At 44.0% G+C, this 224,247-nt stretch overlaps 5 protein-coding genes across 8 annotated transcripts; 3 read left to right on the top strand and 2 right to left on the bottom strand.

Moving 5' to 3' along the window:
* Window positions 1-13,959: 13,959 nt before the first annotated feature.
* LOC128876218 (uncharacterized) lies at window positions 13,960-15,886 on the bottom strand. Its single transcript, XM_054122394.1, has 4 exons — window positions 14,904-15,886; window positions 14,622-14,829; window positions 14,383-14,515; window positions 13,960-14,265 (listed from the first exon to the last, which is right to left on the bottom strand). Exons 1-4 carry the CDS (start codon window positions 15,736-15,738, stop codon window positions 14,119-14,121), a joined length of 1,323 nt encoding a protein of 440 aa, XP_053978369.1. The 5' UTR covers window positions 15,739-15,886; the 3' UTR covers window positions 13,960-14,118.
* Window positions 15,887-16,260: 374 nt separating this feature from the next.
* LOC128876114 (DNA-directed RNA polymerase II subunit Rpb4) lies at window positions 16,261-19,293 on the top strand. Of its 2 annotated transcripts, none has more exons than XR_008456952.1 (3): window positions 16,261-16,435; window positions 17,009-18,533; window positions 18,764-18,904. XR_008456952.1 is itself a non-coding variant. In XM_054122215.1 (3 exons), the coding sequence occupies exons 1-3, from the start codon at window positions 16,372-16,374 to the stop codon at window positions 19,212-19,214; spliced, it is 420 nt and encodes a 139-aa protein (XP_053978190.1). In that variant the 5' UTR covers window positions 16,264-16,371; the 3' UTR covers window positions 19,215-19,293. The 2 variants fall into 2 exon arrangements, 1 of the variants encoding a protein (XP_053978190.1); XM_054122215.1 differs by lacking the exon at window positions 17,009-18,533 and adding an exon at window positions 19,040-19,293 and having other exon boundaries at window positions 16,264-16,435; window positions 18,764-18,944.
* A 5,096-nt stretch (window positions 19,294-24,389) lies between these two features.
* On the top strand, window positions 24,390-136,110 carry LOC128877363 (cAMP-specific 3',5'-cyclic phosphodiesterase 4D). 3 transcript variants are annotated; one of them, XM_054124606.1, is made up of 12 exons: window positions 24,390-24,941; window positions 27,078-27,169; window positions 54,490-54,728; window positions 94,570-94,812; window positions 97,114-97,344; window positions 116,064-116,188; window positions 116,585-116,792; window positions 117,768-117,882; window positions 129,816-130,053; window positions 130,388-130,774; window positions 130,874-131,125; window positions 131,507-136,110. In XM_054124606.1, the coding sequence occupies exons 5-12, from the start codon at window positions 97,212-97,214 to the stop codon at window positions 133,298-133,300; spliced, it is 3,252 nt and encodes a 1,083-aa protein (XP_053980581.1). In that variant the 5' UTR covers window positions 24,390-24,941; window positions 27,078-27,169; window positions 54,490-54,728; window positions 94,570-94,812; window positions 97,114-97,211; the 3' UTR covers window positions 133,301-136,110. The 3 variants fall into 3 exon arrangements, with proteins under 3 accessions (XP_053980581.1, XP_053980582.1, XP_053980583.1); XM_054124607.1 differs by lacking the exon at window positions 27,078-27,169; XM_054124608.1 differs by lacking the exons at window positions 24,390-24,941; window positions 27,078-27,169; window positions 54,490-54,728 and adding an exon at window positions 91,178-91,221.
* Window positions 136,111-139,785: 3,675 nt separating this feature from the next.
* LOC128877154 (uncharacterized) lies at window positions 139,786-147,740 on the bottom strand. Its single transcript, XM_054124208.1, has 11 exons — window positions 147,600-147,740; window positions 146,791-147,318; window positions 146,152-146,523; window positions 145,894-146,078; window positions 145,481-145,769; window positions 145,194-145,367; window positions 142,262-142,789; window positions 141,396-141,767; window positions 141,120-141,304; window positions 140,699-140,987; window positions 139,786-140,082 (listed from the first exon to the last, which is right to left on the bottom strand). The coding sequence occupies exons 2-11, from the start codon at window positions 147,305-147,307 to the stop codon at window positions 139,904-139,906; spliced, it is 3,090 nt and encodes a 1,029-aa protein (XP_053980183.1). The 5' UTR covers window positions 147,308-147,318; window positions 147,600-147,740; the 3' UTR covers window positions 139,786-139,903.
* Window positions 147,741-201,804: 54,064 nt separating this feature from the next.
* LOC128876410 (alpha-protein kinase 1) lies at window positions 201,805-212,688 on the top strand. The gene has a single exon (XM_054122751.1). It carries the CDS (start codon window positions 203,576-203,578, stop codon window positions 206,798-206,800), a length of 3,225 nt encoding a protein of 1,074 aa, XP_053978726.1. The 5' UTR covers window positions 201,805-203,575; the 3' UTR covers window positions 206,801-212,688.
* The last annotated feature ends 11,559 nt before the right edge of the window (window positions 212,689-224,247 follow it).

Here is a 224,247-nt window from a genome sequence, read left to right as displayed (position 1 = left end):
ACTCGGTCGGTAATGCAGATTCATATACTCGGTCGGTAATGCAGATTGCTCGGTCGGTAATGCAGATTACTCGGTCGGTAATGCAGATTCATATACTCGGTCGGTAATGCAGATTCATATACTCGGTCGGTAATGCAGATTACTCGGTCGGTAATGCAGATTCATATACTCGGTCGGTAATGCAGATTCATATACTCGGTCGGTAATGCAGAATACTCGGTCGGTAATGCAGATTGCTCGGTCGGTAATGCAGATTACTCGGTCGGTAATGTAGAATACTCGGTCGGTAATGCAGATTACTCGGTCGGTAATGTGGATTACTCGGTCGGTAATGCAGATTACTCTGTCGGTAATGCAGATTACTCGGTCGGTAATGCAGATTACTCTGTCGGTAATGCAGATTACTCGGTCGGTAATGTAGAGCGCTCGGTCGGTAATGCAGATCACTCTGTCGATAATATGGAGTGCTCGGTCGATAATGCAGATTCATATACATTAACTAGAAATTTTTTCATGTTTTAGGATATATTCCAGAAACAGAAAAAAAAATACATGTCGAATTGAGTAACCTCCTCCTTTTCGAAGTCGGTTGAAAAAGGTAATTGTCAGGCTGAATTGATAAGCACGACGACGCGTCTCGGCCGGAGCCCGATAATTTCTCGGAGTTTGAGAAATGCAGCGGGGATTAGACGTCGAAGAGGATCGGTGGAGATAGGGTGTATCCGTGAAACGAATCAGACTCGAATTAGGGTACCACCACGTGAATTGATTTCGAATGAGGCCAGATATCCCGTCGTAATCCGACGACAGCTTACTTACCACGGTAGACAGATATGTAGGCGCAACAATCTAATTACCGCTGGAGATACTTCATGCCAGACACGTTTCTCATAAGGGGGACCGACGGCAGTCCGTTGATTACGGGCACCAGTCACGGGTACACGCCGACCTCCTCGGGGTCACGCGAGTTTAGACACTTTGGTGTTCTCTCCTTTGTCATGCAACAATTACGACATTCCCCCTTGGAAAATTCTGAGCTTATATTTGTAGCTGTGGACGATGTTCTCGAAAGGCAATCTCCGAAAGCTAAGACTTTCCCTCGAACTGACGTCTGAAATTACCATCCTGTGTTAATTACGATCCTACAGACCACGTAGGCACAGTGGCTTTCGTGACAGGTATCGTAGAAGAACTTTGAAAATTTCATCTTTCCCTGAGATATTCTAACAAATGCCGTTACTAGTTCGATTGAAATTAGTACTAGCGAAATATCGCAATTTTTCAGACATTTCTCCTAAATAGTAGCCCGTGAAAAGACGCGTACCGCTGTTCGTCGTTCTGGTGAAAAGGATCAATACCCAGTGTTGCCCGGCCAAAGCCGCCTTTATCCCATATCGGGATACGTTTTCGTCCCGTTCTATCAGGTGGCTGTTGTGATCGTAACAACTGACCCGATGTGCGCACCAAAGGAATCCAGCGGTATTTTCCAGCGCACTTTTCCCAGTCACCTGTCGCGGTCGGGAACTCATTCCTGCAGTTTCCCGCGAGAAATTCGATCAAACTTTCGCGATCTCTGCGCTGAGTCCTCAGGAGGGATAACGTTATTTCAAACTTCGCGATGCGCCATCGCTTGCCCGCGCGAACGATCCTTTTATTTCGCGATAATACGAACACGTTGGACGAGAAAACATCTCTTTATTGCTAAACGCCCAATGACGTGGTTCGAACGCGAAAAATGGAAGTATCAATTTTAAGATTTTTCAAAAAGTGGAGTTAATCGATTTGCAAAGTGTACGGCTCATATCTCCATGGAGAGCTAGAATAATGACAACTAAAAATATGAAAGGTCAGAGCGATGATCACAGTCAAGAAAGAAGAATACGAGCGCCATCCCCTACGAGAGGTTTCGAGCTGTATATCAAACACAATAGGAGTTTACTGGAGAAAACGGAACACTCTGTGCCAATATGGTATCGTATTTATAGAAAGCTGATATCCTTAAGCTATCGACATCCGAATCAGGGGTCATTAGAGCTTCCAGACGCGAAGGAAAAACGAGTCTCGCTCCCCGTTTGCTTGTACGAATCCCCCCGGTTTGCCGTGATTCCGCGTATCGTATTTAAACAAAAATGGAGGAAAAAGACAGATCAGGCGCACTGACAAGAAAATTGAATCTCCAATAAGCGAATACGTGCAAGTGCCGGGCTTAAAGCCTAATCCTCGAGCGAAGGCAAGGGCCCCCAGGCAAAATTCAATCGTCCTATCCTGCTCGTTGCGCTCTTACCGGGAAACGTCCGTACGTGAGGCTGCCGCGTGTTCTCGTGCGAGCCGGTTCCAAGCTCTCAAGGGAGGAGGGAGGGTTGATTCGGCCCCTGACTCGGTCCTCCCGCTGAAAAAGGCCACCCCCGTCTCATACACAAGATCAGGGAAAATCCGTACGTGCGGCGCCTTCCGCAATCTGCATTACGCATTCGTCGAGAATCGATAAGCTCGAAGTACCACCTCGACCGGTTGCGATGGCACCGATCCAACGATTTATTCGTCGATAGGACATAAAGCTACGAGCTCGGCACTGGAAATTTAGATCCTTAAAGTCAGAGGTCGTTTTCAGTTATTGAGACAATGGGAATTAAATCCGTGAACGTTTCGTGAGTTTTTGCTCGTTTTCAAAATGGCGTGGCACGCGTAAATCCATCGATGGCACAGTCGTCTCGGCAATCCCGTCATTAACGGGATCGCGATAAAAATACGAGAGATAACGGGACACCAGGGATTGTTCGAGCTCATTAACAAACCGGAATGAACGGTAGCGAAGCCAACGGCGAGTTTCTCTGACGAAAGCGTTGAAACTGAGCCGTGTTTTGATACCATTGATATATTTACGTTTGAAATTGATACTCTTGCATCGATCCGTACCAAGGCGTGTTTACGAATAATTTGAGAGTTACCGAGACATGTGACTGTCGTAGGCGTATCGATTACGTTAGACTTAGTAGCTATTTAATTGCATTCTATCAATTTATCGAAATGTCGAGGCTTTTATGAGCCTACTTATTTGAATATTATGTTAGATATCCTCCCCTATCGCTCTCCTTAAATGCATCGCATTCACGCTATCAGAATATCCTTGACAAATAGTAAAATATTCCACCTGGCTGGTATTAATGGGTACACGATTGAACGAGCGGAACGAGCCACCAGTTAATTCGCGAAACGACAGGCGTTGAATTAATAACGCGTACCAACTTGAATATTTTGGGTGGCGTCGATGAAATGAGCAGAGTACGCAAACTCCGAAAGTTACGTTTCCCGCGGATTAACGGTGGCTGGGATTCGCGGCGTTTATTAGCTCGCTCGCCGGGACGAGCACTCGGTGCAAGTGCACGCAACGGCACGTAAAATGTCACCGTTATCGAGTTAGGCTACCAGCCACCCTGGGCAGACGCCTCCTCGTTGCTTTCTCTCTCTCATTACTTGCTCGCGCAAGTAGGAGCCTCCTTGTAAGTAGCTTCGCAGCACGCGACGAGTGTAGATCAAAGATCCCAGCTGCGAGCAGCCTTACAAGCACCTTAATGATTAAAACAGCCCCGACGCTTGTCTTCGCTCGCAGAGGCTGAGACACCCGGCGTGCCTCGTAAGCCTTCGCCTATCCAGGGAGAGCAGAACTGCTCCTACGATCTCTCATCGGAAAAGGGAAGATCGGAGGAAGCTAGCACGTTCTTCTACTGCGTGCTATCGGCGTAGAAAATGTCCAAAGAGAATGTATAGAGAATTACCACTATACGTAAAAGATAGCATGGGTGTGCTAAATAAAGACGAACAAGTGTTTCAAGTATCCGGATAACAAGTGATTCCTAATTCACTCGACTACAAGGCTGGCATCGATCTCCAGCAAACTAGCCGAGAAACGCGATAACAGCGTTGCTTCCTCTATTGCAGGAATGCACAAGGTTCGGTCCGTCGAATGATTTAACGTGAACCGCCACAAGGTGGAGTACTCGATTGCTGTTGGTAATGCCGTGCATTCCGTCGATAAGACTCGGCAATCCAGAAGCCTATTACGTCGATCGATTTATCAACAGAACGTTCTGCATTAGCAGCCTCCTTTATCAACCAAACGTTCTGCGTTACCGAGTTTTGCCGACAGAATAGTTTACCTAAACCTCTGTCCTTTTCTTGATCCTCCGGTATCAACGTACTACTGTAATTCTCATGTCCACCTCGAATTTGCAACTTAATAAGCATCTATGCCAAGTCTCGTTTCCCAGTTCTGTCGTATCAAATGCACTTGTGCTACCACTTTCGAATCAGTGCGTCCATTTCAAACAATTCCTCGGTAACATCTCGGATATCGATCAAAATTTGTCGCCGGAATTAGTCATCGTCTTCGCCGATGTGTCTCCACCTCGAGGACCACCAGCTGGGACAACAAAAACCCCCAGGCTGCCTGACGTTCATCCCAGTGTCCCATTCGTTCTCGTAGCCTCGCGGCGCGACACCATCGTAGATCATCGCTGATCTGATCATCGCCCCAGCTGTCTCGCGAGCACCTTAACGATTAAAGCAGCCCAGGCGGTCGTCTTGGTTCGCGGTGGCTGAAGCGCGACGCTGGCCTGGTGAGCCTTCCAGGGAGAGGACTGCTCAGCTCCTACGACCTCTCATCGGGCAAGAGGGACCCTCCCGATACGGTGAGATCAGAGGAAGCCCGACCATGCGGCATCGTCCGTAATCTGTATCGCGTCTTTCTCCTACCAGCGACTACGTGCCACCCCTCGCTCTTCGTCTTTCCAAAATCGATTTCGGTCGGTGCGGGGCCGCGCCCAGCTCGACATACCGAGTTCGACTCGACGGGGAGAGAGACAGAGGAAACTCGTGCCACGGAGGGAGACACGGCCACGGGAACGGGGAGTACGAGAAAAGGAGGGAAACAGGAGCCGGGAGGGTGAGTTAGCCTCATTTAACCGAGAAGGCTCCGGCTCCTGCCACGTCGTGCGTGCGATACTTCCACCCCCAGGACTCCCTTCTTGGCCTTTTCGTGGCTCCGCCACCCTGACGTCGAGTTCCTCTTCCGCGGCCCTTCCGAGGAATCTACGGACTTTGCCTTGGAGAATGTGGACACCGAGAGACCCGCTTACGGCGCTCGGAAGATCGGTCCAGGTTTTCTTTAGATCTTTTTGTTATCTTAGACTGAAGACTTTCGCACCTATTCGAACTCTTCTTCCTTAAAAATCTTGGTCTGAGTTGGTTTTTCAGAACACCAGAACAGTCGAATGTCTCGATGAACCCGAAATAGTTCAAATATTTCCCAGAATGATTCCATGCAAGGGTATCGATTTCAAACAGTAGGTGTATCGATCCATGCGCGCGAGACTTGAACGTTTGGAAGTTTCGGCGCCACTTTTTATCGAAGAAGTTGGACGCGCAGCGACAAATGTTTGTTTTTGGCTAGATGCTAAGATGACGAAAGTAGCTTGTCTTGCCGCGGGGCAGGGAAGTGGTGGAACTGCTTCTTGTGGCGCATTTCAGTTATTGTTGAGAGAATATTCAGGTAATTACCGTGGACGCGAGAAACGCTAACGAAAAAGGACTTTAACGCGATGCGAAGTCTGCGTCAAATTTTTAATTAAACTGTAGCAGTAAACGTTGTATATTGTGCTGGAAACTTTGTCTCGGCGTTGAACGGCGTTTGATTAAAAAATCCTTAGCTAATTCCGGCGACGATATTAATGTTTATACGGGAACGCAAGGTACTAAACGATTCATTATTTTTTAAATCCAGATTCGCTGGAACGTTATATCGCTTGCTGTTCTTCTGGAAATAAATGAGAAAGTTGGTTCTCCGTGAGAAATTGTTTATAGGAAAACTTATGTGTCTGTGCAGAAAGCTAAATTCCAGGAAAGTAGGTTTGGAAATTTCCTGTAATCTTAGCGACAAGTTGCAGAAACTCGAGCAGGATGAAGTATTTGTTTCGTTTTGAAATAGAAACTTGCGGTGCTCCGGGAAAACGGGTCAACAAAACTAATTAATCTTCTCCCTACGTAGGAACTACCATTTCAAGTTTTCAGAGACAACTATCCGAAATTTCAACGCATTCTGATAAGAACACCGCGATACCTTAGAGACTGAAACATAATAGGACTTTGGTGTAGTGTTCGAGAAGTGACACTTGCAAATACAATAGGACTCAAATCCAAGAATGAAACTTGTGAGATTTATAAACGATGTCCATTAATTTTGTACACTCACTTTTTAGAATAGAATTGTAGCCGTCTCCAATTTTATTGCAAATAAAAAACAAAAATTCCAGGTACATTCGTAGGAGTAAAAACAAATGAATTCTTCAGCCACTGTTCTCTCGACTTGCTCCAAGGCGAGTTGATGCAAAATTCAACCGTTTTTATTCCGGTTACGAATGAATATGGAATACTTAGTCTTTATTCAAAGTAAAATTTGCAAAATTCTCCGAGGTTTGGAAGAAACGCGTCGATCGCCGTCCCGCGGCCGAGTGCGCACCGTTGCAGTGCGGCGCGTCGCGTGCATTGAAAACCGCGCGAGTCTCAAGCGCATCCGCATTCGACGAGCTTGCACACGAAAACGGGGCAGTTGCGCGATGCTCCCGTCACGTGTGCACGTTCCAACGCACATGACTACCCCGCAGTCGCATTTTCGCGAGCCAATGACTGTGAAATCGAGCGTTTTCCCCAGCTTCTTCCTTTTTTTCCACCGGTTTCGCCACCGGGAGCCCCTTTCGCGGAGATTCCTCGCGAACCGTTCCACATCAATCGATAATGAGCTCTCGCCAAAATCGAACGCTTACAACGACCCTCCCCAGAGCCATTTCCAATGAAACTAGTCATTTTATCACTTTCTTTGTAAAAAAATTCAGTATACACTATCGGAAAATAAATTTAGAAATTTATTAAGATTTAAATCGTTGGCTTTCAGATCTTTCGGACCTGGAGTCCCCAATTGAGGACATTAGGACTTTTTAAAAATTTTTTCCATACTAAGTTTACCCCAAGTTAAATCTAAAAATTAAATTACATTAGTACGAGTTAAGTCCTGTCTTCTGATGAAATCAATTTTCATCGAGATCTCGTACAAAAATAATTCTTCAACTCTAAGAGTTCAACTTTATTTATGCTCTCAATTATCTGATGAGATTTTCTACATTGAGAATGGTATTCTTCAATGAAATTACGAATTCTATGTTCAATTTCGAATCACAAAAGTGTTATTTTCAGCGAGTGCTATCCGTCAGTGGACGGATAGACCCTGTTGACCCTTCCAGCAGGGGAATGGCGTCGCCAGCAACGACGGAAATTCATCGACGAAACTCTTCCCGTGAATTAATCTTCGCCGGGGTAACGACCTGTAATTTGTCCATCTCGCATTGGCCGCCGCTGCGGTAGGCTTGGAAATCGAAGCGCGAGGGTTGTTGCGAATATTTGAACCCTTTGGGCGCCGCTGCTGATCATAGGCGTTTTGTCTATCGCACGGTCCACGAAAATCCCCTAAATCTGAGAGGAGTTACCTGGCCTGGGCTATAAAACTTTCCAGGTTTATGGAACAGTCAAAAATGAAGGGACGCATAATTTTTTAGTGGTAGTAACTCGAGCTTAAGGGATGAAACTACCGTCCACAGTTGCAGGTTCCTTGTGATACTTTCCAGAGTATTGGATACAGAAAGAAGCTTTTGTAGTGTACGTGTCAATAAAAAATTGTAACATACAAATGTAAAACCGAATATTATTATAGCGAAGAATTTTCTTAATTCATTTGGACGACATCGAAATATCGAATTTTTAGACATATACTGAATAAAAAAACGAATTTAAATTATTTGACGAAGGAGAAGATCCTAAGGTTTTCCCAATTAGAATTGTCTAATTATACTACCCCCATTATTTTATTCCATCTATTTTCGTTGCCTGCCTACTAGAGCCACGCGAATTAAAAAATGAATGCAGCAACGAAATCGATAAAAATCCCTTTCATAAATTCGTCAGGCCGTGTTGTATCAATTCAATTGGTTCGAACTAATTGGAAGATAACAAGATTGACGGAAAACAGATAATACCATGCCACAATCAATGCTTACATACTCCAACACGAGTAGAAATAATGAGCGATGGCCTGACACAATGGCAATGTCGCGCCCAATCGCATTCACATCCCTTGAATTTTTAAAACCAATTTTCTTCCAAACAAAGCCCATCCATGGAAAAATTCAATTTTGAGGGTTTGATTTATTTTTCGATGCCTCCCTTTTTGCTCGCTATACGTTAACCATATTAATATTTTTTAATTATTGCAGAACTCGTTTTACTTATTCATGGAAACCAGTAATTTTTCAAAATATTCCCAAGCCCGAAGCAGAAATCCATGTATGTATAATTGTTGGATTTCTTTAAAAAAAAAAAAAAAAAAAAAAAAAACCGTTCGATTATACTTTGAAAGTTTGATTTTGTCTGGTTCCACTGTTAAAATAAGCGGAATCACTGCTTCCAAGAGCGTTTCCTGTTGACGCGATTGTGCATTGGCCTGGAAAAATGGATCTAATGGCCCCGCGAGCGAGGGACCTCTGGTTTCTTCGATTCGCGAAACTTTCCAAACGAGTTGCGGGCTACTCTCTCGTATTAAACATCGTCTGGGTAACGACCAGGCATTTTTCCATCTCTCGTTGACCGCGGCAGCTCGTTGGTCGGTCAAAAAATCGAGATACGTTCGTCGGGGTCCCCGGGTTAATAATTCAACGTGCACGGTGGCACTGGGTATCGATAAATAATGAAACGGGAACAGGCAAGATTCCCTCCACCCTTTCGAGGTGACGTTTCTCGTTTTGGTTTCGTTTCGGCGGAGGGGCAAATATTTACGGAAACGTCGCCAGCCGTTTATTAATAGAGAAACGGAGGGCGGGATAAGGGGGAGGAGGGACAAGCATCGTGATATATAAAAGCGGCCAGGATACGAAGCGCGGAACGGTGGAAAGAAAGGAAATGCGATTTCTCAGGGTGTGCTACGTCGACATCGGAATCCTGCACACGAGCTCGAAGGCGAAGGAGCATCGGAGAATTTAAAGTACCGTCGCCCCTGTTCAGGGTTATATTTTCAAACCCGTCCTGGATCTCGCCGATTTCGCGATGTACACGGGAGTTGGGAGCTTTCTTTGTAAAATATAGCTCGCCATCAAATTGCTCGAAAAGCTCCGAGCTGTGGCGCATACACGGTGAGCCGCAAACGAAACAGTATTATATAGAATATTTTCCTTGGATTCGAGGGGGGAGACTAATATTTTTCTCTGGAGACGAAATTTTTTTGAAAAATATGTTCACGATTGTGTCGAGCAAAAGATAGTGTAGGCCTTTGTTCAGCTTCTCTGAAGAATATGCATTATGTTTAATATAAGGAATTATATACGGTAATTTAAATTGTGGTCCTATGTGAAAAAACGAATTTTATAATGCGAATGAAGCATCGGTATTCGCTACACGATTTTCATTTCACGCGAATCCTCTACTAGTAAACCAACAACTGCATTTAATTTTAATTGTTTCCTCGTTATTCGAGGCATGTGTGCCTCGTGTGCCGAAAATTATTGATTGACACTGCGCGCGTAAAGATACAATTTTTATCGTACAGCGCAAGAAGCACTTTAAAGCGGAGTTCAACGACCTGGCAGAAGACCACTCAAGACCACAGGCACGTAATGAAGAGACGTCGGAAGTTCATCTTATCGACACGTGGGAGGTCGAAAGTTTGAGCATCTTTCACGAAGAAAAAAACCTAGCACGCTGTGTATAGTTACTTAATTGATAAGCTTGGTAGCTTATATCAATTAGTACTTAATTGATAAGATGGAAGTAACTTATCCATCAAGTCTGACGAAAAGTTAATAATTCTTGACGAATGAATATTTAATCTCAACGAAATGGAAGCAGTTATATCAATATTCCACTGCATCGAGATTTTTATTCGTGGATTCCCACTGCTCGCTTCATAAAAGTCACCCAGTGTACAGTCGAGAAAAGAAGAAGGGAAAAGAAACCAGCGCCGACTATAATAAAAGGAAATAAATATTTCAATTTGGCATTAAAGGTAAGTAATCGTCCTCTGATCTCTTCTTGCCCTTGTCCACGCGATATAAATCCTCCTCGACTCGACAGAATTATGTTGCGCAAGAATAATTACTGCGTAATGTTCACGGAATTTATCGTGCGCGCTTTAATTGCTCGGTTAAACGACCCGTGAAGCCAAATCGTTTTTTAGCCAACGGACTTCTTTTCCTTTCACACAGAGGTGAATATAACGTTGCTTCGAATGGTAAACAGTTTGCCATTTTAAATCGTGCCTGACCATGAAGATAAAATAATTCACTTCCTAAAATTGTCAGTAATTGCTATTTAAAGCACGCTGTAACCAGTTTCTTAAATCTCTAAATTTATAAAACGCCTCGAAAAATATCATGGACCTTTACGAGCCTCCGCGAGACGTCTACATTCTCCAGAACAAAAGAGGGACCCTCGTTAGCGTCGTGTTCGTTTAATCCACCAATATTCATCGCGTGTTTAAAAATCCCTTCCGAGTAACACCCACGCTAAATAATCCAATCGATGATCAGCTAATAATAAATTTGAACGAGCTGCAGTCCCTAATGAGACGCTGCAGTGCTTCCTCTAACTAAATTATGCACCGTACAAGAGGAGCAGCGGGCTGAAGTGAAACCGGCGAAAACGATGTCCGATAATTTTCGATACTCGTGCAGCAGCACGGAAGAAGCGATATAGTGGGATGTGTTAATAAATTATGCACACCGATTTCACAGATAAATCGAGCTCGCTTAGGGGAACGACAGAATGGGAATGTTATTCAACATTTTCATTTTCCAGCCCTCTTGGGATTCCCCAAAAAATTACCCATGGAGAAGTAACACTTTTCTTCCGATTTGATATACGAATTTTGGGATTTCAAATTGAAAACGTGTTTTTACCAAAAGAAGAAATTTCTAGCATCGGTTCAGTAGTATTACTCCCTACATGCAGACAAACGAACTACGACTGCTAAGAACTGTCTCAAGGGGATTCAAGTCTTAGCGAATCGACTAATTGTTTCTTAACACCCTGTGTGTGCAAACATCGCGTTAGCTCGTAGACCAGGCATCTACGTTCGGAGGTTTTCCATCTCGCCAGTAATTCGGTCCTTTGTAGGATGCCCGTCGGATTATTAACTATCATCGGACGGGAAATGTAGCGTGGTCACGGTGTAGACGATCAATAATTCATGCGCGACGAAGTTGCTCGCGCTCGAAAAGGATTAATTCGGGCATACTAACCTCGGAGTGGCTATCGTGGTCCTCTGCTCGATGGCCCCAGACGTAGGCGTAGTGGCTCTTCGGGTCCATTGTCCGCTACCTCGTCCCCCTATCGTCTCCTCCTCGATCGACGAACTCCGCTCGTATTTATAAAGTTTCCAACGTTGGGAGAAGCTGGCTCCGGCGGCTTCCCCGAATCGTTGTTTATTTGTCACTGTATTCGAACACATTGGATTAATAATTTACCTCATAATTTGCCTCGTGTACGAGATAGGGGGCGGTAGTAATAATCCAGGGAGGAAGTTGCACTTAATTCGGTAATTTATTATCCTAAACGAGAACATGATGCGTTTTAGTTAGTAATCAATGGCCCTATCAGAGATAGTCAGTTTTCATTCGAAAGGAGGAACTCTCTGTCAAAGGAGTAGTTATTTTAATAAAAAGAATATACCTAATATTGAAAAAACAAAGTTTTGTCTATCCTATCAAGTGTAGATAACGTTGTAATAAAAAACGAATTCTTTTATTTATTATCAACGAATTCGTGAATATGGAAGCAGGCAGGGAATAATTTCCAAGCAACAGAGGGTTAAGAATGCCCTCCAAGACGAGCTCCGTCAGTATTTATAAAGTTTTCAACGTCGAGACTGGCCCGAGTGGCCGCGTCAAGGCGTCGTTTCCCTCTAAATGCTCGGACGGAAGATTCGAGGAAGAGCATTGAAAGGCCACGATGAAAACTTCTTAATTCCAGAGGCGCTCCAGTTTCCAGCACGACGGAGGCTTCTTCCCAGCGGCCAGGGAGACCGTCGTCGTTGGGGAAAACTGGCCCTTTCACGGAGCCGCTTATACCGCGGACCGCGGCGTTATTACTAGCCAGGAAAGAGAAAAGTTCCGCTTCACACTCAACTGGGTATTAATGGGGCCGACCCCGTCGGCTTCTCCGTTAAGAACGCGAGTCGTGCCCGGCGACGATAAATGTGGCGCCCTACTCTTCGCCCCGTCCGTCGACGTAATCGGGAAAACAGGTTCGCCAGGGTGTAGCGGTCGTCGTTCGAATCCAGATCTTGCGATAGATTCGAGACATTCCAGACTGGGGAGATTCGAATCGCTTCGGAGACTATTGGAGTAAAGATAATATTGAGTGTCCTTGATCGATCGCGAAGGTTCTTGATCAGTCTTAAAGATCCCGAAGCTCGTTCTACTTATTTATCTACTTAAGAGACTCAAGGAATTCCAGATTGGGAAGATTCAAACCACTTCGACTTGAAATCCAGACGGTCTTCCTGATAAGTCTTGTCAATCTTATTGTCACGTTGTATACATTTATTTTAAATAACACTGTCTTTTATAACGTTAATTTACTGTTGATTGTATTGTACATCACATGTACATCACAGATTCGATACAGTCTTGAGTCCTCCACTACTTGGGAGACGTTCGACGGGGATTTATTACGATCGCCCCGGAAAACAGGGAATGAATAGAAACGTATCGCGTGACTATGATTTGATTATCCCAGCTGACCGCTTCCGGGTAATTTAGCCGTGAAACTGCTCTTGCTCGTGGAACGCTCCGATTCGAGTGAGAAAATTCCATAATTTCTCAAGAGACTTTCACTTCTTACGAGTGACGTAATTAACCCCCAGCTGACGGGACGGAATCGATATTCGCCACGTTGATCCTCCTGAGCCTCGCATAGTGGAACAGAATTAGTTCGTAGCGTTACGAAATTAGTTAACTGTTAAGAACCTTGCGTAGAGAAATATTCAATAAATAGGGGTAGGTTAATTTAAAGGGTACTAAATTTACTTAAAAATGAAAGCAACACGACAACCACCAGCACAATATTTTCTTCTATACTTTACTACCATCGGCAAATAACAAAAATGTTCATTTCGTCGAAGATTTCGTATAAATTCGTTAATCTCTAGGCCATGGTTCACTGGTTTCTCGACAGACACATCCGCGAGGGTTGCTCTTTGTAAAAGTTATCGTTTTCATAACTCATCCCGCTCAAAGAGGGTGGCTCGTGCTAGGGGTTGGTCGAGCAATGGAAATATGTCCCTGTTACGAGAGGATTAGCGGGGATTAGCTGAAAGATTTAGAATCGTCTCTCTCGCGCTCCCATGCTCGCTAAACGTCTAATCCGGAAATATGATCATCTTTCTTCGGGATACCAAAGACACTCTTCCAGGTATAAAATATAAACAATGGAAAGACCGCAGACATTTTTTAACGCATCACGTCGTTGTATGATGTTTTATTGCACTTTGCCACATCTTTCTTAAAACTTGTTACGATAAATGTGGAATTTTTATTGAAAGCGTTAGTTTTAAACTCATTCGTAACTCTTGGTGTTAACGTTCGCCATGTATTGCGCACTGCCGCTAATGTGAATACTGAAGAATTATTCAGAAATTCAAATACAGGGAACCACAACGAAATATATGTTTCCGCTACATAGCTTCACCATTAGTTTGCTGTTCCCAGGGGTGTGCGAAGGGTTGAGTACGACGTTTATAAGGCCCTGTAACGGAGAGGTGGGTAACGCTGCGTCCCACGAAGGGCTGCCAGCTCAAAGTTATAATTGCTATATGTTAACCAAGAGGATAGGAGGGCAGACAACCGTGTTTTTCCGCATGAAATGCCAACTTTTTCTCTGACTCGTAACTTGGATATCACAGTTAGGTAAAAAAAGTGTATTTAAACGATTCTTTTTCAGTACATGTACAAGAATATGCTTACGATATACATTATATAATATTTAACTTTTACAGCTAACTTAAACGAAAACTGAGCTTCCAGATCAGTCCTTTTTGATCAGATGAGTATAATACTGTTGCAATCTTTTCAACCAATCCTTCCACGACTTTTCTAACACGTCATTTTCCAATACGTGTACAGTTGCAGGATCGCCATTTGTGTATGCAATCACAACCACCCCCATATCGATCTGTAAACCCATTTACAATGTCGTTCATTGCTGCATTATTTACTTCTGATTAACGGATTACCGAATTCCTGAATTATTGAAATCAACGAGGGGGGTAAATTTTGACGTGATAATTACCATAAATGGATAGTTATCGGAAGCGTTCAGAGCGCCGACGTAGGCAGCTAATTGCACAGGTGCGTCGTAAGTCGACGCAAGAGTAGACTTCCGTTTCTCTGATTGTTTCCAATCGATTACGCATACTTTGTCCCTAGTTATTTCGAACAATAAAAAACTAAATGTTGACGAAAACTAAAACCTAAGATGTATGGTACAACGGATTTTCCTTACGATGAGAAAATCAATTTCTGTTTTACCTATAACAAGCAATGCAGTCCACGACACCTTTGTATCGCAAATTAGGATGCATCACGTAAGCTTCGAGATTTTTAACAGTCTGTACATCGTTCAAAACAGATTTCACGCTATTATAGGTTGGCTCGACTTTTAAAGGAATTTCAATCTCCTTTTGTAACAAAGTGTTTTCCACACAGGTATGAAATAACTTACCATTCACTAATAGTTCTAAAGAGGGACAAACAGAGGTGAATAAATAAGCTGACTGAAATAACTGATTGTATCTTGAAAACATACAACACCTTTACAAAATATGTCAAATTGTTCCTGGCCTAATTTTTTAATCATGTTTTCTTTCCATATCTCTAAAGCCCTTTTTGATTGTGCAGACATGGTTTCGCGAAGAATATGTGTTACACTTGGAATATGTGTACCTCCTTCGCTTTCTTTATATTCTATAAAGCAATCAATGGATGTGTCTACATCACGGATGGGATACGAAGTTATCCTTTCTATTGCTTTCTGTAAGATTGCTGTACAACCATCAGATGTAAAGTCAGACACAGTCTCTAATGTGCACTTTTTAGTATTTTGTATTTCTATATTCTCAGTATTAATAATTGTATTTATTTTGGTATCTGGACGACTTTTATTACCGTTAGATATTTCATTCTTCACATTTTTTGTAGTCTTATAACTTATATATTTTATATGATTTGGATTTGATATCTTCATTATCCACAAATCTTCTGAATCAAGGACTTTACGTGCACCTGCAGATTTTGGTTTACCTTCAGCCTGTTCTGGTATCAATTGCGTGTATTTTCCTTTCTTTTTTTGTAGTACTCTTCCAAATAGCCGATAATCTGCGATAATTCTATCTGGTATCTTGCTTTTTTTCTTAGTAACTTTGTCACTTACTTCGCAACTAACATTTTTCCTACGTTTTGATGTTTTTTGTTTCGATTGTATTTCCACTTTCAATTCATCCGAAATAATTACTTTTTTCTTTTCTAATTTTAGTTTATCAGGTATGTCACTCACAAGTGACAAGTTTCGAACACACAATAGAGGCATACTTTTAACGTTCAATTTACAAGGAAATATCAAATGGGAGAGGTATTTGTTACAAGACATAACTATTAAATTTACCAAAGTTTATATAAATGATTCTTCAAACCAATCAATTACATGAATCCAAAAATAAATATTTTCTTTTCGTGTACATCAACAGGATTACGAATTTCACATGAAAAATATTTAAGGTTATGTTCAATGTACATGTATCAAAAATGTTTTCGGACATACAACGCTATCTGTAGAAGGTTCCTGAACTACGCAGTTCATTTATATTGATAGAATACTACGACATTTACTGATGGTAGGGAAACTATATTGTTAACGAAAAAATTAATCTCTTTTTCTACTGTAACAATCCGTTGAATTATAAAGCATATGCTCCTGACTTGAGACAGCCGTGAGCACAGAATACCTCATACATGCTGGGAGACAATGCTGTCTAACACGAGCTTAGAAGCTCATTGTTAGGTATTAATATCATACAGGAATGCTAGCTAACATTTACTGGACAAACTCCAGAAAGGCTATATTTAGTGGCGCCATCGGTGGTAAAACGTTCAATGCATGTGCCATCTTGTGTAGCTTTCCTGAGGTACACCGGTTACAGGAAGCTGCAGCCAGCATGTTCGTTTGTTAATAGTAAATGTTTACGAGTTTTTCGTGAAATACTTTAAGAATATATAAAGCACCATGGCCAATCCAAATTTGACGGATATGACAGAGGAAGATGCGGCTGATCTACAGTTTCCAAAAGGTAAGTTTTATCGATAAGGCCAAGAGATAGGTAGCAATTATTTGACTGTTTCTAACCTCAAATTTGTGACGCTTGTCAGTTCCCTCGGTAACGTTTCACGTTTGACGATGAATAGAATACGTCAAGTATGATTTATATTGTAGGAAAATTTGGCTATTATGTCCGGCATCGAAAAATGATTTGCTTTCTAATATTTCGTACGTAATTTCATAAACTTGTTTCATTAAGGATACTCCAAAATGATGTACAGAACATGTCATATCGTGAAGTGCTTTTGGTAGAGAGAAGAATGAAGAACAATTTAAATTCGGTGCGAAGAAAGCATAAAAAAAAGCTAGAATTTGTAAAGGATAAAGAAAACGAAGATCCAGACTGGAAAATAGTGGTTTATTTGTGATTTGACTTGTTACAGTTCCATTTTGGTTTTGTTATTAATTTCGAACGTTCTACGTGAAACTTGAAAAATGAATAAGAATTTATTTGGAAATCAAATAACTCGATACTGGTCATACTCCAAATTTACCAATATCTGATTGTGCGGCATGGCCTAAGGTACTGATGTTCCTCTTTCAGACTGCTCATCGAGTAGAACAGAAACAATCGAGAACGATGTAGATCTCGACGTGACAGTCGTGAAGGATGAAATCATTACTTCAGACCCATCATGCCGTGTATGCAAATCTATTTTGACGGAGCCATACATTCGTTGCGCCGTGTGTAATAACACAGAATTGTGTCCCTCTTGTTTCTCCACTGGATCCGAAATCGATGATCACAGAAACGATCACGACTATATTATAATAAAGAACGAATTCCCTTTGATTCACGGAAGTGGTTGGACGGCAAAGCAAGAATTAGAATTTCTAGATGTCTTACAGGAATGTGGTTTTGGTAATTGGGTAGATATGTCGAAAAGAATGCAAGGGAAGTCGGCGGAGGAATGTAAAAATCATTATCTTCAGAATTATATCGATAACCAAGCTTTCCCCGGATTGCCGATAATCAAAGAAACGAAAGCGAGTTTGTTCGGTTGCGAGTCTGCGCCTTATTTATATAAATTACAAGATTTGGAAGAACCACCGCGGTTCGCGCCCAATACACTTAATTGTAAGCTTTTGGCCGGATATAATCCGGCGAGATCAGACTTCGAAATAAATTTCGATAACCACGCGGAATTGTTAATTTCTGATTTGAATTACGACGAGTTTGATACAAGCGATGATAATGACCGGCTAGGGAGACCATTGCAAATAGCTATAGTGCAAGCGTATAACAATCGATTAAAAGAACGCATGAGAAGAAGGAAAATCATACGCGACCATGGTCTAATAGCTTTTAGAAGAACTATATCGTGGATCCAAAGATACGAATTTACGATAACCAGGACACTTGCCGAGAGATTATTAATTTTCATGCAATTGTTGGGAGGTATAGAGTTTGACTATTTTATGGAAGGATTACATCGTACCGGGGAACTTAAAAATTATTTGAATAAATTGTTCGAGTTTCGCAGTAATGGTTTAAAGCACTTTCACAGTGTTGTAATGTTTCAAAAGTTGAGTAAACTTAGACAAGAGAATGAGAGGGAAAGGAAGCAATACTTGAATAATCCCGAATACAGTTGGAAGTCTATATTGCCTGGTTGCAATATTAATGCTAATACTTCCGTGTCGACTACAATCTCGCAACGAAAAACGGCTCCGCCCCTTATTATTAAAGGTCTCCCGGGGTACGAGAAACTTACCTCGGCTGAAAAAGAACTTTGTTCGGTTACGCGCATAGTACCTGCTAATTACCTCGATTTTAAGCAACTTCTGATAGGGGAGAATAAAAAGAATGGTTATCTAAGGTTGGCGCAAGCTAGGGTTTTGCTAAAAATTGACGTTAATAAAACGCGTAAAATATATGATTTCCTCACAGAAAAAGGATATATAAATAAACCAAATCAATGACGTATACATCGATAATATAACAGTTGACATTTGTATAAACACTTTGTATTTTATAAGTACTGCCGGAATTGTGATATTACGTATTAAGACTTATTTCTAAAATTCTTAAGCAGGTTTGAGAATTGAGAAAATCGACTGAAAATAAAGTGAGTATATATAATAGCTTGCAAACGATAGATTAATATAATAACGCGCATTTTAATACAGGAAGTACGTGTAAGATGTTATTTACGCTTTGTATAATTTTTAATGACATTATAACATGTATTTTGTAATAAACCATACAAATAAAATAAGTTTTAAACATTTTTAAACATAGATGCTGAACCAAAAACGACCTTAGAATCGATGTTAGTTTCGTCTTTTTTTTCTTTAGAATTTGAAAATGCAGAGACCTTGTTAATCTCTGAGGTATCTATGTTATTGGAGCATAGAAAAGCGCAAAATGAGTCCGCGGAAGAGGAACAAGAATTCTCTGAAGTTTTCATGAAGAGTTTGACGTACACAAATCGATTCCGTCAATTTAAAAACAAAGAGACCATTGCGGCAGTTAGAAAGTAAGCTTCGTATTTAAGTGTGAGAACTTCATTACATAAGGTATTATTGATATAAGGTACTTTTAATAGTTAACTATATCATTTGTTCGTTATAGTTTGCTCATGCAGAAAAAGCTTCACAAATTTGAACTAGCGTCACTCGCGAACCTTTGTCCTGAGACACCGGAAGAAGCGAAGGCGTTGATTCCCAGTCTCGAAGGACGTTTAGAGGACGAAGAACTGCGAACGATATTGGACGACATACAAACAAAACGATCTCTACAATACTAAAAGAAACAATCCATGTTCCCTCTGTGTCTTTGCACTGTGATTATTTTATATATCATTCAATAAAGTTTTGCAATTCGTATGGCTGTGTGAATACTCCCAGAACCCATTTTTTGCTTACCCTCTCAATTTGTTTCTTTACATTGAATTAGTCTTTTAAAACTTTTGAATTGTAATAGTTTTTTTCGTAGTTTCCCGGTATTTTCGATCAAATGAATAGACATCTAGTGGTGAAAGTAGTGAACTATTTTTTGGATTTAGATCAGCGCCTCTATCGAGAAAACGCCCAAGTTTGTCCTCAATAGTTCTCTTTTTCACTACTAGATGGCACCATTCATACTGGTGTTTACCGACAACTATCGGTACATTACCATCATGTCGGTAATTTACCACCGAAAAGCGCCACCTAGCAGTGAAAAAAGTAACTATTGAGGACAAACTTGAGCGTTCTCCCGATAGAGGCGCTGACCACACTCTTAAAATTAGTTCGGCTCGTTCACCGCGAGATGGCGACACTTTGGATCATTTTTGAATGCCTTTCTATTTATAATAATTAAATTACAGTTCATTAGAAGCATTTGCAGACGCTATTGAGTAGCTTACGAGTCTTTTTCGTATAAATGAATACATTAATCATTATTTTTCACTAGAGTTTAGAGATATCTTTAACGATTTAGGCAGCGCGAGCGAAGGAAACGCTCGCATCTCCTCTTTTTCGTCACTTACTTCGTTAAAATTGGTACTGGTTGGCTTCCTTTTACGATAGATTAATATTTCACACATCTAAACCTTCGTGAAACACTCTATAAAAGAGTGAAAATCTTCTTCACTTATGCCACAGTGATTCGAATCGTGCAAGCTCGAGAAGCAGTTGCACATTTTTTAATTTTGTTCTGTTTTCGAAGGTGAACTGGTTTACACGCATAGTACGCGTCGGTTACATAATTTCGCCGTTCGACGACGGAGTTGAAGGAATCTCTCGGAAGAAAACGGCTAATCTTACTAACGACAACCACGCATTACCACCAGATAATTGCATATAGTCGGTTGCACGCAAGAATGTACGCTCATTATCACCGTGCCGTGCATTTGAGCAACAGTTAAACCGTCTTCGACCGTTTTCTCGTTTGTTTTACCACGGTGAAATAAAACGCGCGATAAAAATCAACCGGCGATCCTGTGTAATTTCGAACGCGGCGCTTACCCGATAATGAACGCTTGCATTTCTTTAGATTTATTTCTACACTTATCTTTATCTTTATATTTCCTTTGCTGGCGAATTTCAGCGTCTCGAGGGGGTACAATTATTTTGAGCGATTGTGAGACGATTGAAGAATAAAAAAAAAATAAAAATAAAGAAACGCTTCGCGGTAATGCGGTGTCCGAGTTATCGATAACCGCGTATGGGCTGTTGGTGATATACCAGTTACTATTAAAGGAAAGATGGAAGGCCGCTAGAACGCGGAATTATGGTTACAGGCATGTGCAATGACGCCTGTTGCATTGCTATGCGATGCGGTCACGATTCACAGTTCGGAGAATATAGGCGCCATTTTGACGCCTTTAAATCTGCGTTTAAAATTAGCAAATAATACAGACAAAATTACAACTATATTCAAGTATTTTTACGGATAACTGTTTTCTCGATGAAATCTCTTTCTTTTCTTAAGAATTTGTTGCAAATGGATAACATGGTGTCAAATGTGCGCCAATGAAGATTGCTATATTACATATTCCATTATTATGTTTGATATTTCCTTGATTTTTTTTTAATACCTAATGATTTAAATTTTCCAGAGGAGATCGTACGGAGGAGGCAAGAAAGAGAACTGTGCCATCGACGTTTCTTTTCGTATGGCGTGGAACGAGACGCCATCTTGACGAACGTTGAATCTCTCTCGGTAATACTAACTTTCTATACCTAGTAACTCGAAATAAGGGGAGGTATCGTAATTCCTCGCGTAGACATTAGGGTGAAAATACGTGTCGAAAGTTTCGCTACCAACGAGGGGTGTATTCTTTACCTTTTGTCATATAATGTTGAAAAGGAAATATATTTTCCTTTTTTTTTAATATTTCTAATATATCAATATACTTGATCTGCGCGTGAAATTTCTATGGGAAGTATACTTGTATAAAATTATCTATAGATTCCATACAGCTGGGAGTCGTTAATAATTTCGTCTTATGAAAAGAGGTTGCGAATGAAAAAAGTTTAAGACGCGCTGCTATACAGTGCACCCTGACAAATTAAAAACTTCTCCCCGGGGTCCTGATATTAATTCTATAGAACGTTTATGCGCTAATGTTGGGAGGGTCTTTAAAAATTACAAGATGAAAAGATGAAATTAATACTCTTGTAGACAGCGCGAAACGGCACAAGTAATCGATATTAAAGCTGGTGCAACTAAATACCGACATAGAAGGAACATAAATTTGAATGAAAGATATGAAAGATAAAGATTAGATACGTAATTAAGACTTAGCTATCATCTAGAGAAATAAAAATAATACGAATGCTTTGAAATTGGATTGAACTTTTCTCCTTAGATGTGGACCATAAATTCCACTTTGTCTTTGATCTCAAAAAGGACCGCAAAGGAGAGTACTTAAGGAGCAAGAATTTTCGTTATTAAGGAACGCTGCTTACACTTCCAATTACTGTAAAACGTTTCTTACCCTTATTCTTGTGCGCGGTTTCGTGGCACTAACTATCGTTAACGCCCATAAAATAGGATACAGAGATAATCTTTCCATCGAGGTATCCAGTACGGTCGGTTCGCAGTCGTTCAGATAACGCTCCTTTCAGAATCAGCCCGATTCTGCTATCTCGTTATTGGGTGCACGTATTTGCGAACCGTTCGATAAGGTCAACGGTATTTTCTTCGGGTTCGCAGACAATTAACGATCGTTGCAATTATCTTAAAAGGTTATTTCGTGGGAGTAATCGAAGGACCGATTATCCTGTACCGTCTACGGCAGCCGTAGCTCTTCTCAACGTTACTTTCACGAATATTTTTGTTGTTGAACTTTCTTCTTTAAATCAGATGTTTCTGTTTTGTTCCCCTCGCGAAAAAATATAGTCTCTTTGAACCATTCACCTTTCTCCACCGACACGGTTTTCTAATTACACTGAGAGAAGATATATTAGTTGCTACAGATTCGTGGATTAGCCCCTAGGGAAATGTTCGTTTCAAAGGTAAGAAAATGACACCGAAAGAAATAGAAAAAGTGAAGAAGATAATCAAGACAAACGGGAAAGCAGTAGAGGACCATCCCACTAGAGGCATCACGGGTGGATAGAGGAAGCATGCTCAACGTTTTTGATGATACTCAGGAAAAGAAACCAGGGAAAAATGGTTGAAAGGTGAAATTAGGAATAATGGACGGTGTGGAATAAAAGGTACTAACCCCAGAGTGCCATACTGGGGTCCGCTGGATCCTAGTCTACTTTCTCGCGTTTATATCTTTCGCAAAGGGTGACATTTGGGTTTCTACGGCCACTAGATAAAATGTTTGTGGTGTCAACATTCGGGTCGATGTTGTGCCAGCCTCGATATTCTCGAGAAATTGAAATAGTGATCTCATAAAATCTGTGTGATGTTTGCTAGATACCAAGGTGTTGTTCGTATACACGTCGTTCTCTTTCTTTTTGATATTTTAACAATTTTCCAATCGACGTCGTTGCGCTCAACTGTAACAGGATGCATCGTGGATATAATTGTATACCCTTCGCGTTGGTACTTGTCGCTTCTAGAACAACCCATTCGATGCTTCTCGCTTGTACTCCAGGACGATGTTATTTTCTGGAAATTGGCTGGTAAATGGAAGTCAGTAGATAGCTGTGTCACGGAGAGCAGAAGCTAGAGCAGTGTTACAGAAACGCGCGAGTAGTCTCTGTACGCGGCTAGGGTCTACCCGTCCAATCGATAGAATCAATTTGCATAATGTATACACGCGAAAGTGTACGTTCCACAATGCTCTCCGATGTTGTTGCCTTTGCCAGGCGATATCGGAGGCGGGCGGGGTTGGAGCTTCGGTGATGCGATTAAAATTCTTGATAAGATTTTTACGATGTCGAGGAAGCGTAGCTGTTTAATAACAGCCGTGTACGAGCTTACGAGATCGCCGCTGAATTTCCTTTTATAGATACGCGAAATTAATATTCGTTGCACGGTTCGATCGAGCGCGTAATATGTATGCATACTTATCTAACATCAACGAGAGCTTTAATTCGAACAAACAACATTTCGTATATTGTCTTTTACGTTTTAAGTTCTTTACAATCTCTTACCCAGGTGAATCGTCGATTGATTTCTTTGATAATTTAACTGTAGATAACCTAAGATGAGTATTGCTCCAAAAACGAACAAACTCAACTTCTTCTTCGCATACTTTTTAATTAAATTGTTTAATCGCGTAGCCGTCAACGTTCGATGCAGGTGCATGCAAAGGTGTATTGTAAAAGTGGCGCGGAAGTTAGAGGTTCCGACAGGCTTATGGCACACGTTCATGCAAAGGACACCGGGCATTCTTTACTGCCGTTTCCGATTCGGTTCCATTCCGCGTTTCTGTGCTAGGCACCTGTTATGATGCATTGTTTCAAATGGGGCGAGAGAGCTTTTCAATCTTGGCCGTGTAATGAAATCGCTTCGAACCGTTCTCGATGGAACAAAGAAACCGATAAAGACCTGTCTTCACGCGGTTCTTATCGGTCGTATGGTGTAATTAAGTATACCCGCCTTTCGCGGACATTTTATTTCAGGGAAACATGTCTCCGATCGATAATTAACTTTGAGCTAGACCCGTCGCAGAAAATTTCAATCGATTTTTTCCTCGTTTAAACGTTGACGTATGTTTATCCATCGGTCGCGACGAACAATTGCACGATAACCGTATCGTTATCTTTCTTTAAAATTCTCATATAGCGTAGGATTGTTTAGAAATACTACTCTTAAATGCCACTCAAGCATTTTCCATGTCTTCTCTTCGACAACATCTTAACACTAAACCTATTGACATTCCATTTATGCCTATTTCCACCGCTAAATGACAACTTTTTTTCAATTCGATAATACACGAAAAAATCTGTACGTAAAAGTTTGAAAATGTTTCGACTGGCCGCGGTAAGTTATGCGTTAAATTACTTGCCAATTGTTCGGTGTAGGGATTAATTGTATAGGTTTTTGTTTTTTAAACGAATGGCAAGTTTACGATAGAGCGGCACGTAATTAATTTCAACAGTTAATAAAACGGGAAAGTGCTATCATTTCAGTAAACACGGTGCATCGTCCCTGCAAGGTAATTCGCAATCGAGCGAGGGCGCGAGTTTCGTTCGCGGTCGGCCGGGAGTCGTGGTTGGTCGGGCAGCGAGCCCGAGGACGGCCGATCGTCGACGGCCACGGCCGAATGCGCGAAGCGCCAGCGCTGGCCGAGCCTGAACGGAGCGCTCGGGTCAAAATATATTCAGTATATTCTAAACAAGCGCGCGACGTGCTGTCACGTTTTGTTTGTGCGTGCGAACCAGTGTCCCGTCGAACGATTCGCTCGAATATCAACTGGTGACATTGCGTTCGAGTGCTCCGAATCACGCGTAACCCAGTGGCCACGGTGTAAATTCAAAAACTCCCGTCAGTGATACCACAAACGAATCGAACGGCTAGCGCGCGGTGAAATTCGGAAGAGTAACAACGCGTCAGAAGATACGAGAGGAGAGACTCTCTGCCAACTGTGAGTCCGTGTATTATACGCGAAACACCGCGATCCGTTCTTCTTTCTTCTATTTCTCGTTCTCTCCGATCTCGTCTCCTTCACTTTCTATCCCAGTGGTTCTTAACTTCTTCGAGCTTCGAAAATTCTTTTTATCATGTTTAGATTAGTACGATTCTTCATTCCGAGGGATTGCAAGGCGAGGGCCTTGGTAGAATTAGTAGAAAGTTATTGGTATTCATTTTTGAACGAATTATACTTACTTTTCAGGTAGAAATAACACTAGTACTTGCTTTTATGGATCACTTTTCGAGACAGTCGATCGTCAAGATCGATCTATCAAATATCTAAATCCGAACCGTTCGCTACCATCGCGCACAGTTTTCGCTCGTGATTTTATTGCCTTGTCATGTCCCTAATAATGACTACGGTACTACCAATATCGATACACCTTGACTCCATAATTTACTCCAAAAAAAATAGAAATTACATTCCCCATCAAACATAGTACGTACATCGAAAATGACCGTAATCGACTCGACGTTTAGATTATCCCAGAAATCGCTCGCAAAAATTCAAAAAAAAAAAAAGCAAAACTCGGCAAGATCGGTTGGCAAAAGATTCGCGGCACAGTGCGAGCAGTGTTCACGGTGGTGTGCCGCGGCAGAGTGGTTAAGAATCACTGCTCTATCCATTTCTCCGCTATCTTTTTCTCCAGATTTCTTCTCCCTGTCTCTTCTTCCCCTTCTCTTCTTCTCTCGGTTCGTCTTTCGTACACGCTCCCTACGGTCGTTTTCTCTTTCCCTTGCGACGCCTGGCTCTGTCTCCGTCTGGCTCGCTCCGTCGTCGTCTCGTGGGGTCAGTGGCTGCTCGATCGGATCCTGAGCAGGAAGACACACCGGAGGTGGAGGACGATCTCCCTCCGTCGCGAGGCTTGGAGCCACACGCGCGCGCCGCGCACGCAGTCACGCATCTCTAAAAAAAAAAGGAGACCCCCGTTTTATCGGTCCCTTTCGGAAGGGTCTCCATTGACCCGATGGAAACTGCGCCAGAGACTCGTGGCTCGTGGATTCGAAAAGCCGCGAGGAAACTCGTTCGACGACGCGACATCGACGACGCGACATCGACGTCTCGGTTGAAAATCGATATATCGGCGAAAACTCCTTTCGCCTAGGGGCGGTATTTCCCCGCGTGTGTGTTGTGATCGACGCGTGAAACTCCCGTACCGCGTACGCTCTTCCAGTGCAGAAAACTCGTGCTTGTTAACCGGCCACTTTTCTCAGGTCTCGAGTCGAGTAAATAAGTATCATTTAAAGGTATCAACTTCCGTATTCTCCTGGCGGAAATCGACTGTTTCACTTTCGCGTCCGTTGTCGAGTATCGCATAGGGGAGGAAAGATTGTTATTCGGGATATGGTCCTCGTATGGTTGCTAGGTTTGATATGTATTAGGCGTATATATATATATATTATATACAAAGTTTAATGTCGTCGATGTCTCGTATACAGAAGTAGCCATACCAAATTAGGAAACAGCAGATAAACGTCTGAGATACGAAGCAAAACAGAGGTCAATACACATATACACGCGACCGTGTATTCGGAATATTGCAATCGTTTTTCTTCATTTTTGGACTTGCGACACTCCAATCCGATTTAAGACCTCTCGTAAACGTTGAAAAACGCTGAAAATCGAGGGAGGAGAGAAATTTTGACCAATGGCGATACCAACCCCCGTGTCATATTGGAGAACAGTTGGGAAATTAAAATTGACGGTCGGGCATCGGTTAATTTATGTTATCGTTGCACAAAATTGTGCGTGTGCGATGATCGACGTGTGAGACTCCCGTATCGCGTATGTACATTCTTTCCAGTGCAGGAAACTCGTGCTCGTTATCTGGCCACTTTTCTCGTGTCTCGTTTTTTTCTGTTCCTTTCCACTCCGTCTTTCTTCCTCTCGTTCACGCCAACCGCGTATCGCCCGCCCCGTCCGAATCCCTGCCACCTCTTTTTATCGCGTCGAGCTTTTCGCGACGACCATTTCTTTTCGCCCGAAATAAGGAAAGGACCACGCGAGTGATCACGGGAAAAACGGAAAGGGGAAACTTTCGTGGAAACGGGGATCGACGATTTGAAGTCTGTGTTTTTGTTTACTTAGAGGCGGACTGCCAACGCGAGTCGGTTCGAAGAGGAGGTGAAAAACATCCCGTTCGAGGAATACGACCGTTTGTTGACGTTTTCACACGAGAGGTGAGGAACTGTCTTATTCATTCACGATTAAATCGGGGGTTCATTCGAATCTGGGATTGCCGAATCGATAATAGTTCGGCGCTGCGTAATTTAGATAAATTTAGGTGCGACTCGAAGGATTTTTCATAAGCCTAACTTAGAAAAATTCCAAGTATTTTAGACTCCGAGTATTTATAACTACGTTATTTAAATCATAAATAATTATTATCCATGTAGCCATTAATCTCGCAATTTATTATTTATATCGCAAGGGAGCAAATTGATGGTTTTATGACAGTAATTCATTAATTAATGATCACCCAGCGTATACGTTGGCATGTTAAAGAATTAAAGGAAACGTACCGTGTTTGCTCGATAAAATCAAGCTATAAACTAAGTGTTCTCAGCTGTTTGGGACCATTGAACAATATCCATTCTTTGGTTATTTTAGCAGAATGTTTACGGTCATCATTTCTCGAAGCACGAAATTCCTTCTTAAGCCTTTTAACTTTTCCGCGCCTGCGTTTCAAATATATGTACATATGTATATATATAGCCTGGCTGGTGCATTTTGCCTTCGATAGAAGGTAATTTCCTGACCCCAGCGGACGATATGAATCTCCACATCGTAAGGGGAACGTATCTCACGGTTGGTATTAACTTCTGATTAAATTCTTGACCTTCACTTTTCGGCATTCGATAATCGAAATTTGCATTCGTCGGCAAAGATTACTCTATTCCCACAGCCTCGTCGCCATACTCTTTCATCAATTCGAGTCATTCCAATCGATTTGGCTCATCGGTCCGCGACTTTATTCTCGTCGATCGACCATCAACCTTTCACTGGCAGTTTTTATTTCTTCGATTAAACGCTGAACAAATAGGGGGCTCCCGGGGTTCTGGGACGCACACAGGGGGCATACAGGGGGCACACAGGGGCCCGCAACCTAAGCTTCGTTAGCTCCACGGTAGCACCTGGAACCACTTTCGCCTGATTGTGGCCATTATTCCTTGAAATATTTGCATCTTCACAGGGGTTCGACAATTTCTGCTCGCACCGTTTATCCGCAGCTACCGAACCTACCGAGCGTCGTTGTTCGGCCGCGTAAACACCGCTAATCTGAATGAGAAATCCTCGATGTATCACGTTTCTTTTTTCTCCTTTTGAATGGACGGGTAATTTGAATACGCTTCGATTCCACGAAACGTATGCCCTTTTATCACGCGAGCGCGAAACTACCGCTGTGCCGATTCCTTATTATTCGCTCGACACCGGCGGCATCGTCGCAGACCGTTTGTCACGCAAATTCCCAGAATACGGAATTACCGTGGCCGCCATTGTGCTATTAGGTTTGCGTAGTCCCATTCGCGTCGCGGGCACATTCACGAATGCGAGCCTCGAGTGTGGAAAACATCGAGTTGCTGCATACGAAACGCAGCTCTTTCTCAATGGACTTCCAAACGTGGCTTTTTCCCTCGAAAACTTTGTTCATTTAACCCCGAGCCACGGCGAGAGAGCGAGGGGATGATCTTGAAAATATCGCGCTTCTTCCGTTTAAAATATTTTTATTCCATTCACTGCCAAATACTTCGCAGAAGTGGACTTGAAAGTCACGATGGGTTTCAAAGCGTTTAAATTAATACGGTATCACGAGAGAGCTCACGGGACTTGGAAGTCTCGCCAGTAAATAAAGGGTTAAATTTGCCTGCCAGTGAATAGGTTAAGTATTTCTCGCGGCGTATCAAGAATAGAGTTTGTTCATCGACCCGCAGGAACCCAAGCCAAGTAATAGCAAGTTGCTCAGCAACAGTGTGTCCCCGCTATATATGACCTAACAGCGGTTCAGTGTTCAAATGGTATTCCATGACCAACCAGCGAGTGAGATTGCAACTTGTTAACCTTCTGCGATGCAACTGTACCTCCCAAGCATAGCCGGTGTCTGATACCGTGGTCCAGCAGTGCCTAGGGGCCACATCGAGGTTTAGACTACCGTTATCTGTAGATTAATTTATCATCCCCAACCGAAACGATCATTGGTCGTACAAGAGAGTAAATGTTACGACCCTGTGAAAGTAATGTTTGAAATTCTTTGACTTCTCGAATCGCTGAATGCTTGCCAACGTTTCTTCAGAGAATTCCTACATTTTTCACGAAATGAAAAGTAAATAGATTAGAAACAGCAGGATTAGTATTTTCATCAGTTTTTTTTTGGGGGGGGGGGGGGGATGTACGAGCATTGCGCGTCTGAACACAGCCTGAACGTGTTAATTCCCGCGAGAACGAGCAAATGGTGCAGCGTGAACTGCTGCAGATAACAGCTCCTCCGTGCGTTTGTTTTTTCACCGATAAAAACCGCGGTAATGAATCGACGATTCGCGGAAACACCGACTAGCTTTCCATCCAACCTATCGTCGCTGCAAAATGGGGCTGTCGCGCACCAATATTTGTCGTTCGGAGTTTTAATAGTCCACCGTGTTAGTTTTTGGGAATATACACGAATGTTCCAACCCAGCAAATAAATTTAGAGCGATACAGTCAATTAAACGTTGATTGGTCTGTCAGATAACAATTTATAACAACGAGATACAGTGGAGTGATATAAAGGAGAATAATTGAAACTAAACATAATTTGGATTCTTTGATTAGATGGATTGAAAAAGGCTCGTTTAAAAGGTTATCGAGTCCTACCGTGACTGTTTAAAAAAATATTGGATTTTCTCGTATAAAATACGGTATGCCTCTATTATGAACAACGTTTGAAGAGCCCCAACAGGCGCCACGACGGACTTGGCAAGCGATATCGTGGTCGTGTGGACGGAACACTTGTTGCAATCTGTGCGAGTGGCCCATTATCCAGTAGACAAAAAAGACATCTGTCTAGGGCCTCCATCGTAAGTGGATCCTCAAAATCAATATTTTAAAAATTAATACTTCACTCGAAACACTTGGTTGCAACAGTACAGTAAAATAAAATTCACGCATCCGAGTAGTTTCTGCGTGGAGCACAATTTTCGAACTGTAAATCAAGATGATATTTTTCTTAACGGAATTGCACATATCTCTCAAGAAGCAGCGGAATCGAGACAAATACGACCCATGGACACATTATTAAACTTTTATCGTGGCCATCCATCTCACCGTACGAAACTTCTGGAGAACTTCCACAACTCCGCGCAGAACTTCGCGCCGCTAAATTTTTTTTCGCGAGGAAAAGTTGAACGAAGGTGTTTACCGTAAACTATCCGCGACAGCGCGAACCACGCGGGGACGGATAATTAAAATATGTATCGCGGTTGCTCCAAATGTCATCCGAAGAGCAGCCTCTTTGGTCTTCGCGATTACGAAATCAGCTTTATCGCTTTCGAACGCTTGGTCGTTGGAAGAAATCATTCAACTCTTATCTCAGACATTTTTTCCTATCCTCGAAGCAAAGGAGATAATTAGGTGTGCTGCTTCTGGTAGACCACCTTGTAAGATTACGCTTGAGAAAAATAATAATGGCCACGATAATCTTGAATCAAACTCTTTGTGCGTCATGTTTGTCCCTCGAAACCATTTATCTACTGTAACAGCCACCGATCCATTTGTAATTGCCTTCAAATTCAATTCACACAATTATCTCACGTGTAAGAACCAAATGAACCAACGAAGATGTTACTCGAATTAAACGATCCTTGGCAGAAACGTGTACAATTACAGCAAATTATTTTGATTAATCATACGTACGATATTATGAATAGAGTTCCATACGCATGAATCTAAAACCTATTTTGTCCATTTGTGGTTTCCAAATGAGAGTTCTCCCGTGAAATCTCGAACAGATTCGTCGATTGGTCGAATTTCGCGGTTGATACGGTTTCGCGCGTCCACGTGATGTGCGTAGGAATTCGATCTGCAGCCGCAAGAGGAGGACGCGCTGTTTGCGGGGATTGCGTCACACGGTGCGCCAATGGGAGGAAGGTGTTAAAGTGCTCCTGGTAATCTTCTATTTACTCCGCGAGCCGGGTATCGGCGACGGACACGAGATCTACAACCGCGGAACGCTTGGGAAAAATCTCATTACAGGAAATTATGTAATTATACGGGTATACTTCTCGCAATATCTCGCGGCGAAGAAATGAGAACCGGGGACACCGGTTACACGTGTCCACGCGTGCCTTCCTCGACGGCCCGCGGTTTCGTTTGGCTTCTTCGTCGAGACACTCGAGAGAAGGACTTTTAGTCGTTGCAGGATCCAAAGAGATTGTGCTAACCCATTGCATCGCACGGAAAAGTGGACAATTCGTTTTTATCTTCAAAATTGTTCGATTACTGATGCAAATGGGTCGAGAAGAAATGAAGAAATGAAGAAATAAAGGAAGAATTCCAAATTCTTTCGCAAGTTCTTTGCTTCTGGATTGTATAACTCGCGATCCTGGTTAAAAACATCTTGGATGTTTCCTTTTTACACTAAATACCTAAAAACCAATCCACTTCAAAGTTTTTGCTGGATCCCTCAGGGGCTGTAGCTATGATTGTAACTACAGTACGGGTTTAGCGATCCCGAGGTATCCGAGCTAGAGCTCAACGAACTATCCTTAATAGGGATGCCAGAGAATTACGAAGAGAGTTATATAAGCAAATGCAAAGTAATACAAAGCGAGAATTAAATGGACGCGAGGAACGAATGTGAGACTGGTACATTAAGTGTTACAGTCGAGTTATACAACTTTGCATTCTCATAAATAAAACTCGCTCCGTTTTGGTCCGAAATAACCGTTTGTAAGGTGGCGATAAGGTTAAGAGCCGCTGGTGTAAAAAGTATCGAGCACGTTGCATACTCGTTGCAACTCGGTGGACAGGGTCGCCGATAGGGTCAGAGCCGGGGAGTCCCGAAAGCGCTCGGAATGCATTGGATCGTTAAAGTTGCATCAACTGGCGCGTCGCGACGGCGTCGATATTCCCTCTAGAGCCCCCCCGTTCGATCAACGTGGACGCGTAAGCTGAAAGATTCGTCCATCGCTAGACGAACGTCGTCGTCGCGGCGCGGCGGCCGCATTAGTCAGTCGCATCTGTCAATAATTATTATCGTTGAGCACGTAGCCGTCGCCGCCGACGCCACGGCAGCGTTGCACGCCCGCGATCGCGGCAGACGACGACTATATAACGTTATCCGAGAAAACACGAGGCGAAGCGATATCAACGACCCGTAGATACGCTCGCCAGAAGATGGGAAGAGAGCGCACACGCGTCGCGTTCGTTTCGGCCGAGAGAGAGAGAGAGAGCAAGGAAGAGCGAACGCCGAGGAGTGGGATGAACGACGCGAAAGAACCAACGAACGAGGAGGAACGATGGAGCGAAGCGGGAACGTAGAAGAGAGATCTTCGAGTCGCTTATTTGTCCCGCGGTGACATGTAGATGATCCGCGTGACGCTAGTTTCGCGCGCGACCTCAAATTTATCGTCCGATCAGGCTTTTCGTGGAAACCGTTCCGTATCGACGACGTAATCGTCGAGTTATCGGTGCCTCCGAAGTCAAGGAACGAAAAGGTTTTCACGCGACGCGAAACCGCGACTTTTGATTTCGCGACGTAAGCTGGGTCGCGTTGACAAGCACGCTTGATCATCGTCGTCCTGATCTCGTCATTCCGTACCTGTTCGAACCGCGAGTCTTTTGTGTGCACGTTTTCCAACGATTACAGATCCTTACGTAACAGGGAACTGCGTTCTCGCGGCTTGGTATCTGTTTTTCTGTCGATGCGATGGAACGTTGATTGTTCGACGCGTATATGGGGAGACAGGGATTTCCAGTGAAAAGTCGACGGGTTCGACGGTGACAACGCGTTTTCACTGGATAGTTTTGAAGGAATTTTTGATGAGTCCGGGGGAAAAGGAGGGAGGGACGAAGAAATAGTTGTAAGAAACCGCGTCGAAGATATTGTCCGAAAATGGCCATCTTTGGTACTCGTCGAAAAAGATCAATTTTTGCTAAGTATTTTTTACGAAACTCGAAGAGTGCTCCGAAATTTTGGAGCAGTAGAGTGGCTGCTGTCCTCGACTCTTAGGACGATTATCTTTGGCGGGGTGGTGAACAAAGCCTTATCTTCAAAGCCTTATCAATTATATAACATTCGTGGAAGAAAATTCGTGCCTCGTTTGAATTTATAGTAGATTGAACAATACCCTCAGTATAAGGATAGATTAAGGATAGGTTAAGCAATATTATTGTACATGAGATTGAAAGTGGAAGTAGAGGCTATGCAACCCTTAGGGGAGCATTAGAATAAATACATACATAGTAGATTGAACAGAAAATTAAAAATTGCATTACTTTCTGAAACATCAAGTTAACGATTGTTTTTCTCCAAGGATGTCCGGTTTTCGATTCGGCAAGGAAGATGTAATCTCGATAAGTGTCGTTAACCTCGTTCGTGCAGGTGGGCTTGGGTAATAGTAACGCCGGATCTGTAATTGCCGTTGGTGGTTAAACAGACCTATGGTAGCGCGAAATGCGACGAGGTTCTCGTTTTCCTCGCGACGTATCGTTCGTCGTTCGCATTCTCTCGTCGACCCTAACCCCTGTCAGGTTAGATCGTAACGAACGCGATTGAGCAAACTTCCGACAGGAATTATGCTAACGGTTAATTTAATTTCAATTACGAAACGGCTTTCGACGTGTGGCAAAAACTACGTAATTTAACTTCAACTTCTCTAGAAAACGCGTAAAATCCTCACTCCGTTAACAACGAAACCTTGTGAATATTCCGAAGCGTCGGAAGAGGAGGCTCCGATTAAACGTGTTTGCTCAAAGCTGAAACAATTGATAGTCATTAGTCGGAGGTTTCTAATGGCCTCACGTTTAAATAAGACCGCTCGATATGATTAATGGAGTACCATTAGCATCGAACATCGTTCCCACAAGTACCTCGATAATGGATATCAACGCCATAAATATTAAATCAGCCCGAAACCATACATCCGTGGAATTGAAATCGCCTCGATAATTCTTCTCTGTGCATCGTGTATTCCTCGACGGGCCCAGAAGCCTCGGTTTTGAACGCGAATTAGAAAGCAACGGGGCGCGCTTTGGCATCGTGCAACGCCGCGATCGTCTGTAACGAGAAAACGACTGTCGTCCATTTATGCGCGACGCATTTCCTTTAATAACGTCGATATCAGAAATGGTAGCACGTGCTCGGATTTATAGATGCCTGTAAATTCGCAGATTTATCGTTGGGCAGTCTGATAAAAAAAAAGAAAAAAAAAGAAGTTACACGAGGAGGGAACATCATTGCTCGAATGCCTTCGATCGGGACAAGTATTAAAACCTTCTGGCGCTTGTCTGCCGGTCGCAGAACTCGTTCGATGAATCATTGCCGCGTTTTCTCGTCGCTCGGGTAGGTAGCTACATAAAAATGCTAATCGCTGGGAATGGCAGCGGCGCGCGAACGATAATGAGCGCCTCGTCGTTGCGTTTCGGATTCGCCGGGACGTGTATCGCAGGTACCGATCTACGGTGCCAACGATTGTCCGCCGGATATCGACGGCTCATCGGCGAGTTTCGACGTATCGATGACGTCGTTAACGATATCGATATCGGTATGGACGGGATAAGGGTAACGAAACGCGGTGTTTCTTAATTCGTCGTTGGATGGAGAATGATCTGGTTAGCAGGACTCGTAAAAGGAAATGGAGGGGTTGTAAGCGTAGGTTTGAAATAGATAGGGATTTTTCATGTATTTCCAATATTAATTCGAATAGCAGAAAAGTAAGCGACATGAATTGATAGGTTTATTCTCCGCGGTGCATAAAATAGTCGGCGCTAATCGAGAATGGCATCCGCTAGGCGCAGGACTGATCAAACTATCTATCGCAAGGATATCTGGCCGGATTCCAGGAGCGCCTGGAGGAGGCGCCGGTTTTATTGTCTCCCGATAGCTTTGCCCACGCGATCCACGGCGCTTAATCGTCGCGCCTTAGAGTAGATGGTTCCGCTAAACACGCATTGCTCACGTCTAGACTCTCAAATGAGCCGTTTCGTGACGATAGGTAACATTTTGGACCGCCTGATTCGAACATTTCACTCGGAGATACCAAAGGTATCTTCGCTGGACCCGTTTTATTTTTTTTTTGCATTATTTGGTATAGAGTGCTCCTAAATTCAATATTTTGTCACCATCCGCAATTTAAACTCGCTCGAAATCACTCTGCCCATGCAATTTGCCTCGACAAAAGTGGAGACAACGTTCCCATTGTACCCGGACGGATCGACGATCTGGAGCTCATTGTGTACGTGACCTGCGAAATTCTGACGCGTCTGATACACAAGATCACAAGAGAATCGTTTACCTCGATCCGACAATGCAGTCACTGTTTAGAATTTCGGTCAGTGTCAAAAACCTCGCGCGATATTTCGGCCGAACCACGGTTTATTAGATCAAGGTTACAGTCTCGAGTCACTTGAATTATTATAGGACCAAGGAATCCTAATTGGATAACAGAATACTTCGACCTTAGTTCAACTTTTATTTAAACATCTACGCCTTATCGATATTAATATATGCCGTCAAAACTCTGAATCGTTTCAAAGAAACTTCCCAAGGCGACACCCGGTACTCATTTGACGGCAATTTGTACTCATAGTATGTACTCGGTTACATTTTATGGCGCGTAAACTTATCTCCGCCGCGTGATCGTCCGCCAACGGTTCCCCTTTTAATTTTATTAACACTGAAACGAGCGTAATTAGAGAAACAGCGAGACCATCGCCGCGTCTAATGGCGCGATGCATTTTCGATGCCGCGTTGACTCCGACGCCGGACAGACGGGACGTTTGGTATAAAATAGACCATTAGATATGTATCTGTTCAACGTCGATAATTTCTGGCCCCGAGGCTCGAACCAATTACAAATTATATACGCGTGTAAACTATTACGGAAACCTTGGCTATCTCGCGAGCGGATCGACCGCGGAAGAGCCAGCACGGAAAACTTGCCACCGTTATAATCAGCAGGTACGGGCACGAAACTACGTCGTTTAAGCATAATGCAAACGCAGTTCGCGTGTAGTGTTATTATCAAGTATGCCGTCGCGTCCGATCGCGCGGCTAAGTTTGCGAGGAAGTTTAACGCTCGGATAAAGACACGACATGATCGCCCAAAAATACGCCACTGAATTATTAGCTTGGCGTACGTGGAATGTCGTACGTTATTCCTGTGTTTGAATTAGCTGGATAAAATAAGATCCATAGATGCATTTCCTCTCTGAAGCATTAATCTAAATTTTAAACAGGTACTCGGACCTTTTGCTTGTATTTCCATTAACATTCTATGAGGTCCGTGTAACTTTCAGTTCACATGCTGATACATCATCATTTTACCAAATAATTGTATTTCCTCTTTTGAAATATCCGTTTACTTTACCATCGACTGAGTTTCTAATTTCAATAATGGTCTCGTTGCTCGTGACTGTCCCCGAGCGGATCAATGAAATTGTTCCACAAGGTCAAGTAGGTCTACTTGTTATTTTATTGCATGTTATAACAAGATAAGCCGCACAAACGAATTCAATATCTGTACGGAGCGCGCAGTGCACGCAGATGGAGAATTGCCTCTGACGAAGTCCTAAATTGCCATACTTAGCGAGCTCTATTTCGATCGTTGAACCGAAATGATTTATTATCGATGGTAAGTCGCTCGGCGCGAAGACGCAACATATCGTTGTGCAGCTTAATTGTTTCCGGGTCGATTCCTCTCATTAAGGCTACTCTAAATTCATGAACTCTAAATTTGCATTTACGATCCATTATTCTAATTGGCAGAATCATGTCCGCTTGATAAATTTATACCGTTTCGCGCATTTCGATTCACCGTAAGCTTCCGTTGTTTAATCAACTTTTTCGCGGTCGGGCGGCTCCGAAAAATTATCACGGCTCTGATAGGTGTACTTTGTTATTAATAAAGCAAATTCTACAACCTCGTACATATCGTGAAATTGAGCGTTCCCGTGATTATTAATCTCCTACATTATGTTCGCCGAGTCAATTACTTTGTTAACCTTGTTTGTTAAATGAGTCCACCTCTGTTGGCAGTACTACTCGAGTCGAGTGTCGCCGTTTGCTGAGATTAGAGGCGCCAGCGGGCTAGAAGAGTAAAAAAAGATCGAGAGCGCGCTATGACCGCAGCGATTAATTAATCTTTGGTCATTACGACGGGCGCGCTTGACCTACGCAGTGGTGGTTATGTCGCGATTATTAAGGCGCGGTTGGTCATTCTTCGTGTAAACAGAGTCCACAATTGTCCGTAACGGGAGAAGCATTAGGTAACTTAATGTCTGTTGGAAATTACAAATTACACGCGAAAGGTCTTGGCTATAGCGAGGTTCCTCTTCAAAAACAATTTTATGAAAGTATTTTATACAGAACTAACATAGAGATCACCCTCGGTGTAACCATGTATACGCATGGAATTTTCAAATTTCGCGTCCTCGATTGTGAACGCCATGTCTGAAAGGGTTAAAATGAACGAATGCTTCGGGGCTACCGGAACATGAATTTTTAATTGAGCGTAACATTTCAATATAGAGCCTGCCACCTGGCCGGCCGCAATACGTGCAATTTACTGGTCGAGATCGGGATCTCGATCTGTCAGGGATAGATGAAGGGCCATTCACGTGCGAGTGGATGCCAACATAATAGAGCCAGACTAGCCTTTGGGCATCGACTTGTGACTAATGATGAGCATTCGGCCCTCCGCTTGGAATATTATTCGGAATTACAGTCTCGCGGACATCCTGGAACGCTCGATAGACTCGAGTGTGATCAACTAGACTGGTCGAGTTGTGACGCGAGGTTAATTAAGAATCGTTTAAGAAGCAACTCGTTAATCTTTTACCGATCTGCTCTGCTCGATGAATTGATATTAATTGAGTTAATTGCCCCGCTGGTTATATGTTAATGTATCGTAGAGCTTGTTCGGCTGATTAGCGCTAAACGAGGAAATAAATGGAGCTCCAAGCTCTGAATGATTTATACGTTCTGGAGGTATCGAATGATTCGGGAGGTTGTAATTAATGGGTATTGTACTCGGGTTCATGCTCGCGGACGAGGGACCGTTGCAGCCACTAAGTTATACTCATCCTGTAGATACGGCACGATATTCGCAATACCCACGCGATTAAGGTTGAAACGATAAAAAATGCAGCGCGATTGTATATAATTCCGATAAAATACGCTATCACGTCGGCTCGACCTTGGGATAGATACGTTTCATTCTGTGGGAATTTTTAACGTATAAATAGACCTCTGAATCGATTATATTATTTTGTTTGTTATCGATTTTTTCTGTATTCCAAAGTCGAGCAATTGACTTATCGACAAACAGAAACGGAGCTATCATTTTGTAACAGAAAAATGTGTGATTTCTACAATGAAAATAGACGAGAACGAGGACGCCGCCGATAGTTGTGTTTTCGAGCCTGATAATTTCAGTTTTTCAGTTCTTATTATTCCCGAGGTGAAAACTAAAAAAATACGACGGCACGTTTCGCTTTGGGATAACAGAAAATGTCACTTACACGCCTGCTTCGTTTTCACTGTGACGTTGAATGTTGCCTCGAATAAAGAGTATACATGAAACGTCGCTCTTACCTTGTTGTCTTTGGAGTAACTTAGCGTTGGTCTACGACAGGCTAAAGATTTTACGCCAAAATTCCTTAAGTGCGACGCGAAAGATTTTTTTTTAAATAAAAATGAACTTAGGATGAACTTGAATGTAACTTCGAGTGAATCCAAATAAATAGAGCGAAAATCTGGGACACGGAAATTGTGTTTTCCATAGGAAGCAGAAAAAGTTAGGAGACTATTGTGACATCGCGATAAATCGTCGAACTCGCTCGCGTTGCCGGATGCGACGCCTCGTTTTCCCTGTCGCGTTTACGGTTCCTCTTCGGTGTAGCTTCTTTCAGCGAAGATCAATCTTAGATACCAGGAACGGCCTCGAGGACGTCGAGAGCTCGTTTTTAAGGCCGTGACACACGTCGATGTGGCCTGCGGCCAGCGGTGGGTCAATAAGCCTCACTTTCAGCCAGATAAAACGCCCCTTTCTCGCGCGAGATCCGCTCGCACGTGCACACGTGCTCCGATACAGTCGAAACGATGAGTCCGGCAATTTCAGGACCTCCTGGTGGCCCCCCTTGCTCACCTTACGCGTCTACTCCCGGTGTTCAGAGCATCTTTGAGACGAAGGGGCCCGCTTACCTTTTACGTACAAAACAAATTATTTCTTCTTCATTAAAAAAATAAACAACATTGTACCAGCACTGGTTCACGTGCCACTTGAGTTACTTGATCTGACTTTTTTTATTTTTATCATTGGAGTAACGCATTTTATTTTATTCCTATTTTCTGTTCAAGTAGTATACTGCACTTTATGATCAGCCATCAAACACTACTTCGACATATTTGATGCGCGGATACGTCATATGTTAGAAAACAGTCTAGGAATAGAGTGTATCTAATAATAAAATTAATTAAATAGTAAGAGCACCACCAGAGCATGAATTTATATTTTTAGTTAATTTGAGACACTCGTAGGTGCGATGCCCACGATAGGGTTTGCTCGTGTCCGATCTTCCTTTGTGAGCGTCACCCACACGTTGGCGGAAGATACTTCACAGGCATGGTCCAGTCTCTCAGTTTGAGCCCAAGTCTCGAAGCAGGTGCGTCGAATGCATTCTTGCATTCCAGGAGGTTCTCGTCCTCATCCAGCATCACGCGTCGACCTCCTCCGCCGTGTCCTTCCTCTCGTCCTTCTCTTCGTCCTTTTCCGCGACGACATGTTCTCTTTCTTGTTCGTCTCCTTTTCTTCTTGCTTTCCATCCCTCCACTGGTATCTCCTTTTCTACAGCTTCTCTGTGCCTTACAGACTCTGCTCTCGAACACGCATCTACGTAGATCTCGTGTACGCGTTTTTTTTTTGTATGCAACTATTAAAACGAAACCGATGCTATTTTTGAAATATTCTCGATTCAAAACGATGTACCAAATTTTCCTTTACTCCGAGATCGAAGATTCCGTCAATAGGATCTAAAATCTGAACGCACTCGATAACAAAGTCTACAGCCGACGACAAATTCTGGAGACTGAACTAAACTAAAACTAACTAAATTAAACAAACGAAACGGAGTATTTCTATGCAGCTTCGAATGAGAAATATTAGACCACATTTTCGATCCCCTGGGGGATCCGGACACCGGGCAACGTCGAATAAGAAGCCAAGCTGTAAGATTCGAGCCAGGAATCGAACGTCGTAAAGGAAATAAAACCTCGACGTTTTCGATGGACCGGACGTGGCCAAAGATCTCCAGATGATCCAATAATAAAAGTCGCATGGGAGGAAATTCCGTGCGGGGAAGAATTTCTTGGCGGATCTCAGGCTTAGATGGGCCATGCCACAAAAGATAAGAGACATCACTTCAAATAGTGGCTATAGAAAATTGGCACTAAAATTTGTTAGACCTTGGAAGACGAAGGCCAAGTCTACGGACACGGATATATGTATATCGTTATAGTTATTTCTCGTAGAGAAAGGGCCTCAAAAAACGTCAGTAGAAACATTTTTCTCATCGAATCCACTGCTCCATTTCCTTTTGGGAAATTTATTCTACATTGACTAATGCTTGGATTTCCACGACCGCATTGTCTCAGGCAGTTAATCCTTCAGAGTTAATACGGCGAATATTCAGCTTAGGGCAGGCGGTCCATTATTCTAGCCTAACGGTAATATTCGACTGGACAGCTATCGTCCTGTCGATGGAATATTGCGGACCGATGCACAGAGGACTCGCGTGTTTATACAAGTTCACTCCGACTGCATGATCGCCTCGCGCATAACCTCTGGCCACATGTTGACCAGGAGCACCAGTATCTGGTTATGACCAAACACGGCTCGGGTATACGTGTATGGTGCGTGCGTGTCCTTTGAGAACATCTCTGAACGCCAAGTAACTCGAGGATCTTCGGCTCCTACCGGCCAATGTTGCTTCAAAACACATCCGAAGTTGTTGACTGAGGGATAATTTCGAATAGTTTGTGTATTAGGTTGCTATGGGTCGATAGAATGTTATTTATAATACATATCTTCTTCTTTTTAGAGGATTATTGATACATAGAACATAAACAAAGTGAGGAATATATATCCGAATATCGTTTACTTCACGGTAACTTGTAAGGATTTAGCCGAGGAGCTTTTCGAATATCCATCCTTCCGAGCTGGAAACTCGTTTAGCGTGGAACGATAAGAATCGAACTCAATACCTGAGCGACTAATTAAATCAGCGTTAAATTGTTTACCGTTCAACAAGTTCCTTATTTATCGACGATTAATTTCGCCTGTATCTCGGACGGGGACACCGTCGGATATAACACTCGAGGCTATAAAAGGACGATCACGAAAGGATCCCTGGTTAGGGGGTGGAACGGGAGGGGCGAGCAGTCGTGTTCTGACCTTATCTAGCTACGTTCGAGTACCTTGTAACGCCGGTGCAACGTCGCGTAATTATGGTAGACAGGAGTAATTGCTCTCAGGAACTGGGAAGCAGTCCGAGTTCCACGTATATCGGTACACGAGTAAACTCGGCAAACTCGATACGTCGTGTAACGCGAGGACTCCAGTCGCGAAACATGCTACGGGGAACTGCTCCCAACCCTTTCCATAACGAATCTTCTTCCAATGTTTACCTCGAGAAGGTTTCACCGAGCTTGGTTTGTTCGTTGGATGGATCCTGATATCGGAGACGGCTGCGTCCCCGGCGATATTATTCAGCTTCACGCGATTACGAACTTGAAAATGGATCGACACGATCCACTCAACGATTCGGCTCCTTTGTTCCCTTCGCTGGAGTAATATGGGGCAGGTTTCGAGGGCGACTTATAAACTGCACACAGAGTTCGCTCGTGCTCGATGGGCAATATACACTCAGTCTCTTGAGATAAGAAACTCCTCTTAATTAAATAGTAGGTTTGATGTTTCGAAGTTAATTTCTCGTTATAAATACTGTAAAGTCTCTTTATGTACATATTTATAATGAAACATTTATTTGGAAAGATCAAATCTATCACTCAGTTTAAACAAATTTCTTCAGTAGATGTAAAGTGTATTTCGTGAGTTTGAAACCAAGTGTAGATAGTATTCAATTGAACTTTATGAAAATGCGATAGAAATCGATTTCTTCTGTCCAGATAGAAATAGATGGAAGAATGAACTAAATAAAAAAGACGTTTTTTTCGCGTGCGATCATAGGTCGAAATTACGTGAACGTCGGTAGATGCATTTGCGTAAGCCGTACATACGGGCGTCGGAAAACTTTCCTAGATACGTGTTTCGGATCGAGCTGACACGATATCACATCGCAAACTCGGGATAACCAGTTCCGTGTTCGATACTATCGAGGAGAAATCGCATAAATTAATGTAGGGCGAGAAAGAGGCGAAACAAACCTGTCAGAAAATCACGAGAATGTGTGTTCGATTCGCGAACACAAGCGAAATTGGTTACTCGCAATGTAGATAGGAATTTTCCCCTCGATAAATGAAACAGAGTCATCTACACCAGTGGTACTTGTTGGATGGTTTGTGCAAAATTTAGTTGCAACTCGAGATGAACAATAATTAATTTCTGTTATTGGTAGAAACCACTTGCCTTGATATATGATCAGGCATGGGCCAGATGCAGAGTCAGTTAACGAGGTAACGTTATGTCTCACTCTGACTAAGCAGTTTGCAATGTTACGTTCCTACCACTACATTCACAAAAATGCAATGGAAACTAAATGATTTCTTCGAAATTTAAAAAGAAACTAAAAGTCAAGATGACGAACCATCCAGTCAAGATAGTGCCTGCCAGTTGCCAATAAAAACAGCCGCCATTCTCCGAATGTGACACGAACAATCGAAAGAATTAAAATGGCAACAGGGGTCCGGTAAATTCCCCGGGTGTGTTTATTTATTAATGGTATTACAGGAAAGTGGCGGGACACGGTTGCACTCGCGGTCATTAATAATATTTAATCTCCCCCGCAAAAGCTGCGGGAGGACGAAAAGCGGACACGTGGGTCCCCGAAGGGGGGGGGGCCATTATCTGTCCACGAGCGGCCTCTAATTCGCATAATTCGGTTTAGGCCAACATTAGGGACGACGTTTATCCGACACTCCCGTGCTCGTAAAAACGCGCCCATCGCTGGCGGCCCTGGAATTTACGAGCACCGTGGCAACATGCTGGCTCCTCCGCCTCTCTCTTCTTCCTTCCTGTTTGGCCTCGTCTCCGCCACTTTCCCGTTCGCAAAAATTACCTGCACGAAACGAACGTGGCCGGGATAGCGGCTGCGATACGTAATCGGCCACCAGAATTGCGAGTCTCTGGTCGTTCCAGGGGACCAGATATAAACGTGGATTTCTTGGTCGCCTCGTAGCACCTGCGCCACAGCGCGTGCTTCGCCATTGCGTCGAGCTGTTTTCCCGAAAGAATGCGGAAGACCGTCGACCGGCAGCCATGACAGATAAGAAATTATTTACCGAGGATCCCATCGCGACGATATCGTTCTTTCTATACAATTTTTTCCGCTGGATTTTTATCCATTGCGGTGGTAAATATTTTTCTTCGCGTTGTTCTAGCTTGTTTCGAATCGATGCCATATCAGTTTTTGTTAATTCTTTCTTCTGCGATATTTTTCGCGTCGTCTTCGTATCGAAGTAATTCATTTTCTTTAATAAAATCATTCTTTCTTCGCACATGGAAGGTTAGACATCATTTCTGCATTATTTTACTGCAAAATAATTAATTTTTCAAGTACCACTATATTTTCTTCAAGTCGTTTTCGCGAGTATATTTACTGAGAAATTGTGGCGGTTCTCCAGAGTGTGTATACGGAGGAAACTAACCTAAGATCCGACAAGTCGATAGCGATAGCCGAGGATGGTTGAAGTTATTGATCATCATGGCAGGAGATGTACCCTTGGGTTGCAGGTGCACCGGCGCGACGCTCTATTGCGAGGCGCAGTGGTATTACTACCCCTGCAGGACCTGTCCTCGCTCCTGATGAAACTGCCAGGACATGGGTCGTGTCGTCGCGTTCCACTTTATCCTGAAACAGTGATTCTCAAACTGGCGACGATACCAACATTCAGGAGTACGCGTAAAAAGTACATCGTTCTATCCAATCACTTTTTAATCCTGCTATGAGTATTACTGTTATTATTACCATATATCTACACGTTAGACAAATAGAAAATTTAAAACGTCAAATTTATGGTGATTGACCTTCCACTATTTATTCGACGTTTTTAAAGAAGACATTCTTCGAAAGAAGAAATAGAAAATTAACACTACTGCGACATATTGTGAAATGGATCTTGCAAGCGTATAAATTCTTCGGGTATAAATTATTTCTAATCACTTACAAATTTAATACGACATTCACTCGCGACATCTATCAACTATAATTCACCACAAAGGCGACGACGTGATGATAGAATCTACCATTGGACGTCTGCCATATAGAAACCATATCTTCCCATCAGAAAATATCTCCATTCTTCACGCGTCTGATAAATTTACTTATCGGAGATCACCTTATTACAAGTACTATTAATTCTCATCATTTCTCAGTCCATTGAAAATGCAACGTCCTTCGCGCCGCGAAACAAAGATAAATGGGCTTGCACGATACTCATAATGGACTGCTGGTATTGTCTCTCGTTATTTTATTCGCAGTTACTCCGTCGTGCAATGTTACCGTATTTCGCAGGATGTTCCATGAGTTTTTCACGCGGTGACATAAATCTCGTTTGACGAGTGTACACCCTCGTATGGACAACGATTCCTGACAGCCTCTCCCTGTCTCTCTTCCTCCCGATTCCCGCCACTGTTCCCGACTGCCTCCGTCAGCTTCGTGTCACGTTGTGCAATAATAATATTCCATTGCCAATTATACGCGACTCCGTGACGCACGCTGAACGCAAACGACGGTTCGCCACGATCCACCATGGACGTCTGCGTCGCGTTTGGACGTTTCCAGGCAAGTTCTATTACGCGTGTTTGACACCGAGGAATAATTTTCGAAACCGGGCGCGGTCGTTAGCCGGTCTCGTGAGATCTCTCTCGTAAGGATAGATCTACAGCTTAGCCATTTATTTACGTTTCAGTACTTCGTTTTAGAAGAGATAGTTCTTATGATCTCAACGAAATTTCTGGTACTTTTTGTTTCTGTATCATCCCTGGTACGCTGTATTTTATTCCTTACTTGGAAATTATTGTTCTTGAAAATTCATCGATTATTATGCTCTTGATGCGATTATTTGGAGCGCGTGTCGTAGGCTTGTGTGAAACGAAAGGCTAAACCTCACTCGTTTGAAACTTATAAATAACCGGATTATAGATTACCCATTAACTCGGGGAACTTGGATTGCCCTTTGCTCTCTTCCCATGAGCACGCGATTGAGACTACACACAGTGCACACGTGTTCCCTCGGCGCGTGCAAGCGAACGCATGCATATGTAAGTTCGATTGAAACCAAGGATTTAATAGAATAATCCTCTCCTAAGCGTAATTTTAATTAGAATAGTTAATGCACGTCTCGACCGGATTCCTGGAATTAATCAGAATCAAGATGCGAGCGTTTGTCAGGCTCGCTTAACGTCGCGTGAGTTATTAGAAATTTTCTGTTGCAATTATGCATTCAACGCGCTTGCTATTATTGAACATCGCTTCATCATCTCTGTACTAAACGGTGTACGCCTATTAAGAGAAACTAAAATGCATCCATTTAAAATGTTCACGCTTGGCTTCTCACTTTGTACATTTCATCGTGTTTGGAATGAATCTTCTAATTGAATCCTGCGTCAGGATTTATCGAAACACGTGTCGTCAGAAATTCGATAAAGAGTAGGTACTTGCTTCATACAAGATGCTATTTTAAAATTTTCATAGCTACACGCACGATTAAATTGAAATACTATTTCTTAATAAGTAAAGTTGCTGTTGTTTTTCTAGTAGCTAATACTTTACTATTCGAAGTAATATTTTACCGAGCTTCAACGTTCCAATGTTGCACGCGTCAGTAATTTCATTTTTATTCCGTTCTGCAATTGCGAGGATGCTCGTAAACAGCATCCCGCCGGCAATAAGGACGATAGAAATAATTATATACATTCGTCGGAGCATCCTCGGCGAAGCGCCTTAACAGTCGTCTCGGTTCGCTCGCGCAGAAACTGAAACTTTATTTTCGCGTTAACAGGGATAATTTGATGCGAACGTTTCTTTAGCAACACGCGTTTTCACTTGGAAAATTACGACTGGGAACTTGTCGATTTCCAGCAGCATGCACCAACTACTCGGAAAGTGTCAAACGTGAAATTTAGCGTCGAGATTTACGTAGGCGTCGCCGGTGATTTGTCTATTTCGCGTCTGAACTAATTAGTAATTAGTTTGTTCTCAGGGGGACGTGGACGTCGAGAGAAGTTAGATTTAACGTTTCGAACCTGTGCGACTGCGTTTCGTTCGTGGAACATAAATTGGAGACACGGTTTTTCAATGTCGCGTGCGCGATACGTTTCGGTAGAGTTGAACAGAAATTCGTAACGTTTGATTCTGATCGTTCATTAATTTTACGAGCGTGTTTACTATCCGTTTGCTACAAAATGATTTTCTATTTTCGCTTTAATATGAAAGCGATCGCCAACAATGTATCGTCGTGTTGTGAAACGAGCATTCTATAGTTGGATTAATACGCCACCGTTCTGTAAAATGGAACGGCATCGCGATGCAAATAATGGATTAAAAATTTCAATATCACCCGCACAATCGGGGATAAATTTGGAATCGTTCTACGTAATATTCAGCTTACCATGTGAACATGGAAAATTGTGTTTCGCGTGCAATTAATTATTTCGCGATTATGCAGGGATGCTTACAGGGTGAACACGTTGTCAAAATTTGCTTCTAAAACGAGCACAAATTTACTCTTAATTTCGACAAATATCAACGTGTTCTACTTTTGAATCAAAGGCTATGCGAAATAAAATATTAATATTGCTACATTAATATACGAAATATTTAGCTGCGTATGTTTCATATCAATAATTGGAATATTTACCTAATGTAATATTAATATCAGTAATATTGCGAATAGACAGAAAATAAGCGAAATGACTCGATGACAATTTCACTTATTGCAGCAAATGGAATATTTTATTTACACATTTATTGTAAAATGTGTGTTACATATTACATTCTATCGAAATAGTGTTTCATCCGACTTTGACAAGGGACGCACAAAATCAAATTTTGCACGGCTCTGCCGCATTTGATACGACTTTAATGTTTTCGTCGCGTATTAATCGAATTTGTACTCTCACTTGTCGGAGAACCTAGCGCTTCGATGAACACAATGCAAAATGTTTCCATCTGTAGTTAAGATTATCAGTGAATTCAACAGAGCACAATGGCGCCTCAATCAGAAACTTTCTCGTCGCGGAGTTTCAACAATCGCAAGTTTCTGCTTATTCGTAGCAGGAGTAATGGATGGAGTAGTTGTCGTTTAATTTCATCAAGTACACGCGTTAATCTACCAGAAAGAGAATACTGTCGTTGAAAGTGCGAACAATGGTTCCATGAGGTACCAAAGGTACTTCACTTCCGAGTAACCGTGGTATCGACATTGATAAACACATATCTGTAATTTATTCATTCGACGTATTTTATAAAATATCTTTCTGATACCTCTCAAGGTATAATTGCTCGTTACTTTCGTGTCTCGTTGCGTCTAACTTTTTCTCATCAAACAGCGACGAACGAGCAGTTGTTTATCTTTTGTACGTCGCTCGAGATTTTTGTCGAGATAAGAATTTTGCCCATCTCTGGAAACGGCGTCGCTGGGGCGGCTGTCTTTGTCTCGTCTATCCACGTTTCTCTAACCGAGCGACGCCGTCGGCCTTTGATTTTTAAGAAACGCGGTGCTCGACGAGAGATAAGGAATTTTCCGTCGTTACATCGTAGATTCGACGCGCTCTCTCTGTACGGCTCGACCGCGTAATATCGTTCGGTACGCGACAAATCGCGAGCAACGAGTGCTCGTAATGCCTTCGAATTTGTCCAACGACCGAATTCGTTGGAGACACTCCTTCCTTAGAAATCCACCGTCGATTTTTCTCGAAACTACGCGTGGAGCTGGGCAATATTTTATCAGAGTAAAGCACACGTTTAATTTAACCGTATCCAGCCCTCGTATTGCAACGTTTCAACCTTATGGCGCTGAGTCGTATTCGGGGTACCGTGGTACGGGGAGGAAAATCAATTTCGCTTTGTAATAAAGTATTTGCATATGTAGAACATTAAGGTCCTTTTATAGCACGATATTTGTATAGAAATTTTCTATTTTGTTGTTGCAGTTTGAAGAACTTGGAAACATTCTTGCGTGATTGTTTCATCGGAAAGTCTAGTCGCGTAGATTTGACCGTAGCCGCGGAAACATAAAGCCTATTTCCAAGTTCAGGAGCCGGAGTGGAAGTCGAGAGTTATGCTAGATACGTACGTATCGGGCGCGACGTTGGAATGTAATTAAGAGAGTAGGCGAATCGTGTGTGCGCCATTGTGTGTCAATTACATTTTGAGCAGCTATTCGTACGACTTCCGGCTGGCTTAATTGTCTCGTTTCGTTTGGCTATCGTCTGTATTTAGTTTACGTTTACGACACTTGATTCGGCGCAAAGGTCGATAATACCAGTCAGAAATGTTTTCATCCCAACTTCGAAGAAACGCCACGCGAAGATCGTGTCTTTTTAGCTTGGAAACAGTCGATAGTTTTTCGCGTGCTCCAAAACCAAGAGCCACCGGCGGCTCGAATTTTATTTTTATCGCGATACACGAAAATAAAAATACTGAGAAATTCCACTGGAGACGGGATAGGAATTGGACGGAGACATAATCTTCGTCAACCTAGTACCATGATAATTCCAACAGCTACGACGCGGACCGAAATAATAGGACACTTTACCTATGCGCATGTTCTGCGAAACTGGAAGAGGAAAATATACGTTTTATACGCTATTGGTATGCCTACGTATACGCTACAGGTCATTCATAAAGAATATATTTAAATGAGTTTGCAGAAGAAACTGCAAACAGTGGCTGGATTTTTCCACCCGAGACGGTAGGAGTCTTGCAACGTTTCCGCTCGTTTCAGTTCGTGCCAACATTGAAATTACGCGTTCCAAGGGCAGGAATTCACACTCGAATATTTTCATCTCGCGGCGGCAAGACGTACGACCGTATTTACAGGGTGGACAGAGTATTGGAGTCGGAGCAAGATTGAATGCATTGCGTTCCACGGCGGCCGCGAGTAAACGAGCAATGAAAAAGGTTCCTCGCCGATAACAGTGACATTGATATATAATTCCTCACCTGTTACCGACACCGTTACGCGAAGAAAATATGTTCACTGAAATAACGCCAACCATTAGAAAATGGTCGAGATATATACGACAAAATGAAAGTGGGAAGTAAATGAGCTTACCAAAGGGAGCTTCAGGATTTTGGTTTTTAATTCAGTACTTTCTTAATTTTTAATGAAGGGACACGCGATCGCAATCCTTCTATTTAAAAATATAAGCATAGAATAAGAGGCACGAGCTCGTAAGATCGTTTAATAATTCATTTTCGAATGGGAACGAACACACGGACGAAAGGGAAATCGCTCGCTACGAAGAAGCGGAAACGTCGAGCAACGAAAGTTGGGATCGCCGTGAAATTCCTAAGGCGGCCTTGAGCACCGGTTTCCTATCCTCCAAGGTGAACGGATACATATCGAAGGCGATCGTAATTGTCATTGAAACAAAACGCCGTTCCCAGTCCCTATAAAGTCCGAGCGAATGCACGATGATTCATTTATGAGAATCCCGCGAATAAGCGATTGTATGTGAAATCGGTCACTTACACGCGTTTACCGAAAGTGGCAGCCAGGAATGCGAAAGAATGGCGAAACGCGAAGAAAACGGAATGGGATTTCATCGTCGGGATTCAAGGACTCGTGTAATGCTCGCCGAGGAGCGTCGTGCGCGAATAAGTTGCATCGGTAACTCAATAAAAATTCAAATGCATCCACCGTCTATGGAAACGGACCTTAAACTACGTCGGTTCAACGATCGCCGCATGGTAATCGCTGGCAGTGAATTTCTCGCAACATTTCCGACGTACTTTTGCAAGTATATCTTGAATTATACTGTTCGACCTTCGGATGCTTGCTTAAATTTAGAATGCAATTTTTATACGAGAAATGTTGTAGGGTAGAGGTGAACAGTTCATTCTACTCATTATTTCTTTAGGGCTTTCGTTTAGAGCTGTTTAGGACTTTGGGATTTTTAAAACTCTCGATTATTATCTATGATTTTAGGTATCCTCTATTTCCTCTACTTTCCGCAGCTACACGCGAAACGTCCGTAACCTTTCGCATGGATCTTCAAGGTATTCGTGGCCGGAAATAAAGATACGGACGCCGGATTGTCGGTATCCGTGGAATCCTTCCTGCGATCATTCACTTGTGCGAATTCCAGCCACGCACACGCGTGTACACGCACGAGCCACAGAAGATATACGGCTCTTCCCGACGAATAGAAAGCCGCCCTTCGGGAGCCCGGGGGACTAGTTATCGATCTCGGGATCGAATTTGAATAAGTATGTGAATAAGTATTCGCTGGAATGCCGCGGTGGAGGCAGTTTCACGTGAAAGGCTACAGCTATTTCAGGTTACGACGTTTGATGTTCACCATGCAGACATCAACGTTCTTACGCGTAATGCGCTGCATCGCGCTTTGCTCGACTCACCTTTGCATCTCTATGGGCCATACACATTTACCAGACGATAAATCGCTTTATATCGTACCAACGAGACATAAATGATATAATTGATATTAATAGATTCGCAACTTTTATTAAATATTTATTTCTATTAAGGAAGTGGCCACATACTTCCGAGCAGAGTAGTAAGATTCGAATGTGCCTCTGAATTTTTCTTAAAAATTGCCACGAACTTTCTGGACAACTACATTTCAATCCCTCGTTCGAGCTACGTTTGTACGTAAAATGGCAAAGACCCAAATTATTTTGTCATCCACATTGCCGTCGATACTTCACCCCTAACAATAGCTCCCTGCACCAACTTCCAACGGATCCCCGTTTTCGTCGAGCACCGCAGCAACGTGTTTACATCGCACACACGGAATTTCGCGTCTGAGAAGATGCCCGTTGTAGCCGCGAGCAATGCATCGAATTCCGCGTTATTAGAAGCAACTATAAGCTCGTTTATCTTCGGTTGGTTACAACCGCGTTGGCGTTCCGGCTGTCCGGAAACTTGGCTGAGCGAAACTCCGCCGAAATTAACGAGGCGGGCGGTTCATCGTGCGCGGTGATAAGAGCGAGCAATTAAGACCGTGGGGCGAAAGGAAGCCCTTATCGTAGCCGCGTATCCACGTTGCTGTTCTCGATCCATAACATTTGTCACGGCTGGTAATATCCTTCGTGGGGGCGATATGCAAAACGTTAACCCACATTCGGTGACGTGTAAATATTTATCGGCGGGAGGGCCCCGGTTCGCGAAGCTAACGAACTCGAGTCCCGGGCAAATAAGCCGCATTGAATGGACAATTCGTGTCAGTCACTCGCGTTCTTCCACCGTTGTTGCCTCGCGTCGAGAGGGGAACTTGACTTTAGCCGACGAACGAAAGTGGAAGCTCTTTCGGTTCACGCGTGTCGCGTTGCAGGGGGTTGCCCGAATTTGTATGAATGCAAATTAACCCGGAGCGAGTATTCTACTATTCATTTTCACTGATCAAGCTTAGGATTCAGCTTGGGAACAGCCGAAAATCTACCATACACATGATATGATAATCCCCCGCAATTGCAACCTAATCGCAGTAATCGCGAACACAAAGGTCAGTTTTAAATAGATAATCGAGAATACTTACACTGTGATTTAACATTCACAAGCGGAATAACTTCCCACATAATCCTTGGAGGACGAAGGATCCTGGACCGTAGCCCCTAAAGCCCGTGGCTTAATTCAGCCATGATTACAAGTAACGGATTCCGAGGTTCCGTTCCTGGATTCGAGGGTTCTTTGTTGGAGTTTACAGCTCCTTTGATGTCCCGGGTGGCAAGACGATCGGATGTTTAACACGAGCACGGTGGCTGTCCCTTAGTGCATAATACTCGAGGCATAAATAGTTGAAAATTATGATAGGTTGAGGTGACAAGGCAATGAGCGTTAGATACAACTATGTCAATTATAAATTTGCCGAATCTTATGATAATCTTGCTATTGATTATTCTATTCGTTTAAAGTGAAACATCCAAAGGTGTTTGTCGTTTATTCGTTACACGAAATTTTTATCCAGATAAGAATTTCGTGTTCACTCCCGCGTCACGATGTGATTTAACGCTCGCACTTTGTTTCCAGGGTAGCGATAAATTTCTTCCCCGATGTTTCTTTACCCGCTGTCGCCAAACGGCGTTAATCCTTGGAGGATAGGAGACGATAAATTTTGGAGATCCTTGGAGAAAGCGAGTGTGCTATGGTGTCGGTTCTTCTTTGAAAATTCTCCTCGCCGGCTGATCCTGTTCGCTACTGGCGCGTTCATCCGCGGTTTCTTTTGTCCCTGACGCGCCTCTTTAAGCGCGGAATAAAAAGCAGGGAGATGGGTCCATCGAGGACCCTGAGGAATGTTTGAGGAGCCGAGGAATACCCTTACACGAAAGGATTTTCGCGCGGATTTCAAAGTATTTCAAAAATCTACTGTTTCTTTCATGCAATCTTCTATTTCCATTGATACCAGCTTCTGTGGGACATCCCCTGCCGTGAAACTCATTTTTCCACTTTTTCAACTATTTCTAGATTAGCTAAGCGTCCATCTCTCTCGTCGTGGATTCTTCAAAATGATATCCTTCAAATCTTCATTTCGAGAGAACCCGAGTTTACTCTCATTTACTTTTCGGAGACCCCGCGTGTTCCGTGGGGATGTAAAATCGAAGAGGAGAATCATGGTTTACGTGTCTTCTTGGCACGTCTCCATCGTGCACTGCGGAACATCCGGGGAAAGGCAGAGGGTGCTTCTGGGTGGTCCTTAATTAACTTGTTCCTTCTGCATACCTCGGGTACGTTCGAGCGACTGCGTGACTGCGTTCGCAAGTCCGTAGACATCGCCTCTGTTACATTTAACATGATATCGAAAGTGACATCGATGATTGCTCGACGATACCGCGACGATACCTCCAATTACTTTACTGGACTTCGATTCCCAGCTGCCTTATCGAGACGTGTGCGTTCTTCCGTGCTTCGCCTTATCTGTCGTTTACGATTTTTTATGTAGCAACATTTCTATGGGAAAAAAGATTCAATGTTTGTGGTTTAAAAAACGTTATATGCGATGTCAAGTTATAATTACAATTACTCTATGTAAAAACCCAGCAAGTTTTTATCATAATAAAAATATCATCAAGTCTAATTAGCCACAGTGATGCCGCTTACGACCCGAGATTTTCATTCGCCACGCGTGCGATTGCTCGTTAAAAGCCAAACCTTTTTCCTACTCGACTTAAATTTTGTTCCCAGCTCAATCGTACGAAACACGCGCCAGTTTCTATGGCGAAACGATTATGCTGTCTTCTCGGGACTTTTAATTAAATTCGCTAGAACTAAATGGGAAGTGTAGAAGTGTCTCCGTCGCGATGAATATCGTTTTCAGGATGCGAACAAAGACGTGTGAGAAGCGAAATATCAAATGTACGGGTCAGGGCTCCTGACTCGGGAGTTGCAGCAACTTCATCTTTCCCACTTAACCCTTTTACTGCGGAGGGCACACAAATGTGTTTTACGTAATTGATGGCAAGCTCTGCTAAAGAGTAAACGTGTATGCTCGAACGTTGAGATTATCAAAGGCGCAGCTCGGAACAATTAAGAACTTCTGGTACGTGCTCAACGCTTTTTGCGTTTAACATCGTAAAATTTGAGTTTTGTTGCTTTGAGATACTCTTTAGCTCGTGTCTCGCTTCTGATTTTCATTCGTAACTCATTCGTAATTAATCGCGTAACGTAATTTTTCTCGTTTACATTTTCGTCGTTGTTGCTGGAGTTACCAGAATTGCCAGGATGATTTAACTTCTTGTTTATCTCTTGAATTATCTATACAGTGTAACTAGATGTTTAGCGAACACAATCTTTAAACGAGTGCTCTTCTTCCGAGGAGTTTACGTAACGCGTTCGAAGTATCGTGCCTAATCTAATCTAATCGTATATTACGTTCTGTTCTTTTCACAGATCGTCAAATCGTACGGGAACCATGGCCTTCGATTCCACGGAAAACAAAATTCTACGCGTTGTATGAGTGCCTGAGACGGAAGGGAGAATTAGTTCCTCGAACACTTTGCTTCCTGAAAAGTTCGTCGAGTGGTGAATAAAGAACAAGAAGAGGAATCGAGATCGAAGAGACGACGAGCAACCACTAAGAGAAGAAAGGAAACGAAGGATATCGTCAATTACTGTCGCCCTGGAACAAGGTAAGTCGCATTTTCAAATATTGCTCGATATTCATTTAACTTCGTCCTATAGAAAGAAAATTTTCTTCAGCGGAAGTTATGGATGAATTTTCGACTCCATTTTGTGGAGTCCATTACTTCATCTCGTTGGAAGAAAACTTTCCTCGTAATCAATAACATATTTTTTATTCTTACCTCTTGGTCGTAAAGTTAGGCATAGAGTGACCCATTTTACTTTAAACGTAAATTTATCCGAGAGTATGCTGAATGGAAGAGAAAGATGAATGCAGGGTTCTTGAATGAGCTGAAGGGAGGATAGAAATGTCTCGGACTGTAGGTTTTATTCTTAAGATCTATCGACGTGATTCGTCTCGTGGACATTTTTCAATACTATATTATTGTTATTACTCGGAATACTAGATGGATTAGAAACGTTGAATCTTCATTTCATTTAAATAAGTTTTTTCAATATGAATGTCTACGAAAGAAAGAGTTAGTAAATTGTTCAGTGAGTGAGCATCTAGTCATCTGCTTGAAATTGTTTGGGATTCTAAGAGAACCAACTGTTGAAGCACGTACCAGGGTAGTATTTACTGAATGCAGTTAGCAAGGGATGTAGGAGTTCCAGGAATTTATCGCTATCTATCTCTAGCTCAGTATCCTCTGAGTACGTCGACGATGAGACCGGAAAACGGTATTGGCGAGTGTGGAACGGTGAGAGCGAGCGAGATTCCGTTGAAGGGGTAGGGATAACTACTCGACAGCTAATGAGGTAGAAACCGCAACAGTTAGAAGGCACCACTATAGTTGGCAAGATTGTGCGCGACACATAGAGCATCGTTTGTAATTGTTTCAATGGAATCAGTTGTTCTTGCTCTACACCTGCCCGAACAGTATGATTAAAAAACAGAGTGAAATAGTGAATTGCTTGTTGACGATATTTTTATTTACATTTTGACCCATTTTTAAAATAGACTCAATTGCTGATGAATATGTTTGAGATAAATACGATAATGTCGAAATAAAAAAGAAAGTAGATACAGTCAGTACCGTAAGTATTCGTACTCTCGACGTCTTGCAATTTAACTTCACCTTCCTTCTTTACATATGTAATCACGTGGTCATGCAGGCAAGTTTAAGGTCTTGGAGGTTTAAGGTCGCTCGCGAGAGATCCGCTCGAAATAGTACTTGCACGGGACAATCTCGACCCCTCGTTTCCAGGGCTGACAACTATTAACTCCATTTGTCTTCCTCATTGTCCCATGTGTCTTACTTTATGCTAACGTTCGCGCGCGTGATGCCCCACAGACGGCCGGGGTGAGTTGCATCTTCCACCAGCACGATTTAATTGACTAAACCTTACCCTCTGGTTAGGGTCTACAAGAGCAATTTTGCTACATCTATCCTTTCATCCATATATCATACAAAATACATAAAATAGATTCTAAGGCAGAAAGAAATTGAAGCAAAAATTTATTAAGACTAGAGAGCTAGAGAGATTACAGAGTTTTTGAAATTTTCGATCGAAATCAATCCTGTGGCAGCCAGTGGTCCTCGTTTCGAGGCTCGACGATGCGCAACAGTCCGACGATCCAGTTCACGTGGCTCTCGGTTGTCGGAGATCTTTCTCTTAATATACCGCGGTTGGAGAACGTGTATGGATTCCTCCTCCGGGATTTATGCCGGATTTTTTTGCCGCTGAGCCGGTATTCCGGTTGTTAGTTCTCTCTTAGCGCGCGTAGTCGAAGCGTCAGGCGAAATGGAGTGCCCTCGACGATCTAAAAATGGTTTTCAACGGCCAGGAAATGCTCCGTCTTTCCTCGAGGCGGAGATATAATAGAGTCTCTCGAGAAAAAGTCGATCGAGGAGTGTCGCGAAAATGTCTTCTCCGGCGGGGCCTGTTCGTTTGGTCAAGGTGAAGAAGTTTAAGTGGCTACCTTCGCGAGAACAAGTCATAGTGTTTGCAACTTTAGTTGGTGGTCAGTTAATTTAGAACGTTGGTTAGAGTAGATCGTGACGACTAGAAAAAAGCCTGTTCTATTTTATTTATTTAGAGAACAGTATTTTTGTAAAAATTCAAACCAACAATTCAGTTCAGACATAGAGTGTACGAATACTTACGGGACTGACTGTATGTATGCACTGAGCCTTGACGTAAAATGTACTTCCTGCGGTAGGCAGTGGTCGAATGTGTTTGGAAAACACTGCTGTAGTGGCGCCAGTTAGTTGAATAATAATCCAGACGTTGCAGTTCGGTGTAGAGCCGAAAGAGAGACGATCATTCGTACGAAATTGGCACGATGAAAATGTGGTGCAAGGTTTGTTTAAAGGAGGATTCTTTTTCGAGGAAATCGACTTCGAAGATTTTGCAATTGACGTGTTTGGATCTCAGCGTGTAGGCTTTCGTGTTGGTAAACGACTTTGTAGACTGCGTAAACGAATGTCTGGTCTGTACAGGAACGTCCTCATTCTATTGATTCGCGATTCCTCGCTCTGTTCCCTTTTCAATCGCATGGAACTTTTGGATAACCTGTCGAAAGTCATCGAACGTAACAAGTGACAAATAAGGAGTAATAAAACTAACGTCAACTTATAGTTTGTTCTAATTATCCGCCAGATTTCATTCTTTCGGTCTCAGGCATCTTCCGCGGCATCAATTTCCCGCTGTATTTTCTCGACCGAGGTACATGTAATACGAAACTGCGAAAACACGCCGCGATGAAAATAGTTTCTAGCTGGTCGGAAGATATCACGGTGCAAAGTTTGTCCGTCTTCGAACTTTCTGCAATCGTTTCATTCGTGGTTGTACCTTTCCGCACACCAGTACGTGTATTTTTCTCAACTCGCGGCATTCGTTTGAGTGGAACTCACTCGTGGTTGTAGGGCAAAGAATTATTAAAGAACCCATCGCGCTTTTCATCGCTGGTATCGTTATACTAATCCTTAATTTCGGTTCAAATTGAATACACCAAAATATTGCGGTTTCACCTTTCCTGCAATGTTCGCGAGAGCTCCATTTAGAAACCCCTCGAGGAAATTTACTGCAGCCGTTGAGCACAGTTGAAAATTTTCCAACGTCCGAGTTTCGAATGCGTCCGAGTGGAAATTTCAAGAAAATCCATATTTTCATTGGTAAAACCGCGCGAGTTTCGCGAGCGTTTGTTCCGCGATGGAACCTGAATGGACCGACGCAAGCACATTGTTTCGCGACGATACGGTAGCGTGTTTACGTTGAAAATGGCGTTAAGTGATCGCCAAGGCAATTCTTCGGTGTGAGTTAATGCGAGCATGCGAACGAGCAGTGTACACACCGTGCAAGTAAACAGGCGTGCTATTAAGATAGCCGAGAAGACGAGAAACGAAATCCGCGAAACTTCGTCTGGTTTGCGTCGGTCAGAGATGGCTGAGATTCTCATCTTTGTTGATAGACGCGCCACTGACTCACTACGTGCTTTATTTACGCGCGTGTCGTGGTGGATTTATCGTGCAACTAAAGGGGAACCTTCTCGGTTAAAAAATGTAGCGTTGTAGCAATTGTGTCCGAATATTTTAATTAACGATTGAAAAAACTTTCCTAGGAAGAAAATTAATAGATCCATGGAGTGCAAAGAGTAGATGCAACTCGCCGAAGTATATATATTAAATATTCAGTAATTCGAGTGAAAGAAAATGTTTTGGTGGAGTTTTGCTCACAAAGAGATTCCTCATAAAAGAACCCATGGAAATTCTTTCATTTCCACGAATGAACTTTAACCGTCGACGTTCGCAATTGCAGAACTCCCGTTCTTTCAGTTTGCAAAGCAAACGAGGGCTTTCGATCAAGTACACCGAAATGAGGTAATTTGAAAAGTTTTCTTTAAATGAAAACTGATAATAGAACTTTTTAAGTACTTTCAATAGAAATATTTATAGAATCGAGCCTTCCTTCAGAATATCCAATTCTCTATTGAGTATTCCTTCGTTAGCTCATCAGCCCCAAAACTTGGAAGGGTGATTTGGCTTTCTAAACACGAGTGTCCGTCGCTAAAAAGAATACGTGTCGAAAATTTTCGACAACTTTGATTGTGTGCAAAGTTTCATCTACGCGTAAACTGTTGGTCGATGCTCCTTGTAAGTTAGAGTCACGTAGCGCGCACCGGTACACGTTGTACAAATCGATTCGTTATGTGGGCATGGGGCATCGATTATTATCGTTCGTGCCGATTTATCGCCATTAGAACGCCCCCCGTTCCCCTTACTTGGCGCCACGTTCCGCAGACTCGATTGCCCACGTATTATATAAAGATCGAGAGATAAACAACTGTTTAGCCATTATACCTTCGATCGAATTAGAATTTCGATTACGAAACGAAGTGTTTCGCAACGGCCAACTGAAATTTTAATCTAAACTACGTCACCAATTTTGCTTGCGTTTCCGTTATAATTGCAACAGTGCTAGGTTGAAAAAAGAACAGTAATCTATAAGTGGGCACGACGGGGTTAATATTTTAGAGTTTTCTCGCTGAATACATGGTCGAAGAAATACTGATAACGAGGAAGCGAAAAAGAAAAGAACGTGGCGCAATTACCCGCGGGAATTTTGCTGGGGAAATTGCGTCCTGGAGTAGGATTTTCCTCGAACGAACCGCACGATGGAAAATTTTACCAATTCACGCTTCTTTGATCATCCTGTGTCCAGATCTTAACGATCATTACGCTTTTGTTCCTTTCTACGAGCGGACTCCCATGAAAGCTGTCCCTTCTCGCTCTGGGAATACTTTTCTCTATGGTCAGAGGAAGACATTCTCTCGCGAACCCTTATCTATGGACACTGCTCTGTTTTGCTCTGTAATTTGTATGAAATTCTGTTCTCCATTTTTGCTATCTGGATAACTTTGATAGAACGTTGCAAAAGTTGAAACAAAGGCGGTGGAATATTCAAGTTACACGTGGGAGCGTCCAAGGTTCGAGGTTCGATTAGATATAATCGAGTGTAAGGATTAGCCGCGATAAGTGCACAATGAACAGCAGAAGCGATTACGATTTCGACATTGGCCGGAGCCAGAGTTTCAAGGAGGAAAACAAAATTAAAAATACGGTGATCAAGTTACGTAAGTGATCGATACTCGACATTCTTGATGGTTCTTTAAACATAATTATTAAAAATTATATCGCCTCGCGTTTCAAACAGAAGAAGTTCGTTTGCAACGTTTCTCCTCAAACCCCACTTATCGCGACTTCCTGCTCGACACACGCGATGTTTAATTTTACGGACATCCGTTTCAAAAAAAAAAAAAAAAAGAAAGAAAAAGGCACAAGAGATAAACATAACAAGCAGACGAAGAAACAAAGGAATCCCTGAGAGAATCGAGGTGAAAAATGATATTTTAACGAACCCCTGTTCCTTTTGACGAGCGCCCGAGCAGATTTCCGCAAAAGCTGGTAGATTATGGGCGGCTGGCGTGCTCGTGAGAGTGAAAAATTGTTGGACGTAATCCGGGAATGATGCACGCTCCACGAATCTGGCCGGATTCGCGCGTGCTTCTGGTTGGAGCTTTCGTCGTTCTTTTCCTTTTGGGTCGCGTCGACCGGAATCAGCCGACCGTCACGGGGGTCGTCGCTAACCGTTGTGTCTTTCGCGTGTTCGCGGACGTTTGCGGTGAGTAATGGCCCCGCGACGAGCTTTCCTGCAAAGGATCTAACGAAAGATTTGTGCGAGTTGGACCACCAACGACGATTTCTTCCCTGGTAGCATTTCAATGCCAGTGATTATCGAACACTACATTTGCCATTTTTCGGGGAAGATTTATTGCCAAAGAGTTGAATCGCGATAAAATGACATTCTTCTTTTAACAAGCGTAATAAAAATATCATTAGCTTTGAATTTTTTAAATCGGTATTGGAACGAAATACTTAGTTCTATTACGTAGTTTTCAATAGTCTGTAATGAAAATTTAATCACGGTAGACATTTTCAAGAGTATTATCCGACAGTCAACGTGTTAACGCATACCAGTATTGCCAGCCATTAGTTTCATTGTTTCTGCACGGCTCCAACGAAACCACGTTGAGCAGAAAAAGGGAGACACTCGTTTCATATGAAACTTAGAGGAATTTCAGATTACACAGTACGTATTGTTGATTTATTGCATCGCTTCGGATCAAAGGGAGTCGGTAATGCACAAAGCACTGTCCGCCAGCTTTCAACCCGTTGCGTACAACACGTTGGCGTTAAGTCTCGGCCGACTCCGCTGCATCAATCATTCAGGACTCTTCCCGCCTACGTGCTTCTCTTCCGTGTGGGTAACTGGTCGCAAATAATTTATACTGCCAGAAGGAATAGTTTCGAGCGACTATGACGCTACCTGCCTTCGCGCGGAGAAATTTTGATTCCTAGTCGGACGTTGTGTCGCCAGCCAGGAATCTATGCGCTCCGCAAATAAATCATATTGATTCTCGTTCACAGAAAGGAGGAAAGGTTTAACTATTAATAACCGAAGCAGACGCGTATCGTGCATGCCAAATAATTTTTCATTTTTCAGTGTTCTCGTCGAACAGAAATTTCTCTTGTCTATACCTGTCTTCGCGCGTTCTACATTACAATCTACGTATTTTCACAATCACGAATGTTTCGTCTTTACCAATAAACGTTTCAGTTTTCGCTGCGACACCTGGAGTAGCAACCGTTTTCATAATTGGTCGCGCATTCGAAGTTGCACGTGCTCGCGTTTAGTTTACTGGCGCGATCATCACGCGTCCAGCCGCGAATCGTTTTCACCGGTGATAAATCGATCATATTAGGCAGTGGCATCTGGTAAACAATGAGCCGTTTCGCATTAATACCCCGATTTACAGTCGCACGGTGGAACGTCGACGAAGTGTTACGTCCGATGGAATATTAAACGAGAGACCGGCTACCGTCTGCATACGGCTTAACGCCGCTTTAAACTCTCGCCACCCGTGTCTGCACCCGCCATTACCACGTTCCCCCTTTTAAAGGTCTTCAGGTTGCCAATAGCGCCATGATTTCCTCAACTTTATTTCGCCAGCTTCCTCTCGATGGGAAAATTGATTCGCGGACAAATCCTTCGCGCGCAATATCAATACCAATAATTCAGTGTTATTGAATAATTCAAGGAAAATGTAAGGGACGAAGGAGGATTTAACGACTCTTTTATGAAAGATGATTGAGCAATTATTTACAGAATGGTCTCATCAGATTTTTGAATTCTTACGTATGGTTATTTTTATTTCTATCAGGGTGCACCTATAATTTGCATTTAATTTTCAATTTTACAGAGGATAAGATACTATTAACGCTGTGAAAAGGATGTCGTTGAAGAAGGTTTTAAAATCACGTTCTATCGCGCCGAACCGTGAGTTCGCAGACGCGACGTGAAGCTACGTCAGTCGCATGCAAAGCGTTGAGTACTTGAAATTACAACCTATTGTCACGTAATTGTTCGCGCAAATTCGTTCAACCTTTAGCTCTCGTGACTCCATAGACGCGGCACGGCGAAATTACTTTTTTTTTTTCTTTTCGCGTAGTATCCATTATGTTGGCATAAAGGTTGCGGCTGTCTATGGCGGTGAATGGGGTAATTAATGAAACGCGATTTACGTTTCGATGCTGGGTAGTTCTCATAGGAGGAATTGATTGTTAACCTGACATTAAACTGAAGAATGGGTGAATGATGGAGGCCATAAATTATAATTACACCGCAAAGTGTGCGGCTTGCGTTTAGTTCGCCTAATAATATTCTTTGATACTGAATTAAACGCCCCGTTGTTTTTATTTGTTTGTTTCTAAACTTAGAATGACGTAGGAAATGTGTTGTCATTTTTCATTAATGACGCAGAGGAACGTCATGGTTTCCATTTACATAACAATTGCTTCAATTTGACAGAGAACGATAACAAATTTTATTTCGTTAAATTGCTTGGTTCTTATAATTACTGCCAGCTATTATAATGCTAACAAGGTTTGGTTTACCTTCCGCGGTGGTTTAAAAATCAAAATCTCGCAGCTGTTATTACAGCGTTGCTTCAGTAATTAGAGCTACCATGGCTTGAAAATTATTCCGAACAGGAAACAAAAAATACATCGGGAGAGCCAATGTCATGCAGACTCGAATAAGTATGCTAATGCAGCCTGGATCCTTCCTTTCGTTTTAGTCTCGTTTCGCTGGGAAACAATCGAAACTCCCGTTAAAATTATTTTAGTCCGCACATAACGTACAAAGGTACATTTTCCCACAGCGTAACAAATTTTAATGATCCCGTTCTATTCGAAAAAATACACGATATCTGCCCTTTCTTTCGATACAGGTAGACCTTATTTAACTTTGATTACTCGAATTTCCACTCTTCGCGTCGTTCACCACCCCCGCACGTGAAATTTTAAACCTGCAAACATGGTCGACGTCGGAAAATCTCTATAAAAAAAAAAAAAAAAAACACCGACGATATCACGTTTCATCGCTGGTAACTTTTTTCCGTCAGCGAAATAAATGAAATTTCCCCGCGAATAATTTGATCGTCCGTCGAGGGTGACCCCGGTGGTAATGAAAAAAAAAGGAGGAAAAGGAAAAAATCAGGTGACGTCGCGCGGTTCGTTCGGAATCGTGCCCGTGAAATTGCTGCAAGTAGCGTCGCTGGTTAATTAAGTTATCTCGTAATTCGTTTTGCAAGCAGCGCTCCGTGGAAGTGAAAACGACGCGTCGCACGGCAACGAGTTCATCCGTTTGTTTGTTCGTTCGATCGCTATTCAACTCGGCGCGAGGACTGTGCCCCGAGTCTCCAAGTTTAATTAAACTTGGGCGCGAAAGAATGTCTTCGATTAATCCAACCAGACGGCAAGGATCCGCAACGATCCGTATCCGTTTTGCTGGATCTTGTCCATTTAATTATTGCGACTTGTTTCGACGTTGAGCATTGTATAGCATTTCTTAGGTCATCTGGTCCAGGACCATAGATCTAACGTTTCTTTATGAAATTTTTCCCGAGGTTTTAGTGCAAAAAATAGCGAAGAAGTCTTCTGGATATCCGTTATAAAATATTATTTTTTCGACGCAAAGCAAAAACTATGCATATATTCGTATAAAACCATTCGTTTCAATTAAAACTTTTACGTTACGTTAGTCGGGAACATTTTTATTCAATTCCTTTGAAATTCGTTAAAATAAAACATCGAGTGCAATTGTAAAAATTATTCGTGATATTTTCGAGGTTCCACTTTGGTTTATTATTATACATAGAACGAGTATCCAACTTGGAAATTGGTTGTGGAAGAAACGAATGAATGTCCTTCAATTTTTAAGTCGGATCTCCGTAGTTTGAAGCGCCCGAGACGTTTGGTCGATGAATTATAGACGCAACGACGCCGACGAAACAACTTATCGGAAGACGTCGCTGGAACATTGAAAAATTGAAGAGTATCCGTATTATGGGGTTCGAGGTTGACACAGGTGCGACGTGATCCTCCGAAAGCCGCCATAGGTCTTCGGCTGAGTGAATGAGTTTTACTTGACACTTTGCCAGCAGCAATGTATCAACACTGTGCCGATAAATTCACTGCACCTTCGACTCTCTTTTCTTGTGCTTCTAAAACGCGAACCGAAGCACCGAGCCAGCCGCTTCCGTTCTTTTTCTTCTTCTTCTTATCGTCCGGATAAAATTGATTCGACGACTTCTTTACTTAGAGATTTTTCTATGATTGTAGTCCTTATCAGAGAAACGATACGAAAATTCAGAAATGACCCATCATCGTCTTCCCCGAATGTGGGCGTTCCTTAATGCGTATACTGGGAGTTCCAGCGTAATTGGAAGCCCGGTCCAGTCACGTTAGGCAAGTACGTAGGTCCGACATCGGCTGGGAACGGTTTAGGAGGCGAACAGTTGAGGAACAGCGCGAGGAGATCGCGTGACACGCACCCACGCCGACTACCTTCGATCACGTGCACCGGGTGTCTCGTTCCACTCGCACGATTGCGGAGTTCCCCCTTTAATTATCGACCCTTCGGTTGGACCAAGATGCACGCCACGTACACGGCCGCGGAGGTCGTGTTCGATCGTTACCAAGGGAATCCTCTGTGTCGTGGAAGCCTAATTCCCTCGCGGGCCGCGGCCACGTATGGCACCGTTATTACACGACTAATCTAACTTCTCGCCGTAAACAATATTACCTGGAGGACTCGGGAAACGCTGTTGGTAGGGTCCGACTTAATTTATTAGCCGCTCGGAATAATCGTTGGAGGTCCCCCTACGCTTCTGCGTTTCGGATGCTTAATGGAGACCCATAATTGCTCGTTGGGGACGTCGCTATGTTAAGTGGCCAGGCCTAACCGAGCGTCAGCCCGTAGGAGGAGTAGCCGTCGTTTCGTGGTTTAATCAAGATTCGGTACTTAATTAAAATCGTGCCAAGATACCCTCCCACGATAGGGAATCCCCTTTTGTCCGCTTTTTCACTCTATCGATCCCAGGGTTCGTGAGCAGGGTAATTCTTGATGGGAGGCTGCTATCAGAACGAAGAACCAGATACGTGAGCGACATCGGTAAGCGTTGCCCACTCTAATCACGCTTAGAATTTCTATTAGAATTCCTACTTATAATATTGTACATAACATTGTCTATTCATACAAACACTGCTACACAAAGCAACCGAGTGCAAGTCGCGAAGGTACTTGTGAGAACCTAATATCCAAACAACAAAGTTGTCGACCGTTTCAACATTAATCAATCAAAACGTTAGACGCGTGTAGGATATTTCCCGCCGTGGACCGCGTCCGGTGGCGCGAACGTGATCGCATAAGCGCGGTAATCCTGTCTACGTTCGCGACCCGACGAACGCGAGCCGCGCGAGTTCTTCTAGTTTACAGTCTGACGTGGTTCACCTAAGTTATGGCATCCAATATGGAATCCGCCTCGCGCGCCACGTCGGAAGGTTATACGCAAATCCTTTTTAATACGGTACCAGGGTTCGAGACGACGTTTAAGCGAGCACCGTGGAGCACGTACTTCGTTCGCTGCTGAAATTCGGTTACATTGGCTGGAAAACGTGCCGTCTAAGCGATCCAGTTAACGTAAGGATTCACCACCCTTTTCCAGGGAGTCCTGCGCAACGATTCTATCGCTCCCCGAGTATAAATTTCTTGTCAGTCTGTGGAAGGATACTGCTGATTTTAGTAGGGAATTCTGTTTACGACGAATGCTACGGGTCGGGGTTAGGTACCATAATTCATGAGAATCCTTGTGCTGTATTTAAATCTAGACGACTCGTGACGTACGACGAAACCAGAGGCACTTTGACTATCGCGAGGATTGTTACTGGTTTTTTGTTAGGAAATGTTGTCTAGTAAATAAGCCTTCAGGTTGTAATTCCTTTTATAGTACTTTAATTATATTCGCACTGAAATTGGCATTCCTTCCTCAAGCTCTTTCGGAAAGGAACTAAAAAATTGACGAAAACGTTAAAGAGACATTTCGGTTAAAGGTCAACTCCGGTCCAACGAGGAAAAATGAGAACCGAAACGGGCGAGCCCGACCGCTTCCAAAAAGGCGAAACGATTTACAATTGCTGTATAGAACTAGATACTTAACGCATCTCGGTTTATAGTAGACCGTGCCTCGCGTTCAAATCGGACGTTATGAAAATATTTGGTAACGTGAGAGGAGGGAGCTGCAGCGGAGAGGAAAGAATAAATGGGCGCGCAGTGGTTACACGTCATGCTAATAACTCGAGTCCGTTTATTCATCGGAAATGCAGAACATCGTTCCGCGAGTTCCCTCGATCCGGTTGTTTACTTTTTCTTCTCGCGGCGAACAACGTCATCGTAAGTTCACCTAGTCGCGGTGATCTCACGCTGCGTTCGCCCAGGAATCCTCTGTAACTGCCAGAGATGTCGTGTCCGCGGTTCGTGTTCTAGCTACCATGTGATCTTTAACGATCGCAATAAAGTTCGCGGTCCGACGTTATTTTTTTTTCCTGCCGGTGTTATTTCGGACATTCGTTGAAAAAGCGATCGCGGGGGCATACCTTATGCACTTTATGCCGCGCGAGCATGGCGGACCGCTTTTCGGTGTAATTTTAGTCCATCCCTCCCGCGCACGAAGGGACGCTCGTTCCTTTTTACGGGTCCAATTTCGCGCCTCGACGGAACTCGAATGATCTCTGCAAATGGAAAGTGATATTTTTGGCGAAAGTGGCGTTTCGACCTAGATTTGCTGGAAGACTTCACTTCTTTCAGTCAGGTATCAGCGCTACCATAAGGCGCCACTGTATTATAAACCGAGTAGAGAACCATTCGTGGATCGTTCGAGGTTCACCGAAGACATGGTTTGAAATTGGCCGTGGGTTTTACGCGTAATGAAATTCTGATGGGACTTGTACGCTATGGTCACGCGTTCGATTCAATCGACATTTTGCGGTTGGCACGGACGGTCGAACGGAAATTCATATTCCGTCGGCCTCAAAGGACATCATGGTCGATGAAGATGATTAATGCGAACCCTTTTTTCTTTTTACGTGAAACGGTTCAACGAATCGTGGAGTTGGATGAAGGTTTGTCTTCGAAAATTATTTCAACTCGTCCCATCGAACTGCAAACTTGAGGCCTGGTATTAAAATAAATAAGGAATGACTTGAATCTTGAAATTGTATAGCTTCGACACCTCCAGCTGGTCAGTTGAGCCAGCGATGCTAGTTCGATGTCTGACCATGGTTTTCCTTTTCTACTCCTCGACTAGTCCGAACCGTAACACTATTTCTACTTACAGAGGCACGCTTACGATTAGTGCAATATCTTTAAACCCCGCATACAGAAAATCTGTATATGCACAATTTGAAATGTACAGTCAATCCCATAAATATTCGTACCCTTTACGTACCCTATAGTTTGCCTAAAAAATAATTACTCAGAGCTCGCAGTTTCCCCTTCGTTTCCGCTTGCAAATACGAACGCCTCCTTAATACCGCAGCCATATTGCATCGTAGTTTGCATTTCATTTTACAAACGCGACTCACGGATTTCCCGAATGGTTGACTCCCGCAGATTAAATTATGATACGGAGTTATACAGCACGAAACTTGGGGAGCTGATTTAATTGAACGTCGCCTGGCAGATTACACGATTAGACCGTAAGGGACTAACTTCCCCTAACGGATTTACCAGGTGTGCGAGGAGTTTCGTTCCCAGGTGTCGGAAAAAAAAGTCGGTGCATCGTTAATTAATTACGCGTCGGTCGTCCTTGCGCTCCCAGGGGACCGTTCGCGCGCCAACAATATAAATTTTCATTCATAAAAGCGGTCGGCTGACCTCGCGAATGCAACACGCTCCTATCAGCCGTAATCTCGTAGTGCATTCGCCTGTCGAGTGGAACGATTACGTAACCGCTCTGCACGGCTGAATGGACGCGGCTGACGTCGCATTATAGCCATTCTTACGCTAAACCGTGCTGGTTTTTGCTTTCGAATCGCGTGAAACGTGTTCCAGTTCGGTGGCACGTTGTGAGTCAAATAGATAAAATTTGTTTTAAATCGTGGGACTTTCGATAGATCGAGGCGATCGGTGACTCTCAGGAGAGGTCAAGGGTGAATCGGGACGATGCAATTTTTCCTTTATCTGTCATTCCAGATTTTGTTTAGCTCTTCAGAATTTTTAAGAAAAAGACATTCAAGTAAGAATATATCAATGACTTAGTACTACATGAATATTCTGATTTCCGAAGCTCGCGAATAATAACCGCAGGCGTATTTTTCGAATTTTCCTGCAAACTTTCGTCGTTTCTCTCCGTGTACACTGGGGTATTTTTATTAACCTGTACGCTAATGGTTTTAGATCAGGTTGATGAAAGTTTATGACGGGGCTTAATATAATGCAATCTTCCTCTTTCGTATTTGAATGCTCTTGCTCTAGACGAGTCTAAATCTTTTTGGATCCTGGTTGGGCTCGTTACTCTTCATAAAATTCCACTCTCACGACGCTCTGGTGGCCTTTAAGAATCCTCACCCCCATCTGCTTATAAACACACGTAGACTTTCAGTGCCGGGTCGACCCATGTGTGCATTTCTCGGGTCCTTGTTTTCTAAACATCGGGTTCCTAAGTGCTGTTACAGTCAGGCTACTCTCTTGTACTTTTCACTGCTTGAATACAAACATAGGTTTCTCTATAAAAACTACAGGTACAAGTTTAATGAAGCAATTTAATAGCATTTTGTATTCTGCCCATGATTAATTTGAAAAATCCGCTTCGCAGGGGTTTAATTGCGAGCAATTTGGAAAGCTGAGGAGGTTAATTAAACGCGGTGTCGATCTATCTGCACGACCATCGAAACGTCGAAATGGCCGCGAATTTATTAGACTCGATTAGCTGCATTGCAGCGATCCGTTTTGCACTTACTTGCGTGACAGATTATTTGGAGTACTAATGGAACATTACTGGTGAATAGGGGACGTTTGTTTAAAGGTGACTGTTCAAACGTTCGCATATGGAAACAGTATTGTCATTCTCTTCATTTCAAATATCAATCAATATGGTTAAAATCTAGGATAATAACGTACTTTACATTTATGACATCTCGTATGCATCGGAGTCGGATCCAATTTCCATAAATACTCTAAAATGCGTTGAATAATTATACGAATTCAGAACTGATTTAATGAAACAGATCTTGGTCTCTTCCAGTTAAATTTAATGATAATACTAGGATTTACAAATATACATAAATGTTTTTATATTTAAATAATTCTTTGCTATTAAATTTTCCGTAGATGCTCCGCTCATTATGCTCCCTCGCCACTCGTGCTAAACTCGTTAAATTCTCTCAAAAACTCCTACCGCCCTTGAGAACTCTCAACTCCCACGTATAAACGAGTACACTCTCACCCGCCACTCAACCACTCCAATGCACGCACGCGTTACACGAGTCCTCATTTTTCGAACACTTTGGACGATTCTCTTACTCCTACAAAATGCAATTATTTGTCACGTTCATTCTGCTAAATGCTTTGCACAGAGTTTTTCAGTTCTCCTCAATTTCATAAATATTGTTATAAAAAATTAAAAAAAAAAAGTCATAGTATCACCTTCACGCCATGAACATTTTAATAGAGTCAATCACCCGTCCATCTTTCTAATTATGAAATTGTTTTTCCATTCGACGCGCCGTAAAATATTTCTCGTTTGTAAACCGGCTGCATTTCGAGACGGCTGCGTTCTCGTCTAGCTAGACAATTTGTCACTTCCTTATCACTCGACTGGTTCTCGTTCCTTCTTTCTTTCGCCGGCAGCACGCGTGCTCCTATTCCTACGCGCGTAAGAAACTCGGCTCCCGACACGCTCGCGTGCAACCAACTCTCGAGCGAGTTGGAGCGATCCCGCTACAGTCGGAACAAAATTAATTGGTCGTTCAAAAGACCACTTAACCGTCTGTGAATCATGGCAGACAGGACATCTACTTCTGCGATAAAGAGGAAACGCCGGGTATCGCTGGGAAAAGGGAAGATTAATTTTGGAAGAACGTTGGATTTTACTTTCGAAAGTTCGCAACTGATAAAGAATGACTCTGTACAATCCATAGTGTGCTTACTCGTGGATGCAACCGAGACCACGTTCTCCTTAACCTACGACTGACATTCTTTTCTCTCAATAATACATAGAAGTGCAGCCCTAAAGATTGGGTGGCGCTTAAGATTTTCTTGTGAAAAATTTATCGATTCTGTCAATATCAAATTTTACATGCTTATTTATTTATATTTCACCAAGTTGCGAGAATTTTTTCAACGATGATTGGTGTGATAGTGGGGAGGAATGGCCTTGAGCGACCATTTGATTTTGCACCGACTGTAGCGAGGCACGGTATCGTAAACGACAGCGTCAACGCTCGCGAGCATCCTACGATCGCGCGTTATCAGCAACGCTTCGTGAATGGTAACAACACGGTGTTTCCTTCCGGCTACTGCCGCGTTTATCGCAATGGTAACACTTGGGATGCGTGTACAAAGACGACCGGTCGCCCGCGAGTCTGCGTGTGCCGCCAAGAGGACGTTTTCGAACGTCAAAGGCAACTTGGAGTGAAAGGAAACATCAATTATCGAGAATATCGGATAGATCACCAAGGCTCCGTTCTCGAATCAACGGCAAGAACTCTCTCCCTCCGTCGAAGGTCGTTACATCCGATATAAAACCGATAGGGAACGACGCTATCGACGTCGTATACTATCCCGTCGCGAAATGCATTATCAAACGGGTAGCCGCGAAAGCGAGCGGATTGTTCTCTCGCTATTCGTGGTAACAGTATTTGCGGAACACTTAAACGGGATCCTGTCTCAGGGGCCGGCCCTCTCGTGCGCCCAACGCAGCCGGCGTTGCACTGCCAGCGATACTGTGCACATACCGTCGTAAAGTATGCGCTATTATTATGCCCGCGATGGCGCAGGTATACACACGGCACTTTACGCGAACGGGGGAAGACGATCTTGTCCCGAAGGGCGAGGGGGCATCGCTAAGGGAGTGGGTCGCGAGAAGGGTGTGCACGCCAGAAGTCGCAACGAAAACTGGCTTTTTCTAACGCTTTTGCTATCCACAGGCCAGGTAGAAGAGACTTAGAGAAATCTTTATTTTCGTGTTTGTTCTTGATGAAAAACTTTCATTTAACATTTCAAACGATGTGCATTCGTTTATAAAACAATATTATTTGACCATATTTTTACTAGCACGTTACCGGTATGTTCATGAACTTCAATATCAATGCCAAATATCAGTTAATTATCGTTATTCTCTTCAGAAGAAATCGCAGTTCTTCTGAACTGCGTGATACACGCAGTGTATCGATACAGGATCTTGTAATGATACAGTTTCATATCCTGCGATGATTTACCAGCTCGTAATACGCCCTGATATGCACCATGTACACGTTATAATATTCGAATTAAACATAGCTTAACCGTTGATATATCCGGGAATAAATGGAAAACTGGATCCCAGAATCGTAATCGTAATTAGTTAATTCGAAGAGCACGAAGTTTTCGATCGTTCGACAGTTGGTGTCATTTCCTCGCAAGCATTCGAGGATGCGACAGGATTAAGTCGGTTCATCCGTTGCAACGCGTACCTTCGTATTCGCTAATTAAGTGCGCTATCTTTTACCGCTGTTGATGTCCGCAATGTTTCCTCGAATAACAAGTTGCTCGTGCAGGTAATTTCGCGGATTGGATAAAATCCGAGCTTGTTTTCCCATCGTCGAAGCTTGTTTAATTATTAACTTGATAATGATACTGGCGCATGTCGATGGAGCCTCGTGAAGCGACCATACACTGGTGACCAATATTGCTTTAACATGGTCCTCTGTTAACCCTCCTATAATTAGATAATTAGTACTCTTTCGTCTCTTTTGATGTTTCCTCAAATTTCCTCGAACGGAATAATAAATAATTCTTGATCGAGCCGTCCAAAGTTCTCAACGTGCCATTATTCGCCTCTTTGCAGTTTCAATTCTTCTTTAGGCGATGAATTCTGTTATCATTCTCGTTGAAAACCATCTTACCGGAAGAACCGTTGTCGAAGTTGAGCACTTGGCTGAAAATACAAGGATGAAGACGATAGCCCGCGTGTCGGCGATATTGCTCGCTGGTGGATCCATATTATCGCATTTCCTTGACTTCGGCTCAAGTGCTTTACCCGGAATGGAAGCCCATAGCTTCCTCTCCCTATGACGTCCCGCTAGATGGACAACTGCTAAGTACACTTTGTGCCCCGTGCTCGTGTGGGTGGACGCTCGTATGTATCTATCGCGCCTTTGGTTCTACCTTGTCATCCTCAGAGGGTGAACGTGAAAACAGGGAAGGGGGAATTCATTTTGGCGCGAAATGCAGTCGAATGATCGAGTTAGGCCGGCAACGGAAGGATCCGCAATTCGATTATATTCTTGAGTTTCCTGCTAATAAAAGCGGCGTGTACGAATGTCCTAGAAATAAATGCAATTTCGCGACACCGGACAAAGCGGAAATTCCCTTTTGAGCGATCTTTCGACGTTATTACGCCGCTCGCCTCGAGATCGCAGCTTTCCAAGGTAAAATGGAGCAACCGTGCCTAATTTATCAATAAAAGTTGCCACCTGTCGTATCAGCTATCGTTAAACACTGGATTTAACGCTAGAAACATTTGTCCACTGAATTTGCGAACTTTTTCTCGGCTATTTCTCTTCTGTAGTAGTTCATTCTTCCAAGTACAAAGAGTTCTTCGACATTTCGCCAACTGGTCGCGGAGAGTCTAATACTTCGGAATGAATTATCCATGAGACGCGTCCGTTCTGAAAATGTGAAGTAAAAAATTCGTATTAGGAAGAGGTCGGCTCTAAACTTGATACAACTGTTAAGGATCGCGACGTGGACTGGGTTATAATATGGCTCCCTGATTTCTTTCCTGTTTTTTTTAGACGTAAAAAGTTGCGTACTTTTGTACCTTTACATTTTTTAAGTTAGTCCCGCATGGGCGACGTAATTCCAAATTTGAACTTTAAAGGTTCGAAGCTTCACCTTGTTGAAGAAGATTTCCTTGGTTAGAGAGCGATGATTTGTAAACAAAAATTTGTTCAGTCCAATAGTCCGATCCTGTGTTTGCGTTCTCTTCGAGATATTATAAAATCATTTCCTCCTCTTTCCTCTTTCTCGCTTGTGTCCTCTTTTCTTTTCAAGATTTTGTGATTCTTCCAAGAGAACCCGAAACCAGTTTGTTGTTCCTCGTGACCCAATAAGGACAAGCACAATTTTCGTTTGAAGTAAATAAAAGTAACTGTTGCTCTGCGTATCAAGTAGATCAAAGTAGAAAACAGGTTGGCAATTTACGGAAGAAATTCTCGAATCAAAAAAAGAAAAAGATAAGGCTTATTGGAATACGTTGACAACTTTCTTTCGTATCTCCCAAGAAACCTACCATTTTGCTATTCGATCGTCCTCGAAGAGCATGAACAGCAAGGTCACCCTGTTCATATCCGATCGATCCGATACAATCCTATTAACGCAGAAGAAAGTCGCGGCAAGCAGCTTTGGCAGGATGTTCAATCCTAATATCAAAGCCATATTGGAAGATATACTCGATCCCAAGCTATCATCGGATCCTCTCAAAGGTTCTCCTTTTGACCCCTTCCCTACATTTTCCTCGTCTAATATACATTCAAATTACTCGTGGGTCGTTTCGATATCGATGTACCATCGTCTCGTATCTCTCCCAGATTCGTACAACCGCCACGTCCATCGATCGTTCGATTTTCTCCTCTATCGCCGCCATTGTGACTACGCGGTGCCCACACCCCCGACACCTCGTTGTTCCTTTGGGAACAGGAAAGGGAGATTTCCATTCACCTGACGCTATTCAGACTTCTGATTCGCGATGTCTGGCCGGGTCAGCATCCCACGTCGGTGGTCTCAAGTGCGAAGGAGCGCCAGGAATATATCGAGATCGATATTCCCGTATTCAGCTACGAAATCGGCTTTCGCTTCCGCCAACGCAAATGGTTTCGAGCCTGGCTTCCATGGCCACGGGGCTTTACGTTTCGCGAAGCACTTCGACTCATCGATTTCAGATTCGCTCACACTTGACTCGTAATAGACGTGTAAAGGTCACCGGCGTTAGACTTTTTTGCATATGGAAAAGCATGTCGATTGGAGCAGCGCCACTTCACTGGCGCCATTGTCGAGCGATGTAAAGAGCAGGTGTATCCTTCGACGATATTTAACGCGAAAAGTTGAAAGGGTTATAGAGAAGGTTGTAAAATTGTAGATTATTCATTTTTCAGAATTTTTTTTGACTTACAGCCTCGAGCAGTGATATTGTTATCCACCTTCATATTTCATTTGTAGTTTTTTGAATGAACCGTTGCCAGATTAATTCTGTCAGGATCACTCCACCCTCGACAGATCCGTCAAACTCGTTTCGCGTTTCGCGTTTCGCTAGAAATGTTGTGCGCTCCAAGCCGCGAGAATTAACGAATTCCGGTCGGCCCGTCGACGAAAAGGCCCGCGGAGTCGAAAGAACAATTTCACTTTGCCGTTGTTGCACACAAACACTTTATCCAATTTCTCGTTTTGCCTCGAAGCGGATCCTAAATTGCTCCGTAGTCGCTGGGTTTAGTACCGTTTCCATGGCGACTTTGAGCCGTAGGTGTGCGTGCTTGCAAGCTCGTTTCGCTCTGTAATCACTAGTTGCGTCGAGTATCCTTCGAGCCCTATGGTTGACTCCTCGATACCCCTGCTCTTATCCCACTCGGCTCACCGTCTAATCCAAAAAGCTCTCGCGTTCTCGCAAGAGCAGATACGACCAAGGCCAATTCAAAAACCAGCTTTTATTACTGGTAACTTGGAACTCCTGGAGGGGTTGTTGTAGGGTTCTTAGAATCCTAGGGTTGAGGATAGAAAATTAGAAATCTCTCTTCTTGCACTTATCAGAGTGCAAACCAAGAAATAAATACAAAATTAAAAGAGAAATGACTCATAAATAGATTCTGGTTTACTCACAATAAATGTCCATATTCTACAGTATTTTGTTACTTTTTATTTATCGATACTAATCAAACTTTTCAATTTTGTTGCAGGTACGTGTGCGCCCATCAAGTGTCGATAATTCATGCCGAGTGACATGGGGTAAGCGTTTCTAGCATTACTGTAAATGGGAGGGATGGTTACTACTAACATCAAACTAACTAGCAACTTAGTGACCAAGGATATTAGGGACCTAAATAACGGTTCTTCTCATTGAAGTTTGGTACTTGTACCACCTTTTCCGTGGCGATCTAGATTCGAAGATCGTACGTACATACGCGCGTTGACACACAAACGCACCAGCAAAAAGTCCCGGCGACTCGGACTTCTAACGCAATTGTGCGACGTTTAATTCGATAAATTAACCTCTGGTCCCGGTCGTCGCCGGGGTCTATGGGGCAGAAGAGAGAAGGAGAGAGAGTTGGTCGGCTAAACCGCGGCAGGAAATCTCTTCAATCTGCTCTGATGCGCCTCGTTAACGAGCGTTTGTTTTCTTCCGTCGTGCTCGTCGTTTGCTGTCCTTCGGTTTCTTTCCTCCTCTTTCCGCCCTTTTATACGAGCTTATCTCTTCGCTACGCGCCCTCGTCCCCATTCCTTTCAGCTTCTGGTCAGGAGCGGGCGAAACCCTCACTCGGATAAACAAATTTCTCCCTAAGAAACGAAGCTGGACAATGGATGCATCGTACGAGAAGTTACTTCATTAATCGCTACTGTACTTCCACATTAGATTCTTGCATAGCTTCTTACCAAACGAACATATACTCCTGAGAAACTGATTCCACATCGAAACTGATAAAACCTCGTATTTCGCAATATTTATAGTACATCATATAAATATCAACAATTAATCCAAACTATATGTCATCAAAATCCCGTGTCATTGGCATTTCGAATGTCATCATCGAGTAGAAGCTCGTTAAAAAGCGAGAGTCATTCACGAGGAGATCTCGTCAGCCTTTTGGTCTTTGCTCTTTGCGCTTGGACTTTCCTTCGCTTTCATGTGTCGCACCATTCCGTTAATGCCCGTGTCTAGCGGCGCTCTCGCCACTTTCAGCACTCTCGAGGATGCTTAGGACGAGGAGGTGGTGAAGTGCGCGACGGAAATGTGGTCGACCGGAGACTGGATGAGGCCCTTATTTTCCAAAGTAGCGGCACGACTTCCGCCTTCCGACCAGGCGCATTGTTTCCTGTCGCTGAAAAACGTCTGGGCGTGCTACAACGAATCCCCGCGATTAACGTCGACGTGCTTTTTCCTGGCTACTGAGATTTCTCTGCGCTGGCCAATTACATTTTTCATTACGTTTTTCATTACATTTAGGTAAGGGCAAGTTAAGATAATATAAAACTTGCCTTATCGCGGATAAAGGGGTACGTGACCCTACGATCGCGCGTTGTTCCCGAAACGCAATAAAATGGAGAAGCATTCCGCGAAGCGCGACGTCTCGTACCGTATCCGTCGTATTGTGCATTAGCGAGATTAATTCCGGAGTCTTCGCGACGGGAATAAAGCACCTCGCAGGTCGTTCGAGATACACGTTACTCCATTTTGATATTCATTACAGAAATATGCCATCCAGGGTATTTACAAATCAAGATATTTGAGGGTTTTTTCGAGCAATGTTGAGCGAGCGTAAATCAAGCTGGTAATTAGTGGATAGGAGTTGGAAGAACGGAAGGGTAACGGAAATGGCGTAGATCCGCAATAGTTGTAAGAATGAAGAAGAAAAAGTTGGGGCAACGTAACGGTGATCTCTTGAAAGAACCAAGTCCTCGGGGTGTCGTGGAAACTCTTGAACAGGAAGAGTTTTTGCGTTTATTCCGAATCGACATTGTCGGGAAGTCTTAGACCTCCAAAGATATCTTCAGTTCTTTGCTGCGATGTATGGAATTGTTTAGAATAAAAATTATTACAATTTTCGTAACTTTCAACATCTCGCAGTCAAAGGGTTACTCAGTGGTTGAAAATGCCTCGTCCTAAAATTCTAAAAATTTATGTATCTTGAGTAGTGAAAAGGTCTTAAGGAAGACGGGTGTAAGTTGACTTTTAATATTTTTGAGGACAGATGGATGAATCACAACCGTGACAGGAATTTTACGACCCCTTTCTGTGTAACGTCTGTTAGATCCTCGGTAAGTTCTAGTTCAAGCTCAAGTTCTTTAACTTCGTCGCAGAACAGTCTGGGGAAACTGAATTTTCTCGACCCACTTTCCGAAGGCTTCTCGACGAGCTTCCGTGGCGTACAAATCGACCATGTAGAAAGCTTCTCCAATCATGCGCGGAGCAGGGTCGTACATTGGTTTCAAACGTTTGTAAAACGATCGAAAATCGTAGATACGTCCGATATGCTTGAAATCGTGTGAATCGCACGAGGGCGTTCTAGAGCGTTCAATTTTATTACCGTCTATTTTTTATGTGACGATTATTAAATTTCGTGTAAGGAAAATCCTTTGACAAGTCCAGGACTCGTTAATCACTGATTTCAAACTCTTAACGCAATGCCTTTCAGAAAAATTTAATTGTCCATCGTTCGATAGAAATGTGAGTTTAGTTCGCAGCAAGAATATATTGTTTTCAGAGAATATTACATAGACAACAATAGCGAACAATAATTTATTGTACTTTCCAGCCGACGCAAAATGAGAAGCATGGATGCTGTTTAGCGATTGGCGCGCCTAATGGCTTGGAAAAATTAGTAACAGTGTTATGGCGCACGGACGAGTAATTAAATGTTTTAATGTATTACTCCGAAGAATGGTCGAACTGACTATAATGACAGGGTGTCGGCACAGTCAGTCGTGCGATTGTTAGCCTACGTTCCGCTGGTACGTGACGTTGACATATTCGAATTACACACCACGTATACGCGATAGAACCGCGCCGACCACAAGATGAAACGCATTACATTCAACGCAACTACTCGTTACGACTCGATTGCATTATAATTATTCGCTGGGAAAATGACACGCACGTTCAATCTCGGGTCATTTTGTTCCTTAATGATTTTATACATTCCCCTGGAATATTAAGCGTAGCCGGCGGGGACGTTGGTATTACTGAACTTTAACCCTCCGGAGCTTTTTCGCGTGTAAACTGTTTTATGTTTGACGGTAAAACGTCGACGAACTGGAAGAAGTATTTTTGGAACTCGAGGTAACATTGTCAAAGTGCCCATGGTAGCTGGCTGATGTTTTTTATTGGCGAGCTAATAGATTTATTATATGAATACTAAAACTAACGTAGATATCGTAGTAGAAATTTTAGTTGAATTATAACACGTCAAAAAATTAACTGACACTTAAATTAATTATAAACAAGTTCTATATTAATTTCAGTAAATACTTTTTATGTAAATTTTATGCTACCGGGGTCCTCTTTGAAATACCACAAATCCCTTGAAAATATTTGTCACACACTGGATGTCAGTAATTGCAGCTTTCCCGGTACAGTAATTTCGCTGCGTAGAGATTCGAATTACCGCTACAATCGTAAAGTACAGACGTGCGTTCTGAATACCTTGAGGTGAATTTTTTCTCTCGTCGGAAAAGGAGGTTTCGAGAAAATCGTCTCTCGACTCGATAACGAAAGGGAACGATAGGTGCACGAATGGAGTTATCGAGACGGACTGAGATGTGTTTCCCGTCAAGAGAATCATGCATTTGATCTCGTTTCTGCTCCCCCTCAAGGACACGCGAGCCTTTGTACGCCCCCTTTGTCCTGGAATATACATAGTTTAGAAGCGAGGAGGTGGATTCGAGACAATCTCGAATTTTCTTTGAACCCGTGCAACAGGGGGAACGTTGCTTCCGCGGGGGCACGGATCCTTTCATTATAATTCGTTTGTGGCTTACTTTAATATTTCATTGCGCATAGAAAGCGTAACCTACTTGCGACGAGGTGAACGCTGGGAATCGCGGTTAAAGGAAAATACTTGGAAAGAAGTTACGTCGAAAGCACGAAGGTAACATTATTCCCATAAAAATAATGGAAACATGGACGGCACCGAATTTCCATGAAGAAAGTCTACTTGGCATGATTATTTAAACGACACGCGACTATTAACATAACAACTTCACCGTGAAATATTATCTCGCATCTGCATTTAATGCACTCGTTAAACCGGATGCATTTCAATTATTGTTGATCATTTTACTCGTCGTATAATCGGCGACCTTGTTTTTCAAGAGCGCGTCTTAACACATTCGCGACTAGTGGATATTTTGCGTTATGAATATGCAGTGTATGAAATCAACAAAAATTTCATAATTTTTCTATATTTAGGAATGGAATTTGAATAGGAAGAATTTGCGAATTCACTTCGGCGGTCGCGATTGTCTTAAAATTCACTCGCGCATTTTCCTCCTCGATTGAGCGTCTGATCGTCTCGCCACGGGGAAATCGAACAGAATCGCTGGGAATCTTTCCCCCAGGAAATGAGGCGACTACGATTCGACTTTTACCAGGGTAAAACTTGAAGTGACAGCTTTTCGACAAAGAGGGGACGAGAAATCCCTGCTTAATTCGCTCGAATCCTCTTCGCTCTAAAAAATGTGAAGACTCGGCATCGATCCTGTCCCGATTATTTTTGCCTTCGTCTCGGAGCAATTTCAGTCGAACATTCCATCGCGATGGAATATCAAACGAGTTTTGAATTTCTTGGATTAGAAATATCTCCGATATTTGCGATGCTTACCCGCGAATATCGGAATGCGTCTATTAACACGTTTCGTTCCGATGGTATTTCGATTTCGTCGAATGGTATTTTCACTCTAGATTCCGTCGCGGTTGCGTGAATGATATTTGCGACGAGAATCGGTATAATTTCGCTCAAGAATCTCGCGTACGATTAAAAATACCATCTGTTATGGCTCTAGACTAGGTTGCAGGCTCTGGATGAGTCCTCGGAGGATCCAGGGAGTCCTGGTGATCCTTCGTTGTAATCGCGATTCGTAGATCAAGGTGTTCGGACGACAATCGGATAGTCGAGGCAAGAAACCAACGAAGTTCACGTCTACCGAATAAAGGAGATGGAGACGCGTTTCCGCTTCGCGGAGCACAAGGGGACACGTATCTGGAATTTTCCAATAAGATCAAAAGAGAAGGAAAAAGGATCACTCCCCTTTATTTCTTGCACAATTCGCTCGAAGTTCTCCCGGATTCATCCGGTAGATTGCAATCTTTCTTGCCCGATCATGGAAGATTAAGCATCTATTTTACAGATGATTTCACGGCGTAAGTTCACTCTGTTCGAGTGAAATCGATAAGTAAATAGTGTACGAACGGACTAACCACGGGATAAGTTTAGAATCTTTCGAGCCACGAATTATATACAAAAGTAGGTCGTAAATTTTCTTTTTAAACACGTTCTATTATCAAAATAGTAATAATAATCTGGCGAAGTGAATGGGTTAAACGAAATAGTTTTCACTGTGGCCCGTTTCCGAGGTGATTTTCCCTGATAAAAAGCTAGATTTCCCGTTAACTTATAATAAATCGTCCAAGTTTTCTTCGATGCAGACAAGAAATTGACGGAATATTGCCGGTGAACGAGGAAAGTTTCTCGAGAAGGTTTCGTTCGTGTCAGCGAAGTCAAAGGAGAATAATGGAGGATAAACGTGAATCATTAAGAAGAAAGTTGCCTGTAACGAGCTGTCGTGCCCCGCTGTTCAATGGGACCGCAATTTTAGAATTGCAATTTTGAAGAGGGAACGAAGAAGAGGGAAGTCGAAGTAATTGGATATCTGACGTTATTCAATCGTGAAAAATGTTGAAACGAGAGCAGGGTTTATCGCTCTTCGATCAAACAGGATACAGGAGATGAAGAGAAGAGAACGCAAAATATGTGGAAGATTTCTTACACTTCTATGCCTTTTAAAGACGCGTCAACGAAAAAATTATTTACAGCATGACTATCTCGGCGCATTCATCTGAATTCTCAGAATGCCATCTCCAATCCTCGGCTTTCCATTCTTCTGCCCTCTTATCACCATTTCCGTCGCGCGTTTCATTCATCGCCGCGAAAAGAAATTTCGCTCGCGTTTCTACGCGCTCCGGCGAATTCTTTGGGAATATAATTTAGCTTATCGAGGATATATGGTGTCGATAGGTATTTCCAGATAGAATTCTCGTTGGTATATCATCTTCGAGTCTCATCCGCGTTCGCTACCCCGGCGCAGTGTCGAGGAAAACGGGTTCAGGATTTCCTGGGAATATAATAGTACTCGTTAGTAAGGAGATCACACGAGTTGTCGGATATCGAGTTTTCAGTTGGAATTTAGAAAAAGTAGCGTACGAAGGATATGTTGGATCGTCACATGTTGGACCATCTTTATTAAAGACTGAAGCAGTGGCTTCAAAAGGAACTTCCACTTAGCCCACAGAAGTCAGCATTGCCACTATTCGATTCTCAAAAAAATTGTACCGACTCCTTCTACAGGGCACACTACGACCCTTTTGTTCATTCGTGCTCCTGCCCAACGAAGTTTGAAACGCGACAAGCATCACGATTAGCGGAGCACACAGAATTTGTCGCTCGAACTGGGTGGACGTAAAATATCGCTCGTAATTGTCGACGTTGCTCGCCAGTAGTCCGAGCTGTAAAACGATCCCAATGTTGAGAATAGCCGATCGATAGGTATCCACGTCGAAACAAAAACCGAAGATAGGCAGGGGCCATCTCGTGCGGTGAACGAACATGAAGCGTTTGAATAATGCATCGGATTCGCGTAATAAACCGGTAGACACACAGCGCACGTGTGCGGGGGTTCGCGTGTGCTGTGGGTACAATGGATGAAAGTCATGGAATTAACGTAACGCAGGTGAGAGGGTGAATCGAGCTTTCGCGTGGAAATTTTTCTCGCAGGGTTTCTCCCGTCAGCAATACGTCGTGAAATGTGAGAGACGCGGATTCAATAGCATTGGTATTTTCTCGTTTTCTCGTTGCGATCTTGAGATTTCTGTAGATAACTCTGTGATATCTGATTTATGATTAAACTTGGTGTCGGTGCGGCCATTTTTATTTTCGTTGGCGTTTTATCAATCGTGGCTGTTCATTAGTTAATTAGTAGGAAATGATATTGTCGCTCGCAGGGGATTGCGTATAATTTAATGCACCGTCGAGAATATTCCTTTCCTGAATTATAAGTATCAGTTTCTTGATCGAGGTATTCGCATAGGCCGTCATGAAATTAATTCTGTAAATTGAGTTGGTATTCTCGATGGTGTAAAAGGTGATCAGGAGAAATGGATCGATATTGTTCTCTGACCCATTTTCGAGCATCCAGACAAATGGATTCATCGAATCGCTGAAATTGATTATCGTCAATTCTATATAGCCGTTTATCATTGCGATTTTATCGAAGTTTGTGTATCGACGCTTCGTGCCTTCCTGGAAAGAATTTATCCAGATTGGCATATCGCAAAGTTTGTAATTATTCCGAGTTATAAAATTGATAGGTTCTCGATGCTCGAAACGTAGAACGAATAACAGCTTGTCGGAGACTAAGTATAAAATTGAATAACCGTTTTCAATTTATGGAATAATTCCACGAAACTATGACTAACCGTAATGACATTTGGAAACCGCCGAATGCATTTATTCAATTAACGAGAGTAACCCCCTTTGCTTCATCAGCGTAGTAACATTTCTCGTGATTAATCAACTAAACCTAAACCAAACCTGAGCATTCTCTCTCGCGAAGGACGAAATGTTTGTGGCTTATTCAACCTCGAATGTACGGTTGGAACGTCAATAATAAATTTTTCTCGAAAAGATTCCTCCCGTTTTATTTCATATTTAAATTCAGAAACCTCAGCAGTACCTCTTTGCGAACGTTATTTTCCTCGGTATTGTCTACCTCGCTGGCGCAGCCTTCGCGCGATAAATGCATTTAATAAATAAACGAAAGAAAATTTCGACGACCGTTAAAATCAGTTCTGCGTTTATACTTGAAGCGTATCGAGCCCGGAGTGATTCGATTTTATGCGGGTTTTTGTGCCGCGACATTTTTCGCCCGAAGGATACGCCACGTTAACGAAGACCTCACAGACCGAAGTAGTATAGTTATACGGTCACGTTACATAAAGGGTCGCGGATAAAACGAGCCTCGTTTTGTTCCCCTTTCTCCCAGATTTCGTTTGTTCGATGCGACGTTATTCAGCGGGGAACCTTTTGGTTAACGATGCCCGTGTAACGAAATGGAAGGTAGAAAAATATTGGACTTGGCATTTATTATTATGCCGATTACTATTTATTACCATGTACTGTAGTGGTCACTTGAATTCTACAGGAGCTACTGTTTTATACAATTTTAACATTCTAACAAATTTAACGGACAAGGAAAGTCGACAATTTTCGCCCAAAGCATCCAAAACCTCGCCTCCGCGTTAGGTAAAAATTTACTGTCACGGATTGGCCAACATAATGAACATCAAGGCGGAATGTGCAGTAATTTATCGATCATGCGGCGAGGGCGGCTCTCTCGTGCTCGTTTAATTTCGTCGACATACGCTTGCGTACAGGAATATTATTATAACTGACAGCAGGCAGATTTTAATTGGACATCCACTGGCAGCGGTTATCCTGGATTTTCGACGCATGTTTGACTTCCTGCTTTCGGTTGGGATAAAGCAGTTTGATTAGCCCCGCCTGGACTGCAGCGGTATCGATCAAAAACGTCGCGGTTTGTCATTCGTGTATGCGTTTACTTTAGTTAACTGATTTTTCAGCGTTCGTAGTTACTCCGATACAAGCTGCTGGGACGGAGCTGTTAAATTGGCTCAGAAACCAATCGCGAGGAGACGAATGCACGTGCTCTATTTTTAATCGGGGAAAGGAAATTGTTATCGATGATTTTATTACCGGTGAACCAATCTTCCGTGATAATTCAGACTAACAGCCTTTCGATACATGTATCGTTGCATTGCTTTCTCAATATTTGGGTTAAATTGTCCGGTGGTCAGATAGTTGTTAAATTGAACAGAAAATGGTTTTTTTTCATCAAATGATTTGATTACACGTGAATGCGATACATGTAAAATCATACGGATATCCAGCGTTTAAATATTCCTTTAAAAAAGGAACGTTAGTCTTTTGAAACGTCCGAGTGATTTATTTTTGGACGTTCAGTAGATAGGAGGGCTTGTGAGCCAGAAATTGGGTTTCAGTTGCTCGTTCTCTGGCAGTAGTTCATATTCAATGTGCAATCCACTTTCCCTGGGACGTGTATATTGACTGAATTTACGTTTCGACCGTAACAAACACACTGACAACTCTTTCTCAGCATTTGGCTTCCTTGTCATTAATTTGCCATTCACGCGACCCGTAGCCAGGCATTACATAGTCGAAAAGCTTCATAGAACCCACCGAGCGTGTGCACTCTCGTGTTTCGTATTTAAGGTGGCTGTTAACCTCTTGCTCACGGCACGTATCCAATTCAAAGCCTCGCGCAACGCGAAGATACAAAGTTACCTCCGTCTGCCTGCGACTTGCTGGCATCTGAATGAAAATTTATTAGGGCCACGTCTAAGCAATTCGCTTCTTTTTCATGCCTATGGAAAATCGCTTCAAATTCAAGCTAAAGGGTTCAGGATTTTGTATTTCTAATCAAACGCGAATAGTATGAGATACATTTATCCGATTTTTTCATGAGATACATTTATCCGATTTTTTCATGAGAGTACACGTGATTGCAATTAAGTATGAAAGACGATATCGTTTAGACGTCCATCACGACTACGCTGGCAGGGGTATTTTGTTATCAAAAACTTTTTGGAAAACCCTTTATTTTTCCGCTGTATCGTATCACACCGGTGACGTTGTTGTATTAAACATAACAGCAACGTACCTTTATTAAAAATAACAGAAACGTAACTTCGTTAAAATTATTACGTGTAAGTAGGTTTGAAACAATATTCACAGAGATGAGTTTGAGTAAGAAGCAAGTCAAAAACATAAATTGTAAGATGCGAATACAGAATATCAGACATAATTTCGTGAATTTGTCTCGAATCGTGACCAATCATTTCGACCAGGGGTCAAAATGGTTCCGAAAACCCGATGGAAACGACAATCGTGCAATTATTATTTTGTTTGCGTCTGAATAACGACAATCATCGAGGGTCGAAGGGAATTTCGTCACGATTATGATTAAAGTATAATTATCGAGGCCGACACGAAGACGCCTTCGGCGTCTGCCCAGGCAAAATCTCGTTACGAGGACTTTGTCCATCAGGATATTTGTGCCTCTGTAATTGTTGCCTCCATAGCGACAAACATCCCCGCAGCGTTCGGTCACCACGTTTGCAACAACATCCAGGAGTCTCTCGTTCACGAATATCGACGATAATTAAATCGCCGTTGCGTCTAGAGAGCGTCTTCGACGCTCTAATTAAGCTCGGACAAAACAGATGAGCTCCCTGGCTCGAGGGTCTACTCCTGCAGGAAAATTTATCCTGAAATATGAAGCAGGTGGATGGATCCGGTATGGTGTTGAAAATTAAATATTTGTAGGGTTATTTATTTATAAAAATTGTGTTTTCTTCAATTTCGAGATGTACTAGGTAGTACAGGTATTGGGAAGCATAAAGGATAGAGTCACGTTTTCTTCCGTGTCTTTCTCTTTCTTTATCAGATATCGCAACCTACCGCTATCGAGTATCCCATCAGTGATAGTGATTTCGACGGGCGTCTGGCTCGCTTCGAATCGAATTCACTTTCTAATCAAAAATGTTATCCCGCAGTATCTTTGGAGTCATGTTAAACATAAAGATTAAACTACCGATCCGCATCTACGCTTTCCGTCTTGCTGTTTCCCTCAATCCTGCAATCAGAAGTTCTGGACTCCTCTGTCCTGTCAATCCCGGAGAGAAACGTTTCCTGGGCCCGTTGGAACGTTTCTCGATAAGGTTTATCAGTGGCTCTCGGCGGTCTTAATTTTATCGGCGTGCGTGCAATAAAGCGAGCCAGTAAAACGTGAATCCCAGCTCGAAGGGAACGACGCCAGGGCTAGTTGTCCCGTGCCCGCATGCGGTACAGCTTGTCGTGTATAGAATTTAATGTCCGCAGCGGCTGTGCGCGGAATTGAGAGTGCTAGTGGCTCGTAAATGGCATAATGCACTCGGAGTCGCGGCGACGTGACGCGATCGTCCTGGAAATTCGTCGAATCTACGAACCGGGCGTGTGTCTGATAGACAACGTCGGCGTCGGTCCAATCGCATTAACACGTTGTCAGGATGCAGTTCCCGTGAGCGGCTTCAATGTCCCGGGAAGATTGAGTCGTCACCGAGCCACCTAACTCTATAAACTGGTTTAATTGACATCCTTCGATCTCGCCGTGATTCGATTGCGGCCTGATATTTTCCTCCGATCTGGGTTACTCGAAAAAGGCTGGTCGAAGGCAACGAAACAGGATGCACCTTTGAAATTCGGGCAAAATTGAACTTTTCCTCTTCAAATTGAATTCTGTTAGTAAATTAAAATTATAAATAATCCTTTTGCACGTGTCAACGAACGTCATCGTTTTCCTGCAGTTTTAAGTCGAGAGGTAAATAATCCCTTTCCGAGTACATAGCGAGGAATTTAAAAATTGGAAAGGTCATCGCGAAATGGTTGCCATAGGTACAATTTTCAGGTTTACGACAACCTGTTCGAAAGCTCAGCTCGCGTCGGGGCGAATGTTTTCATAAAAATGAAGTAGTCGTAGGCGGAGGATACGGCGCTATAAATGAAGCCAGTTTCCCTGACATTTCCTCGTGGCAACTGCCTCGTATTTTCGCCCATCCGGATCCTCTCACGTGGCTCGGTCGATGGGGTTACGCAGTTTTAGAAGCGCTGTTAAAGATGTCTGGCCGCCGGATCGGAGGAAAGGGCCTTTAGCCGTCGCGCGTGGGCGTTGAGGTCGTCTTGGCAGCTTCCTTCGTTTCAGAGGCGATCGCGCGACGGAAGTGGTCCGCCACCGTCGGGAGGATGTTACAATTAATGCTGACCGGGGCTTGTTAGCACGTTTCCTTTTTCCCTGAGTCATCCTGGTGGAAGTCATCGTCGAGGAACCGGCAAACGGGCGGGGAGAGATCTCCAGTTCATGGAGACTTCCAGTCTGTACCGGTTGACGGGGCTTCCTTCGCTCCGAGACGCTGAAGAGAGACGTAGCGGTGAATCTGTCGAAGATAGATCGACCTGTGTCTCCTAATCTGTTAGGTTTGTGCATAGGAAATGTCCTCTTTCTCTTACAATTAATCGTGTAAGATAATATCAAGCTTATATCGTTATTAAACCAGAGCTCCTTTTGGAAAATCTTCTGGAAAACCCTCTGCGATTTTCTTGTTCCATTTTCGGGGGATATTCGTGGTTCACCCAATTTTGCAATCGAGGAAGCGTTCCGAGCAGCTTTGGCTTACTCCGTATCCCTGACAACGCTCGTTGAATGTTCAATTTTGTGGTCGTTTCATTTTCACGTACGCCTGGGTCGCGCTATCTTCGTTGTCTTCGCACTTTATTGCACGCGATCAGGATCCACGAAGAAAGGATCGACGTAGCTCTTATTTTATACGACGCGATTGACTCACTTTTTTATGGAGAACATCTTGGACGAATACAGATCATTCGTTTTACGAGCACGTTTGTCATTCTAACATCCGTTGCCTGACAATTTAACCGAGTGCTTTTTTATGATCTAACATTTACTGCCGGTGCAACGACGCGAGTGCATTTGGAATTGTAGCACACGGTGTCTGCCAGTTATTAGTCTTCGTTACTCGAAAATGTTGATTAATATACTATAGATGTTTAGAAATATACAGTCAGTCTCATGAATATTCGTACGCTCTATGTTTATTAAAGAAAATCTAGATGTAACATGAAACACGTATTTCTCATATTTTAAATATTTCTGTACCCAGAGTTAAAACTTCGGACAGTAATTCGAGAAAATATCAGAAACAACGTACAGACTGTCATACCTCCAATCTGAGTAACCAATTCAAACCATGCTATCGACGTATAAAAACAGATCAATCCATGCCAGAATTGATGAAAACCCCCTCGCGAGGAACAGTTTCGGCGTTAACGTGTCGGGGATCCCCTTACGCGTAAACCCCGTTTCCCGACGAGACGTAATTCCAGGCTCTTCCCGACCGCATGAATTTCTGAAACATCGTCCAAAGTTTACCCTCGATACCCGAGCGATAACAAAATTTCATCGAGCATCGCTCGCAAAGTCTTGCAAGCCGGTAAGCGATATCGGCTAATCAACCGGGATCTGCCGAACACGCGGAGGAATATGGAGCTCGGAGCGCGAGGGTTGCACAGCGATGGGGTTGGAAATGCCGTAAACCAATCGGTATCGACAACACAGGTGCATCCTGGGCGAGGCCAATCGAAACGCGCGCACCGCGCAACTGCAATTGCGCTCGACTTTTAATCCTGAAAAATCGCCTTTTAGATTGTCCGTGGGGATTAGAATCCAGATTCAGAGCAACGTGCACGCTGCGATACGCGTCCTCCAGTCTTCTAACATACAGGGTGCTGCGAAAAAAAATTGGAAAATTGATACCGGGGATCGGTGCTTTCGATCGAGTCCAATAAACTATCATACGTCGCGATCAACGTAGAGTTTGGTAGTTAACTTCAGCAAGATAATGAAATGTATACAAAATAACGAGAGCCCTACGTAAGAGAGACGTTGCAGATTTAAAATAGCACTTGCACCAAAATACGTCAATCCAGCACGCAAAACCGCTTGCTGCGCCGAAAGCAAGCCAATTCGTTGATCTAATATATCCCGTTACAAACTCTGGTTTTTCTACGGAATAGGACTTTCGTGGAAGCGTTAACATTTTATCGGAGCACCCTGTACACGCTCGAGCTCGTGACGCGAAACAGCATCGAGCTTTGTTTGCAGAAACAGCGATTCCAAACGCTCGTCTATCGAGCGGTTTTTCAGAGAGCATTCGAACGGTTCCCTGGCACGAGCGGATGTTTCTTATTGAAAAAGAACAAAACGGCGAGTGTTCCACGACGGGCGATGTCTGTTTGGAGGAACGAATGAAAAAGCGGAAATTATTCGACCGCGAGTCCGTTTCGATCGAACGGGAATTTTAATACGTCGCGCGGTCGTGATTCGCAAACACGATCACATTTGCGCAAGCATGTCAATATTAGCAGGTGGATCCAGAATAATATTAAATACGTAATTTCGGAAGCACCGCTACCCACGCGTGACGCGTTTCCGACGAATTTCACGTTGCGAAAGGAGAAATTGAATAATTTATTCTCGCGCGACAGACCGCGCCGCTGGCCAATGCCAGAAATTATGTAAAATTATATTATTTTAATTTGTCGTTCAAAAGAGCAACATTTCAACAATATTTTGTAAATTTTTCATAAAAAGGTATCCAAAATTAACAGCCGGTTTTCGGTGATGCTTTAGAAAAAATTATCCTCGCGGTGGTCAGAATAATTTATAATAGCTTACATAAAACCAACATAAACTCCCGATTGAAACTGGAGGGAATTAAATGTTTGTTTTATTCCGAATTCAATTAAATTTTTACTCCCGCGGGTCCTCTCGTCGATCTGATATTTCTCTTTCGTCCGACAGAGAAACGAACCCCGCACCTGGAGCAACTTTTTCCCTGGCAACTATTTGCATCGATCACGATTAGTTCTCGATACGACCCTGTCTATTTTCAGCCGTCTCTCGATGCCGACTTCGACATCCCCGTCGATGCATCTGACGCGACTGACTCGATTGCATCTATCACGGGGTACGTCTTGTCGGGTTATCAAACGTGAACGGAGCCCAACCCAATTAAAACCGTAGCTCTCTCGACTTCTCTCCGTTGGCGTGACAGCTCCGTTCCTGGATCAATTTTCATGCAGATTTCATACGAAACGAATTGGAAACCATTAGACGGAGATACGGGGTAATTCGCTTCTGTAATAGTCACTGTCCCGCAACAGGTTTCCTATCAATTCCGTGCGACGTGCATCGTTTACGCGTATCAGTGAGAAACGCCGGATTTTCTCGACGAATATTTTATTCGAGGTTGCAGCGTTGATAAATAATCGAGTCGGCGGAGATACGTCGATAACAGGCGGCTCGAGAGGTGGACGGTGCTTGAGAATATTTTAATACGTGGAACACGAATTCTGACAAATTATAATTATTTCACTGCGAATAATTTTTTTTTTTTTATACGCTTTCGAAGACTGTTATTTAATCTAACTTTAATTACATCGAAATTAGTTTTGGACCTCATACTATCTCGCTAGATAAGAAGAAAAAGAAATTATCAACGCTAACCGAAGGAAAACTTTTTTTAATCAGTTGCAGATTAGTTTTTAGTACTGTTATCGGTAAACGTTTACTCATCTTTGGCTACTCGGAATTCTCATGTTATTTTCCCAAGCTATCTTATATTTAAAAGAATACTTTCTTTTGAGAGAGTACTTTTTCTTGCATATTCGCCTAATTTCACCCTTTTAGAAGTAGGAACGCGTGACTTTACACCCTTCCACGGGGCTTCCACCCTTGTTCGCAATTCTCTGTTCTCCGCCTTCAGAGGATTCTCCCTACCAGACAATTACGTGTTAAGTTCGTCGATTAGATTCTTATCTACCAGCCTTTTCACTTATCCGACAAGGACTTAAATGGAATGGGAATTGAAAGATTGCGTGGAAGTAATCGAAATCTAGTTCCAGATAACGCGTGTTTGCGTTGAAAGTAAGGGTAGGTCTTATTCCACCAGTGCTATCGCAGTCGTAGTGTGTGTGCAGAAGTCACTGACAAAAGTTTCGAACGATTGTTACAACTTGGGTAGCGGAAAGTATATTTCATTTCACGATCTTCAGCGTTGGGATTCACAGAACCCATCATTCCGTTTCGCAAACTCGCCAACAAGATATTTTCATTTACGTGGAACTTTCTTCTGGCTTCGCATCGTGCAGAACGCATCTCCGTGGTACGGTATAATAAAAAGGGAATTTAAAATGCGAATAGTGCACCGTAAGTAAATCAAAATTAACATTCTACTTCGGGCAAATATGTCAGTCTTTTCGTTTGATTTTATAATCACGAGGAAGTTCAACAAAGACAGTACACCATTCTAATTAAGAAAATGTTTATATTCAACTCGAATATCAATTAATCCACAAATACACGATACAAATATCCAAGAAATAGCTTTGACTTAAAAGAAAGTTTGAATAGATGTTTTTCGACATGTTTAGTGGGAACAGTATCGATTCGATAACATCGATACGACGCAAATACAAAACGAAATCGCTGAATATTCATGTATCGATCGTCGCTAGACGGTTTATTGTTGTCATTATGGCCGGCATTATTATTATTGTTCGTGTAATCTGGTCGGGTCCAAGACTTGCGGTGACAGCTGCGGGGGCGTTTATGGCAGTTTGCAGCCACGAAAGTTGCCAACTGGTCGAGATTTTCCACCGATTAAAAGTTACGCTAGCGCTGGTTCGCTAGACGATAAATTCCGTGGAATTGCACCCCGGTCTACGCGCTTTTTGTTCAACCATAATCCTCCTTGCCACGCGGTACCAGTCCCGAGACCACGCAAGATACTTTCGACAGATAACGTTCGCTTCGATGAGGTTTTAACGAATAAAATATGAAGTCGAGCTACGAGGAAGCGGTTCTTGATATTGGCTGCTGTACAATTCGTAGACTAATCAGAGTTGTACAAGGAATCGACTGTATAATAGAATTAACTCTGAAACGGTTACTTCCGCGTGAATTTATTAACGCGAAGTCGCGTGAAATACGTTCCTCCGAAAGTTAGTATTGTTACCAATTCGAATACAAAGGGAAGCCAAGAATTACGAGCTATTATTTCAACGACTTCGAAATCTAATGCAACTTCTCTCTCGATTCAATTGCTCGAGTCTTTGTGCGATTTTATAGCTGATTTCTGAAATGTAGGGCGTGTGTAACACAACGTGCGTTGCTTTGCATACCTTTGTTCAGAAACGTTTGTTGAATTCAGGAAGTTATCTAAAGTTTTAACCAGCGTTCTCGCGCCGTAGTCTCTATTCGAGGCTCTCTATAAACTCGGAAGGAGAAATTAGAGCTTAAACTTGACGTTTTGGTTCTCTTTCGACCGCCTCGGACTTGTATTTTCACAAAATTCAAAATTCAATTGAACTTGCACAGTTCCCCGAAATTACGAATCCGAACGGACTCGTATTTTACTACGTCAAAATTTCGAGAATCCACTAAACGCCAACTCTTAAAGCAACACGAATCCCAAGACGCGAATATCGGGGTTGGACTGCCATTTTTCTCGAATGTTTACGAAGCATCCGCGCTGGTATAAAAGGCGATATTTCACGAGTTTATGCACTTTCATAAAATAAATGGACTCGAGCATTCGAGGTCACTCGTCTTTCAACTCGCTGAATTTCCACCGGTCCGTTCGAAGACCGAGCAGGGAGTTTCAAAGCGGAATATAACTTAACGAGAACGTCATAAATATACGTCGACGCTCGTACATCTCTGTCGACTGACGCAAGGCGTTGTTTGAGGTCATGGGTTAAGGGTGAGACACGGTACGTAGGAGCTTTTAATTTCCGCCCGCGACCTTGCGTGAAGAAATCGTAAATTTCCTCTGGCCGTGTCTCGGTTGGGCGTGGCACTTCTGAAAGGTAAGAAGAAATGGATTAACGAGTGCTTCGGCGTCGATCGCTTCTCTGGATTTGCCGGGGGAACTCGAGAAGTTCTCGAAATCTTGGGGATTCCCCTTTGGGGACTTTCTTCCGTCTGATAATCTATTTGGGGATGTATCAAGGGATAAATAACGGTTTAATTAATGTTTGAAGAACTCCTCTCCAATGGTAATCTGGCGTAAATATACGAAATACTTCTTTTATTAAATTATAAACAGGGTTGGAAAAAAAAATGGAATATTAAAAATCCTTCATTTTACCTCGAGGATCGTCTGTTGATAATCAGTTTATTCGCAACGCCGATGTTTCATTCACCTCCGAAACGAATCGACTCCAAAGGGGTGTTCGAAGTTCGTATCAACAGGAAGCGCGACTTTGCATTTAAGATTCACTAATTTCGGAGTACTCCGGCCAACCGGAACGTCTAGTTTAATATGGTTCTTGCTCTCCGTGAATTTGCTCGCTCGTTCGAAACTCCTCGACGCATTTCCAGCTCGTTACTCTTCGCACCCTGCGTCGATGGGGCGAGCGCCCGTTCGCTCCTCACGGTTTTTGCGATCCTGAACCGGTGTTTCGCGAATTCTTCGACAGCCCGGCACTTTGCATACGCCAGCGAAAGTTCGAGCTGGCCCGGAACCCTGTAATCAATCCCCCTCTCGCTCGACAGTCAGAAGTAGTAAATATTATTCTTTTTTTTTCTTCCTTTTTCTCTCCGCGAGCCGCTGTCAGGCGAACCGCTGGGCCACCGAGGCGTATACTTACGCGAAATTTCAAGTCCAAGGAGCCCGCGGTACCCCGACATTTACTCAAAGGAAATTATCGTGAGGCATCGGGCCCTGCAATTGATAATCAGCACTCGGCGGGTTTCTCGTTTCGTTCTAACTGCAAGCCAGCTCTGCGGATTCTGGTTATTCCGTCGTTCCGTACGAAAATTAAATTGCTAATATTCCGCGAGCCAGGAACGCGAATTGAAGACTCCTTTGACGCAGCACCCGGATACGTCATTAAACGACGCTGTTTCGTCCTTTGATCGTCTCGTGGATCCAGCGCGAGAAACCCACAGGTATGGCGACTCGTCATACGCTTGGTATTGTTCCGCTGGCCTCGGTTATTCGGTGCTGCGAAATATCCATTACCGAAAGGATTGAATTTAGGCGCGGGCGCGTGGGCTCGTCCCTGATGACTAAATGGATACGTGAATTTCTTTGACAGTTTAGAGGATCGAGGGGGTGGAAATTGAGATGGGAATCTGTGAAGGGTGATTATTATACTTAATTATACTTATTATACCAAATTGATTTAAAATTAAAACTTGTTATAAATTTATTTGTAAATTAGAAACGACATTGCTTTCTGGTCTCCCTTAATTAATCTAAAAATAGATAAAAGTAGGTTAACTAAGTACACACTTAAAAGGGTTAAAATACTTCATCAAACCACACAGATCGTTATTTATTTAATTACCTATTACACAATATTATTAAACCATGTTTGTTATTTATTTGACCGCGTCCCCAATTGGGAATCGTTTTGTGCAACGGCGTATGATATTATCCGGGAGCGTCGCGACGCGTGATGAATCGATTCCGAGGCGGTGAGGCGAAAATGGCGCTGACTGATCGAATCGATGTTGAATTTAGCGTAACAATTTTCGTTCGACTTTCAGAATGGACAATGAAGGAGCGCAGCTCGAGCTTGTAGTAGACGAGCGGTCGTCCTCACGGTTGGTGCCACGACGAACGTCGACCGAATCCTGCAACGTTCGATCATTCACCCTGCAGGTGTTGCGCACGGCAGGCACGAGGTCGACAGGTGCAATAATCGGGGGTGACCCGGTTGCTGCCGCCGGGGCGGCGATGCGACGATGAGCTCGCCGAGGATACTGCTAGCCCTCTACACCCGACCAAAGGTTAGTCACGACGTTACTCATTCCATAAGTGTTTAACAGCTTCTTTTATTAATCTATTTATTCTCTGCCACGGTACTCGCATTCGCTTATCATTAGAGCCATCAGCGACCACTGTCATGCTTTCTTTTTAAGAGGTCCTCGTTCGAACTAAATATGGTTGATCGATATTTATTTCTTTTTGCAACGGTTACAGAACGGTAGTTCCATTTGTTCAAATTAGTATTCACGAGTGAACGTGCAGTGCCCCGTTCTGTATTTTTCCTCTTCCATAGTCCACAGTGTCCATATTCCAGAGTTCTTTATTATTCCATGAATTTGTTTTTGCTTAGAAAATATCGAAGGAAATACTTCTGTCGTTCATTCAGATTGCAAAATACGTGAATTTCATACGAGTATAAAATTGAATACAATTTCGCATAATGGATTTGACGTGCCGTTGCACAGTACGCGTCTCATTGTTTAACTTTATACATCCCCTGTCTCTGTTATCCTTCGCTAGGTTACGTACACCGTTTTCACTCTTTAATAGACTTACCGGGCTGACGCTCTACGGAACTATTTCTTATCTTTCGACGCTTATTTTGCCACGCCTCTTCATCTTAATTACTGAACTTCGAACGAACGAGCTGAGGAACGGAGACGCGTACGTACACAAGAACTCGAAGTGAACTGACGAGAGTCTTGCTAGAGGAACTCCCTTTTGCGCGATTCTCACTTTTTATCGAGTTGCTTCGTTACGTAATGCTCGAAGCGTTGAAGTCAATTGTATATTTTTTCGAAGGCACATCGGTTCAAAGTTGAGAATGTATATCGTCTTTGACCCTGGTTCTAGACCCCTTTGCGACCTTCTCCCTGACGTAATTGTCCTCCTAAAAAATTGCGGTAATTACGGGATTGGCCGGTAATATTGGAAGCTATAAATTCTGCATCTGATGGTTCTGTTCGTTAGGGGTTCGGTACGAACTGCCCCTAATCTATTTTTGGGGGATATTAATAACGGCTCAGGCTATGCGTGCCACGATGGCGATTAATTATAATAATTCCTGATCAGATATGTCCAATGAAAACTTTGTACCTTGTTCCTGTATTTTCTGATTTTTTTCTTACTTTCATATCATTCCTTTACTCCAATTAGGTTCATTTTAATAACATCTAAAAATGAGTCGTAATTAATTCATTCAAGACTGACAATTAATCATTATTCATAGAAATTATGTTTCCACGCTTACAAACTCATTCCACGTTGCATTCTATCCATCAATTATTCGAGTTCGTTCCATGTCTCAGTCTCCAACAGAATAATATTAATCCTTCGGGTCCCGTTCATTCTACTTACCTTAACACCTCGGCAAATCTTCCCAAGTATTATCTTCTCTATTATTTTAGGTAGCATCGGAATAACTGCTCGAAGTACATCATTATAACTGTTTATTTCCCTCGTGCGTTGCTATCGTACAGATAAAAGAGGCTCTTATTCCCAATGAATTTATCGAGACGCTTCACCGTGCATTACTTTCTCCATTATAAATTCCACTCGCTTCCACGAGTTTTCACTCGTTTATCTCGTTGTTACGTGAAACAAACAAATTCATCGCAGGTAATACGTATCGATTACCCAGGTTTCATCGCGTTGCCTGCGAGACCGAAGACCCGTTCAGATGGATTGAATTCTAAAGTGCCATCGATCTCTCTTTACGCGGATCTCAAAATCCGAAACTCGAACTACGGGAAGATAGATTGAACCGCGCGCCATCGTTCCACCCTCGTACGAATCTTATAATCCAGAATTTATACTATTAATCTAAAGAGACAGGCTGGGGAATCGAGTTCCATCGATCTACTCGTTTAGAACAAAATTACTAAACTGTCGAGCATTCGCTCGATCAACGAATATTAGGGAAAAATAGGCGAGACGCGGGGAGTATAGGGCGTAATGATGTTAGAGTGGTCGCTCCTTATGGTGCCTAATTTAGGAGTACGATGATCAACGTTGAACGATTCGACTAAATGGTTTCTCCCATTTACTTCTCGTGTTTAAATTTTGTTTTTGTACAATTATTCCTCCCAATTTCTATGAATATTATTTTTCCATCGACAGCCCCAAAGCGAACTCGTCCAAATGGATGATAGTAGAATATTTAAGCGTGCTTTGTCTTGAGCTCCAGCCCTTCCCCGATCCGTGAACCCTGAGCTTTCATTCCGAGAAGCCACGAAAACGCCCTCTTTAATCATCCCCTTTGTAACAACCCCGTGGAGGGACGTGCATCTGGTTGAACGAGATCGTGGTGAATTTTTTCGCAGCCCCGATTAGTAGCAAGGCCGGGTCGCCTCGCAAGCTGTCGCAAGGTCGAGTACAGAGAAGAGGAAGCCGGTTCAAGGCCGAAATTATTCGCCTGGCCATGGACCTCGAGGCGAGGAACGGGACTGGCGGCAACCACGACGAGGAATACACGAATATTTACTTCATCGTCGGCGATCGCAGGGAGACGGCCACCTACAAAGCGGATCAGGTCACGGATATGGAGCTTAAGGGCAAGTCCACTTAATTAATTGAACCGTTAATAGAACTCGGGTGGCAGTTTGTCAAAACGTAGTCGTAGACGTCGGGGAACGGTGGCTCTTCATTGGCGGGCATTGATGTCGCCTAACCTAGACGGCTGACGCGATATAGACCGTAACCAGTAGGTAATTGATTCTAATCATTTTCATATGTTTCACGCGGATGGATGGTCAACGAAACGCATGCCACGCTACTTGTTGCTTAACCGCGGCATGAATTTTATTTTGTCTCGAGTAAACGGAGCTGTTTGCTTAAATACCAGAAGTTCTGTGCACGCTAGTCTTGAAGCAAGGTTGAGGCTAAAAATGCCGTAAAATATTATATACGTGAAAGTACCAAAATTGAGATATGTACCTTTGGTGCACATCGACCGAGACTTGAAAAACTTCTTTAATTCTTCAGGAGTAGCTTTTACCAGATCCTCTAGCTTTTTTGAAATTTTCTATTTATCGGTATCAACTATCCGTTCTATCCGACCATTGTCATCCACTTTGGCTGAAACTGATCGTTCGCGATTGAAACCAATGCTGTTTATTCGAAACCGAAACGCTATAAATTAGCAAGGCTGTTGGTCCGTCTAGTCGAATGGCTTTCCGTTATCGAGAGTATCTCGAAGTGGAGAATCGCATCGCCGTGAGTTCGGGAGCCCTGATCGTTTTGTCTCCGCGATTGGATCTTTTCGCTCGAGTTCGACGAGAGCCATCGAAGCACTCGTCCCCTTGATAAAAGACTGAAATTGCTCGAATGGCCGTTGTAGCTACGTTCGATATTCGTTGGATCCACTCAATTATCGATCGTACGTTTTCCAGTCAATAAACCCCGGACAATCTTCGACGAAATCCGTCCCTTGACGCCTCTGCCCTTTGCACACGCGTGACTATATGGAAAGGTTCGCAAGCACTACCGAAATTATGTTTGCACATACTTGGAACCGTGACCTATCGACCGGATGTGGTCTTCCAAAAGCAGCCTCGAGTGTCTGACGTGCCAATCAACCCTGTTTTCACCCTCTCGCGCGCCAGACGACGGGGCAAACATGGATTTATGTCCACGCGGCTGCTCGAGTCAATACAGCATGACGAAATATCGAGGCACGAAACGTTCGACGGAGTAGGCACACGTGAAAATAGTTTTTCGCCTATTTTTACACGCAGGTCGTAGGCAAGGTACGATTTAACAAGCATTTATTCGTGGTTCGATTCGAGGGTTGAAATTAAAATTAATAGTATTCAAGAGTTCATTTGCATTGTTATCGACACTAATGGAACTGGAAAAATTGTAAATATTACAAGCCTTTGCAAGATTCCTTCTTTACAGGCAACATTTTTCCCCTCAACCACTTAAGGTAATGTAATTTCCGGTCTGGCAAATGTTGTCGAGTACTTCGCTTACTCCTTCCATTAAAATAGCACGCTCCGCCGTTACAGATTCAATTATTTACATGGAAGAGTTCCAGCTATCCCTCTAACAGCTGCAAACTTTATTTCCCCTGGATATTGTTTCAAAAAAGTAACCATGAAATACGATATGCGGGTGAACAAATAGCAATACTTTTAAAAAAAATCGGAGCGCATCCAGTTAGTCTGTTAACGTTGTTACGCGTGTACACAGTCAAATGTTTAGAAATACTACCGTATTGTTGACGCAGGAATAACGTGGATCAAGACCACGACGCAATGGAACAGAACAAATATGGTGGTTCTTTCCAAACACTCGCTGTTTCCCTGCTATACGTTATATTTGACGTACCGAACGCACTATGAATAACTCGTGTAATTTATTTTGCTTGTTTGAAAATACTCGCAGGAGTCTGTTACGCGCAACAAATGAGCATTTTAAGATCCATTCTGCGCCCGTCTGGACATTGTCGTCTCGATCTACTGGAAAACAGGCTATAGAGTTACTTTCATTTCATCTAGTATTCAGAATTTGTCTGCAGTCTATGATTACTTTTGAATGCAACGTACGTAAATTCCATTGTTACGATCTGTTTCCACGGCGAAGCATTCACGCGAATTACTCGTTAACCAAATCGGCGTTCGCTTAACGCGACGCAACACACGTTTCATCCCTTTCATTGCCTCTCATTTCACGGACATTAAAAACGCTCATTAGCCGTCTACGGTGATCCTTTGCATGAGGGGATAATCTTCGCCTGTCCTCGTTAAGATTGCATTCCCTTTGTGAGAACACTTCCGAGGAGGCAGGAAGACAGAAGGGGGATGGAAAGTCATTTAGCTGTTTAATGGAAATTGCCGAGTTTTCCGTGGCGATGTCTGGAGCCGCACGTATGAACAGCTTCGTTAACTTCGCCGGATTTCCTTGGCTCCGCAGCCCTCCTTTAACGTTGAATCGTTTCCTCAGAGTTAAGCGGTCCGTGACAACCGCCGGTGTGTTTCATTTCCTATTCACGGAATTATGAACATTACCCTGACATCGGTGCATCGCCGGTGTCGATTTTCCGCTTGTTTGCTCGTTAACGCCTCTATCTGCTTAATCCACGTGCAACGCGATGCAACACCCCGCCATTTAACGTCGGAATAGTGTGGCACCGTCTGGCCTTGTCAGCTGCCCGAGTCGTTTCACTTTCTATCCGCTTATCCCACGCCTGTCTGATCATTACCGTCTAGATCTACTGAGGATAGATTGAGATCACGGTTGGACGTTAACAATTCTAATTTCTCTGGTGCTTTACTTTCAACACTTCGTACGCTGGGTATATTTGAATGTAGATTGAGTTAAGATTATTTTTTTTATATTCATTAAAGTTTTTATTAAAATAATAAATATCGTGGAATTTACCTCTACCTGTTCATGTTAAGAGAAGGGGATTTTTAACAGTCACAGTTCTACGTGAGGAATATTGTCAAGTGTTACCTGACAAATCTCCAGTTGTAAACGGTCCTCCCATGTCTGACCATCGCCGCCTCGATCTACTTAAGCCGCGTCCGACTCCGCGAACAGTTCGTTGCTCGGTTTCTCGTGGTAATAATTACTCTTAACGCGGTTAAACGGATCCCATTCGTCGTTTATTTAAAACCGTTTGCTGGCAATTTTCGCATTATGAATACGAACAGGGAATTCGTGTCAAAGTTCATCGTGTAATTAGGCTGATATAATAGCATTACAATTTGCGCTGGCTAGTTGCGCGGCCAGTTAACGGAAATTGCTTTGCCGCCAATGTCGTTACGAGGAGATTCGTGACATTGCAAAGGCATCATGCGATACACAGCGAATCCTGTCAATGCTGAAGAGCCTTTGTGCGCTGCTCCCGGGTTCGGTTCTTTTCGGGTTACCTTCGACCGGCCACGAACTCGACAGTCAATCTCGAGAAGAAACTACTACGAAAAGGACGTACATTATTATTATCGCGTTAACGTGTACTAGATAACCCCTTAACTTTTCATTTTATTAAAACATCAAAACGCAAAAATTCACGAAGCGATCTAATATATTATATTTATTCGTAACTAGGTACCCTAACGTTCTAGGGATTCTTCGTACATACTCTTCACAACCCTTGGATCGATTTATTGTACAAGCTCTTTCAGGCTGTATTTATAGAAATTACCTTCCATCTGTAAATAACGCGTAGTCCAGAAATATTACAAGTTTTTCAACGGCGTCTATAAGCGTGCTTTAATTAAAAATTCGCCCCTTAAAACAGCAGTGAAAGTTAATAATTACGAAGTTCGAAATGCTTGGGTGAAATTGAGCTTCGATCTTTTCCACCAGACACTCTCAAACGTATTAAATTCTGGACACGGACCGCACTGAATGCGCCCATAGAATTTATTCTATTCGGCCGCGCCAACGAATGGTATCAATTTGTAATCTCGATACTTTTGTGTCAAAGTGACCGTGACTCAATGTGCTTCTGATTGCGAAGTTAATTGGGTCTTGAACGTGTTTGCGCGGTTCTTTATCTTTCGGCGCAATAACGGCACCGTACAACATATCGCCTGGTTGAGCGCGTACAATCTCTGCTAATGCATCGGGCCATTCAATACGCTCGCAAACTGGTCGCGAGTTTCCCCGCCTTGTTTCGTAAACTGCGCGTTCATGTCTCGTTTCCGCGTTAGTGGATTATTCATTGTTGTCGTTGTGCAGCGACCGCCGTGCTATAAAAAGGAAACACGGGATATAAAGCCGAACGGAAGCAAACCGTCCAACAGGCATAAAAATCAATCACGTAGTAAACACAATCGACGCGGAAATAGAGCAATTAATCCATTGGCCGGCCATAGTTCACGAGTCCTGACACGAGGCGAGTAATTTAGGAGGTTTTCTCGCAGAGAACTCTTTTCTCCAATTCTGGTTCCACTTTGAAAACATGTTTTTTTTTTTTATATTTATATTAATGTTTCTTTTTTATTTCTTTCTTGTTTTTTGGCAATTTTTACTTAACAAGTTTCTTCCTAAACTTTGTGCTTTTAGTGCGAACTTACTCTCGTCGCTACTTGAAACGATTCAGGCTGAAAATAACTCGCAGCGATCAGTCCCCAGCCTTCATTCGACTTCCTTGAAATCCCTTTTATCTCTGGATCTTTCTCCCTATTCACTTCCCTCTAATTGCAATCTCATTTTCATTTCGATAAAAGGGTCTCGGTTGGGTGGTTATTCTTTCGTTTCGTCTTTCGCCACAATTTATGTAGAATAAGAATCCTTTTCATCCTTTCCTCTTGAATGACCAAGACCAGAGATATTATCTGATCCTCCCTGTTTGCCCATTCTTTATTCTGCTCTGCATTCGTGTCGTGGCAGAATTCCTCGTCGCCTGTAATTGGACCCTAAACGATATTTCACACAGATTTGGAAATTTTTGCTACGATCCAGCGTCAATTCAGTCACGCGGTTAATATGGCGACGATCCACAATCACCTCGTTCGTCCATTACGAAACTCGTCGCGCGTCCCTTTTCTCTCCCCTTTGTGGCGGCATCCCCGCGGTGATATACTCTTCTCCACTTAATTAGAAAGCTTTTTAACGAGGTCGGTCGTCGCGATACGAAAAAAAATGTACCGACGATGCCCGCTGGGAATCGATATCGTTCGCAGACTAAATTGACCCTTATTGGCCAGCCAGTACCGCGAAATTTCCTCCCCTTGGAATACACCACTGAAAGGGAGAAACACAAAAGTCGCCTAATCGCACTGTGCTCTACAGTAGTACTGTGTTACTATGCTGTGTACGTGCACCTAGGTCAAGCGAATGCTACATGAACCAAACGAGGATAATACTTCGAAATATATCTACAACTTTCCATCGAAGTTTTCACCATTAATTTAAATAATTTATATACTTCACCATGATTAATTTAAGCTCTAACGAAACTGCTGTTTTCTGTATTATTTGCTTTGAAAGTAATTAACGGATGCATCTATCTTAATTCTTCGTATGCATCGTGGAAATTCACAACCATACCGACTGCACGCACGTAAATGTTTAACAGTAACTCATGAAAATGGAGCAAGTTCGTTTAAGTTTGCCTTATCACCCTCTTCCGTGTCTCTAATTGTTCCAGCGTTACAAAATATTCCAGTTTCATGTTCAATTCGGACCAACGAATTGCTAATAACACGGTTACCCGTTTCGCTACGTCGGTCGAACAAATTGGTCGTTGAACAGCCGGTATCGATTTCGCGGTAATTACCAGATCGCCAAATTATTGTTTAATTAATACATTTGCAATGCCGCTGTAACGTTAGGAGCGCGAAATAGTTTCACGTTACTCTGGCAAGAGGATCCCACTGATTTTTAATATCAAATAACACGCAGAAAATGTGAGAAATCTTTTTTATTATTAAATGGCATGCTTTTGTAAAATTCCGCAGTATAATAGAGCTTCGTTTTACGGAAGCTGAAGGTTTTCATTATCTTTGGTATGTCTTGGATAAACTATTTTACCTCGGCTAGGTTCATTAAGGGACCTGGTATTTAATAATTAGATTAAAATGAAAATGAGTAATACATCGTGTAAAATTTAGTATAGTGAGATATTTGCCTGCAATGTTTATCGAGATCACTTATTCACAGGAATCAATGAAATTGTTCTTTCTTCAAACCAGTTTGTTCAAAAGTAAATTCCATTTCATTGATTCTGCTAGATTCTTCCAAGGAACCCCCATTGGTATCACTCAAGATCGAGTACGAGAGTACTCGAGCTCGATATGAAATTACTTTTGTCTGTTGAGCCTTATTGTTCCGATTAGTCAGAAAAAGAAAGTTTCTGTACAGCAAGGGTGCGGTAAATGCAAAATTATTCTGCATTTCTTGAAGTAAAATTAATTTCAAACCATCATTGGCCTGTCCATTATTAGATTACCTCGTTACATGGCGGTTCTAAAAATAAACGAAAGGGCACAGCAGGTTTTCCAACCGGTACAGGCACAATCTACACGAAATTAGAACCCAATGCGCGCGGCATACGCAATCCAGTATTTTCATGCTTCTCGGTGCAAATTGCACGCGCTCGACGCGGATAATACCGCTTAATTAGCGCTTCGAATTGCCGTTCCGTTTTCAGGAAACGTTCAAGCGATTTTCTTTCCAGCCGTTTATCCGATTACCATCTCGTCTATGCAGCCTTAACGATCTTCAACCGAATATCCTTTTCCCGTTCCCGCCTCGTAGCGATATTCGAAATCAAAACACCATTGTTCGCCGTGCGCATTATTTCGCTATTAACGTTAATGTGTACCGAGCTTTCAACGGATGATACCGACGCGTCAACGTTGATGCAACCCGCGAAGCTTGGCCGATTTCGATTTTCGAGAAATTCGATAAGGAGTCGAGTGAAATATTGGGAATTTGGAAAATGTAATATCGGACGAATAATTGAACATATTTATGCGAATGATACGGATCTAATTACCCCCCGTTTGTTTCGCTAAACTATTCGTGCGAAATTAACGTGGAGTGCGAGGTTGGTTAATGAATTCGAACGTTACGCGTGCGTGGACGTGTTGTCCGTGTACCTATGCGGTTACTTGCCACAATAAACCACATGTACACGTACAAATGTATCGATTAGCAAGGCGATGCTGTCCTCCGTAACCTTGCCTGCAAATCAATCAAACCGCCCTCGCGAACATCCCTTAGTGTCAGAGGTGAGCACTATTTACGGTGCTCTAAATAAGAGACTCAAACGTTATTTCGAATAGTCTCGATACACTTGCGAATAACCAATTTTATTTTACATTACGATAACTATTTAACAAGAATTTTACGATTTACGCATCGTGATGTGACTTTTAATCATGCGATTCGCATTTGCAACAAATCTTTTCCATCGACCAGTAGCCGTTCGATGCGGCCATGCGATCGAAGTTGTAAATGCCACTGACTCATGAAAAAATCATCTAGCCTGCGATGTTCGCGATATCCCTTCGAAGCAACGCTGTATCGGGTTTATCAGCTTTGCGTTCGTACGTGCGTTTCCATTAAATAACCATGTCCAGCTGCCCGCCAATCGGCTTTGCTTCCCTCGAGTGATTCATAATTCGTCGTTTCGGTGCCTCACACCTGATGGAAATTTGTTTTTTCCATTGCATATTTCCCGAGTTTTCCACTCGCGTTGTACAAACTCCCGACCCTTTTCCGTGGGAAATCGTGAACAGACCGGCGCCGATTTTGTTTCGAGAGGAAAGCTCTTCCCAGAATTTAGTAATATTATTATTGTATAATAAAATTATTAATTTCATTCAGGGACTTTTCGGAAACAGCTACGATTTGTGCTGCGAAGGTCTGTGTGTGTAATAAAAAATTACGACATTCCGACCTCTTGAGATCCTGATTTTATACTAGTCTCGTCTGGGGAAATTACGCCCCGTTTCAGTAGCCATAAATCTAATTACAGCGTTTAATTGTGACGGGATCGCGGAGATTTATGCAATCCTAACAATCGCATTCGCGCATGAACGTGAAACGAGTCGTAAAGGCGTGAATTAAAAATCATTCCGCGTGCATTCACCCATCGCGGAAGGAAGCAAGCGCTTCCCGTTTCCGTTTCATGGTTAGTGGATTGTTTCTTAATATACAATAACTTCCAATAATTAGCGTTGATAATCGTGTCATTGAAGCTAACACTTGAAACACTTTAAAAATGGTTACTCGATCTAATCAAGATATCAGCTCCCAAAAAAGTATTCACACGTTGAATTACTAACGCATTCGGTAGACAGATTAGTATAATAAGTACTCACAATTTCTTTTATCGTAAATACTTGTTTCCTTCTTCTAAATTATTCCTAATTATTTCTAATCGCTCCGAGTAGCGTACAAACTGCTCCAATTATTCCGAACAGAGAGATTCGTTTCACGTGCACAAAGTAGTCGGTAAAAACAAAGGATGGTCCTTCAAAGTGGCAACTTGGCTCGCGTGAGTTCATTAGAGCGCCTCGTTAAAGCGGTTCGCAATAACAATTTCTCCTCCGACGAGTTTTTACAAACTTCGCTGGATTCTCGCTTGAACCTACGACGAGTATCCACGAAGCTCTCCCTCCACGATTTTCATAAAACTTTGCACGTATTCAAAGTGGCCAAAAATGAAGGTTACTTGTTATTTCTCGCCATGGGAATTCAAGTTCAAGGGCTGCCACTTCTTTGGAAACTTTCGGTTTCCGTGCTGTCTTATAAAACTTTGCGATTGTTCGAAATGACAGGAAATGAAGGTTACCGTATCCTTCTCGATAGAATGACACATAAAGAGAGCTTCGTAAACCAAATTCAACGATACTTTACACTGTATATTTAATATTTAATTCACACAAATTTCGTGTAACCTAATTTTAAAAAAAAATATGGAATATGTATTCATATGTCTTTATCACGGAAACGTAAGTATTCAGAACAATGAGCACTCCCGCGATGACCTTACTCGATGGCTCTCAAGCATAGCCCCGTGTCATACTTTGGAAGTTGGTGTAATTCCTTAAAGTGTTACATCGCGAGGCTGGAAGTAATATGTATCGCCAATTATTAGCCACTCTGCAAATGAAGAAAGTTTCGTCGGGTGGAGGGTCGTCTCGCGGACGTTACTTGCGAATCTATCGGCTCCTCCGAAAATAGAGTCCGTGGAAAGTTTCGAACGGGTGGGCAATCATCGTCAATTTTCGCTACGACCGTCAGAAGCGAACGAACTTTCGACGATGCTACGCGCCGATTCCGACCGGAAATCGACCGCGCCGAAATTGCTGTCAGTGGAACGCTCGCTTCCGGAATGTTTCGCGCACTCCTCGATGCGAAATGGACTGTCCTCGTTACATCATTTTTCGAAACCATGGACAGACGGAGTATTGGAAAAGCTTTGGTTTCCGTGTCACGAGTCCCTCGGCGAGTCACGGCAAATACACAGCTGACGCGAATGAATTATTCCGCCATAGTTCGCTGGACCAGTTTAAGGAGTCCGGTTGACGTTTTTTTTTGTGTGTGTGTGGGGGGGGGGGGGTGAAGAATAATCACATCAAACCGTGAATACAATGAAATACTCCGAATACTCCGAGATTCATAACCAAATAGAATAACTCCACAACTGAAAAATATGCGAAAGTGCCCAAGATCCTGGTCCAAAATGAACGCCGCGAGGGCGCTCGGAGGGTGGGCCGATAAGAATCGTCATAAATTAATGAAACCGTCAAGGGCTACCGACGGCGTCGCCGTGCAATTTGGTGGTTACCAACGATAATTACATTGTTATTACCAGTTGAACGTTATCGAGGATGTGGCCAATCCGTCTATGCGCTTAGTTTCTAACTCGGCGACGGATGATAAAAAATAATAATCGTAACGGGGAATGTGTATATACATACATAAATATATAAATATATATACATATATATATACCCGTAGAAACGTTTCGAGAGAGAGCGAGAGACGCTGCCAGACGGCAATGGCTTCCTACACCTCGTACCAATGATATTGGCCTCAACAAAATAATGAATAAATTGAGCGTGGGTCACAATAAAAATATAATCGTCCGCCGTACATCCATGATTCACGTTTCATTATCCTATTAGAGCCAATGGACGGTCGGAAGATAGCTCTCCCCCTTCTTTCGGTCTGTATATGTGCCACCACGTTCGTTTCGTTTTCTACGGACCCGCGTCGTGTGAGCCAGGACTAACGAAAGCGAAGCCGTCCCAAGATCCGTCGCTCGCGCGAGCCTCGCGCTTGTTGGGTCGTGTAAAGCGGACGAGCGAGCACAGAAGGTAGGAAGATCACTTTGATTTCAACGGGTAACTTAAGTTTCGTCCACAGAAGACTTTGACGAGAGGGTTGGGGCGTGGGGGTAGAGATGGGGCAATCCGCGACACTGTCTCTGCCAACAACGTTTCCTAATTATACTAATGTACCGATATATTCCCTTGGTCCTGCCCCTCCCATATTGTAATATTTTGTTTAGGTATGCGTTGGTCGTTAGTTTTAGTATTAGGTGTAACGAAAGTATCATTACTTTTCACGAGAGCCTTCCAAATGTAAAGGGTCTCCCATCACTGATTTAGGACAGCTCAGCCACGTTTTAGGTGAATCATCGACTCGCGTGCTACGCGCTGATGTACTCAGGATGTTGTCACGAGGTCTGCGTGTAACTCGAGATTTATCTCGCCTCGTCTCAGGAAGGCGATTCACGATAATGGTCATCTGGAATCGTTCTCCACCGAGACTTGTATTGAGACTTGACATTTTCTTTTTTCGTATTAATGTAATTTAGTTTTTAGGATTAACTTCAACTAAACGATAGTGCCGTTCATTAAAAATTTTTTTAAGTTTTTTGTCCTCAATTGTGGACATCAGGTCTGAAATGGTTAATAATAAGCCTTTCGTCACGTAAAAATTCATTTCCCTAAAAACTAAGGGAAAGGAATAATTCGTTCCACAACCACAACCAAGTATCTGTAAAGGTCTCGAAGGTTCCACGAGGACTCCACGAACCGTTTTCCACCCCTCGAGTCAATTAACGGAGTTTGCTCGGCAAACGATTGGGCATGCCGCATTCAATGACAGTTCGTTCGTCGATTTTTATTGTTCGTCGATCATCTTCTTTGACCAACCGCCTTTGACCTCCGCGAACGTCCCCGATTCTAATTTAAGAGGCCATCATTCCTACTATTCCTGGTTTTCTTCGTTCGCGAAATTGCCCTAATCGACCCGGCTCCCACCGAACGCAAATATTTGATTCGATAATTCCAACGAGCGTAATTGGCGAGAAGAATCCTTGATCGCGACGTTCGGTCGTCCTTTCTCTGTTTGGAAAATTTTACGAGGAGTGGCAAACGTGGAACTTGCGACATCGTCGGTCATTTCAAGGCTTCAGATCTAAGTTGATCGTCAGGGGGCAGTATTTAAACTGTGGTCAACCTTGGCGCCAGTTGAGTCAGAGATACGCGCGATTCGAGGATCCAGGAAACGCTGAGGTCCTGTGAGGTCGTATTTAATTCTCAGTTACTGTAGTAATATTTTTATATCGAGATATTTCGTGCGTTAGTCAGACACGTCAGCGTTATTTCAAGCCGGTTCGTGGGCGATACATTTTTTAAATTCCACGGAAACGTTTCTCGTAGCAGCCTGAAAGTTTTCTTCCCAGGACGAGGCTTTCGTGTAGCCTGGCTGGGTATACCTTGAAACTTCCTCGCGATGGGAGCTTTAATTTAGCTTCGGATCATGAGTTTTTCACGAGTATTTCGTGCAACGTGCAGATATACGCTTGTCACGTTCCCAGAAGCTTGCCAGGGGTTGCCTGAGGGTTGTTTCGCAGGCAAGAAACGTATTACATAGAGATAGCCAATTTTTGCCGGGGGTTACATCTCTGATGTACATCCGACTGGAACCTAGGGATGCTATACAATGAATAGCGTGGTTGGTTTCAGTTATCAGTGTATTTATATATCTCGCGAGTATTCTTCTGTCAAGAACGTTACGAAACGTATTTTGATACTATGTGCGTGGTGTCACAATAGCTTTGTATCTTGTAATGTTGGCGACGTGATATCTCACCGTTGAAAATAATATACAAGTTCGCTCGCTTTGACATCTGTATTCTTCTATTGTAGCTTCGTATTTTAGCACATCGTACTCTCTATCGATAGCGACGAGGACAACTCGATCGATTTCTTGCAAGAATGCTTGACCCATTTGTATATTTAGAATCCTAGCAAGGGTCTCTTTCGCAACATCATTCGTAGTGTCTATTTTCATATCCGATCGTTGGCTCGTTATGTTTTTGCAAATTCTCCAAATTTATTTCGCAAATTCAATAGAAGAAATTTGACTACTTCTTTGTAGATAGTCTTCAGAGTTCAAACATTCGAAGACTATTATTATTATTATTATTGTTGGAATATTTATTGGACCGACTGTAAACAGACATTTCTAATTTGAAGAGGAGAGCCAGACGTAGGGCTAGGTTCACAGCTAATTAGGTAACTTCTAGTCGTTGTCGATAACACCAGGGCCAAAAGACGGAATGTCGACAACCTCAGAATTGGGGAACTCGATACTTGACAACTTGGAGTTGCAGGCCACTTATCAAAGCACTCCCGAGTCGTGAAACCCGATACAGCTCACTTACGAATAGTGCAACTCTGTATGGAACATTCTCGAGTCATGGGGTATGTTCGATACACGGCAGCACAATCGAGAAGTAGGACCACGTGCGATGCAACGTCCTGGGGTTCGATGCGAGGGGACTTCGGATCTTTGTAACTAGAAATAGGCAACCCTGTAAAGAGGAGTTCGGACATAGGAAAGTTTGATACGAGTGGTCTGAAATCTTCCCAGATCCCGATGGGATTACCGTAAATCATACAACGTGGAATTTTCTCGTATCAACTCATCATCATTAATCAACGAATTTCACAATATCAAGCCACTAGAAAATTTGGGTAAATTATGAAGTGATTCGTACATCGAAGATTACAATGCACAAATTTATTTCTAACTAAACGAAGAAAGTATAATCCAAACATTTCAGCTTTCAGAATTCAACATTTTCAATTCACTCTGCTGCCCAACCGTTGTTAAGCCCGACAATATTTCTATAGTTCGATTCTACGCGTCCATTCGCGACGTTCCGTCCCATTTTCTGGGTCGCGTCGTTTTATGTGCGCGTGGGAGACATTCAAGTTCGCGTCGGATACGAATATTACCATGTAAATCTGCGAGTTGGGCGCGAATGGGCGAGCAATGGGTGCCATGAGGTACTTTACGAGGGCGAAAATTCGACGGTAGGGTCGTAAAGTCTTAAGCACCGTGAAAAGGAGGTGCACGCACCACGGTCGAGCGTGCTCGTGCAGACGAAGCGCAGATAAAATTTATGAACTCGCAGAGCCCTATATTCATACCTCCAGCGTGATATTTTGAACGTGATGCGCTTGGTTATTACTTTCTAATGAATTACTCGCGTTGTCGCACCCGAGATATTGTGGACATGTGTGCGAAGACGTTTCCGGCTGACCACATCCGTTCTTTCTTTACCCGCGGCACAATTTCTTTCTACGATCGAGTTTGTCAGGTGATACAGTCTATAAACCAGCAGGAAAGGTATTGCAGACTCGGTAGATGGTTTGAGTAGTTGGCCCCTGGTCATGAACTGAATCTTGTTAGGCAGAATTGATGGCGAAACGACGAGTCGTTGGCGTTGTCAGCTGTCGAGGGAAACGAAGGAAAAAGAATCCTCGTGCATCGTAACACGACTACCCCGAGCCCCTTCTAAAAATATCTTCCACGACAAAAACGAAATCTAGTGGTTCTTTATCGAATTCGTTCCATACGAATGACTAAAAGTTGCGTTATAACTACGACCGTGTTGATCACGAAGAAAAAACGGAAGAGAGGGGGTGGTAATAACTCAGTCGGTCGTTAATCTCGAAAACGAAGGGGACCCTTTGATATTCGCAGTTCTCTGTCGTTGGTAATTGATAAAATGTTGTGGGCTGGATTAATTAAATCCAGTCTTTCGCGTTGGATCACGACCGGCTCGGGAGCGCGACTGTGTTATAAATATTGTTCCCATAACAGTATGAACAATTTCAGTTTAATTAGCGGCCCCCATTCAGCTGCTCGCGTGGGCGTGTGCGCGCGTTGCACTCGTGTCGTGTTCCTGTACTCCGCGTAGATCGTCGTGTACAACGGGTGTACGCAAAGTTCATAAATATTGCCACGACGCGAACATTGAAATTATCATCTGACCTAGCTGGGCCTCCTTTCCTATCGCGTGTTCGATCTTCGTTTTTAAATCTACGGCGACACATCGAGGGGATCGGAAATTACATTCTGTTCTGAATTAATTAATTTCAGAAGAGAAATGTTTTACTTGGAAGTAGCAGTCATGTTTTGGTAATATGAAACCTATTATTTAATTTAGACAAATTTATTGGATAGGAGGTACGAATACTTACAGGACTGACACCGCTGCATTCTCCAGCCAGATTCATTTTCCCCTCAGTCGAGGGCCATTTTACTATACGAAAGCATTTGAATTTTTTCCCCGTAATTTGATCGAACAAACGAAACAATTGGCCGCGAATACGCGCGTTTTCACAGGCCGTGACAGGGTGAAAGCACCTTCCGCGCCACTTTCTAAATTAACGGGAGCGAGAACGGTCGGGGGAACTGCGAGCAAGTGAAATATTTTTCCACCAAGCTTTCCGCCCTCCGTCGATCCGCTTTCCTTCGATTTCAATCGAGCTTCAGTCAGCGAAGCGGGTCACTGCAGGATTTCGTGCTACAAAAGAGCCCTGTTCTCCGTGTTTTATTTCATATTTTCCTCGAGGGTGGATTGAAAGGGGTCGGCAAGAAATCTGTTTCACGCTATATCGCGCGGTATTCGGCGTTCGAGGATCGATCCCTTGTCGAGCGGAATGAAAGAGATACACGCGACCGTTCCGCGAATGTATTGGCTTCTGACACATCCATTCTATTTATTTCCTTTGTTTCACACACGCGCAAAAATGCTTTGTTATTACAACGCTCGCGTACGTTGTTTTCTTCGGGAGCGTTGGTATTTATCGCACGGACACAAGAATTGAGTGTACTTTGTCGAATCAAGCAAAGGGGATTCAATTAAATCCAGCTTGGCCGCGTATTTTCGTTCCCGTCCTGCTCGCGTGATCGCGAAAACATCGGTCGAGTCGCTGGAAAAAAACGAAAGAGCAACAGCTGAATTTTATAAATGGAGCTCGTATGACGTACGTTGGAAAACTCATTTTTCAACCTCCCCGCGAGATCATGAATCTTTTTCTGGGAATACGGGAAGCGCCCTAGCACCAGGTTCCGTCGAATCGATAACTCGACAGCGACAGGGAAACTTTTGTCTTTCCTCGTGCTTTTATTCAACATGCGCTGCAAAAAGCAGCCATTAGCTGGGTTTTTTCCCCTTGGCGTAGCCCGAACGAAGAAATTGGATCTTCGATATTTGATTTCGTCCACTGTACCTTCGAAGTTCGGTGCATTCTTCTTCGTCCGAGCTTTCGCGCTGAAATCCTCGTCTTTGTCGTGTGGGAGCTTTGGCTGCAAACGAACAACTCCTGGAATGTTTTATACAGGCTGAAGAACGAAAATTTGTAAATGTGGTAGTAAAATATTTTGAAGTTCGTACGTTTGGATACACAATAACCCGAAAGTCGCGTCTGTAGCGCGAACAATATCCAGAGGAATTTCTACACGATAAAATAATTGTAAAATGTGAATGGGATTTTCGTTCGAGCCATTGCCATGTTTCAACCCAACGGATGTCATAATAAATTTAAAATGTAATTTAACACGTTTTCCGTACGTTGAGATATTACTCCGTCGAGTAATAAATTGCTGACAGTATAGACAAGCTCAGTTTTCCAGGCGCGAACGAGGAAAACACTTTCAACAAATTACCGCTTAACAAAGTAAGTACATCGTTGGCGCATGAAAATGTGTTAAATTACTTTGATAAATTGGCTGTAATGCGTGTTCTATCAAAACATTGTAACGCTCGATGGAACACTGTAGAATTTTCGTCGACGTGCAAATTTGTGACAAATTTTAAAGTCAATTTTGTCGGTAAATATTCCACATACAGTGGGCTACGTTTAAACAAAATCAAATATCGAGTGGATTTTCTTTTCGACACAGATCCGTACAATTGCAAGAGCTGACTACATATTCTACTTTTTCTTTAATGGAAAATCTCTTATTACCGTGCTCATCGGGAAAAGTGGAAACACTTTACTCTCAAGTACAATCCAGCACAGTCTAATTGAGTAAATCCGTAGCAACGTTTACGGTCCATGATGCCTCTTGTAATTCCTTATTATGTATTATGAAAAATCTTGAAGTTTGTCAACATACTCCAGAGACTAAATAATATTATACTAGTTGGACATTATACATACAGCCAGTCTCATAAGTATTCGTACCCTCTATGTCTAGTGAAGAAATTTGTCTAAATTAAATGATAGGTTTTATGTTTCCAAATCAATTTCTTCTCACCTCTAATAAACCATGTAACCCTTTCTACTGGTGGATTTGATTATAAACAACCAATAAATTTCTTTAATCCCTGTTTTTGCCAGAGTCCATGGTTCCGCCACTGAATTCAGCACGGTAAACAGAACAATTCCGCTGAAAATTGTAAATCGATTACCGTTTTCGCGATATCTGCAGCAATTATTTAGCGGGGGTTCGTTATTCTCCGGTTTCGGGTTGTTTATTATTTTGCATCCCGAACGGAAGTACGTATCGTTTTATTACCGGTATAAATCTACATTAGAACGCACACCTACGAAGCGATGATTAATTGTTGTCCAACGACCGCGCGCGCGTTCGCGCCACCATTACTCATTTGAGAAACGTGTTAATCCCCTATAATACAGTGCCAAGAATATTTTCCAGCCTCCGTCGCGCAGCATTCATCAGCGTTCCTCTAACTCGCGTATGCGTTCACGGTCCTGTAGCGTCCTGAAAGTGGAATAGTGTGTACGCGGCAGTTGTTAAATGGTAATTTCATTTGGCGTGACGCGGAATTTATGCGGTTGTTCTTCACTCGCTGCCAGTTCATCAAGACCCTGGCCAGAGTTTGTTCAGCGCTCAATTTATGGAATTCAAGCTTCGCGCGTATAATTAAGGACGACGATTCAAGCCACGCAGCCAATTGGCTGAGTCTTTTCGAATATGGCTGAGATGTAGGATTGTTTATCGTGGGTAAATAAAAATATTAAAGACGAATGACCCCGTGCTAAAGCATTAAAATGACCTTTCATTAGCAGCATTTCGGAATCGTTTCCTCCTAGACCGAAACCATCGTTTCGGGACGATCATTTCCGGCGTCTTTCTCGTAAACGCGCACAGGGGGTTGACGGCACTGAATCGTTTCGAAAGCGAGGGGAAGCGTGCGTTATGGCTGTCATTCCAGCATTGTGTCTCCTCGTGGCAATAATTGCGCCGGCATAATGCACGCGTTGGCCCGAGTTACGCGTAACTGGACTGGCTCTTTCGATTATGAATAAAACATGGCACTTATAAAACGCTTCGCTCGCGAGCGTGCGTTACGCTCGATACAACCAAGAGGATAGAACGCTTCGGGCCACGACATTTGAATAATGAAATTGGATGGTCGTCAAGCCGAACGGTTCCCGATGCATTTTCAACCCCGATGCATTTTCAACCCCGATGCCACCTGTTTTATTTATCTATTTCATTTATAAACGCGGGACATCAAAGTTAGTCTATTCGTGGCTGTGTATAAATTGTTCGATACGAAACATTTTTCGACGGTTTTATTTATTTTGTTAAGGCTGATCATTGGTCACGGTTTTATTTCCTATATGCAAACGAACAACATTTATAAATAAAATTTAAACGTCTGGGGAAAAAATCACGAAAACAGCATAAACAGGGGGAATAAGAATAATATTCTAATCGTATTCGAGAGAAATAACAAGACCTCGTGATTAAATCCGTAGGTAGGTCGTTGTAACATTATTCCTTGAAAATCGTCCTCGCCCGTCAGCACTCGCTTTGACATCGACCCGAGGGAAATTTCAACGAGATCCAATTACTTTCGCGCCGAATTATGAATTTACGAACACCAAACGTACCCGCTGGTACCCTGTTCTTCGCAAAATATCGAAGGACGCGGCAAACGAAATAATAATAACGACGCCTTAATCGGAAGAACACCCAGGTTTCTCGATTCTCCCTTTGGTGTTTTCAGTTTCCAATTCGGTCGAGATTCGCGTTCCATTAAATGAACCCTTTGCACTCGAAGTACGACTATATATTAGCTTTATAATGGACGATTTATAGCCGTGTTGAAATTTGAGTGCGTATGATTCATAACGACTAATTGCTGCGATACTGGCCATGAATTAAAATCTGCGTACCGATACCATTTTATTGCATTCGGAAATAGCAGACCAACGCCCACGGGAGTTTGTCGCGCCTACGCACAATTTTCTCCCATTTCATCGCCGTGACAGTAAAATTGCCAATATTAAAGTATCGAGTATCTCGTGCGGCGGACCATGCCATATGAACGCGATGCTGGATTTCCATTCTGTTGAATATTGAAATGATTAATCGAATATCGAGATTGAAATCTGGGAACGGCGGCGAACCGTGCAGAGGGGATGGCAACCCCGTCGTAGGCGTTGTAAATATATATTCCCATCCCGTCGATGCGGTTTCTGTTTTTAACGAACGTCGCGTATTTCTGTTTCAGAACTCTTTAGAAATGCGGCAGAGGCTGGCCCTCTGGACATCGTGAAGCTTCGCAAGGAGGAGAAGCTCTTGAACATTTCGACTAATCTGCCGGCGAACACACCCGACACACCCTATGTTCTTCAGGTAACGATCCAGCTATCGGTAGCACCAGATGTCTCCGCCATTTTGGTTCGTGCTCGTTCCTCTAAATCGTCTCCTAACGTCTCTCGTTCAATTAAGCGGTTTGGCGTTTCCTGGGGGCTCTCGCTTCGCGAACGTCGCTGTGACGTCAGAAAAGAATAAATTGAGGCGCATTAGCCAATAAGTCAAAACTTCAAGAAAGCATTCATTTTTACAAAATTCATTGTTACAAAAGGTTAAAATTAATAGGGGAGTAAAAAATCTGAAAAAGTTGCCCACGAAACGCAAAAGAAAAAAAACACGAGGTCGTATAAGACCTCCTGTCTTTACTGAAAGTAATCAATCCTCGAAGACTCCGAATCTCGTGAACGGTGGTGAAACCTCTGTCCTCTTTTGAAGATCGTCGGAGCGCATCCGGCCTCGTCGGGGGTGATCGAGGCGGAAGTGCTGTGGGCTCTCGAGAGACGCGTGGCGGCCTTGGAACAGCAACTTAGGGAGCAGCAAGAAGCTCTGTACGCCTCTCCATCCTTCGCTCTTCGTGAACTGAAGCGGCAGGTCGATAGTTTCAAGAACAAGTTGGAACAGAACGACCAGCTGAATTGGCTGAGTAAGTTTTGCACAAAGTATCCCTATTTCCGTCGCGAGGAAAGATTTCGGTGAACGTCCTTCGCGAACAAGTCCGGAGGTCGAATCATAATGCTCGCGAAATCATCTTTCCGACAGTCCATGAATTGGAAACGAGGCTTGACGACTTAATATTCGAATCTTTAATCACAGTACATGATACAGTGACACAAATTAAATTCAAAAAAATATCAATGTATTTATTATTTTAACAATTTTCACAGCTAACGTTTATGTTGTTAACTTTTGTTCGAAAGAACATTATGCAATGGTAACATACATACAGCCAAATGTTAAAAACAAACCAATTGCAAGTGTAGAATTCGATTTCTGCGCCACCCTGTATACGCGTTTTGGCTAGAAACCGAAGATAGGAATAGCTGGAACGGTTCCTTGCATGGGCAAATATTTATTCAGCGGTAGGCGTATTCAGCCAGGCCGCTGTTTATCCGAGCGTATATCAATCGTCCCCGTCGGATCGTCAGCGTTCGAAATGATTTTTTCGAATCGTTCCGGGACTCTAGGAATTTTTCAAAACATGCCGAACTGAAAGCGAACATCGACGTTTCGGTTCGATGGACCAAAAATCTGGTCGATTTGATCGCAGGAAAAACGGGTGAAAACAGACAAAAATCGTGAAAAAAGCTGCTTTTCGAGGGGGAAAAAACGCGAAAAGCTACCCGGAAATGTTGGTATTTTCTCTATCGAGGCGATGTTTTCGTGTCACTTTAGAACGTTGTCCCCAAGTCGAGCTATGGCAATTTGATCCCTCCCACTCGACATTTTCGCTAGAGGCAGCTATTGTAGCACTCTATCCACGCCAACTTCGCACAGGCGATGCAAAATAATTTTATGTATAGATTCATGTATGAAAAGATCACAGATGATATGTTTCATTACTTCAGAATAGAATGCAAATATTATTCCAGTTCGATCTTGAGACCGCTGTAACTTTCAGGTTTCTACAAACAGCTTCCAGAGCCGATCTACGCGGATTCTTGCCGCAGATTGCAGTATCGTCGGAAGAGCGACAGCATGAAGCGGAAGGTGCGGGAAAAGTTCCTCAATATCTGGTGAGTCGATGGAAATTGCTCTCTTTACGATTCACGCCGAAGCTCCCCGAGCTTTCCGCCCGATTTACGTCGTGTCTTCCCTTCGAAATCGAGGTTCGTCGCGTTATTCGATTCGTAACCGTGGGAAATTGGTAAATCGACTTTGTAAAGGCGCAGAAGACTGCAAAGTTGGCGGGAAATGGACTCGAATTCGGCTCGATCGAGCGATTCCTCTGAAGATATTTATTCCGATGTCAATTTCTTTGGCGGATTATCTTGCTAGGAGCACGACGCTATCTCCGGCTCGTGTTCGAGTATCCAGTCGCTTTCACGATTATGATTAATTTCCCTGTCTAGGAGACGATTACCGCGGTTCTCTCGATCTGCTTGCTCAATATCTTTTACTCAGGCTATCTCCGCTTGTATCGTGTCCATCTACCGCGTAGATCAATCACGTCGAGATCAAAGTGACAGATGGAAGACCAAAGAAAACCTGAAATAAACGTGTCCCTTTCGCTGAAGGAATATGTCTCGACGAGCGACGTTGCAAAATATCAAACTTTCGCGTGATTATCGTTAATTGCGGTTTCTATTATGCAAGAGATGGTTTCTTAATTTGAATTGGTGGGAATTAGGCGAGGATCGAAGATCACAGCGATGCGTTCGACGCGACTATATATGATCCACGGAGAATCTGCCATCCGAACGGACCTATGATTTATGCTGCCCAGGAATGATTAAGTAAAGCCGATAATCCGATCTATTAAGCTGTTACTTCCAGCTAGTGTCGGACCGATGGTGACTGTCAGTCAATTCCGATGTTCTTATCGGGATTAATTGGGACCAATTCAGAGTTGACAATTGATAGGAAACACGACGAGTCTTTGATTTTCTGCGTATCAGGGTTGACAGGCAATTAAAATACTGAGATTATGCTGCCTCGGTGGTTCAGAAAACAAATGAGATTAGGGCAAGTGGAATATGTCGAAAAATTATTTTTGTTTGTTAGTTTAGCGTGCGTAGCTTGTATATTTTCGAACAACCTTTGTTGTGAATGCTCCGAATTCGATCTGGTGTTTCGCGACGTTTTGGATGTCCACACGGCTCGACAAATCCGACGTAAATAATTGAACGCGACACGCTTTTAGTCCGCATATTTCAAACTCTAAAAAAGCAGATAGTTCAGTGATTTATTTTAATCAATGTAGAGACGAATTTGTTCGCGATGACGCAAATGTAATTCCTCGCTTTTGCCACTTACAATTTTTTAAGAAAAAGAAAATTGACGTTCAATTCATTTTTTATCGTGGCGATTAAATCGCATTGCGCTTTAAAGAATTTGCTTGCTTGTTTGTTCACAAAAGACCGTTTCCACGGGCACAAATGTGAACTCGTGAAATTGATTTTGTTACTCGAAGAAGGATTACCATTGTAACGACGTAACTTCAGCTACCGTCGAAACGAATTGTTTGTCAAGTTTAATCTACTTTTCGTGTTTAATGACATAAATTAAGGAGATCTACTCGTTGATTGCTCTTTGAGATTCAGTTGAATTGTCGAGTAGAGATTGAATTTCGGATAGAGCTTCCTTGGAAACGAGATTGCGTTACAAAGGTGATATTTACTTTCGGTTGGATTCTTTGTGCGATTGTCTATGTCACCTGTGTAGCTTGAGAACTCTGTTGCATCTCTTTTGAAACAAGTTTCTATCCGTTTTAAGTGGCCAGTCCATCGTGAGAATAACTTTGCTGAATTTTCTTTTAAACCTTCGAGAATTGAAATTTGAGGAAATTTTGCCATTATAATAATTATAGTGAAATGTTTCGAATCAGAAGGTTCGTGGTATAATGTAATTGTAAAAGATAAACTGAATCCTCGAAGGCCAAGGCGTAGTATTCCATATCCTCGTAGCGAATTTATCTTCCACAGTAGTACAGGTCAGTCAATGGTCAGACACCAGCGCTTCCCAACTATTTCACTGCTCGCAAGACTGACTACACAGATTAATGATTAACGTTCTCGTTCATTTAGTTTATTATACTATTTATACAATTATATTCACAGCATTAGCAACTGTTTTACAAAAATTTTCATGACAAATTATAAGAGATTAAACGTCACGAAAAAGTGAATTTTAAAACTATACAGACTATATGTATGTAAATTTTATTATCTTATGGCTGTTAAAGACTCCTAGACGCGGAAAATTATACAATAAATGTACATCGAGGCAGATGAAATATTAAACCTTGGGGTTTCTATTATTCAGCAGAGTGCAAATATGGTAAATCTGTCTCAGCTTTCGAGGGATGGTCTACGCTCCCGAGACCGAAATCCGTTAAATCTTACTGTATATTACGAAGTGATATAGTTCTTGCACATCAGAATAAATTTACTCTACGTACAGAATATTGTTAACCCTTTCAGACCTGAATTATTTTTTTACTTCAGTACATGGTCCCCGATTTTCCTTTTCACGAACGATTTAATATTTCGCGATGAAGCCAGGTCACGATTTCCAAGGCTAGAAGTTTGGGCGAGATCACTGGTCGGCATCCAACGCGTCGGATCCTTTCTCGAGATGGCGTTCGTTGTTATGAATTATTCAAACCGTTTGCGGCGTATGGAGCAGCGTCCCGTGTTTCGAAGGAAAGAATATCGCTCAACTGCCGTTTTCAACGACCCGACCGACACTTCGGTCGACGTTGTTGCGTTGTCGAGCAAAGGTGCACGTTTCAATGATGAGTCGTGAACATCATGGCTGAAATATCAGCTGACCATTTTGGAAAATATTAATCACATTTATAGTCAATGCGAGGAAGTAATAATTTCTGCATACAATATTTCTATACCATTTAGAAGATGATTATTTCTATACCATGGTAACAATGCGTCAAGAGCACCGTTGAAACGAATTTCATCAAAAAACGAAACTCTCCACAGCAAAAATTTTACTCCAGGTTTTTGATTTATTTCTGCGCGTAGAAGCACTTCCATTTCGTTGGGAAGCACCTAGCATTTTATCTACGTCGTTCGTAGACCAATTCTTTTTTTTCCGAAATTTCTCGATCGTGACAGGTGTAGATCGAATCGAAACGGGATCGTTGCGTGAAACGGGAACGGGCGAGATAAATAACTGTCAAATTTTATTCTGTCAGCGTCGACGTACGCGAAACGCGTGGGAGTATCCAGCTACGATTCGTTGGATTTACGAGATTTTCCTGGCGACGCGTTCGTCGCCAAAATGATAGAAAAATTGTCCCGGGTCCGACGATTTCGTATATAAAATTCATTTGCCCGTCTGGAGGACGTACGCGTCGCGCATTTAAAAGTACGTGGTCCAAGAAATGACTCGACCCATGCATTAGAGTTCAATGTATACAAATGCAACAAAGAAGGAACCATTTATTTTCGGTACAAATTTACAAACTGACCCCGCTTAAAAAATAGAATACCTACTTCTGTTTCTGCTAAAGTTAGCTAGTCCGGTCGAAAAGTGACCGATTCCACCGAGAAATTGACGACTGGGACGTCCAACATTGCAGAACGAGGAAGGAGGGGTGCAAGGGGAGGCTTCGTTTCCTGTTCCACTCGGCCACGTTCGGAAAGATTATAAATCAGCCATTTTTATTTGAACGACGCGACACACGCGAAGTGAGGCGACCACGAAGTTCCGTAATAAATCAACTCGTCGCTCGACGCGCGTTAATGCCCCTCGTTGATCGCCGATAAGCGCGCGGTTCATTTAAGAACTTCGCGCGTCGAAAACGGAAGGTACGGAGGGATAAGCGCGGAATTATTTATTCATTTATCTGCGAGACTTTATCGCGCTGATACCTGGCGGCAGGATGTCGCAGGCGTCGAGGAGCACTGCGCCGAGGACGCGCGCGGAATTTTGAACGGTTCGTGAAAGGTGGGAAGGGTGATGGCGATCGAAAGATGACGATGAAAAAAAAAAAAGGAGAAATATCCGAGGAGGAAGTTTCGTCCTGCGAATTTTTGTTGGATCTCTAGATGAAGATCTTGGTCGAGTATATAAGGAATATTGAAGGACAAGATAAGTGATCGAGAGTATTATTTACCTTTACTTTTCTCTGTACTACAAATTCACTTATTAATTTACCACGACGTACTATATTTTATATGCTTCATTTTAAGTTGATTATGTTCTATTTTTTTTCTCGTCTGTCTTATTATAAGTAAAAATTGCCCCTATGTCTTTTTATTCGCACTATTTGCATTCAATCCTAACAGCTTCACATTTACAGACGTCATTTTGTAAACGCCACGAAGGTAATAGCGAGCGTTAATTAATAAAGTTTCATTGGTGTAGATACAGTTTTTTTTTTTTTTTTTTTTTTTTATTTATTTGAGAAGTTTATGGCTTGTTTCGTGCGCACGACACGAGTTTAAAACTATTCGAAACTGTTGAAATAAATGTTGACATCTCGCGTAACCGTTGAACGCGCGCGTCCAGCATTCATTTAATATTTTCGCAACGTTTTTCACATTTATATGCGTCGTTAAAGTAAACGCAATAACTTGCACGCTTTCAGTCTGCACGCGGCGAAATTTAAAAAGCAGGATTCCAGTAAATTTTTCATTTGGAACTTGTAAGCGAATTTGTTCGGCACGATGCAAAGGTCGCCGATTTTCATTTCCTTGCAGCGTTCGAACGATGAAATAAAAAAATATGGAAAATGTACATTTTACGCGACAGCTAGTTTTTAATCGTTCCTCGATTGAAATATTTTATATTAAAGTGGTGGTCCGTTTTAATTCAGGGCCGAAAGGGTTAATCGAACCGCTTGTACTCGCGGTAGAGCAAAGATTGCTATCTGGGAGGAAGTGCGAGCGAGCGTAAACACTTGCTGCGTCGAAACGCTGTCAAACAGTCTGCGGTGCGCACAGTCCAGCGCTTAAATCGACTCAAACTAGTCTGTGGACGCGAAAGGCGGGTTTTACGTCAACCACCATCGCGTCGCAGCTGAATTCCAGCTGTCCTCGGGCCGTGGACACGTATTCCCCATTTTATCCCCCACGAACTTAATTTTTTGCTTACTTTGGGTGGGAAGAATACTTTAAAAACACAAAGAGTACGCTCAGACTTGTGATCGCAATATTTATTATTCATTAATCTGGATAAAATTCTTTATTTCAAGCATACACGAAGGTATATATAAATTTTATTATCCATAATTCATTTTTAAAAAATTGATTCTGAATAGCAGGATTAAATTCGCAACAATTCCCTGAATACTATTCACGCACGATCAAAATTGTTCGTAGCGGTAGAACGTACGTTCAAAGACTGTTATCTCTATCTTCATGGCAAATATTATTCTTTCTTGAACACCTTCGATTCGCTTCCGAAGAAAGAGGAGAAATATACCGAGTCGTATAAAGTAAGAGAACTGTCTGCAATAAAAACTAAAATATGACGACTTCGTAGTCACGAACCAACTGTTCTTTATTTTATGCTTCGAATTTTCATTTCAGGGTTATTTTATTTTGTATACGTTCCACCTTGTCTGTAGAAAACTAAATTGTTCCCACGGTTCGTTAAGTTGCCTACTTTCGAACGAAACGATAATTAAAGGCTGGCTTGCATAAAGGCTTACAACGAAAGACTCGTTCTTTTCTCGCGCGAAAGGGGTTTGAAGGATTATTAAATTGGAGAATAAACGTAAAGGCGGAAAGAAGTTAATTAAATCCTCTATTGTATAATTCGTTGCACGGGGAAAGCACGGCACTTAATCTTCCTTCTGCTTTTCCATGTATTCTCAAATAATTCTTTGACAGAAAGCGAGAAAATTGTGTATATATTTAAAACACCATCCTCTTCGAAGCGTCCTTTAAACATTTAAAGAAATAATTTTTCCTTCATATTTCCTTCGTGCAGTACATGTCTGATTAATGTATTTCCGTGTTAATCAATAAATCACGGGATGGGCTTATTTGTCGCCGATAAATATCAATTTGCGCTCGACGTGTTTAACGTATAGCGAAATATTCGTGTTAACAAGCAACTTCGAAGCTCACCAACTGCTCCCAGCCTACGTGTTTCAAATGCCAGATACGTTCGAGTAGTTTTTACAACTAAGAAACTTTGATGTTCCTGCTGAGACATTTAAATGTCAAGTTATAAATAAGAGGCTGCAGCTTTTGAGCATAATGTCGTAGTTGATATTCCGCCATATATCCGACGGACCGCGAGTTTAATATTGAAATGATGTTGTTAGAAATAGTTACAGATCCTTTAATGGAGTCGAATATTACCTACTTGTTTACACGAAAACCATCCAATTCACTTTTTAGTGCAGTCTATTAACAAAGTTTCAATGTCTATACAGGCACAGTTACAATTAATTGTCCAACGAAAATACAGCCAGTCCCATAGATATTCGAAATTATTTAAAAGGCTCGAAAACGTTTCATCACGCGCGAAACGAAATGATCGAGTCAATCGAACAGGAACAAATTGAAGTTTAACGTTAATGAATCGCGAAGTTTCATCTTCGTTGTGAAAGTAATCCGACGGGGGCGATTTAAATCGATACGGAAACTCGGCGCATGCAAATGAGGAAGACGTGATCGGTGGATACGGGACGTGGGGAAAAATAATTTATTCGAACAATTATCGCAGCGTGCAAGCGTGTAAATACAGTAAGAAATTTACGGCTCGCGATCATTTTATCATCGAAGCTGGCGCTATTCTCGCGAATTGATGAAAGTATAAATTGGTTTCGCGCGAAGAAAGAAGAGTTAATTTACGATCGCCGACAAAATTAATCGACTCGTTAACGGAGTTAATTGATTCGATGGCCAGTGAATTGGTTATCCCGTTTCGATCAATTTTTTCATCGTCTGCGTTTCCTGGTCCTTTGACCAACGTTGTATAACAAATTATTATTGATCGATGACCCATTCGAAATCCCTACATTAATATATTCCGCCTACAATTTCGTTCAAACGTGACGCAGGCTCGCATTTCGCGATTTAAATTTAATTTCCTTTAATTCGTCGCGCGGTTCGCTGAGAGCAAAACTTTCGAATTCGTCGAAAAACAAAACGATCGAGGTCCCCGCAGTTTCCAGTTCTCTGTACGCGGTCAAAGACGTCAGAATCACGTTGCGTTCTAAATTTCAAAGCGCCTCAAGTGCACGCACGTCATCGCGCTTTAACGTGAACCAGAAGCGTGGTAACCGGAGGGAAACAGAATTTTGCAATCTTCGCGTTTCAAACAGACCCAACTGGCGCACGTCGCGGATGCGAAATATCATTTTCATCCCGAGTTCCCAATTCCGAAAGGCTTCTATTCGTAAGCTGATTAAAGAAAAGCGGCGAGAATTCTGGACCAGCAATTCTTGGAACGAGTTTGTTATCCGTAACATGTTGTAAAAATAGTAGCAAAAATATTACAGTGCACTTTATTCCCGTCTCCACTTCGTACCTTAACCCTTTGACGAGTAAGCATTTTTAGGAAATACATACGGTTTATGCGCGACCGATTAGAGCGTTATTTATACGAATGCACGTCGTTATCACGACTGTGCTTTCACGCGTAATTTTACCTTTGACATCGGAACGTTTCGTAATTGGCTTCCGCGCGATGAATTTTTACGTAGCTCCATTAAAACGCATCGTCATTCGCTTGCACTCTTTACGCATTCACGTTGCGAAGATCTCGCAGTTCCGGCACGAGGGGAACACGTTCGAAATCATTTCGTGGGCGATTAAGCCGGTTGCCCGTGGGATTTTCGCAAATTGAATTTCAAGGAGGATCATCGTACGATTCCAACCGCCCTGGGGGGTTCACTTTTTACGCTGGGAAATAACGAAATTCGGCGACGATGCATTCTATTTTAAATCGTTCATAGAACGCTCACGACTGATCTTTTATTAAATGATTACTTGGGCCACGATAGGATGAAAATCGTGAATGACTCGATTTAGTTTTGGGATTATTAGGTGCTGAAGATTTGAAGAATTGGAGGATTCATCCTCATTTCATTTAATAATGTTTGCAAGGTGTTTCACTGCTGACAGACAATCTTACTATTATAAATGATCCTACGAGCCATAATTAAACCAGAAACGCGAATGAAACCAAACATTGGAATAGGAATACGAAAGTTGAATATAAAGTTTCGTTGAAATCCATTCAATCGTTTATACGGATTTCTGTCGATAAACACGCGCATACATGCTTGCGCACATTCCAAAAATATATTCGTTTTATTGGCGAAAACGTGACCAGAGAATCTAGAAATTCGGGTTTCTTTTTTTAACCAAGTTTTCTATACTTTCATTTCATTTTTTATCCTTACATTTAACATCAGCCTTCTTCAGCTTCTTCATTATCATTTTTACTGACCTTTTTATCTTTCTCTCAATTTATTAAGTAATACTTCAAATTCGTTCGTTTTTTCCTCTCTTCGCAGAGATTTCACTCGTTTTTTTTTTTGTTTTTTTAAGAATACACTGCCGCGAGCGAATAATCAAACTGCGAAACAAACGTTTGGAATCTTTCCACGAGAGTGTTCGCTCCCAAGCCAGCGAGATACCGATGATCGTTTCTAAAGGCCTCCCTTTCGTGGAAAAACGCGCGCGAAAACAAACGCGGATCGATTTTCGTGTCGAAACAAGGCGAATAAACTGGAGCAAACGTGCCGTGTGTACGAAGCAAAAACGTGCAATTACATCGATCGGATGTAATGCAAATGTCGCGCGTCGACGTTCGTGGAAACCGTATCAAAAATATTCATGGGTTACATGGAATCCTATTCTTTGAAATTGAAAAGAAAATTAAATACTAACCAGCACGTCGACCACCTTGGAAACAATATCAAGAATATAGCGGGGCATTATTTTCGACTCTCGATTTTTCAGTTTTCCCTCGAGGTAATGGAAATGTTTCACCGTTTATAATTCGAAATCGAATTTCCACGGTTGAAATTCGCAACCGATTGCGCGGGACTCGCCAGCGAACGGAACAATAAAAACGCATAAACTACATTCTCGTTCAATTATTCCGAATCATATTAAACCGCCTATTTGTCGGAGATAAATAAAACAGAAAACCGTGTATTGTACAGCGAATTTGCATTCTCCGCCACGGATAAACAATTATTCGAGTGGAAGAGGCGTGGCCGCAAACCTCCTGCTGATATGGTATATTTTCAAAGCATTTTTCATCGCGATTCATATGTTATTCGTATGCTAAGTTCCTCCCTTTGAAGGGGGCGCATTCGCGTCATTTATTTCGTACGAAACCCCAGCACGCGTGGGGACAAAGGAAACGCGCGAATTAAGTTCACGTACAAACAATTAAAATAAAACGTCGAAAGGTTCTCGTTATTTAGACGTGTAGATATAATACAATATCTTATTTATTTTCCTTTCGACACGTTAACGTATTCCTTCTATTTTTCCATTTCAAAGGAACGGTGTTGCAATCAATCACACGTTTAATTCAATATTTATGAGACCGAGCATTGCAAGGAAACTGACTTCGATGTAATTTAAATTTATAGAAGAATAATGTTAAGAGGAATCGTCGAGGATTGGAATAACGATACTTTAATCAGCGAAACAGGGAACTAATCCTTGAAACGAGCTCTCCCTGACGCTCGTATTTATTGTTCCGCATAATCGCCATCGTTCACCGCACGCTTCTTTAATGACGGACTAGAATCTTGGCATCGTCGCTAAAGAACTCCATTCTTTGTCTTCTCAACGAGCTCCTGGGTATCTCGTCCACCTCCTTGGATTGAAACAACAAATAAGAAGAGCTCGCCGTACCCAGGACCGAAACTTTGTCGCAACATGACAATGCTAGGGGCTTGGAAACCAACAGAGACAACTGTGAAGTTGGAACCTATCCACTGTGCATATAGACTTCCTAAACTTGTATGCGTCAACCACTTCCAAAACTTGCGGGAGCACATATTGACTCGAAGGGAGAGGCACAGGAATTGTAGACGTTCGAGTGATTTTGTTATTTAAATGTATCCAAAACAGTGAATACATACTTAGAGTAAGCTGATATTTTGGAACAGAGGTGAACACATTTGGAATTAATAGTAATATTGATCGGAGATAGATAATCGAAGGAATAGACGAGTGAAGGAGCTTTGTATAATTAAATTTCAGAGCGATTCGTAATGTGCTTCATCTCTAAAAATATCTCTGAAATTATTGGTAAATATTCATAATTAAATCTCTTAATGACAGGCTTGTTCTAAGCTTCTTCGATGAAATAGAGACTAAAAGGTCTGTGGACATAGTATCGGGGAGTGAGACTCGGCAAAAATCGAATGCAGTTTGTTTACAAGCCTCTTCGTCAGCCTTCGTCGACTTCTGGGAATGACGATCATGGACAGTAGCAGCCTCCGTTGCTTTAACCACGAAATGCTATTAAGCTACCGTTATCTCTGTAATAACCTGCCGTAGCCAGGTTATAATGGTGAGCTTCACAAGGCAAACATTATCGTGTGACACGATTCGATGCGGATGCTAAATGCGGATTGCCAATTAGTGGTCTTCATTATCACGTGCTTCGGCCTGATCTCCTTGATCCTGCCTTGATCTTAACGCAGCCGGTCGATGCAATCTCGATGTGACTCTCGGCGAGTATTCTTTAACCCTTTACACTTAAACAATTTTTGTTGATACGAGTAACTGTTAACTTCAAGGCAATTTCGTGTCATCGCTCGACAAAATTTAGAGCCTTCCTTTCCTTCGCTATACAAATGTATTTTTTATTTATCAAAAATCTAATTTATAGTTAAACCATATCGTATCATCAAGGTATTCTAATTTCCTATCGAAACGGTTATTATTCTTCCTAGTTGAAATAAAAATTACTTCCATAATTAGCATCTCAGATAACGCATTCCACGTTCTGCGCCACAGGCATGCTTAGTACATTAATCGTTTATTCAGAAGCGACCACATATGTTATCCGCCACATTGCTCTGGTGAATCGATGCTAATGCTTGCTAATGTAATTCCAATCTGTCGTAGGTTGGCTTCCACATTGATTTAGTTCAATAAGCGGATAACCCATTATTCCACAAAGTACTGAATGCTGATCACATCCGTATCTCGATGAAACGACATGTTAATCCAATTAATTTCATCGCGACAGGAGTGTAAAGCATTGATTTCCCATTCAAAGGGACTCGACTTCGAACGCAGGTTAATTTACTTTCTCGAATGGAATCGTATTTCCCTCCTTTGGTCAAACGTGAAAGTAATTAAAGCAGAATTCGTCGCATCAAACGAAGTCGCCAGACGCGAATGTTCATAATTAAATTGTGAATATAAATTCACGACTAAAATCTCTGACGATAAAATCTACAAATATTGTTCAAACGTATCCTTCTTGATTTCCTGTCCAAAGGGTAGTACCTATACATTTGTCACTATAAACATGCATCTTCGTTAACGCTGCGATAGTTCCTCGAGATTATGCATCGTTGTTTCATACGATCGGTATGGATTTATACGGTCACGTTTGGATTACAATAAATATGAATACCGTGCGTTACGAAAATCCTTTTGCGTTGCCCCTGCATATTTATGAGTTTACGAGTCATCGATACCAGATCACAGATATTCAAATCGTGTTTTCGTTACGAAACTTTGGGAATCTCGTATAGTATAGTTAGCGGCGTGTCTGGCCTGTAACATGTTAATGCTTGCGAAAGGAAACGAGAATTTTCGTGCAATAGACTCTGAGACTCTGAGACTCGAAAACTTTGAGACTCTGATTCTGAAATTGTATTGTCGTAAACTTCACTATACCGACAATTCTAAAAATCCACCGCAGTAAACGTAGCAAAGGACGTTCGGAGTCCACTCGAAGTTTGAAAAGCAATTCCCCAGGAATGAAGCCCCTTGATTATGGTTCTACAGTTAAAATATTAGCGTTTATGCTTCTGTTGCAGCGACGTGTCAGTGTCATCGAGCGTTCGAGAGTGGCTGCGTTCGCCAGCCTTTGACGCGCGACAGTGGGAAGACGAAGAGCTGCTGCTGATGCTGCAAGCGATGTTCGTCGAGCTCGACCTACCTCAAAAGTTTAACATTCCTTTACCAATCCTGAGGAACTTCCTCTACGAAGTTTACAACAACTATAACGAAGTGCCATTTCATAACTTCAGGCACTGCTTCTGCGTGGCGCAAATGGCAAGTATCTACACATACACACACTACTATCAACTCGCGGAATGACTCCATTCTAACGAAGGAGTTTTATGTACCCTCTCTGAAAACAACGTAAAGTCGTCTGAAATTATATTTCTTGGTGGTCAATTAAATATGAGGGTGCTGCTTTCTTCGAAGGGGAATAAAGATTTTAGGGTATACTACAACTTCATGGTTATTGGTAATATTCTTTAAATTAACCAACTTTGTTAACTTTGGAATGCAAACGAAAATATTCCGTATATAAATGGAAAGAATAACGGGAGCGAAGGATACAAAATACCGAGGTACGTTTTAATAAATCTTCTGGCTTCAGATGTACGCGATAGCCTGGGCAGTAGATCTTCCGTCGCGGATCGGCGACCTCGAGGTTTTTATACTGATCGTCTCCTGCATCTGCCACGATCTGGATCATCCGGGTTACAACAACATTTATCAAATAAACGCGCGCACCGAGCTGGCTCTGCGGTACAACGATATCTCTCCACTGGAGAACCATCATTGCTCCGTGGCCTTTCGCGTCCTGGAGGCGCCTGAATGCAACATACTCGCGTCCTTGGACAACGCGACCTATCGGGTAGTGCGCGAGGGGATCATCAGATGCATCCTCGCGACGGACATGGCCAGGCACAACGAGATCCTTGGGCAATTCACCGACATCATCCCGGAGTTCGATTATTCCAACAAAGCCCACATCAATTCGGTAAGTCTACGAAACGAAAGCACGATATTTAACAAATTCGTAAACAACAAAGTTATATATATATATATATCCAAACGCAATTGAAATTTTAAATTGCAGTTGTCGATGATACTCATCAAAGTGGCGGACATCAGCAACGAGGCCCGACCAATGGAAGTCGCAGAACCGTGGCTGGACAGGTTGCTCCAGGAATTCTTCAAGCAGAGCGACACGGAGAAGCTCGAGGGACTTCCGGTAACTCCGTTCATGGACCGCGATAAAGTGACCAAACCGTCGTCTCAGGTCAGCTTCATCGGTCTGGTTCTACTTCCTCTTTTCGAAGCCCTCGGGGAACTGCTTCCAGAGCTGCAAGTACGTCTGCTGTCGTTTTCATTATTAATAAAGTACATTCATCGCTCCTGCGCCAACATCTCCTGTGAGACTCGCGAGGCTTTCGAAGCTGATCAATACTGAAGTAGAGACGGGTTTAGAGGTTCGACGTTCTGCGATCAGCCCCATTAGAAGCTTGAAAATACACCGTTGAACTATGATCGCTCAAGTAGAGACTATTTAGAACACTTCATCCTTAAAGTTTGAAATTGTTGAGATGAATTATTGAAAGACTCTGGTTGTTGATTCCGAGGTTACATGAGATGTTCGCTGCACAAATCGGTTAATTCCACCAGTCGCATAAAAATTGTAACATTGTAACTCGCACCAATCTAACGATATCCGAAACACCCACTGTTCCAGAGTCTCATAGTCCAGCCAGTGAGGGAAGCGTTGGAGTACTACCGTAGACTGAACGAGGCGGCGAAGGACGAGCGCCACCACAGAAAAAGCGTGGCCGACCTGGGCGAATCGACGCCGATGGCGACGACTCCCGGTGGCACGAGTTCGTCAGCGGTGGTAAAGTCCACCTCGTCGCACAGCATGCGTTCCAAACGTTCAGCCGGCACGATCCACTCGAGATCACGATCCACCGACGAGGACATCACGGAGAACCTGACGGCGGAGGACGCGGAGAACCTCGAGAGCTCCGATCCGGAGACAGCCACCGAGGTGGAGGTCAGCGAGAAGGCGTTGAAGTTCAAGATCTCCACGGAAGGGTCCATAGCCGGGCCGCCATCAGGTAGGAAAAGCTACCCTGGTAGCCGGAAGGGTAGTCGAGAGAAATCGTCACTGGATTATCATAATCACGACCTGGCCAGGGCTGTCAGAGAGCACGAAAGAAGACGCAGTAAAGGAGAGAATCTCGGCAGCAACTTGAGCTCGCCGGTCAGCGCGAGGTCGGCGGAGGGAACGAGGATCCTGGAGGAGCTGGAGAAGGACGAGATGATTCTGTTGGACAAGAAATTTGGGGAGGGGAGACTGGTCGAGGGGAACGGTAACGTGGTGGTCGAGACGCAGCAGAGGAATAACCTGAAGAGGACGGGTAGCTTAGCGGAGAACGAGCAGGAGGCCAGGTCTAGTCGCAAAGAGGTTCACAGGGAGTCGATCGGTCTGCGATGCTGCTGCGACGACAAACCGGGATCCAACAATCACAAGTCCCTCTTCTCGCGATGGAGGAACTTCACGGATCGCCTGAACATCAGCTTCGAATCAAGAGACTCCCCGTCGCCGAAACCCACCAAGCACCTCATCAAGACGCTGAACAAGAGCAACTCGGTGATCACCGCTCCCATCGCGACCACTTCTTCCAGGCACAACAACTCCTTACCGATCTGCAAGCGATGCAACCTCGCGAAACCCTCGGCCAACGAGAGCAAAGCCATCGCGACGGTGGTCGAGCTGTCCTCGGTGGACAAGCGAGCCACGACCCTGCCCAAAGTCAGGAAATCGGCCGACTGCAAGAACAAAAGCTGGCGAACCGTCTTCGCCAAAGAGAAGAGATCGTCCACCTCCCTGGAGACACTCCCAGGCGCGATGTCGGAGGCCTCGTTGACGAAGCACCGACGGAACTTCTCGAACCCGGAGGGTAAATCCCAGAGCTTGAAGGAGGTGAAGGAACCGAACCCGGACATCGAGTTCGGGGAGATCAACGTGCGCGCGAAGAAGCAAAAGCAGCCGGCGATCGTCGTGAAGACCGAACACGCGTCCGGCGAGGACGTGCAAGGCGACATAGGCAAAATCGAGATCAGGCGAAGCTCGGCGAGCATGGAGGATATCTCGAAGATGACCAAGCAGACCGAGTGCGCGATGCTCGGGTCGTTTGAGCCAAAGAAAGCCGAGGAACGGCCGCACGCGGGCAGTCTTGACTCGATGTTGTGCAAGGACACGACGAAAGTCAGGAAGAAGCCGACGTTCTCGTCGCCGTCGACCGCCAAGAAGTCGTCGCCCGGTTTGCTATCGCGTTTCAAGTCGGGCATGAGCGTCGACAGTGCCAGGAGCAACAGCAACAGCGACTCGTTGCACGATCAAAGCTCCCAGTCGCCCGGCGGTTGGATCTCCTCCTTGACGGCGAGCTTTCGGCCGAGGAGACAGGTCGCGGAGGCGCCTCTTTCGCCGCATCCGCACCGCTCCCCGAGTCGGGAGGAGATCAAGTGATACGGCCTGGTGGTCGAGGACAATTCCGAGAAACAGTTGTCGGGCCTGCACAGGTGGCTGGCTGAGAATTTCTTTTGTTGCAGCGGTTGAACGCGGAACGTGTTTAGCAGAACTATGATCGGCGGAGGCGGACACACGCGTAGCCAAAGATCGTTTACGATGGGCAACAAGATGGGAGGGAAGTCGAGAGGTAGTTGAGAGACACAGATGTCGAGGGAAACCGAGAGCGACGAGCGTTTTTCGGCTGCGTTTAAACGGTCTCCGTTCGTTTGGAAACGTTGTTCGGTCTCTCGCGTCGAATAGACTAGAATAGAGGGGTTTCGAGAGGAATTCGAGGCTTATCGGGGTTTCGAGACGATTTGCTTTTCCCAGCGACGATCTATACCGAGTTTCGATGAGGAAACGGGGGATGAGACGCCACTTGTCGGTCGATTTCTTCTCGCGCGAGCCTCGACGGAATCCGCCGGTTGTCGGGAACCTTTGGATCCCTTCTCTTACTCGTCCGCCCCGACGACGGCCTGTAAAAATAATGATAAAACGCGACGGTCGAAGAGAAGGGCCGTAAATGGGGTGGGGTAGGGGGGCAAAGTCAAACGTTGTAACGAGGATTAAAACGCGATTCAAATTGTCGTAGAACGTGCGTGTAGTATGTCGATTAGCTGTTTCCAAATGTAGCCAGAGAATGTGTGAGTGTAATTAACGTTCGTATCGAAGCCAAACTGTCGAACAGGTGGCAAATACCAAATATATGTATATTGCTCCTAATTATCGATCTCCGTTCTGATAGTATAGCGGTTGAGGGAGACAAGGGGGTAGAGGAAGGGTGGAGAGAAGAGACGGAGCTTTGAACATTGATAATACGCGGCGAAAACGAATTCAAACTTCGTTGGGATAGACGCGAAGAAAACAATGGGGAATGAAGGGGTTGGGGGATGTATGGGATAGAGTAAGGATGCACTTGACTTGAAGGATGGCGAAAAAAGAATGCGCGGTATATAGACTATTTTATTTATTGTCCAATTAAAAGAATAGCCTAATGAGTAATCATTAATGTTGTTCGTTATTATACATATATACATATATATATACATAAAGAAAAGAACTATATATATATATAAATATATGCAAGACGCAATGTATACAAAGACGTGAAAAATATGCAATCCCCATCGAGACAAAAGCGTACATATATAAATAAAATGAATATATATAAGGATGGACGTCGCATAAAGATGGAGAATCTATGTAATAAAGGATAAGCGCGAGCGCGTAGGTAGACAATGGAAAGATAAAATGGAATCAAAAATGCAAAACGAAATACAGAAGAAAAAGGGGGGGAGAAAGAAATGAAATTAACGTCGCGAGGAACGAGAACGCACGCAGAACATTGATTGGTTCGTTGGAAATTTAGTCGAATGTTAAAATGTTTGCTACGATCACTGATAATAATTATACTTGCGAACCGATGAGATAAAAGACGATCGCGAATCTCAACCCTTTCGGACTTGGAATCTAGCTAGTAGTTGGGTTTCGTTAATTAAAAACTGCTTTTCTAAATTAATACAGGAAAAATTGTCGATGATTAATCATAAATTTTTCATCGATCGACAGATATCTGTCCTCGCGGAGCGTTTTTGAAATGCGTCTGAAAAACGATGAACAGGAGAGAAAGTAAGCGTATAGAGCCTAACGTAGCCTCCGACTTAAGGAGAATAATATTACCCTCGTAATCGGTTCGTCCGCGACGCATCACACATACACACACACAAATACACGTGTTTCTCAGCCTCGACACAAATTAGTTCTCTAACGGCGTCTCGCTTTTTTCATTTTTAGATGTTTATATTTTTATACTCCACCAGTGTGTCTGTACGGCGATTAAAAACCGCATGTATTGTTGAACTCTAGTCTTACGTTATTGTCTTCAGTACCCAAAACTCGTTTTGGGCATTCTTCGTTTTCTACGGCGATCGTAGAGCGGAAAGATGAACCCTGCATCCGCATCGCGCGAGCGACCCTCTGCATTCTGCGTAATGCTTGTTCGATTTTTCGAAGAGATTCGTTTGAATCGTCACGGAAAACCTTGTCGAAACTTGAATCTCAATTCAGGAATTTTACAAACTTCTATAGCAGCATATTTTACGGCTAATAATAACAGGAAAATGTTATATGATTCGGTCAAAAATTATTAGACAGGTTTATTAACAATTTTCGAATTAACTTCTCAAAATATTTACGAGTATCTCGATACTTCGATTACTTCCCAATAACGTCGCAGAAAATGGATGACCGAGTACCATATTATTCCATACACTTATCTCTAATGTAATTCACCCAGAATTTTATTTATGAATGCTTCCGTCGAATCGACGAATCTCTTCAGTCGGCGTTCAGGATTTGCGCGAATATTTTCACTCCAGCCCTTTCCACGTCGGACATGAGATCTCACCGCGCGAATCTTTCCACCCCATTGTGGAAGCTCGTTGAAATCTTGAACCTTAAAGAGGATCGAAGAAAAGGATCGACGAATGTAAGAGACGCAACGGTGTCTTCGAGCGAGCGAGCTACGTCGAACCATAATAACGTTGTATACACGCTATAATATAAATTATTAAACTTCCAGTGGTACGAGGGAAAAAGTATTTGATCTAGCCAACGACGAAATCGTTTCGAACACCTTCTCCCATCAGCCCGCGAACGAAACGACCATAAGTCGCGGCCTGGTCGAATGTTCGAATGATCGACGTTCAAGCGCTGCGATTCGGAGTCAAATGCTTTTTTCGTTCTACCACTCACTGTCTGTGCCTGACCTTTGTCAATATTTATTTGTCTCTTCCTAGACAGTAAATCGATTATCCGTCGGTCGATATCGAGCGGCTACGAGGCGATTATTTTCTAATCTATTCGGACCACTTGTGCCGACAATCGAACTATCCAATCACCTGTGTTACTTTCGAGCAGCGTTGGACAAAACTGTAACACGTCATCACGGTCACCGGAAGCAATCGGTGATCACGATCAATGATCAATGTACAATCAGACACGATGATCGAAAATTACTGATCCGTGATTGCAGATTCAATATGTAGTTTTCAATCTGACAGTTGCGAGTAATAATTACGATGGTAGAGTCCCAGAGTAATCACTGCCCAGCACTGCTTTCGAGCAGGGCCGAATTAAAGCGTGGTGTTCAAGGGCTACAGCTTCATTCGTTACAAATAGATCAATTATGAAGATCGAGAAACGATATTCTTAACCCTCTTAGGTCCAGAGGAGTTTCCTATTTATCAAAAGCTACCTATTACCTAGCTTCACTCATTGAAGTAACTTTAATTTCTTCGGTGTCTTTTTCCTTTGGAAATAGTACGAACTGTAGCCCAGGAGTCCCACGAGATCTCAATTGGGCCCTGCTTGCGAGCGATGTGGCGTCGGTCGATCGCCAAAAGAAAATTTGGGGCCTGGGTTTCCAGAGGGAAGCCAGGGTTCGAGGGAACCGAGAAGAAGAGAAGAGGAAACGGGAACTCGACGGTCCAACGATGTCGTAGGTGCGGCATCGCGTTTCTACTCCGTCAATTGATCGTTTATCCGCGCCGAGGTAGTCCTCGTGTCCCAATTATTCTCGTCAATTACGAAACGAAGCGTAATCGATCCCGCGTATTCCCCCGCGTGCGATAGAGGACGATCTCGACGATCGAGAACGCACGACAGCCGCGTGTAATCCTGGAACGCCGCGGGAACCTCGAGTTCAATACACCCTTCGTCGCAATGCGATGCTAATTAGCGTGTAAGGAGACGATCGTCGAACGCGAAACGGAAACGTTCGACGATGTTGAATCGAGAGGCGCTGGAGACCTTACCTTCCGTCTCGTTGATCTTCATCGTGCGGAGTATGTTCAGGTTTATAGAGATGTTGCGAAGTACTGCAGGGAATAGAGAATAGCTGAAGAGATTTAGAAGGATCAGACATTTATTGTGTACGCTCTTTATGGTAATTGTCCTTTGGGAGCTTCAGCTATGGTACGGAGTAGTGCAGACTTAAAATGCGGAATCTGCTTGAGTTAAGATGAGGTTGTCGAGGGAGGAAAAGTACTAGTACGTAACTCGATAATAGTTATTCCTTTCTTCGTGATACCTTGGAGAAAACAAATTTCAAGAGGCACAAGTGAGAGAATTAATAACGAGACAACAAAAGCAAACAGAAAAGGTTACGAGAAGAATTCTTCGCACGTAGAAGCGTTGCATAATAAATGATCCTATATTTCTCTGGAATTTGGTTTGCTCGAGGTTATCGACGTTCCCATATTTATGGCCTATAGTGTGCATCGAGTGTGTTTGGCGAACAGGAAGCCAAGCATCGGTTTCAGCGGCGAAAGCGTTAATAAAAGAGTACGGCGATACCAATTACCGAAATATATGGGTGTAGTGGTTCTTTCGTGAATAGTTTGCGTGCCAGGGAATTTTAACCGAGCACATCATGCAATTGTTCAGCGAACAAGCCTTTTATTTCGCCTTCCGCGTTTCCGTAACCTGGGCTTATCTAGAGTGTCTTCGAAACATCCAAAGGGGAATATTTGAAACTTCGAAAGGGAATGTAGAAAGCATCTGTGGGATCATCATTGAATCGAAAACTTTTAAGACGACCTAATATATGGTGTTTCGAATAGTAAATGGCAAACATATTTATTTCGAGTTTGTATGGTCACGATAACTAAATAAGCAGACACTACAGGTAGTATTTTATCGCAGACCGTATAACGAGCTTCGGAGTTGTAGCCCTGCGGGATCCAGTGCATCCAATTAGACCCAAGTAGAAGCATTATTATGGATTTAATCCCTTAGCCGTGGGTGTATCATAATTTTGACAGAATAATCGTCTTGCGGGCGATGAAGCACTGCATTTGCAATAATCAAGTGAAATCTAACCATCCGATGTGACGTTGAGAACCTGAATTCAATCTTTCAGGGGAAACACACTCTGGCTACCTAATCTATTATAAAAAAAAAGTTCAATTTCCATATTTTAAAAATTTTATTCCAACTAAAATTTTGCTCATCTCGGGTCATCTTCACGAGCGATCCGAAGACTCATTAGCGAAACAATTAAGACGCTTAGAGAGGATCGAACTTACCACAGAGAAGGTCAACAAACTCTCAACTGCAGGGGTAGGAAATGCAAATTCATAGAAGCCTTGAACAAACCCAAACATAAAGTTCGCGGAAGGTTGAAAGTTACGATGTTGTTGTTAAATTTAAATATGAAATTCAGCGCTCGACTTGCGGGTTTGAGGGTTGGAAATTGCAACATCCTTGTTTAAGAGGGTGAAGAGGGAGAATTCAACACAGTTGGTAAACGAAGTAGTTGGTAAATCATAAAATTGAAAAGGAAGAAGAATTCATCCATTTGTTTCTCATTTACTATTCAAAATACGATTTCGCGTGTCCGTGCGAAATGATGATGGCGCCGCAGTAAACTGGACGTTGTCTCGTTGACACGCACATTGTGAACGCACGATGAAGATTAACGGGAAAGCAACCTGCAATTACTGTAACGAAGAGACAGGTCGTGATGTACGGATCACACGAACAAAAAATGACTAGATATAATATATATATATATATTATATACATATATATATATGTATAATGTATATTTACCTGGCGAGAAAAATTATGGAACGATGGACGCGAAATAACTGCTAAGCTCGCGGGCGAGTTACTATCACGATATTATAAACGATGAACTGTATAGTTATTATGTGTGTAAAAGTGCCGTGAAAGGGATCCAAGCGACGATTCGTTTGCTGCTCGGTGACAGCGATCGACTTGTCAGAGGTGAGCAACGTTCTAGATACAAATTTCGAATAACGAATAATAAACGAAGTTTCATCCGTTACTCGCTGAATAAAAATGACGATTTGATTTCTAGAATGAAATGTTTCTAACGTAATAAAGAAATCAAAACCGTATTCGAAACAAATTCCGGCCATCTCTGCTGTTCGAGAAATGCCTCGATCGTTGCACCCGTTTGAAACGAATAGTCATTATCCACACACTCCGTAATCGATTCTCGACGAACACCACCGATGGCCGAAATTCTCGTCTAGGTGAAAACTCGTTGAAAATTGCAATGAGGTATTAAACTTCGAACCACGACAGGTGTATTCGGTTGTCGTGGTCGATTTGTCAACAACGACCGCCGTCACTGAGCGATGCACGCAAACGAGATGCCAGGACACCGTTCAGCCGCGGTATCCGTCATTCCATTTGATTCCAAGGTGTCGTACTAATATATTACAGAGATTCGATTGTAAGTAAAGTCTCTTTTGTAAATGAGAATAAGTGAATGAAATAAATATGTGTACGTCACCGCGTAAACGAAAGACAGAGTGTTTCCTGCATTTTTTGTTTTATGGAGTTAATCGATGTACGCAATGAACGGCTAAATTCTCATTACCGAATTTAAGAAAAATATTTCCTTCGTTGAGTTGCATTTATACCACGAATTATTCTCCTTTTTATTTTGACTCGGTCACGGCCAAGATACAGTACAAAAATTGAGTACGGTTGTTACAGTGAAACATTTCAGAAAATTAAGGCAAAAAATTAACCAGCTTCTGAGGTGACCTTCCTGACGTTCAGATATAGACCTCCAATGGCTGACGTAACTACTCCCTTGGGATCGAACACCATTGGGATTTGTGTCTTCTCCGAGGGTGTCACCTCGTACTTCCTGAGGAATTGAACGATCCCCAGCTTTGATTGCATAAGCCCCATTCGAAGACCTGAAAGACAAAGGAAGGAGTTGCGAAACTTATCGAATGCCTGCTCAAGCAGAAAGCCAATTTTGTTTGCAAGCTTTGCGTCTGAAGCGACGTGGTGACGACGGTGACTCAACATATTCTGAATTATATCCATGAAATTACAACATCGTTCGTTGCTACATGTTATAGAAATTTGAACATTGATAAGCAATTTTGTATACAATTACTGTTCAATTAGATAAGAGAAATAGTTACACTTTTACTTAATATGTAAACAGTGGCACGTGTATTACAATTTCGACATAGTTATCTGAAAAATGGCGATACACGATTCGCGTTCAATGCATAGATGACCTCGAGTATCAGATAGTTAAATCGGTTTCTCGTAACATGCAAAACTGTGTTAGCCAAGATAAGAAACTCGTTGACAGTGATAATCCCTCGTGTTTGAAACGTGTCAGATGGAGATGTTAATTATATAATTCAAGTGTCATGCGAGTTACAAATTACTGGAGTATAATCAAGGAAGCAGGAACTTCAAACAGACAAACGCTGTATACATCTCAGCAATAACGACACTCACAATTCATTGATAATGGTTAAATTCAAGATCACGCGATTGTAGAAGCGTGCTTACCGATGCAAATGTGTGGTCCATCTCCAAACGGGATGTAAACACAGCTCGGTCGCTGCTGTTTGTTCGCCTCGTTGAATCTCTCAGGATCGTACGTTTGTGGATCGGGGAAGTATTTCGGATCGTAATGCAACCCAAATATGGAAATGAACACTGGAGTGCCTTTCTCCAGCGTCAAGTCGGAATTAGGAACTTTGTAGTTCGTGTTGCATACGCGATCCAGGAATGCCAGTGGTGGGTACTTGCGCAGAGTCTCGGAGACAACCATATCCAAATACGGAAGCGTCATAATCTACGACGAAGAGTATTTGTTAGAAGAGTACTGTTATAGTATGCATATATATATGTTCTTAATAATTATGGAATTTTTTGTTCATATTGATTATGTTGTTCCAGTCTCTGAGATATACATTCAAGAATGTACCATATCGTAGGTAATCTTGCCACCAGATTCTTCCAGTGCATCCAGGACCTCTTTCCTAAGCTTCCTTTGAATGTCCATGTTGAGTGCGAGCTCGTAAAGTGTGAAAGACATGGTGGTGGAAGAAGTCTCGAAACCAGCGGTGAAAAACACGGCTGCTTGTGCCACCAAGTCGTCGCCATTGAACCCTAAATAGAAATAATAATAGTTAATAATAGGAATATTAATTTTGTAGGAATCCTCGTTAGAAACGTGTACTAGTAGATAGCGTGAACTCACTGAATCCACCCAGATCGTCGTCTCCCTCGTGCTTCTTCTTCAGGTCGATCAGAAGCTCGATGAGATCGTTCCTCTTCTCCCCTGTATCTATCCGTTCATTGATCATCCTCCAAAAAACGTTCCGTAGGAATTCACCAGACTTCTTCCCAAATACTTTCGGATGAGTGTACTTGGTTAATTGCGGCGCAAAGAATATGATGAGGAACTCCATGCTACGGAAAAAGTTGGTGGCAAAAATTTCCTTGCCAGCTACTCGAAATGGTGCGTTAGGATCCTTCAACGAATTCACCCTCAGGCCAAATGCAGTGCTGCCGATCATGTCGGTGGTGAATCGCGAGCAGACGTCTTTTAATTCTACTTCCTTCGGAACGTCTGGAATAAATATGTTCTAATCATGTAACATTTAATTTAGAAAATTCTCTATCCAAGCAAATCAAAAATAATGCTGTAGAATAGTACGCAAACGCGACAGGATTTATCAAGACTGGAATCGTAATTGCACTCGTGACATTACAAAAGTTGTTACAATTAAAACATTGTAGCATGTACCAGTTCGGTATGCTTTCATTATCACACACGCAACGTGAATAATTAATAGGCTCGCGAGGACTGAAACATGACATATTCGAACGTGCATTACACAGTTTTTCTTTCTTGTATTCTCTGTAATTACACTATATATCCAAGCCAATAATTGAGCAAGTCATGCTGTGTATCAACGTTATCGTCTAAGTGCTATGTCTTACGAATCACCTTAAAGGTGAATTTTTTCCAGTGCGTTATACCATTTGATAATATCACTGGGTTACTCTGCCACTCGTATATTCATTCCTTGATAAACAATTTTATGCAACAATAAAACTTACTCAAATTCAAAGTTTCGAGGTGCTCGTCGAGATCATCAGCAACCATGCGCATCAGCTCGAACATCTTCTTCAGTTTTCCGCTGGTGAAGATCGGCGACAGCTTTGCTCTCAGGGTCTTCCAGGCGGGATTTTTCATCTGGAAGACGTTCGCGTACCCAAGACGATCATTTACGTCAGCGGTGGCGTGTCTGTCGCAGAATACGTCGAAGTCTTTCACCAGGATATGCTTGATGAGCTCAGGATCCTTCGGGAGAAAGAATGGCTTGTCGAAAATGTAGAATCCCATATAGGGTAAGCCCTTGGACCGATTGTACAGGTCCCACACGAAATCAGCTGGTGACTTCTTCATCATCAAGCACTCCGTGAAGTTTCCTATGAAAGGTGTAGGTGGAACCTCCATGATGCCTCTCTTCGCCCAGTACTTGAACTTTCGTGTCATGTAAAGGTAGGCAGCCGCCATTAAAGAGGTGAGGATTATGACCCCGTCCAGTCCCCAGTAGGGCGTTATCACGGCCATTTTGAAATTATCTAAAAAGTATTCGCCGTTAATAGATTTAGCCGCAATAGATTTAGCACGTAGCGCGTTATTTACATTACCGCGGAGACCACCTGCCGTGACGGTATGAACGTTGAAGTAAGAAATGAGTTTTTCGCCATTAACCGCAGGTCTATTTATGCACTCTAAAATCTAGCTGATTTCCCTTCTCCTCTTCGCGCATTTAGTGTCACATCATTGTTCACAATTCCATTTCGTAGCATAGAATACGACAGCGTACTATTATGAGGACTCTGTTGGGGGTAATCTTCTCTTAATCGCTGCAACGACACGCGATGTCGTTTGCTGACTCTTCGAACCTGCTCGAATTAGATTCCAAATTGATAGTCGTGGGTTTACTCGAAGGCGTTCAACTTCTGCGATTCTGTCGAATCACTCGATCGCGATAGAACTCGGTAAGTAATAAAGGAAGCTGGAATAGTCAGAGGACGAACAAAATTATTTAAAATCCACATATTTAGAAGGACTACATTACGTGGGACGATTGACTGATGTAATTGGCTGCAGTAAAAAATGTGAATGGTATTATAATAATACATCTTTCGTAAATGTCTTGAAGAGGGTCTATCTCTTTAACATAGTAATTACAATTTCCTTGACCTTAAACGTTTCTCAGGTACGTCAAATAAAGTGACTTTAAATATCGTAGACCATGTACGTTTGTTTATTTTCTAATAGCCAAAAATATTTTAAATATCATTACCAACGTCACTAAGTTACAAAACAGTCATTCTTATAAATATATCTAAAACGGTACAATTACTTACGCAACAGGAGTAGGTACTTCGTAGCTTTGGAAGGTATAATTTGCATATAATGTAAAATGCATATTTTGCACGTTTCGTGTTTATGTATGTTTTCGTGAAAGCTCCTTATCTTAAGTACAATCTCTTCTTATTTGTCGTAAATGTTCGTGTAGGTGTCTACTTGACACTTACAGTCAGCGGTGGCGTGTCTGTCGTAGAATACGTCGAAGTCTTTCACCAGGATATGCTTGATGAGCTCAGGATCCTTCGGGAGAAAGAATGGCTTGTCGAAAAGCCAGGTGGTACTTACCAATTTATTTATGTTGATAGTGAACGATAAGTGTGCTCGAATCCCCTTCATTCGATTTGATTTTACGATTTTAGTGAATTAAATCGAATGTATGATCACGTGCTTCATTAAAAATATATTAAATGTTGTTGCATATTGAGCAGAAGTGGACTTATCGAGCTTCGCCAAGTTGCGACTGGGGTAGATAAGGGGAAGATATATCGATGACTAACGAACAGCTAACTAGGGGAGAAAAATATTGGTATAGTGATTACCGTGGTAAACAGTGATTTTTGACAGAAAAAGATTTTTTTTAAGATTTCAGAATTCGAAAAGATTAGCTTACTCGTGGAGAGCTACAATGATTCAACGAAAATGAGAAGCAAACATGTCAATGTACTAAAATACTATCCCTGAATTTACAAGTGTGAGTTATCTCTTCTGATAATGGAAAACAGACAGAATGAAAAACAGGAAAGTCGTTACGAATTGATAATCGTTCGTAGACATTTCAGTTACGAATGGTACAAACACGGAAAAACATCGTACAAAGAAACGTTGCCTAAATCTGTCCACATTCGATATTTTTTTAATAATAATTGTTCATAATAATAATAATAAGTTCAGAATATTTTAGGTATCGTTCCGTATTTATTAGGTCGCACAAAGGAAGATATTTTATTTTGATACCAAAGCCTGAAACAAAAATCAAGGAATATTTGTCTCTCTCGTGTAATTCATGACATGTTTCTCATTTTTGTAAGTGGTTACAACTCAATTAGAACAGGTGAAATACGTCAATTTTTTTTATTGATAACCCTGCATAATTCTATTACGCAGCATTTCTTTTTATACCATAAAAAGCGTTTATGCGAGGCTGTATTAACGAAATGCAAAGAGTAATTTGCAGACGTCAGACGTCGGAACAATAATCATGTAAAACGAGTCATAAATTACATAAAGTAAATATTTTCGAATCAGAAAGATATTAGCATTCAATTCCGCGCAAAATAGATTTCTCCCGCTTATTGCGATTCTGATCAAACATGACGAACGTATATATTTCCATATTTTTTATTAAAGATTCAGACGAAGATCACTCATCACTGGCATACATTTGTATATATTTCTCCATTCGTGTACAAGTGTGCACTTCCATACAAATATTTTATATACATATACATATTTCTATACACTTTTGTGTACTTTTGTACATTTGTGCATTCGCATACGTGTGCAATTCTAACGTGTTGTACCTAATTAACTCCCGAGTAGATGCAGACGGACGTCACTCGGAGTCGAAATTGTTTCGATATGCGAATGATCGTCAAACAAATTAACCAGCTTCACTGGTGATCTTTCGGACGTTCAGGTATAGGCCTCCTAGGGCTGTCGTAGTGAGTCCCTTGGGATCGAACACTATCCGATTGCTGGTCTTCTCGCTGGGTGACACCTCGTATTTCCTGATAACTTGTATGATCCCCAGCTTCGATTGTAAGAGTCCCAATCGCATACCTGAAACGTAAATTTTTAAAGACAATTATTTCATCGCATTTCTTAACTTTTTATTTCATGGAATTAATCGATTTGTGCCCGGCCTCCGATCTGAACTTTGAAAGCACACTAACCAATGCAAATGTGAGGTCCTTCACCAAACGGAAAGTAAACGAAGTTTGGTCTCTTCCGTTTGTTCTCATCGGTGAATCGTTCCGGATCGTATTTTTGTGGATCGGGGAAGTATTCTGGATCGTAGTGCATCCCGATCATGGAAATGTAGATGGGTGTGCCTTTCTCCAGGACCAGGTCCGAATCGGGCACCTCGTATCGGGCGTTGGTGATGCGATCCAGGAATCCCAATGGTGGGTACTTGCGTAGGGTCTCGGAGACTACCATATCCAAATACGGTAGCGTCAGCAGCTGTGGAAAAATATATTTCGGACCTGACAATCCAACCGATGTTGCGCATAAATTAAATTAAAATCGGAGATATTGGGTTAATTGGCTAGGTTTCTTAAACTTCTTAAAAATAGATTGTTCATACCATATCGTATGTAATCTTGCCATCAGTTTTCTCCAGCGCGTCCAGAATCTCTTTCCTAAGCTTCGTTTGTATGTCCATGTTCAAAGCGAGCTCGTAAAGTGTGAAAGACATGGTGGTGGAAGACGTTTCAAATCCACCGCTGAAGAACACGGCGGCTTGTGCCACCAAGTCGTCACCACTGAAACCTGTAACGCGAATTATACAAATAAAGCTTGAATAACTCAGTGTAGCGTCTTCGAGTAGCGTCTTCGAACTCACTGAATCCACCCAGATCGCCCTCGTCCTCGTGCTTCTGCTTCAGTTCGATCAGAAGATCGATGAGATCGCCCCTTTTCGCGCCCGACGCAATCCTGTGATTGATCGTGTCCCAGAAAACGGTTCGGAAAAACTTGCTGGTCTTCGTCCCGAAGAATTTCGCGCCTGTGTATTTGGTTAGGTGCGGCATGAAGAATATGATGAGAAATTCCATGCCACGAACGAAATCGTTCTTGAAGATCTCCCTGCCAGCTTCCCTGAACGCCGCTTTCGGATCCTTCAGCGAGTTCGCTTGGAGTCCAAAAGCGGTGCTGGCAACCATATCCGTGGTGAAATTCGCGCAGAGGTTCTTCATTTCCACCTCTTTCGTCGTGGCTGCAATTAATATCGAGTTAAAATTATTGTAGCCCCGTGGACTTGTACCGATATTTCTGCGAATTATCATAAATTCCAATGTTCTCAAACATTGCATGAATACGATTTTCCGCGATTCTTGAATGCGTTAGTTAGCATTCGTGTACATGTGTAATTACGTGTCTTTCAAAGAACTAACGCTCATAACTTCAACGATTTTAAACTTTTTGAATGTCTAATTCTACGTTCACAATCACCAGTTCCAAGAGATTGGACGATAAAACTCACTCAAATTCAAAGCCTCGAGGTGCTCGTCGAGATCGTCAGCAACCATGCGCATCAGCTCGAACATCCTCTTCAGTTTTCCGCTGGTGAAGATCGGCGTCAGCTTCGCTCGTAGGATCTTCCAGCCAGGATTCTTCATCTGGAAGACGTTCGCGTATCCGAGACGGTCGGTCACGTCGGGTGAGGCGTATCTGTCGTTGAACACGTTGAAGTCCTTCACCAGGACGTGCTTCACGAGCTCGGGATCTCGTACCAGGAGGAACGGCTTGTCGAAAATGTAGAAACCCATGTATCGTAATCCGTTGGATTGTTTGTAGAGGTCCCACACGAAATCAGGTGGTGACTTCTTCAACATCAGGCAGTCCGTGAAGTTTCCCGTAAAGGGTGTCGGAGGGAGCTCCATGATGCCTCTCTTCGCCCAGTACTTGAACTTTCGAGTCATGTACAGATAGGCGACTGTCAGAAGGGAGGCAAAGATTAGGATGCCGTCCAGGCCCCAGTAGGGCGTTATCACGGCCATTTTGAATTATCCTGAAGTAAAAAGACGTTTGATTGACATTCTGAATTAGTAGAAAGGCGTTCTATTAAATAATAGGATAAAATACAGTCAGTCCCGTGTATAAGCTTATTCATAGAGGTATTTATAATGGAACATTCATTTGGTATTTATCAAAACTATTATTCAATTTAGTCAAAGTTCTTCAATAGAGGTTATGAATATTTATGGGATTGACTGTAGATGATGTTCGCAGAGGATAGCGTCAATGAGGATCGTGGAAAGTTAATCGAGAAAATATCCTGGGAACACTAACACTGTGCGGAGGATTTACTCGAATCTGTACTGAGAAAAACAGAACATTCACATTTCACGAAAACTATATTCCAAGACACTATGCTAACTGCTAAAACCGAACTGACTATTACTCCATCTGTTGCAGATTTATACGAACACGACTTAATCTGAATTTTCCCCACCACTGCGATGAATCAGCTGAATATTGTTTCTTGATTTATCAGGGCCATAGAGCGGGGAGCTGTTTCACGAAGCAACATTATTATTCGTCCGATCTATCAGAAAACGGTTCCATCGTATCGCGCGACCTAATTTGGCTGCAATCGCACCGATTAGCTATCACTCAAATCAATTTTAAATCTCTCTATCATCGTAGAAGTTTCGAGATTTTCGTATAACGTTTATATTTTCTAATGTGTCCGAGTCTGTTCTTGCGCATGGCAACTACTAACAGCCCTACAGATGCAGTCTCCTTCGACCTTTCATTTCAAGAACCGATTAATTCACGGCGGTACACGCCAACAACGACTAATTTCCCTTTCAAAGGATGAAACAAAATTCATGCAATAAATGGTTAATTTCCAGCCGTCGAGACGTTTAGTTTTCGTGACTCGACGTGGCTCGGAAATTACCGTGTCGTGATGCGTCTAGAAATCGAGACGTACGCGCGTACAACAGTCTGTAGAAAGACACGCTCGCAATTTCTGCTCGCTGATCTAACCGTTCATTACTCGCGGCGTGGCGTGGCGTGTGGTAGAATGAAAATCCAGGCACGCATATGTCGTCGTCTCGATAAAAACGAGGGTTCGGTTCATTTTCATCTGATGGATCGTCAACGTGGGAAACGACCTTTTGTTGCCGCGTGCTGAATAATGAACTGCGGGTATATGCACAATGAAAGTTGAAAAGGAACTTCCGAAAGTTTTCGACGAAAGCTGCAATTATTACACAGCGGCCATTAACAGTAGCAAATGAAATGGCAATTATTAATTCTTTGAACGCCAAGAGCAATATATCCCTGCTCAATTTTGCTTTACGAAAATACCGTCTATATCTAAGGCACATAGATATATTTGTAGAAATTTATTTTTTATTAAGCCTGTTTTCCTTTCGGTGGATTCTAAACATGCATAAAGCTGCAGGCTATTGAACTCAGGTACCAAAAGGATAACGAAAGCTTCCAGGAAGCTAAGGATGATCGAATGATCATAACATGCTGGTAGTAAAATTACATAGCCATGGTTTCTCACCCAGTGCCCTGTCACGAATTGGCTTGTATCTTGAACAACGTGCCCAAGGGCATTCATCAACGTCCGCGATCTACAATTATCGACTTGCAGTCTGTCACGTACTCTGCTCCTCGAGATTCTATATTTAAGTCCTTATCGTGTAATATTTATGATACTGGCTTCAATCATGCTCGTAATCACTGGTCGATGATATGTAATATTTCCGAACCGATGCTCTCTTTCCTTTTTTAAATGCCTGGCTAAGTTCAACAGAAAGCGTGAGTCTTCCAACATTGTTGCGCCATTTGCGCAACCATTGCAGTTCGTTGATTCACATTTGCTCAGAGTTCTAATAATAATATATCATGTCTCCTCTACTTCCGTATACTTCACCACCCTCTCTTTCTCTGTTCCTTAAAGTACGAACAATTTTTACGTTAACAACACATTCATCCTTCTCGGATTTCTATCTTGCTGATCTTATTACATCTTGATTTTGTCATACCTTACCTGGCGTTTGCACATTAACTTTAAGATTGGGTTGAAATGGAGCAATCTTTACATAGCCACCGTGGAAATTATTCTTCCGCTTACATATTTGTACGACGAAGACGATTAACAGCGATAATAATGCCCAAGTAACCTTCTCATCAGTAGGTACGTCATGTCGATCGAGGGTCTGTCTCTAATTTATGGAAGTACAACGTTCTCGCGTGCGTCGTTCCAGTGATTACGGGATTTTTCCTCATCCTCTGGCCGCGACTGTCACGAAAACACGCCCTCGAGGGGATGAAGATCGACGTTCATTTCAATCCATCGTGAAGTTACTTTGTACTGCCACGAGTCACGTGAGGCAGGCTCTATCCAGGTCTATAGCTATGAATCTAGACGCCTAGGACAAGAAAACAATGCTTAGGGAACTTGGAGCTCCTATTTTGAGTAACGAGGGTTGAACTGCTCTTTTTGACAAAGAGGATGGTCCTGTAAATAAAATTTTTTATCTGACAAGTCAAGAATTAAGATTAAAGTAGAAGAGTGGAGTCAAGTGTTAAAATTAATTTTAAAAAGTCCCCTTTTGCGTCCGTCTTAGCACAGGCCTGTTCCCGCCAACCAGGCTGGTTGAACCAGCTTGTTCTTCGAACATGCCAGGATCCATTGGCCGACAAAGTAGCACGCTAAATATACGTTTGCGTTCCTCCTCAACCTTGTCCTTCCTCGATTTTTCTGCCCGTCTCTCCATTCCTGTTTACGCAGACCCCCCTAAACTGGAATCGCTGACACGCGAGCCGGTAAACGCTTCAAGATCTGCGTCTTTGTAGGATCGCGAGCCTGAGAAGGATGCACTTCCAGCAAAAGTGTACCTGCAGGCATCTAGACACCTGAAGTGTTATTCGTGAGCTTCAAAAGGGGTTGTTCTCGGTAATTTTCTACACGTCGTTACACCGTGATAACGGCACCCCCCCAATCGATGCTTCTTCCCATCCTCGTCGTCTCTTTGAAGTTATGTTTAGAAGCAGCGTCTCTTTGCACGTGTCACTTTTTGATATTGTTTCTTTTATAATTTTGAAGGGTTGCGGGGTTAATTAAGGAATATGAGCAGGGTTGTACAGAGTGTCGGTAAAGTGGCGAACGTGACGCATCGACTGCCTAAGCTTTTACTATGCTCTTACGTCAGCGGCATAGGAGAAGGAAGGGAACGGTCGTCTGTGTCAAAAGAGCGTCGATAACTCGAGATGGTAGCGGTAGGTAAGGCTTCCTAGTCCACGGTGCGTTTATCGAGGCCGAATGGTTCGTTTGCTGCACCATAGGTGGCGGAAGGGTGCGGTTCAGGTCACTGGCGGGCTAACCTGCGCCTCCGTTTGAATTTGTTAATATAGATTTATATAACATTGAATATTTTGTGGCAATAATCGCTTTATACGTTTGTCAACGTTTACGAGCGTTGTTTTTGGTCTTCATCAAAAGATAACCAGCTTAATCTAGATGACAATAGTAATGACACTTCTAACATGTATTTAAAAAATGTCTTGCAAAGAGATTCATACAATTATCTCACTCTTAACTGTATTAAACATTTTATATTAGCCTCAATTTTATGCCTTTTTCTTCTATATAAGCGAGACATTGTTCATTTAATTAGGAGCAAAGCAAATCTATGCACCAGAGTTGGAATCAAATTCCGCACCCCCTAGGGTTGGCCGGAAAAAATCATTTTCTTTCCATGTTTAGAGAACGAAATCGTTTCCCCGATTGGGTTCGATCCTTTTGCTCCCTCGAGGCGGGCCGGGGAACTGGCGCGGATTACACGGTATCGCGTCGGTCGTCTCATGAATTAGGCATAGGACAAGTTAATGAAAGTTTTCCCGGGCTATTACGCCTAATAATAGAGCAGCGGGCCGCTGTCTTCTGGTGGCCAGCCGACGAACGCGTTACCGAGACGCTGTGGAGTCCACGATGAACGGAATCGAAATAGGTAACTTAAATAACACGCGGTTGATTATAATTCTCGATTGCCAGGTTGGCGATGGTCAGCTCAAATACTTTACGACCGTAGACCGTAGGAATAAGGTGATACGCGGAAATTATAGTTATTTCGCGTCCAGGTCAATTAGGCGCGCGTGTAATAGGCGCGACCGATGCCTGTAATTATTATGATAAACTTAGCCGTTGGCGACTTGGCTCTCTCGATGGTTCTTCGCGAACTTGTATCTCGTCGTCGCGAATGAAACTCATATCGCACTATTTATTTGTTTGTTTATTCCTAAACGTATACATTCTTGCGTTGTGTCGGATGTAAAGGACCCTCAGGGGCTGTAGCTACGTTTTATTGTGGATACAGTACGGATTTAGCAATCCCGAGGTACCCGAGCTATACAACTGAATGAATAGAAGAGCCGTGAAATAAGAAGAGCCAGTGTTTCGCCTAAACTTCCTTATAGCATATATTTTGCTAATCGATTGAACTGTCTAAATTATTGCCCGAATGCAAGAATGTAGAACTTCAGGAATGAACGTCAGCAATAATACAAGAACATCTGCAATTCCACATCTCCAGGAACATCGAACATCCGAGGGTCGGGTATGTAATTCGAGCGCGCGATGATTTATATTTCGCATCGATGAAAAATCAACGAAGCCGGAGTCGAGTGGAGTTGGAAATATTCCTTCTCTCGTATAAAATCGAACTCGCATTTGTATCGATGGTGATGCGCTTACATCGTCGGCTGGATTAGCGCGACGGTATGCGTTATGCGCGATGTTTAATGCATGGCGTTTCGCCGTGTGCGTTGGGGGCGTAGAAAATTGAATCGGAATTCGGATCGATACGCGACAGGAGCTCAGGAAGTTCACTTATCTGGTATCTGGACCCGACGGTGGACCGTTGCGCCGAATAGAAACGAGCGATCCGTTTAATCGATCGAATTTCGGCCAGCTACCGACGGCTTGCGCAAGAAAAAGGTAATTCGGGATTCGTGGACACCTTTGTTCGCGCTCTCGGCTCTTGCCTGTGAATTTTCGATGGCCTCGAAGCTGTGTAATTTTTGTTAAGAAAAAAAAAGAAACGAAAGATGGAAATTATAATTCCATCTGTTGGGCCAGGTGCGCGGGGTGTTAAATAAATCATGAGAATTTCATTGGGAAGTTTGTATTCCTCGTCGTTGGAGGCCACATTTATCGAATACGTCATCTACCTGTATACAAATTTGTTAACGTTATTCCGAAAGAACTGGAAGGAAGGTTTTTAAGAGGCTATGTATATTTAAGATGACAGGATACAATAATGTATTAATTACGAATCGTAGTAGATTCTCTGTTCACACTAAATAGGAAACGAATCGTTGGGATAATCAATTTCTTCAAAAAAATGGAGATAGATTTCTGACGATAATGTAACGATCTTCTTTATTCTCCATTCTATTTTCCCAGTCCTTCTGCATTACTGTTTAATTTGAATATTTTTCTTAACATGACCATTTCAATGTGACTGTTCTCTTTCCGTACTTCATACAATTCCAGACCTCTTCCTAAAGCAAGGAATGTTTTTAATCAGCGAGTGTATTATTTTCAGAAATATATTTTTCTTCCTCTTCAATTTCTTCAGCCCTTTCCCTTCTGGCTATGGATATTGGAACTCAATCGTATGGAACATTTAATTAACACACTCTAAAATACACATGTAATATTTAATTTTTGTTCAAATAAATTGGCAGTTCGACCATAGCAGTGCGCTTTATCTCGGTGATTTTTTATCGACGGTGATTGCACTTAACGAACATCAAATTTCCAATGACAAAGGGGAATTTACGGTTGAATTAAACTCGCTACGAGTCCAGGGATTCGTGGAAAGAGCGTCTCTGTGATGTATCAGCCAGGGCTGGGTAGCTTCCGTGACAACCACGGTTTCCTTTGCGTGGATTGGCCAAACCGTCTCGCAGGAAACGGCGGCGGGGAAAAACGAAACCGGAAGCGGCGAGCTGCGAACGCGGAATCCACTCGAAATTGCCGCTAGCTGACTCGTCGGCGCGCCAGACGAATGGAATTTCCGTTTGGAAGTTCGCCTTTGCTCGTTTTGCCAACGACTCGGATGGAAAAGAACAACCCTTCTGGTTGGCAATCCTGAAATCTAAGATCCGCTGAGCTCTACCAACGATTTTTAAGAAATTATCAGGTGAAACGTGAAATGTCGTTTACGCAAACGAGATTTCACTCGATGTTATCGACACATAGTATATTCTAACAAGATGATTTCGAATGATTTGATAAAAATAATTTTCCCGTAACGTCGTTAGTCGTTTGAGATCAATTGTACGAGAAGAAAGATTGAGGGACATAAATAAGAAAGTCGGGCGTGAATTCAAAGATGAGAGTTAACTACACGGGGATTCTCAAGATTTAGTATCGAGGAGGACGCCAACCTGACGAAAAGGCAGAAGAATATACAAAGGGGAGCTCGGTTTCGCGGGACGTTCCGAGGCATCTGTGAATCGAATTACTTTGTAACAAATGGAGGCTTCGAGGACACCGCTCGATTTGAATCTAAAAGGATGCCTCCGTCCAGGTGAACATGATCTCGACTGGAAAACTTTGAACTTCAGACGTCTTCGCATAAATTCACGAACTGAAGGACCCTTGTTTTCTCTTTGTTTTGGTACACCTGATGTATGTAAATTACGGGTGCTAATTTAAATTAGATATGTTTTATTTTAGGTCATTCCATAAGCTCGTGTCGAAGACAGTGTCACTATTTAATAAGAAAAACTACAGAAATTTTATAGCGACAGTATAACGACTAAATCTTTAAATCTTCCAAGACCCAAGGTATAATAAAAATTGTCTGTGCGTCCATAGCTTCCCTTACATATCACTGGATGGATTAGTAGAACAATCCTTGGGAAACGTTACTTGGTCAGGGCGAAAAGATCGTAGGCCTCGTTGCGATTTAGTGCGTGTTTTGCACTCACTAAAACAAACCGGTGCCGCTCAGCGTGTACGCGACGTATCTCATTGTCCCGGTGCCTCTCCTCGGCGCACCCGAATACTTTCTGTCGGTCCGTGTATCTCTTTGGGCTGTTGGCCGAGGAAGGTTCCCTGGGCCCCGTTTTCGGGACCCTTTCCGAGGCAAGGGTATGGTCAGTGAATTTATGACAGAAAATACACGCGATAAAACAGCGCGGCGACACAGTGCGAAGATACGACCGCTCAGAAATTATGCGGAAAATGAGGCCTACCGTACGGGCCACCGTTTAAACCAAATGGCGTGTCTCGGGGCCCGTTTAAATAACTTGCCGAGTTTTTTGTTTCGGGGGACAGCGACCGTTATTAGAGAAAACGGAGAAATGATTGGGCGAGGACTGGACAAGTGGAGATGGGCAGAAAGTTTATAAGACAGGTGTTCAGGTTTTAGATGTGGATTGAATTTAACTTGGGGACGAAATTGTCTGCCAGGCAAATTTTAGCCGTAATTGCAATCAATTTTAACTACGAGACATCGTAGTTTCCAGTGAATGGGTTGACCCACTGATATCTAACATTTTTCATAGATGATGCAAACCATTCCCATCGATTACAATCTTCAGGGCACCCCAGAGAAACGCAAAAAGGAGAAAACGCCTCGAATTCCGTCATTTAGACGGAATTATTCGAGAACTATCCTCTACAACACACTGCTGCAGGGTCGACACGTTTCACGATGACCACCCCAAGAGGACATCGTTGGGAACATACCTTCGAGGTCGGCCACGAACGAAAAGGGGGTAGAAACCTCGAAACCGGTAAGGCCCGTGCCCCGAATCTCGCTCGATCGACTCGGTAGTTGCCGAGTGAAGTGTCCAAGGTTTCTAAAAAAAAAAAAAGGAGGTTACAAGACACGGTGGACGATGACCCTTCCCAGAGGTCATCGTGAAGGGTCACTGATGTCCGACCGATGACCCAACCCCGCCCCGACACTCCCGTGTACAATTATAAATGTATTAAACCCATCCCCCTTACAAGATAATATTTAAATCGTGCCGATGGGTTAAAGGACGAAGCCCGGCACGGTTACTCGAAGAGGGTTGTGACGGAAGTGTGCTGCCGGGCTGTTTTAATCGCGTGAGTATGAGTGTTCCACGGACCCGGTAGCCTCGATTTTATTGCGCGTATTTGGCGTTATAAATTTACCGACCGCCTCTGCGCGACCCTTCCAGAGGCGCCCTGAAGGAAGGACCTTCGGTCTGGACTGCCAAAGGATGAATGCACGCGAGCGATTTGCATGGGACCGAAATCTTTCGCGACCAGCGAATCACGATGGACTCTAGGTAGAAGGTATCTCTGGGTAAATCGTAGCGATGGACGTTTGTATCTCACACGGATTGGTCGTAATCTGAACGGAAGTTCCTTCATAGTTTTATTTATGCGAAGCAATATTTCTAACTGCAACATCGAACTGTGTAAAGCGCGCATCCATCGAGTCCTTTACAGTGCCGCTGAAGCTGAAAATAAACTACTACTACTACTCCTCCATATTTCATCCCCAGCCATCGTATGTTCTACATTCTATTATAACCATCCCAGGTAAGCGAATCACGGAACGAGGTAGATACAAACTATCTTCGGCGATGCGCACCAAAATAACTCCAACTACATTTCGTTTCAGATAACCTCGTGCAGATCCATCAGGTTCTCTTCAGACCTGGATCTGAACAGTATTGCTCGGGAGTCTTCTCATCCACCCCCACGATAGAGAAGCAATTAGTACTAAAATGTTAGTTTGGGTCTAAAGGACTACGCGATCGAAAAGGTATCCAATTTTATCTATTAATTTTGGAGTTGACTATCTGCATATAGTTAAATTGCTTGGAGTGCAAAGGGTTGAAGTTTGGCGCATTGCCACGCAAAATCAAGACAACCTTACCTAAAAATCTACACCACGTTCGCCTCATTCGCGTAAGATAACGCCGTTTCTATAACGAGCTGCTCCGTCCTCGGTAAACGAACAGGAAAAATGCGTTTTCCCAAATCAAGCATCGCCCAGCGTTTCTAACAACAACCCAGACCGCGGGAATATCATCCCCCGGTAGCCGCGGAGACGTCTCGAATTTCACGGATGTCAGTCTGTCTCGGCAAACAGCGGGAACGTTCACCGATGACGACGGTATTTTCAACCGAACGAATTCACAGGACATTTAAGCCATCGCCAGAAGTACGGTCGCAGCGCGCGGCAAGTGTCTCATGAGAAACGTATCCGTGCCACGACTAAACTTCCCTCCTTTTCCCTCGATCCCGTCCGCGTGTCTATCCTCTCTCCCTTAAACGGGCCGTTCGCATACGTTGGAAGCAGTCCAAGCGTTTTAATTTCGGAAGACGTTGCAATATAACGGTTCCTAGCGAAATTGAAACGCAACCCCTACGTCGGCCCTCGCCGCTGGCCGTTTCAGCCTTCGCCGCTCGTACACGCCAAGGACCCTTTCTAATTGTTTGGGAGGCCAACGACGCCTCTGCCATGCCTCTCGCGTATCGCATACATTACGCATGAATTTCGCCTCTGTCCGTTCCTCCTTCTGCGGGACATCGGCCGCGTCAGACCCGAGTTATTGCCATCCCCTCTGTACGAACCCTGACGAGGTTCGTTCCTTCGAGGAAATAGAAAGAAATTTCTATATTAATACGATAACGTACAAATATTTCACACAGGTTGTCCAAGTGTGTGACTTCATAGGTGGTTTGCCTGGGTATGCAAAATATTAAATACAACTTACAGTCAGTCTTTATGTTTATTGAAGACATTCCTTTTAATTGAACGATAGCTTTTATATATTATCGTGTATGCATATATTTACAATGAAATGTTTATTTAGCAACATGAATGACGGCATATAAAATAGACACTAGAAATTTCTAAGAAAACCATGGAACGTTTTACAGTGATTTATCTTCACCACTTGGAGCCAACATCCATGACTTTCCTGCTACTAAACTAATTGACGTAAACCTTGCAGCTGAAATTCCAACTGCCGAACGTTCAAGATACCGTCGCGACGGCTAGGAATCCCAGAATGGAACGTAACACGTTTTTAACGTGGACGCATACAGTACGAGTCGCATGCATCGCGCATGTATTTTCGACGACGTCCGTTCTTCCGGCCACCTAGGGGGCGCAACACGCGGCTTATATTATTAGCGTCCTCCGCGCGCACCCCTGGTCGGAGCCATTACGCTCGTCCACCTTGGTCCCGCGCATTGTTCTTCTAATTTATGCCAAGGTGGGTCTAGCCGCCGCTCTTCCACCTCCCTTTGGACCCCTTCCGTCTACTGCCCCCTGCCCCCGCCCCGGTGTTCCGCCGTTTCTATTTCACTCGTACGGTGCACCTTGAATTATGGGGTCCGCGCCACTAAATCTTCGGGGCTAATTGAATTATTGCTCGAATCTCGACGGCGCACCGTTCGGTTTCCCGAATGGAGAAACAAAAAAAAAAAAGGCAGTAATATATATAGAAACAGAGAGGCATAAAGGAATCCTTCCTGCTCCTCGTACTTTCCATTTCGTTTGGTCATCGCCTGGGAACGACCTTGTTCTTCAATTTTAGCGCGAGGAACCGACGCGATCGATCATACCTCGTCTCCGATAAAGATTACAGCGGAGATTGTCGGTGATAGAACGACCAGGCCGAATGTTTTTCGCGTCCCGGCCGCGATCGGCGATAAAACTCGCACGCAAGACGGTATCTCGCGATCGTTTGAACGCAAACAAATTATTCATCCGCGAGCGTGTGTTAGGTTATTACCCTTTTTCCGAAAATTGTTAATACGCGCGGACTGGTTTTACTGGTTTACGGAGCTCTCGAATGTTTCTCACCGTGGTTTTTGTTGCACTCACACGCTGATCGACGAAGATAATTTTCGAGGTTCGTTTTTATCGTTTTCTCGATGCATGCGGAGGATCATTCTTAATCAGATGTTTCGATATAAATACGAAACACGGGCCATTTGCATATCAATGGAATAGGAAGTCAGCAGATTTGTAGGTAGAATAGATTTCAATTTAAAATAGTAATAATTCAGACGTCTGTATTAATAGCTGGACTGGGATGGATTGGATTATTTAATATTCGAATATTTTATATTCGAATGGTAAGATTGAACGTCGAACGTTATTACTATTGAGCGTTCTTATCGTGCGCGAAGTGTATAATAAGTAAGACGAGGTGCAGTCGGAGGCTTCTTTTCGATCTAACATCAGGATTATTATAGAAATAAATGTATTCCATGGATATTATATTTCCATTTTATATGAATATTAATGGAATTTTGCACAAGAGGAATATCTAAATACTCGATCGATTTATAGGAAACGTTTTACAACGAACTCCAGAATTGGTATCGGGAGGCTTTCTACTTTCGAAATTCTTACCCGCAGTTTGCTTGAAATTGGTCCAGTGCTAGGTAACAATTATTGAATTCACGCAGAGTTTACATCACAAGTGCCGAGAAGGAATTTCGGAGGCAGAGAGTTTACGAGCGATCGGAAACCGAAGAAACGGTGCCCGTTCGATCGTAATAATACAAGGCGACAGAGTCGGCGATCCGTTCGATGATTATCAGAGGGAAGAGTAAGAGATTCTTCGTAAATGACGGGCTCGGGAATTTTCAAAATCACAGGAAAGGCCGACTTCCACGAAACGTTGATTTATACGCCAGGGGCGGCCGTCCACGGGATATACTTCGTCGCGGGCACATGAATAATGCGACGATGACACGCTGGTATTAATATGATAATTCGACTTATTCGAGACCGCCCGCTCCCACGATTTCCACGCCGGCAATCAGCGGATTTCAGAGAGACGGAAAGAACGCCGCCATCTCCTTAAAGGCAATAATAGCAATGGAGTAAAAAAAAAAAAAAGAGAGACGAAGAGGATGACGAAAAAAGCACAGAAGAAGCGAAGGAATCCGAACGTGGGCACTATCGATTCCCGAAACGTTCCGTTCCTCGCTGTCACTCGCGAATCCGTACATTGTAATTACGACACTCTAATAACTCGTTGCCAGACTCGAAGCAAACTCGAAAGCGGAATCGTTAATTTTGTCTTTCCGAGAATCGAAGAGAACGCCGACGGTATCTCCTTGAACCCGATGAAACATCCTCGAGCGACTAATATCGTCGTCTGCTCTCGCTGCGCCCGTTACCTCGTCGGAGTGCTCCGTAAAACATTATCTGTTCGCTTTATATTATCGAATAACGTTCGTTCGTGCTTGATTCGGAGAACTGTTGTTAAATACATTGAACATTGTTAAATACACATCCAATATAGGATTCAACAACAAAAGTTGTATAGTAATTAATTCACGGTATATATTAATTATTCATTGAAGCTAGTAAGTGCTCACGTATTTATGAACGGGGGTGCGTGTTGCTACGTGTTTTGCTAGCTAGGGAACAAAACCTTAAAGCTTTTGGAAAACCTTAAGAAATCGTAGACTAAAAATCCTTATTCCTCGAGCGCGGTGACTACAAAGGATTCTTCAGCATCGACGAGCGTCGCGTAACACGACCCACATAACACGATATCACGGAGATCTCCGATAACAGAAGCTCGTTAATTTCAGACATTGCAAAACCCAATGGCGGGCCCGAACTTTGAAACTCGAATCGCATTCAAAGCGATCCGGGTGTTCGTTTGACCAAACAGTTTTGGAGCATCCGTTACGCCGACGTCCAATCTGGAACTCGAGCAAAGATGGCGACGATACGTTAACAGACAGTTAAGGATCCAGGGGGATACTTCGGACCTGCTGACCCCGGGACGTTATCCTCGCTCGTCCCGTGGACGACCCTAAATTAATATTCAAATCTGTATCTATAGGCACGAATTTCGCCAACTGCCAGGCGCCATTGTCATGTCGGATTTTCGTGTGTCCCCGCGCTCTGAAGTGTCCTTCTTGATGGTCCGTGGATTCGACTGATTCCCCCTCTACTTAGACTCCTGGTCCCTCCTCGCGATCGACGACTGGCCCAGAACCTTCCACAGGATATCCTTCGCAGAGACATTTTTTTCCATGGTCCCAGAACCAACGCCATTGGTCGAGCTGCTACTTCACGACTGACCCAATTACGCTGGCCCGTCGTGGACTAGTTGCCGAACGTGCGATTCCTCGACGTGGCTTAACTTCCTTGGTATCGGTTACGAGCGTGTGTACGTCGTAACTGTTGTAACTGTCGAGTGTTTTTTTTAAAAAGGGACCATTTAGGATCGTGAATTAATTTGTAGGACTGGTCTTGGTTGTTTCAGGTTTCCCTGAAACGACATTACTTTCTGGTCTCTCTAATACATAGGTACCATTTTGTTTCACAACCGTTCCACCTTTTAAGGGATGTACACACTAAAAGTTACGCGTATTTTTATTCTGTGTCCAAGATCAAGAAAGAAATCGACGTTAGTGCTAGATGTACGAGGAACAAAGACGGACAGAGCGCGGTAAAAATGTTTTGGGGGGAGAAAATGATCGTTTTTCTGTGGTGATACAGAAACGTGGATTTCCAGAAAAGGCGAATCGACGTGGTCATTTCACGGGCCGTTCCGCATTGTCCCGAAGAGAGTAGAATTGCGGAGCTGGAGCAGGAGTCGCAAAGGGGAGCAAGACAGGCAGCCCGACACCCTATATTTTGGTCTCATTTTACTAAAAGCCGATCGTATTTCACGATTCCACTCGTCGCGGGGACAATACGCCTGCGTGCCGTTTTCTATTCGTCTTCTCTCTGCTCTCCTTAGTAGGCCCGTTTTTACGAAATTCGTAACCTGACTTAGGGGTACGACAGCTTTTCCCTCCCGTTTCATTCTCTTTTCCGTCTACATTCTTCCTACCACGCGTTTCTCGAATCGTCTGGCATTGAGACGCGGTCATTTGTCCGCAATTTGACCATAAATGGACCCCCTCGACTCGGGGGTATTTAGGTTATTTACTCGCGAGCGTGGACCTTCTTTTCTGCCATTGCTCCAATTTTTTTTTTATCCATTCGCACTTTTTGCGCTTGTCCTTTTTTTCCTCTCGCTTTCTGATCTTCTCTGGTTCGCTGCACTTTTTAGACGGTTGTCTCGTTGAACGATATATCGTCTCGAGGTTCAAACGGCACGAACCGCGACCGAGGACCGTGGAAATTTCGAAGACTCGACGCTGGCACAGGATCACGTCACGGATCTGCGAATAAAGCACCATGTGAAATGTAAATAAAGGACCGCGCGTGATCTGATCTGGTTAAGAGGATATTCGAGCCTGGATCAGGGGAACTAGGACATTTTCTGGATTCTATCGTTTGGAAACTGTTCGAGATGTTAGGGCATTTACAATGTTTTTGCCATATAAAAACAAAATAATCGTTGTTTCCTCAGCCATATTTTGCTTCCTTCTCTCTCTCTCTCTTCATTCATGGTGTCCAGCTTAGGTCCACTTTCGTTCACGTGATTTTGATTTCTGTATTCCTGTCGTAGAGCGCCGTTTGATCGACGCTGAATCGAGGCGAATCGCATCACGTCCCTCTTTGATGTCCTCCGAAGATCCACGGACCGAGTATCCCGTGGAAAGCGTGAACGAGATCGAAACACTCTCCTAGGACATCCCCTTCCGCCTTGTATTCTATTACTTTTCGATAAAGGATAATAGAAGGCAAGCTGTTGAAAAGGTATTGCAATTTATAATAATACGGGAACGTCTAAACGCTGCCCTCGGATTTTCGAAGGAATAGACTTCTTTGAAGCGAACAGCATATACTGAAAAATTACTTACGCTTTCGAGACGCGAATCAATTTCGTTCCGTTGTTTCGTTTGAAAATGTACGATGTATTTTTTTCAATTTATAATCCACTTGTCCGGTTCCAGCATCCCCTCGGTTCAATTTCTCCAAAGACAATCCCAAATTTCATAGGGGATTCGAAATTCAGGGTGAAACTCTAGAAGAATAAGCGATGCCGTTGAAATTGGAGTTGAGAACCTTTCCGAGGAATTTGTGTTTCACCTATCACGCCCCTCATCCCTCTCCTATATTCAGGTACCTCTCTGGCTCGACTCAGCGCCAGGGAAATCTTTTTCTTCGAAATACAGTTTTCCCGAAAAACATCGACTCAGAAACGTTTAGAATTTTCTTACAACGAAATTTTAGTGGAACTGCGTACCAAAGACTACACATTTTTACAGAACAGAAGGTATGCAATTACAAACTTCCCCTAAAAATAAAAAAGAAATACACGAACACCATTTTACCATCTTACCAAGAATATTCAAAATCCATTCACGTACCAAAATACATCGGTTCTTTCCTATCAAAAAATACCGAACGACTCGTGAAAATACAGCTTCCACGAGCTGTGACTTTTTTCAGGTTCCGTCGATGCGCGTCGCGCCGTCTAAAATCCATTTAAGAGGCAAATTGATGACCGAGAGGCGCGCGAATGAATGGCACGGACTTTTTTTCGGATATCATTACACTAAAGGGACAGATGCATCAGCAACAGCCAGCATCCCTCTCTACCCACCCCTCGCGGAGCCACGAGGAGCGAGAAGACCCTTCGTTTTCAGACATCCCTCCGAGCAGAATGGAGCCAGAACAATCTTCCCTTTATAAGAGACATACGAAGCCATTCGAATCCTGGGAACCGTTTTTTTTCTTCTTCATCGTTCTTTATTTATTTCCACCTATCCTTCCTTCCACCGACTCGTTCAAGCGCCTCTGTCTCTCGCGGGGCAATTATTTTCGCAGCTTGGCGTCGTCTTACACCGCAGCTTCGACGAAAGCGCGCCAAGTGTCGAGGGACGCAGCTGCCGTGAATTTTTGCTGTGAAACGAACATTGCTGAATGGGGTGACGATTTTCAAACGTGCCATCGGGCTCCTAATTTGGATCGCGAGAGTGATAGGTGTTCATTTCTAATATCTAATATTCATAAATATATATTCGTGTATGTGTCTATCTACTTTTATCGAAGAAAATTCTACAGGCCCCTTTAGGAAACCCCTCGTTTAAAAATGAAGAACCAACTTCGGAGTCATCTCTAACATAATACCACTCCTCCACGAAGAGCTCCGACGCATTAACGACGCGAAATCTCCGCGTCTCCATGCTCCGCACACAATTTTATCCTCCATCCAAGGAGCAGGATCCCGCGGATAAAAAGTTGGTCCCTCGTTTGGGAACAGCCATACGCCCGGTGGATCGAAACTGGCGACGCAACAAGTGCATCACCCCGGGGGCGTCGGTTTCTTTTTATCTCGCAGCTGTTTCGTCGGTGCATCGACGATGCACCGTGGCGCGGTCCTGGGGCCTGCGGAGCAGGGAGAGTTGGCCCTCCGCGAGACGAGCCAACGACGAAGTATGCTAATGCCTCTCATAAACCTCCGCAACAGGTTCATTTCTCTGAAGCACGAGGCTGCGAAAATCCACGAAGGAACGCATCCGCACGTACGACGATCGTTTGTCACCTGGACACCTGAAAAATCTGACGGGCCTCGCTCGCCCATACGACCAACACAGGGTACGTTTTGTTAACGAGGAACAGCCGCCGTACCGTGGATCCGCGTCGCCAAACGCGCGGATTAAGCTTCACGAATAATTTGTGGATTAATTCAGCGGAGCTTCGCTTGAATTCGAAGTGATTTATGTCTTTCGAGGCGAAGTACGAGGTGTCGCGAGGCTCTAATGGCATATAACGTAACGGGAATGTTTTGGGGAATTTTTAACATGGGAATGGGGCAAGGGAGAAAATTTGAATATAAATACTCGAGTGTGTAGGCATCGAGGTGTCTACTGTAAATTTTTTTTCTTGAAGTAACAAGATTTAACACTTTCAGACCTGACGAATATACGTTGTATAGATTCAGTGTCAGAAACTAATCCAGCGGAAGTCGAGAGCGTAGAATGTTTAAAGTTCCCATCGTTTAAAGGGGAGCATGCGTGGTTAATGCGACCCAGAAGAGATCAGCCCGATCAAGACGATGAAATCGACTTCCTCCACCGGAACAGATACCGAAAACGAACCCTTTCCGTGTCGGAGGTGCTTAGACTAATCTAGCAATCAATCTTCGGAGCAGGCGCGGCTAGAAGCCAACAGCTGCTTACGTGAGAGTCGATGACGTCACTATAAAAGGAAGATCACTCCCTTGCAGCATCCCATTCGAGGTAAACGACTCCGCGTAGCCACGATTTTCCCACCCTTGGATGCCACCTTGTCAGTTTCGCGCAGCTGCTTACCTTTAATCGCCGGTTGCCGCTTATCGGGGCTGTCGAACATTGTTTATCCTCTTCCGAGCCATTGTTTTCCGGGCCCACACATCATGGGGCGACCGTGTCCCATTATAGCTTCCGCTTACTCGCGAATCGACGTGATTGATTCTCGATGAGCCTCGCACGTGATCTGCGAGACAAAATAACAGATGATATCTTTCGCACGATCTCTGTCTATATCCTGACTCTGGAGAAATTATAATTGGTAGTAAAGCTCGTGGGACCTTAGGATGATCTAGAATAAAGTTGAAGAAAACAGAACACGATATACTGTGAATTCCAACGAACAAGTTACGAATCTTCTTCACTTCTGACGAGCCTTTCACGTGCCGTGATGCATCCCGTACGAACCCCGTTATTTCCAAAGTATAAAGCACACGTGTGTCCCCGTAGTTTGTGACATTATAGCGGGTCTCCAGAATACGGACAACATGTTACACAAATATTGAAACGGTGCCGAACTCGTAGGCAACGCGTTTAATTTACGGGATATTTGCAGTCACACATTCGCTTTTATTACTTGTTTGGAAAGCTAGAGAACCCCTATCGCGGTGCCCCAAAGGACCCGTGCGGCCAGCGACGGATTACACGCTCGTGTCTCACGGGTCAAGATCATCGTACAACCATTAGCCGCGCTCGTCACCTCATAATCCGACGACACATGACCCGGACTGACCGGAAGGAAACCTACCGGACGTCCAACCGAGGAGAAACACGTTGCTATATTCCAGTCCTGCTACTTCCTGACTCGGTAATTATATACCTATTTGAATTCATGGCTGAAATTTATTATTTCTTTATTCTCTACACTTTTATTGTCGATGCCAGACAACCAATATTGAAGTTAAAGATTGCATGCATCCTCGCTAAATGTATGTATCGTGGATTATGTGAAATATTTATATTATCCAATTATATACTTTAGATGCTAGATGTTAAATACACTCTAGATATGGTGTTTCAGAAAGAAAGTTGTGGCTGAAAGAACGTTAGAATCTTCAGACAGACTATTCCTGCATTAAATTAGTACATTTATCTAGACTGGTTAGTGTTAGTTAAACATCCCTGTTCATTTTTGCACCGAACGAATTCATTACCTTTCCCCTAACCTTTACAAACGCATCAACAGACACTTCCTGCAACTGTCAGGTACCTGAACAAGACATCATGTAATAACCGTACTTCCTATTACTTCCGTATCATGCCAATCTGCAAATCCCAGAAATTACACAGGCAAGGATGAAAGGAACTGCCCATCGGCGGTCCTATCTTATCAATCAGAATTCAGGAACCAGTCTCGGAGTACCGAACATTTCCTGTATCCTTTAGTCAAGGAGAATAGGACAGCCGTCATTAGCCACGCTCGCAGCCCCCCGTAATCCGTTGACACATGACCTATGAGACCGAGACCAGTGACCAGTCGAGTGACCAGTCGAGAACCTCGGCTGGTACGTGCCGGGTCCTGCTTCGACGACCTGTTCCAGATCCTGGAAACCTTTTACCCTTCTAACGAGTCGTCCACGCGATCGCGGATGACCCCATCGGCGGAACTTGACCCGTGAAGAACGACCGTTGACAGAGTTTCCACCCGTCGACCACTTCATCCCGGGCCACCAGCGGAACCGGTGATACGAGGACGAATTGTTATCCTCGAACTGTTCGAATCCTGTTCGACGGCAACCTGCGAGCAGCGCGTGCTGTCCACCGATCACGATCCACTCGCCGCGAAATAAGATCGTTCGCCTGGTTTGCTGGTTTCCGGTTCGGTGGTCGACTCCGTCGCCGAGACCAGTTCGTGGGTCCGGTCGATCATTCGCGTCCCTCGACTTCGCTGACCCGTAGCTCTCACGGGGATGACCCTGGCGTGCTCCTAACTCCTCCTTCCTAACCGCCTCTATCGCCTGGTGTATCTCCAATCCCGACCGGTGAAACTCACCCACTGGGATCTGGGATTAGCGGCCAATCAACGCTATCCTGGACGAATACTTTTTGCGAAGCGAACAGAACAGCGTGGCTTAACTCTCTATGGGCCCGTGCAACTTTCGAATCACATGCTAATGTATCGAGGTTCGAATGGTATTATTTTAGCAAATAATTTTAGTTTCTTCACAAGATGACGTATACTAATTATATAATGTTCCAATCGCGTCTTAACGCTCTGTGCATAGGTTGCGGCGCTAGGCATCCTGCGGAAAAGTAAATCGTCCTTTCGCTGCCGGAAGGATTCGACGAGCGTGGCGATTCCAGAAACCATCGGAGATCGTGGTCGTGACGGTAACGCAAAGGTCCCACGCGTGGATACCAGTCTGAATTAAGAGGGCTCTTTAAGCCGGTGACATAGGAACAGGATCCTCCAGCGGGAACCTCATCCCTACCGCAGGTCCATAAATATGTGCCGACTTACGAGAGTCGAGTTCTCGACTTTTTTCTTCAGAGAATTTTGTTTCGCATTCGTCATCCTCGTGGGCTTCGCGTGTGCGTTACTCTACGGTGTTACGGCGAAGTTCTTATTTTATTTAACCCTTGGGTGATAGATTTAGTATGTTTAAAAATTGTGAAATTTTAGGGATGATTTCTCACATAAAAACAAACATTGGAGAGTCATATAAAATTTTATATCAAACGTGATATATATCATACTGAGATATTCTATATAAAATTAATTTTAATACATCACAGGGAGAGCGTTCCTCGGTTGATTCTCAGAGTTTCCCAAGTCGATCCGTAACTTTATCCATAACCGGCTGAAAATAATCTTGTCGCAGACTCGAGGATCGTTTCAATTCCGCCGCAAAGGGTTTCCTATTGCAAGGTTCGGGGGACGTGTTCCGATTCCTCTTTCCCTTTTCAGGGGGTTGGAATCCGTGAAACGATATCCTAATGGGACCGTGACAGGGACCTGTTCGGCGGTCAGAGGTCCAGATGACGAACCGGAAATCGGGTCAGAGGGGTCACCGCGCGAGTCACTGGACGCCGTTGCGAATCTGGTTCTGGAACGACTCAATTCTCCTCGACGTTCGACCTCTGCTCCCAGGACATAAAAGATCGATTCTTCGCGACCAATGAAAAGGAAACGCTGCCTCCACCTGTTTCGACGCCAATGCTGGACGGTTTCTTGAAACACCGACCCGGGATCTTTATGGCGGAGCCAAATGGCATGAGAAGATTTTGAAAAGAGAAGATACAAGATACGATATGATAGATACAGATAGAAACAGCAGGGGAAACAAACGTGGTGATTGTTCAAATGATTGTAAGGAAGTATACGTATACTATTTGATTATATAATTGATAAATAAGTAAGTATCAAAGTATTTTTTATTTGGAGTAACAATCAACGATCACGAACATCCTATTGAAGCTTACGATAAAAATACAAGAAAAATGCTGAGCAGACGCGTTTTTACCCCAGAGTGTAACGCACCAGCGACCTTCTTTGAAGCATTCTAAACGTTCGATAGTCTCCCGGTGCAACCGCAAAGTCGAATAAAACAAACAAGAAGGAAACGCATCCCTCGACTCGCTAACTGCGATTCTTCGTTCCTGGCCCCCCGAAAACAGGAAGAATGGCGAGCGATAAAACCGAGAAAGAAGGGCCATTCATGCGTCCGTTTAAGGATCGCGGATCAGCGTCCCGAAGTTTTCACCGTACCGCGATTCTCCCTGTTCACCGTGAAAACACGCCAGGAATCGTTCAGGTAAAGATGAGCCGGCGAATCGTTTCTGTTGTCAGTCCTCCTATCTCCGGGACAATGGCGTCCCGTCGTCGTCTCGTATTCTTCTGCCCAATATTTCTCTCTACCCGGCAGCGTAACGCAGCCCGTCGACTCTAGAGCCGCGGAGAGGGACGAGGAGAGAGACACGCAGGAAAATATCTGCACCGGGAAGAAATATACCCCTAACCGTTTCCCATTCTGTCGGTTCGGGAGGGGTTGAACTTACTCCGCGGGATGATCGTCGAGCGAACTTATTTGGCCGAAAAAGGGGTGCACGGAAGAGCACTATAGCACCTTCAGCGGATCGAGAGCCGAAAGGTGCTCGACGAAACACCGGGAAACACAGGTACGACGGGGGGGAAACGAGAAGTAGGCTGCGGTATCCGGCAACAGAAGGGGTGACACGTTGCGCGGATGCTGTGGGAATGTTCTCACAGAGCTGAAGAGATCACCTGTAACTATTCGGGACAGAATCCTGGCTCGAGAGGAACCAGGACTTACCCCCTAGCGATCGGTGTCATCTGCCCATCGGGGAGGATCGATCCGAGGAATCGATCGTTCCCGTTTCGAGTTGACGGCTCGTTCGAAACACGAGTGTTTCGGTTTTTATCCTTTGCATTTTTATCCTCGCGCATTTTTACACGACGTGGCTGACTTGGGCTTTTCATGTACAAAATTCATGCTCATATTCTGCACCACTAAATGTGTATTGAAAAAACTTATTCTAAATTGAATTAGGGTTTGAGGTTTCGAAATAAATGTTTCGTTATAAGTATGCATAGGAATAAACTTCGCGTATGTAAATATTCGTAATGAAAAATTTATTCGAGCACATCAAACCTGTTATTTAATTTAGACAAACATTTTTCAATAGACACAGAGGGTATGAATGACTGGCGAGACTGACTGTATGTCTATACAAACAAAATTGCACGAACTAAACCGAGTAAAATGTGCTACTTTCATTCCGCGTCTCCCCTAAAAGTCGTTTTCACCATAGAACGCTCCAGAGCGTAGTCGGCGCGAAGCGTATCTTCGAGACGCGATAACGTAGCCCCGTCTCCTCTCCCGGGCCAAAGAGCACGGAAGCACCCCTCCGTGCGAGATTGTATCCCTTTTAATTTTAATTTCCTACCGAAATCCCTTCTTTATAGTCGCGCGGAGGCCAGTCAATGACTGTCAGACGAGCGGAGAAAAATGTGAGCGACGGGAACGACGACTGCGCGATGAAGAAGGACGCGAGAGGACAGGGGTGCCCGGGGAGGCCAGCAGCCAGCAGCAGCCCACGGTTTTCCACGCACATCATCCCTTTTACATTTTAATTTCTCCCCTTTCGCGTCGGTCTTTCAAAGCCTTTGGTTCCCTCTCCCTCTCTCTCGCCTTCTATATCTCCGCTCCTGGGCTCCGCGTTCCTTCCCTTCTTCGACTAGGTGGCATCCCTTTAACATTATAATGTTCCCTCTCTCCTGGCGTCTTTCTCTGGCGACTCGGTGTCTCTCTTCCTTACGAGGCACGCCACCCCTTCGTTATGGCGTAACGTACGGATTTATGGGTTACCCAGCGAATTCTAAGGAAATGTTATGCCACCGACCTTCGAATCGATGCGTCGGGACCGTTGGCAACGGATCCGCCGTTGCGGAACGGCTGCGTTTACTTAATTTCCGGGGCTTTCCGAGGAAATCGTTTAGCCGAGATTAAATTATCAACGAAAGTAATTGGTCGACGCTGAGCGTTACGTAACGCGTCGCTCCTAGTCGTCGAAATTAGTTTCTTTCCGCGTAGGCGAATTCACCACCCTGGAAACGGTTTGCTCCGGCTCAATGATCGGTTGTTCGCGTTCTTAGTGGAAACATGTACGACTAGAATTTCAATTTAAACCTTTCGCTATTATTTCGTGTAGTATTAATGTTTCGCAAGCGTTGCTTAATTTCTTAAATTCAAGAAAAAAAACCTATTACCCAAACGAAGTTCGATCAGAAGTCAAAGTTCATGATCTACAGGGATCTACGAGTTCCTCCATCGCGATCGACGTCGAAAACTCGACGGAAAGTTGCTTCGAGGTCGACGAAAGGAAACTGTTGGTAACGCTCCCGCGGCGCGTTCGCTCAGGATTATCGAATGCCTGGGGATTTCGTATCGATCAGTGAAAGACTCTCTCCCTCTCTCTCTCTCTCTTTCTCTCTCGAGCTCGCGAATGTGTGCCGAGTGAGGCCTGGCATACATTAACGGGCCCCGACGGAAATTGGATTAAACCTGAGGAATTATTCGCGCGGATTTTGCATACACCTCACGACGAAGCGTTCACAATCGCGAGCGCGGCACAATGCGCTTTCCCTTTGTGCAGACGCAACGGAAGTCTTTCTCCTCTTTCAGAGTCCCGGGGATCCTCGTATCGATACCATCCACGCCGTCTTTCTAAAGCTGAAAACGACGGTTGGAGAATATTATCCGGTTACAGCGTCGCGGCGCTATGTAGATTTCCGTGGCGCTGTGTCAATCGGCGCGCTGATCGCTTCATTGTTGCGCAGATGCGTTTGTGTTTGGCCGCGATGGAAAGTGAACGGGGAAAGGTTATTCACGAAAAGCTGGAATAGGGTTTAACTTCGCCTTGGGAGACAGGTAGAGAGGATGGTGGCCCCTTCTGGGAACTAAAATATACGTTGTATGCTAAGTTAATACAATAATCCTAGTATTTATAATTATTATTAGTGCCTTTCCGAATTCTATCGTTAACATTAACCTGCCTCCATTTTCTCTTACGAAGAAAGAGATTTTCCCTATCAAAACACGTCAGAATCGAACAAAATTAGTTATCCAGCTATCACTGTAGATCGCTCACAGATCTCTCACAGAACCGTTCCTGTCCAGATTGATTATCCTATCAAAAACTCCTCCGCATCCGAGGGGTCAAGCTCCAGCGATTTCCCAGGAACGAAGTATTCCAGGGATCATCTTGGCCCGTGAACTCGATTCGAGAAGAAATTAAATTTTTTATCGCTGCACTCACCGCGTCGGCTCGTAGATTCCCGGTGGCCGGAGTCGAGTGCAACTCTTGTAGCGTTTATTCGTGAATATTACACGACGCGGCCGTCACGTTCGGGAGAATCCTTGAAGGGTGAGAGCGTCGACCGCAAAAAGATTCGTGATTAATGTACCGCTTGACGGACTCCTGTCCGACGACGCTCGTCGAGGGGTAGCGGAACGTGCGAAAGAGTCCTGGTGCAACGGTTGCGGCGAGCCGCGCAATTTATTTTCGGAAGGTGCAAAAATACAGCTCTTGACCACGTGTCGAAGAGCGCATGGAAATAAGGATGAAGTGGCGACAGGATGAGAAACAACGTACATGGAAATTCGCTTGGAACTCGTGTCGACGATTAATTTAACGCGATAACACAATTGTTTGGTAGTCGTATGGAAGAAGAAGAAGTATACTTCTTCTTAGTGTTACATATTATACAATTACCGTTATAATATTCAGTTGTCCTCCACAAAATCCGTATTACGAAGATTCAGGACGTGCGAACGGGATTATTGCACACTGACCACGCGCAAAGGACGAAGGGGTTCAAGGAAGGAAACGATTGAAAGTTCGCCCGACGTGTCTCCGACGCGAATCTTCGGATTAAGACGAGCTGACGAGGCACGTGCTAGATCTCTCGAATGTCGTCGCTACTGGAACTCGAGTGACCATTGGTCATTGTTGCAGGAGGAACACAAAAGGAGGAGAACCGGTTGTCTCCTGCCAAGAAGAACATTGGCACGTGCTGCCAACCGTGGTCCAGAGATTGTTTTAACCGAGCTGATCCTGAATAACACACCGGTAATACGGTGTAACACCTGTTCATCCAGTAACGCCGCCCGTCGTTGCAAAAGGGAACAGGAAGAGGCGAGGAGGTTCCTCCAACCTGAGGAAACGTTACCCCCGTCGTTTTTGGTGTTTAAGTTCCATCTTAGACGAACAATCGAGAAAACGTTTATGGAGACAGAAGTGGTAGCAGTTGCTAATTTTTGTTACTCTTTCTTTGATCTCTTAATGAAGATGTAATCTGCATTTACAGTCAGTCCGATAAGTATTCCGCTTCGTAAGATCTCGCGAAAAATCCGTTGCCCGCCTGGAAATTCCTGCGATTTGCATATTATCCGTTACGACAGTTGCTCGCCTTTTCCTCGCTAGGTTTCGGACAGCAGGAGCTTTGAAGGCTGTTTTTTTCTGGCCATCAGAGTCGGCCAAGTCCGTTGGTCGGCCGCGATTCGCTACATATTCTCAAAGGGCGTCCAACGTACCCCCGTCATCCCTATCGTTTGACCGCGAGCAGTTCCTTCTGACAAGCACGTGCTGGGCGCCCCTGTGCACTCACACATGCGCATCACCGAGCAACACGTACGCGTCCACGTCGAACAGTGGCCCGTAACGAGCCAGCGCGAGCGTTTTACCTGCAAACAATAGAAAAATCCTGGCCAGCGTCCCCCGTGTCGACCTGCCAGCTGAAATCGGATCGGATCGGGCAACGCCCAGATTGTGACCTGTGGTCCTCGTCGACGAACACCTTCCTGGACGCAACGTCCGCGTGGAAGGGGTAGCACGAGATTCAATTCCGTCCTGAACGACGTCGACGCCGGATGCGAATTTACCTTCTTTCAGCCGGGCACGATCCACCTCTCCGTTGCTTGCACGTGCTCCTTTACGACGGTATCTGGGATCCATCCTGTCCAATGGCGCTCCTAACGGCGATTCGTGGACGTTACGTACTCGATGCCCTCCCCCGCTCTATTACGCTAATGATGGCGCGCGACAGAAGATTAGCGCCGACAGCTGCAGCCCTCCATCCTTTAACTTAATTGACAACGCGACGGACAGTCGATGATCTTTGGAAACGTGGTCTAAGAAGAGGCCTGTGGCAAGATTTTAGAGTGTTGTAGATCGAGGAATTTTCTTCGTTTCGTATAATTTTTGTCTGTTTGGAATTGCGAGTGAATACTACTGTGAAGGTTGTGGTCCGGTGCTAGCACGTCAGAGGACGAATGGATTAGGTAAAGGTATCGCGGTGGCCGAGGTCAGCACGACGTGCGGTGATCACGAGCCCAAAACCGCGGTTCAAGTTCATGCAGAGAGCGGCCCTTGTCTAATACCACTTGGGAAGGGAAGAAAACTACAAGCACGGGAGGAGCGTTCCTCGATTAATCAGGATTAGCCGAAGAACCGACCCTTAACCTCGCGCTGTCCACTGTTCGCGTGATGGCCATCAGTCATCCAGGTTCCCCTCCTCGCGACGTTTCCTGGACAATCCCCACTTTGACCGTGGTCACCTCGCGAGGACCTATAAGCCGGCCAATCATTACGGTGTCATTAACTTTGACGACCATATAATCGTGACGGGCAAACGGGTCAGGGGGGCGAGAGGAACGTGCCTCTCTCTGGCCAACCCTGGGTCACGTCGGTAAGGTCACGGTACCACGTGGAAGGACCTTCTTGGTGATCGAACTCCTTAGAAATTAATTGACCCCACCGAGAGGATCGGCTCGAGCCATGGAAACTTCCAAAGTCAACCGGAGTGACGAGCGTAAGTTTCTTTACCAGGAGACGCAGCTTTGACCGATTCGAAATTGAAAGAGTAACTTGGGTGTCTCCGAAACCTGCCATCTTTAATGTTGACAGAGGCTGGAAACGTTCTCGATTACAGAACACGATTTAACCCTTTCAGACTTAAATTATTTTTTTTTTCTCTTGTACCAATGTAATTTAAATTATCCAACCTTCGATAGTCTCGAGACAAAATTTTAACTTCGCAGAAATTTTTATTAACTTCACACAAATTGTTAACCATAGAACTGAACGAGAGAAACGCATCCCTCTAATCTCTTCTTTCGATTCCAGCAGAAGCGACCACACCAGCTCTAACTTGCCCACTTGCTCCGTCCCCAACTCTTCGCGGACAGAACGTCACGGGTCCTCGTGTCTGCATTCACACGCGGACGGAAGCTGCGACGCGAGATGCAGGTCATCATCTCACGGTTCCCCCTTAATGAAAGCCGGACCAGGAGCGAGCCGTGAAGAAGAAAAGAGAGGCGAGCGCGGGACGAGCCATTGTCCTACAGGACGTTGGGCACCAGGTGGCCGGGATCAGGACCATTACCTCCGTGGATTAATTGCCATGCAAAAACTCACGATGGCTAACGAAATGATAGGAGTGTCCGTCTTCAGCCGTTCGCCGGCGTCCAGGTCGCCAAACTTTTTGCCGACCGGCAAAGAGACCAGCATAAGTTATCAGGATGATTAAACAGGGGATCAACGTGATGCGTCGCGAACCTCGAGGGGGATTGGTCCACGGAAGGGTTGAGACAAGACGTTTCTAGGCGGCTATCGAGCGCATAGGTCCTGCTTGATACAAAATTCGTGGGATACTTTCTACCCCCTCCTCAAGGTAAAGCGATACAGTTATTTTTATGAGCAACGCACATTTTCGTCGTTCAAATTTCCATGGATGTTTCAGTTACTAGGATGACTATACAGGAGGTCGGTGTGATACGTGGCAGAAAGTTGAAGGGATTGGTCCACCGGAAGGGTTGAGACAATTTCTAGGCAACTTTCAAACACGCAGGTCCTGTAAAGTGCAAAGTTCTTCTTGAATAGATCTCGAACCAGGTATCTTTCATGTATCTATCGAAATATACTTTTCTCGATTCCTTCTCTGAAGTTTTATTTCTGGATAATTCCAGGCGGTGCTCGAACATTTCCTCCATATTTAACCCCTTGCGCTCCTTTCTTTCATGTCCAAATCAATACCATGTACTTGAAATCAAGTAAATTTCAAATAAAACCGTTAAAAGCGTAGGGAGCTGCTGGTAACGAAATCGAAATATAATTCGAAGTGCAGAGCAATTTTAAAATCGAGTCGTTTCTACCTCCGGACAGCTGGCAACACCGAACCCGAGGAGTAGCCTCGCAAATATTTTTCAACGGCGAGTCCACCGTACGGAGAATCGAAATTTCGGCTGGCGGACGCGTGTGTTAGGGTAGCAGACTTAATACGGATACATCGCTTTAAAGCAGCGAAGGGTGAGAGTGGATGTTCGGAGGGTGGTTACCACGGCGGTGGCTGTGAGGCAGCAGCGTAGGCGGCTAGGTTTTTGGGGGTCGGTGATTCTAAGAGGTCCGGCTCTCACACGCGTGGGCCTCGTTTCTCTCTCTCCCACCCCGTAGGAGGGGTGAAAAAGGGGGGTAGTCGGTGGCGGGTCTGGTCCAGGGGGCGCCAGTATTGATCTCGCGGCCCACTCCTTCCCTTCGACCACCGTTGAAGGAAGGCGGAGGCGGTTGAAAGGGTGGGTAAGATGTCAGCATGCGTACATACAAAGTAGCCCAATGCTCATCCCGCTCGCCAGCCGTGTACGCAGAGTCTTGTACGTTGTCTGCCTTAAATAAGTTATCCAGCTGGAGATAACGATGTCCTCGCGCGCACGTGGATCTGGCCAACGTGGAAGACCCTCGGTCATTTAATCCCCTATTGCGTGAATGTTGTTTCATGGTCTGGAAGAAATTATTTCTTGGACATCGCGACGGGGGTGTCAGGGCTGCGGGCAAAATAGTTTCAATGGCATTCGAGAAGATATACAGCCAGCCCCATAACTATTCGTACCCTCTATATCTATTGACGAAATTCGTCTAATTTAAACGAATATTTCATGTTTCATGCGAGAACGTTGTTGACACTGTTCTTCTGTGCATTTTCTTCTTCTTTTATAATCGAAGAATCAATGAACTCGGTTCTCCCCTGAGAAACCCAAACGGTAACCCAAACCGACCGATCCATCGACCACTGGTCCACGGTGTCCCTAAACCCTCCACCCCGAAATGTAACGCCACCTGAGAAGCGATTCTACACTGGCGATAATATAAACGCACTCTCCGACTACTTGTTCCCACTTGAAACGTCTCTGGTCGACGTGCCGCGACAATAATCGCCCGCAATCTCGCCTCCTCGCATTAATTCCCCCTACTCTCCGACAGTGGAGCACACTTCAGTAGCAAGGACGTCGTCAGCCGCTGAACCGAGACGCGTTTGTCATTCGCGTACGGGTCGGTGATGTTCAACTTATCGTATCACTGGCGAGCGGTACGCGATGATTTACACCTTGTCATCGGGTTACCGGTATCGCCTTCCATTGTGGGAGCAGGGTGTCCCGTTGGATCTACTCCCCCTCTGCGCGCGCTTGTCGGTGGATTTGCACGCCTACGCGTTTCACGCAGCGTTGGACGCTGATCGATCGCAATTGCGACGGGGTGACCGATCGATTAAGTAATTAACTGCGATTTGGCCGCAACCGTAACGAACGTATTATTACGGGAATCTTCTGTATGCGAAGCTTTGCAAAATTGAGTTTCTAATGAGTTATAGCACTTACAGCTTCGAGCAGCGGTATATCGCTCCTTGCCACTCAAAGGGCTAGAGTCTCACGGGCTCTCAGCGAATAAATACTGCAATTGAACAACGTGTAGGCTGGTAAACCCTGTGTTCCAGTATCAGAATGGATCCTGTCCTGTAATTACATTTTCCCCAACACTGGTTTCGCGCGAGCAGGAAGCACCTGAACGCGCAGGTGCGCCGGAGGGCACGCGACTCGCCCGCGATCGTCTTCTTGTAACCCAGACCTACGCGCGAGGGGGTTGGTCCTGGCAGGAAGAAAGGTCGACGACGCCGAGGACACACGAGATCGTAATTATTTCGCGTAGAGGCGCGCACGCGCGCACACCTGGGATGACCATTAGTCAGCGGCGCGGTCGTCAGTCTTCCTCGTTACGCTTACGCGCCCACGCACGTACGCGCGTGGCGCGTAAGCGTGAATAATGTAAGGAAAGCCGGGCAAGAGGAGCGCAACTGGCGAGGAACGAAGGTTGGGTACGAAGAAAAAGCCGTAAGGGCTTTGTCCAGCCGGGTGGCACGGCCGCGGAAGACGTCGATCCCTTCCAGTGTCCTTCCCAACCAAAGGGGAGAAAAAAATGATTTTTCTGTACCTGCTGAAAAGTTTATTTTCTTCGGGGTCCGTTTCTTTCTTATTTATTCTTTTTTTTCTTCGTACGGCCAGGCCAGGCACGCGCGCGGAGACCACGCAAGCGTGAGTAAGTGAAAGAGAGAGCCTCGGCAAAAGGGATCTGCGAGGTGAAAAACCGATAAGGGCTGCGGGAAAAGTCTTTGTGGGTTGTTACTGCGTGCGAAGAGAAAATGATCTTTTTTAGTACGTGAAAAGTCTCTCTCTTTCTTCCTCTCTTCGGGGTCCTGGTGCGCGGGAATAGACAAGCTCGGCGTACGCGAGCATGAGTAATGTAAGAAAAGAACCGGTTCGAAAAGGGCTCCGCGAATGGGGTGAAAACCAATGGGGGCTTTGTCCAGTCGAGGGATACTCCCGTGGTCGATGCTGCGTCCCGAAGAAGCTTATTCTGCACCGTGCCGAGAAAAGAAGCGCCGTTTCCAGCAGTCCTCGCACGATGGTGCACCAGCGGCTCGCGTGACGCTCGAAAATCATCGGTTATCAATACGCGAGGCACGGGTCGGGAGTGTTCGTCGAGAGTGGAGTCGAATTCGAACGAATTGCTCAAAGGGAACTATGGGGTGGGATGATGAAATGCACTGAAATTTGTCTTATTTAAATAAATGCTTCATGTTTCCAAATCAAATTTTGATTACAGTAAAAATTGAAATGTTGACGAGTAAAAACTAAATTCTTGGGTCACGTTGGAAATGTTCACTGGTTAGTGGTGAATTCCATCGGCAAATTTTTTGCTATTGTAATTTAAATTAAGTTTACAAAAATCCCAGACGTTACTGTAAGTTGCAAAGCTCGCAAGTTCGAGGGTGAACGTCGAGATTGTTCCTCTCGGTGGAGGAGAACGCCGCGGCGCAATTTGAACGCGGAGAAATTAAACAGTTCCGTGGAAGAAACACCGGGAATCTTTTTAATACCGGGAAACTCATTTAAACGCCTCCCAGAGTGAAAAGAGGAAAAAAGACGTCGAAGAATACGTTCTCTCCCGTAGAGGAATGTTCCTTTTGAAACCACGCTTTTCGTGGGAAACGCGCAAAGGAGCCCCGGCGATTATACTTTGAAATTAAAACCAATCCCGTTGCGTCGAAACCAAAAACGAAGAACGTCGCGAAGCTTCCACGTCAAGCTCGACTTTTGCATAACCAAAGAGCAACCCCCTTCATCCGCTCTCCGCGGTCAATTTAACCGCGTCCCTTAAATTATTTTAATTAAACATCCAGCTACTTCCGGCAAATGGAAGCATCCACTTCACTCACGAAAGGACAATCCTTTCGCTCATGAGTTCTCATTCCTTGAAATGAAAGTTTCTTCTTGTCCTCGACAGAGTTGCTAGTTTAACTGGAAAAGAGTTCCAAAATCGAGCTCCCAAATTCAATGTCCAAATGTACCCCAACCCTTAAACGAAGACTAGTAGAATTCCACCCCCTGGATCTTCTAGTCGCGTTCTCGCAACCGCGGTGGCCGATTATCGCCACGGCGATTCGAGTTTTATCGACGTTGATTCGAATTACGTCGCGTCCGATAACGCTCTCCGCCGTGGAATGACTGAGATAATGAATTTCACCCCCACGCCCCGCGGGCTCCCCTGACCGCCCTCTTCCTCGCGCTTCCCTCGATCTCCCCAGTCTGTGTACCTAATAGCATAGAGTGGAGGGCGCGTTGTCCAGAATCACCCTCGCGTACGTACACACTGACCCGGGAACGCGCGCGCACACACGGCACCGGTGGCGTTCCGTTGACGTATCACACGCACGCACGTCGAGCACTTGCGCGCAAACTTGGCTCTGGAAGCAATTTACATGGCAGCGTCTCTACTCCAGAAGGACGAGGGGTGGTCCGGGTCCGTGGATATAAGGGGGCGTCGGGCGGGAAGCGAAGGGGCTACGGAGTAGTATGAGACGGCACTGAAGCATTGTAATTCAAGTAATGTAAGCTTTATGCAAAATACATGTTAGTTAGGAGTGCAGGAGATAGAGCCACCCCCCACCTCCCTCAGCCACTGGCAACCTCCGACCCATGTCCGTCTTCGCATCCTCCCCGTACCTATTTCTTTCGCTCTGTCTCTGTTTCCGTCTTACCGTCCTGTTCCCTCCATCGTCGGGTCTCGTTTTCCAGCGTTCCAGCGTCCACCTCCTCGTCTCGCACGTCGACTGAAACGTTTCGTCCTTGTTCGCTGCTCCTTCGACGCGAACCTCCGCCTGGACGATGGCTACTCCTGGTCGGAGACGGACGAAATTCTTACCCGGATGAAACTTTTGAATCTAAAAGCTGAGCTAATACTTTTCTGTTTGTTTCACCTGTCGAAAGCTTCAATTTGAAATGTTCTTTAAGGAGCTCCTTCTAAACTCGATCAAAATTTGTTTTCATTCTTTCGGGTTTCTTTGTTTAACTAGTCGCTTTGCTGAATGTGGTTGCTAACAACGTAGACGTTGATGCGACCTTAAATAAATCATTTAAAAATAAAAACATTACAATTCCAAGTTCAATCGAACCATGCCACGAAGATATAGAGACTCGGACCGATAACTGTCCGACCGCACGACCCCTGCGAATAAATCGCCATACAGTTTTTATCGTCATCTATTATTCGAATAAAATTCAGCCTAACCGTGGTGTTGCGCGTGCCCCGTGGTCGAAAGAGTCGGTTTATGCAAAAGTGTACGTTACCTGGATACATGTAAGGGGCTGCGTAAGGGCGCACGCACACCGTCGGATTCGGTTCCTTTTTCCGTCCGTCTTTTCTCCTCTCACCCCCGCGGCTTACACACCCTAAAACCACCCTTGACCAAGGGGTGGACGACACATTGGCGTAGCTGGACGACTCGAGGGAGGCTCGTTTTTTCGTTTGCTCTTAGGATTTTCCTTAACGCGATTTCCTTCTTGAAAGACGCCGCGAGGAGAGGAACAAACGTTATTTCAGGATTGAATAAGATTTTCAGCCCTGTGTGGCGACTGTGTTTTCTGGACCTCTCGAGACGCCGGGTGTGTAGTACAGGGATTCTCAATGGGAACGATACGATCCCGTAATGGGCCATGCTGTATTTCTCGAGAGATCAAAATTTGATAGAATCGAGATTCACTTATCTACTTATTGGAAGCAAATGTTACAATTGGAAATGATCTCGAGAATGAACACGAGGAAGAGACCTAAACCGAGGTCTCAAAAACCATGTCGTCCACGATAAAGAAACTGCGATCGATCGGCAGCCAATGCAAACAATATACACGGACAAGTTACACGTTTCGCTTTGTACGACACCTTGGGAAATTCCTCTTCTACGCCAATGGGCGCGAGGAATGACCGCGAGGGTGTCGACCGGAAGCCAAAGGGGTTGCCAGTCCAGAACGTGGACCGTGGCGCGCGCGAAAACGCCACGGCGCCGAAAAAACGGACACACAACCCCCGGAGAACTTCGTAAATAATCTGGAAGGCGACCATCCCCCTGCGCAAAGAACCCCTCGCGATCCTGGAAAATCGATTCAGGGACTGGGGACGAGGGGACTGGCGAAATAGGTTTCTCCTATTTCGTTGTCTGAAAAAAAAAAATGGCGAGAGGGAGAAAAACGACGTAAGACGAGCAGCAATTTTTAAAAAGTTCTCGAGGGACGGGTTACCAACTTCCTCGCGTCCCGAAGAAGTATTCCGTAAAATAGTCGAAATCGGTCTTATTAGAAAATCGAACAGGATAATGTGTTCTAGTTACCTTCGTAGCAGATTCGTCTTTGGCCGTGAGAAGATAGCAAACGGATGCGATTACGCGACGTAATGTTGCATAATGACAAAATGACATGATATTCTCCGCAAAGTTGCATGTCGTAATTTTTTCCAGCGTGAAACATCCAGAATTGTGACAAAAAGGCGTGTCGGATCGAAATAGCACGAGATTGCACGAAGCACGAAGATTATTATTTGCAATAAAGTTAACAAAAATGTCGAACTGGTATCAATGGAGTCGTTATATTCTTCGCCATGTCATTCGTTGATGTCGCAACTGATCATTATAAGCTACGTACATGTGTCAGATTTCAACCATTAATCTTGTATAGTTTACATAATGTTGCATTGCAACCATTAATTTTACACAATTTTGTTCTTTAAGTTCTTTTTGTTCTTATATCTACAGTATATCTCGATGTATCGTATAGAAGATTGATATCATCGTTGTGGATGGCTGAGGCTGTGTCTTTTATGTCCGTGGAAACCTGTATCTACGAACATTTCCAACGTGACCTTACTACTCTAGATCCAAGTGTCCCTATCGATAAATATTGATTCCAGGTCCTGGGTCTCTGCAGACCCAGCCTCGGTGCACGTCAAAAGACACATGCATCCTGGTTAATATTTACAGGCACTTCGACGACACCCAAACAGCAAAGGGTGCTATTCCCATGGTAGCGAAAGGGATCGATTAAACCAGCAGACCTACAAGTTATCTCTAATCTACGGTGTAAATCATTAACGCGGTAGTCCAGTGACCAAGCACAACAGTCATTTATCCCCTTTCCATGATGCCGCGCGTATCTATATCAACGGTCTTACGGCTATATCTACATCCATAAGACCCGGCATCTAATTTGCATGGGGCTTAAGCCCGAGCCCGTGGCCCCTAAGATCGTGGAAACGACTTTCGACCATGGGGGCTTGCGAGCCAAGTGGCCACGGGGGTGGTAGGTATACGCCGTAGAGATGAGCTACGGGCAGTTCTGACCCCCTCGGCGAACAGAAATTACCCCCTTATCTCCCACCGGCAAGGCCAGCACCATATACTGAATCCTAATGCTCAATCTCAAGATAAACGGGGCCAAACCACCTACGACGCCCCTTTTCGCCCCTCGATGGCCGAATCGGGGTGATAGTTTCACGTTACCCCCACTCACGTTGCTTGATAAGCGAGCCAAAGTGACGGACAGTCGCGAGGCCAGAAATTGATGATTGGGTCGACCGAAAGATCGTTATATTATAAAAGGAATTTTAAAAAACGATGTACATTATGGAGTTAAACGATTCGTGCAATGAACCGCTTGATTCAACGAAGGGAAAACTTGTGTCAGGAATGAGTGACAGTCCAAATGAAAATAGATATTTGAAACGTAGAATCATTTGGCTCATCTTCGATGAAACATAGTATAGCACACTTATCATTCCGAAACGTACTACTGAATTCCCTGTGCACAGTGGTCGATAACCAGGATCGATTGATTTCGCCGAGCAGTGTGGAAACAATCGAAGTAGAAATTGATAACACGAATTACGTGGAACATTCGGTATTAAATTGGGTCGCATGTTTGAGTATAATATATTACGGAGGTGATAGTGCAATTACGCGAGTGTAATATTATGCCCTGAATTATTACGTCATAAGTACGTCAAGCCTGTAATATACGCAGTAATAACAGTTATGTTGCATACTCGGGACATGCTAACGCTTCCATTAAATTATCCATTGAGTAATCGGCCGTGTAATATTATCCCAAAATAATGATTTCGTTATCGTATATCGATCAAACTCTAAATGAAACTCTAATTTGTTAAAATAACACCATACTTAAAAATTTTATTTTTTAATTACGTAAATATTCGTACCCTCTATGTCTGTTGAAGAAGTTTGACTAAATTAAATAGTACTTTTGATATTACCAAATGAATTTTTCATTATTTGAAATGAATTTTTTGAAATGTTTGCCTCCAAATATTTTCTCTCGAAAACAAGAAAATACATTCTAAGCTGAAACCAGGAAAGTTCAGCAACAGCATCCTAAAATTTCGATCGAGAATGCGAAGCCCAAGCATTTGTAAACGCGCAAAGACACAGGAAATGAGAAAGACAGAGGAAGAAGGGATCGTTGCTGTCAGCCGGAAATTTCGTCGAATCGTCGATCGATGCGGGAGCCAAGAATCATCCCCCAGAAATTCGGTCCTGGAACGGACACCGGTTGGATATTCCGTCACGCTAAGATTAAAGCTCGCGTGTAACGACCCAGCTCGCACACTCGCCCTCCCGACAGCAAAGTTTATTCCCTCGAAATTTACTAGATACCACGAATTTTAATTTCTACCTATAAACAGACTCAATGTCTGATGGAATAGGATGATAGAACACAGGTGTCCATCGGGTTGAAACGAATTCTTATCCTCTTCGGTTCAATTTTCAAGTGAAAATGGGAACTAAATATATCTTGAGGAGATACATTATAAATGTCTAGAATTAAAATTAAGATTACAAACCCTTACGATATTAAACAACGCAATAATCTTTCGTGTAGTCATACTCTACATTACATATGATTTAGACTGTACCAATCGCATTAAAACCTACGGTCCTTAGTCACGGAATCGAACTTTTTTCTCAGACTTCTGGTCACGATTTTCTGAAAATTCGACCGCCATTCGCTGGCGTGCAATTTCACACACACACACACACACACACATGTACACATGCATGGGAATTCGACGGAAAGTCGTACATAAACCTTGCGTACACTCGCGCAACGACTCGCCATGCCCACATACACGCGCGGCAGCCGACGCGCGTAGAATGTAATTAAGATAAATTAGCGTTAAGGGGAATTGGGTTGAAGCTGGAGGGTGGAGGAGCCTGAAAGGGTGGACGAAACGCTCGAGTCGGTGTGCAACGCGAGGGTCCACGTGTGAGCGTCGTAGTCAACCCAGTGACGTATTATCCCATAAGCAAGACGTTCTCCCAGGGGCACCCCCATCAGAGGGAGCACACACGATAAAATTCAAAACAATATTTCAAAATGTCAGACCACGGGAGAACAAAATTCTCTGTTCAAAAAGAATCAGTATGTCATATTATTTTTTAATGAATGTCTACGTAGAGATTCAGCACTAGTCGCGAAGGGAATTTTTCGGTTAAAATTCATACCGAAGAGATTTTATGCACAGAAATATACTACATATACTGTTTATGTCAGTCGACGGTTTTGATTCTTTTCGAGGATCGTGCCTCGAAAACCACCGTTTGCCTGGGGGTCCGAGAAAGTACGGTGCGGCGCTGAGCCACCCACGTGTCCGTGTGCCTTTTCGTTCGCCTGTCGGCGTGTGGGGGCAAAGGAAGAGACAGGTGGAAGGGCGAAGGGTGGAATAAAGAGGGTGAGCGAGAGGAAGCCGCGTGTACGTGTGCGCGCAAGTAAGCTTCGTCGGCGTTACGGCACGCTGGAAGCTTAATGATGCATGCCGCCGGCGCCAAACGAGCATCCACTGATAAAGCGATGACCAGGGGGCGAGAAGAAGGGACACGAAACTCTTTCCGTAAGCTGGGACCAAGGTTATCGGACGTGCTATCGATCGGTTGCATCCGGCTAGTTGCATGTTTCGGCGATAAGTCGAAGTTTACGTAGTTCTCTAAATCATGACGCGAGAGTCGACCGTGTTTCGGGGTTCCCTTTGCAATCGCGCTCTCTGGAGTTCCGTGGGGAGCTCGAGTCGTATGTCCGGTCAGTTTGCGATCGTTAATGACCGTTTGTGAACGATTCGCATACGTTCGAAATTAATTACGTCGCGGTTCATGCAAAAGCAGAGACAGTTTAAGTCAATTGGAACTTTAATTGATATTCTTAGGGACCAATTTACTCGAAAACCGGTTTTTCAATATCTATTTCTTTGATAGATATCGAAGGTACGGATACTTGCGAGACTGACTGTATGTAAACGAAGTACGAATGGGTAAAGATTACATTTAATATTCCACGGAGCAATCTCAAGAATTACTGCGAAGGGTAGCTCTCAATTACATGGTAGAAGCTTCAAAAGCCCACAGAAGTCGATATTGAAATATTGCAGTCAAGTAACTGCGTTAAAGGACCAATTACGTTCGACATTGACGACGACGATTAGATATCGAAAGGTTGGAAGACAAATTGTTCCGCAAGGCTGGGATTCAACAATCACGAGTAAGAGACGGGAAAGAAACCGATAAAGTATAGGTTGTTCCTCGCAAATTGATTTCCCGTGTTTCTTGTTACGATTTTCTTTTTAATAGACACGCTTTCCCTGGGACGAGAGAAAGAGGTCATTGATACTTATCACTCTTAATAAAAATCTCCGAGTAGGAACCGAGGGATAGCAAAACTATTATGATGTTAAAACTTAGGTAACGGTGAATCAAATATTAGAATACTAAATATCCTTAAACCCATATAATCTAAGAACTGGAAAACTCGTAATTGGCATATTTTGAACTGTATTACCAATCTTGTCAAAATCTTGTCGAGATGTTTTCGAAATCAAGATCGAGATCGTAGAAATCTCGTCTCGTCTCGTCTCGTGCGCATCGGTAGAAGTCGACGATCCCCCCTCCCAAACGTAAACACGTGCTTCGTACAAGGAAATGCGCGGGAGAAATTACGCAATTACAGCTGCATACCGGCGATATCTCGTGCGTTCGCCATGAGGTTTGGACAGCGAAGAGAAACAGTGCCTCGGGGATGCTGCCGCTGACGGACGTTTCCGATACGAGAGAGACAAAGAGAACGACGAAGAGGCCGCTGGATAGGGACAAACTCGACGAAGGGGGTTGGAAAGTGGAAGAGAGTAAGGGACTGGAGTTGCTCCCTAGTTTCTCCGGCTATTATATTATTTAATTAATCAAGTTCCCAAGACCCTCGGCGGCTCGTTCGCGTGATTAATAACATTGTATGGTCGTAGCACTATTAGGACGGTCTCAGTTTGTGGATTTACAGCGTTTCCGTATCTGGAAGTTACGTTTCTGGCCAGCATCTCGGACCAGTCAAACGCACCAGTGATGATTTTGACCGCGATACTTTGTGTGTCGTAGGTTAGGGGTAAGCAAACTTCTTCCGAGAAAGACTGAATTTACGCGTTATATAATACCAGGAGGTGTACGATGTTTACATAATTTATTTTTAACTACTTGTCTACTGTATAACTTGTGTTTTAGGTACTTCGAATGACTTATCTTTTAAAGAAATCCAACTACATTTATCCATTCAGCCGATCATCTTTTTATCTCGATTCTTCTTCTTATTTAAAAATGTTTGAGATTAGGTTACGTCGCTAAAATTGTTTTCCCAGCGTCCCGCTATTTATCAATCAAGTCACGTTACCGCGCTACCACGACCGAAGCCTAAAGATAATAAAGTAATTCATTTCCTAAACGCCTACGATTTATCAAGAGTTAGAAGCGAAGGTGTCACTCGCTCGAACGCGTTAAACGAAGTATCCTTTTATTGGCGAGGGACAGCTAAGTGCTCGTTAAAGACTCTCTTTATCTCGGACCGTTTGAGGGATGGAACTGTCACGGTTATCTTCGGCGTGAGAAAAGATCCCTTCGAAGTTACGTTCACACCCCCCCAAGACTGACCGTGGACTCGTTTCTTCAATCTAATCGCACACACAATTTTACTTTTCTGGAAAACTGAGTTACATGTGTCCGACTAAAATAGATGAGTAATTATCAAGGTTTCAACGCTCTATTATTTATATTTCTATTATCTTTTGTCCATTATCTGTAGAATACTCGTTTAGCTCCACAGTAAATAAATTTAAGGCCCAAAGTGAAAATCGCGAGAAATGCAAATTAAAGTCGCTGTCGAAAAGTAACAGAGGGCGCGAAATCCACCCCCGAGTCGGCGTTATCGCGATCAGCGCCATAGTCCAGCCAGCCGTTTCGTCCGAGATAAGCCACGTCCATTTGCAATATCTAATCTCGTTGTGGACGACGCCTAAAGAGTCCCCGGGCGGCTCTTTTCGACTCGACTCGCCTCGTAACGCATAAACGACTATCAATTCCTCAGTTACCCCGGAACATCGTGGAACTTACGCGCGGAACCACCGAATGGTATACGGAAAAATTATTCTTGCGATTCGTTTCTGAAGCATCGTTGACGGTACCCACCCCTCTGGCTCATAGAAGATATAATTTCGCATCGGTTGGCAAACACTACAAGGGATGGAAATTCAAAAACCTTGTACTCGGGGACAAAGGAGTAATGTGGAGCACAGTCACCGCTCGAGTTTTACCGGTAAATAACCCTCTCTTAGGGGTTTCCTTTCTCCTTTTCCCCGGTTGTATCTTAAATCACAAGGCGGCGTTCGTGCGCCGACCTACCCCAAGCTAACGAACGACAGAGGCTCATCACCCCCACCCGCGACTGCGAGCCGGAAAAATGCCGAAACACGCTGGTCCCCTGTACTCATCCCCTGGTCCTGGGACCGCCCCTGTGTGTCACAGCCCTCGACGAAGCTCGTTCGTGGGGGGTCATTGACATGCACCCTCGTAAAGAGACTCTGCAGAGAACCCGGGAGCGTCCTCGTAAGCAGATATCCGACGAAACGTTTGCATTATTCCGGAATCGGAACGGTCCCCTCTTTAAATTAACTCTTCAGCCTCGTGCATTAGCTGGTACCACCGCGACTACGCAAGTAATCGACCGATAAATTCGATCGTTTTCTACTTTAAGATCGCTCCGTACGCTGACGCGCGCTCTTCAACGTTTTTGCCAACGTTTCCATCGTTCCAGATCCACTCGGGTAATATTTCTTGCGGCGCGACTGAGCAGAGGAGCGATCGATGTCTTCGCTTGGCGACGTTGAACGTCGTAGTTAGGTTTCATTCGAGAAATCGGAACGAAATATTGTTGACATCGCTTCATGAAAATTGTAACCACTTACGTTATCTCCTTTGAAATACCACCCTTGAAATCGAAATACAGAAATTAAAGATTTAGAAATAGAGGCTTGTTTAGGAAAATAAAGAGAGAATCTATCGCATCGCGTGGTGTACGATTTCGAGTGACAGAGATTGTGCACGAGTTAAATTTCGTTCTCTCGCCCCGACGACGACTCTGAAAGTTTTCAACGGGCGAAAAATCGTTTCACGCGGCGTGTCGGTTCACCTGCAAAAATAGCTCGATCATCGTCCATTGTTGGGAGCGCACCCTCCTATGAAAATTTCGACGCCAGGGCGTTCAGCGATGCGGTGCAGCGGATGCATTATTTACATGCCACGAATATAACGGCGAACGCACCGCGTCGTGCCGCATAGATGCACGTCATCGGCCACGATGAAAAAATAAAAGGAAGGAAGGAAGGACCGTGATTGAGACTGCAGCATAGCTGGAGTTTGAATTTCCCCCCGAGTTCACTTCGGCGCCGTTCGATTCAATTAGAAGCCATTGTTTATCGCTTGCGTTTCAGTTTGTGTCCAAACGACGTTTGCAAATCGGCTAACTGCGATCGAATTAAATGGTATTCAAATGGTTGATTAGTTGCGTCTTTATCCGCTTACGTCCTCGTTAGAGGACGTCACGTAACTCGTAGCTCAACTTCGAAAACTTTGTTTTCGAAAGAATCGAATCTAATTGTGTATATCGCTTCATGCTTATTTTTATTTGAATACTACTTTGTTCATTTCTACAGAACAACCAAATGATTAATCACATATAGCCTTCGACCATTAATTACCACTAGGATTATATACATTTCTCCTCGATTCTTTACCTGCTGAGTTGGCTCAATTTTCATTCGTACTATTTTACGCCTAAGTCTGCATCCTACGTTCGTTTAACTCTTTCTACCCCCATCGTTTAAGGGAGGAACGCAATTTCATTTACACGGTACTTTTCCTTTTCCAATTTCTCCCCACACGCATCCAAAGGAAATTCGTTTCCTGTGTCGTCGCAAAAAGAACACTATATCGCCAAATAGGTAGCGAACAGCGTCGCTGGTCACGTTGGCAGGCGGTGCACGAAAGGAGATATAGAAAAAAAAAAAAATAGCGTCATTGCGATAAATCATCCGGTTCGACAGGCATTGAGCACTCTCGCAGGAGATTTTCTCACACTTGCCGCGAGCCAATCGGATGCTCGGGCTTCACTGGCAACCCCAAAACGCTGGCCAATCGCGCGGCGTTCCGCGATGATCGATGACCGAAGAAATTACCGATTGTCGTCGACGCCACCGATCGTTCCTCTTTTTTCACCCTCTCCTCCTCCTTCTCCCTCTCTCGTCGTTCGCTCTCTTTTCCTATTCACTCACTCGGACGGTTTTCCCGGCGATAATTATTCGCGACAATGGCGAAATCGGCGATGTCATTGTCGAGCCAAAACGGACCGATTGGCGGCGAAGAATTTCGACGTGGAACGGACCATTGAGTTATCAACTTTCATCGGGGAATACATTATTCGCAGACGACGTTCGATAGGTGGGCAGAATTTAATTCGAACAATAGTCGACGTATGGCGTCGATCACGCTGTACTGCCGCTACTTCGAGTTAACTCAAAAAATTAAATTACATTAGTAGAAGAAAAAAATAATAATTCAGGTATGCAAGAGTGAAGTACCTCCTAAAGCACCCAAAACTGTACATCATTATCCCCATCATCTCGAGGTCTATGATACAACAGGAGCTCGTTTAAGTACCGTCGGATCCATCTTGGACTCCCATTAGAATGTATTCCTTGCTCGCGGTTCTCCTTACCGGTAACAAAGCTGGCCCGATCGCGAGGGAGTCTCCCAGTCATCCATGGGTGCATTGCAGCGCGCTGTAAAGACGACGCTCCGAGTCGGAAGAGAATCGACAGCCCCGGGGGCCGCAGCTGTAAATTAATTAATCCTCTAAACGCGCGCGCAATTAGTCGGGCCGCGGAACGACGAATATTGGAGAATTCCTGGAAAGCGTGGACCCGTGAATACCGTTCGCCGAATTAATCCCGAAATTGCGGTAATAAAGCAATCGATGCCGCGAAGCTGTTCGAGCAACGACCAAGTGGCGGAACGACGCTTGTGGTACCGTTTCGTACCTGAGTCTCGGCACAATGAGAGGAGGCGCCGATACGTCCGATGCGTCGCGCGCACTTCTGCGCCTCTTCGCCATTGCATAGAACCCCCGTCCGACATCGCCACTGGAAACACCCGGTATATACAACATTGTTCGCGAAACAATGGAATTCGCTTGCCTCCCTTCTGCCTCGAACTCGCGTTCAACTCTTCTTCTCTCCCTTCCCATCCGACGTTCGACCACACCTGCACGGAACAAGTGCACTTGTCCTTTCTTATCGTCGCTGCGCCACGGCAAATTATGATTGCCCTAATTTCCTTTGACTCACGGCTGCACGTCCTTGGCTACGATACACGGCAAGGAAAAGAAAGCGCCTAGAGCACGCGGGGATGGAGTGCAAGGGGACACGGCGGGGATCGAGGAGAGCGATAAGCTTCAATCTGTTTCGTACACGTAATTAGCATTGTTCGGTGCACGTTGCCCGTGCGCGCAAGGGATTTGGCCAGTTGGTCAGTGGCGATTTATTCAAGTAACGTACGGCGAGCTGAGCAAGGGACGAAGCTAGATTTCTGGCCTCGCATGGAACGGGATATGTTGATTGAAACGAAATTAGTTTCGAAAAATTGTTGCGGATCCTCAGGGGCTGTAGCTATGTTTGATTCTAGCTACAGTACGGGCTTAGCGATCCCGGGGTACAGGGGTGCAGAAGGACGTTAAAGATTGATATGAAACAATGTGAACGTGACATGAAAAAAGAAATGCGCAGTAACTGCAACAATCAATATAAAACAGATTACGTACCCTCACAAGACAAAGAAATAGATCCAACGCCCAAAAATGGTTGTTTTCAATAAGATAATCGATCAAATGAAGGTCGAAGGCACCGAAAGGGTTGCTCGCGACCTTTGCGCCGCAGAATCCTCCGTCCTGCGCTAGCCTAAACGTGGTGGCCGCGGGAACCGTGGCGCGAAACGGGACGCGCTTCATGACCGCGTCACGTGGGCGGGAACAAAGGATTTTTGCGGCTCGTTTCTCGCGGCTCGTTTCTCGCGGCGTTTCGTGTTTACGAGGGTCCCGAAACCGTGGAAAAGAGAGGCCAGTCGGCGGCGGGACCGATAGACTGAAAAAGGAGGAAGGAACGGCGACGAAGAAGAAGAAATCGAACCGCGCTCGCTATAGCGGATCGACGACGCATCGGAAATTAATGTGAATACCACGAAACTGGTCCCCGCGGCATTCGCCCGCGGGAACGGTATTTCTGTATTTACCAATAGTATCGATGATATTTCTTCGTCCTTTTTTTCCGCTTTGTTTTTTTATTTTCTTCGCTGTCGTTCCCCCGTGTCCGCCCCCCCGCCCCCTCGCTGCCCCTCACGGCAGTTCAAGATCGATAAGATCTCCAGCGGGACGCGGCGAACCAAAATTATAGGTTTTCGCGGTTTGAATTATTTCTCGATCTCGTCACGGCCAAACGAGAGGAACGGCCAGGAATTCTCGTACCCGAGGAGGAACCAGACGAGCAGAGGACGAATTAGAGTTTATCGCGACCACTGTCGTCCCTGGTATTCTTTCGCTCGTCGCAGTGATTCTTAACCCTTGGCCGCGGGGCCCTTCGGGGACCACGGCCTCGTTGTTTCGTTGATAACTCGTGTGCTTGACTGAATCGATGCTCGACAGTTTGGGTAATCCTCTCTGTGAGTTTAAATTAACCCTTCATGGGTCACTGGTACTCATTGTCACCACTAAGGAAAGGTCGGGAATTTCATATTTTTAAGTTTCTACACCCATACTTTTTTTTTTACAAACAAGCTTGGTCTATTATCCGAAAGTTGCTTTATACAAATACTCCCCACACGAATAATGTTCCATTGTAACGTCATCGGATTGTTCCCATCGGTAATCCACGCGATGAGCAGAACACGTTCTCATTATCCCCGGCCTTATTTCAGTGCACACCCTGTATAGGAGCGACGGTGATGATCAAAGGACGAACTAGACCATCCTGGTCGTTCACGCTGCGACCGATCAAGGTCCTCCCGTTCGCCTACGATCAAAGCAATTTTCATAATCGACGCGGGCGCAGATATCCGCCGAGGCGGACGGGCGACGATAATTCGGGCGGCGCCGCGCGTCGCCGTGGCTGAAATTCGTGGAAAACGTGTGAACGAACTTTAATTGTGCCGGAGCTTGCTCCAAACAAAAGGACCAACGATCCCCACCCTGGACCACCTCCGCTCCACCTTCTCTCAGCGCGTTATCCTGCTCCTTTTCTCTCGTCGCTCGACGAAAAAAGAGCATCGCCGCGATGAGAGCGAGAGAGAGCGAGAGAGAGCGAGAGAGAGAGAGAGAGAGAGAGAGAGAGAGAGAGAGAGAGAGAGAGACGTTGTTCAAGGTTAAGGCAAATCGCGCCGCGGATGACGTCAGGATGCAGTTAGACTAGTTTTAGTTTTAGGCTTCGCGGCCAGGCTTGGACAAAGGATGTTGTGGGAACCGTGGTGCCTGCGAGTCTCTCGCGGACCGTATCAACGAGAAACGGCGACGAGGGTGTGGGCCAAGTGGGAGGATAATCGAGGGACGAAAAAAAGTAGAATTTTCGACGTTCGATTTATCGTGCATTACCGATTTCTGTGTATCCGAGTGTGGTTTCATTAAATATCCGAAATAAATCGTTTCTGTTTTGAAGTACTTTCGATCCTCTGAGTGTAATTATTCGTATTCTGAGCCCAATAAAGTTTCAATTGCTCCTCGAGATCGTGTATTCGGGGGAAATATGTATTAGGAAAGCACGCTGACCTACGATGAGGGGAAACGACTCCAAGGATTTTTTCCGATAGCCTCCGCGGTTTGTCGATCAGCTCGACCAACTCGTTTCTCTTAATTAACTCTCTGGATCGTTCTCGAGACGGTGAAAAAACACAGGGTGACCTTGAGACGTCAGCACAGCTTTGATTAACCGGCCCCGTTCGTTATTAGCAGAATGTCGACTTCGTCGGGGAAACGTTTATGCGTTCTCTACTCGATCGACGGTGAATGACGTAACCCTTGATGCACGTTAATCATCGAAAAAAAAGGAATCGGTTGTATTTTAATTGGAAATTTGAAATTGTACCCCAAATGCTGTGTTGGTTTCGACAGGTGAGGTGTATGTCATTGTTTAACCCCATTGAAAGTACACACGTAAGTATACGCATAAGTCACTTTGCGATAGTATTTCATCGTCGCATTTCTTTTAAATTTGACACTTTCTCAAAGAGACTCCACAACAAAGTTTGGAAAACCTGAAACTACCCTAAATAGAATCGCCTCCCTTATCGTCTCCTGCAAGTCACACTTCGCTATCGAAGATACCGCAGTTTCCACAGAAATTAGCGGCTCGTTCCCGTTGCGTCAACGAATGAACTCTGACCTACCGAACGAACTCTTTTCTCTGGGCTCCCAGATAAATGGAAACGGGAATGGTCCCGAAGACACGTGCCCCGAAGAGTCCCAAGGCGAAGTCGTTGGCCTTCTAATGCAGTAGGAAACTATAAGGTAACCCAGCAATCATACGGTGGTCCAATTACCATAAGAAGGGCTCTAATTTCACACAATGCTCCCTTTTTTCTCTCGGTTGCTCGCTCTCCGCCGGCTCCTCGCGGACGAAGTTGCACGTGGTCGACAATGGCGCCCGAAGGGTCGAGCGCCCGATCGACTTTCACGATTTCTCAATAAGTTTTCAATGGCTTCGAAGGGGCCATCGTGGCGTCCCCTCCGCACGAGTCGCGTCCCCGTGAACATGGGAAAAATTTGATACGGATACGCAGAAGGACCGTGGAGGAGTCCTTGGATCGCTACGGTTCATCCTTGTACGGGAATCATCCATTTTTCGTCAGGTGCGTCACCTGAGGTCAGTCGACGTGCTTTCATCCCCCTCCGCCGCTGCTTCCATTTCTCGACCCTATTTTTTTCCCCTTTTCGTTCTTTCTTTCCATCCGTTTCCCCGGTTGTTTGTCAGTCGAGCGACGAACCCGAGCATTCGATTCGCGCGTCACGGTTCTTCCACGTTTCATTTTTACGTTAATTTATGCTTGCCTCGTGGACAGGGCAACCTGACACCCGACCGAGGGACGAGGAGGTCGGAGACTAGTCTCCAAAGACGGGATCCTTCGGTAGCTGAACGAGTTAACCCTTAGACAGCGGGAGACTCGATGGGACTCTGGACGAAACCGGGTCAGTTCTGACCCATGGTATACCAGAGAAGATATACCACCATGGATCCTCCTTGTATACCGAAAAGCTGTACTTTTTAATTTCAATTTCTATATCGTATACTAAGTGTCTTTGACTTGACACGGTGTAAAGTCAAGTGCATCGAAGCGATAGAATCTTTAGCGATATCTTTCTGCCACGTTCCTTTGGTCTCTTTTAAATATCGGAAAGGGATCAAACGTCGTAGAAAAACCTCGATATCCATTTCGACGATACACGGTCCAGAGGAGGAAACTCAGCAAGGTGAGGGCAGCGAGAGAAAAAGTCGCAATAAAGCATTTAAACTGGCTAGAATCATCCAGCAATTTGACCTCGAGGCAAGATTTTCCAGTCTCCGGCACCCTCAATCTCGCGGAACAGCATGGAGCTTCATCGCGGCTGCTAGACGGGGGCCAAGTAATAAAAATATTCCGCACCGCCGGCAACGTGGGAGGAGGGGTGGATGGTAGACAGTGGAAGGGTGGCAGAACCGCGTCATTAAAGGAAATTATAACAAAGTGGGTCCTCTGCAGTCCCGTGAGCCGCCGTTGGCCCGTGGATGAAGCTTTAGAAGAGGAGAAGACGGACGGGGGACGGAAGAAGGACGAAGGGAAGGGCTGACTCAGTTCGCGCGGAAAACGAATTGAAATTTTAATCGCCCACCCCTCCCTTCGTGGACAGAATGCGTCCACCTTTCTCGTCCTTCCATCGTAACAATCCCTTCTTTCTGCGTCGGTCCTCTGCCTCGACCTCTCCGACCCGACTTTTTCTACTTCCTACTTTCTTCCCCTGCCTCGCTCCCTCCCGTGTCACTTTTTTCTCTGTTTCGCTTTTTTTTCGGAACGGGGTAAATGCTTTTACGCGCGTCGCCATTATGTCCCGTCGATGTCCTCCCGTTTTTAAACTCTGTGTTTATTCTTCGCTCGTTTCCAGGGTCCGCTCCTACCCGTTCACGCGCGCTAAAGATCAACTCCCCGGAGTCGAAACACAGAAATCGCGTGAGTGGATATCGGAAGGATTGGAAGATCCGATGACCATTTCTTTGATACTTCTCAAAATCAAGACCTTTAGAAGAACGTGGCAGAAAGGTATCGCCAATGATTCCGTCTTTTCGATGCATTTGATTTTACACCGTGACAAGTCAAAGACCCTTCTATGCAGAATATAGAACTTGAAAGTAAAAAGTTTCGGATCGATTCGCATATGAAACGATTTTATGTTGCCATAAGGAGATAACAGAGGTTAAAAATTTCAATTCGAAAGATCCGCGAAAAATATCGTCCTCCGAGTTGCATCTCTCGACTATCGACCAGCCGTTACGATACAGGATAAATCCGTATCCTCATAACCGAGCCGGTGCGCGATAGATTGAATCGGGGCCTAAGCAACACCAACCCTCCACACGGATTTCATCCTAGCAACCCCCTCTTGCCTTACGTTTCTGCTCGGCATTTTCGAGGTGGACGCCGAGCTGACCGAATCACTATCAGCTAGATATTCGCTGGCGTGGCGTTTGCGCCCCATTTTATTAAGGAAATCCTACCCCTGTCCACCTCCTCGTCCCCCTACCCCCTTTTGCACCTCGCACAGGCCGGATCCGTCGAGACGGGGGAGGAGATTTCCTCGTCGTAACACGTGCGACGACGTGCATTTCCACCGATCCTGGTTTTCCACCTTTCCCCGGGACACCCCCTTTTTCGAACCATGCGACGACCATGGAATTGTTTTCTCCCGGACGGGGCATTTTTCTCGCGGAACCGGGGACCGAGGGGGACGGGGGAAACGGGAGTATCAACGTCGGCTTCGCTTGCAAATCGACGATTGCGTCACGCATATCGATGAGCTCCTAGAAGGAAATCTCGATGTCCTCGCGCCCAGAGGACGAAATTTTATTAAGAGACTTTGTCACGACCATAGCTGACGTATGATTACACTGAAAAAAATTCACCTAGCCTATTTTTAAGCATATTCATCCCCACGCCCTGATTATCGCAGAGAGAGAACCCTCGTAGATTTCTATCAGCAGATTTTTTTCTCCCAAATTTCTGTCCTCGCACACGAGGCGTTCAAAATTCCCAGAGAGTGCAACTTTGCTCGATCGTTCAAAGTATATCGCAAACACGCAGAGACGTTGGGACTCCGAGGGACGAGTAGATGCGGTTTTCCTGGCAGAAAGGCGAGAAGATTTCCACGAGGGTGACCATCCCCTTCTGTCAAGTTAGCGTTATCCAAATCTAACACGTAGTCCAGAGATGCAGGGGCGACCGTGATAACGTTAGTATGGAAATTATTGTTCGTGGTTCCCCGTGTGGAGCGGTGTGTTTGTGTGTCTACGAGTGCCAGGAGGACGGGGGCTGAGTGTGGCTCGAGTCGATAGTCGGAAACCCTCCGCAAAATGCGTTATCAAGTGTTCCGTTCCGAAAGCGGCAGCTTTCGCGAGATCCTCGGTGACGTTAGGTCGTCAAAGAAAATGGATCGTTACAATTACGTTCCTCAACTTCCTTCTCTAAATATTACTCTGATATTCTACGAGCAGAGTATCGAATCCGTCGGACACTTTTTCCTTCTCATGTATTTTTGCTTTGGAATTTCAAACATGATCTTCCTACCTCTGCTACCTTTTACGGTCCAGATTCCCGATCCTCGATGACCATGTTATCTTTAGCGTATATAATTCTTTTATGCTGGTAAATTCCATTTTTCGTGTAACGTAATAGTTCGAAATACTTATTTATTATTATTTTCGCAGCATTACTTCTTCTTGGCTCGTATGAATTTAAATGCACTCGAAACAAAAATAGAACTTTCAAGTAAGCCCAATCATTGATTATGACGTTCCATTTTTCTGCTGATTGAAAATCGTTGAACTTCCATTTCAGTTATTGTCGAATTCCGTGTCACAGGTGATGTACCGTGGCCTATCTCATCGACAGGAAGCTCGTTTCAAAATCGACGTCGTTTTTCGTTTGAAAACACGGTCGTGAAGGTGCCAGCGAGCGTTTTGCCTGTTTCCGGCCACGTAGACCGCGTTATTTCTGCCGAAGTCTATCTTCCAGAAGCTCCAGCTTGCTGTTCTCTTTGTCGATCGAACGTGCGCGAAATGCAGGAAGAGCGCCAGAGGTCGAATCACGATTGTAATAAATATTCGTCTGAATTCGCGATTGTCCCACTTACGGAAATCCCTGACTTTATAGAAATTCTGTTCCAAGTTTTGTAACATCAAAAATGAACGGTAGGTTAAAATAATAGACTAGTAATCGTTCTGCGGGACAATAAATTTCAATTTCATCAATTCGACGTCAGGAAGTTGATCTTTGGCGGAGGGAAGATCGTTCCGCTAACTCTTCGGCCCGGATAGACCTTGTTTGCCGAGGCTCGGCGATATTTACTTTTCTTTCGTCAGCTCTTCGTGTCGCATGCGATCGAGGGATGTATTATTCAAATCTTGTACGCCTCGTTCCTTCTCTCATAAGTATGGCAACATAAACTCGATGCAAAATACGCGGCCGAATTCAATGACGCATTTGAAACGGCGGGAGTGATAAATATTCATTTGATTTCGCGAACGTCTGTCATACTAGATAGTAATCGAAAGCAAATAATACAAGAAACAAAATTCGTACGTTACGATCTCGAATCGTTAATCACAATAAACACATTTTTCTTTTCTTGCGCAGAAGCTACTCGTTAAGGATAATTCACGTTTCACGCTGGCAATATTTGTATCGCTCGACGAAAATAAGAAGCGATCACGAAGCTGGTGCAGAAGACGCTGGGCGCGAGAGAATAATCATGGTTTGGCGGTCGCGCGGCCCGAGGAGCGTATTCATAAATGATTTCCCTGCAAAAGAAAATTGAAACTCAGAATTAATTACGTTGCACGGTTAAGGCGGCCACAATGGGCCGCAATAAAACATCCAGGTACAAAGTAGAACAATAAGGACGAAGTACAAAGGCGCGTCGTACAATTAGATTTGTGAACAATTTCCACCTTCCGCTCCTCCCCGCGCGCCGCAACCTGCCCTCCCGACGCCGCGTTTTCAGCTCTCTTCCAGGTAACACTTTCCGGCGTGTCTCCTAGATTATTTCGAATTGCTCCAAGTGCTTCACTTCGCCGTCGTGGAACTCGATTATGCGTCTCGATAATAATCGAGGCCGATTGCCGTCAATATAACTTTCGCCCCTATTATCGGTGCCCCGCTCGGAACATCCGTTATAAAACGTTGCAATTTCCAAGCTTGGATTTTCCTGACGACCGTGTACTTTCCTAGCCAGCGGCGATTTTTATTGCCGCTCTTTTATTGGGCTTGCGTGAATAACAATTTCGCGTGTACTGTCGCTTACCTGCCACGATATCGTCGTAAAACAATAAGAAACGGGTATGGGACTTTCGTTCTTTCGATGCCGAGCTTTGACGTCGATTTGTTTTATTAGTGGAGCAGTTTCGGTATTGGCAGGGTCGTAAAGTATAAAGATTCGAGTCGTTGCGAAAAAGGAAAATATAGCTTTCGTAGTATCGCGCAGTTCTTTTCAGAAGGGTTATGTCGGGTTAGAGTTGTAAAGCAATGGTGGTTATTTGGAAATTAATTGCAGTTGGCGTTGTATGCTCCGAAAGCTTGAGCCTGCAGTGTATGATTTTATATTGGTTTTGGGGCACTGAAAAATGTTCACGGATGGTATTGATGACTTTATTTCTCGCTAGGCCTGAGTTACAAATGAGTCGTTTACTGCACAAAGCGATTAATGGTCCCAGTGTCGAAAATGAGTCCAACAATGAGAAATCCGAAAGTCGGAGCTTCCTACGCAGCCTCCAGGTGTACGTAACCCCTTAACGAGCGCCGACGAACGACGATTACCAAACAGCCCCGTGTTCGACGGTATAATTGAATCGAGATCAAAGGATGCGCGACAGCGCGAGCCCGACTGACGTTTATCCGTCTTGACAGCACGTGCCGGTCGCCTTTGGCTGGCCACACGCGGGCCGAATTTCTTTTTTTCCTTTTTCTGCGTCAGGTGACCGCGGTGCAACGTAATAAACATATTCATAGGTGGAATAAAGTGGCGCGGGAGAAGCGAGGCGGAGTCCTCTCGCCTGGTGTGGGAGGGAAGGGGGTGGGTGGGTCGATCGAGGGGCGGGAGAGAGGAACTTGTCGCATTCCGTATGCAAAGTGCACGGGCCACGGGGACCCGCTTCGTCGCGTGGAAAAAAAGGTATCATAAAAAAATGCAAGGTTACCCACATTTTTTTTTATTCCTTGCCCCGTCGAGCAGCGTCGCGGCTGTTGCGGGGTGGCGTCGATCGAAGGGGGATCCAAGGGTGGCGGGACACGATCGAGGAACGGGGAGGAGGCGTTTGGTTATCGGTGAATAATACCTACGCACTTTTCACGCAGACACCTACGGCGAGGGCTCGTGGCCGCTTTGAACCTGTTAAGCGGGTAATTTCGTGAGACAAAACGCCCCACCCCCCTATGGAAGGAGGCGATTGAACGCGAGACACGACACGTTTACTCGTTAGTTTTAATTCAACACGGATGAACGGGTTTCTTAGACGAACGTCGCGTGTAAGTGGAGATTTTACGTTCGAATTGTCTTGAATTTGGCAAATTGATGTAACGATTGATTTTCATCTGGCACCTGGGTTGTCGAAGAGCCAAGCAAAGCTCCCTCTTTCTCCAAAATGAAGGGAGGATATGACGATTCCTCCTGATTTGAGCATACAGGTTATTGGAGAATATTCTACATATTTTATGAAGCTGACCTCAAGTTTGTTCAAGATTATTTTATAGCCTGGAACAGTAGAAAAACTTGGGGTGAAAGTAGACGACCTAGTTCTTTAGAACACGGTAGTAAAAATAGCGTTGTAAATAGAGGGTGAGTCTTCAAACTTCGATGTAATTCTTTAGATTTTGTGATTACGAAAAGAACCAGTACAAAGTCAAGTATTCTAGTCGGAGCTGTGAAATCACACAACGAATTTTATTTCGTTTATCGACTGTACCATAATAAAAATATAAATAGGGGATGAAAGGACAGGATTCGTCGAATAAGTCTGTCTTACGATCTAACCTGAATCAATCCTCAACTTATAATTCAACTTAAAGAGAAGACCAACATAAAATGAAACCAGGTCCTCGGTGTGGATTCGCTCGTATAAAATTTCCCGGGCAAGTTTATCGCCAAAGACACGTCGGTGCAAACTGCAAAGGATCCTCAAGGATATCGCCGCGAATTTCGGAATGGTCAGCGACCTCCAGCTGCCGAAACTCGAACAACGAACGCCGTGAAAGCGAGATATTCAATCTCGCTGCGCGGCAGACTGACAAAATTTCATTCGAACAGCATACCACTATTATATTGCTGCATTCGTGCGCACCAAGAAACCTAAACGTTATAACGTGCATTAAGTAACAATAAAACGTAATCCTTCAGCGATGCATGTGTTATATTAGTCTTTAAAGAGCCTCTGAATATAGGACGAGTTCGTCCCACGATTCGATTTTTTTATTAATTTTTCCATTTAGATCTCTAAACACATCCCTCAATCGAACTTTTATTCCCCCAATTGCGGAAGCCATCCGCAACTGAAATTCTAATTCATCCCCACCGAGAGACGGAGTAAACACGGCCGTTCCATTCGTTGTTCGAAAATTTTATTCGGCTAATAAATTTCGTCCCATCTCTGGCGCGTGTCCTTCGTAAATCCTTCCTAAAACGTATCGGGCGTGAAACGAAGGAAATAAAGAAACGAGAGAGCGCGGCAGTCGCAAGAAAACGACGTCCATCGGGCACGAAAATCCCAGCGTGAAAGCGTGGACTCCGGGTCGACGGGGCTCCGAAAAATCTCGTCGGATAAAGTTTCGTGTGTAAGGACAACGCCGAGGATACGGACGCGCAAGGATTCCTGTGCCATGCGCGCCTCGTTCCGTCCTCTTCTCCCGATCGTACAAGGAGGAACGAGAAGACGAAGCCGGGATAAAGACGGCTAGAGGGAGGAGGGCGCGAAAGAGGAACAACGAAGCGTCGACGTTAGCGGAAAAGAGAAGGGAAACTCAAAGGGAGCAGTAACAGACGAGGAAGAAAAACGTTCGGCGTCCCGTAGGATTCGTCGTCCTTTTAGACGAGGGGGTGATAGGGAACGCTGGGGGCGAGAGAGAGAAGAAACCCGAGAACCGGCGGAACCGTGGACTGTAACAGAAGGGCAGAGGGGCAAGTCGGATCTGGTGGGGGCAAGAAGCGCTCGACGTCTCAAATTTGGTTGGCTGTCTCGACCTGTTCACCTCTCTTTCTCCCTTTTCTATCGTGGATTCCTTCTTCGTCGCTCCACCTCGTGGTACAGCGTCACGAGCAGGGGGCTGAGGTTGATGGTGCTAGCTGGGAAAGGGAGGGCGATCCCGCTGGAGGAAAGAAGAGGAGTCCGCGAAGCGTCCGACCGAGAAGGAAGGGAGTCGTTCGAAGCGAGAGACGAAGCCAAGCTTTGCGAGTCGGAGGGAGACAGAAAGCTATTCTGGAAAGCCAGTGGAGGGAAGGGTAGGACACTAAACAAGGATGGACCACGAGGGGAAAGGTTGAAGAGAGAAAGTCCGATCCGGCGACTAACATTAAGAACGTCGAAGGAGGGAAACACGAGGAGAAGGTTGGAGTAGGTGTACCAAAGGTAGGAAAGAGAGCGCGATGGTTCGTTCCGTGGCTGGTTAGAGGGGAGCGGAGGGGGGCAATCGGTGCGAAGGAGAGAGAGGCTCAGGCACGTTAGACAGAGTTGGTGCTAGAGCAAATCAAGTGTCGGAGGAGAGGGGGCGGCAGAGAAGGCGCTTCGAAGGTAGGGGGAGAGAGCAGTGCCTTGGCGCGAGCCCGAGGACTCGAAACTCCGGAATTCCAACCGCCAGAACAGTGCCGGCGGTCGTACGACGCGGGTCTGGAGAGTGTGTGAACAGGATAGAGTGAGAGAGAAACGGACAGTGGTGGCAGAGAGGGGCGAGGTGGAAAAGAGGGGAGAGGGACACGAGGTTGAGGACGATCGCTAGGCTATTTACAATCGCAGTTCGAAGGATAAACCGCTCTCGTCTTGTGCCCGCGCTTCGTGGTTAACAGTTCTGCGTTCTTCGAGGTGCCGGGCTACATTCGATATCGCGCGAAATCCTCGATTCTCGATAACAAGAGTCCAGGAGTCGAACGGGTGGACAATTCTGCTCCAATCCATTAGTGACGGAATGGACACGAGACCAGTGAGCAAAGTGAGAAGTGATCGATCGCGATACGACCGATGATTCGAACACGAAGAGTCCCGATTGCCGTTGGACCGCGTGAAATCGCTCGTGGGGCCAGTCGAACGGAGATTCGGGTGGGAGTGACGGGGAAATCGAGGGATCGAGCCAACATGTAAATCGCACGCGACGCGAAAATCTTTGTTTACTTTTTCTTTTATTTTTATTTCGTTCCCTTTGTTTACCTTCGCACGGATCAAACTTTCCCGCGAGTTCGTCAAGTTTGTCGAGAATTCGCGAGTTTTTCGGACACAACGTCGGGTGGACGCGTATTCTGCTGAAGCGGAAGAGCAGCTCGGAGCAGCCATCGTGCATCGAACCGTTGTTGTTGTCGTCGTCGTCGGCACATCGTCGAGGCGAAGACGACGATGCCGCACGCGGTGATAGGCTCGACGTCGCACCAGGTGGAGCGCTCGAGGTTAATCTGGACTTTGCCTGGCGTACGTGCGATCATATGATAAATGTAGAACACGTTTTACCCCGTCTTTTTTTCTTTTTTCCGTTCTTTCCTTTTTTCGTTCGTGCCCCCCTCGTCCCGCAACGTCCTCGTTTAACAAAGTTAAAATTACGCGCTACGACGGCTCACGTGACTCCAGTTTTCGCGCGTCTCTCGAGGCATCGTGTCCATGTGCCGTACGCGAGGAATCCCGCATCGGCGGTCGTCGACGGCTGAAAGGAGGGAGGCGCGAGACGTCGCGACTTGACGCGCGTGTTTACCCGGCACCAGTTCCCAAAACCGTTCGCTACGTTCTGTGTCAGTGATACGGTAGAAAACTAACGTCGCCGATAAACCGAGGACAGACTGTTATCGGGGGGACACTTGGTGCGCGCGCGAGAGCGCGTGTACGCGCGCTTATGTGTGCAGCGGCGATTTCGGTTGTGCGAGGTGCGTCGTTCGTCTCCGTCCCTCGTATTACGGACAAGTGCCGTGCTCGGGTTTAGAGAGACGAGGAAGGAGTCGACGTCTATGCGAGACACAGCGTGGGAGCAACGACCGAGAGAGACAATATGAGTGAAATGACGAGTGTCGAGCAGCAGCAACAACAGCAACAGTACGTGGGCAGCAGTTCGAATCCGGAGCATCATTGCAAGGACTGCGGCCTCTACTTCGAGAGCGACAAAAGTCTCGAGGTGCACCTGCGATACCACCAGGAGAACCTGCTAAGTCAGTGGGCGAGCCAGGCCCAGCAGGAGGAGAGTAACAACAACAACAGCAAGGCAGGCAATCACAACAGTCACGTGGGCGTTAAACGCGAAAGCGTGACCGCGCCGGCGGACTCGAGCGAACCATCCTCGAGGCCGCCCTCTCAAGACCCTACGTCCTCTCAGCAGCAGCAACAGCAGCAGCCGCAACAGCAACAGCCTGCCGGTCAAAGTTACAATCACTTCCAAACGCCGATGTTCGGCGAGGCCAACTATTTTATGCAGAACGAACCGGCCTATATCCTGCCCCATCATTACTCACCGCCGGGAGACGACGCGCAGAACAATGGCGGCAGTAGTGGTGGCGGTGGAGGTTATTCGCGATACCATCCGTACCAGCATCAACAGCATTTTCCACCGGAACGTACCAGCTCGGTTAGTTCCACCAGTCCAAGAAGCCCGCCGATTCAATGCGAAAAATGCGGCGCGGTGTACGAGGACGCGAATCAGCTGGGCGAACACGTGAGAACGAGTCACTCGAATTCTCCCGGAGGGTATCCCGGACAACATCAATATCAGCAACTGGGCAACAGTCCTCAGCAGCAGAATCAACAGCAGCAACAATTGCACGCGTCTCCGCCTCAGTCTAACCAGCAGCAGCAGCAACAGCAACAACAACAACAACAGCAGCAGCAATCTGGTTACGACTATAACAGCGGGCAGACGGTGAAAGTGGAGGTGAAGCAGGAACCGGAGGAACAGGCCGAGATTCTCGATCTGGACTCTCACAAGGTTCAAACTCACAGGTACGAGGAAGAACTGATGAGGCTTCACCAGCAGCAGCAACAAGAGTTGCAGATGCAGCTACACCAGCAGCAGGTGCTGCAACAACAGCAGCATCAGCAGCAGCAACGGGCAGGATCGCATTCGGTGAGTTCTATGCTCGGTTGGCCGCCAACCGCTCAGCCGCACGATTATCATCCCGGTTTATCGCCGATGGGGCCCATGGACAGTGTTTCGCCGCTCCCAGATCAGGGTCAATTCATGCGCGGGCAGCACATGCCCGTCGAACCGCCGCGACATCCAGGTTCGCCTATCATTACGAGCACGCAACCGATACCTGGCCACCAGATGCCCGGTGGTCTTCTCCAGCAACCGCCTAAGCCTCCGCCGATAGCCAATCAATCGTGGAAAAGTAACGAGGCGCGACGACCAAAGACCTACAACTGCACCGCGTGCAACAAGTGGTTCACCAGCTCGGGCCATCTGAAAAGGCACTACAATACCACGTTGCACAAGAACGCGGTTAAGCAGAGCAATCAACCGGATCCGGCCAACATGCCTATCAGCGCTCATCATCATCCTGGTAGAGATAACCATTCCGGTGGCAGAAGCGGGGGATCGTCGAGATCGCCAGAATTATCTTCTTCCGGGAGTCCCCCAAACTTGATGGCAGGTCCTTCGGGCGAGGCGGCGAGGGGCCTGCTGCACACGCCCACCACCACCAGTCTTTACAACAACAACAATTCCAACAACAGCAACAGCAGCAGCAGCAGCGAGTCTTCGGCGGCGGCGGCGGCGGCTCTAACGCAGCAGCAGCAGCAGCAGCAACAACAGCAGCAGCCTTCGGCGGTCCACTTGGGCTCCACAATGGTACCGCCGCTCAATTCGCCGGCGCAATCCCCAATGGCGGGCCACCATCAGCACCAAATGGGTTCCCCGTCACCCCAGCTGGGCCACCATCAGCAGCAGCAACAGCAGCAGCAGCAACTTCACCACCTGCCAATGGGTTCGCCGTCGGGCCAACTTCCGGTCCACCATCCCATGAGTTCGCCCATATCGCCCATGCACCCGCCGCCGGCGCCCCACCTGAATTCCCCTTCGCCAATGGGCTCGTCCCACCCGCACCACATGAGTTCGTCGTCTCCCATAACGCCGGGCTCGGTCCACCCAGCAATGGCTTCGCCCACGGCGATGGGGGGTACTACGATGCCTCATCAGCCGTACCCAAACGCCTTGCCCCCCCACGTTACAACTACTACCAACATCCCGGGCCTGCTGGAGTCTATCACCATCCAGCTAACTACTACTGGTAATGAGATGCCGATGACGCTTAACGGGCAGTCTCAACATCGGCAGCAAACTCAACACCAGCAGCAGCAGCAGGAGCAACAGCAGCAACGCCAGCAGCAGCAGCAGCAACAGTCTCAGGATGTTTTACCCGGTTTTGGGACCTTCAGTAACCACCAGAGGACCCTGCCAAGTTTCACGCAATTCAACGTGACCGGGTTCTTAATTGGCCAGAATCAACCTCAGGCCGTTAACGTGGGGGGGCTAAGTCCAGAGGAGAACGCGTCTCCTCAAGATAGATCGTTCGACTCGACTGGATCTACCTACGATCCGTACAGAAATTCGCCGCCTCGATACGAATCGCTGTCCAACATGGAGGCGGACATGCTGCCGAACACCGACGGCATGATCATCAAGCAGTACGAGATCCAGACGCACCATCATCTGCCGCATCCGCTTCAGCACGCGCGCAACAACAACCACGAGGCGAACAACAATCTTCCGCAGATGATACAGGCGAAGGAGGAACTGAATCCTAATATCGGCAGACAATACGCCAAGGATCAGAAAACGAAAACGAACGCCGTGATCACGAAGGAGCATCAGGTGACCAGCACGAACACCGGCTCCCACTACATCTCTCAGGACGGCTTTCACAAGTGCATCGAGTGCGACAAGGTTTTCAACAAGGCCTGCTACTTGACGCAACACAACAAGAGCTTCCACTCCGGCGACAAGCCGTTCAAATGCAATCAGTGCGGCAAGAGGTTCCCCCTCGAGTACCTGCACGCGGAGCACCTGCAGAAGCACGCAGGCGACAAGCCGTACAAGTGCGAGATATGTCCGAAGCAGTTCAACCACAAAACCGACCTCAGGCGGCACATGTGCCTCCACACTGGCGAAAAGCCGTACGCCTGTGATAATTGCGGCAAGGGATTCATCAGGAAGGACCACATGATGAAGCACCTCGAGACGCACAAAAAGAAATCCAACAACCACAACGTTCATCTAAGGGCGTGATTTCAGATGTACGAGCACCGAGGAACGCGTGATCGACCACGGCGCCCTCGTGATTCGTTCGTTTGGAAAGGTGAGAGAGCGTTAAATCGTGCGCGACAATCGCAATCGAACTTCGCGTTTTTTCGTCGATCAGAGACACTGGGACTCTCGAGTGCACAACCGTTCGATCGTGATCAAATTTGTATTTATTATATAGTTCTCGGTTTAAGGCAGCCTCCGAGTATCTCTGTCATCCAAGTTCCCTCTCCCCCATCTTCCATCCCCCTGGTTCGAACAAAGAATCGCTCCTTTGAATTCCGTTTGTACAAAACGAAAAAAAAGAAAAAGAAAAAAGATTAACGGGGAAAGTATCGCGTTCGTTTCCTTCGAAGCAATCGTCGAATCAATCGTCTTCAGGGGCAGAGTGTCGAGCTCGGATGAATATTGGTTTTTTGCTCAACGGTGTAATATTTATTTGACATAGAATCGAGATATATCGAACACGTGTCCCGACGGACGGATTCGATGTCCGCATAGAACCGTGATTTTTAGCCGCGAATTTGTTCTGGTCGCGATACGCGGAGTCGATCTGTTGAACCATCGACGCGAGAACCGTTTACGTTCTCGTGTCGGTGTGCTCGACTCGATGGATCGCGACCATCCACGGTTTTTTTCTTTTTCCATAGAGTTGTGGTCGAACGTTAAGAAACTCTGAATAAACGCGCAATTTGGAGCAAATTCCTAATGCGGCGTCGAACCTTCGAAGCTTATCGATTGTACAAAATATGTTAAATGTATAGGCGTATGATTATTCTAATTATCGTCGCTGTAATTATCGAACTCAATTGAATATCGTCTAGAAAGTGATTACGGAACCTATTCATAATACTCGTATTTTATAGCGTATATAGCATACTTTATCGAGGGAGTAAGCGAGAGGAGAGGACACGGTTGATATAGATAATCGCGAGAAGACGCGAGAAATTTCAATTTGCGACAATTGCTTTCACAGCGACGGCCGCGTTTCGCTATACAATTAACCCGTTCTTTCCTTAACTATTTCATTTCGCAGAACTAAATTCTTCTTCTTCAGTTTTTTCAGATAGTAAGATTTAATTCGAGTTCTTACATTCCTTGCACTTTGATACATTCCGATTTCGAAGCAGCGACCGTCGCGGAGATGAAATTCTCGCAACGCTGTCTTTTCCGTATCTTTTGTTTTCTAAATCATAAGATAGCCTAAGTTCCGAGTCGCGCGTCGCTTGAATCGAAACTGGCTCGTAGTCGCGACGCTTCACATATCGACGATCAGGACTTCTCGAAATCCCGAGAATCTCGGACGCTCCTCGATGGATCGTTCGTTTCGATGGTGTGTCGCCGCGAACGCGTCGCGATTGATTCGTGGCGTAATTCGTTGGAGCGATCAATAATCACTCGAGAGGGGTCCTGTTAGCCACGGTGCATGTAATTGCATCAATTAATGCTCGATTAATTGCCCGCGGAGCGCGAAACGAGCCGATCAACGAGGATACGATCGAGACTCTCCTATCTCGCGACACGAGCGAATTTCGCTTCGAGCTACGCACAGCTCGTCGCGCACACAACACGTACACACGTATACCACATTGAAACATACCCATACTTGTACACAGTATAAACGTTGACCTCGCCGTGACAAAATGTATGCTGGGTTCAAGCGTAATTATTTCCGTTGATCATCGTTCGATCGGTCGGTGTTAGGCTTCTTAAACGGTTGCAACTATCGCGACACGTTGAGCATTTATTTTTTCGAATAACTTCCGTTCGGTTTGTTATTGTTGCCAGAAACGAGTCGTTTGCTTGTTTGTAATTAGTTTGACAAAAGACGTGATTGTTTTTCTATTAATGTTCTTTAACCGTGAAAGTAGACACGCCGAGGGTCTAACGGACGAGCGTGAATTATGTTTGAATTACGCGTTGCCCGATATAGGATGATTACCTTAAACCTCTTCGAGCCTGAATTCTTCTTTTTTTCTTTGGTTAAAAGGAACAGACGCGTCCCTCGTGTTATTTCAATGTCGATTAACGTAGCTGAATTTATTGACAATGTACAATAGGACTCGCTGAAATATTCCTAGGGTTAAAGTTAAGGTTCGTTTAAACGTAAATTAGCATATGCAGATTGTGAACGAAAACTGTGTACGTATAAAGCATGACGTGTTTCAGAACAAGAATATTAATTTGCACGGTCTTCGTCGGACCGTTTCTCTCATGGTCGTGTTTCTCGATGCCAAGCTTCGATAGAGATCAATTGTAAATGTGTGTCATTTATTATTTTGTTAAATGTATTATTTCGTATTACGAAATAACGCGAATGTTCATGTACATTGTAGAGTAGAACAAGTCCGAAGAGGTTAAATAATTTTGAATAAATTAAATGCTACATTGAAGAGTGTAGATGAAATTTATATTTTACTGAAAAGAATGTTTATTATTCGTTACCATAAGTGACTTGGATTTTGACTGGCCCTCGCGCGTCTACTTATGTTACAAATATATTCACGGCCGTCGGGCAGCGAATGATTCGATAGTTGGAGCATTGCGGAGCCGGGTCATTTTTAACCCATTGTAGAATTCTTTATCAATAGTTCCAAGAATAAATTTTCCATTCAGATTTCTATTCTCGCACCTTAAACTATATTTTTCAATCATTTTTTATTAAATATAATAGTATTACTATTTAATAATTGAGATTAAAAGGAAGTATTGTTACACAATCTTTCTTTAAATCATCGATACTATTAAATCGTTTGCTATATACGCAGATATTATTAAAATATTTTTGTTTCATTTTCTTTAGTTTTGGATCAACTATACACGTATTGTACCCAATACATTATTTATAGTAGCACATTACGAATCAACAGTAGAAAATAATTTAAAAAACGTTTAATTAATATCTGGGTTAAATTAAACAACACAGAGGACAAGGATTAGATGCACGTCGCTCAACTGCATTTACTCCAATTCCGTCAATGATACGACACTGTACGTACTCCGATTTCGAAACGAGATAGTGTCTAGGTAAAAAATGATCCAGCTCCGCCAGTCGTTAATAATTCGTCCCGTCCCACAGGTTATTTTATTGGGCACAAACCCTTTTAACTACACCGCTCGAAATGATTGGAGAATATTAATATTTCACACGCAATATTTCATCGTTCCACTCTGCACTTCCATTTTCTCCAATCTTGAAATTTTGGTTGATTCCCCAGTTGTTTCGAGCTGGACAATCAATTGTACATATATATTTAAAAAAATAAAAAATGTCGAACGCAATTCCCGTTGTACTCGCGCAATGGGAATAAGTCACTCTCACGTACACGTACACGTACACGAACGTATATACACACGTAAACGTCTGCACGTATGACGTCCTTTCACGAGTTTTCCTTTTTCTTTTATTTTAGTCGTTTCGTATAAGTGTGACAGAGAAATAAATACGCGCTAGCGAGAGGAGAAGGAAAAAAAAGACGATAAATTATATAGCACTCTTGCCATTTTTACTACGTAATATGACACCCAGAACAGACTACCTCAGAGTTCAGGAATTTAACGATGAATGAAAGGAAGAAAGAAAAGATGAAAGAGCCAATGCAATAATAAATAATGTTATTAAAGAGAGAGAAAAAAAAATGAAGCGTAGCGGAACGCGCAACCGTGCGGGCGGAACGATTTACTTGCATTTATTATTTTTATTCGTAAGATGTGTAGGAAACTCAAAATTGAACAGCGATGCTTAATTACTTTGTAAAGATTACATATCAATGGTTTTCCAATTGGCCACGTAAATCTTGACGTAAATTACTCGACAGAGATGGGCAGATTGTTTTTCTAACTTAATCTTTAGCTTGCTTCAATTTATTCCGCGGAGATTTTTGTATTCACACGAAACCATATTCATCATGTTCGTTCTTGCAATCATTATCAAGTATCCCTGACGTATGTCCCTCGTTCCTCACTCAAAAGTTTGCCCATCTCTGACACTCCAAGTCCTCGTAGAGATCTTTTCACCGCAATTTCGCCACCAAGTTCCTCGAGTCGCCCGCCAGTCGTAACGAGCGTGTAATAGAACATTATACATATAGTATCTAATATAAACGAAGAATAAAAAAAAAAAGAAGTGTCGAGCGAGAAGTTGAGACGATAAAATAGGGGAGGGCTCTAGAGATGGATGTACGTTTTAGAGACATATCAAACAGTATTACTGTACACTCAGTTTTTATTATTAGATAATCGTAAAGTTAACGAAGGAAGGGAAAATGGTAAGGGAAAAGGAAAGTAGCGAGAAGAAAATAAAACGGTGCCATGTCTCACCGTGAACGAAACGCGAGAGAGAACGATCGAGAATTACAACATATTTCCGATAATCATATCATTGAGTCAGATTCATTCGTCTTGCGAATGCGTTTGGGCGTTAAAAATTAGGCGACGAGGTGTGAAAATGTGAATTAACGAGCGTCGGAGAAAATTGTGAGACAAAAAAGTGAATCGACGCGTTTCGTCGTTCTTCGATCACGCGACGAGTAGAGTAAGAGAGAGTTGGATGAAGTATGGGAAAGAAAATGATAGAATTAATCGCGTTACGAAATCAATCTACTTGGGCATTTATTCGCGAAACACCACGACGAGTGATTTCGCGCGCGCGAGAGAGAGAGAGAGATAGAGCGACGAGCGAAGCGGGGCGAGAAAATCAGTTTTCCGTATTTTTCCTTTCTCGTGGATTTGTTTCTAGACGAACGGAACTCCGTTGCACTTGTTTCTCGTATTATTAATACTATTATTGTATTGCGAATATTATTATTATAATTATTACTATTATGAGAAGAGAAAGGGGACGCGCGCGCATCGTTGGTATTTTTCACTCGTTCCGTGAGCGCGTTTTTTTTGGTGCGAGAGCATATTTGTAATTGTAAAATAATTGTTCCAGCACGTAAGTGCAAAATTATTACATATATATATTATATATATACATATGTGTATATATATACACACGGTACCAAACTGTCGTTGGTTGTGCCAAAAACAAGAAAAGAAAAAAAGATGAAGGAAGAAGACAAGATGTAATAGAACCTTGTGTGCTTCCCCTCACGTGTGATTCTAATTTCGCGGGCATTTCACAGAGAGAGAGAGAAGAGAGATCTATGAACAGATTATAAATAATAATTCTTGAGCGCCAGTGTGAGAGAGATTATGTGCGCGAATGGGTTTGAGAGAGAGATTTTCGAATGACACAGGGACGAGAATAAAAGACAGGTAACGAAAGAAAGGGAAAGTCGATGGAATTCTTATCCGGTAACAAGTATTTCCGTGCACGCCCATTCCTCGTTTTGTGCCATAATAATGTGGGTCGACGAACACTTGTAAGCGAACACTTGTACGCGTGCGTGCGTGCGTGTTTACTAGAGTGAGAGGCTGTCTGCGTGAGAGAGTCGATTATACATAGTATATATATATATATTATACGTATACAAATATACAGTAACGTGCGACGGAAAGAGCGAAAAGGCGAGAAGAAAATCGAGAATGGAGTTTTTATTCGTGCGACGATGCTTGTTCGAATGAAAATGCGGCGCGAAAGCGAAAATAACACGAACATGTGTAACATTTAGTGCGACGACACGCGGTTTCTGTTCCTCCTTTTTGTTTTTTTTGTATATGTACATGTTTTTCTTTCTCGTATTTTGCGACACACAGCTGACGTATAACGTAAGACGATATGAGAGAGAGAGAGAGATAGAGAGAGAGAAGGTTAAGAAATGAAAAAAGAGAACCTATGAAGACGAAGATAAAGTATAATATTTACGATCTGTATTATTTTATACGCGTTTAATTTTGTTTTTATAAATATATTTTATTTCTCAAACACACACGCACACGGTCTCCTTACTCTTTATTTCTCGTTTAACGATTTCCTTTAATTAAACGCGATACTTCGACGTGTTATTCTCCTAATTTTATCGTTGTAGGTATAGTAGTATGTATCGTTCCTTTTCTTATTCGACGCGAGATAAATTCTCGAGAGTGTTTCATTTCTTAAATATTTTTCGCATGGTTAGCGGAATTGAAATCGCGTTCGCGCGTTTAGTTGCCGTCAGAGGTGGACAGAATTCTACTCGAGTAACGGATGAATTCAATAATTTATTCAATAAATTGCATACCTTCCTTTACATTCGAGTGATTAATAATGTACATCAACTTGACAAGGTTCATTTAAAAATCAGTGATTTGAATAAATTGAATACGCTTCATTTAAAAATCAATAATACCAGTGCATTTAATTCCTCTTCAATTTAAAAATCAATAGCTCGAATAACCTTAATGTATCATTTACTTAAAGAACAAAACAGTTACGCTATAGTAATTTCAACCAAAAGTATGCGTCCATCGAAATTTTCACGTAGAATCTCACTCACCTCTGTTCGTCTTCTATTTGATTTCTTTTAACGAACAACTGCACGCGCGACTATGCGAAGCATCCTGAGCGCGACGAGGCGAATCGTTCACGCATCATCGCCTCTCGTCCAGCAGGATTTCGCTGGTGCCCCACGCCCCCGCGGAGCCTTCTTCTCATCCCCTTTGCAATATTCCTCCCCCGACGCCAACCTCTCGTCGCGCACTCGTAACCTTGGGCATTCTGTAATTTAGTAAATTGTTGCGGACTGGGCGAAAGGAATCTCTCGATTCGCGAACGCCTTCGCCGAGCGAATCCCGAGACACCGGCGATAATGGCGGGCTTCCACGGTGCACGATCGCATCCGCCGAGGAATCCGTTTCGCTCGCACCGTTTCACGTGATTCCCACTATTTTTTTTTGTTTTCATTCGCTCTATTTAAAAAAAAAGAAATGTCATATAAGATTTCATCGACATAACTTTCATATAATATCGGCACAATAATTCCGAAGCAATACACTCATTGATTAAATACTAGTTATTCTTGAATATTTATACCATTTATCGTCGAGAGCGATACTTGCGCGAGTGTTCCAAGCACCATGCACCAGTGGTAATCACGCATACTGCCAACTCGTACTACCTTTAACGGCCAAAGATCGGCAAAATTTTGATCGTAATAACAATTTCGAGCAACGAATGCAAGACTACAACTAATACAAAATACCTTCGTATTAATGTTCTGGTAAGAATCAGACTTTGAACTCCGTAACGGAGTATCTAAACTGCAAATGTATCTGCTCAATCCAGTAATAAATAAATTTTGCCCATCTCGGCGAGTAAATCGAAGGTCCGAGCGAGGAATAAAGGCGCGCGCGATCGCGAATCGAAAGTTGCGCGGAGCAAAGATCGACGATCGTGACTCGATACCGTTCGATTTTCGCGAGTCGGAGGACGTTCAACCGTGGAGAGGCGAGAAGCACCATAGTCGACGTGTTTCTTTCGCATCCCCCGCGCGTCGTTTTGCAAATGTTTGCTCCGCGTACACCAGGCGAAGGCCCGCCATTGTTAGACTTAGGCAACATCTACCTGATGACGAAGCAATATATTGATGCGATCTATCTACGATTTATTAAGACGGCAGTGATGATGAGAGTGGATGCCGATTAAAAGCTAAGAGGGAGACGAAGGAGTTTGGTAAACGAAAGGATTCGAACCAGAGAGAGATAAATCGAGAGTAAGATGATGTTAGGTGTAGTCCACTATATTGTACTATGCGTCTCCTAGCTAAATTTTTATGTTTTCTAATTCGTTGTGAACGAATGTTTTTTGGTATAAATATATAAATAAATGAATCTATATATATATATATATAGATTTAAATTTTAGGATATTAATTGTAAGTGATAAGCCAATCAACGAGCTGCGCGGCGATTCGTGTTCTCCCGCCGCGTATCGATTGAATTTCTAACGTTTGTGGCGTGAATCGTTGCGACAATCGAGATCTCTACGTATTAAAGCAAAATGCATTCTTTAATTTCTGGGACGGTGATCCGATTCATCGACTGTGATCGTTCAATCATGAAACTTAACCCGAATTTTCCAGTCGTGGCGACTACTGATATGGAAGGAATATGTAAAATATATTTCATAAATTAATATAATAAGAATATTTAACGGAGCCATTGCATTTTCTCCCCAGACGCTTGTCATTAAAAAAAAAAATATATACGTACACACTCCAAGAATAGCTTTCATTTTTGTCAACCTGTTCGCAAAAATAATTGAATATGTAGAGAAGTTTGCTTGCTCGCGATCGTGGAATCCAGTAGAGGAACTCGAATGATTGTCACGGGACAATAATTTCTGTTTCCACTCGAACTGGAATCGGGAGAACGAGGAACTCCGCTCGAGGAATCTTTCAGCGCTCGATCGTCGAATTCTGCGTCGAAGAGAACCAGCAACGTAATAATTCGCGTAACGTTGTACGATATAAATTAAAAAAAAAAAATATATATATATATATACATACCGTATATATGCATGTATATATGCATGTATATATATACATATATACATACATACATATATATATATGTATAGAGTTCGTTGCCGAGAAACGTCACCGGAAGCCATCCAATAGCGATTCAGGAAAGGATCGACCCGTGCGCAAAATCAGAAACGCGAATTAAATAGAAATCATGATACGAACGACGTGCTTACTTCGATTACAGCTGTCGGTTTTATTAATATAGAACGTCTAATACGTCCTTTCGAGAGGAGTTCACTGCCGCCACGAAACGAAAGGTAATTAAAAAGAAAATTGGAAAAAAAAAGGGAAGAAAGGAAAACGATAGAAAATGTGAAAACGATCGACTTATGTAGGCGCACGTGGATCCGTGTACAGACACCCTGTCGGTTTGTCGCGTGTGTGTCTGTGCACGCGTCGATACCGTGTTAATTACGTATTTGACGAATGCCATACACAAGTACCTCATGATACAAAACACATGTACAAATGTTCATACGTTTTCAGAATATTAGCTAATTAATAAATAATTAATATCCAGACTAGGACTTTCTCTGCGGCGCTTTCTTCTCAACGGACCATTCCTGTCCCGTCATTCTGCCAGTGGCTTACAAGGAAATCACTGTGAGATCAGATTATTTTTAGTTACTTTTCCATTCTTTAAAATACCTTTAAATAACGTAGCATCACGAATTCTTATTTTCATTTCAAGCAACGTTTGTCCGGTAGCGACTTTCTTTGTTGTCAAATTAAGAAGAGTGCGTAAAGTCCGAATATCCTTCGCGACTAAGGATCGCGAAACGAGGTGGAGAACAATGGGTACGCAAGTAAGTAATCGACACAAATTTACTCGCTCCAGCATCAAGATTTCACTGCGTGGACACTCTTTTTGAAATCTGTACCATACGCAAGTTGATACTTCTGATAATTTAATTCTCTCGATCTTTAATTATTTGTAGAAGAAAGAAAGAAAGCGTAGAGGAGGACTCAAAGTCGCCCTCGTCGAGAGGTCTCCTAATTAAGATACCCGAGTGCAGCGAAATCTTCCTAGACGTCATTAGTTTCAGGAAGGACAAAATGTTCGGACCTTACACTCGTACCTGATTCGCAGGACGGTTCAACCCATCGTTGCACTTAAACCCGTTTTCCCGATGCGCGTAACTCCGCCGTAGAAAAAGAAGGACCGACTTCGCCCCCTTCTTATATTCCGTCGCCCCTCTCGCATCCTGTGATAAATAGCAAGATTACGAGTCTACGTGTCGGCCAATGAACGATGCCCGCGGCCCGTGGACCATATGTTCCTCCAAGGCTGTGAGACCCTTGCCAGAACTTGGCCCACGTTCACGCCCGGACCACGGCTCGGGCCTTTAACAATTCGCCCGATTATCCGGTGAAATATATAAAACACATTTTTCACGCGGAACGAGATTAAAGGGACGAAACGGGAACGATTGCTATTCATATTTCAGGATCGCTCGCGGACGAAAACTTCTGCATACATTTGTGTTTATTAACAGCGAAGGCGGTCCTTTTGCCAAACTCGAATAATGGCGGAATGATTATGAGAGAATACGCCCGTTGTGTGTATAATTTTATTGCGCCGGTTAATGCTCGCGGTAATCTTCCTTAGGGACTGGGGAATTCATAAATTTTTTAACCATTGGAACTTTATTTTCGAATAATGACGAAATCCTCGGGTTTGAATTATGGAGTGACTTTTATTGGTACCTTGGGTGGTAACCGAGAAGTGCTTAAGGACGTTACCGCGATACGACCCAGCTGTTCCTTTTATGTTTTTATCAAATTAAACGAATGTATTATTTTATAATTAACGAACACGTCTTGAAACGTTGCTCGATAAATTATCGGAGAGGCTCGATAGGGGGAGACGTAAGCGGTGTAAAAAGTGTACTTTATTTTCGTCCCGTCACTAATCAAGACAGCATTAAGAGGTTCGATGTTCGAGTAAACACTTTTGATTTTTGACGATATACCACGCTGACGGTGTTAAATGCAGAACTATATTTTTCTTTGAAATGGAAGAGTTGAAACGAGGATTTCTCTAGACATCTCCACGATTCCCTGAAACCGAAATCCCCCACAGTTTTGAGGCGTTCGATTCGGTTCGCTGATGCGTATCCGAGGACTTTTCCCACAGCGAAGACAGCTGTCGTAATGAGTTGCATCCTCACGTCTCTGTTCCTCTCTGCTCTCAGGCTTTATCTATCGGCGTGCTTCCACGAGCATTTCTTTCGGAAGACGGCGTATGCCCTACGTGACAATGCAGGTTCCATCTTCCTTTATCGTGGCCCGAGTCTCTGGCAAACGGGAGAGACCAGGCCCGACGAAATTTGAGAAACGAGCCCACAGGAGGGCATAAATCGTCCCGATAACGCAGATAACGGCCAGCCCGATCGGAATTCGCGATTTCAACGGTGCTGCTGGAATCGCTGCGGACTGCGAGGCGATTCCTCTTCTTATTTCGGGCCTTGGAAAAATAGATAGGCCCTGGGAATGGCCGCTGAATTTTCTCGGAGATTATTTTGTATAATTCGGTATTCTTTCGTATGATTTTTATTTCGTTGCCTCGTAATCGGATCCGAAAATATCATTCGCAAATACCATATTACTGTTTCAGTTTACAAGGCCTTCCATTGGGTTCGCGATCAATCACATGACGCAATAGAGCAGACTCGTCAAACCTATTTTTGCCCGAGAGTCAATTCGCACTTTGCTACCATGTTTTGCGTCGTAGGCGTACGATTAATTGCCACCGTCATAAATATCTTAAAGGCCACTTTTCAGTTTTGCCAACGCTGGTTAATACACCGATATATCACAGGATGGAGGAGAGTTAAAAGAGATCAATGATTTTTACAGGACATAATTATTTATAGAGGAAGAGGGTAAGTAAATAGATATAAAATATTATTTAATGAACTAATGATCACTAAAAACAATAAAATAATTCTGTCGACGATACCAACGACTCAACCAACTCTCGATATACTAATTCGAATCTCTTCGAAATTTATGTAACAAACCACAGAGTCGAGCCGTCTCTCCCCTCCGAAAAGGAAAGGAATAAGTAAGAACAGAGAAGAGTAATTGAACCAGCGTCCTTATCGGCTCCGCATCATCGTCATTACTTAATCTTATCTCGCCGCTGGGCGGGACCAGGCCGTTCGATCGTAAATCATTCCGGTTTCGTGATTCGTCATCGTGCAGGCCTCGGAATCATTGGAACGGATCCCACGCTACCGGTGCACATGTCGCTCGATTTTCTGTGCATTTTCACAAATCCGAATCGCGACCAACCGGTCTGCGATGACCGGTAATCGTTCAAAAATTACGGCCAAAAGTGGTTCCCTCGCGAGCACGGATATTCGACGACAATATGCTCGTCGGAACGTAAAATGAGCCCACTTGGAGTAGTCGTTAAGCATTTATTAAAATATTGGCTTCCTGGAATGTTCAGTTGGATTCATATTATGAAGGGAATTTTAAAAAACAATGTACATTATTTCGTCACGTTTCTCAACTTTTTGAGTATTTAATCATATCGTAATCTACAATTTCCCGAACAGTACTGCCTTCCAACGCGATAACAGCGTACCATTATTATTTGCGTTCCCAAGTCTGAGGAAACCTGAACAGGTATCGAGAAAAAAATAAAATTTAGCAAAGATTAATACCTTTTGGCCAAGTAGTGACACGAGGAAGGATTTGGTCGACTGTTTGCGTAACAGTTACATAGTACAAATAATAAGACGAATTATCGGTCGATTGTTCGTTGTCGGAGTCTGGTGAAAGCGGCGGAGAAAGTTCAGGATAAGTGGCGGTCACGTTTGTAACACTTGACGAGAGACGGTTAAATTCTTTGTTTCGAGAGATTGTGTTCCTTCCAGGAGGATCGCGAGTTCTACAAGGACGTTGAGCAATAGGTGTAATAAGTGCCGTTTAGACTCGGTCTCTCGGTGCTTCGGCGGTTGTTCTTGAGCGTGTAATGGGAAACGTGATGTTTGAGGAAACCAAGGGAGGCAAACGTGCACTGTTGGAAAAGAAACCTTGCATAAAGAATCAATTGTTTCATTTGGTGCGTTCATTCATTTTTTGAGATAGTTGAAATGAAATTTGTTTGCTGAAATTCCTGCAAAATACCTAATATTCAATTCTTATAATTTTAATTTCTCATCGCCAATCTAGAAACTAGTTCCTTGTCAGTAATTTTTATTTAAGGCGAAGTACGCAAGATTATTTAGTAACCGATGAAAAACCGGGTTTTATTTGAAATACATTTTCTAAAGCTTGCGCTTCAAGCGTTAGATTTCCTGCGCGGTGTTTTACGACGTGGTGTAACATCGATTTGGAGCCAAAATACACGTGATCGGTGTCAATGCCTCCTAAGGAATGTGCTAACAGAAAATGTGTTATGAAACAAGTAAACGATTGGCGGTGCCATGCAAACGGTGAATCGAAGACATGTGAAAATCTAACAGAACTTTCGTAGACTAACACCTTCACAGGAATCCTCGATACATCCACGGCGAAACATGCCGAGACATCATTCCAAGAGATGAAATATGTGACAGCGAGGAAGAGCTGATTCTAAATATCGAAAAAAACTTCCCGCGTCATGTTTAACCAAAAATCTGGGATCTTCTTCCAATTTTTCACGATTCAGCCCCCACTGTGTGGTACAGCGGTGAACTCGAAGGATGCGCCGTGGTTGTACTCGTTGAACAAACAAAAGTCGCCGAGGACGTCGGCGTCTGTGCACATAGACGCCGAATACGTAGGGCCCCCGGGGCCCCGGTGATCTCGGTAGCATCTGCCGGTGTTATTCGTTGCCGTAGTTTGCGCTTCCCAGGCTCCACGGGATGCACCTGGTCCACCGTGGTGCCGGTGCATTTGCCTTCACCCCTCCCCCTTGGGTCCCTCCGCGCGCGTCTTTGCTCCAGCGGCTCTAGGAGAGAGACATGCTCTCGTGAACCTGAATAGCGCGATGGTACGGCCCAGGCGTCGGCTCAATGCAGCCACGGCTCGTTGTACCGGGCCCTGCCCATCGTTTCCGAGATTTATCTGCGCTCGTGAAACCTCCTCCGAACGCGCGGAGAAGGTTGTCGATGTCGACCTTCGAAACCAAGGCCGGCGTTGACGATGCTTTTCGTCCTGGCGGTTCCTCGACACCTGATCAACTTTGGTGGTCTGATAGGTCGTCGTGATTCGTGGAATATCTGGTTGGAAATGATTTCCAAGAAATTCCAATGGAAACAATGATTGGACGTTCAGTTTATTTATCCTGTTAGAATAGTGTTTATTCACGCCCGTTACAGAGAGTAATACAACCTTAGGCTGAAAAATAAAGATGCTCGAGTACACGTGGGCGACACATGGTCGAAAAATGCGAGCGGCGAGAGTTCTTTGAATTCTGTTGATGACTACTTTTTTTCGCGAGAGCGGAAGGCCGACATTGCGAGAAAACTTGTCGTTTAAAGTTTTACGATGGCTCGTTCATAATTTGCTTCATAATCGTAACGACGCATCGTATTAATAATTCTCACATAATAATTCTCATGTAAAATTTAAATTGATCTACTAGCACTGAGAATAGTCAGTTATTATTAGGTGTCACTGTAACCTTCCTTATCTGGGAGGAGCGACGGATTTCGCACGTATTTCGGAGTTAATAATCCCAAGCTCGATAATGACGATTCCGAGTCGGGGGTTCCGACCGTGGAACGGCAAAAATGTAGCCACCCCCTCGGATCCTCGTGGCGGGACGGCGATGTGGCATTAGTAAAAACGCGATATTGTCTGACTCAACAGGTTGCAGCCACCCTCAACTCCACCCCCAACACTTGCAGTCCTGTGCCACCCCACACGCCACCTCCACTCGACGCTGTATTAAATAAATCTGACGATGGGGTGATTTCTCTCCCTTTTGTTGGATTCGTATAGGGTAACAGAGTGACGCGTATCATCTCATCAGCGACCTGATCAATCTCGTCCATCATATAACGTTACCCGTAACACTCGTTTCTCCTTTACTTTTCACCCTTTGCACTCTGAGCCATCTCGTTACAAAATCTGCAAACACGAATCGCATTACATTAAATTGCAATAAAAACCTTTACCTCGTAAGATTGAAATAAGATTGAATATATACATATATATACTGCTAAGATCTAAAACTTATTCATAAAAACAACATTAAGATAACGAAGTTCCTCAAGCAAGCGCGCAGGAGCTTCCCGGCCACCGAGCCAATAACCTCTTCCAAGAATTCCTGAGCAGTGTTATTCTTTCTCCAGCGCTACCCAATCAGGGATGATTGCAATAACTAGCCCTCTCGTTATACAATTCACCGTGAAGGGTCACTCGAAGTCCCGTTTAACTCTAGTCTCCAGCAGTGTTAAGTACCTTTCCTCGCAGCTTATTCCTTATTACAATAGTTAATACAACACCGAAGGTTTTAATCCGTATTGTTGATACACAAGAATAACTGAGAGTCTCGGTATGTTTACCTATTCGCACGGAGAACCTCTCTTGAAATCCACACGAATTTTGCCACGCGATTTCTTCGACGATTTTTTCCAAGTCCTCGGCCGAAACGCCCTCAAACAATACTTTTTTCTTGTCTCCGCGGTAACACGGCATCGGGATCGGTACGAAAGCGACGCGCCATGTGTAATCCACGAGACTTGAACAAAAATCCCAATCAGCTGCTCGCCAGATCCTCGAGCAAACAGGGGATACCTTCGACAATGGAATTGTGTGCGACTCGAAAAGCGTGCACGCTGTAGCGTGTTCCTGCACTTAGATTCTTCCTTCAGCTTCAGGTCTTTCAGAAATGCATTTAAGATTTCAAAAGAAATAATCAATTATTTTTTGTCTGCACATGCTGTCCCAGTTAATAATTAAGGATCAATAGGAATCGAATTCGATTGACAATTTTTATAGCTCTGCACAGAGGATCTTCTTTCCTTGGTAACATGGAAGAAGGTCGTTGTTGTTTGTGCTGTTCAGTAGTCTCATATGTTTATGTAGAAAAAAGAGGGACATGGGAGAACAGTAGAACAAATTTTTGAAAATCATTCTTATACTCGAAACATCGAACACCCGCAATATAATAAAGACTGTTAAGTTTTGCTTTCTTCGAAGCATCGAGGATTTGAAATACTATTTGGGGCAACGTTCCTCATAATCACGGTACCGGTTCAGCAATAACGGTTCTAGCCACTTATCGATCCCTTTGGAAATACGAAGCTGTATGCGTGCACGCATTAAGGAGAGAGTGCCTTGTCGAAGTTTTCGAGACCACGAAATTCAACGACTCTCTCGGCGAAAATTTTTCCCAAGAAAAAATATTAATTTCGGAGCACCACATTTCTCCAGCTGGTAATCCTTTCTTCCCGAAATCAGGGCAATTTACAGGTTCGGAAGGAGCCTATTTGCAGGGAACCAGAAATTTATCGACAAATGATCCCTTTTCGTGTAACCCTTTCCTCCCGATGAAATACACGAGATTGCGTGTTAAAACGGTGGCTGGTTTCACCCCTTTCGCTGAAAGACACAAATCGCGCGAAAAGGAGAGCCGTTTACCGCAAAAGTTGGCCTCTTTTCTGCAAAGTTTACCCTATCGATCGTCAATCAACGCGACCCTTGTCGATTTAACTTTGATATCGCGGATCTGTTACCTCTCTCCCTTGCGAGGCGACGTGATCGATGAAAACGATCGCGCCCCTTTTCCTTGCTATATTTCCATCTTTTATTCCGCGATCGGTCGCCTTTATAGCGATCGAAGTCGCACACCAGGAGCGTTACTGATTTATTTTCGCGATATTTTGATACCGTTGATTCCAAATTCGTTTTTGTATTTCATCGAATTTCTCAACTTTTTGTTTTGTGGAGTTAATCGACATGTAACGTCTCGCTTTATTTATCCACCGAAGCTATAAAAATTGAAGTTGCCACTTTTACCAAAGTTGCTGTCAGACATTAGAACTTCCCATTAGGTGGGGATAAAGCACCCCTCGCGATCTACGTAACCTAAAAAAGCTTGGTATATCGAGGGTTAATATCATTCACCCTCTCCCTCGCCTCGTCCCTTCCCTATCGAATATCCCGACGCACAGAGACAAGACGAGCGTTTTCCTCTCTTCGGGAAATCCAACTCTTGCCTACCTCTCCCATCGCGTTCCCACGGAATCCTTTCTGACGTTTCCACGTTAAAATACGTTCTCGCCCGGTGATGTGTCGCGCTCGCACACGTGTTCCAGGGGGTGCAAGGGGTCTCTTTCGCCCGGTTAAAGGAATCCGTTTCGACGGGAAGCCGCCGGAAAAAAAGGCTTGAACGCATTGTGACGATAGGGCCGCGGGAGAAGAGATCCATTTTGCGGGCAAATCTTGACGGACGTGGAAGCGACGGTTTGTGTTCGACGCTTCGCGGACTAACGTTTTCAGACATTTTTCGAGGGTTGACGGAAGACACAGGGGTGGATCGATATCGGGGATCACGCTGCTACTTTGTCGTGTAATTTTCAAATTCGTGGAAACGTTCGCGAAAGGCGGAGCTTCGTGTTAACCGTTCGCACTTTTGAAATTGAAATTTTCAGTTCGTTTCACTTATAAGAAACAGGAGTCATTTATTTTCTGCGAAACCCAATTGACTAGTCATGCGGTAGGATAGTTCCAGGTGCACGATGGCGCGTTAGATTTTCTTCTGAAATGAAAAACGATTGGAAAGCGATCCGCCCCCGAAAATTCGAAGGTAACAGTTGTCGCGACATACGGCGCTCGCAACCCCCTAAGAGCCATCGAGCCGGAAGGGGGTGTCGCCAAGGGCGCAGGACGCAAGTGCACGGAGTCCTGGGTCAGGTCCTCGGGATTCCTCATTCATAAACGCACTTCACGCTCCTTTTCTCTTCTTCTTTCGACCGATCTATGGACAGGATATCCTCCGTGCTCCTGAATCGATGACCTACATCCCATGAAAATCCCCTT

This window comes from Hylaeus volcanicus, chromosome 5 (assembly GCF_026283585.1).
Source record: "Hylaeus volcanicus isolate JK05 chromosome 5, UHH_iyHylVolc1.0_haploid, whole genome shotgun sequence".
Taxonomy (NCBI): Eukaryota; Metazoa; Arthropoda; class Insecta; order Hymenoptera; family Colletidae; genus Hylaeus; species Hylaeus volcanicus.
This window is presented reverse-complemented; position numbering and strand designations above follow the sequence as displayed.

Excerpts from the sequence above, each read along its gene's own strand:
- LOC128876218 (XM_054122394.1), bottom strand. The coding sequence starts at position 15,738 with ATGTCTTGTAACAAATACCTCTCCCATTTGATATTTCCTTGTAAATTG. Across the intron at positions 14,830-14,903 it reads ATTTGACATATTTTGTAAAG|AACTATTAGTGAATGGTAAG; the intron begins GTGTTGTATGTT and ends GTCCCTCTTTAG. Across the intron at positions 14,516-14,621 it reads GACTGCATTGCTTGTTATAG|GGACAAAGTATGCGTAATCG; the intron begins GTAAAACAGAAA and ends CGAAATAACTAG.
- LOC128876114 (XM_054122215.1), top strand. The coding sequence starts at position 16,372 with ATGGCCAATCCAAATTTGACGGATATGACAGAGGAAGATGCGGCTGAT. Across the intron at positions 16,436-18,763 it reads TGATCTACAGTTTCCAAAAG|AATTTGAAAATGCAGAGACC; the intron begins GTAAGTTTTATC and ends TTTTTTCTTTAG. Across the intron at positions 18,945-19,039 it reads ACCATTGCGGCAGTTAGAAA|TTTGCTCATGCAGAAAAAGC; the intron begins GTAAGCTTCGTA and ends TGTTCGTTATAG.
- LOC128877363 (XM_054124607.1), top strand. The coding sequence starts at position 97,212 with ATGGACCTCGAGGCGAGGAACGGGACTGGCGGCAACCACGACGAGGAA. Across the intron at positions 116,793-117,767 it reads CGACCAGCTGAATTGGCTGA|GTTTCTACAAACAGCTTCCA; the intron begins GTAAGTTTTGCA and ends TGTAACTTTCAG. Across the intron at positions 117,883-129,815 it reads GAAAAGTTCCTCAATATCTG|CGACGTGTCAGTGTCATCGA; the intron begins GTGAGTCGATGG and ends CTTCTGTTGCAG.
- LOC128877154 (XM_054124208.1), bottom strand. The coding sequence starts at position 147,307 with ATGGCCGTGATAACGCCCTACTGGGGCCTGGACGGCATCCTAATCTTT. Across the intron at positions 145,770-145,893 it reads GCAAGATTACATACGATATG|CTGCTGACGCTACCGTATTT; the intron begins GTATGAACAATC and ends ATTTTTCCACAG. Across the intron at positions 145,368-145,480 it reads AGGACCTCACATTTGCATTG|GTATGCGATTGGGACTCTTA; the intron begins GTTAGTGTGCTT and ends TTTACGTTTCAG.
- LOC128876410 (XM_054122751.1), top strand. The coding sequence starts at position 203,576 with ATGAGTGAAATGACGAGTGTCGAGCAGCAGCAACAACAGCAACAGTAC.